At 40.3% G+C, this 288,358-nt stretch overlaps 11 protein-coding genes across 21 annotated transcripts; 2 read left to right on the top strand and 9 right to left on the bottom strand.

The window, feature by feature from the left end:
- Window positions 1–26,776: 26,776 nt before the first annotated feature.
- tns2a (tensin 2a) lies at window positions 26,777–91,881 on the top strand. 7 transcript variants are annotated; one of them, XM_072366969.1, is made up of 29 exons: window positions 26,777–26,914; window positions 27,043–27,350; window positions 47,670–47,775; window positions 48,028–48,065; window positions 66,019–66,057; window positions 66,491–66,532; window positions 68,286–68,335; window positions 71,304–71,487; window positions 71,788–71,838; window positions 71,921–72,043; window positions 73,634–73,698; window positions 74,109–74,192; window positions 75,246–75,358; window positions 76,053–76,113; window positions 76,498–76,573; window positions 76,912–77,041; window positions 80,423–80,488; window positions 81,698–81,814; window positions 82,013–83,584; window positions 83,869–84,034; window positions 84,475–85,634; window positions 85,736–85,867; window positions 85,981–86,076; window positions 86,630–86,707; window positions 86,930–87,007; window positions 87,866–88,034; window positions 88,135–88,203; window positions 88,512–88,541; window positions 88,806–91,881. In XM_072366969.1, exons 2-29 carry the CDS (start codon window positions 27,222–27,224, stop codon window positions 88,942–88,944), a joined length of 5,163 nt encoding a protein of 1,720 aa, XP_072223070.1. In that variant the 5' UTR covers window positions 26,777–26,914; window positions 27,043–27,221; the 3' UTR covers window positions 88,945–91,881. The 7 variants fall into 7 exon arrangements, with proteins under 7 accessions (XP_072223070.1, XP_072223069.1, XP_072223071.1 ...); XM_072366968.1 differs by having other exon boundaries at window positions 27,046–27,350; XM_072366970.1 differs by having other exon boundaries at window positions 27,046–27,350; window positions 66,494–66,532.
- Window positions 91,882–93,374: 1,493 nt separating this feature from the next.
- Window positions 93,375–99,071, bottom strand: tmem106c (transmembrane protein 106C). The gene is made up of 7 exons (XM_072366978.1): window positions 98,389–99,071; window positions 97,907–97,970; window positions 97,658–97,817; window positions 96,349–96,489; window positions 95,822–95,871; window positions 95,670–95,723; window positions 93,375–94,566 (listed from the first exon to the last, which is right to left on the bottom strand). Exons 1-7 carry the CDS (start codon window positions 98,600–98,602, stop codon window positions 94,428–94,430), a joined length of 822 nt encoding a protein of 273 aa, XP_072223079.1. The 5' UTR covers window positions 98,603–99,071; the 3' UTR covers window positions 93,375–94,427.
- A 2,994-nt stretch (window positions 99,072–102,065) lies between these two features.
- LOC140272437 (PTB domain-containing engulfment adapter protein 1-like) lies at window positions 102,066–103,447 on the bottom strand. Its single transcript, XM_072367889.1, has 6 exons — window positions 103,403–103,447; window positions 103,240–103,311; window positions 102,726–102,824; window positions 102,487–102,624; window positions 102,298–102,402; window positions 102,066–102,145 (listed from the first exon to the last, which is right to left on the bottom strand). The coding sequence occupies exons 1-6, from the start codon at window positions 103,445–103,447 to the stop codon at window positions 102,083–102,085; spliced, it is 522 nt and encodes a 173-aa protein (XP_072223990.1). The 3' UTR covers window positions 102,066–102,082.
- An 835-nt stretch (window positions 103,448–104,282) lies between these two features.
- On the bottom strand, window positions 104,283–113,133 carry sars1 (seryl-tRNA synthetase 1). Its single transcript, XM_072366727.1, has 11 exons — window positions 112,958–113,133; window positions 112,146–112,216; window positions 111,951–112,031; window positions 111,691–111,849; window positions 108,892–109,035; window positions 108,618–108,773; window positions 107,214–107,435; window positions 106,993–107,122; window positions 106,486–106,643; window positions 105,947–106,076; window positions 104,283–104,813 (listed from the first exon to the last, which is right to left on the bottom strand). Exons 1-11 carry the CDS (start codon window positions 113,091–113,093, stop codon window positions 104,656–104,658), a joined length of 1,545 nt encoding a protein of 514 aa, XP_072222828.1. The 5' UTR covers window positions 113,094–113,133; the 3' UTR covers window positions 104,283–104,655.
- A 532-nt stretch (window positions 113,134–113,665) lies between these two features.
- Window positions 113,666–138,675, bottom strand: LOC140271689 (interleukin-17 receptor D). The gene is made up of 12 exons (XM_072366976.1): window positions 138,467–138,675; window positions 132,213–132,297; window positions 131,224–131,382; window positions 127,164–127,282; window positions 124,386–124,509; window positions 124,133–124,171; window positions 123,885–124,030; window positions 121,902–121,976; window positions 118,578–118,644; window positions 114,998–115,135; window positions 114,685–114,857; window positions 113,666–114,583 (listed from the first exon to the last, which is right to left on the bottom strand). Exons 1-12 carry the CDS (start codon window positions 138,572–138,574, stop codon window positions 114,041–114,043), a joined length of 1,776 nt encoding a protein of 591 aa, XP_072223077.1. The 5' UTR covers window positions 138,575–138,675; the 3' UTR covers window positions 113,666–114,040.
- A 269-nt stretch (window positions 138,676–138,944) lies between these two features.
- Window positions 138,945–155,520, bottom strand: fam50a (family with sequence similarity 50 member A). The gene is made up of 13 exons (XM_072366977.1): window positions 155,279–155,520; window positions 153,354–153,438; window positions 153,149–153,248; window positions 145,896–146,017; window positions 144,949–145,025; window positions 144,529–144,595; window positions 143,618–143,679; window positions 143,384–143,460; window positions 142,988–143,042; window positions 142,628–142,676; window positions 142,123–142,193; window positions 141,260–141,370; window positions 138,945–139,162 (listed from the first exon to the last, which is right to left on the bottom strand). The coding sequence occupies exons 1-13, from the start codon at window positions 155,387–155,389 to the stop codon at window positions 139,154–139,156; spliced, it is 996 nt and encodes a 331-aa protein (XP_072223078.1). The 5' UTR covers window positions 155,390–155,520; the 3' UTR covers window positions 138,945–139,153.
- Window positions 155,521–155,906: 386 nt separating this feature from the next.
- Window positions 155,907–160,338, bottom strand: cav4b (caveolin 4b). Its single transcript, XM_072367275.1, has 4 exons — window positions 160,128–160,338; window positions 159,465–159,679; window positions 157,012–157,199; window positions 155,907–156,292 (listed from the first exon to the last, which is right to left on the bottom strand). The coding sequence occupies exons 2-4, from the start codon at window positions 159,672–159,674 to the stop codon at window positions 156,109–156,111; spliced, it is 582 nt and encodes a 193-aa protein (XP_072223376.1). The 5' UTR covers window positions 159,675–159,679; window positions 160,128–160,338; the 3' UTR covers window positions 155,907–156,108.
- Window positions 160,339–170,672: 10,334 nt separating this feature from the next.
- LOC140271183 (SLIT-ROBO Rho GTPase-activating protein 3-like) lies at window positions 170,673–206,682 on the bottom strand. Of its 3 annotated transcripts, none has more exons than XM_072366296.1 (24): window positions 206,483–206,681; window positions 198,032–198,377; window positions 194,719–194,890; window positions 194,449–194,611; window positions 193,124–193,186; window positions 192,839–193,012; window positions 192,507–192,635; window positions 192,015–192,236; window positions 189,584–189,685; window positions 189,264–189,449; window positions 189,099–189,183; window positions 188,415–188,442; window positions 187,556–187,583; window positions 183,879–183,939; window positions 183,682–183,759; window positions 183,078–183,206; window positions 181,679–181,784; window positions 181,326–181,553; window positions 179,865–179,920; window positions 179,538–179,709; window positions 178,015–178,122; window positions 177,718–177,825; window positions 175,657–175,759; window positions 170,673–174,589 (listed from the first exon to the last, which is right to left on the bottom strand). In XM_072366296.1, exons 2-24 carry the CDS (start codon window positions 198,099–198,101, stop codon window positions 174,395–174,397), a joined length of 2,766 nt encoding a protein of 921 aa, XP_072222397.1. In that variant the 5' UTR covers window positions 198,102–198,377; window positions 206,483–206,681; the 3' UTR covers window positions 170,673–174,394. The 3 variants fall into 3 exon arrangements, with proteins under 3 accessions (XP_072222397.1, XP_072222396.1, XP_072222398.1); XM_072366295.1 differs by lacking the exon at window positions 187,556–187,583 and adding an exon at window positions 188,051–188,147; XM_072366297.1 differs by lacking the exons at window positions 177,718–177,825; window positions 187,556–187,583 and adding an exon at window positions 188,051–188,147 and having other exon boundaries at window positions 206,483–206,682.
- Window positions 206,683–208,100: 1,418 nt separating this feature from the next.
- LOC140271595 (U8 snoRNA-decapping enzyme) lies at window positions 208,101–211,199 on the bottom strand. 2 transcript variants are annotated; one of them, XM_072366865.1, is made up of 5 exons: window positions 211,096–211,199; window positions 210,856–210,972; window positions 210,618–210,658; window positions 208,650–208,902; window positions 208,101–208,577 (listed from the first exon to the last, which is right to left on the bottom strand). In XM_072366865.1, the coding sequence occupies exons 2-5, from the start codon at window positions 210,970–210,972 to the stop codon at window positions 208,332–208,334; spliced, it is 657 nt and encodes a 218-aa protein (XP_072222966.1). In that variant the 5' UTR covers window positions 211,096–211,199; the 3' UTR covers window positions 208,101–208,331. The 2 variants fall into 2 exon arrangements, with proteins under 2 accessions (XP_072222966.1, XP_072222965.1); XM_072366864.1 differs by having other exon boundaries at window positions 210,856–210,987.
- Window positions 211,200–212,433: 1,234 nt separating this feature from the next.
- Window positions 212,434–226,894, top strand: gss (glutathione synthetase). Of its 2 annotated transcripts, none has more exons than XM_072367332.1 (13): window positions 212,434–212,504; window positions 213,573–213,714; window positions 213,918–214,063; window positions 214,664–214,739; window positions 215,722–215,861; window positions 216,159–216,275; window positions 218,603–218,683; window positions 218,777–218,854; window positions 219,000–219,069; window positions 220,554–220,748; window positions 220,829–220,910; window positions 222,363–222,552; window positions 225,698–226,894. In XM_072367332.1, exons 2-13 carry the CDS (start codon window positions 213,583–213,585, stop codon window positions 225,819–225,821), a joined length of 1,431 nt encoding a protein of 476 aa, XP_072223433.1. In that variant the 5' UTR covers window positions 212,434–212,504; window positions 213,573–213,582; the 3' UTR covers window positions 225,822–226,894. The 2 variants fall into 2 exon arrangements, with proteins under 2 accessions (XP_072223433.1, XP_072223432.1); XM_072367331.1 differs by lacking the exon at window positions 212,434–212,504 and adding an exon at window positions 212,526–212,982.
- Window positions 226,895–260,570: 33,676 nt separating this feature from the next.
- Window positions 260,571–263,738, bottom strand: pim1 (Pim-1 proto-oncogene, serine/threonine kinase). Its single transcript, XM_072366820.1, has 6 exons — window positions 263,320–263,738; window positions 263,000–263,106; window positions 262,851–262,901; window positions 262,360–262,726; window positions 261,630–261,806; window positions 260,571–261,510 (listed from the first exon to the last, which is right to left on the bottom strand). Exons 1-6 carry the CDS (start codon window positions 263,405–263,407, stop codon window positions 261,296–261,298), a joined length of 1,005 nt encoding a protein of 334 aa, XP_072222921.1. The 5' UTR covers window positions 263,408–263,738; the 3' UTR covers window positions 260,571–261,295.
- Window positions 263,739–288,358: the final 24,620 nt, after the last annotated feature.

Raw genomic sequence — 288,358 nt, forward strand, 5'->3', positions numbered from 1 at the left:
TTGTTTTAGGACAGCAAAGTTATCTAAAAGTAAATAAAATTCATGGATTTTCCTTCATTTTTTGAAGGTGCTTCCTTCAATGCCAGGTTGTTCTGCTGGTTAATAAAACGGTTTTGAGTTATTCGTTTATTTTCTTGTTGCAAATAAAGGAACCACGTTTGCTCTCTTCTTTAAACAGCATCCAGAGACCCAAAAGATGCAATTTTAACCCCAAAAGTTAGGATCAACTGACTTGAAGTAAACTAAAATGGGGACTAAAAAGAGATCCAGGCAAAAGAGCGTTACGACGAATCAGAAACAATGACAGGATCAGTGCTGGTGAACTTGAATAACTCTGAACCAACCCTTTAACTAAGATAAAAAGTAAATATTCTACGAGTGCAGAACTGAGATAAAGTATTTCCCACTGCAGTGAAGATAAGGAAACACCAAATAAAAGTGACTTAAACTGATAATCTGTCCAGGCTGTGGGAGTTGTAAGTCAAAGATGAACTCCACATGTCTTGCACTCACATTGCATCATCCAGAGTCAAGTGTTGTTGAACTCTCAGTCGGGAATGAAGCGCCTTTAAGTGAATGTTAACAGAACGAGGCCCGTAAAGAGTTATCAGCACCTATCTGTAGTTAAAGTAAACTGTTTGGGGATTCATTCAGAACTTTCTCAAAGCTGCGCATGAGTCACTCGTAAGGGGTTGGAGGCCTTTTATCGTCCCCTAAAAAAACCGTTTAACGAAGATGAAACGTGACTCATCTCAACCTCGCACAGTAACACGCTCCAAATGGCTCCTTCTGTCCCACACATCTGCAGGGTGTGTCCAGTGTGAGTCAGTCGTCCGGTGCTCCCAGTTTACTGGGCCTCATCTCAGTGAGGGCAAAAACCAGAGAAGGAGGGAGGCTGTGTTTGTTTTGGGGAATTTTTTGCAGACAACGGGAGTAAGGGAGCAGCGAAAAGCATAACACGATGAACTGATAAAAGCTGTCACAGATTTGCTCTAATTGGCAGAATAAACACACCATGGTGGAAATATGCTGAAGAACAGACTGTACACAGGAAGTGGTTCTAATCAAAGCCTGCAATCAGAACCAAAGCAGCAGAGAAGGGTATGTTTGGCCAAATTAGACTTTTGGCATCACAACAGTGACAGATTAGTAAATCTAATGTTGTCTTTGTTGACTTCTTAGCACAGAAATGTATAACGTTTTACCCCGTGAAGCAGCCAGTGCTCGATAGTTCTTAGTATAGCAGAAGGGAGGGAACAATCAGGTACAAAGTTCATGGACGGGGAGGTAAGACTAAAACTGAAAATGAGTGACTGATGAAAAGAGGGGAAAAACAGGAGTGTGGGAGAGCAGAAAGAAGAGGCCATGGGGGAGGAGGAGGAAGAGGAGCAGAGGGCAGGTTAAGTAAGAGCAGAACTGGGCAGAGAGCCACCTTTCAGCCACTGTTTGCTCTCCCCACTTTCATTTTCCAGTACCGCTGTGTGGGGAGAGAGCTGGAAATCCAAGGCTCGCCTCACAAACTCAATGGCTGAATTGGCTGAACTCGTCGGTGTGACTCATTCGTCTGGTTTCCATGGAAACTAACCAAAAAGAACTTTGTGACCAGAAAGCTGCAGGCTGTACACCCAAAGGAGTATGATGATTGCAGCCTGCGCTCTGCTAAAAATACTGAGGTGACGCTCTCTGGTGTGCACGAATCCAGCCTGAAGCAAACTTCCAAAGCTGAGCTGATCAACTTAAAAAGCACCCAGAGTTCGTTGTTTCTCCTTTCACACACTTTAATCCAGTTATCTGAGGCGGTTTCATTAACCTTGACATTCTTTGGATGAGTAGCTCACTCACATTCCAGAGCTGTGGGTTAATCATTCAAACTGCCTGTGAGGCCGTGCTGTTAAAAGATGAAATTTAACAGATATAATATAACAAAACAATACATATCTACAGTGTTTTCTGCGTGTTTGTGTTCTGAGATTTCCCAAAACTGTGTCAAAAGAAAAGGGATAAAAGTTTTAACGTGTTTAAAAGAATAAAGACTAAACCAACTATGTGTAATTATTAGCTGTAAAGTAAACCGTGTTAAACTTTTAGCAGAACTTCGTGGAAAGTGGGAGCTATAAAGGCTTTTTTCTTAAATCCTCTTTTATTCATCAGGACTTGTGACAGAAAATACCGTCCTATATTTTCACAACACAGCGGAATAATCGGCTTACGAAGAATCCACACTGATCTTGTTGAGAGATGTTCTATAATTATAACTTGAAAGCAACTATCCACTTGTTGTGGCCGATACAAACATGTTCATGTGTGATGTTTGCGTTCTCTTTGTCAAGCCCGAGCACGATTATATGATGTCCCTGCTAAAGACGCATCATTTTAGCCATTTATTCTTTACATTTTGATCATATTTACAGCCACAAAGGCAATTTTGTAATAAAAGTTGAAGATTTGCACTCTCTTACTTTGTTTCTTTGAACCTGTCGGGTTCTACCTTAAGTTTTAAAGAATAAAACAAATCCTTACTAGAAGAACTCCAGGACTAATTAATGATTACCTAAAAAGACACTGAACTTTAGTCACATTACTCATCGAAAGCAACAAGCTGGCTGATGTCATGAGCTCTGTCTGCGCTCCCTGATGTGATGAGACTGTCTCTTCAGTGTTTAAAAGCCAATCAAACTGCTGGATATAGAAAAAACATCAAACAGCTTGAAAGCTATATCGGCTGCAAGTATATCATCCATCATTGTAGTTTAATATGTGACAACCCTCAGACATGAAATCATAAGTCTGCATGCCTTTACGCTCGGTTAGAGGAGAAGCTTCTCCCAAATAAAGATCAATGTCATGTTACGGAAACATTACTGTATATTCCATATAAGTGACATATGTTTGGCTTTTTGAGAGCGTGAAAATAGAATTAACTCAAACTGGATGTATCATACGATGCTCGCTTTCTCTCATGTCCAATCTCAAATCAAGAAAACTGGTTTTAAAACATCTTTTATAAGGAATTTCTGCAATCATTTCCAAACAACTTTGGGGCCAGCTGTGTCGAGATAACAAAGGGTTTCCATTAAAGGGATCAAATAAATCAAAATAATTAGAGTTTGATAAGAACTTTGAACAAAGAGCTCTTTGTTTTCTTATTAATTCCCTTTACCGAACCCAAGATAATCCACTTACTGGTGGATGCCGTTTGTGAGGAGGGGAGCTCTAATTATAGAGATTGTTTGGGGGAAGTTTGTGACAAGAGGAATTTCATCACAGGAAAAGGAGGGTCCATATTTTAAGAGCTCCAAAAGTTCCACTGACACATTCATAACAGCATGCACAGTAGGAGTGACATGCAAACAAACACAGACACACAGACAAACCTGCATAGTTCAAGCTCCTGTTTTTGTCCTTATATCAACAGACCTGCGTAACATGATCTTGACAAAGCTTTGGCTTGTTTAGTCCAAGTGGTTGAGGCAGAGAGTGAGAGTGAGTGGTAAAATCAGCTTGATTTAAGAGGACACCAGTGCTGGCTTAGATCTTGAGTAGATCATTGGTGAATATCGGTGGTGTCTCACTCCTTCATTGCCTCTCCTCGAAGGGTTTATGACTTTTTGTGTAAAAGGGTTTACAAAGGGATTAGGAAACTGATTCACCTCTCACACTGACCCCTTTGTGTCAGATAGCAACAAAATAGGTGGGTGTTTACAGCTAAAAGTTGTTATGAGCAGGGTGAAACTATTCATACATCACTGAAAGACCAGACACATTGAAATGAGACATAAAACAATCTCTGTAGCCAAAGTGAGGGCCTTTACATCAGCTACAGGAGCTTCAGAAACCCTTTAATGAGTTAGAAATGTCAGTTTAAGTTAACTGAATTGATATTTTTACATTTTACACTTGGAACGGAACTGAATGGAGAAACAGTTATCTGTCTTCACCAAAGCGTTCAAACCTTCAATTCTGGACTTTGTAGAAGCGCTTTGAGCTGTGATTACAGCTTTTGGTCGTCTTGTGCATGCCTTCACGAGCTCCGTATGTCTGAATTTGGTCTTTTAATCCTATTGTTCCCAGTAGTTTCTCACAAGTCTGATGGAAAACATGTGTTAATTACCATCTTCAGAACTCTACAGATGTGCCAGGAGGTTTTAAGTAAAGGCCAATCGAGGACACACTGGCTTACTGTCACCACACTCTGGAGCAGAGCTCTTCAAGAGCCTCTCTGTACAGGACTGAATCATTCTCGACCAAGTCCCAGTCAGTTTGGACAAGGCTGTCTTTTATGTGATGGCGAGACACATCCCCACAGCACGATACTGGTACTACCGTGCTTCACTGTGCAGATATTTGTCATGGCGAGCAGAGCTTCAAGTACCAGACCGCTTTGGTCTAATCAGACAAAATTTGAACTGATTCAAGGAGCCAGTGTATGATCCCTTTAGTCCAACATGGTTAAGAAGGCGACATGCGGGATCTTTGAACATAAATGGCTCATTCTAAAGTATTGATGCTTGGCTTTGCACCATCCTACATGTAAACAAACATTGTAATAAACAGAAACTACTTTGATGAATCAAGTTTGAAGAATACACAAGCTCTAATGGTCAAGAGAGCAACTGCATCTGAATTGTAAAAATGGCATCAATGACGGTGACAGTTGCAGCCGCGTTTTCAAAAGAAGTCCGAGCTACCCAAGTAGCTTTAATTTCTAACCCTAAACAAGGGATGCTATTGCCAAAAGCCAAGCAGGAAAATAAAAGGTTTTGTCGCTACGTGTTGTATTTTACATATAACCAAGGCAACTAGCAACATGGCATCCATGAAGGGGGTGGTCTCAATGTAAAAGAATGTATTCTAGCCCTAACCCTGATCGTTTCCTAACCCTAACCGTATAATGTCATTGCCTAAACCCAACCAGGAAGTGACCAAAAAGTTATCACGGGTAGGTCTCCCTTCTTGTAGGGGGTTTGTTTTTAGGAAGCTGTTATGGGTCATAGTCTCGTTTTGAACAAATTATCTTTGAGGTCCTATTGGAGGACCTGTTGAAACACGTATAAGTGTTGAGAAATAATGATACAAAACTGATATTTGACATTTCACAGCTGTCACAGCTTTCTCCGAGGAAAGAAAATATCAGATTTCACAAGTAATCTATAGAATACTCGAGTACCCAAACAATCATACTGCAGCCGTAGTTCAGTCAATAAAACAAAAACTTTACACAAATATTTGTCACTTTGTGGTGGGGTTTAGGCAGTTACATTACTTGATTAGGAATATAAATCAAAACTACTTTGTTAGTGCTAAAAAAATCATTATGTTAGGACTACAATACTGTGCTATCCCACCAAAACCAATTTGACACTTCACGTGCAAGTTCTCTCAAGACCACTAGATGCTGCATTTTCTTTGAGTATAAATGCAGATCATTATTACCTCCACGAACAATTGGGAGGACAGTCTCAACATTCAGCATCTATATGCAAATGTAATACTTTATACGACAGTAGAACTTTGGCCTCTAATGATCCTATTGTCCTGAGTGTCCAGCTCCTTTTTCTGTATGTATTCCTGTGCATCATTATGAGTCTTAGATAGACTCCAAGTGTGGCCTCTTCCTCTAATAAAACACTCAGATAAGTTCAGTGTTTGTTGTTTTTTTGAAAGCCCTTAGTTTTAACAGAAAACTGGATGCCTTCCCTTCCTAAACGGCTACTGTCTAACTCAAACCATTTCACTTGCTTATTTATTCACAGATAAGAAAAAAAGCCACAGGAGGCTTGAGAGACATCATTATTCATCCGGTATTTTCTGTGAGGTTTTGAATTGGGAACAAGCTCAAAAAGAAAACAAGAGGTACTCAATCTTAGTGGCTTATGGCTGTAACCATTGTGGGTCAATGGGGAGGTTCATTTAGACCCTAAAGAGGAAACTGATCGACTATACGTGAATAACAGTCCCAAATACATATTAGAATGTTTTATAGTGACAAGAACAAAAGCACATGAAGAAGTAAATATAATGACACTTTATAATGGAACAGGTCTTTGACATGTCATTTCCCATCTCTGTGAGTCTAGTATCCAATAGTTTGTAGTGGTTATCATCACATCAACACCTCTGTATAACCTCAACTGGAGCAGAGTTGGGACAAATCTGTCACAGTCCTCTACACACAAGTCATGCAGGACAGCTTAACTCTTCATTTCAGAAGCTCTTTAGTATCTGATATGAGTTTCTTCCCATTCTGTGTACAGGTAAATATCTGCATGTATTGTGTTTTAGATTGGGGGTGATTCATTATGGTCATTACGAAAGGTTATATCAGGTGATAACATTTATCAAAATCTTGTGTTAAATGTCCACCCTTTTCCTATTCTTTAGCACATCCTCTCATGTGGAAATATGTTTCCCAAGGGAGCCACTTTTAGCACTGACTAAATGTCAGGAAGTGTCACAGTCTGTTCCTTCTTTCTCTAAGTGCTCAACGGGATGTGCTTCTGAATTTCAACAAATGCTACCAGGCCCACTTTCAAAGAGCGATAGACAGAAATTTCACACAGCTGTCTATTTTTATTAAAATATTAACTATTTGCTTCACAGAGAACCACAAAACTCTGGTCATATGCATTCCACGGCTTTTGCCAAAGACATTACACAAGACAGCAAATAAAATTCCTGAGATGTCAAGCGTTTGGAGGATAAACTCCTCTGTTTTATAACTCTTAATCTAATGATCTGGGTAAACTCTTTCAGAGATCCAGATCTCCCAAACACTGCGTGCCGATGATTGTTGCCAGTGCTGGGTCAAGCAGTAATAATGCAGCTCAGTGCTGAGTCTACACTTGTTCCTCACAGCTGGCTTATTTGGCCTCTGATAACTGTGATATGACCAAAAAAGGCTTTTCACTGCTCAGTGCTGCTGGGAACCCAGCCTTTATCTCTCACCCACATAGAGTTGGACTGTTGCAGAATGCTGTTAAAGGTCCTCATGGGAGGTTCGCCGAGAAATGACAAATCAGAGAGATGGGACCGGAAGGACGGAAGTTAAGACCGACTGTGGTTAAGTAAAGGCGTAAAAAAAATATATATATATATTGTGAGACCTTTCAAATTTCCTTCAAAGGTCTTGTAATTATTAACTAATCCACCTGATAGAGAGAAGGGAACAAATGAGAACAAAGAACAGCCTGAAATCACCCCTGACAGTAGATATTGCAGTAAAACATTCAGCCGAGGCCTGAAAATCAGCTGCAAATCTTTCCCCTCGGTTAATGACCGCGGTAATCGCACTCTGCAAACAAGTCCTCAGTATAATCTCAACAACTTCAAAAGAATGTGAGACTGAGAAACAGAGCGAAAGGGAAATTAATTCAAATTACAGCAGACAGCCTGATCACAGCCCAGGAGCATCTAGCTTCAGCCCTTACGTCAGGGGAGGTGGAGGACTTCCTGGACTTGGGTTCCAGCTTTGCCTCTAGACTCCCGCAGTGATCTCATTTAAAAGGCATCTTGCTTCTTTTTTCCTCTTTGTTTGTTTTTCATCAAGTTAACACTCGAAAATGACCCCAAATGTCTGGCCCCGACTTCCCCTATAATGGTGCGCCTCTGGTGAGTTGGCTCACCTCTGCATACCTGTAGCTCCACATCCTCCTCTGTGTTCAATTTAGGCAGTCGAAGTTAAGAAGCCTTCCTCACAACAGCAGTGTGCGATCCTTATAAGTCCTGTACAACACATACTGTCTAACTCTGACATTTTAAATTCCTGGCGTGACGCACAGAGACAAACCAACCTACTTTAACTAAATACTGTTGGATCAGCTGACGCAACAATAAGTGAAGAGGTTACTTTGCTGCTGACTTTTCATTCAACAACGCTGTAAACATCTATTTTTTTAGCTAGCTATTGTAGTTCGACAGCTATTAATGATTATGTTTTGTGCTAAATAGCAAACATTAGCATGTAAGCTAAACATTATACTTGCTTTACAAGCTAATAGTTAGATTTTGTCACATTACCCCCAATTCTGAGTGACAGTTCTATGTAATGAGGTCATATTAAATGCTGTTTTACTTTAAATCCCTGGAATGAGATGCCCAAATCATCCCCACCTGGGGCCTATCTGTGTGGAGTTTGCATGTTCTCCCCCGTGTACGCGTGGGTTTTCTCCGACTACTACGGCTTCCTCCCACGTGTCAGGGCCTCAGGACTCAGGACACAAGTGCAGGATCTTTTCAAATTCAAAAAGGTTTATTTAGATAAACAGAGCACAGCAAGGCAGGATGAGGATCTCCTCACAGAGCAAAGTAATAGGCTGAGAAAATCCTTAACGCTCTCCTCAGTAACTATGGCAGAGGACGAGCGCAGCTATGAAAGTTACAAACATAAACCGCTCCAACTCAGGAGGAAAACAGAAACACTATGAACAATAAACAAACATAAACTCTCACGTTCTCCCAGTGAGGCGGACTTAAACGACAGACACACTCTTAAAAAACAGAGGCACTATGAAACTAAACGATGACTATAAGCACACCTTTAACGGCGGCACAAAGATCTTTACGAACAAACACTAACGGAGGTTTCTATGAAACACTAACCAAACCAAAAAATCTCTCCAAACGGGAGGAACAAAACAAGGCTATGAAACTTACCGTGATAAGGAATAAACTATGGCTATGAATAAGAATGAATTAGAAAAACAAGATGGCTCTGCAGGAGGATCGCTTCACTGCAGGCTCGTGGAAACTATGGCTCAAGCCAAAGGCTGGTAATGAAGCTCGTGACGGAGACAACACACTGGCACAAGACAAGGGAAACGCCGACTGTTTGAACACATGAGGGACCAAGGGGAACAGGTGGAAACACTTAGGAATCAGGGAAGACAATCAGACGCTTGATACGGGAGGAAGGGCAAGATACCTGAAACAAGAGGGGAAAGTCAGTGATTTTTCAAAATAAAACAGGAAGTGACGAGACAAGACATGAAACAGAACGTAAATCGTGACACCACCGTCCAAAAAAATGCATGCTAGGTTAATTGGTGACTCTAAAATTGTCCTTAGGAGTGAGTGTGAGCGTGTGTGTGGTTGTTTGTCTCGTTTGTCTCTGTGGGGCCCTGTGATGAACTGGCGACCTGTCCAGGGTGTACCCTGCCTCTCCCCCGATGACCGCTGGGATAGGCTCCGGCCCCCTTGCGACCCAACAGACGGATTAAGCGGGTATAGAAAATGGATGGATGGATGGATGGATGGAGATGCCCAAATCAAGATGAGCTGAAGAGAAGACATCGAGGATGCAGAGCGGGAACAAAAGGGAGAAAAAGGAGAGGTTTTAAGCCATTTCTTGGGAAATGTGAGATTGGACCACTTGATGAGGACGGATATCAGAAGTACATCTAGATATTATGCAATTCTGCTGGTAAAAGTCTAATTTGTTGAGAAACTACAAAGCGAAACCTGGATACTGATATGGCCACGTGTGACCATGTTCCATGTATCCAGACTATGATCAAAACCTGTATAAAACTCAAAAATGGGACACGAACGTCCACATAAACACATCTTTTGTCATACGAGTCAATTGACATTTTTAGAAATGAACTGCACATCTTTATTGCAACAAACAGACTCTTTTGCCAAAAAACTCCTGAGTTCTGTCATCCCACGAATTGTGGAGACAAAAGGCACTTTAAATCAAAGACGTGCAATTTTGTGAGGCCCTTCCCAAACTCAAACTGAAAATCCACCATATCAAATGAGGATAATCTTGAAGCCAACAGCCTGATGAGAGCTCTGTCTCCTGTCTCCAGAAAGCAGAAAGCCCGACGAGCTTGGGCATGTCATACGACACTGAGACTCATCAAATAAATACGGGACACTACACTAAATTAGCTTGTTGTGGCATTAAAGGTTTAGATTCAGGGCTCTTCTTTTGTTTGCTGGGTTAATAAAAGTGGATTCCATGACGTACTCCTGTCAAACATGAAATAATAACAAGAAGCTTTGGGAAATCTTCAGAGGATAATGATTCAGATTGTACAAGCCAGCGCCCTCCTAACCATGACATCACCATGCAATACTGTAATCCTCTGAGATTTTCTTAACCTGAGGGGTTGACACAGTGTGTGATGTAATCCATAAACACCAAAATGGTCTCAACTGAAATTATTATAATTTTTTTTTTTTAAACACACCTCTTTTAACTTGAATGTTGATGGAGATTAGAGTGCATTAGGAGCATTTACCACCAGGGTGTCTTTTATGGCAGCCAGGACTTGGTCTCAGACTCAAGGATGAATAAACACGTGGAGTATAAATGGGATGTCTAAATTCTATTCACTCTGAAGCATGTCTTTCTTCACTCCAAGCACAATATGAGCCGGACTAACATTTCCGTGATCTGCTCCACTGGGAAACCTCATGACATCTGTTTCCTTGCCAAGTTTCTGTAAGGAAAAAAAAAAAAGAAGTGGTGAAGGAGGAGGGGAGTATGTTGAAGAAAATGTTGGGATAAGGGAAGGTACAATTATGGTCGCTGCTAATTAAAACGAGTCAGCTCCATCTTTTCACTTGAGCTGCTTCATATGGTGCGTAATGAAAAGACAAACGGGGTGTATCTCTGCAGGGAATCACTGTAATGATACAGTCAGCATTGTCGGCCAAATATGTTGTCACAACATGTGGAAGTCCATCAACTTATTTATGAATTATTAAAGGAATACTTATGAAATTATATTAAATGGTAAAGCTGTATGTGAAGGTTACGCCGACCTGGATCCATTTCTATAAGCCTGAAGTACATAGAGCTGAAGGAAAAAATGAAGGAAAATAAACCTGAAATCTGGTGCTTTCGTTACCTTGCATTCTGTTTTATTTTTAAATGTATTCATTTGTTAGTTTTGTTTGTAATTTCCTGTTTTCTGTTACTGATTGCCACACCTTTCCTTGTTTGTTGCCACCTGCCTGAGGACATATACATATATATTTTTGGGAGTTTTTATGCAAAGCTAGACAACAGCTCAGTCATGTAATCAGTTTTATTTCCGTTAACATTAGAAGTCACATATTCACTCAATGTAACTGCATTAGATGCAGTTTTTTTTACTAATTCTTAAGTTATCAAATGCTTTTCAAATAATGAATCGCCTCTAAAACCCCTAAAAGATCCATACATTGTTATTCAAACATCCTGTGAGACAGCCAGTCTTCATTCTGTCCTCATAGCATCACATCCAAATATTTAGCATGATTATTTGGTTTCATCCGTTGGCTGCTATTCCAATATTTTTAGGGTTTTTAGAGGCGATTTATCATTTCAAAAGCATTTAATAACAGTAAAAATAGTAAAACAATGTGTCTAATGTCGTCAGTTGAGTAAATCTGTGATTTGTAATGTTGAGCAATGTAAATAAAACTGGCTGGAATAGAGTCATGCCAGCAGCTAGCCGTGGCGTGTTTGTTTGTGCTGCAGCCATATAAAAAAAGGAAACGAGTGCGGAAAACACAGCTCCAGGCTTAAGGGATGACATTGTTGATAAGAAGGGCCTCAAACGTTCGGTGGTATGGAGGTATTTTTGTTTTTGAAGTCCGACACGAAACAGAGTGATGTGCACTGCAAATCATGTCGAGCACATGTTCTGACAAAGATGGGGAATAACACTAATCTGTTTCATCACCTGACGCAGCGCCACCCGTTTGAGAACGGAGAATGCAACAGGTTTGCAACAGAAGACCATAGAGTCTGCTTTATCCAGCGCCATGCCGTATGACAAAAAATCTGATATTACAAATGCAGCAGCTTATTGTACTGCAAAAGACAAGCTTCCAATAAGCACAGTGGAATATAAGGAGTTCAAGTGGATGCTAAAAGTTATGGACCCGTTATACTGTATATCGATATTGAATGATATAAAAAGATATATATTGTGATTTGATTTTTTCCCAAAATGGCTGAGCCCTAGTGTGGAGTCAGAGTCGTTAAGTGTGGTCTGTTCCCCTTTACAGGGATGTTGATGCTCTGTGAGTCAGCACAGAGAGTCAATCACATGCTAGATACAAACCAAACACAACAGGGTCGTTTAAAGACCAAACAACAAGGTTGTCTTAAACTGATTCATTAAACAACTGATTCTGATGAAAAGGGTTTTATTTCAAGTTGTCCATTAAGCTAAAATAATGGATGATACTTCCACCTCCTTCCCTCTGTGGTATCATCATTTCTAGCTGGCTTATGTGCTGTTGAGGGGAAAAAGGAGTGGACAGCATCTCTGTTGTGCCCCGAATTCTGTCTCCATACCTTAAAAAACAAAATGGCGAGCTAACTCTCCAGCACTCGTTAAACTGTAAGATGAGCCAAAGTCGCAGGTCCTTTGGGACGGCTTTTCACCTCCCAGTTTATAATCCCTCGCTGTTTGATTAGATTTACTTGATTATGTTTAGATGACACACATTTCTGATTGCATCTCCAAGGCTTGTGGCTGTATGGAAGGCACAAAGATGCCTCAACCGGTTGGAGCTGTTTGGCACAACCAAAAGTTTTGGCTAAAGTTTTCACATCATACATATATCTTTAAAAAACTATTTCAAGCAGCATATTAATTCTGCTCAAATAACTATTGTTAGGTTTTTAAAATAATACAGCTGGTGTATTTCTAAATTTCATACCTATAGATACTTATTGGTCTCCGATTAGCAAACGTTTGGTTTAACATAGTAAGCATTAAGTTGGCACTAATGCTAAAACTTCTGTTCAATTTTTTGTCCTTATTGGTACAATACAATAAGCTACAACCACAATCAAGTTATATGCCTCCTAAAATCAGATTGGAGAAAGTAAATCCTTTAAATTGGAACTGATTTGGTATCTTGTTATGGTTTTATTTCTCTTCAAATTCGTTTCGTCTGTACAAAGCAGAGTGTTTAGATTGTGGCTGTGAGAAGATTTGAAACCATGAACATGAGGCTGTATTTACAGCATAAACACAGATACATAACAACGTCTATGTAACCAGACAGGTCAAATATGAGGTCATCTCCTCCCATTGTTGCGAGATACAAGTCATTATCTTAATTATTATGCTTGTAGTCCTGTCAGAGCTCGCAGTTATTCATCATCCCGCATCCACAGGCTTACCGTTCATGTCTATGAGGCCAATGAGCGTCTGTTATTTTCATGAGCTAATAAATCAGTGAGATTTATCTTTTTTTTTCCGTGCAAACAATAAAACGATAAATCCTCTCTTAGTCATACTCTGTATCTGCTCAACTTATGTAATGTTGATGGGGGGGGGGGGGGGGGGGGGGGGGCGCGCTTCTCACTATGAAGCTACGGTAGATAACCTGTGAGAATCTGTAGTTTTTAAAAGGTAATAATCTATGTACATACGCATAAATTCCACCAACAAACAGGAAGTCGTGTCAGAGGATTATAGGCAGGGCATTCAGAGCCTTCCAGGGACAAAAATTAATAGTGTTCGTTTCAGTTTCACCCCTGTAAATCAAGTAATACAAAGATCATATTGTACGCTTCCAACATAACTCCAATACCAAGATTGTCAGTAAAATAATTAGAACAATTTCAACCACTGTAAAAGGATGCACAATGCAGCCCTTTCTCTGCTCACTCGGAAAAAACGCCAGGCTTGTCTAAAGGGGATAACGTTGTCACGTGTATTTCTGAAAACCCCTCAGAGCTTAGTGTCTGCATGTTGAGGAATCCGAGAGGTGATTCAGCCGCGAACAACACAGAGATCTAACTTTTAATCGAGACACAATCCCACTGCCATCTGCAGTAAGAACTGGATGTGACGCCTCATATCTCCCATAGAAGATAAAAGTGGTTACAAAGAGATTTGTGAAACAAAACAGAAGGAGAATGCTTACAGAGTTCAGAGACCACAATCTTTACCAACAGTAAGTCCAGAAAATTCAGACACAGATCTGTGGACACACTTGTGTAGTAAAAAGCGCTGTGAGTATCTATGAATAGGTGAACAAACACAATACACATTTACCATTTACAATTGTGCTGCCTCTAGCTTCATCTGTGGGAGTTCACCGTACATGTAAATATAGCTAAATTCACAGCACAGATGTTGTCTTTAAGTTAACTGAGTGGTGATTTGGTCATATGAGGCTGTGGTTATAAAAATGCGATTTTATTAGAGCAGAGCGACAGTCTGGAAATGCTTTAAGTGACATCATAGGCTGATTTTCAATGCTAGTTTCGAACTCATTTAGCCATTTGACAAAAAAAACTAAACAAAAAAAACAGTAAATATGTGAACAAGAGCGTTATAGGGAATTTGGCTGTATTAATATACACTTAAATTTAAAATCTAAGGGGAAAATCAAGCTGCTGTACAACCACATTATCTCAGTGTGTTAGTCAAGTTCGGAAAAGTTTGATTTCACACAATTTTAGTCAGATAAACACAGTAATTCCTTTTTTAGGGCTTAATTAATGACTGCAAGGTGCCCAGGTCCTGAGGCAGCAGAACAAGCCCAAATCATCAGCCCTCCACCCCCGTGCTTGACAGCTGGTATGAGGTGTTTGTGCTGATATGCTGTGTTTGGATTTCTCCAAACATGCTGCTGTGCATTATGACCAAACATCTCCACTTTGGTCTGGTCTGTCCAGAGGACATTGGTTCAGAAGTCTTGTGGTTTGTTCAGATGTAACTTTGCAAACCTAAGCTGTGCTGCCATGTTCTTTTTAGATAGAAGAGACTTTCTCCTACAAACCTTCCAAACAAGCCATACTTGTTCAGTCTGTTTCTAAATGTACTGTCATGAACTTTAACATTTAACATGTTAACTGAGGCCTGTAGAGTCTGAGATGTAGATCTTGGGTTTTTGATGGCCAGCAACAAGTGTCTCTAAGATCATTGCTGATGTCTTTCCTCCTTGGCATTCTGTTAACACACACCTGAATGCTCCAGAGCAGCAAACTGACAAAACATCTGCTTTTATAGAGGTGCTCACACTTATTGATGATCAATTAATGAAGTGAATTTTGATTAGCAAAACCTGGCTGCTACTTACCCTCTCAATTCCTATGAAAGCAGTCAGGGCGGTCTCCATTTTCACACATTTTTTCTGCTTGTTGCTTAAGTTTTTGTTAAACAAACAATGACACAGTGTAAATGTCATGTGCTTTTGTTAATCTAAGGTTGTATTTGCCTAATTTCAACATCTGGGGAGGACCAGATAATGTATCATGTTCTGATATGTATAACTTTGTCAGATAATAGTTCAGATACACTGCACCATATTAAATCAACCTGTTTAACTTGGAGAAGAAGAACACCTGATCAATCATCTGATGCACTGAGATGAACCCTGCCTGAACTCACACTTTACCGACTTTTACCTGTGAAGACACAGCCATACGAGAGGGAGGCAAATTTACAAAGTCAACACTGCCACATTTGTGTTTCTTCTTCAACTTCTGGTTTGTCTAGTTTCTAAGGAACAACCTTTCAGTTCTGGATAACAACACTTAAATGTGCTTTTCCCTCTGAAAACAGCAGCCAAATGTGTGAGAGTAGACAAAACTGTGCAGTTCCAAGAGCTAAAACCAAAGTAAGGAACTGAAACAGTGAAAAAAACACAAGCTGAACACAATCTTAAGTCATCATTGGTAAAAGCTGCTGGAGTCGACAGCGTGGGGTGACAGCTGCTTATCCTCAAACCACTCGACAGGTCGACCTAACCTCACGGACACCTCGACACATCATTGTTGAGTTCATCCATAACACAGGCAACAACAGACTGTGTGGCTTTTATTTGTCTTAATAAAGGCAAGCTGATGACTGGTTTGATATGAGCTGCTGCTGAAAACTGTTTATTAGGAAGTGACGACTGAAACCTGGGCCAAAACAGTACGACTGTAAATGTTCTTAGAAAATCACCATCCTTATCTCAGTAAGGTCTCTGAACCTGTGTCACTCTGTGACAGGCCTCTGCTTACATTCAATTTTGGATAGAATAAAAACAAAAAGAGCAGTCGGGGAAAAAATGAAAGTCCAACAGCTCTGGGAAACTTTCCACAGAAAACATTGCTACACACACACATTCGGTCTATTCATAGCAGCTCCAAGAGTCATTCCTGTTATGAATTACAGCTCTAGAAACAAAGTGCCACATGTTAAATTAATCTCAGATTATGAATGAATCCTTGTAATTAACACAGCTTGATCGCCTGAGATCCTAACAGAAATTCAGAGCTTTTCGTGGAAATCAGGCTCAATAGTCAAACTAAATGATTAAGTTTGATCGATCAAAACGTACGTGCCTTATTTACACAATTAGCCAGAACTCAAGGTTAGAGACTTCTAGTCTGTATGGAACAAGTAATGAGTGAGTATTTTTGAGCGTTGCCATGACAATCAGAACGAAACAGGAAGTGCTGTACTTGCGAGTGACCTGAATCGTTTCATCAACATTTCTGCTCAACAGTTTTTCTTCTTTTCTTGCCTTCTGACAGCAGGTGCGGCGTAAGATTTGCCAAACAGAAGCTGTAATGTCCAGAAATAAGCAAAAATCCTCTGTGGCGCATTAATAATAAACTGCATAAGTGACAAGGCTACAGCAGTTTGAGTCAGGGCAGTTACGGCAGGAATGTGAGGGGGTGTCAGTGTGGTCAAAACAAAATATTTGGGAGTTACCAAGACATTTGGGTTTTGGTTTTGATGACTGGCGGTGGGAAAATGAAAAATAAAAATGCAGATGGTATCTGCTCTTCTCTTTCGGCCTCCTTTTTCAAATTAACCCTCATGTTGATGGATAATTGCCCCCCCTATCAACACAGGTTTGATGCTGCGATACTTTTGCATGCACACAAACTTTTTCTTTCAGAAGCTGTTGCCAAACACATAATCAGAAGGTTTTAGGGAAAACAGAGGACTCATTGATCTGGTTTCCAGAGGCAGTGACAGTTTCCCAACACTTCATTACATACAGGTGTGATGGATCCATAAATATACCCGTACGTGCACGCACATGTGGCAGTAATGAGGCAAATTGGACAACCTCGTGACACAGAAAGCTCATCTTACTGCCTCGCTTTAAACCTTACATTCATCACAAAGAGTTAATATGCACAAATATGAGGTTAACATCCATAGGTTTGTGAAATGTCTCCTGAAAGCAATAATCTTCACAGCATAGGAAATTCATTGAAATACTAAGATATAGGACGGTCAGATGTTTATACACCTACTGAACTACTTCTGAGGAGTCAGACGTGTAAAGAAACCCTTTGACTGTATCTTCTGCATTTGCCTGCGCTGCCATCTAGTGGTGTCTTTGTTAAAGTGCTTGACTTTCAGAACCTATAACCCCGCGGTTCTCGAGCTTTTCTCCAGCCCCAGAACAAGAATGTTCCTCCAAATATCATCAGTTTTTTTTTATTACAAACGCCTGCAGTATTTGCTCAGAAAAAAAATAAAAAATTTAAAAGACTTAAATTCAACATGTATGAACTCTTTCTGAAAAGTTGTGAAGGCACCTTCCTGAAAATCTGCAGGGGATCCATTAATAATAGTATTAGTTACCTTAAACAGTGTTCTAGGATTGTGCAAGCTGATCTCACATCTTAACAGCTTTCTGATTAATAAATATTTGAAGTATGTTTCTCAGATCTGCTGGCCATCCACTGATGTTCATATTTTCTTGGATAGACAATGATTGTTAGACAAATGTAACGCCACTGGTCAAAGCAGCCGTCCAATGGGATTCCAGCTTTATGGTTCGTTGCCATTTCATGACAAGTTTGAAAGATATAATCATATAAACATCAGTTCAAATTTCAAAGGGAGATTTCAGATGCGATGATTACAAAGATCTCGGGTCACAAAGTTGCACTGTGACCAAAACAAGATGGAGCCCAACAGCCAAAACACAAAAATTATTACCAACCCAGGGGTGCTACAAGGGCTGGGCGATATATCCCAATAGGTGTGGTGGAGGAGGGAAACATCTAAAACATGCAGGGCAATGGGTCCCGAGGACCATGGTTGAAGATCACTGCTCTACGGGGTGGCTTCTCAAATGATGGTATAAATTTGTGGAACTACCACGTTTTTTGGCGGCGCTTTTGCGGCATACTTTGTAGGGCTGGCCGATTTTTCGATCTCGATTCAGGATCGTTTTCGATTTCGATTATCTCCTTGTAACATGAATTCGATCTCACGTGGCAAAAGTAAGCGCAAAAACAGTGTCAGAGTCTGCCGGCTGCAGGTAGGACATGAATGAACGCGTACTATTGCACTGTTAGTTCATAGCTGCGATGTTGTTGTTATTGGCGGCTATCGGGGGGCTTATAGAGGGCTTTATACACACTCGTTTACTGGGATGACATCATCGACGCCCACCGCTGCATTAGTACGCGTTCATTCATTCATTCGTATTAAAGTATTGGTGAAATAAAGATAGATAATGCCTTATTCAGAGGCTGCATTGTCTAAGCCCCGTTCTCCGTTATATGGATCTCGAGGAATCTAAATATCTTCCAAAGGACGCCGACTTTCACCAAACTGTTCTCGGTGAGAAGATAAACATATTTCATGACAGAAATAAGGTCTAGGTTTAAAAATACCGGAGTTCCCCTTTAAAAAAAAATCACTTAAAATGCCCATCCCTACTAGCATAACTACCAACGTAAAGCACACATTGGGGCGTATGGGCAGTGACGCTTGACAACAATTGAAATGGGCGTACCTATTTACGCACGTAAAGTGAGCATAAATGAGCCTTAAGAGTGTGGCTCAGTTAGCTTAAAACTGCGGCCCATTTTAGCTCGCTAATTAAGCTTTTAAACAAAAGTTAAAATTTATTTTCCATGGGGAAACTTGCTTCATAAAAAGAACGAGACAATCTTCTTTTTAAAAACATATTGTTGATGGTAATATTACTTAAAACCTCTTCTGAGACCAATCAAAACTGTTGTTATACTGAAACAATGCAAGAGAAGTTCATGCGATATGAAGCTCCAGTTTTGTTTGAACCATTTCAGGTGATGTACTTGTTTTTCCACCACACCAGTTTGGGCTTTTTGTGAAGGTCCATAACATAAAATCCCAAAATGTATATTTAAAACTGAGAACATACCAAGGGGATGAATACTTTGCAAGGTACTGTATGACGGGTACAGACCTGAAAGTGGCAATAAACAAAAAATACCAAATGCTCCGTAATTTAAAATGGAAGAAGACTGGAAACAAACTACAGACTTTGACTTTTGGCTGGAAAGTGGTACCACGTAATCAAAGACTTGAGATGCACTCCTTTACTCTTTTAAGCTTGATTTGGTGGTACATTTTCATTACACACCTATATTTAGAGAGCAATGAAAAAAAAACAGAAAAAGTTCAATTAAAATACTAACAAATATACTAAACTGCACTAATAAGCAGATAAACCAGCACAACACTATCAATGAAGGCTGCCAAAACATGTCTCAGTTCAACCACCAGAGGGCGCAGCAGTTTCAGAAAAGGACACAAACTAGGTTAAAATTTCAAGTTAGAATCAACTATTTGATCTATGAACTCTTTAAATAACAATTAAATGTAGCACATAAAATTCGTCATAATCCTTTTTTTTTTATAATTTGTTCATTAAAAGATTAATGTTACCCAACAACATCCGGTTGGTCCCCAGCTGTTTAAACTGCTCACAGGAACCATGCTCCCGTACCATTCAACAGCTTGGGAAAAATCGGTAAAATTGATCAGCTCCGCATGACGTTGTTCAGAGCGGCCCAGTTTAACCAAAATGGTTGTGAGGAATTCAACACCAATTCATCCTCTGAAGCAAAGGGTTGACCACATATTTCAGCCAAGCCGACTTAACGCTACCCATCAAAACTCTGTAAAACCACCGTTTGGCGTGGCTTTTCCGTGAAACCAGAGTCGTTACAGCTCCACACAGAAATCAACATTCACACAGAATGACGGGAGATTTTTAAACCACGATATATAGTTTTTACACGTACCGCAGCCTCCATGTTTCCCAAAACCCAATGTTGTGACCAATCCCCTCGAGACTGTAAGCCAGCAACTCTATGTCTAATTCAAATCAGACCTCCATCTCCAAAGACTAAAATGTTATTGTTTCTGTTTTCCAAGAGGAGTAATCATCATTCATGTGTATTGACTTAGATCGCCGCATCATACATACTTATAATTTACATCTCTGAGGAACAGGGGCCGTTAACGAGGCCAGGGACTTTCTGGCGTTTGGTTCCAGATGTTCTTTGAAGTGAGGATTTGTGTTTGGATGAAAGCGATAAATCTCCCCAGTGTTTCATGCAGCGTATTGCAGTATGTGCTGTATTTGATCTAATGAGTAAAATGTGCCGTTTAAAGCTGAAAACTGAACGTTCATTTATTCAGATATATTGAGGATGACCATATAAATCGGGCATTTCGTTTTAAACGTCTACTCAAGTTAATTTGAAAGAAGCGAAGAACAAAAACATTTGAACAATACGTTCAAACATCTGAGAATCTGCACAAGCTTTGAAACGGGGGTTTACGAGTGAATACATAAAGACTTTATGTGGTATGTTTATTGGGCAGGGATTTGAGTAATCTGTGTGTGTAGTTGGCAAAGCCTCCACCTGTATTACATTTAAGTCTGAATGAAGTAAAAAGACGTCCACTATGATTAAAATTTGGTTCCAAAAAGCAGAGCCACGTTTGCTTTGCATCATGTACTGATTTGATCAATTATATTCTATATTTCTAATAGCAGACATACAGTCGTACATCCTCCTCTCATTTCTTTATATTTTCCTTCCAAGCAGCCAGACTTTGTTGTAATCTTTTAAAGTGGTCTTGAACAAAGGTTCTCCAGGTTTTCTGAAGGTCTTGCAAAGTTTTTCTTTGGACATTGGACAGCTTTTTCACTCATTTTAACCTATGAATGAACCAGTGTTGTGTCTGCACAAAACAGACAATGTAGCAAAGAACCATTTTTAAATAGTATATTTAGGCACTTTTTTACCAACAGCCTGTAACATCATTTGGTTCAATTTATTTATTTACATCTACAAAAACACCAAATTATAACACAGTCTGACAGACAAAAAATAGTATTTTTGCTCCAACAAAGTGATTCTCAAAGAGCTATTAGCTGAAAACGTGGCATATCTCAGCATGGTGTGCAGTGTGTCCTTAAAACATTTGAGGAAACTGGACAAGTGGAGGAATAAAGAAGAAGTGTCAGGCCTAAAAAACTATCTACAGCAGATGAACAGTATCTGAAAGTGATGTCCTTAAGAAAGAGGAATAAAATCCAGCAAAGACCTGACACAGGACCTGAGAGATGCATCTGGACCTTCAGCTGATCCATCTACTGTTGCTGTCAAGAAGCCATTCTTAAGGAAGGGAAACGGGGAGAAAAGGCTGAGCTATGCCAAATGACACAAGAAGTGGACTGAAAATCAGTGGCAACAGGTCTTATGGAGGGATGAATCCTCCCCAGAGCCCAGACCTCAACATTATTGAAGCAGTGTGGGATCATTCTGACAGAGAACAGAACAAAAGGCAGCCAACATCCAAAGAAGAGCTTTGGGATGTCCTTCAACAAGCCTGGAGAACTATTCCTGAAGACTCCTTAAAGAAATGACAGAAAGCTTGTCTAAGAGGGTTCAAGCTGTGCAGGAGAATAAAGGAGCTCAGACCAAATATCGACTTTCAAGCTTGTTAGAACTGTACAAACTCTGTTTTTTCCTTTAAATTCTGTATTTTTCACTTATGTTTGCTCATGTTTAAATAAACACCTGGACCTACTTCCTGATTTCCTGGAAAAATTCAAAGACATGTGGCGAAAGGCTTTTGCTCAGTGCTGTAGATCTGTAACACGCTAAAGTTTAGTTTAGGATACTTAAAAACAAGATTTTATGTAATAAAATGTTAAATGTATGTAATGAAGTAATAATTTAGATAAAGGTTTAATAAATGTAACTTTTTATAAATACATTCTCATATTTTCTAACATTTTTCTCCAGAGTATACAAAATAAATCTTCAGTTATAAGTGTCCTTAAAGCAGATGTTTAATAAAGAATAAAAACATGTTAGATACATTCATAATAAGAAAGCAGTTCTTTTTGACCTGGTCATGTTCAATTTCACAGTTTTCAACAAAAAAAAAAGCTGTTTTGTCAGTAACCCAGCGAGACCTGGTGATGTTTAAGCTGCTTCCAGTTACCGCTGTGCCGTAAATTTCTACATTGGGAGCCATTTGAGCCTTTACTGTGAGCCACTTTTTATTTGGCTTCCTGTATTCTTTCGGCTCGCTGAGGCAAGAGGATGCAAGGCTGGAAAAAAGCTTCTGTCTGCAGGATAGTCCAAAAGATTTGGATGTGACACGGTTCCAGTCTGGATTGACTTTTATGTCAGTTTCCTCTCATTTTTTCCATGATGACTAAGCGAGGCGCATTTCAGGCCGCCTGTTTCCGTCTTTTGTATTCATTGTGTTCTCCGCATCAAATTTGATGTCAATCTCCGGGATGAATCTGCTTCCACGGCACACCAGAGCTTTCTGTTTTGCAAAATGAACTTTGCTTTTACAGTTTACTCTAAAGGTTGCAATATGAAATGCTCAGCTTGTTTAGTCTCATAACTTTGTCTTGTATTGATTATTTAATTCTAGTCCTTAATTTATTCAAAACCTCATTGAGCAAGATGATGGTTTACCCAAACAATTTACTAAAAACTCATAAGTATAATTTAATGGATTGACAATTCACTAATACACCTGTTTATACCTTCTGACTCACTATTCAAGCTATGCTGCTGCGACAACACCAGTTCTAAGTTATATAGACCAAATAGTTCCATTTAAAGAAGACATTATGTCATTTAGTCAAGCTGACACAATAGAGAAGCAAAAATACATCATACCTGTAGTATGCCAGGATATTAGCGCCATTACCGCCGTTTCATTTGACTAAAAACAGTCAAATCTAGTGAAAAATAGTCGAGATGAGGAGGAAAAACAAGGAGAAAGACTTTGGAGCCTCTCAAGATCTACTCATTAGCAAGCTGATATTGAACCAAAATATGTTCCCTCGCAGAATCCGACACAATTTTTGGGCTAATTTCTTCAAGTAAACTAATTATAAATAGATTAATAAATAATTATCAAATAGATCGAGCTATGTTTTTATAATATGAAGCCATGCGTAGTGGAATTTATGGGTCACCATACTGGCAAAACAGATGTGTTACATTGTTTGGACTCATTAAAAGTTGATTTGGCTTACTTGCTGTGAACAGATATGTCTAACATTTGGTGATGATGATTATAAATGGACTCAAACATGAGTTTACAGGCTGATTGTACAATTTAAGTGTTGAGACACTCCAGGGTCTGTACATACAAACTAGCCTGTGGGTTTTAATACAAAATGGCGTCCAAATAAATCAATTCAGGATTTCAAGTTCACATATTCTATAATCTTTGGTACATAGCCTGGATCAGATCACAAGCCAAACTGAGAGAAAAATACTTAACTGGTAATTTTACTCTCAAATACTTACACTTACCTTTTCTATGGTTGTCCACCACACAACTGGGCTACTGACCCCTCTTTTGGCACAATTTCGTCGCGAGTCAGGTGTATCCTCTGAAGCAAAGTGTGTGTTTTAATCAATAGCAAAGTTTAGCCCTCTTACTGTAATTCCTCCGTTAAATATTGGCTCTATGAACTCATGACCTTACTGTTCAATTCTTCTGTGTTTTGTTTAAGCATTTAACGGTTAACCGAACGAACCGTTGACCTTTGTGTTTTGTAACGGCAGTTACCATTCTGATCTGAAGATAAATTCAAAGACAAAATTAGAAATCGGATTTTCCAACTTCACGTTGGCATTCTTTAGCGACGCCAATTAGTTGTCTGAGATCCTTCTAAGGCTTTAGAACATTCAACAAAATACTAGCAGAGCATTTATTAGTTGAGCAATCTATGTTACTGATGGGAACATTAGATGTTGATATTAAAGCAAAGAAGTAGAGTAAAACAGTTTTGATTTACCATTTCTGAGGTAAGGAAAATGCAGCAAGAGAGGAAGTTGGACATTGAGGGAGGACGCTGTATAAACTTGTAGAGTGATGTAAGTTTCCCCTGTTCAAAGGGGCCAAATTAAAATGTCAAAGTTGTGTTTTTGGGTTTTGAGTTGAAAATGACTCACATCGAAATATATGCTCTCAATCACAAAAAAAAACATATTTTCCAATACATGTCCCCTTTAAACAAAGAGCTACTATAAAAACATATGCAGCAAAGGCTGTTACAATTAAAGTAGTTTAGAAACATTATTGATCCTTACAATTTGCAGATATTGTGCAGTTTTTCTTGTTATGAACAATGAATAGTTAAAAAATACAAACATAATGTTGTTGGATACAACAATTCTGTTTGTATCCAAAAGTATTCTAAATTAGGAGAAACAAATTACAATTCCTTAAAGTTATTTGTGTTAGGTATAAGTAAATTAAGGACTAATGTGAAATACAGGTGTGTTTCAGTTTAGTAGCTCAGTGTTTAGATTTTAAAGAGCTTTACAATGTAATTAAAACTAATATTTATGATGTAAATGAACTCATATGTACTACATATGTACAAGATGGTCTTTCTTGGGCTTGCAGATTTTCTGTTGGATTTTGACTATTGTTGGTAAAGAACAGGCATTAAAACAGCTTTTGTTTTGGCTATTTACTGTCTCAGTATGTGAATATGTTACATTTTTGTACCGAAAAGCGATTTATTAATTTGTTTAACAATTCAAAATGTAAATTTTGCGTCTTAAAAAAAGCTCCTAATACATGTTTTGTCCTGTTATTTACTTTTTAAAAAGCCTACATTCCTAAAACAGATGGGCACTGTACTTTTTGAACTCGACTCGAAGCAGAACCCACCTTCATCATGACAGAACATGTTATCTAATGTGGTTCACAGCGGTCCTTGTAAAATAATGACAGAAGAAAATCACTGAAAAATCAAATTTTGGATACACACAGTAGCTGGCAAAAGGGTGATTTTACAATGGGTTCAGACGTTTTAATGAAATTTGTTAATAGTGCATTAAATGTTGGGTTATTTTTGCCCACCAGAGGGCAGAAAACAAATAGGTAAATATTGTAGCTCTCAGGTTCTGTTGGTACAACAAGTGTCTGTATGAGACTTTTAAACTGTTCTGCACTTTCTGTCCTGTGGTTTATGGCTATGCACTCACAGGAGTCGGGGAATTGTCCAAGACTCACACACAAGGACAGATGCTTGGAAACAGAGACGGAAGGAGGGCAACGGAGGGCTGTTTATCATAAATGAAGGGTAATGTGTACACAGTCCCGTTTTACAACTTAGAGTGCCACTGAATGCCATCAACATGAAGATTCTCAGTCAAGAAACGCTCTGAGGAGGAAGGCGCCTTCGGGTAGCATCATCCCTGACATCATCACAACTGTGTCTGTTTCTGTACTCCTTTTGTTTTCTTAGATTTCTACCACTTCTCTTCCTCTCCCCTTATTAGGACTCAGTTGATCGTCTCTTCTCTTGGGTTTTATCCCTTTACTCCCTGCTTTCCCTGCTTATCAAAACCACATCCAGAAATTGGTTATTAATCTTAATCACCGATCCAGACTGAAAGTGATTTTCCTCCAAGTCTCTCAACAAGCGCCAGGAACTCTGCAAAGGCACATTTTTGCCAAAAAGACTGGGTATTAGAGATGATGTGCTGTAATTGTGCTCTCAGGTTCTTTTAGTACCATATTTTCTAATCAGATGAATGATTTAGCTTTGAAATTGGTTTCAGATAATGGGTCTGCCTGCATATATCTTTGCCCATATTTGCTAGATGCAAACCTAGCAAAGGTTGGCAGGACCTGAACTAATTAGAGGGAGTTAATTTCACGATGTAAAACTCGGAGGGGGGCTTGTTGTAAACACAGTCTGCAGCCTGAGATCATGTCTGAAACCTTGCCTGAGAGACGTGCGTATAGAAAGGAGGGATTGGAGGAAGGCAAAAGGAGGGGTTGGGGTCAACTGGGATGGATTGATGGACTGACTTTTGGTAGGTGTGTCTGTTGCAAAAAGGCAACAAACAGAGAGCCTTGAGAGTAGTTTAGTCTGAGAAGAGAAAAGCAAAGCAAAGGGAGACACAGGGAGAAAGCAGAAAGGGGTAACGTAGAGTCAATACAAAGTACAAGGAGGAGGGGGGCTGTTGGAGGGGCATCAAGAATTTGCCTTTTAAGGGGTACAGTCTCACTCTTCCAAGCCTTGTGAGTTCTTGCGTAGCAGCCAAAACACTCGTGGGAGAAGAAATAAACAAAAGAAAAGAGTCTGCTGTTAGCAAAATTAATCTTTTTCACACTTAACACGTCCACTTACTGACGTCGAAAATGAGCTAAGGCTGCATCTGACATTCCCTCATCCACCATCTCACATCCTTTTGTCACATAGGTGTGGATTCGGTTGTGAAAGGGACTTTGTTTCACAAATGCAACAAAGAGGTCAGCACGTTGGAAACAAGGGAAGGCTCAGTGTTTTCTAATGCTCAGTCCACCCTGAATCACTGGCTTTTGCGCAGCATCCTACCAGCTGCCGTTGCTGTTGTGGCTTTCTTGGTTGTTTTCTGCACAATACCAACAATGTGTTGCCCGGGCTGAGGAGTAACTGCCTGTATCTGGGAGCAGGAAACAGAGGGGAGCTGAGGAGGAGAGGTGGGTGGGGGTGAGAACAGAGAGGTGATTGTATATGTAAGAGTGAGGCAACCGTGGCAGTCGGGGTTGAAGAGAGCAGGGAGAGACGCGTTCTTGGGATGGGAGGATTGAAGGAAAGCAACAGAAGGAGACAAAAGAGAAGGAGGAAACACAGGATGGAAAGATGATGGAGTCTTGTTAAGGTGTGTGCTTAAGAAAGTTTCTGTTTTCTAACTCTGGGGGAAACAAAGAGCAGGAGTCCACAGCAGGGCTGAGTTGGTGTTTTTAAAGTGTGTTTTAGGAGAGTGTATCCTTCCCTCTGTCCCCGAAGCAGGGCTGAACGAGAGCCAGGAAAAGGGGAAGGGCCTCCGTCTCCTCCTTTCCAGCTGACAAAAACAGCTGCCCAGGAGCCTGCCTACAGAGAGGACGAGGTGAAGACGACACAGAGGCAGACGGGAGGAGAAGGGAGGACGCACGGAGAGAAGAGAGTCCAGGAGCCCGTCCACCTATATGGGTTGCGTCCTGAGCTCGGACTGGTGTGGGGAGGGAGAGGTGCAACCGGTGCCGGTGGTCAGAAGCTCCTCTCTGAAGAGACGGAGTCTGGAGAGGAGCGAGAGTGGCAGGATGAGGCTGACAAAGGTCAGTGTGCATGTGATGTCCACGTGTGTGTGAGATGAAACTGTAGATAAATATCAGCAGGCATGTTTACTGTCAGCAGGTGAGCACCATCTGGTTCAGAACTGGGCACCACGAATCACAGTCTGTGGATTGTTTCCACATTTTTACCCAGATTCAAATATCTACACAAGTATCAGATGGATTAATTGAAATCAGGCACAAATACTTGTGTTTTAGGTTAGAATTTAATGTCTTTGGTGATCCCTTAACTTTTTATCAAGCTCTTTTGTTGTTTCTGGTGGCAGAATGATTTGTTATTTGGTCCATATATTTACAATGCTCAGGTTATTCTTTTGCTCTAAGAAATATCAACAACTTTCATGAGATAGTGGACTATTTTTGCTAGCTTTGGTCATTCTTTCACTTTATTTGTCTGATGCTGTGTCATTTTATTAAATAGCTGCAAAACTAAAAGCACAATGCTGAAATTTCTTAAGGTTTAAATGGCAATTTACCCCAGAAATTAACTGTAATCTAAAATGTAAAAGGGCAGAAATGTGCACAAAAGTCTCTCTGGAGGTCTTTTCTTTGGACATAGGCTGCTTTTTTAATTCATTTCCATTCTAGTCCATGTACCTTTTGTTGGTTAAGGCACTTAACACTGACCTATGAATTATTCCATCATTAAAAAAGCACCTAACTCAAAGGATGAGCCAGTTTTATGTCAACACATTACAGATAACTTACAAAAGCAAATAATTATATTTCCAAAGAGACGTTATTCAACACTTTTTCACAGTATTGTTTGTGATATATTTGCAGCAGTCTGAAGATATACAGTGAAGAGAATTAAAACATGAATTCAACACAGTTTCAGCCATTTAACCCTTTAACTTCCACACTGAGAAAATGTTATGGTACAAGTGTGACACTTTGAAAAAGTCCTAACACATACTTTCCTGTAGCATCACATACCTAAACCAAGTTTTAGAGCTGGCTTCGATAGGTTCTCTTCCAGTAATCTTTGTCAAGACAGAGTACAGTCAGTGAAAAATGTGGCAGAGCAGGATGTTAAAGGGTTAATGAGCGATATTTTCTTACTACTTTAGGTTTAACAGGTCGGTGCGACAGGAAAGCAGAATGTTTCTATTTAAAACAAGAAATAAGCGTGTTTTCTTTGCCGTTGTTCTAAAAGATGTGGATGATCATGGCATCTGGCATCTGCGCAGCTACAATAGCTCTGTTGTGATGGCCTGAGCGCTGCTGGGGAGTTACCACCATGTAAACACAGGCAGAACAGCCGAACATTGAGAGTCTCGACCTCTGACCACCAGTTTGCACACAGACTCGAGCGCTTGTGGTTGTTGTTTGTGTGGATTTTTCTAAATGTGGCCATGCAGATATCCATCAGGGCTTGTTTTTGCATGTGTCTGTGCATGCTCGGTCCCTGTGGCTCTGCATCACATGCTGAGCAGCGTGGGAACATGGATGTTTCTGGACTACGTCATGCTGCAGCGACTGACCCCGACTGCAAGGGTGTGGGAACCAGTTAGATCCAAATTATCCAAGAGGAGGAGATGATGTCTTATCTATTTATGCTCTCTTTCTAATTAGCTTGGTGTTCGTTTTTTGATGAGTTTCACAGACTTGTGGGAGGGTTTCTGAAACTCAGAACTGGAACCTGAGAAGAATATGATTAAATCTTTAATGCCTGTTTATCCTGGCATGATCCACGTCTATACATTCCTCATAAGACTCACGCCAAGTCCACAAAGAAAGAAAAGATCTTCAGGTAACATGCAGTTCTCTTTGGGATTACATAAGAGCTCATTTTATATCAGTCACATGGGAAAGGGATGTTTCTTTATGCCAAGCATAAATAGATTCTTCACATTCAGTGCATATTTGTGTGTGAAGGGATGTGGTTGAAACATTTGCCTCATAAAGAAATTATTGATTATTCTGCAATTTTTTTTATTGTATTTCACAGCCAATTACTGGATTCCTCGCTAAATATTCCTTTTTGTTGAATGCTTCTTGTGCAGTTAGTGTCAATAAACATCACTTTAAGAATGGATTCTGGGTAAAAACACCACATGGCAGTGAGAGTCAATAGTTCATGTGGTTCCCTTTAGAAAAGCCAGGTTCGAGTTGTGCTCTGGTGAATGTTGAAGTAATCAGATGGGACCCATCAAAGCAGACTATCCTAGGACAGAAGCTAAGAAACGGCCACCTTTGGTTCACCCATGCCATAAAATAACTTTTCAGAGCTGACTTTTAAACTAGACTGATTTGGCAATGAATCTTTCAGTATGTTGGCAGGCAACACAGTAAACCTGCGTTTAATTCAGCCTCATGTCGAGTGTGCAAGCTGCAAATCGTTCATGAGCTCATGTGGAATTTAAACTCAAACACAACAATGATGTTTATGTGTACTATCATTGGTAATTCAGCCAGAGCCATGATTTTAACATTTTATCTATACGTAGTCCAAATATTTCAGTGGCAGAGCCAGAAAATATTTATAAGCATGTTTCTTTTTGTCATATTTATTTACACGTACAAGGGTTTATTTATCCCTCGACTGACTGAATGAGATCAGGGGCAGTCTCTGGTCTTTAGCCTTCTGAACTGCTGATGACAACATAAGATAATTAAGGATAAGTATCGCCCAAAGTCCCCATGAAACATTTAGCTCTGTGCAGTTTGCTTCTGCTATCAAAATAGCATTTTATTGGATGCAAAAATGTCAGAAAACCCAAAATGTAAAACAAACTGTGAATACTTCAAATAGTTTTCCATGCACTGGTCATTAAGAATACTTTCACATATTAGTCATACTAGAGAATAACAGATGTGCTGTTATGTGAAAAAGAAAGTAAAGATATATAAATTCTAAGGTTTGACATATGGGTCACGGAGAAAACAATTAAAAAAGATAAAACATCTGGTCCTTACAAGATGCTAAGATTAGGCAAATAAAGACGAACAACAACAACAACAACATCCCATATTACACTGTCATTATTTATTTAACAAAACTACAAAAAGAGTGTGTAAAAAAGTAAAGTCCACCTTTACTGCTTCTATAGAAATTAGGAGGCTACATTTACATTTATAAAGCTTCCCAAAGCAAATCTGTTTGGCATAAAAGGTATTCAGATTACAATTCTGCTGCCGTAATGCTAGACAGGACAAGGGGAAAAAAAAGAAATTAGGAGGCTAAGCAGCTGATGAGGTGCTGCCGATCAATGCACTGATTAATTGATCATTAGTAAGTGTGAGCCGCTCTATAAAAGTAGAAGTTTTGCCAGTTTGCTGGTCTGGAGCATTCAGGTGTGTGTTAATACATGCCAAGGAGGATAGACATCAGCAAAGATCTTAGAGAAACAATTGTTGCTGCCCATCAATCTGGGAAGGGTTATAAGGCCATTTCCAAACTATTTGGAGTCCATCATTCAACAGAAAGAAAGCTTATTCACAGGTGGAAAACATTCAGGACAGCTGTCAATCTTCTCAGGAGAGGACGTCCCAGCAAGTTCATCCCAAGGTTAAAAACCCAAGAGCTACATCTCAGACTCTACAGGCCTCAGTTAGTATGCTAAATGTTAAAGTTCGTGATAGTACATTTAGAAAAAGACTGAACAATCATCCATCCATCCATCATCTGCCGCTTATCCGGGGGTCGGGTCGCGGGGGCAGCAGCTTGAGCAGAGAAACCCAGACGTCTCTGTCCCCGGCCACTTCTTCCAGCTCTTCCGGGGGGACCCCGAGGCGTTCCCAGGCCAGCCGAGAGACATAGTCTCTCCAGCGTGTCCTAGGTCTTCCCCGGGGTCTCCTCCCAGTGGGACGTGCCCGGAACACCTCCCCAGGGAGGCGCCCAGGGGGCATCCTAACCAGATGCCCGAGCCACCTCATCTGACTCCTCTCAATGCGGAGGAGCAGCGGTTCTACTCCGAGCCCCTCCCGGATGACTGAGCTTCTCACCCTATCTCTAAGGGAGAGCCCAGACACCCTGCGGAGGAAACCCATTTCGGCCGCTTGTATTCGCGATCTTGTTCTTTCGGTCACTACCCACAACTCGTGACCATAGGTGAGGATGGGAACGTAGATTGACCAGTAAGTAGAGAGCTTCGCCTTCTGGCTCAGCTCCCTCTTCACAACGACGGGTCGGTGCAGAGCCCGCAACACTGCAGACGCCGCACCGATCCGCCCGTCAATCTCCCGCTCCATTCGTCCCTCACTCGTGAACAAGACCCCGAGATACTTGAACTCCTCCACTTGGGGAAGGATCTCATTCCCGACCCGGAGAGACTGAACAAGTATGGCTTTTTTTGAAGGGTTGCAGGAGGAAGCCTCTTCTCTCTAAAAGAACATGGCAGCACAGCTTAGGTTTGCAAAGTTGCATCTGAACAAACCACAAGACTTCTGGAACAATGTCCTTTGGACAGACCAGAGCAAAGTGGAGATGTTTGGTCATAATGCACAGCAGCACGTTTGGAGAAATCCACACACAGCATATCAGCACAAACACCTCATACCAACTGTCAAGCACGGTGGTGGAGGGCTGATGATTTGGGCTTGTTCTGCAGTCTCAGGACCTGGGCACCTTGCAGTCATTGAGTCCACGATGAACTCCTCTGGATGCCAAAGTATTCCAGAGTCAAATGTGACGCCATCTGTCCGACAGCTAAAGCTTGGCTGAAACTTGGTCATCAACAAGACAATGATCCCAAACACAGAGGCAAATCTACAACAGAATGTGTGAAAAAGAAAAGAATCGAGATGTTACAATGGTCCAGTCAAAGTCCAGACCTCAACCTGACTGAAATGCTGTGGTGGGACCTGCAAACCTCAATGAATTGAAGCAACGTTATAAAGAGTGGGCCAAAATTCCTCCACAATGACGTGAGAGACTGATAACGTCACACAAAAAACCATTACTTTAAGTTATTGCTGCCTAAACTGGTTCTACAGGCTGGTGAATGGATTGGAGATAGTTTTTGACACATTGTTCATTAAATAATGACACAGTGTAATATATCATGTGTTGGTAAGGACCAGAAGATATTTAATTATGTCCTTGTAGATAAAACCATAGCTGGAAGACTTCACATAACTGTACAATGTAAAACAGAATGCATTTAAGCATTAGATTTGATTTCAGAGGGACATGACTCCTTATTGTTGTCAATTTGGGTGTCTGTGCAGTCAGGTACACTTTACAGGTGTGTAGCCGAAGATTCTATTAACTGACAGTGGTTTGATCCCATTGCAAGCTGTCACTGACAATCTGAGTGGAAGTTGACTTCAGTTGATTTTTCTTCCTGGAAATCACCCTAGTTCTGTGTTGTTAACTGCTGAAATATATAGAGACCTGGCGCTGTGACAGCGGTATTTTATATGTATTTGTCTGGCTTCCCTGTAATTTCTCATTTAGAGAAAAGTTTATATTGGCCGTGACCAATACTGAGGCTTTGAGCCACAGGCATTCACTACAAACACACACCCAGCACAGGAAGGAACAATGACCGGTTAGGGTTAAATATAGCCACCCCTCATCCCCTATATCCAGCAAACTATGGAAAAAAAATAGGAAAGAAATAGATGTAAACCTCACTTTTCTACATATTTGTAAAAAAAAAAAAAAAAAAAGGTTAATTCCCATACAAAATCCAGGCCTGGGGGTGGCTGTCATAAACTGGATTCCTGTGGCTTGAAAACAAAGATCTGTCCAAACTGTGAGCTGGGTTTGAGGAATGCTTGTTGTTGCGTGTAGTGGTCACACAGATGAAAGCTGATCGAGGGAAAAAGGAAAGACACAAACCATTTCCTCCCTCAGTAAGTCCCCAACAAATCCCAACACACCCTTAAAAGAAACACCTCCCTGCAAACTGGGCAAGAAATATTTTCTGGCCTTACACGCAAAAATGTTGAGCGTATTTTTTGGCCGAGTGCTGGAAATGTCTGCGGGAATGAGCAGCGCCGGCTGACAGAGGGGGTTTTATTGAACTCATTGGCGCAATAACTGTGAACATGTGCTCATTTGTGTCCTCCGTATCTCACCCACTCTTCCCACCGCTTTCAGGCTCCTTCAACAGCTGCACCTTATCAGCCTTTGGCTTTGTGCTGTCTTACACAATCCGTCACCAAGCTGCACAGCCCCCTTTTCCAGCCTCTTCCTCCCCTCATTTCCTCTTGGCCCGGGCTCCCACTCTGTCCACCCCTTTACCTCTAATCCAAGTCCCGTCACCTCCTTAAAACTGTGACTTCTGTCTTCCAGACCAACAGAGCAGAAACACACCTGCGGGATCTCGAACAACTTGAGGCAGCTTTCGTTCAGGTGCCAGCTGTGGTTGTTTGAGATTTAACGTTAATTTCTCATGTTTGTGAACCCCAAAAGTCGTTACCCTCTTCTTTTTCATCCTCATCGCCACCTTTCCTCCAACACGACCCTCCCCCACTTTACCCACCGACTCAACCCCTCATTCCAATCCCAATCACCAGCTTCCTGCCTCTTATAGTTCCTCAGTGTTTTGTTCGTCTACCTTTTTCCATGCTCCTTAAGCCGTCTCCCCTCAGCTCCCTCCTCTTTACACTACACTCCAAAATAGACAGAATTATAAAACTCGTGCAAACAATTAAACACCCAGATACACCCCCCTCACACACACACTCCATCAGCCCTCCCTTTTTTCTATCATGAGCCGGAAATTCTTGGAATATAAGCAAAAGGAATGGACTGGATTACTGCACGTGCTGCTGCTGCATATGTCATAACTCACAGTGCACAAATATACTGTACAGCCTTCATACCTGCAAGTCAGTCCAACACATATGGAAGTCACTAAGAGGCTGAGGCAGCAGACAGAAACAATACTGAGTGCTTCAGGAGTCTCAGACTAGGGAATATTATGAGCTAACACTTCAAGACAGGAAAGTCAAAAGGGATGCATGTATATGCGTTTATGGACATGCTGTAATAGCAACCACAAGCCTGCACAAAATGTTAGTTGTTTTCTTGTTTTAATTGCATCAAACCAGACATAAACTTTTGCCTCTATAATAAGAAATGCAAAAATCTGTGCATGCTTCAAACCCTGCATCTACATTTACATTGTTTGTGCAGCAGAATAAAAGAAAAGAGTGATAAGTGCCTAAAAACCTCATCTGCTGTAAGTATTCTATTGCACCACTAGGGGCTGCTACTTACACACTAGATATTACTGAGCAGCTGTTATTACAGGTGTGTTTATGTATGGGGGGGGTTCTGATCACAAGGCCCACAAAGTGACAGATATTTACAGCACTGAGCGAAACTCCTGATCCAGCCCTCATTTCTTTATATTTTCCTTCCAAGCAGACAGACTTTCTTGTAATCTTTTAAAGTGGTCTTGAGCAATAGTTCTCCAGGTCTTCTGAACGTCTTTCAAAGATTTTCTTTGGACATTGGCTGCTTTTTCCACTCATTTTCAGTCTAGTTTTAGTATCTGAACATTTTCAGAGGAATGTGTTTTCATTGTTTGTTAAGCCACTTAACTCTGACCTATGAATCATTCAAGCATAAAAAAGGCACCCAACTCAAGGGATGAACCAGTGTTGTGTCGATACACAACAGACAACTTTACAAAGAACCAATTTCGAATAGTATCTTTAAGCATTTTACTAGCAGTCTGTTTAAAAAATACATCAATTGTGAGAAAACACCCAAAGATAACACAGCTTGATAGACAGAAAATAGTATTTTTGCTCCAACAAGGTGATTCTCAAAGAGCTATTAGCTGAAAACTTGGCATATCTCAGCATGGTGTGCAGTGTATCCTTAAAACATTTGAGGAAACTGGACAAGTGGAGGACAAAAGAAGATGTATCAGGCCTAAAAAACTATCTTCCTTAAGAAAGAGGAAAAAATCCAGCAAAGACCTGACACAGGACCTGAGAGATGCATCGGGACCTTCAGCTGATCCATCTACTGTTGGCCCAAGCCTCATCAGAAATGGTCTCCATGGAAGGGTGGCTGTCAAGAAGCCATTCTTAAGGAAGGGAAACAGGGAGAAAAGGCTGAGCTAGGCCAAATGACTCAAGAAGTGGACTGAAAATCAGTGGCAACAGGTCTTATGGAGGGATGAATCCTCCCCAGAGCCCAGACCTCAACATTAATGAAGCAGTGTGGGATCATCTGACAGAGAACGGAACAAATGGCAGCCGGCATCCAAAAAAGAGCTTTGGGATGTCCTTCAACAAGCCTGGAGAACTATTCCTGAAGACTCCTTAAAGAAATGACAGAAAGCTTGTCTAAGAGGGTTCAGGCTGTGTTGGAGAATAAAGGAGCTCAGACCAAATATTGACTTTCAAGCTTGTTAGAACTGTACAAACCTTTTCCTTTAAATTCTGTATTTCCACTTATGTTTGCTCATGTTTCAATAAATTGCTGCACCTATTTCCTGTTTTCTTGACAAAATATGAAGAAATGAGGGATAGATCAGGATTTTTGCACCTTTCTGTATTTATTTTATTGAGGGAAATAAACAGAGGGGTAACAGAGGTAGAGAAACTGATGAGGGGCTTATCTGAGAAGGTTTTATTGTGACTCTGTTTTAACACCTTATCAGTGTTGAAACACAATTTGGGTGTTTTTCTATGTAGCCTACAGAAGGTTTATGCCCATCCTGAGCTACATGTGACCCACGTAATAGCAGGAGTGTTTAGGTGAAGGAGGACATCCAGTGATACATCATACTCATGACATGAAGCCCATAATCAAAGTACCTCAGTTAAAGTGTGTGTGAGCTACAGAGCTGAACGTTTGTTTACTTGTTCAGGTTTCAAATGCCTGATTTGTTTAAGTAATTCATCACACCCAGATGTGCTGACCATCCCTCAAACTGCACCTTTGTTTGGTTTTCAGTGCATTAAAGGTGATTTCATATCTAAAATGCAACATCAGTGAACTCTCAAACTAATTATTCCCACAGTTAATCATCCATCCATCCATTTTCTATTCCCGCTTAATCCGTCGTGTGAGGGTTGGAGCCTATCCCAGCGGTCCCCACAGTTAATAAGCATGGCTTTGTACCCACTTTTAATTTGACTGATTTATAGAAAATACACCAAAAAAATCTATTAATCAAACTCTGGAGCACCCAGAAATATCAGACATAGAAAACATGATAATAATCTCATGTATTGACAACCTCAGTGACAGCCTACCTTCATATGGGGACATTATAATGACCATTTCAGCCAATCTGGAGGGAGTATCCTCACGCTCCCCTCCAGAAATCCACCAATCGGGAGGGGGGGTTGAAGTTCCAGTAATAGTACTCCATACATGCTTTTAGCTGCTGTGTAGCTCCACCTCGCAGCTCCGGAGCCGAGGGTGGACCGGAGTAAAGAAAACAAGTTACCTCACACAGACAGCGGCGAGGCATGTTACTGTCGGCCTTCCTGGGAATGAGGGGCTGCGCGTAAATAAGGAGACATGAGTAGCGGGAAAATGAACAAGGTAAGACCAGAAAGTCTCTCAGCCGGTGGGGGGAAGTTGGGAGGATTTGTTTTGAGTTGCTTTGACTCGTTTGTGGACCTCTCAGTCATTATTTTCTGAGCCTGTCAGGGGTTTCGGATAGATGTATGATGCTGCATGCGCTTGTTTTGCCTGTGCGACTGAGCACTTTTCAGAGTTCAGACATTTGGTTGTGCGTAAACTGAAGGCTGCGATCTCCCAAAGTAGAAATAAGTGTGCATTTGGTGTTATTTTTTGCATTGTTATGTGATAGTTTTGTCTCTTGGAGTTTTGTGGGAAAACGGAGGGATTTCGTGCCGCTCTGTGAGAAGTTTCTCGATGTGTCGCACTTCATTAAACTGACATGAAATGCTCTGAATGGGGTCATATGATGCTTTTATCCCCCCTAATAACCCCGCCGGTCAGTTATTGTTAATGTCGCATTGTAGTTTCCCACGAGCCCATGTGCGCGTGCAACGATCTTGGATTTATTAGATGGCCAGCCAGGTGAGTGTTTTATATAAAAGTAGCAAAACAGTTATAAAGCAGATGGTTTTGATTAATTTTTAGGTTTATTATAATGTTTTTTTATAGAGATGAATCAGCAAAATAAGTTGGAGATAACCATCGTTTTTTTTCCACGAGTGTTCCCTGTGTATTCCCAGCTGGGTCAACAAAATCTGTCCAAGGACAACAGCTGGAAAGGCTACTTGGATCAGCTGACTGGCTTTCTTTTCCCTTTGTTTCTCTTCACTTATGACTCATAAAAGGGTCGTTTCACAATGCAATAGAGGATTAAAATCTGTGATAGGTATTTAATAAAAAAAAAAATACAACGTGTGCACATAGCTGAGATAAAGTTTTTATTGTATTTACAGGGGTGATTACAGTTTGATTGTGTTGACAAGCTGTGTGTGCATGTGTGTAAAGTTTTCCCAGGAACAGGATGACTGAAAGCAGGCTGTGAGAGAAACTCATGTGTGTTCAGTGTCAGTGTGTGCTGTGGTAGTCTGCACATCTGTAGCTGTGTATATATACGTTATGTGCATAAATACAACCTCAGACGAAGAACAATTAAGAAGAACAATGTCATATTACACTGCGTCCTTATTTATTTAACAACAAGTATGCTAAACTGCAGAAATAGTATGTAAAAGCTCACCCTGACTGCTTCCAACAGGAATTAAGAGAGTAAGTAGCAGCCAGGTGCTGCTAATCTATTCCAATTGATTAGTTGATCATAAACAAGTGTGGGCACCTCTATAAAAGAAGAAGTTTTGTCAGTTAGCTGATCTGGAGCATGTGCAAACCATTCAAGACAGCTGTCAATCTTCCCAGGAATGGACGTCCCAGCAAGTTTACCCCGAGGTTAAAAAAACCCCAAGAGCTACATCTCATACTCTACAGACCTCAGTTAGCATATTAGATGTTGAAGTTCATGACAGTACATTGATGCTTTGGGCTTGTTCTGCAGCTTCAGGACCTGGGCACCTTGCAGTCATTGAGTCCACCATGAACTCCTCTGGTACCAAAGTATTCCAGAGTCAAATGTGAGGCCATCTGTCTGACAGCTAAAGCTTGGCTGAAACTGGCTCACTAACAGGACAATGATCCCAAACACAGCATCTACAAATCTACAACAGAATGTCTGAAGAAGAAAAGAATCAAGATGTTACAATGGTCCAGTCAAAGTCCAGACCTCAACCTGACTGAAATGCTGTGGTGGGACCTTAAGAGAGCTGTGCATAAACCAATGCTGCTAAGTTTTTGTTAAAAAAATATTAACACTTGTTGTTTATCTGAGGTTGTATTTACCTATTTTTAAGTCCTAGTGAGGACCAGGTCATTTTTATTCTGTTGTGAAAGAGGCTTCACTTTCTTTTTCACATGACTCTTTGCATGAAGACAGAGATTAATGATAGATTGCCTTCGTCATACATTGACCAATTAGTGTTGGCTCCTGTTCTGTTTTGAGGAAAACCACCTCAGATTAACAGCAAGATAACATTGTCCCACCTCTCCGAGCTTTCCTTTTCTGATAGCCGTGCGGTCATTTTTCTTCTATGTGAACCATGTTCGGGTGCAGATGAGCGGATGTCAGCCTGGTTCAGATTGGAAACGGGGGCTTGAGATGAAAAACTCCAACTTTCTGGGAAAACCTGAACAGGAAATTTAAAAAAAAAAGTGTGCTACATTCTAGTCAGGCTCATAAGTAGCCACTCCATTGGATATGCTCAGTGAACAGCAATACAATACTATGGTTGTGCTCAGTGTACAGTTGATATTCTATATTTGTAATTACTGGGTGTAACTGAGAGGTTTGATGGCACATGATGGTTGTGTTTACTTGGGACACCCCCTGTGCTCTGCCAAGTCAAGAGGCTGAAACTGAGGCTTGTTCACATTCCCTTGTTCCAGATGCAGCTACACTGGGTGTATACACACAGTGGCAGCTATTCACCCTCACCTGCCGCTTTAAAGCTGAATGGATGAAAATGATTTCCTTTAATTCCAACAGAGGTTGAAAAAGGGCAGTTTATTTATACAAAATCCGGACTTGGTGTACTTGGTAGTATATACTTGGCAAGTTTGGGTTGGAGCTAAGTACTCCCGAGGACATGAGGACGCAGTACAATTCTAGATTTTGATGTTGTCATTTGAATAGTCAGTAATGCTCTGTCTTGTGGTTTTAATATTGATAATATCTATATTCCATGTGGTAATATGAGTGCTTATAAAGCTTATATTGGCGGTAAAATAATGCGGAACATAGCGGTGGTCGTGTTCGCACTTTGTTTTTTAGTGAGTGGATGACAAAAGCAAGAAATAAACTTGTAAACTGGACTGGACGGCAGTAGCTATTGTTGTTAGTATGCTTTACCATGAAGCTGAAGAGGAAGCAGCACAACTGAGGATCAGATCCAAGGCGGAACTGAAATTGTCAAAGACTTTTGCAGGTAGATAGGTACTTGGATGTCATTGCACAAAAAATACAAAGAAACTTTATTTAGCATTCCCATTACCAGCAGTATAGCAACTGAAGATGAATAGATATAAATAATAATATGTACACTAAAGTGCAGCATTAGTGTTCACAGTATTGAGCGTACAAAAAGTAGAAGCGTGGGCTGAGGACATAGCCTTGGGGGACACCGGTGTTTAAGATGATGTTGGATGGATGGGGTGTGGTTACCCAGCCTGACATGCTGAGGTCTGTTGGTTGAGGAAATCTTTGATCCACAGACAAAGGGGGGTTCCAAGCTGTAGTGTGTTTGCAGTTTGTCAACCAGCTTATCCGGATTGATGGAGTTCAAGGCTGAGCTGAAATCAACACACAGCATCCTGACGAAGGTGTTGGGATTCTTAGAATGACTGACAGCTGAGAGCACCATGAAGATGGCATGGCCACTTTTTCTCAGCAGGTATCCCTGCTTTGGTATTATGGTGTTTGTTGGTTCCTCTTTCCTGTCCTCTCAACCTTCAGCTGGTTGAGGCAAATGGCCGCCCTTCCTGTTTCTGGTTCTGATGGAGGTTTCATCCTGTTAAAAGGTATGTTTTTCTTTCCACTGTCACCTCGTGCATGCTAAGGACTGGAGACTGAATGTAGAGAAGTTTCGGTGCAATCTGTTGGTTTCCTTAGTCAACTTCTTTTTTTTTTTTTTTTTTTTTTTTTTAAATCGGTCCTGTATGAATTGGAAAAATAAGTTGGAATTGATTTAATTGGATTTGTTTGGATTGAATTGCCTTGAGATGCCATTCATGGTGATTTGGAGATATACAAATAAAACTGAACTGAAATTACTTGAGTGGATCTGTATGTGAACTGGTGTTGATCAAAACCTCAAAAATGTAATATTTAAAAAAATCAGTCGATCAGGGATAGTAGAAATCAGGGATACTAAGCTGCTCCAAGTCCTCACAAGTCAGCCCCAGAAGCATCCTCGATAAAATGGACGAAGCAAGAACACGTCTGGGCACTTCGACCGTACTTAGCTTGATGCTTACTTTGAATTGGAACAGTACTTGGGCTGCGACTGATCACGTTTCACAAGAACACAAATACAGTCAAGGGTGTATATTGAGAAACAATCCAGGTCTGTTCGAACTATGGTGTCGTACTTAACCATTACTTAGTTATCACCCCTGGATGATGTCATGAAACGCTTCCCAAGGCTACATCACAGCACTTTTGTGACACTATTGAGCCTAACAGATGCTGATTTTACCTGTAAATATGAATAAGACCCTTTTGAGTGTGTGTGTGTGTTTGCAGCAGGAGTCTTACTGGGGACCGGAAGTGTATCATGGCAGCATGCTGACCTCACCTCGGGAACAGGCAGTCTCTGTTCCCCTGCACTGCCTGTCCCACCCTTTGGATGCATGACAGCGCACACACATCAACTCACACGTTTTATTAACACTCATGCTGGCCTTGATGCCAACAAATGATGCAGGAACCCAGATACTGGTGAGATGTACTCAATGGAGGGTGGGATTTAAGTACACAACAAGTCATAAACACACCACTGAATGACTGGGTGTGTTGAAGAACATAACACAAGCTTATTGTACAACGCAACCGGTACAAAATTAACAACTATGGATTGTTGTCGTCCAGCTCTGATGGACATTTAAAGTGAGGGGTTTCTGTTGGTATGGAGGTTCAAGTCTTTGAATTCCTTCTTTAAAGGCCAAAGATATTTTCCCCTTGTCTCGTGGACTGACACACTTTATTAAAGAGAAAACTTATTTTGAACTTACACCATTTTCACATCATGTATTGATTAATCTACTAACAGAATATTGTCAGTTGTTTTTATAATCTGCCCTTCACATTATGCCAATTTAATTCTAGCCTCATATGTGAGAGTTTGTTGCTTTTCATTGATGCATGTGAATTAAAACTACCACCCTAATATTGTAAGCCTTCCTCATTTGGCCAAAATAGATCTGACTCATCAGGGTAGGGCTCTTCTCATAGTGTCTTGTGATGTCTACTTAAACTTTACTGTTTCTGCATAAAGATGCAAAGTTATTTATATTTGTAGGAGTGATTCGAACCTTAACCGCATTTATCAGATGTGTTAGTCGATTTCAGTCGAACAAATGTGTTCTCGTGCATTTCAATGGTCTGACTTTAGTCAGACCAACACAATAATTAGTTTTTTTCCTTGTGTTATATGAATACTCTGAGTTAGAGGAATCAATAAAGTATAAGATTAAAATGGTTCAATACAATTTAGGTAAGCAGTCATGATTTTTGCAAAAGCTTATCAAATTCAGACACCAGTTATATTCAGAGTTGTGAAACACCTGCCTTTGCTTGGCCTGAAAGAAATGATCCAAATGTCTAAAGACAGAATCCCACTATAATGTTGCAATCGGAATCCCTCAAAAGATCGTAAAAGGGCTTTCCCCTCAGGCGTACTTTCAATCCGTGGCCTCACCGGCCATCTGCAGCTGAAGCTGAGCTCAGTCCTGTATTCAGCTCCCACACAATGCCCATCACTGTCCAAATATCAAGACTATTTTTAGAAGAAGGGGCAAAAGCATTTCCAGCGATGAGTGGGCGTGTGTCCTCGAACAGCTTGCTGTTTCTGTGTATTTGTTTTTACATTTGTATGCCTGTGTGTGAATCTCTTGTGTACGTGTCCAACCCCTCCCTCGTTGAATCCAGTTACTGTTCTGTGACGGCTGGCAGAGGGGTGGCGAGGAAAGAGAGGGAGGGGGAGGCCTGGTAAGAAAGCATCTCTTTGACTCCTGATTCCTTCTTCTGCCAGGAGGCTAAAAATATTAGAAAAAAGACCTTGTTGTGCACAGCAGATGTTGTAGGAGGGGTGCACTGGGGCTCAGCCCTGGAGCACACGGGGACGGGAAGAGGAAAGGGGAAGGCTGTCTGTTTTCGCCGGCTGTCTGCAGGGATACACGTCTGCACGTGAGTGTGTTTGTGAGTTTCAGAGGAAAGTTTTTCTACTTGAGATCTCAGGTGGTTATTTACAACTTGTGTCACTTCTGTGGAAATCTGGGCAGGCCCCAGCTGGTGGATGCTTTGCAGCTCGAGTGGTCACATGTACTGAACGCTTGGGAAGTTCTGTTCATCACGTCCTTGATTACAGAGGGATCCGGTTTGATGCATCAAAAAATGTGCATGCATGATTCAATTTTAAAAATCAGTTTACGCTCATTATAAATGGCACATTCTTTGCTGTTTTGCAGCTCTTTTCAGGCTGCTGCAACAGTCAAATCAGTAAGGGGGTCTTTAATAACTCAGAGTTCTTAATACTGAATCCACATGTTCTACCAGAGGAAGATGTTTTTTATCCATTACAGCGGTGACAGTAATTACTATCCAGGGGACCAAGCTCAGCATTGCAGGTTGTGTTTAGTGCTCAGTCTCTACCAGCTGTTTTCTGTTGTAACCCTCCAAAAAGCTGTAAACCTCCTTCACTTTGGTTTCCTCTTTTGGACTCCCAAGTTGAGCTGAGTGGAGTGTTTCACCAGAACAGATTTCAAATTCACAATATATGCTCCTTGATTAATTATGAAAGTGTTTCTGTTGATGCAATACCAATGCTATAACACTAAATATAGTGCAAAATTGTCTAGAATTGTACTTTCTTATTGTAATTACAAAACTTAATCTTAGATATTAATGTTTTGTCAATGAAAACACTGAAGTTGACATTTTTCAACCACAGCAAGTTAGGGCTGCTCAGTCACATCATTGTTGCCCATCACTCTGGACTACCAGAACTGTGGCAGCTGCAGTTTTACAAACCGATAACAGATTCTTAAATCAGTGCAGACTTTTAGGGATTTTTTGTTCACAACAAAAATGTCTGAATATTAAGCATTCTTTACCTTTCTGCTAGCTAATGTAGCCAAGTTGCTAATGCAACTTTACCGTCCCACAGATTGAGCTAATTAGTGACCCTGGTACATGTAAATACTTTTGTTTTGGGATTTCCACTTTTAACTGTTTGTAACTAAAGTCAAATTATGCACTGAAACACTTTCACACACACAAGCTAGCTAAATATGTTGTCCGTTTTATGCTAGCATTCCTTTTTTTTTTATCTTGCTAATGCTACTTTACTAACAATCAGTATTTTCTACTTTTATATATATTTCACACATTATAAGTAGCAGCTGGTGAAAGGTTCTAGCAAAAAAAATCTGAGGCTGTTTTTGCCTTATTAGACAGAAAGAGATGTTAGAGCTTGACAGAATAGCTGTAAAACACTGGTCTGAACAGTCAGTCCATGCTGATTATTAACAATAATCACAGCTGACAAAACTACTTCATCTCAAGGTCCATTTAGAAGGTGGTCTGGAGCGTTTGATGATTTTGCAGATGTTCGTGGGTTTTTTTTTTTCTAAAAAAGTCCAGTCCATTTGATTGAAAAATAAGTTTGTTCTACTAAATGGACCTTGGGAAAAGATTGTTTTCACAGCTGCCATTCCCAGCTTTCAAGAAAAAAACGTTGAACATCTTTGTGTTACTAAACATTTTAAACTGAAATAAGTTTTTGCTTTAAACATGTTCTGCATTTGTTCTTTTCTGAGTGCTGAATGGTTTTTCTTTAAGCTTGTGATAGTCAGCCAAGTAGTGAGCTGCAAATAGAGGTACGGTGAGGGGAATCTCAATCTCATGACTACCTAATGCCAAAGGACATCAGTTACATGAAATATAAAGTGGTTTAACCTCTGTCAGGTTCACCTTCCAGTCTCCTTAAATGAACCGGCACGAATCAACTTTACAACACCTTATAGAGCTTCGAGTGGCAGAGTCGTTTATCATAGTCTGACCATGATTGCGTGCGGGTGGATTATATAGTGGTCTTGATTGTGTCTGAAGGAGTCCTGCCAGTTTCTCCTCCATGTGTTTATCTCTCAGCCCAACACACCACTTTGGCTTTTCTGACAGTAACTGGTTGCTTTTTTAAACTCGTCGCGGTCCCCATGTGTATGTTAATGCACGTGTGTGGACACTTCACCAAATGCTCGTAAAGCTTCCTGCTGAAAATGATCGTCTAGTGTTGACTAAAACATACACAAGAATAAATCAATAAGGAATGTTTTATTATCTTTAGTGTGGGGGGGATTCATAACTAACAATTTTTACTCTTTAATTATTTTTATATTTCAGTTCAAGATTTATAAAGTTGAGATTTAGATTCTACCTTTAAAAATATGGCAGATGTTTTAAATCTAAAGCCTTATAGTTAAGAAAAAACTGGTTATGGATTTTGATTTTTCCTCTGCATATTCAGAATTTGCTGGGAGTTTGGTAAAGTGTTGCAGCTTGTGTTGGTCACCAGCTGGACTTCTTTCAGCTTTGGATGATGGTGGATGTTGGGAGTCAGGATATTTCCAGTGTGCTTGGCTTTCACTTTGCAACTTTTAATATCAAATAACTCATGTACAGCTCCTTCTTTCCAAGAACGCTGGAGAATTCAAGGAGAGCCCAAATGCTCCCTTTACTGAAAATGAGTCTGGCTGTGTTTCATGCTGTGGTTTCCACTATGTGTGAGGTTTCCACTGCGCAGAGTTGGTCAGAATTAGATTTGCACATTTAGAAAATAAAAAGGCAATTTGTCCATCTATCCATCTTCTATACCCGTTCAATCCAGTACAGGATAACGGGAAGACCCCGAAGTTGGTCCCAGCAACCATTGGGCAGGAGACAGGGTAAATTTGTCTTATCAAAACTCTTCGTAAGGAGGAAATCCATCAAACAGTGCTATGACACAAAGTATTGAGTGAATAAATGGTCATGCAACTGTACATAAAGGAATTCTTGGATCATAAACTGTATTCGTGTGAACAGCAGATATATTTAATCTCTATAAAAGCAAATGCGGGTCCTGAATTAAACATCATGTAGTGCAAAGAAGCTCATAGTGTGCAAGCTGGAGTAAAGAGTTGGAAACATACCAAACTTATCTTGTGTCATGAGACACCAGTCGGACTAAATTACCGATTCTCAACATATTAATACGCTGAAAATTGCTAATTAAGTCTGGTTTTGAAGACATTCTTATTAAAGGAAGAGCATGGGATACTACAGCTATGATGATGTGTAAATACTTGTCAAAGAACTATATACTGGAAAAACCCTTATGGACTGGAAAACAGTAAGTTTTAAGTTGAAGCTGTATTCTCTCATTCAGCATGACGTACACAAACACAGATCCATAACAGGCTGAAACATCACACGACACATCCCTGTTTTTTTATTAAAGGAAACAAGTTACTGATTGTTCTGGAAAAGGGTAAAAGATCAAGTTCTGGGAACTATTTTGTGTATGCAGTTGGGGAAAATGATTGAAAATTAGACAAGCTAAAATTAATGTATAATCTAGTATGAAACCATATGAAAAGGCGTGTGGGAAGTTTACCGAGAAGACATTATAGACGTTATAAAAATAGGTTTTTCAGAGCTGTTAATCAATTCTGAATCTTATTTTCTTCCAGCCTCCCTTGTGGATTACGTAAGATTAGTTAGACTGGTCATGGAGAAAGGCAAAGGCATTTAGAGTTCAGGCCAAATCAGATATTTATTAAAACAGGATTGATGAAGTTTGTGTGGATTTTGGTTTGCTACTGTGACTGATAATCAGCCAATGGGCTGAATCTAATAACAATCCAGCGGTCACCCAGCCCCACTGTGGTGCATTACTGTTATGAGCCCCCCAGCCACCCACCCTGTGCACCTCTCCCATCCAGGGTTTTGTGGTCATAGTGCACTTGTGCAGTTGCAGGCCAGCAGCAGCTGGCAGAGGGTGATGCCAGGCAGGCAGCTGTCCAAACAGTCCAGTCCTAGAACACAGCCAGAAAGGCAGAATAATGGAAAAAGTGTGCAACCAAACAGCCCTCTTCTGTTGTTACTATGGAAGAAAAGCACACAAAGAGCAAATAAAACACTTCTGTGTGTGTTTAGCACCTTGGATTATATAAAGAGTAGCAGAATGATAGCCTTCCTACATGCATTGATATTGTTGATGGTGTGTGTGCTTGCTGGTAAGTGGATAGTCTTAAATCCTGGACTTTTAACTGGATACGTGCCAGTCTACAGCATGACAGTGCACATTGTTTGTTAACATGTCCCCCTCATACTCTTCTTCCTTCTCCTCCTCGTCCCATTGTGAATCTTTGCGCCCGTGGTCATTAGCGTTCTCGTGTTCAAAGTGTCCGCAGAGTCACATCAAGCCCCCGTCATCTACAGATCTGATCCCGTGTTGGGAAATAAAGAGAAACTAGGCGGGAATGACTACCACACACATACAGTGACATGTGAACACAAGAAGAAGAAAAAAAGCGGTGGGTTTCTTGTGCTTTCATCATGTCAAGCTGTCTTCAAGGAATTAGTTCAATACCTTTTTTTTTTAATCTTTCACAAATCTACGCACACATACTCACACACAAACATTGGATTAGAGAAGGGTATGGGCGGGAACCACAAGGATTATTACTGGAAGACAGTTACACAACCAGAAAGGTTCAAGAGGCAAAGGGAGTAGAGAATGGATGTTGTTGTGCATATACAGTACTTTCATAGACACACTCAACTATGCACCCGGGTCAAGCATACAAACGGGTTAAATCTGATCATTCTGAGCTCCTTTCAGAATTACAGTCCACAAAGTCACTCAAGCATCACCTTTATTGCTTTGTTTCTGTATTTATATATCTCGGAAAACCGAGAGCATTGACTCAGAAAGTATTTGACATTTTCTAACTCAAACTCAGGTCAAACGATGATTATTTCAGTGTTCTGAAAGGAGAAATCTAACCAGGCTATCGAACTTTTCTGTGTGTTGTGTGTGTGTAAACAGGCGGTAAAAGGAGAGCCCCACTCCTTCAAGGAAAAGACGTTCAAGAAGAAGCGGCAGTGCAGCGTGTGTCGGCAGAGCGTCGATAACGTGGGCTCCTTCTGCAGAGGTGAGAGTGTTAAAGTGTTGACAGCTCATCTCCCTGAATGGCCCAGAGGAATATGTCAGACAGAGCACACAGGGGATGCATAAACAGGATGAACAGTTCAGATGCAGTAAAACCAGATTGAGATCATATTTGTCATCATTTCTAGATAACTAGTTTGTATGTTGATATAGAAAAGAGAACATTGGAGCTTTGACAGCACTAATTGTTTCCTTTTTCTTCTTCCCTCTCTCCGGCTGGACTCATTTCCCTTAGTATGCAAAACAGCCACCCACAGGAAGTGCGAAGCCAAGGTAAGGATCATCTTCAAAGAATTGCGAAACAGCTGCGAGATTAAAAATGGGTACAGCGGTGAAAACATGAGATACAATTTATTTGTATCTCAACATTCCACTTACATGTGGGCTGCAGGGAACCTCAAATGAGCACAATAACAAACATAAATGCCTTTTCTTTTTTTTTTTTTTACTTGATTCTATTTTTTTCATGGCTTGATGCCACCCTACCAGAAAGTTAGCACCACTATGTTGTTATGAAGAACCTAACTCCAATTAAATGCTCAGCGGATCAACAGAAATATATTTTGCATCTACTTTGATACATCATTTCAGTCACTTTTCAAGAGAAAAATGGTGAAATTTGGTTTTATATTTGACTTTCCATAGAGATATTTGGGCTCTTGTTCAAACAAAACAGGAAACAGGAGCAACAATTTACAGATTGATGAAAATAAACACCACAGTCTTACTTAAAAGGAGTGTATTTCAGACCACTAAATGGAACCCATATGCCTGATCTCATTACATCAGCAACCTAAGGGCTGTCTCACATAAAATAAGGTCAAAGGACTTAAATAACTTGTGGATTTAAGGAGACACTGCCGGGTTATCTAAACATAATGTTTAATACATAAGGTAGACTGCAACATTTTTTAAATCAACATATAACAGCTTAACCTTGACAGAAGATGCTATTGGATTATTTTCATCAGCTAAATAAACAGGTAAATATATATATTATAGGTATTATCAACATTTTTGTCATTGAAACACTTGCCACTATAATGTTTTGGAAGTATTGAAAGTAAGTCTTACAAGTATTCAGAGAAACATATTGAATACATCTCAATACAATGGCCGTAATAGTTGCATTTTGTCATCAGCAATGTGAAGACAACTAGCTCTTGTGCAGATTAAAGCTGAGGTCATTTCTGACCAACACCATGAATCCACTAATTCAGCCTTAAAGCTAAATGCTGACACACTTACCGTGTTTGATAAGATGGGCCCCTGAGAAAGGCCATGCTACGTAGAAAATGCAAATGCTCTGGCTTGTTGAGTAAATTGTTGTGATTGGGTGGAGGTGTGAAACAACACATGATAGAGGGTCTGTGAGGGTAGAAGTCTTGAGATCTCCGCCAATGAAAAGGCAGCTGAGCTGCATTCCTTAGAACGAGCTGCAAGCATTGCTCGAACCCCACACTGCTGCCTTTGTGAAAGAGTCATTGACGGAGGGATGGTATAATGAATAGACAGAGGGATGAAGAGGGGGAGAATGCCAGCCATCGCTGGTCCAGAGTGACGAAGGAGGCAGACGCAGGGAGCCATGGCAGACAGGAAAAAGCCAAGGGCGAAGGCATGTGGCAAAGACAAGTCTCATTCCTCTAGCATCCCTCCATATTCTTGTCTTTTATCTGAAGAGACAGGCGCCTTGAAGATGACTTCAGAGATCAAAGGATGGCTTTGAAATAGCACAAACAAAAAGCAAAATTAGCCTTTTAGAGCAGCTTGTGACTCCTATCCGAGTATGGAATTCAGTTAAATTGCTTCATCATCAAGGCAACATTATTATTTTCTGTGAATGATAGCTATTATTTATTTGATTGGTCACTGAATAAGAGTACACTTTTAATTCTGTACGTTTTATTATGACAGTAACGAGTTTGGATATTGTCAACAGCTGCTAACAAAAGATTGCTTGTTTATACAGGAGGCAGGATATGATGCAAAAAGTATAGTGCACACCTCACACGAACCACCTATAGTACCAGAAAAGAGTGGAAAGTGATATGCAGGCTAGTTAAAAACGACACAAACAGCTTGCACATGCACTCGCATACTGTTATTTCTGACATTGTCTGCAGTTTGAACTGGTAATGTGAAAGGATAAAGATCACACATGTCAAGCCTGGCGAGTGCAGACATTTGCATTCTTACATACACACTATCTGGTGACCTTTAAACAGAGCACCATTCTCACATACAGCTTTTATGGTGAAAAAACAGCCCTTTAAGAGCCAGATGTAGGATAAACCTGAAGCTACGGTTGTTTAGCTTTAGCATCGGTCCTGGAAACAGAAATGCAACACAATACTGTGCAGAGGAAAAATCAAGAGCATGGCGTTTCTTTTCTTTTTTTTTTCCTTTTTAGTCTAATTAGGCAAGAAGAGTCTTTTTATTTGAATCTCACAAAAAATATATATGGTGTTATTTGTCTAGCTAAAATATGCTAAAATAAGCTAAACTAGCTGTAGCTTCATATTGGTCTTAGCTTAAAATCTGAGTTTATACCAAGGGGCTTGAAGGTTTGAGTCCATCTGCTGATGCAGACATTTTCATTCTCACATACAGCTTCTATGGTGAAAGAAACAGCCCTGAGGTGGCTGAAATAAAACTAAAACTTTAAAACTACAGACTAGCAACAAACACCATCCATAAATGTCCATGTCGTTACTTTAGTTACTGCCAATCAGCGATCTTCTTTCTTTGTCGTTCCTAAGCCGAGCCATAGATACATCAGTGAACAACAGTGCCATCTACTGGATGGTGCTTTGTGACTCACAAGCTATTTGTTTGTGGATCTGTGTGAATTTGCGGAAAGAATGTTTAAAAAATACGAATGTGTGATTGGTGATCCACAAATGCTGATTCATGATTCACAAACAGAATTTTCAGTTTTACAAGTTATATTTACAAGTACACATATATTTGTAAAAACCAACACACAAGTAACAAATAGGAAATTTGTATTTGTGTATAGCAAAACACGTGTGCAACTCAAGGCATATTTGTAGGTCACCCTCTGTGCATTTGCATTTATTTTTTAGACTAATTTAAGCCCATATAAGAGAGCTAGACGTAGGATAAAGACGTAGCCAAGGTTGGTTAGCTAACTTTAGCATTGATGCTGGAAAAGGAAAGACAACACAATACTGTCCAAAGGAAAAAAAATTTTTGTTTTTACTTTTTTTTTGTAATCCCGTGTACAATATGTAAAGTGTTATTTTGGCATAAGAGTATTAAAATTTTGTCACCTCAAAATAGAGCCAGGCTAGTTGTGTAGCTGTTTTGATGTCAAAGCTAACCAGCTTTGGCTACGTATTGATCCTAGCTTAAAAACTGGAAAGCAGGGAAACTGCTTTTAAGCTAAGCTTTGGCAAGCTAATTAGATACTTGATATAAATAAGTTTCTTTCTTGCTCCTGTAACTTTAGCAACTAGCCATAGCATTATTGTTTGCACACAGGCATGATATTGTTGCAAATCCTCTCATCTAATTTGTAAAGTAGCTCTTTTTAAGAGACTAAAACAAGTGAAACAAGAAAATATTCTTCTGTGTAAATGTTAAAGTTGAAATTTCCTAAATTAAATGTTGCAACTCATTGGGGGTCATATGACAAATTCGTCATATGACAGAAATGCTAGATGGACTTCATTTTTGGTTCATAGTAGTTCCACAAAGGAAGAGCAGGATGTTGTCAGGGAATCGTCTGATGTCTGGTTGTTGACTGGGAGTTAAACGGCGATATGCATCGCTGCTACTCAGGAAGGGAGAGGTCAGATAAGACAGGGTGTGGAGGTCTGGCTGCTGTGTCCATCTTAGCTGTTATCTAACCTTATACATTGGGGGAGTTCAGGAGACGATGGAGAAGGATGGCACCAATCTCTAAAAGGAGGCATTATTAAATAGGGTTGGTGTTACTGGTTTTACCAGTGTTATAACTTCAAGTTGTTTCCTCTGTTGCATACCAATCACATTTTTAAGTAATTGGGTAAAACTTTGTGCTTGAATAAACCCCCTATACCTGCCACTATGACCATATTTATTAAATCTGTCATCTTTGAGCCATCCTGTTCTCACCAGATGTCTATTTAGATCTCCACCCACCTGATGTTACCGTAAGCTTGATGACAAGTCATCTCATTACAGCACAATTCAGTATCCTGTTGGTACATATGCTCCAACAACTCCCCTCTTCCCACACACATAGTTTTGTAAGCTTCCTTTCCAGCGAGAATGAAAATAGGTAGTAAGTTGTCTTTTCTTTGTCCTCTGTCATTCTGTTCCCTAATCTTTTCCCACAAGGCCAAGTGCCTCCAGCTGGCCCATCTCTGTTCTATTAAAAAGCACACTTTCTGAAAGACTCTCACAGAGACCAACAGAAGGCCATAAACAGTTTTATTTCACCATGTTTTCTCTCAGAGAACAGTTTGCCCTGTATCTTTGATCCCAAGTGGAAAATTCAGTCCACAGGGAACTGTTGGGGGGTGGGGGTGGGGGGGGGGGGGGGGGGGGGGGGGGACTTGGAGATGTGGAAAGTGAGGAACAGTGGAAGGAGGAAGGATTAAAATTAGTGAAATGCAGCCCGTGACGAGTTGACTGGCCTGTTTAATTAGGCAAGAAGAGGCATTTCCGCTGGTCAGGGAGAAAAAAAAACAACTCTACAACTGAATTTTTTAATGTTTATGTTTGTTTCATGTTTATGTATTTAACAGATGCTTTTATCCAAAGTGACTTACACTGGTAGGCGGGTAGAGTAAGGGGGTCTTGCCTAAGGACCCCTACTGGAGGTATTACCTTTCATGCAGGGGATTTAAACCCAGGTCACCCAAGGTAAAAGGTGGCAATCATACCACAACACTATGAGATTAATGAACATCTGCTCATTTTATAGTCTGAATCACGCCACTACGAATATAACCTGGCTCAGATTGGATGTCATATTGACCCTGAGACCAGAAGATTTAAAGTCCCTCTGGCTGAATCACAGACATTTAGACATTTAGATTGGCTGATATCTATATAGTTAAAATGTGATATATTATTTATTATATTCAAAGCAGTTATGATTGTACGTTAGTATTTCTACACATTTACATAGTGTAGAATGAGTGAAGATAGCCACAAATTCCAGCCTTTTTTCTTCACATTGTCGGGAAGTTGGTAGTTTTTTATGTTTACCGAACTTGTAATTGGCAGCACTGTATGACAGTTCATTATATTATACAGTAACTGAATAATGTTCCTGACATTTTTGTTTGAGTGTACCTCAAATTTATAGTGGTATTGTTATAAAATGAAACCTTTTATGACAAAAAAAGTGGCTTGTTTCTCTGACTCAGTAAGAAAGCATGTCTATCCAGGCCTCTTCTTATCAAATAATATTCATTTTAAATGTATAAACATGATACTCTTCATGTTTATACATTTAAAATGAATATTATTTGATAATTATTAAAGTGGAACTCCATATAGAGATAACATTGCACTGTGTTTAACAGGGAGATCCTGAGAGCTTAGTTAATCCTTTGTTTGTCATTCACAGTATCAAACTGCCTGTCAGTGAGTTGGCTGAAATCACAAGCAGATAGATTGTCTTGACTTGCCTCTCTGCTGGTCTTTTTAGAGCAAAGAAGGACCAAAAGACTAAACTTAAAGCCTATTTTTATTCAGATATAACTATGCTGTGCTTTTAGTAATCTGTAAAACCATTTTTCCCCCAGTGTTTTAGCAGTTAATGAACAAATAGATTATAAATTCATAAGGATGGTTGTAAATTAATCAAAGCTGAGACCATTGAACAGAAGACTGTGACTATATACTGGGTTTATATGTTATAATTAAAATACTGATTTTTTTCAGGGCATTCAGCTCTAGAAATTCATATCAGTGCAGTTACAGCATGTGTTTACAACTCCAGGTAAAAAAAAACACTGAGTAAAATGAAAGTAAAAGCAAGATATTATCTATTTCCTTTACAACAGAGCACAAAAACACATGAGATGTTGAAAATGTACTATTTTATTAAAGATGTTAGCTCATCTTGAAACTGATGGCAGCAACAAGTCTGAGAAAAGCTGGTCCATGTTTCCCACTGTGCAGCATCCCTTCTTCTTTTAACAACAGTCTGTAAACATCTGGGAACTGAGGAGACCAGCTGTTGTCCCATTCTTGTCTGATAGAGAATTCCAGCTGCTAAGCTTTGTTGTATTTTAAATATTTTTAGATGGTCAAAGGTCTGAACTGCAGGCAGGTCAGCCCAGCATCTGGACTCTTCTACTACGAAGCCATGCTGTTGGAGTAGATGCAGTCTGTGGTTTAATATTGTCTTGCTGAAATATGCAAGGCCTTCCCTGAAAAAGACGTCATCTGGATGGGAGCAGATGTTGCTCTAAAATCTGTTTGTACCGTTCAGCATTGATGGAGCCTTTCCAGATGTTTAAGCTAATGAGAGATGCAGGTTTTGGAACAAACTGGATGGTCTGTCTTCTCTTTAGTCTGAAGAACATTTTGTCCATATTTTCCACAATTTTCATCTGAACTCTTTACCTCAGTCCATTTTAAATGAGCTTTGGTCCAAAGAAGACAGCCGTGTTCCTGAGCCCAATCTGAACATTTCAGAACACTTTATTTCAGTGCTGCCTGAGGGCCCGATTATTACAGGCATCTAATACTGATTTTCGTCTATGTCCCTTGCGTACCGAGATGTCTCCAGATTTTCTGAATCTGTTGATGGTGGAATATTAATTGGAAATGTTTTGTTATAGAAGTTATAGAAGCTGTTCTTTTACAGATCTCCGAACCTCTGCCCGTCTTAATTCTAATATTCTCTTTACAGTGCTCTTCTCATACCCAATCATGTCACTGACCTGGTGCCAAACAATCTAAGTAGTTGAAGCATGTTCCTCCAGCTGTTTCCTTGTAGTTCTGCTTACTTCTCCAGCCCTTTGTTGCTCCTGTCCCAACTCTTTCAAGACGTGCTGCTGCGTTCAAATTCAAGATGAGCTGATATTTATCGTGAAATAGTAAAACTCACTTTCATCTCACTTGGATATGTTTTCTCTGAACTTTCATGTTTAAATGGTTTATTTATGAGATTATTTCAGATCACTGCATTCTGTTTTTGTTTACATTTCACACAGAGTCCCAGCTTTTTTGGAATTGGGGTTGTACATGTGTTTGAAAGAGAAAACGGGCAGATGTAAACTCTCCCGTCTGTGGGAAAAAGGTCGAGTGATAAGCCATCCCACAGATGGTATATTTTGTTATGTATCACAGTAATTGCAATCCCTGCTTCCCCTTCATGTTTCAGGATTCTTTCTCATCTGTCGTTGTCGGTCCTCTTATCCGCTCAGCATGACAAAGTACATACGACTGAGCTGTGACTGCTTGCATTGCTTTCTCTTCTTCTGACAAGAGGAGGATGTACAATCAAGTACAGATAGAGTGGAAGTGGGGGAGGATGCAGTGGTGGCCAGAGCAACATAACCCATTTGATGTTTCTCTGACATAAAACCCTTTCATCAGGACAGTTGTAGTTACAATCAAGCTCCCAAGGCTCTTTGTTTCTTCTGTAAAGAAAACCCCAGACAGAGGAAAGTCCTCTGTTCCCTTCACTCTCTCCTCTGAAACATTTAAACTCTTTATATCTTTGCTCTAACCTGAGTGACCCTTACATGCCTTAAGAGTAGAGCCAAGGAAGCGATGGGGAGATAGAATGGTGGAGTAATGGCTAAGAAAGCGCACAATAGTCCCATGTTTTCCCAACATGCAGTTTAACTTCGCAATTGACCCCAACATCCTTGTTACTCTACAGACATCCTGTCAAACTGAGACCTCTTGGTCAAGTCTCCAAAGAAATATGTCAGTCATTACTGTAAAAACATCTCAACCACAGTAGGTTTATTCGCTGTTCCTGGTGCCAGAGCTCTAAATCTTACAACAAAGCATCTATGTGTCAATATAATCCATTCCAACAGTTTCCTGTAAGCAGCCTTCTTAATTGTTTCAGTAGGTTTTTTGGGAGAGGGGGTCTCAGTGACATCAACAGTGAGTCATTTTTGTGGCCTTGAGCTCAGACCTCTGCTTCGTACTTCAAATTCTGATGTAGTCCGTGTGAGTCATTGGGGAAAACAGGACGCAAACGTATCGTTTAACATTACAAGGACCATGACTGTCTCTCCTGACTAAAGGAGACGCCACTTTATCACAGACAGCCCTGGTAATTGCCCAGATAGACCGGCGCATATTGAATGTAAGCTGTGTGTGTGTGTGTGTGTGTGTGTTTGTGTGTGTGGCCAGCGCTGGCTATGCAAGTGAAGGAATAAGTGGGTGTACAATGTTGATGAGAGTTAAAACCATAAGCATGACAGCTGACTTCGCCAAGTTGGTACCAAGCCAATCCACTGTGTGCATGTGTGTGTGCCAGCAGGGGTATAAGCTGCACTAATTGGCCATTGGGTTTGGTTTGTCCAGAGACTAACAAGGACTGGACACACTGCAACATACAGCAAAGACCTGACACAATAATTTGGTATTTGTGGTTTATTCCCATGGCGTTTGTTTTGGGTTCTGTTCCTTGACTTCACCTCTTTTGGCCTCAATGAGATGATGAACCCCAAAAGAAGAAAAAAATCATAGGGAGAGAATAAAGGCTTGGACCACAGTTACGTGTTGTTTGTGAGCTGTGGTAATCTGCAAAACGAAACAGGCCCCAAAACAGCTGTCGACTGAGCCCGTCTGAAGAATCTGACTGCATTTTTGTGTACAATGTAAACACTGCTGCAAATATAGAAAGAGGCGGGAACACTGACAGAGATGCAGCTCAACCACAAAGTGCAGACATGGAGGAAAGGAGCGAAGCTCTGTAATAATGCCTGGTATCGGTTGGCTCACTGGAGAATTTTCCATTGTTGATGTCTCTCAGGCTCATCACAAACCGAGTCTTCCTATTTTGTTTATTTACTCACGTTTATTTTTATCTGACTTCGAACTTTTAGTGCTTGTTTGGATTCAGGAGGAAGATGAAGATGGTTGGATGAGAATGTCGTGGTATGTCTCTGCTTTGGCTTTGAGCATTTACCCCGAAACCGTCTGTGCACAAGCAGCATGTGCACATTCATGTTTATGTTTTCTTTATGGACATACTGTGCATGTATAGAAGTGCACCAAAGTCATCCCTCATTTCTTTACATTTTGCTTTCAAACAGCCAGACTTTCTTGTGATCTTTTAAAGTGGTCTTGAGCAATAGTTCTCCAGATTTTCTGAAGGTCTTTCAAAGTTTTTGTTTGTTTGTTAAGCCACTTAACACTGACAATTCAACCATAAAATGCTCCTAACTCAAGGGATGAACCAGTGTTGTATCTACACATAACAGACAACTTAAAGAACCAATTTTTAATTGTATATTTTGACGCATCTATGAAAACACCCAAAGATAACAGACAGAAAGTTTGACAGACAGAAAATAGTATTTTTGCTCCAACAAGGTGATTTTCAAAGAGCTATTAGCAGAAAACTTGGCATATCTCAGCATGGTGTGCAGTGTGTCTGAAAAACTTGACAAGGAAAAGGAAACTGGACAAGTGGAGGACAAAAGACACTTCAGGCCTAAAAAACTATCTACAGCAGATGAACAGTATCTGAAAGTGATGTCCTTAAGAAAGAGGAAAAAATCCAGCAAAGACCTGACACAGGACCTGAGAGATGCATCTGGACCTTCAGCTGATGCATCTACTGTTGGTCCAAGCCTCATCAGAAATGGTCTCCATGGAAGGGTGGCTGTCAAGAAGCCATTCTTAAGGAAGGGAAACAGGGAGAAAAGGCTGAGCTATGCCAAATGACACAAGAAGTGGACTGAAAATCAGTGGCAACAGGTCTTATGGAGGGATGAATCCTCCCCTGAGCCCGGACCTCAACATTATTGAAGCAGTGTGGGATCATCTGACAGAGAACGGAACAAATGGCAGTCGACATCCAAAGAAGAGCTTTGGGATGTCCTTCAAGAAGCCTGGAGAACTATTCCTGAAGACTACTTAAAGAAATTACAGAAAGCTTGTCTAAGAGGGTTCAGGCTGTGTTGGAGAATAAAGGAGCTCAGACCAAATGTTGACTTTCAAACTGGTTAGAACTGTTCAAACTATTTTTTCCTCATATTGCGTATTTACATCCATGTTTGCTAATGTTTTAATAAATCTCTGCACGTTTTTACGGTTTTCCTGGAAAAATATAAAGAAATGAGGGATGGTTCAAGACTTTTGCTCAGTGCTATAGTTGGTGTGGTCAAAACCTTCAGCTCCATAACAGGGAATTTCATCCCACGTGGTCATAAAAGCTTCACCACAGGGAGCAATGTCAACCTCAATATCGTCTGCCTCCCTCACAGCTGCTTGGAGCAAAAATGAAACATGACTGAAACTCCTGCGTTTCCTTTAGGGGTTAAAAGAAAGTGTGGGAACAACAGACAAAGAGTAAGAAAGGGAAATATGCTGAACATTAAGAACACTGGGGAAAAAAAGAAAGATTATATGGTCTCACGTACAGAAGAGGACAATATTATACTCTAAAATCTTCTGGATGTAAAGGTTTCACTTTAACCAGTAGGTGTTGTTTCTGCTTAGCTGCAGCCTTGGGGATCCTCTGAGTTAGTCTGGGTGCTTTCTGGTTTTCTCATGAAGCCCATCTTTACATGATTAAGAGACATTAGACATGTGGGGTGCATTTGAAGGATTGCTATACAGCTAAGCCATGCAGGTTGCTCTCAGAACCGTCATAAAATGAGTTGTGCAGGTTTCTGGAAAAGAGAGCGTCTGACCTCCAAAGTACACTGGAAAAAGTTGAACTTAAAGTTTTAACTGTTGGCACATTTGTGAAACACACTAAATTTGGATACATTTATAGATTTATGATGGTACTTTAAATCGAGAAACGTGCAAAACAATTGTATTAGAACAATCCTCCAGCCTTCTTACTGCTTACTCCTTCAAAAATGACACTTTAGGCAACATTTAAGCACTACTACAGTCAGTTAAGTAGGATTTCTACCATCTGGACCCTAATTGCTCCCCTAACCCCCCCTAAAAAGAACATTACACACAGCGGGTAAAAGAACAACCCGTCATTTCCACCCACATCTTAATCAACAGGTGGTTGTTAAATTATTCCACAAACAGAATCTGTGATTGGTAGCCTTGTATTTTCAGGGTGGAATAAACGCATTTTCTGTGATGTCTTTTGCTCTTTTTTTTAATAATTTTAATGGGCTCAGACAGCTTTTTAGCACATATTCCTTTTCACGGTTTATCACTGTGGAATTTGAACTGTGACAGAAAACAGGTGTAAGACATAAAGGCATACCGTATAGCTCAAACTGTTGACAGACACAAGCAATATTTCCTTGAGGGCAATAATAAAGTCTGTCTTAATGTTTGGAATATAGTTAGTGCCTATGGTGCAATAAGCAGAATACCTGGTTTTAGAGGAGCTGAAGTAACTGTTGTTTAAAACATGTCCAGCTGGATGTTTTACCACCGAAAGTGCTGATGACCTTCATCTGTGCTTCTGACGATCAGTGATGCTAACACACCAGTAGCATCACAGCTAAAAATCTGTTAAATGTTTCTCTTCGCGTTTCATTGTTCTTGAATTCTCTCCCTGGTGATGGCGAAAGCACAAAAGGTCAAGGCCAGCATCGGTTTTCACCGCTGGTTCTTTGGAAGCTTTCATCAATGCTCTCTGATTGGCTGTCCCAAAGGGGGCTGAAGGAATGAGGAGACTGTAAGGCCTAAGGCTGACCATCAAAGGAAATGCTACATTAAGGCACACATGGTTTGATGAGGATCTGGATTGGTTCTAACTAGTTGCTGTCACGTCTCAGTACTTAGGCCCAATCCCAATCCCTCTCCTTGGGCCTCTCATTTTACAGAGGTGAGCTGAGAAGTAGTTGATTTTTAGCCCTTCAACCGGTACATGGAAAACCATTTTGGAAGGCTAGATGACCATGACTTAATGATCTCAAACAGAAAAAGGACATCTACCTTACCCACAATCGCTATCGAAGTCGCTATCGAAGTGTCCTCGATAGCGGACGAGGAGACAATTATTTTCGACAAATGCTGAGCCCACCGAGTTGTTGTTCCTCCTCCAGACGGATGATTAAAATTGAAAAAAAAAAATTAAGAAAACCATGTGGAAATGTGTTAAAAGTCTAAAGTTCACTAAAAGTGTTGGAATCCAGTGATTTCATCACACGCAAAACAGGCGATTAAATTTACAACCTTTGGTTCACTTTGGTTTTTCTCCATTGACAGCATCCCTTTCTCGCTAAACATTTTTAAGATGTAGTTCCTTGAAATCTTGTCAAAAGATTTTAACCTCAGTGCTTAAAGGGTTAAATGTCTCTCGTAAGCAACAATCAGATGTTGCAGAAAGGCAGTTGGGTTCCCAGAGTCAGCAACCTTTGTCCACAGTTTGCTCCCCTGTGGTGTATAACCCATAATATTCCCTTATATTACAGCACTGGTTTGGCACTGTGTGTTTTCTTGCCCAACATTACTTTCCTTCCTCCTTGATGCTGTGGTTGGGAGAAGAACAACAATGTCAATGTAATGTGACTTGCAGTGGATGCCTCAGTGTTTGCAGCATGATTAAATCACACAAAATACAATCTTTATGATTTCTACAACACATGGTTTAGGAGGAAAGTGAACAGAAAAGACTCTGATTGGCTGAGAGAGAAAGGAAGCAGGAAGGCTGCTGGACGAAAGCGGTGACATCATGATGAATGTGGAACGTTTTAACAGCGTGGGAAAAGAGGAAACATTTTATAACTCACAGCAGGAATATATAAGACCGTGACATCTGATTGGAAAAAGTATTTATTTCTTTATATATCTTAAAGGTCCAGTGTGTAGGATCTAGTGGCATCTACGTCCTTGGACATAACTTGCTCTTTCAATGCCAATTAAAACACAACTAATTTAATCTTCTGGCTACAAATGACAACATAATAATCAATAGTATATTACATTTCTAACAACAGATAGCCATAAATGTTACACTTCTGTCGATATGTTAACCAGCTCTATGATGCCATCATCTGGGACAGCCAGCAGGTGAAACTTTTCTAAAGTTGACAGCTGGAATTTCTTTCCATCTTTGGTGTACACCCATGCCTATGTGCAGAACAATTGCTTCTGCGTAGGGCCTCATATTACTACTCATCAAACTACTAGAGGTAGAAGCTATAAAAGACTCTCGTGGGAAGGTCTGTATACAACAATACTCCCCAGTTCTTACAGTGCACACATAAAAAATACATTATAGTTAGTTTTAGGAGCACTTAAGAAGTTCCTGGAGTCAGAAAGCAGCTTCAGAGTTCCTGCTGTTGCGGCAGGGAAGTTCATTAGAGTCAGTAACATAAGAAATGAACATGCAGCACCACAGTGCCGCAGTGCACGCTGTGAACATATCTAAACACAAACTGTTCAGAGGAGATTGAAACCTAACCAAAATGGTTTGGGACAAGTTTGACCACAGAGTGAAGGAAAATCAGCCAACATCCACTCAGCATGTATGAGAACTCCTCCAGGACTTTTGGAAATGCTCCAGGTGACGACTTCATGAAGCTGGCTGAGAGGATGAAGAGTGTGTTCAGCTATGATCACATCCGAGGAGGAAATTTGAACAAATCTAAGATTTAAAATGTCCAGTATTTTGCTTTTAAAAAGAAAAGAAATGGCTTCAATGAGTGTATGTGAACTTGATTCTGTATCACTAAAGTTTGTGTTGCCCTGAAGTTTCAATGCAGTCCTACAATATATCAGTTTGATTTATAAATGTGCATAAAAGTATCAACAAAATTGTAGCCTATCTTTAAGCTACCTGAATCACTCTGAAACGCAGTGTTTCAGGGTCTCACAAACCCATTTCTCACAGTAAAAACATACCAAGGCTGCTACCTCACCCCTCAATTATTCCTCTCATAGCCAACAGCTCTAAAGCTGTGCGTTGAGAGGAGAAAGCTGTGCATTATCCATTTGCTATGCTTCTTCTGGCTTTGATGGATCAAAGAGCATGTTGGGAGCTGGAGGAGCCAGGGACAGTGGAGCAAAACAAAACCCTGAGAGGAAGATGACAGAGGGCTGGCAGATGGAGATGGAGGGAAGAAAGCAATGAAGGGGAGGAGGGTTGTTGTGGAAAGATAGAAAATGGGGTTATGAGGGTCAGAGTTTTACCAGCTGGAAGCACCTGAGAAGAGGCAGTGGAGGTGAAAGTATCATTTCTTCAGTCATGCAACTTCACTTAAAGTACAATTGTGCTTAGATAAGCTGCCAGAACTTGAATCTAGAACAAATTAGAGCACACTAGCTAGTCGTGAGTTCTTATGTTCAAGAATTTTTTGTTACTGATTGACACATTGGGATCAAACCATCCAGTAAAATACACTAATAGAAAAGGAGTTTTAAACAACAGTGGACGTTCAAAAGCAGAGTAAAGGGAATGAAAAGATCCCAAGAGAAGTTGTAGAAGGTAGGTGCGAAGATGGAGAAGTGCCAGAGAGGAAAGATTAGAAATAGATTAGAAAAGGAAGTGAAGAAAGAGGAAGGAAATATTGGAATCACGAGACGATATACAAAGGAAGAAAGTTTAGATTTGGAGAAATTTCCGTACGTGGAGCAAGAAAAACAAAATGAAAAGCATGAGAGAGGAAGAGCAAAAAAGGGAGGTGAGGAAGAAAAATAAAAGGTAGTTAGACAAAAAAAAAAAGAAGTAGCAAAACAAAATAGTCAATAGCAAAACACATGAAAGAAAGCTCATGTTAAATAAAGGAAGTGACAACAAGGATGTAAAATGTGCTAAGCAGGATAAGGAGGAAAAGGAGAGGTATTAACAGATAAGAGAGCAGGCGAGGTAAGAGAATAAATAGGGATTAAAAGAGAAATGGGTGGAGGTTTGTTAGCAGGAAGTTTGTGTGTAATTTTGGCCTTTGGAGATGGAAACACCCTTAAGGGGCCCCTTAACTGGGCACTGGGATAGAGGGATGAAGAGGACTAAATGGAGGAGAAAAGGGAAAAATGGCTATCAATAAAGGGATAGATATTCGTTGCAAAGTGTCACCTGAAGTGAAGCCTGATTCACGCTACATTTTATAAATGGAAGCACAGAACATGGTCAGAACTGAGTAACCGTAGTCAAAACAACTGGAAATATGACACAGTGTGGAGTGTCTGAAGTACTTCCAGGACTGGGAACTGGAACCAGCAGAGGATCTCATAAGACTATGATTTTGTTGTCAGAAATATGTTGAACTGCTGCATTTTCCAGCATCAGACTTCATATTGACTTATGTGGCGTGTCTTTTGTTGAGCATAGCTCGCAACAAGCCTATCAAGGCAAGAATGAGGCATTTTTTGATGAGGTTAACGTCCATTCATATACTCAGTACACGCATGCGCACGTGAGCACGCACATACTCACATTTTCCCATTATTCTGAATTCATCAAGTGGGCTTTATGTGTTATAACAGGTTTGTGCCAGCCACTACGTTTTGTCTGCTCTCAATACAATATGACTATGTCATGACAGCCTCTGTCTCTCAGAGGGCAGTAGCTCCAACTAACCACACAGCTGCTACTCCTTAGTTCACAGCCAAGATGGCTGACCTGTTGTAACAGGTTTATGCCAGCCACTGTGTTAAGTCTGCTCCCAACATGGGTCTAAGTGACAGGGAGACCTTGGTCACAATACAATATGACTATAACATGACAGCCTCTGTCTCTCAGCGGGCAGTAGCTCCATTGGCACCCATCATAATTTCTTCAGAAATTTTCTAGTTTGTGGTTTTTGCTTCCCATATGTGTTTGGGGTTAACTTTCAATTGAAAGGCTTCAACAGTTCGAACTGAACTATCCATCCATTATCTTCCACTTATCCGAGGTCAGGTCATGGAGGCAACTGGTTCAGGGGGGAAGCCTAGACATCCTGGTTCCTAAGGACACCCTCCCGAAAAACTTCCAAGGGGAGGCAACTGGGATCCTAACCAGATGAACCATCTCAACTGATTCCTTTTGATGCGGGGGAGCAGCGGCTATTCGCCGAGCTCCCATCGGAGCTCACCTCCCACCCTCTGAAGGAAACTCATTTGAGCCACTTGTATCCGTGAACTCATTATTTTGGTCACCACCCAGATCTAAAAATTATGCCAAGCTTAAGTGCAAGAAAACTAATAGTTTCCAAAAGGTATTTGTTTTGGAAAGGAAGGAAAGACTTGCCTTGCAGTAGTAACTTGTGTGAAAATTTAGAGTTTGTTAACAGAAAGACACGTGAGTTTCTTAATGGGTTGCTTCACATTCTCTGAACTTAGAAATAATAATGAACATATAATGAAACTGACCTGTTTCACCCAGTGGGAATTAAAGAAATAATAGCCTGACCCAGCACAAGACTGTCCGGGGATGAAAATAAAACCAACCAAAACAAAAACATGCAGGATGAGATTTTTTATACAGTCCCCTGTAGCAACGGAAAAGAAACATTTATTCTCGGAGTGACTCATACAGGAACATTGTCCAGTTAGTCATTTGATAACCAGTGTTCAACCTGAACCTTTTCCCTACGACTCAAACACGGCACGTCTCAATTTAGCTCTTTATCAGTTCCTCGGCCTTCCTGTTGATGTCTGTACTTACGTAGAAGCAGCAGCAAGCGACGGTGGCTTATGCTAAAGAAAGAAGGAAAGAAGGAGATCTTAACGTGGCTGTGCAGCACACAGACAGTGTGGTGACACACCCCCAGGTTCAGGGCCTGAGTAACTTCCCCTTTGTGCACAATGAAATATAGACAAGCCCTTGCCCTTTTCCTGTATCCAAATAAACAGTTCAAAAAGGGTTATTTGGCAGGAACACGACCCTGTGTATGTGTGCGTGTTAATGCACGTGTGTGTGTTACGTAAGCATGATTGTGGCCCTCAGCCCCCTCCATTAGAGCTGCTGTTCAGCTCTGGCTTCCTTTGGTTACAGTTCATTGACCTGCAGGCCCGTAACAGACATGGGAATTGGAGGTGTCATTCTGTATGTGTGTGTTTGTGTATCTGGGCTCTGCCAGCTGTGTTCTGCGTTTTTGGCTTCACATTTTCACATACTTAACATTTCATAAACACGATCTTGATCAAGAGTTGGACTTAGTGTTTACTCAACACTTAAGTGCATGGAAGTAGTTTTACATTGTGTTCTGTTCTTTATCAAATGATGTCCAAGACCCTTTCAATGTTTTGGCCTTGATAGTGTTTGACTAATTGAGGTATGACGTTAAAATGACATGATATTTGCAGTTGTGTGTTTCTATTGTTTGACGATCCAAATTTCTGACTGACATCTTGTTCTCTTTAATAAGATTTGGTTCATTGACCCAAATTAGACTAGATCTTTTGATATTTTAACATGTTGATTATGCATTATGCGAGCTTGGAAGAGCATGCTAACTATGAATAGGTCTGTTAGCAAGGAGAATAATGTAGCCTAGATCCATGAAGCTACAGTGGGTAGATATTAGCCTAGCTCCATGAAGCTAGCAAATATCACTTCTATATTATCAGGGGACTGAATAGTGTAGTGGTATGATTGTCACCTTCCATGTAGGAGACCTGGGTTCAAATCCCCTGCATGAAAGGTAGCCCTCCAGTAGGGGTCCTTAGGCAAGACCCCCTTACCCTAGCTGCCTACCTGTAAGTCGCTTTGGATAAAAGCGTCTGCTAAATGCATAAACATAAACATATGTACCATATAAATTGGGCTAGCTCCATGAAGCTAACAAATGTCCCGGATCTATTATCATATCTAATGGACAGATATCAACCCATAGCTCCATGAAGCTAACAAATGTCCCGGATCTATTATCAATGGAGATCAAGGAAAATATTAGTCTTGTTCCATAATGCCAATCAATATCTTGAAAAATCTGGAAAAAACTATTTAATAACTTAATAACTTTTTGTTTGTTGGTTGATTTTGTAAACTTTATCTTAGTCACAGTGTAAGAAATGGCTTATAAATATTTCTAAGCTTCGATCCTGTCAGTGTTGGAGCAAAAATTATGTTTTTATTTTCATTCACTCATTTTTGTTTTGTTTTTAAGCTTGTGTTTGATTTAGGCTTATCTTTACATGTGGCTGTCTTTGTGTGTTCCAGGTGACCTCTGCATGTATCCCACCTCCCTCCAATGATCTGGTCAGTCCCCTTCATTTACTCATTTCTTTTACTCGAGAGCTTGCAGTCTACAAGAGAAGTTTTCCCACTCTGTCTATCCATAGTTTGACTCCTCAAAACCACTGTATGGTTTCCTCAAAGCTGAATTCCTTCTGGGAAGCCGAGCCCTCAGCTCGGTTGGAGCTCGGGTCATTCCTGGAGTACTGGAGAATTTCAGCTTAGAGGAAAAAAACAGTTGATGTTGGTGTAGGAAGTAGTCATGTTTACCCATTAAGGAGTTTATTTGTTTTATTAACTCTCCTTTCCTTCCTCTATTTTGCCTCCTCCTCTGTCCCCTTTCTTCCATCTCCCACCTCCTCTCTACCGCCTCCCATTGCCCTGCTTCCTCTTATCGTCTAATTTCACTGTCTCTTCTTCCCATTTGTCCTACCACCGCCTCTTCCATCACATCCAGCAGCGTAGAGGGACCGCTCCTTCTCGACACATCCAACACATGGTGAGCACACTTTAACCTCCATGCTCTCTCCTCCTCACTTTCATGCTTTTTTTCAGTATCTTCCCCTTTCCCTCCAAGTCTCCAGTGTCACACAATCTGAAGTGTTTGCAAAGCTGCCAAAATGAGTTTGTGGCGTAAATCGATTTAGTACATACTAGACTAATTAAAAGTTCAAGTGAAGTCAACAAATCTTGAAGCGTGTGAGTCTTAGAGGCAGTGGTACTCATTACACACCACAAAGTGATCATTTAAAATGACGTACCATCTAAAAAATGTAGATATACTCAGAGATATCTTGATACTGCTACTGGAGCGTGAACACAAAAGATTAAAAGTACATGAATGAGTCATCCAGCGGTTAAGAATTATACAAAAACAATCTGTGAATTATGTTTTTTACAAAATTGACCATTGATATTAAAGATAAGGGAATGGATCACCAAAAACAACACAATCCATCAATTGGAGACTGTAAATACTTTGCTCCACTTTATTCTATTACTGTATATCAGTTTATTATGTTTTTGTGCTTGAAGTTCGCGCTGAAGTTTTGGTTGAAGAAGTGGGGTTGGAGGCACGAGACAAGACAATAATGAATAGATCCAAAGTTGGTTGAATCTAATTAATCTGCATTTACTATCCACCAGTAAGTTGCCATGAATGCATCTTACTGTTTACATCATTTAAAAAATAAAACAGTGGAACAAAGACAGTGGGTTTTCTGCCATGAAAGAAAATTAATTCTCAAAATTAATTCTTACTGCTAATTGTTTAGTATACTAGATCATCTACATTACACAGATACTCAGGATTGTTTGAACTTGGGCTAATGAAAATACCAATATGCCCACGTCCAGCAGGTATGCAAGGGTTAAACACATCATTGTAACGGGTATTTTTAAGAGTATAATGCAACTTTTAAACTTTTACTTAAAGATAGTGCTTGAGGAAATCACATGGAATTACTGAATTATCAGTTTTATTACCAAAAATAGACTGAATAGACTGAATGAGTGATGGACGAAGCTTTCAGCTATCAAACTTGAAGCCAATGTGGAAGTGCCCTCAAGGTGCAAACCACCAATGGCATCCCTGAATCCTTCTGAGAATATTTGGCTCCATCTTTGGGGGTCCTTCTGAAAATAATTTCTAAATGTTAAACCAACAAGTTTTCCAAATACACACACTTCTGTCCAATCACTTTTTATTGATCAATTTTCAAATCTAGCCTTTTGTCCCAATGTGGACACTGATGGCTCCAAAAACCAACGCAATGACGGCTGTATGACAAATTCAAAAGGATTCAAAAGGGCAGTCATCATCTCAGAGGATCCGTCCATTCAATGATACGAAGTCTGTGATTACAATTCAACCTCCAAGGATCATAAATGCACCAAATTTAATAACAATCCACCCAAATGTTGGTGAGACATTCACCAAGTTTGTTTTCAATTTAATGTCAGTTCATTAAACGGTTGTTGAGATATTTTAGTCAGTTTGATCTTTTCTCTTTGTGGTGTTTGAATAGCTTTTTATTAGCACGAAAGAAACTAACAGAAAACAGAAAGCTGACTTTATTTTGACTCTTTCAAAGGAGACATTAAAGAACTTGTAAAGGGTAACTTTTGACCTGACAAATACAGATAAAATTGACTGAATTGTCACAACTATGTCAAATGGATAAAACATTTAATCATTATAGTGGTATATATAAGCCACCAGTTTTTATTGTATTTTCTGTTTCTTCCCACAGGGATCTACCAAGTCTCTAACTTACACCAAACAGAGAAACACCCTGCCAAGGTAAAGTCATTCCCGACAGTTTCTACAGAATTAAGTTTCCACTCTGCTCTAATCTGTGCCCTTTACACTTTTCCCTCAGACTAATGACCTTCTTCCCTTTGTTCTCAGTGGAAGGTTTAGTGTCACGCATGTGATGGAGCAAGTTGATCTGACCCTCATGTTACAAGCAGTATCCAGTTTCTCACTTTCCCATTCCTCCTCTTTTGTCGTTTTTTCCGTTCATCCAGCCGGGAGTTTCATCAGACTCTGTGTGAGGTTTCATGTTGAGCTTTAGGGCTGCATAGAAGCCAAATAATGTTCATCAGAATCATAAGATTTTCACTGAAGTTATTGAAGTCATTTAGGAAAACTCAATCGAACAGGGGACAACCCCCCCCCTCCCCAATTTGGGGCAGTTATTTTGAAGTTGAAATTAGAGTCGGGTGGTTTCAGTTAGTTAAATGATAATCAGATGAAGCCTTGTTTTATTTGAAGAACATGGAACAGTTTGTTAAAGCATATCATGGTACAAACAAAGATTTATACGGACTTCAGAAAAAGAGTTTTGATGCTCATCAGACTGGAAAAAGTTACATAACGATATCTGATAAGTTTGGACTCCACCAATCCACACTTACTGTGTAAAAATAGAGGAAATTCAAGACCTCTGTCACCCTCCACAGGAGTGGTTGACCACCAAACAGTTAGGTAACTCCAAGAGTAAGGTCTTTTATTCACCAAACTGATGTCAAGAACCTCAAAAGCCAAAACAAAGAAAAACTAAGGCCAGATTTGTTTGATTTATACACGGATTCAGACACTCGTGAAGCAGGGAAAAAGGAGATCGAGTTTACTTGGAGATTTCAGTTCCGTAATGTCAAACAGAACAAAAACTGCTGGATTAAAAAGGTACAAAGCAATCTGCTCTTTAAATTCAGAGTGGCTGATGTTAAGAAGTTAAAGTTAAAAGGATGTTAGAAGTTAAAGAGAAATTATGTAATTATAAATCAGCAATCAAAGCAAACACCAGTTTGATCACAGTCATAGTGTGTTAGCCTACTAGATAGTCTTATGCAAGATCATTAGAATGAACCCTAAACATTTGTTTTCTTTTAAGGGTCTCATTAGCAGGGTTCATGCTTCCCATGAACTAGTTCAAAATTCAGTTCATTTTGATTTTTTTTAGGTTAGAAGTGAGAATTAAAGACTGAACTTAAGAAAGAGAAGAAATTATAGTTTGTCTTGTAATGAAATCTATCATATTTTATTATAATTTTATTTGTCTGAATAACTTCTTCTCAAACAATGTAGTCCATTATCAATCAACTTGTTGCTGGGAAATCACCCCCCTGAAAACTGCAGGCAGTGTGATCTGGGTCATTTGGGGCTGTTGGCAGGGGGTTTTGCCCTTTCCTAATGACTTTTTTTGATTGTCAAAGACTTCCAGATATTTTCTCACACTGGACGGATGCTTCAACTCCAAGTCTTTTCAAATGGAAGTTGACGAGGTTGACGTTCTGACTTGTTTCTTAAGCGCAGGTGGACATAATTGGCCGAAATGTTAGATTTTTACAGTCCGAATCTTTTGCTAACAGTACGTAAAAACCCCATAGATGATCTTAAGCAGACGAAGCATCTGACGCCTGCAGCTTCTCTCCTTTCACCTTCACTTGCAGGACTGCAGCGGTGTAGCCACGGAGCGCTGCTGGTTTGTTATGTTAGAGTGCACAATGCAGTGTGAAGTAGTTGTAGCGCAGCGCAGGACCTCACATAATCTGAACAAGTTCACATTCAACTTCTTTATTTTCAAATACGTTGTGTTCAGTTCAACGTTCTCAGAAAAACAAACATGTTTAATGAACGCGTTCTTTTGAACTCGTTCGTTCGTGCACAACACTGCTCATTTGAGAGGTCACATGACCGTCGTTACTTATAGGACCCACAATTACTGTAAATTAGAGAATATGGAGAAAACTGATAAAATTAGAAAGAAGGCAAAATTAAACAAGGTCTGGGAAATGGTTTTATGGTCAATTATTTGTCCAAATTTTTCCATTTCCACCTCATATGAGTGTTGTTTTGCTATAAAATTGCGTGCACATATGGTCTGAAAAATGCATTCTCGCTACACATTTGCCTTTTACAAATACCAGTTTGTATGGAAGAAAAGGCGTATACATGGTTTTTGTGTGTATGCATTATTAATGTGACTAGACCCAGGTCCGATCGTTAGGACGTACGATCACGGACAGTCAAAGAGTTTATCGGCTTCAAAGAGTCCGAAGACGTATAGTCAGTGAGGTTACAGACCACCGTCACAGAGGAACTTAAACAACTATTCTCATATTGGCTAATGTTAATGAGTTTTCCATCAGAAAAACACTGGACAATAATGGTGTACAGAGCAAGGCTGCGAGGATAAGTCCCAGTGTGTCCCAAAACATGGCAGGCAGCAGTGTATCCCCTCTGTGAAATACCGTGGTGGCAGTATCATGGTTTGGGTCTGCTTGCTTTATCTTGATGAAGACAACTTGATGCCATTGATAGAACAATTCATTCTGAATTAAAGCATAAGGTTTTAAAGGATAATGTCAGAATATCTGTCTATGAATTAAATCTCAAGAGACTGTCGGCCATGACGCAGAATGATGCAGAAATGTTTATTTCTATAAGCAAAGATTTGATAAAAAGGACTAAAGTTAATGTTTTGGACTGGCCAAGTCAAAGTACGGACATATTTCCAATAAAAATGTTGTACAAGGACCTGAAGTGAACAGTTAAGTGAACAGAAAATCATTCAACATGCCAAGCTGAATTATGGTATTTTTGTCTAATTTGTTTACTTAGGTTTTCTACTTTTCTGACTCGAGTGAAATCTTGATTTATTAGATAATATTTATGCAGAAATATAGAAAATCTAAAGAGTTAAAAGATATTGAAGCACAACTGCATACACTTAAATTTCTCTCTTTGTCCTGCTTTTCACTAGGAGCTTCAGTGTGGACCGTGTGATGGAGCGCGTAATGGAGCGCCACTACGACTTCGACCTGACGTACATCACAGAGAGAATCATCTCTGTCTTTTTCCCACCAAAGCTAGAAGAGCAGAGGTACCGGCTCAACCTGAAAGAAGTGGCTGCCATGCTCAAGTCCAAACATCAGGACAAATTTCTGGTGAGGGAACAGCAACACCCTCACGTCAGCTGAAACACAATAATTACAGTAGCTTTTTACAAGATGTATAGTTTGTTTGTCGTATTCGCCACGGAAGTGATTTGACTTCCTTTGAAGCGGGTTGTTATACTCTGCAGATAAAGCTTGTTGCACAATGGAGGTTGGCATGTACACTTTACTCACAGCAACCCACAAATAAGCAGTCCTTTTGTTTTTCTGTCACACCCATGAGATAATTTAAATGATAATTTACTACTGTGACAGAGTGTAGGAGAGATAAAAAGATCTTTTCTTTTTCAGCTCCTGAATCTCTCTGAAAGACGTCACGATATCACTCGACTAAATCCAAAGGTACAGCTTTTCTTTTTGTGCTTTTCATCATCGTCATGTCAAAAAAATCCCCCAATCTAGTTATCTCGTCTTCCACCACCAGGTTCATGACTTTGGCTGGCCCGACCTCCACGCCCCGCCACTGGATAAGATCTGTGCCATATGCAAGGCCATGGAGAACTGGCTGAACTCCGACCCCCAGCACGTGGTGGTCTTACACTGCAAGGTCAGAGTTCAGGGGGCCACTGGGCCTTTTCAGACAGACATCCCACTTTTTTCCCAGGCTCTTAAACACACAGATGTGGCAGAAGTGCAGTAACAAGGCTGCATCAAAGCCGGAATTGCTGTTAATTTGGTCATTTTTATAACTGCAAATTTCATATTTATAAGAAGCAGTTAATTTTTGTAACTGGTTCATCTCTCAGTGTCCACACTGAGGAACCTTTTCATTTCCTTAGGGCATTATAATAAGAATCAGTATTGTCTAACAAATGGTTAATGGTAAAAGTATAACAATGTAGAATGTTCAGTTTTAACATCACATACCAAAAACTAGCTGTAGAGATTGCTCACGCTGGTTTATTCAAGTACGATAAAGAATAACCACTGAAAAATATGTCATACCAAACAGTAGAACAGGACATTAAAGGGTTGGAATGAAGCCAGTTTTAGCCATCAAAACAATGTTGGTTATTTATTCTTGAACACTGCATATTGTTCATACTTGATTTGTACTTTAAATACTAAAAAACTGCCATATGAATGGACTGGAGTAAACATGGCTCAATTTCCCTCCAAAGTTTATATGAATAAAATGGAAATGCACTACAAAATATGTAATAATTATACTTGCTATAATCTATCTTGGCTGTCTGATTAGATTGGATCCTAATAACATGTCTAAGCAAAGGTTTAGGTCACTGTCTGATTGGATACCAATAATGTTTTTGTTATCGTTGGCTATTATTGGTTTTATTGTCTTTAGTTTATATGAATTACTAGTATGAATTATTTTGCTAATACTACACGTTGTTGTGGGAAAATTAATAGAGTACACTTGACTTACATGTCAAGTCTTGCGCGAATGGTAAATATTGTGCTAAATATGGCTTTTTTACATCGCTTTCACTGGCATTTCTGAATGAAGCAACATTAACGTGAATGTCTGAATGACAGGATGGCCCCTCATTAACGAATTGATGACGCTAAAAAGGCTTTAGTTATTTATTAATATAGTATACTTTTTTCATTGCTAAGTAGGAGTATAACTGAGCTCCCACAAACCTGTTTTATTTATTGGTTTTGGTCCGGAGGATTGAAAATAGTAAAACCAGACTACTTCTGTGGTCTGCCGACTTTCCAGAACATTCCTGCTACAGGAAATTATTTTCTAGCAGATCACGCCAAAAAGGAGAATAAGCAACTTGTTGTCAATGAGAATTCCTCCACTGAGAGACGCACTCTGCTAAACAGGCTTTAATTTGTGCTAAATGTGTGGAAGGAGACTTCCTACTGGTATCTAGAGGGGTCACATTAGGAATTCAGAGCTGGAATGTCTTTGGAATGTGTCAGGAAGTATGGAGCACCCGTCGTGAAGAAAAACCACCACAGGGAGCTTTTTAATTTGAACTCCACGGCTTTTCCACATCTCTCATGTACCTGCCTTGTCTGCTCTGTTTTGGTCTTGTCGTTTCTCCTGTTGTGGCACCACAGAGGAAACAAATCAAGTCTCACAAGCTGTGCAAAACATACAGTGCCTGTGGATGAAATCAGTTCATCATTATTTTCCCCTTGTCGTTCCCTCTCCTTCCTACAGGGCAACAAAGGTAAAACAGGAGTGATCGTTGCAGCCTACATGCACTACAGCAAGATCTCTGCAGGGTGAGTGACTGTGTGTGTTGGAGACGTCCAAAGCCACAGCTGACATTTCTTGTTCATCATAATACCCACACATGGAATACATTAAAGGTTTCTAAATTCATGTGCAGCATTTTGGATTTAAACTCCGCTATTCAATTACACATGTCCAGTTATGCTAAAAGCTTATTTCGACAGTATATCTATTGATGTGCAGGAAAATTATTTATATGCAGACTTTGTTGATAATTCGTTTGATAAATTAAGCCCTCTGGATTCTGCACAGGAACAGTGGAAACTGGTTTATCCTGTGGCCCATGCCAGCTGTATCCTCTCCATGTACTTTCTGGCATCTAGAGAGTCTGGTGCAGAAATCCCATGATGGAAATTGTTGGCTAAAGCACTTTTGTGTGCGTGTGTGCATCTATGTGCAGGGCGGACCAGGCTCTCAGTACTCTTGCCATGAGGAAGTTTTGTGAAGATAAGGTGTCCTCTTCCCTACAGCCGTCCCAAAACAGGTAGAGGCCATGGGATGATCCAGTGGGGAATAAGAAGGGAGTGATTTTGGGTATTCAACATTGTAGCTAAGGTCATTGCATTAATACTATTTAAGAGAAAACAAGAATCTTCTAGTATTATGATCATCATGTCGACTTTATCCTTAGATATTTACTCATAGACATTGTATTTGATAATAGAATGAATGGAAGCTGATTCACATCAGGCTATGCTAGTGTCACCAGAGCTGTTAAATATTAGCAACTGGAAATATTCTTGAAAAAAAAGAGTCTTTTGTAATAAAAATGTAGTTTGTGAAAAAGTTAAAAGAAAAGTTAAAATACTTCTCCATCATCTTTTTATCTACTGCAAAAATGTCCACGTGATATGGACTAGCAACGAAATTGCTAGCCAAAAAGCTAACATAGCTAGCAAGCCTATTGTCAGTCATGTCAAGTAGGTATTAACATATCAAAGAAAAAAGTTCAAGGAAAAGTTTTCTGTATTTATGATATCCTTGTCTGCTTTTAACTGAGTAGACAAACAGCCTTTCGTGTCTGAATATTTGAAATAAAACAAGAGCTAGCCAATGGTTAGCTTAGCGTAGCATGAAAACAAAAGGGATTGGCTTAGCAAAGAGAAACTGTTAGCTTGGCTCTGTCCATTTTTACATGTGAATCTCATTCGTTTACTCCATAAACAAAAATGATCCTCAGCTTAGTAACTCGTTAACGCTCGTCTTATTATCTTTATTAATGCATCACTTAGCAGTTTCCCTCTGATAAAGCTAAGCTAAACTAACATTTCCCGCAAGCATATAGTCATGGTAAAAGCACATTACATTCCCTCTTCTAACATTACCCATTTACTTTTGTACAAATATAAAAAATACAAAATACATATCACCCTAGTATCACTCAATCTTAACTCCTTTCTATGTGGCAGTATTTTCCGCATTTTTCTTCTTTCTTCAGAAAATGTAAATGTTGGCTGATGATCTTAGTCAACATCTGGTACTGTTACTACTTATCCTATATGATAGGAATCTTTCTTACTCCCTCTTTATCTTTCAGGTACATCTATTACTTTGGAGGCCTTCTCTCTGGGGCAATAAAGATGAACAGCAGCCCCCTCTTCCTCCATCAAGTCCTCATCCCCTCTCTCCCCAACTTCCAGGGTGAAGGAGGTACATTTGTTAACTTTTCTGCCTGCTTTTCTCAATACTTACCTCCCATAATGACATCATTTTATCATTCCTCTATTTTTCTCATATAACAAATGATGCTTCATTGCTCTTAATTCATCTTGAATGATGATAAACAACAGAAATCATGAAAGTCAACAAAAATGCTCAACAAAAATGTGTTACAAAGCTAAGAAAAAGCGTATATTGGGGTAGTGAACGTGATTTTTCTTCTCATATTTTATTTTCAAACTTTAAAATCGTGTTAAATCAAAGTCAGTAGGGCTTCTGTGCCTCATAACACTTTTTCTTACCTAAAACATTTGGGGTCTTAAACTTATGAACAAAATTTAGATGCAAGTGAGGAAAGTGTTAAGAGAACTGAGATATACCCTCTGTCCCTAATCTCCTGTCTGGTCTGAATTGAGTCTCCATATGTAGATAAAACCTATATGGCATGTGATGTTTGTCTTGGCGGGGCCCTCTGACAGGCTTCTCGCTGGAATCACAGTAGTGTTTTTGAATGCAGATGCCATAGACGGTTGTATTCACTCTCTACCCACACACATACTCGCCTGTTTATCTTTAATCTGATGATCAAGTCCACAAGGAGGGTATGGCAGTCAGCACATTCCTCCTTCTTCATGCTCATAGTGATAATGCTTGCTATGTCTAAAATTCCCTCTCCTCTCTCCAGGTTATTACCCCTTCTTGAAGATCTACCAGTCCATGCAGCTGGTCTACACTTCGGGCATATAGTGAGTCTGCTTTGCTGTCTTAAGGCCAGCTGAACGTATAGATAAACTGGGGTGTATTTGTTGGCTCTGGAGTGTTTTCTTTCATAAGATGAGGCTTCAACATTGTCACAGTCTAATTAAGTAGGAGTGAAGATTATTTTTCTGTGTTTTTGTTTCCCATATGCTGCTTTGTGATTTATTCAGCAGCAGTTTATTAACATGAATAGCCACAATCAGTTTTTGTTCATGGTTAAAATGATGCTAAAATAATTTATTTAATCAAATGAAATGGACAAAAATTGTATTTACATCACGGTGGGCATATCTGACATTTTTCAAACAATCAATCTTTCACTTTCCGCCGCTCTGTAAAAAGCTTGTTTGTGTAAACTTTATCGTGCACAGTGACCTTCAAGGCACAGGAGGCAGGCGACTGTGTGTGACCATCGAACCGGCACTGTTACTAAAGGGTGACATCATGGTGAGTCATATGGGAAGGAAATGACAAACACAAGACCTCCGTTGTGGGTGGGTGGGGGTGTATAATTATGACTTCAGTTATAATTAGAAAAAAATTGAATGTTTACATGGTGAAAAGGTTTGTGGAGTTGGCTCAGCTCATCTCTGAACTACAAATTTTGCGCTGGAAAAGAGCTTTGTCACCTTGTTAACATGATAATTTATGCTTTGTACAGTCAGTCATTTAAAAAGTGTAGGTGTCACTTGTCATTTGGGAACATAAAGCATAACATTTACTGCAATTATCCAACATAAATGTCCTTGTTAATTACTTTTGCTACTCTCTGCTGCCCTCTGCAGGTCAAATGCTACCACAGGCGAGCCCAGAGTGCCGACAGAGACACCGTCTTCAGGCTGCAGTTCCACACCTGCACCATCCACGGATCACAGCTCTGGTTTGGCAAAGGGGAGCTGGATCAAGCTTGCACCGGTGTGTTTATTTGCGTGGTGTATAACACTGAGCGAAGAGGGAAGAAATGACAGGAAATAGCTGTGAACAGACTGGTTGTTAAAGGTTTTGAATATAGTACCAAGTTTGTTGCAGAGGGATCAAGTCCAGCTGAAATCAAATTGCTTTTTATGTCCATTACATCTATTACTCACTTATTCTATGTTCCAAATCGAAAAGGAGAAGTTTGTGTCCTACAATTTTTGGCTTCCCCTCGTGTCTTTTTTAATTTAATTCAATAAGAAAGTTGCCACAGACCGCTCACAAGTATACACATGCTTCTTGAAGCAGCAAACACCACTCATGTCAGGCGGTTATCCCGCTGTGATCCATATTCTATTACCACAAAGTATCAGTTACAACACAAGCTTATTCCCCTTTTCTCTGGCTCACTTAAATGTACTAATGTGCCAGCTTGCCATCCTCTATTAATGAAACACAGACACCTAACATTTCTTCCTATTGGCTGACATGAAGATAAGACGTTTTCCTTGATTAATCAGTATAAATAAGAAATAACTGATAAAAACTTACTACTGCATCAGTAGGAGTTAAACTGAAATAAAGTACCGTATTTTCCGCACCATAAGGCGCACCTAAAAGCCTTAAATTTTCACTAAAAACAGCCGTGCGCCATATAATCCGGTGCGCTTTATGTGTGCATCAAATTCCAAAATCTGTCACGGATACCGCCATTTTGAATTTACCGCGGGGAGCACCGAGCATTCATTGGGGCATTAAACCCCCTCCGCATCAGTCACCGCTCTCCCTTCGCGCCGCTCACCGCCACGTTCACTTTTGCCGCGCCTCTTTGCTCTCGTACATTGGAAAAGAATGGCAACTGGCCACTTCCGTCGCTCGCTTTGTGTCAGTGGGAATCCAAGGTCAGGCGGATCCCAGCCATTCACTCTGAATGGGGCGAAGATTGTATGGAGCTCGTACTTAGCGATTGAATCGTGTCATCATTAATGCTTTTGCCCATGTCCCAGTGAGTGCCTGTTCTTCAGTCTGAGATGGGTGATGCAGACCGATGTGCAGTTTATAAGTTTATAAGTGTAAAAACAACCGACGGTGTTGTCCTTGACAGTCGGACCATTTCCCGCGGACACAGGGACATAATACATACACTACGTGTGCTGGCAGCGATAAACCAATCAGAGAACATTAGGTAATACGTAGGCCTTATAGTCAGGTGCACCTTATGTATGGGTTAAGTACAGAAATGGACCCCATAATTGAGGGTGCGCTTTATAATCAGGTGAGCCTTATAGTGAGCAAAATACGGTAAGTTGCAGACAGTTGTAGTTTACAAGTAAATTTGACAAAAATTTGTACATTTGAACACAAACCAGACCACAAGTACAGACGTAATGCTCCATGAATGCATCAAAATGACCCTCTGACACCATTTTTCCCCCATTATGTCAATACATAGAATGTTATAGTTTCTAAAAAAAAACATACAAAAAATATCAATATGATGATTTTACATCAGCTCATGGAAGAAAATATTCCAGTATCAAAAATTCAAGAATCACTTTTGTCATCTAATCTATACTGGTATCACCTATAGTGCATAAACATTGGTACTAATACTACTTCTACAACTATTGGAACCTACATTACAAAAAATTATTTGAAGACTTTGAAGCTGACTTACTGTCCTGGACAAATTCACATGTCTTTGCAAATCATAAATAGCGGCTATGGGAGCATCTAGCTGACTCAGGGGTAGCTTGTTTCTACATTCAACACAGGCCTTAAGCATGACAATGATTTTGTTCCAATAAAATATTAAAGATGAACTCTGTAGTTCAGATTAAAGAGTCAAAGGCTCGCCTCTTGCTAGTGTTGTACAACATCTGTGCGTCCTCCTCGCATTAACTCCAGCCACCTTAAGCACAAAAGTTAAGACTGTTGGATAATGGTGCAATTTGCAGCGACTTGTGATCTCAAAGCTTTAAGTAAATTACTTGAAGAAATCTATTTACATACTCTCTGCCTCTGATGGGGAAACCCCTGTTATGTGCACTTTGAACAGGGCCAGGTGCAAAAATCCGTTTGTCCATCTCCTTCAGGTGATAAATTATCATGAAAACTGGACAGTAAACACCCAACAGTAATAAAATGATACCAAGTCATGGTATACCTGGTCCTTAACGTACTACTGTATACCTCCTAAATATAAGTGAATATAATCTGGCGTTGTTTTATTATTGGCTTTACAATCATTTACCTGTTAACAAAAAACAGAGACTATGTGGACATAATACTATAGATAGGAATATCAATGTGTTCTTAAAGTAAATAAGTCATTTGATCATGTGGTCACATATTAGGGTTATGTTTGTAAAAAGCAGCTCCATAACCTCAGAAATTAGCTAAAACTTTACTGTGTGCCTGTATTATCGACCGGCACTTAACAGAAATACATTCCTGACTACAAATGGATGTCACTGTTGCTCCACATCTGGCAGCTGTTTGCTAACAAGCTTAAATATGATGCAAGATTGACACAAATATTGACGAGTCATGTGCTCAGCAGATTGACTCAGTAGTATCTGCTACAGAGTCACAAACATGTATGAGAAGCCAGTTACTAATAACTAGTATAAAACTTTAGAGTTTTTTTATTTAAGTGATTTTATACTCAACTTTTTATGTGCGGGAGTAAGATTATTCTTACGTAAATATTGAGTTAATCTAATTTTAACTGCACAAAAACTATTTTTATAGTTCTATAAATTTCTGCTTTTGCTTCTTTAGGAACTTTTACTCTAAATTATCATTCAGGCACAGCTTGTTAGTCTTATGGTAAGATAATGACCACTTACAACAAACTAACACAATAGCAGCCCTTTAAACTGGCATTGTGGGAATATATTCTCTGTGGTTTGGCCTCATAATATCGTGGTTGAATAAATCCTTAAATGGTAGTGGTTTTATTCCCATCCTGGACGTAATAACAGCTCCCTGGAGGAGAGTGTAGTCAGAACACCTCGAGGTATTGCTGAGAGAGAGTAAATGTTACATGATAAGTGGTTATGCAATACATAAGTCCATAATGAATATGGCCATTACTTCATCTCCTCCTCAGTTCACTTTCTCTGACACGACAGATCATGTGTTTGTACAAGTAACGTAGCTTTTAATCTATTACGAGACACGAAGAGTTCAAAATGTACAGATTTATCAGTCGATATACCCTACTGGAGCTTTCTGTGGCTTAGTTTACTTTTTTAAAATCTGTATCACTCAAAGATTCTAACAAAAAAAATCCGTCTATGATGGGGTTTGTTTTTCCGTCTATGATTTCTACATCCTCTGTCTTCTTGAACGTTTGTCCCTATTTCTTATCCCAAGATGAGCGTTTTCCATCCGATGCCACGGTTGAGTTTGTCTTCTCCTCTGGACCTGAGCGGATCAAAGGTTGGTTTGCTCAACTTCAGACTCTAATGTTTTGTGAGTTTGACTGAGGTTTTTTTTTAAAAAATACAATCATGAACGTCAAAATCTCCAAGAAAATAAGAAGATCATTTATTTACTTTCATGGTATAATCATACTAACTTGAGAAACACTGATGCCTCCCAGCCGTCTTCAGGGAGAACAGATTTAATGGAGTCTAAGGTCTTTCTCTTGTGGAAAACCCCTAGTTGGAATCCACTTGTAATTTAATTTTCCATCAGTAATAATACTCCCACAGAAACCTTAAAAATAGATGCAAATTCAGCAGGAGATAGCAGTAAAATCTTACTCCTCATTCAGGCCTGGATATTTTGTGTCCGGTAATTTAAGTATCAGAAAAGCATCCATTTGGATGAGTTTAGGAAAATTTTGGAGTAATTGCTGTTGATTTACCAGGCGATACGTTCCAATCCTCACCTAAGATCACAAGCTCTTGGTAGTGCCTGAAATTAGCTTCCTCCGAAGGGTCACTGGGTTTACCCATGGGGTTAGGATAGGGGTTCCGTCATCTGGTAAGGGCTCAGAGTAGAGTTGCTGCTTCTCACCTTGAGTCGCTGCACTTTGGAGGATGCGTCCAAGGTGAGGTGTTTCAGACACGTCCCACCAGGAAGAGGCCTCGGGGCAGACCCGGGAATGGGGAGACCATATCTCTCAGTTGGCTTGGGAATGACTTGATGTCACCTCGGAAGAGCTTTAAAAGATCACTAGGCAGACGGAGATCAAGGGATCTCTGCTTAGACTGTTGCCCCTATAACCTGGACCTGAATAAGCTCCAGAAAATGGATGGACAAATGGAGTAACTGTTATTTCTCCATTGCTTTGGGCCAAAAATGATGCCATCTCTTGCTGTATTTGTGCTCTTGCATCTGTTTTTTGAGTTTTCTATTGGAGGAGTACTACTAATGGAAAATTACAATACAGGTAGAGGATTCCTATTCCTATCCCACCAACTGGGAACTAAGTCACTGTGACTATGCCATGAAAATAAAGGCTCCTTAAATTATTTTCACGAGAGTCCCTTGTGCCTATCCCAGCTAAAAAACATCTTAAATAAGTTTTGTGCTAAATCCAGGAAGCACTCTAACACAATATTTCTAAGAAAAGCAAACGTATACACTACATGTGCTCAACTGGTCTGAAAGGAAAGAGATGAAAATTAAATCTTTTCTCAGGCCGTGAATACCAGAAGAACGACCCAGCTGTCACAGTTGACTACAACACTGCTGATCCGGTGGTTCGCTGGGATTCCTATGAGAACTTTAACCAACGATACCAGGACAGCCTGGAGGGTAAGTGTTGTATTTGCACCATCTTAGTAGAGAATAAACAAAGCCACCATTTCTAATACTAATACCCACACATCTGGAGTTGAGTAGGTAGGAAAAGGCACTGAAGTGCTAAACCTGCTGAATTCGGTCTATAATTGGCTACCCACAGTCAGTGAGCATTGTCTGTTTGAAGCTGAGCTTTCTGTCTGTTTGTTTCAGATATTGCCCACACCAGAGGTCCTCTCGATGGCAGTCTCTACGCTCAGATAAAGAAGCGCAGAGGTCCTGGCTCCGGCTCTCTTAGCTCAACCAATGGCAGCAGCCCTAGTGGAGCCCTTGCAGAAGATAGGCCCGATCATCTTATCACTCAAAGCTCTGACTCCGCTCTATCGGCCCATTCCCTCCATTTAAACCAATCATCCATCCATCCTGACCACCAGGAGGAGCCTATTCGTCCACCTCCCCCAACCAGGCAAGAAAGGGAGGAGCTTGAGCTTCTTCTCGGAGGCATTGAAGGAAACCGAGATGGAGAGCGGGAGACTGCTATTTTGGATGATGGAGATTCTCTGCCCTCTGAGAGAACCGGGACGCTGAGGCTCAGCCGGTCGTGTTCCTGCCGGGATGGTTATCGGTCCCAACGCTGTGCCGAACCAGGCTGTGACCGCACCCTCCTCATGCCGAACGGCTACTGCCTCGATCGGGCGCCCGGCACCAATGGACACCACGGAGCGACCCCTTCCGTGAGTCCAAACTCAGGTGCTCCTCCGTCACACATGGATCTGTGCCAACATTACAGCCCCCACTCCCACCAGTCCCTCCCACCTCCAGATCTGGTTTGGGACCGTCAGGGTGGCCCACCTCATTTCCTTCACCGCTCCTGCTCGGACGCGCCCTCATCTCGACATATTTGTCCATATCCATCCCCAGACCTGACCCCTCACTCACATAATCACCCGCATCACCACCCCATTTCTCCCTCTAGTCGCCTCTGCTGCCGTGAAGACGACTACGCACCCTACCACCATGCTCCTCCACCTCACAGCCACCACCATACCCATCCACACCACCCTAAACCCTCCACCAGCCCAACCTATCATGATATAATGCTGATGGATGGCCTGCCGCCCCCTGGCTGCCCTTGTCGAGACTGCAGCATCAGGAGAGAAGACTCTGCGGCGTATCACACTCTGAGGCTGGACCGCGGTGACAGCTTCCACTGGGACAGAGAGGCGGAGCTTCAGCAGAGGGAGGCAGGCCTTCGGAGAGCCAGGGATGTTGAGTTACCTAGAGGATCAGAGCTCCACTGGGAGAGGGATCCTGGGCTGAGACGAGGCAGGGAGTTGTCCCTTCACTGGGAACGAGACAGGGAGGCTGAGCTGCAATGGGAAAGGGACAGGGAGGCTGAATATTGGCACAGGAGAGCCACCGTAGCCTCCTACGGCCCCCAAGGGCACGATCTTCCAGCCTTCAACTTTGACCCGTTACCTGCAGGTCATCCAGCTTATCCAGAAGCATCGAGGTCCCACGCTCATTCCCACCTGGATCTGAAGTACAGCAGCAGCAGCAGCGGGTACCAAACGCCACGTCAGGTGTGCCCCTGCTCACCTTACCAGCCCTCGCCATCTGAAAGCAGGGGCTATGCCTCGGGCTACCAGTCCGAGTCCACATCCCCTCTGCCTCCTGCTTCCTCCATGACGGGGCCCTGCAGCCATAGCAATGGGCCAGCAGACCATAATCACCATCACCACCATCCAGACTCACAGCAGTCATACAGCTCTGACTCACATACTGGTGAGTCACATTAAACAGAGACACTCAGTAATGTGTTTTCATTTAACGGGAACGTTGAGGGAATAAATTATCTATAATCAGCAACAGCACGCTCTGAAAATTGCTGTTCAGCAAGACGTGATCCTTACACATTACTCACAAACTTTTTCTTGTTGCCTTTTGCCTTCGCTGGATTTGCACAGAGCGCTTACATAAGTATCATCTCGGGACATGTGACCCCAGCTGCTGCTGTTTACCGAGTATACTCTTTCTAAATGTTTTCCATTGTTCTTTTCCGCTCTCAGATGGCCTTCGAAGCTCTGGTGAAAGCGTTGGCTGGAGGGATCACATAACCCACGGTTCCTTTAAGAGGGTCCACAGAGATGGTCACGTCGCCTGCTCCACGCCATCCGACATGTCTGGACCACCCACTCCTGTGCGCACCAGCAGCCCTTTACGCACACGGGAGAGGTACTCCACATTTTGTCTTTTACAAAAGGGTTAAGAGTTGGTGATTCTATGCCAGATAACAACCAGACCCGCAACCTTTGTTGTGTTTTGGGATCCTGATTTTAACATTTGATTCTCATCTGGATACAGTGTTATTGTTGCTTCCGTTGAGCCGACACATAATTGGATATCAACATGTCATTATCTAGTAGGAGTACATCTGAAGTCGAGTAAAGGAATGCCATGAATAAGTGTCTCTCGTTTTTCTTTTGGGGAGGACAGTCTTTTGAGGGGGAAAAAAAGGGTTATCTTAAGGGGTTGATCATGCAAGCATGAAATTTGATTATTACAAAATCCCGACCACCTGATCTAATTTGATTCTGTGTGTAGTTACACATAATGTACAATCAGCTGGTGAAGTAATAATATAGTAATAATATAACTATGTCTGTTCATTAAAGCCCCAGTCCAGGAGGAAGAGAGTATGAAATTCGGACCACGGACATTATCAGCAGTGACTATGAGGCTTCCACGCCACAGGACGTACATTATCGGGGTAATAATATTGTCCAGGAACCTCCAGGAAGCCCGAAAGGCAGCACAGAGCAGTCATCCATTCCACTGACCAAAGATACCACATCTTTACAAACAGAATCGCCCGACCACTGCACTGCACCAACAGACCCGTCCTCTACCAACCGCCAACAGCAGCACTGCAGCCCAGAGCAGGCCTTAGCGACTTCTTATGACTCTACAACACCAACAGCATCAGACCAGCAACGCCGCCAGGCTCCCTCTTCCCCCCTCCATGCCTCACATGCTCCAGATACGCACCCCCAGCCTGGCCCTCTCAATCTCCCTACTCTCTGTCCTTCAGAAGCTGCCGCTCTGCCATCCACCACGGTGCAGGCGGTGTCCCAGCCTCAGAGCCAGACCCAAGCCAATGGCTCTGCAGGACCAACTTCAGCACAGGTCAACGGCTCTTCTCCAATATCAAAAACCCACCCAGAAGTCCCCAAACCCACCGCCTCCAATGCCACACCTGCTGCTGCACCATCATCCTCACAGCCTGCGCCCAGCAGCATGGAGGGCTCCCCAGTCTCTGACGCCCCTGTTCCTGGGTTTGCCACCCTGGGGAGGAGGCTGATGCTGAGCGGAGCAGACCCCCACCACCCAAATCACATGCAGCACCATGGACCCCCACATCCCCACTACCCAACCATGGACAACAGTGCCGCTTTGGAGACTAACAAGAGGCACTGCTATTCTGGTCATGCCGCACAGCACCACCCGGCCTCCTTCTCCAACTACTCCACCATCTCAATCCCCCTCCCTCACCCACAGCCACCTTTACCAGAGAAACGGCACCATCCCGCCCAGTCAGGATCCTCCAACGACGGGATAAGGCAAACCGCGGGCTATGTGCCCCCCTCAGCCACCAGCACCACCCAGCATCAGCACCATGTCACATTTTCTCCCACTGTGGGGGAAATTGCACCTCCTGCAGGCCAAAACGATGAAGTGGCAGCTGTGGAGGCTGAGACCGCAAACAGGGTCAGTGTAAAGTTTGTCCAGGACAGCTCCAGGTTCTGGTACAAGCCTGGCATCTCAAGAGAGCAAGGTAAGCTCTGCATTTCCTTTTTTCTGTAGTTTTTTACAGTCTTGTCAAAACTAAGGCATACAGACATGAAGTTCCTAACATTTAGTTGTGCTCTGGTGTAGCAATCGCAGCTCTGAAGGAAAGAGAGCCGGGAACCTTCCTGATCAGGGACAGTAATTCTTTCCAGGGGGCTTATGGCCTGGCCCTGAAGGTGGCTACACCTCCTCCCAATGTCAACAACCACAACAGCAAGGGTAAAAATGACAGCTCGTGTAACTTTTAATATTCCTTTTCTCTCGTTGAGTGAATTGTTTGGGTTCTATGTTCAAGCAAAACAATGATATTTGCAAATCTCTGCTGATTACAGTGAGTGATCCTCTGGAACAGCTGGTGAGACATTTCCTAATAGAAACAGGACCTCGAGGAGTCAAAATCAAAGGATGTCAGAATGAGCCCTACTTTGGTAAGTTTTCCTGTCCGTGTCTGTGCTTTAAAGAAAATGTTTTTCATCCATGTGCCCTCATTGATGCAAATGTTCTGAGATTTGACCTAAATTTAGTCTTAAAATCATTATGAACTGTGTTCTTATGACAAGAATCAAATCTAAAAATCTGACTTGTGATTTTCCCTCAGAAAATGTCAGATTTAGTTAGGTATAACTATGTGCCAAAAGAGAGAAGCGAACTTTTCAGGCAACACCAATTACTCCATATAAACAGTAGGCTGACAAACCAAGCCAAAACTGCTGCTTGGCAGTGATTCGCCAGTTGCAAAGAAACTAAAAAAAAACCCACACATCTGGCAGTTAGTTCCTCACATATGATTTACTTTGCTTAGAGATAAGATTATTTCTACATCAAAGTAAACTTCATGGTTTTCTGCTTTAGTCACACTTTAGATCAAAACTGATACCTGAAGTCTGTTTTATGAATGAGGCCTCGGGTATGAGGAGCTTTAATGTTGATTGTTGTTATCTTGGGAACATGAGGCATTGATCCTGTTATCTGTGTCCACAGGGAGTCTTTCAGCACTCGTCTACCAGCACTCAATCACACCAATTTCTTTGCCCTGCGCTCTTAAAATCCCTGAAAAAGGTCAGTACTCTGTATTACGAGGCTGCAACTGTAATATGTTCATTGAATTTCCTTCGGGATCACTAAAGTATCTATCTATCTATTCATCTATCTATTACATCATCCAACATCATATTTTTCTCATCAGTTTATCCATAACAAAGTGGTTCTTTAAACCTTATATGAAAAGCATGCACAGTATATTATCAGATAAAACTGATTCTTTATCTCCATGTTGATCAGATCTTATAGGGGAAGTGCCGGAAGTCCAGCCGGTCAGTAACATCAGCACAGCTGCTGACCTGCTGAAACAAGGAGCAGGTGAGTTCTTCATCTGGTAGGCTAAATCACACATGCCCCTTTCCAACCAGTTCAGAGCTGGTTCAACTTCACAAGCTTCTACGAACTGCTTTGTTTTTTCACAACACAACAGAACCAAGCCTTTACTCAACTTTAACCTCTTAAGTGCCACCAACAAGCCACCACACTAAATGAAACGAGTTGAGAGTGCCACATAACACATTAAATCTGCTGTAGGCTACACTGCTTATGGTTTTAATTCGGTAGAAGAAGTAGTTGTCCTGACTGGAAAGAAGCTTCAAGACGGAAATGAACAACAACTGCAGTGGACATCCACAAAAGGAAAATGGAGATATCTGTTCTTAAAAAATATTCTCTCTTTGAGTGGCAAAGAAATTTGGCGTCAAGTCTTCTTTGAAACAGGCAGTTTTTTCAGTTTTTACCATTTCCATTCACCTTTTCTTATTCTTATCTCCTAAAGGCAAAGGAAACCTGTTAATAAATCTATAATCTACAATCAAGTCCACACTGACCAAGTATTAATATTTTCTTAATAGGAACACACTGGGTATACAACATGGATATACAGTATTTATCAATATTACTACAAATATCAGTGAATGGATGGAAGTATTTCAGCAATAAATTACTTTAATATGCAAAACTTGAACTTTAGAACCTCACGGCCGGGTGGTGCTGTGGGGCATGACCAGAATAGCAGTGCCTCTTGTTAGTCTGGTTGGGTAGTGGGGATGTGGGGGTCCATGGTGCTGCATGTGATTTGGGTGGTGGGGGTCTGCTCTGCTCAGCATCAGCCTCCTCCCCAGGGTGACAATAGTCTTTAGAAAACAGCTCTTTCTGTTTGTTTTTTTTACTCAGCCTGTAACGTCCTCTACCTGAGCTCTGTGGAAACCGAGTCCCTGACCGGCCCCCAGGCCATCGCCAAGGCAACAGATGCCACATTGGGTCGTACCCCGCGTCCTGCAGCCACTGTAGTCCAGTTTAAGGTGACATCACAGGGCATCACGCTGACCGACAGCCAGCGCAGGTAAGGCGTGACTTTCATCATCATCATCATCATCATCTGCTCTGTGTTGGCTCATTGTGAAAGAAAAACGTAATTGTACCTCCTCACGTTCTTTTTCAAGGGTTTTCTTCAGGAGACATTACCCAGTAAACAGCGTGACCTTCAGCAGCATCGACCCGAAGGACAGAAGGTGGGAAATTACAGATAAATTTTAGGTGTCGAACCTGAACCTGTAGCTGTAGTTGAATCCATGACTAACGAACAGTAAAATCAGCAGCTTCAATCGATCGTACACCGCACCCATGATCATTCATGGCGCTCGTGGCCGCGAGTGCTTGCATGGAGGTCTGTTTTTGTCTGTGAATGTGGTCATTTTATCCGTGAGCATGCTGGCTGAGGCTGAGGCTGCAGCTGCAGCGGCTTGTTTGGCAGTTTTGCCTGTGTGTGTGCGTGCGTACGTCTGAGTCCAGTTTCTGTCTCTTTCTCTCTTGGCTGTAGGTGGACTAACTCCGACAACACAACTGTTAAGTAAGTGCTCTGTTAGCCTGTAATAATGAATGACATTAGAGCCTCTGCATGGCATCAGATTGCGTGAGAGAATGCAAAAAACCATTCCAACAAACAAGATTTAACAATGAAACCGAGTCCCACATGACTCCAGTGTTACATAACACTAATTCTGTCATCGGTATTATCCCCCAAAAGAGTTCTGCCTTTCTTATTAGACACACTAGTACTCTTCTGCTTTTTCCTCACTTCCTCCTTCTCTTGTCACGACCCTTCTCCTCGCAGGGTGTTTGGTTTTGTAGCCAAGAAGCCAGGCAGCTTGGCAGAAAACGTCTGCCACCTGTTCGCTGAGTTGGACCCCGAGCAGCCGGCCTCCGCCATCGTCAACTTTATCAACAAGGTCATGCTGTCACAGCGCCGATAAAGGGAGACAAAGACGGGAAACCAACTCAGAGTGGCAGAATAGTTGTACTAATTACTGGCTGGGGCTGTGACTGAAGTGTTATTGATGTCGTTGTTTCTCGTGTCAGCTTTCCAAGCCATGATATTTATGTCACAACTCCTCCCACGATGAGGAGGCTTCAGAGGAAACTGCCCTCCAAGAAAAAGAACAAACTATAAACATGAGGCAAGATTCTCAGCTTTAATCAGCTCTCTGTGGGTTTGAGGTATCAAAGTGACATCACCATGGTGAATGGTGCTGAAAACTACCTGCTACAGGTTTAGATCACATGACTGGAGCAAAGCCCATCCGGAACAGAGTCACGCTTGAACAAAAATAGTTTCGAATGAAGCGATGAGGAAAATTAGAACAAGAGAGACCTTTTCTTTTTTTTTAAAACTCAGCTGAATGGCTTTCCTATAAGGTGGAAGTCCCTTTGAATCAACATTTAAATGAAAAAAAAATCTGCCAATGAAATGAATGAATATGACTAATTAATCAATAAGAAAATAAATATATATATAAATACATATTATATAAAGGTGTTATGAGGTTTAGAGAGCCCAATACATCATCACAAGGAATTATTTTATATACACCCAGTAACTTTATTCACATATAAAACTTGTTTTTCTGACTAAATAAATTAATAAATCAACCGTTTGAATGAATGCATCCCTAGAAAAGTTTAAAAAAAAACTTTGAAAAATGCCATTTTTTCAGTAAAAAGATCAACTGAACTACATCACTCTTCTAAATATGAAGTGTTTCAGGGTTTATTTCAAAGCCATATTGATTTATTTCACGTGCAGATTTATTTATTCAAGTTTTTATTCATTATGTTCAAAAATGAATCGTGGAAAAGATTCTTTTTTCCAAAATATTTTTCTATAATTACTACCCGCAGAAACATCTGCTTACGTTTATCTTTTCACATCTGTGTGTTCATTAGGATAGAAAAAATAAAAGCATGGCAGTTTATTAGAAGATGAAGTCAGGGTTCAGATGCCTGGTTCACAGTCTGATGGGAGGGCGTTTTCTACACCATCCAGAGGCTCATAAACTGAATTTGAGTTCATCTGTTCGACTCCTGGATGTTAAAAAAACACTCATGAAGTGCAGCTTTATTCGATTATATTGAATAACTGTTGGTCAATAGGGAGCTAAACCTCTTCCATGCGTACCTTGTCATCTTGTCACGTGACATTAAACCTCACAGAAATGTATAAATACAGTCAGTTATCACTTGTTTTTATGCCCAGCAGTTTTTTTAGAAGTTTTAAGTAACAAACTAAAGATTTTGCAAAGATTGGAGCTCTTGTAGGGTCGCCATTTGCAAGATTTTTCCTCACTTTATTTCCCAGCATGCACCAGCTGGAAATTTTTTAACAAAATTAAGTCGACCGATAAGCAGCTTTTCGCCACAAGTGCTGAGTTGTGCGCCAAAAACAGCAACAATGAAAAAAACTACACGATGCGGTCCGTACGAATCGTACGCCGTTTGTCTTTTTGCCTCATCCCCACGATCACTTTCAGCCACAGCCTCTCCTGCTTTCTGCTTGGAAGTGACAACAGCGCACGTGAACGACAAACATGTTTGCCTTTAACCCCAAGATGTGAGAAAGACCGCCTTAAAACAGCCTGGATGACACGTCACCTCACACCAAACGACTGAGAACACGGAAGCACACCACAAGTTTTGTGAAATTCCGATTTCAGACACTGGAAAACTGTCTACGACTTTGAAAGCGCTTGAAAAATCTTGTAGTGTCGGCCAGGTTTAGTTAGAGCGTTACTGAAAAAGAATTAATGCCTTTAAAGGGCATTTGATAAAAATGATTTCAAACCTACATGGGGATGTGACTCGGTAGCTTTCAGAAGAAAGGAATTAAAAAGAAATTGTCTCCAGAAGTGTTGATATACAGGATAGGAAACTCCAGAATTAACCGAGACGGATACTGATCAGCTGTGTGATCCTGCTTCACGATAAGGGCTGCTGGGTAAACGATGGCGTAGCGGTTACAAAGAGGAGGCCGAACAAAGCCCTGCGACGTTCAACATATAGACCCAACAACTAGCTCTCACAATAGTTGTTTATATTTTGTACTGTTCCAAAAAAGTGACCAAAGCGTTGAAGATGTAATTAACTTCCTGTATGTAGAGATGTTCCGGTATTCTGATGTATGTAAAGCTTATCTACAGCACCTTAACCAGTTTTAATCCTTTTGATCATAATCGACAATCATGTCCCACTTCCACTCGGAGCGAGTCGGAACTCTAACGAAAGCAAACACGAACGTGAGGTTTTTAAACTTTTGACAAGTGCGTGCGAGCGTGGGAGTGGGTAAACGAGGGTGGATGTGCTGTGAGGTAGGCAAATACGGCGGAGAAAGGGTATCGTCACGTCCACTTTTAAAGCGACACGTATGTGAAACGGGGGCGAATGGAGAAGGACGTCGAGCTTCAAACCACAAACTGCAGCAGGGGTGGGAAAGGTTTGCTGTTGATTCACATCATGTGACCAAAAGCAACAAGAAAAAAAAGATATAACACACAAAAACAAGCCAGCTGCCTGAAGAAAAACACACTTAACCAAAGACGAAGCACTCTTGTATTAATAAGCTTTTTATCCAGCTATATTTTTGTACTTATGGCTTCTTGTATTTTTTTATTACGCATTCAGTTAGTGTTGTCCTGTTTGGTAGAAAACACTACTTGTATTACAACGATAATATATTGTGGTATGTTTTCTTGTTGAACTCTTGTATCATGTAGTAATATATTTTCACATGCAGCTATGGGGCGATATACGAGACAAAAAAAAAAAAAAGAAGAAAAAAAAAAGGAAACATTTGTTTGGAAAGGACATTATTTTGTATGCAAAAAATAAAGAAATAAAGAGAAGTTGTGTGACCTGAAGTCAGTGATCATTTTTATTTATTACCTGCAAATAACATTTATTTCATTACGGATTTATTATTTCTAAAGACAAGACAGGTTTAGAAATAATACGCATCACCATGAAACTTATATATATTTTTTATGGATATTTTAATGGCAGACCGCTGGGATAGGCTTTTGCCCCCCCACGACCCGACCTACAGATTAAGCGGGTATAGAAAATGGATGGATGGATTTTAATGGCATACTTATTTCTATGTGTTTTGTACTTGCAATCCTTTTCTTTGCGTCTATACTGTAACTATTGCCGGTCTGAGCTGCCATCTTGACCAGGACATTCTTGAAGAAGAGCCTTTCAATCTGCAAGTCTTTTTATCCTGGTTAAATAAAGGTTTGATAATATTAGTAACAGTCAGTGCGGTTACATGAGTGCCATCGGATTAATGGCTATTCAGTTCATTTAGACACCTTAGTCTGACAAAAATTTTTTTTTTAAAAATCGGATCGGGTTACTCGCGACCCACGAGATAACTCAATCCAAACGCCCACTGAACGTACATATAGACGACAGTGGATCGGATCGAGCGTTCTGCGCATGTTTGAGATTTTTTCCCGATCGTCACCCGGAAGTCCAAGGAGACGATATTACTGTTGTCGCCACCGTCAGAAAGACACAAACAACGCCATGGAGAATGCGCCGTTGGGCATCATAACCCTGTTCATCACAAATGTAGAGGGACATAGCTTCATCTTGCTCTTCGTTCACCGTCTTTCTCAAATGCCTGAGTTTTATTGTTGTTGGTGGTGAAGACGTCAACCGGAAGTGGCTCTATTAGCGATAGTTGGGTACAGCGCCACCTATCGTACTGTGGTATTGCATGCTTTGTGCCAGTGATTCGAGTCATTCACCGCCATATATTCAAGGATAATTACCTTTGCTCAGATCAGGAGCATAACCCAACTGTAGCTATAATCGAGTTAATCTCATCATGTAGACCCACTGACTAAGTCTGAACATATAAAGTTTTTGGGGTAAAATGTCCTATAATTAAGGCTATGAATGAGATATGAACAAACCCCTCTGTTAAAAGGCAAACTAAGCAGACAAGAGTTCTTATGTCAGGTTTTATTAAGTATGTAGAAAAAGAAAATGAGGAATTGAAAAGCATTTTTATCCAGACTTTAAACCCCATCTGTGTTTTTCAAAACAATGAAATTCTAAATACTGATGAAACGGAGTGGTTTTCCACATAGCTAATATGTTAAAAGATGGAATTAGCCACCATTTACAGGAGATTTGACAATTTTTGGGCCTTGAGTTTAACTTTTAGTCAGTTCATGAGGGCTCATTGTGCTGCATTTACAAACAGCAACTAGATATTCTACGTACAAAAACTTTAAATGATTAAATAAAGCAAGATTCCTTTAAAGTCTCATTTCACCCATCCAGCAAAACCAACTCTTCTTCTATGTATTAATTAAAATCAGTAAAACACAGTTATTGGTGTCAATTAATCATTTATTTATTCACAATTCCCTTGAATCTTTTTGTAATAAAATCAGAGCCAAGCATGAAAATATTTGCAAACTTTAAAAACCTTTGTACAAATCTTTGGAAATCAGCAAAAAAAAAAAATCACCCCCTTAAAATACTTCCAAATCACAGTGATCTCAGTCTCAGTGCTCTGAGTGCTTTCGGTGCTCTGAAAATGATAGACTTGCTGGTCTGAAATACTCTCATGCACATACAGACCAACAGCTCAAACTAAAAGCTTCATAAATCCCCCTAACTTCTGTAGCTTAACTGGGAGTGTAAATGTTTAAGAAGTTTCATGTGGAAACACCAATCGTTCCTCTCTGGATCTAAAATCTGTGAGTGTGAGTGTGCGCGTGTGCGTGTAGACTTGCTGACATGAAAGAAACAACTTACCAGTTTGTTAAAATTACTAAATGCTTAAGTTTTTAACTCGCAAACACAGCAGGAAATATCTGGATTTCAAGGTGCGAAAACCGACTCACCGATTGGCTCAAAGCAGAAAAAAGTAGTCCCTCGCCTTCCCTCTTTTTTAAAAATAAGTACGATTAGTCAGCAGCTTTCAGTTGCAGTGTTACAGTCATTCAAGCTTGGCTGGACACAAAAAAATAGTCTCTAATAGTTTAATAACAGCAGCAAACACAAACGGAGCTTCAGTGGCTCTGAAATGTCCCAATTTCCTTAAATTAAAGAGTTTTCTGTGGCATCTTTCCTCAGTCTAAAGAGGGCGCTCACAGACAGACTGAAATATCTGAAAAATATCTGAACCTATGACTGTCAAGAGCTCCCCTCAGGAAAATGAAAACCAAAGTATCTGCAGAGGCTCCTGGAATTTTAGAAAAATAACCTAGAGTTGACCCGCTATGATGCAACACTTTCACTTGGCGATGCCGAACAGGAACCACTTATCTGCTGGCTCTGAATGAACTGGCATCATTCCCGCTTTACTGTGCAAGCTTAAGAGAAAAAGAAAAACACTTTTTGGCCATAAATCCACCCCTCTTCTTTGATGTTGATACGGGGCTCCGCTTCACAGCAGAGGAGGGTCGATGGCGAGGCGCTCCCTCCCTGCCGGGTGGTGCGTGGTGTTGGAGCCGCAGTCTATGTAGCGATAGGCCTCCAGACTGTTCTGAGACGTTCGCACCATGTAAGATGTTTTCACTGAGGTTCTGAAAACAGGCGGGAGCACAGAGAGGCCTTAAAGCTGCAGGCCGCACTCAGTAAGTGGCGGCAGAAATTACTTCAACACGAGCTCTTCCCTGTAACGGGGGAAACTCAATGAATCATTCCAGTCATTTCTGGCTCTTTAAATCTAAACTACGGCACCATTTTAAAATGAGTCATTCTTTAAGTTGATATAAAGCTTAGTTTAGTTCTTGTGTTCTCTTTAAAACAACGAAAACATTCGTGTGCTCTTTTGAGAAGTAACCTTGAGGAAGTGGTTTGTCTGAAAGCACCGTGGCTCAGAGTTACCCAACACAACACACGCCTGCCTTCCACCTCCACCACGCTGCGTTCACACGTCCGTTTGTCAGCATATTTGGAAAGTGATTCTCAGTCTCATGTTCTTTTTGTCTTGAACAGAGTCTTGTGTTCGTTCTAAAAGATTTTCGTTGATAATCAGTGAATGCCCCGCTAACAAAGTTCCCAAAACATTCCATGAATGTTGTGTTTTGGTTGCAGGAACATTCCCCAGACGTTTGTCCTGGTCGTCATTTGGTTCACTGGGAAAGTTTTTTCCAACTCAGATTGTTTTTAGTTACATGTTTGGGTTTCCTTTCGGTCTATAATTTGGGAACCTTTGCAGAAACCCCCCCCCCACCCATTTGGTTGATGAGTATGGAGGACCGAAACTGCCAAAATAAGATAAATAATAAATAGGTTTTTATGATAAGTGCTAATAAAATTTAATAAGAGACAAAGTTATGAAAAAAATTATCAAATAAAATGTGAAATTAATATATTTCAGCTCTAATCTTAAACTGCATTAATTTACTTTGCCACTCAGATTTCAGTTTCATGTTATTTTGATAGAAATATCCAATTTTTTATTTCCGTATTACTTTCCTTTAAATTGTATTGATCCATTTATCGCCTCAAAATTATTTATTTCTTCGCCTTATTTGGATTTCACCATAATTAAATAACGGAAGAGATAAATGGGCTTTCAGGGAGAAAATACAAGGGGAAATAACAGAGATACACCTAAAAAATAAATAAAAAATTAGATATGATCTCAATAGGACCTCAGAAACCATCTTCAGACACTTACTGCATAAATACAACAATGTTGTGGACCTTGATGCTGGGCATGGTGCAGAAGGCACTGGAAAAGAAAGCAGAAAAGGGTGTTTAAAGGTTTTATGGAGCTAAGGAGCTCCTTTGTTTGATCTCTATTGCTGCAGTTGCTATTGCAACACTTACTAAACGTAGGGAGCGCTGCTGCCGATCTCCACACTGACGGTGTAGTTCACCTGCAGAGGGGTTTAAAAGCGACTTTGTGATCAACTTAAAACCTTTAAACTCTGTCAAACAGAGGGAGGAGACACGGTATGAACGGTTCTGTTGGAGGCATTAAAGCTTCATAAATCTTGGGTTGATTCATTGAAAATGGATGACGAGTGGAAACACTATCCATGTGCAACAGCTACTCTGTGCATCAAATTAACCAACAAGAGTCTCTGAATGTTCTATGTCTACGGCCTCCGTTTTCCCAGCACACATCCTCAGAATCCTTCGTTTACGAAATTCACTCTCCACGAAAAAAGGGTCAACGAGTCACTGCATTTCAATACACACATACATAAAACCCATATAATTTCCTTTTAACACAACTGTAAAGTGTTTTTATAACTCAATATTTGTACACTAATGAGGTAACTGTATTATTTTTCACCCATTTCTTATCGTCTGAGCCGAGTGAGTGCATTCGGAGCGTCTGTGCGTCACACCTGACTCTCGCTGAGCGGCAGGATGGTGGTGGCGTTGTCCAGCTGCTGGGTACCGATCACAGTCTTCATGTAAAGGACTTGGGAGTTCACGCTCTGCACCAGCACCGAGAAGAAGTTTGGGTTGCTGAAGTTCAGCGTGCTCTGAGAAAAAGAAATTGAGAAGGTGTGAAAGGTGTCATAAAAATCGTCAAATCTATTAGAAAATGGGGAGTGTTTGTTTGTGTCTGCTTCTGACATCATGATTAAATACAAACACGATTCGGACAGGAAGTGGCAGAAGCTTGAGCATGAAACAGCTGTTAGCGAAACACATTTAGAGACTCAATAAGCAGGAACTTTGTTAGACTAATGTTGTGAGGCAAATATCATATAAAAAGCTGCTCAAACAAAACAGTGAATAGTTCACACACTGACACATTTATGAATCAGCTGGAAACTTTACTCTTACATTATCAACACATAGATTCGAGTTATAACAAAACTGACATGTTTAAGTTGCTTATTTTTATTCTCCAACACAGCCTGAACCCTCTTAGACAAGCTTTCTGTCATTTCTTTAAGCAGTCTTCAGGAATAGTTCTCCAGGCTTCTTGAAGGACATCCCAAAGCTCTTCTTTGGATGTTGGCTGCCTTTTGTTCCGTTCTCTGTCTGATGATCCCACACTGCTTCAATAATGTTGAGGTCTGGGCTCTGGGGAGGATTCATCCCTCCATAAGACCTGTTGCCACTGATTTTCAGTCCTCTTCTTGTGTCATTTGGCATAGCTCAGCCTTTTATCCCTGTTTCCCTTCTTTAAGAATGGCTTCTTGACAGCCACCCTTCCATGGAGACCATTTCTGATGAGGCTGGGGCCAACAGTAGATGGATCAGCTGAAGGTCCAGATGCATCTCTCAGGTCCTGTGTCAGGTCTTTGCTGGATTTGTTCCTTTCTTAAAGACATCACTTTCAGAAACTGTTCATCTGCTGTAGATAGTTTTTTAGACCTGACACTTCTTCTTTTGTCCTCCACTTATCCAGTTTCCTCAAATGTTTTCAGGACCCACTGCACACCAAGCTGAGATATGCCACGTTTTCAGCTAATAGCTCATTGATATAGTGGGAAAAGCAGCCAATGTCCAAAGAAAAACTCTGAAAGACCTTCAGAAAGCCTGAGGAACTATTTCCCTACACCACTTTAAAAGATTACAACAAAGTGTCTGCTTGGAAGAAAGTATAAAGAAATGAGGAGCGAGTAAAGACTTTTGCACAGTGCTTTATGCACAGTAAAAGTGACTTATTTTGAGCTGCACGTGTGAGATGAAACCTACCGTCATGTTCATCAGGACCCGCTTATCGGAGTGGTCAAAGCGAACAGTCACTGAGCGTATCCCAGCATCCACCACGACCACGGTGCGGGGAAAGAGGAAGAAGGCAACAAGCGAAGAGGCCAGAAGGCAGAGCACAACTGACAGAACCACGTACAGCTTCCTACGACAGAAATACATTTACATTGGATATATATACATGTGCAGTTGGAACAGACATCCGGGTTTTCAGCACCAGTTGTGGTTACTCACGTCCGCTGGGGCCGCAGCCTTTGGTCACTGTATGGGATCAGTGCAACCAGTTCATTCACTTGCTCTATGTTTCAGGAAAATAATAATTAATAATTTATTTGATTGACATATTCTTATAGGAAAACAGCAAAGCTCCAAAATAATGAGCTGAAGTGTGCTACTTTTTCTATTTCTGACTAACTGTTAGAAATGCAAGTGAAAAATAAAGTACACCCACTTTCTTTTGTAAGGTTTTATGTATAAAGATATAACAAAAAATCTTAAAAGTAAGTAAATGCAACCTGAGATGACCAACACAGGATATAAAACAGTGTTTTTCATGACTGTAAATCTAGAAACTACTTTAAATAGGCTTCTGTGTTGTTTAGCTGTTTTAGTATTGTTTCTAGGTTAAAGCTAAATTAAATTTGGAACCACCGATAAATAAATTTGATATCAAAGTAAAAAGTGTGGTCTAAATAAATCACTCATCTGCTGCCCACCTGAGGGTATTCGTCCGGTGCCTTGACACGTCGGACATGTTATGCTGTCCCTGCCGGTGAACTCCACGTACGGGAACTGAGCGATGTCCTCGCGTCTGTCGAGCCCGTCCAGAGAGTCATCATCGGAGTTTCCGTCCTGCGTTTGCAGCCCAGCATTCTGCCTCTCCGGAAGGAGCGACATGCTGCTGCCGCTCCGCGACATCCGCGACCCCATGCCGCCGGCGGCAGAGTTTGTCCTGTTTCCCCGACTACAGCCCGTTTACAAGTGAATGGAAGTGAGCCATGGTGCCCCCGAAAGTTAAAAAAGTGACTCGGGAGCAGCAAAGTAGTCCCAATTCACAGAGAAACACCGCGTAACCGTCAAAATGTTACTAAATTAAATAAATAACCGAAAAATGCAAAGGAATTCGGTGCAGTTCTGCGTGGCGTCACTCAGCTAGCTAGTTGGCTAACAAAGGTGCGCAACAAGAAACCGGTGACTGGAGTCGTCCACAACTTAAAGAAACTAAATTCACCAAACCTGTAATTACTTCTCAGGCTAAATTAGCATCACAAACATATTTCCTCTCAGTCACCGGTAGTGCACTCTTCTTTCTCCGTCATCACTCACCCAAAGTTCACGTTGACACTGTGTCCCTCTCAGGTACTCGGCTTATACCAGCCATCGCAGTAAAAACAACATAATTGCAGGCGCATTCAGGTGGCTTATAAATTCTCATGTTCACATTTAGCTGATCAGTCAACAAGAACAGAAGACAATAAAATATGCATTTACTTCTTTTATATTAAGCACAATCTCCAAACCAGCTTCAAATAATTCTAACGATCAGGTTGTGTGTGATATTTAAGGTTTTCCTTTACACCTCGTGTGGGTTCGAGGTTAGGAGTGGAACATATCCGATAGAAAGTATGAGTACTTTAACGCATCCTCCAACTTTATGATTATCAAAGAGGCGCTCACTGCTGCCCTCTACTGTTAGTTTGGATCCTGCGGTTACGATTTAATCAACGTCAAACGCTACAAAAAAATGACAAATATACATCAGGATATGTATTTAAATTGTTGTGTAACTCCGGCACCGATTTATGTTCCTCCTTCCTCCATTTTTCTCTCATCTTTCCTAGGGGAAAACCTTAAAACACAGAACTTGAGGGAGTTTTGTTTAAATCATTGTGTTCAACTAAAATTTTTAAAAGTTGGGATGTTGTGTAATATATAGATAAAAACAGAATTCAATTATTTGAAAATCTTAAGTAAATTTATTAAATGTCGGGACAGGGGCAAAAAAAAGTCTGGAAAAGCAAGTGGAACTAAAAAGAAACAGCTACAGGAATGTTGCAACTGATTAGGTTAATTGGCAACAGGTCAGTGACATGTTTGTGTATAAAAAGAGCAGCTTAGAGAGGTACAGTCCCTCTGGGGTAAAGATGGGCAGAGGTTCAGCAATCTGCCAAAAACTGCTTCAATAAACAGGGGAGCAATTTCAGAACAATGTTACAAATAGCACAGAATATCATCAACAGATTTAGATCATGTTGAAATATCTCTGAGTGGAAGGGACACATGAAAATCAAGGTCCTCGGGCAGCTCTGGATTAAAAACAGACCTGATTCTGTCCTGAAAGTCACTGCATGGGCTCAGGGACACTTCCAGAAATCATAGTCTGTGAACACAAGTCACCATAACGTCCACAAATGCAGGTTAAAGCTCTATCATGGAAAGAAGAAGCCACATGTGAAGGGATTGCATTTGTACTTATGAAACTGGAAACCTGCACATCTGGAAAGACTCCCATCAAAGCTGAAAGGTATAAACGGGTTTTTAGAGCAACATATGCTCCCATTCAGATTGCATCTTTTTCAGGATGGCCTTGCATATTTCAGCAAGACGATGTTAAGCCACATCCTGCATCTATTCCAACAGCATGGCTTTGTAGAAGAAGAATCCAGGCGCTGGATTGATCTGCCTACAGTCCAGACTTTTATCCAACTGAAAACATTTGGAGCATGAAACCCAAAATGTGGGAAAAATGTTCCAAAGTGGTAAACATGAACCTTTCCCAACTTTTTTGAGACGCGTTGCTGCCGTCAAATGTAAGATGAGCTGATATTTTTCATGGAACAATAAAATGTTACGGCAGAACAACAGCAGTGGACCGTAAACGCCTGCAGAGAGTGGGGAAGTCAGCCGAAAAGATACCACTCTCCTCTCTGCAGAGCGTCTGCCACTGAGTCCACAAGAGAGCTGCCTCCATCCTCATGGACCCCACCCAACCCCAACACAGGCTGTTTGCACTCCTACTCTCAGGCCGGAGGTACAGTAGAGTAAAATGTAGACTATATGGCTCAAAAACTCTTTCTTTCCAACTGTCATCAGGCAATATTTCAATGTGTCACTACTTCTCCCACAGGAACTGCACACATTGGACTTGTATCATTATTGCACCGTCTACATTTAAGCTGTTATTGCACTGTTGAACTTTTACACACATGCACAGCAACAGAAGTGTTACATGTATATCTGCATTGTATTTCTTTGTATAGTCCAGTTGTAATTTTGCACATGCTGCCCTTTTACCACATAGTGCCTCTTTTAATTTATTGTGCCCTTTCAATCTATCTGCATTCTTGCGGACATCAAAGACAATAAACGCTTGAATCTTGGAAAAAAAAGGTCACAGTTTCAACATTTGATATGTTTTCTATGTTCTATTGTGAATAAAATAATGGTTTAGGCAAATGTAAGCCTTTACTATTTCCTGTTTATTCACACACACGTCGCCACCAGTCATGAAATGAAATGCAGAATGTATACAGCACACATTTTCAAAGTGACTGTAAGTTTGAAAGGGTCTCCTCAGGGCCCAGTTTTCTGGAATAAAGTGGTTATGGGCCAGATATTCTTTGAATATATCAACATACGCACAAACATATAACAGACAGATAATCCCTGCATTCTGGTTACATTAGATTAGAAGATACAGTCAAGATTTAATAGCAAACATTGTGCAACACTAATAGAGATAAATCAATAGAATAAATAGAGATAACAATGAAGCATACATCAACTTATCCATTAGCAACATTCTTGATTTGTCAGTACATTATTGTTCAGTGACAGGAGTTGTATTTTTAGCTTTTTCTCAAAGATGGAGATGGACATTTTTAACTTGTCTTCAAGCTCGTTCCACGTCTGCGCTCCTCTGCACACAAAACTAAAGCTTTTGTTTTTCTTCTCGGTTGTAGAGGCGTGAGTAGAAAATAGAATAGAAACGGAAAAATACTTTATTCGGGAAGTAGGAAGGAGGATTGGACTGAGGTGGCACAGTTTACGGCCGAGTTTGTGAACAACCTGGTACATTACACAAGCATTGTGGATGTAATTATACTCAGTAAGCCTTAGAAGATTGTGACGATGGAAGAGTGGTCTAGTAGAACAATTAAACTCGGTCCATGACTACGTATGACTTCCTTTTTGAAGAATTTCCAGCTTTTTTAGGTAAGTTGGAAATATGTTGGACTATATTATATAAAATGAACATGAATGAGAATCTCCAATTACTTAGTAGAGCTGACTCTTGTTATATTCTGTCCATTTATTTTTGGGACAAATTTTCTTGGTGTCTGTTTTCTTATTGAAACAGAATACAGCGTAGTTTGTTTTTCTGATATTGAGAGAAAGTTTGCAGCCTTGCTATTTAGATTGTGCAGCGAGCCTCCTCTTCAGCTCATCATTCTCCCTCTGCAGAATTTTATTCTAAGGAAGGAACCGAGAAACAAGGAAATGTTTAAAAGTGAAGAACTGAGCATATTTAACATGAATATCTTTGTCCAACAAATTCAATTTTTCAATATTCAAAAGCAGTTTCAAAACAAAGTGGATCAATAAAATAAGAGTCAGAGTCCGACCTTGTGTCTGAGAGCCTCCACTATCATATCGCGTCCCCCTCTGACACTTTCCTGCTTGTTTGATGCTCGGAAGGCATCTCCAATAACCGAAACCATCACGTGAGCCTGAAAAGTGTTTCAGAAAGTCACATCTGGAACACTGAAAGGGGATCTCACTGGGGTCTGTTAATGCTGCAGGGGCATACTCACAAACTTCTTGCTCTGGAACAGATAACAGTGGTGAATGTCCAATGCAGGATGTTTGGCCACAAATCCAAATACTTTGGGTGAAGACGGCAGGACGGCACAGAAGGAGATAGTGTAGAGAGGGCACGAGTACAGCAGAAACTGAGGACAGCAAAGATAAGGAGGACATTTCAACTGATAGTCCCAGACATAAGAGCACTGAATAGACCCATGAAACATCTGATATTGTCATTGCAACATACTTTGGTTTTGTATTCCAAAATGTCAATCCCACTCAGTGAAAGGAAGAAGTGGGCTTTGCTATTCTTCGCTGCCTTTTCAGATGAGTATTCATCTGACGTCTTGGAATGAAAGGGAACGAATAAAGTACATTAACACAACTCTTAACTCTCAGCACATTTGTCTTGAAACAGTAAAATTAGACAATTGTGTCTCCTTCAAGAGATGAAAAATTAATAGAAAACAAACGGAAAGAGCTGCAAAACTTGCATGGATTTGTGCCTTTCCATTGAGAAATTTTACTAATGAAAGGATTGCTAAACAAACTACCGATACAGGTTGCCACAAATAGGCAAGTTGGAGTTTGTTTGATTGTCTAGAAAGTAACCAGAAAGCCTCAAAACCACAAGAGATAGTAAAAACAGCAACAAAACTATGCTAAACATGTTCTCCCGTCAGTCACAAGCAGGATTAACGGTGAAAATTTGATTTAAACATCATATGAAAAACATCAACAGCGACACGGTTATTACGAACCTTCAAGCTCTGAGCAGCTTCAACCAGGATCTGAAGTCCGTCAGGGCGGACCACCTCTACTCGGCCAAGAAACTAGTTCACAGAGACAGGAGTTTGTGTTTCTTTACCACAAGATGACAGTTGAATTCATCAATTTGTTTCTTAAACAAACCAAAAAATATACCTTAACAGAAAAAGCGATGTCAGTGCTGTCTTCTGTGTCACTCATCTTAACGCCTGTTTCCAAACTAATAAAAGCAGCAACAAATGATATAAATGTCTCCCACAAGTTAATAAAGAATTACCGTAGATTTCATCTCACCTTTAGTGTAGATACCAGAGTGAACTGCAGGAGAAATGAAGCGGTGTAAAGTCTAATGAAGTTAAACAGTAACAGATGTGGCTTCCTTATTGCTCTTCATCAGATATGAAGGGAGTTTCGCTCATACCTTTTTATGGTGGTTTTGAGCTATATTGAACATAAACATGGAAAAAAAAATTGCCAAACAAACTGCAAAATGTGCTGAATTGTTTAATGAAATACAGGTTCTCCACCTTTTTGAATAAAGGAGACATTTTGACCACAAAGTGAAGGTCAAGCTGCTTTCTTTCCTTTTAAAACTTACATTTGAGGTTTAGGGTTGCATATATTTGAATAAAAGCATGGTTACAGGAGAGTTTTAATTCAAACGTTACCTTGGAGACAGTCTTGTGTCCATATGGCCTCAAATACACAGATTAATCAAAAACACAACAAAGTGTCAACTGTATTTATTTCTTTTTTTACAGGAAGTTCCACTTCATCGATGCGCAATCACGTACATAATTTTATATCAGCGAGTCCATACAGATGGTTACAAGTGGCGCCAAGCAACAATGATGAATGAATGAGACAATGCGAGAAGCCTTAAACAGACGGCTAAAAGATGTTTTCCCCCTCGTTTCAAAAGCCATTTCAGGCAGGAAGTAATCACAGAAGAGATGCAGGTTTTGGTCTAATCACTGAAAGATGATTTCAGACAGTGAATGAGTTGATTAACATTCAAACATCTGGGAAAAACAACCCACTACATAACCACTGATTGGTTCAGTTTTTTTTTTTTACACCAATCACAGAAAGTGAAGCCTGATGTTCGCAGACGATGCTCATCTGCGTAAGAAGTCTTTACCTGCTGGCTTTAGGCTCATTGTTGTTTAAATAGAGAGAAAGTGACATGAGGATGGAGGTGAGAGCACAGAGGAGTCCCTTTTTCAGAGTGTTTTATGTGAATGAGATGAGCAAAACCATCCACTCAGATGGACAAAGATGGAACAGAGCCAACCCTTCATTATGAAGTTAATATTACCCATTTATCATAACCGTAACAATTTAGGCTCTGCGGCATCAGTTTGTATCTGTGAGGTTGGCGAGGCGACGCCGCTTCTGTGCGCCGGAGTCTACGAGTCGTTGACAGACATGCTCTCCATGGCGTTTGGGAGGTTCTGGTCTCCTCCCCCCTGCTTCTTCTTCTTCCCTCCGTCTTGTTTCTTGGCTTTCTTAGACATCTCCTGTTCGATGGGCGCGGCCTTAACAAACTTAATGATCTCCGTCAAACCTGAAAAACACAAATTCAAAAGCATTCAAGGAATGTCTCAAATTCCCCTGAAAAAGGTTGATTTGATAGTTTTTATCCCCCAAAACGCAGCTTTGTTGCTGCTGCTCAGGTTTTAGTTGATTTATTTGATGTTATTGGCTAACCAGAATTAAATCATCACAATCATTTTGTAGTTTTAACCTCTCCATCGATGTTTTAGTAGATTGTATGTTGTTGTGTGGATGTGAAATCTACCTACAGGTACAACTAAAGCAACTCGACCCCGACCAGAAGATCAGAGTTTGCGTCGGCTTTGGTTTGGTTCAGTCACTTCCAAGATGTTACGACCTAAAACATGTTGTGAGTCGTTGAGGAATAAAGTGTGGCCAAATCTAACCAGAGTAATGTAGAAATAAACCAGGAAAAGGTGCCCGTCTGTGCGGTTCAAAAGGTTTCTTAACATGAATTACTGTTAAGCTGTGATTTTACCGCTTTGTAAATGAATGAATCCGGGTCCGTTTTTACAACTTTTTGTGAAGCTAAGAGTGTTTTTGTCACCTTCTCAGCAGCATGATTCTTTATTCCAGACTGAATTTGTTAAAGATTTCGGTTTGAGTTGCACATTTTTATCATGAATGTGGAAAAATTGGAAACAAAATGGAAAATGTACTAAACAGTTTCTAGAAATAGACAGTTTCTTTACCTCTTTGATTAATTAAGTGATACTGAAGGTGCTTATTGTTTTTTTTTTTTTTATTGGATAACTGGAATAAAAAGGAAATGAGGGACAAGACCACAGAGGAATAAAGTGTGGTTGAGTCTAACAGTCAATAAAAAGCATTTTTTAAGTTAAATCTTCTGTTTTTATTGTGAATCGTTGTTAAACTGATCCAAGTGTTTTGAAAATGTCTTTGTGACACAAGTTTAAAACAAAATCATCGCAGCTGTCAAATATCCGACCCAAACCCGGACACACATTATCCCTGTATTATGTGTTATGTTTCTACATTGAACAAATGTTTTAGGACCGTTTTTAAGCCTTTAAAGGCACTTCAAGTCTTCTTGGAACAGAACAGATATCTAAAATGTGATATTAGAGCATCGTTTAGTTTAGGGCTCTTCTCTGAGGTCGGTTTGTGGCCAACACCTCTTACCAGGAGGCATGAACGCCCTGAGCTTCTCCGGAACAACGATGCCCTCTTCTGTTTGGTAGTTTTCCAGGATGGCGCACATCACGCGCGTTGTCGCGCACATGGTTGCGTTCAACATGTGGACAAACTCCGCCTAAAAATAAAAAAAAATAGAGGGAAGGAAGGAACGTGTTCAGAGCTCACTGCATGTTAAAATGAACACCAACGAAGTGAGGGATATGGAGGACAAGCTCAAAAATATTAAAAGGTAGCAACAATAAATGCTACTAAAATGAAGGAAAATATTAATGAATGCAATAATAACTGGAGAGATTGTGAAAGAAATTCATTTTCATGCTTTTATTGCATTTTTATAACTGCATTCATTTAAGATGGTGTTAATGTTGCTGTTTGATCGATTTATTCCCCCAAAATGACTTAAAATCTGTCTCATACTTCACGTTTAACCCAAGAGTACCTAAACAAACATTTATTAAAGCTATTCCCAGGGTCAGTCAGGTGTTAAGTGAGCACCACGAGCCGATTAAAAACCAAACACTCACCTTGTCCATCATCTTTTTGGTCTGTCCGTAGCGGATGCGGAGACGTCTGGCCTGGTAGTCGGTGCAGTTTGAGCAGGAGACCAGCTCCCTGAAGGCGCCCGAGCCAGGAAACCAGGCTTCCAGATCCAGCTTCTTACTGGCTGCATGATTCAAGGCGCCTGTGACGATGATGATAAACAAACACAAGGTTATCCAACTAAACCTCTTACATATACTTAAAGCCTCTTGACTATGTAAATATTCTCTAAATTAAAGCCTGAGAAGTAGAGTGAAGGATCCTGTTTCAGTTCAATTTAAACTGAAACAGGAGATAAATTTAAACCATTTTGCCAGTTCTCTGTAATGGTTTAATGCACATTCTAAGACATATCCCACATAAAGCGAATCTCGTACTGCCCCTAACAGCTGATCTAAACCCTGTTTGGGATGCAAAGTGTCAGCAAATACATAAATAAATAAAACTAAACCTCCACCGCAAGGTAAGAGGAGGGCGTGTGTCGGACCTACCGGAGACAATGTTGACGATACGATAAGGAATTCCCAGAGACTGGTAGAACTCTTCTGCTGTCCCGATCATCTCATCAAACATCTCCCAGGATTTGCCGTCATGTGGGGAGGCATAAACAAACTGCTCGATCTACAAGTAGAGACATTTGGGCTCAGTTCTAACGGCAGTTTGTTTGTCAGTAATAAATGTACTGAGATTACTGTAGCGCTCCACCACTGACCTTCTCAAACTGGTGCACCCTGAAGATCCCGCGCGTGTCTCGTCCATGGGAACCCACTTCCTGCCTGAAGCAGGTGGAGAAGCCGGCGTAGCGGATCGGCAGCTCCTCGGGTTTGAGCCACTCGTCTCTCAGGAAGGCTGCGATGGGCTGCTCAGAGGTGGCGATGAGGTACTTCTCGTCTAAGCTGCTGTCGTCCGACTTCTCGCTGCTCTTGCCGATGACCTGACGGAAACGTGGACGGAGAGACACAAACTTACAGTGCAGCCGAGATCACAAAATCTTTAAAAACAGAAATTATAGTCACAAACCCCTGAGAGAAGCTTTAATCTGGATCGTCGGACTAATTCGGCGTCAGTTCATGTCACGGATGTTCATGTTTTTAAGCTTTTCTTCTTATAATATTCTAAATGTGGTCAAACCAGCAGAAGCAAGAACAGGAACCTTTTCCTGTTGTCAACTTTACAATATTTTATAGTCTTTTAAGGACAGAAATGTTATGAACACCTGAATAAAAACAGATGTGAAAGTGTTCCTCATAAAGATTCATTAATATATTTAACAAATCTATTTAAAATGTGCAGTTTTAATGAGTGACGTGTTTCTAATAGCTGTACATATCTTTTTAAAACTACATTTTAAGAATATTCCTCCTTTCGGCACATGCAGTACTCTGTTCCAGCCACCAGAGGGCAGCACAACGGCTCTGATATTAAATTACATTAATCTCAATCTAAAACGGCCATAATATGGCCGAAATGAGCACAAAAATACATAAATGGCCAAATAAATGAGTTTATATGATGATAAATGCTACTAAAATTAAATTAAAGATTAAGTTATCTAAAAATGATCACATACAATTTTTCTGCTTCAATTTCAACCTGCAAGCTGGTTGTTGTTGTTGTTTGTTGACTTTGCTCCTCAGTTTTCAGTTCAATTCATTATTTCAGTTGGAATATTTTGAATTTCCTTCATTATTCAAGTGTTATTCCTGTTTCTGTTTGTTTGTTTTACATCATAATGATCTTGTTTTCCCCTCCAAATTAATTATTTATTTATCCTATTTTGATTTCTTTTTTTTCTTGATTTTTTTTTTTTTAACCCAATTATAACAGAGACAGGAAATTAAAAAAGTAATATCAAACAAATACATTCAAAGTAAACTCAGTGGCAAAGTAAATAAACGGTAACATTAACTCCAGCTTTCAGTTCGATTATTTTCACATAACTTCATCTTATATTGAATTCTAGTAGCATTTATCATCACATAAACATATTTAATTAGCCATTTATGCATTTTTGTACTTATTTTGAATTATAGCAGTTTTAGTCCTCCATAATTCTGCTCCACAAACATCGTCACAACGAAAGCAAAGCAGGGAGGTTCGGTAAATGTTTTCGCACCTTGTAAAGCTCGTCGTCGAACTGGCTGAGCTGGGCCACCTCCTGCATGACCTCTTTCCTCATGAAGAAAGGCGTGTACAGCATGGTGTACTTCTTGCTGTGGAGGATCCTCAGGGCGTAGTTGATCAGCGCTTGCTCCAGGAACACCAGAGGTCCCTGAACACAACACGGGAGAGGAATTGGCTTCACAGTGGGTTTGTGGAGTCGTTCTGAGGTGCGTCTGTGCAGGTTGAATGAGTCAGTTTGGTGATGAAGATCGTAGGCCCATTTGTACCTTCAGAAAGTAACCTCTGCTCCCGGCCACGATGGCGCCCTTTTCCCCTTCAAAACCATCAATCATAACCACCAGGTCCACGTGGGAGTACTTCTTCTGGACGGTGCAGTCTCCCCAGGTGCGCTCCACCTTGTTGTCTGCATCCTGACCGGAGGAAACAGATCATGATTAAGCTCAAAGGTTTCCTGACTAAAATCCCCCACATAAACTTTATATTTGATGTGTGTATTTCAGGCTGGAGAAGTTTAAAACGATTGAGTGGTTTAAAGTGGAGAAAAACATTAATTTTTTATATTTTTACAGCAGTTCACGGGAAGCTGACATTTCTTCTCGTTAGGGACAAATAAGTTCGGCTTTCCTGTCTCCCACTTAGATTTTCTTAAGAAAGTCTCCTGCCTTCCTTTAAATATAAGGAACTGAAATAAACACCTGTTTTCTTTTTTTACATATTTATTCATTTAATTTAATTTAATTTTGAATGAAACGGTTCTCCATAGCGATTGTCTAAACTCTTAAAATGCAAAGCACAACTAAAGTAAATCAAGCGCTCCCTGATGACCACCTGCCTGTATAAGCCAATCACAGCCGTTCCCTGCATGGCGCAGGTAGAAGTTTCCTGGATGAAGTTTGGACGAGTAAAAACATGAGGACAGGTGTATTCGAACAGGTTTACTTGTGGTTCCCAGAGTTTCTAAAAGTAGAACGGGAGGCAGAGCCTTCAGTTATCAGGCCCCTCTCTGTGGAACCAGCTGCCATTTTGGGTTCAGGAAGCAGACACCCTCTCTACCTTTAAGATTAGGCTTTTCAATAAAGCTTATAGTTAGGCATGGCTCAGGTGATCCTGAAACATCCCATAGTTATGCTGCTATAGGCCTAGACTGCTGGGGGACCTCCCATGATGCACCTCTCCTCACTTTGCTCTCTTTACTCTCCATGTACATATGACATGATTGTTGCCTGGCCTGGTGTTATGGTGCTTGTTGTCTCTTTTTCATTTCTTCTCAAACCCCGGCCGGCCGGTCAAAGCAGATGGCCGCCGTTCCTGGTTCGGATGGACGTTTCTTCCTGTTAAAAGTTGTTTCTCTCCACAGTTGCCTCATGCACGCTCAGGAGGGGGGATTGGATCAGAGAGAAGTTTCAATGCAATCTGTTGGCTTCCTTAGCGAGGCTACCTTCTTTGAATTGACTTTGTATGTATGAATTGGAGTTGAATGTATCTGGGATTGGCTTGAATACGACTGCATCTTTGAAGTGTCTTGAGGCGAATAATGTTGTGATTTGGCGCTTTATAAATAAAACTGAATTGAATTGAACAGAGCGTGGAAACAAAACCAAACTGCTCTCAGTCTGACAACCTATATTTAAGGCACAATCTTATTTATTTCAAATGTAAAGAGTTTTATTCATCATTCAGGTACAACACAAGCAGCAAAAGAACTTAAATATATATATATATATATATATATATATATTTATTTATTTAGTTTCATGCTTTTAGACCAAGTTTTCAAGTTGTTTTAATGATTTAAACAAAGTGAAAGCAGAACCCTGTTGATTTATTTTGTTAGATGTTTGGCTTCTATTCTTTAATCTGAATTTATTTATTTATTTTTGTTTTGATCAGGAATGCAGCCGAGAAGGGTGGGAAAGCAGAGTTACCTTTACGTAAAAGTGTGATACAAACCTTGTTTTTCCACTGAAATCAGTGAATAATCTGGATCTCAATAATGATCAAAATGACCACGAATATCATTTTGGAACCAGTCAAGAATCAATAAAGAAGTATAATCTGTATTAGAATCAATAGTGTCATAGTTGTCAGTAAAATCCCCATTTGGAGGCAATAATACTGACCCTATTTCTATGTAAAATTAGCCTCCTCATCATTCAAGTTAAATTAAACGCGTAGAGAGAGACGATCCAAAGCCCATCTGGAGGGGGCGGGTACCTGAGTCAGGTACCCAGAGACCACAGCAGGCCTGTGGAAACAACCAGAGACCCAGGTGGCAGCACACACCTATGAAACTAAAGCCCTGAGGTGAGTGACGAAGGAAGGCTGGAGACAGAAGCCAAACTATCATCAACTTGTTTAAGATTCAGTACAAAGTAGGGCTGCAGCAAACGATTATTTAGGAGATACTTCAGCAATCATATCCTAAAGGGATCTTAACATGAACCATTCGCTGGTTTATTTTTCAGAAAATGCAACACATTTAAGTACTGAACTGCACATTTTTTTCAGTTCTGGACACATTACAATGGAAATTGGCCTCAAAAAATAAACTCAGGTTAACGACAGACTCAGGTTAGCTAGAACTCTCAGCCCAAACCTCAGCTCCCTCTCAGCTATCAGGCCAACCGATTTTACATTAAAATGCGAACGTGACATGTTACCTTCAGTGGACTCGATGTGTGAACTGGCTGCTTTCTGCTGAGATGCTGTAGTATTGAGGTTGTACCATCATGGTAAGCTAATTCTGTTTTACAACGGACACACTGTACAGGATTTTCTCTTTCCTTTAGATTTAGTTTCCTCTGGTTCCCTCTGTTATCCGTGGGAAACAGGTCAACCACTAATTCAACGCTAAACAATTTGCCTCGAGGATTTTTGTGTTAACGAGTTACTCTGGAATCATTTCAGTCAACGCACACAGACACCGAATCGTGTAAACAGACATGTTTAAACAGTTTCTTGGCATTTGCTCACCACTGCTGTGGCTTTACAAGTGTGCTGTAAATACAACAAGCCTTCCACCAAACTGCTAGATTAACAAGATCAGCCAGTACCAAACCACCTACCTCGTCGTTGCTAACAGGCACAGATGGGTGCAGGAGGTTGCCGATCTCCCTCAGGTACTCGAAGCGCACCGCCTCCAGCTTTATCCGCTCCTTGTCAGTTTTCTCCACTGCTTCGTCCACAAGCAAACGGACCTTTTTGATCTGCGTTACTGTCAGTGCCTGATGCAGAAAAAAAAAAAAAAAGAAACGAGTAAGAAGCAGCAAAGGCAGAAACTGTCGTTGTTTGACAACACGCAACCACACAGAACTGTTACCCATACCGATAGCGCTTCAGCTGACAGGGACTCCAGGTTCTGTGCTTCCTCCGGTACAGACTCATCATCCCCAACTGGTTCCTTCTTCTGCAAACAAAAACACAAGACCCGTGTTAAAGATGGACACTGAAAAGTTCAGTTTCCTCTCTTGTAAATCTGACTACAGAGTGATTAGTCGCCTTTTTACTCCTGCATCTGTACCTTCATTTTCTCCCCGATGCTCTTGCTGCAAAGGTTCTTGGCTTTGTTGAGGTTGTCTGCAGTGAAACGGCCTGTGGAGGGGGGTAAATGTGTCTGTCAGTTTGTGCACTGTGGAATTGTGTGTTTTGTGAGAACTGCAGCAGCAGGACTGTTAACATCGGGACAGGTGTCAACCAGTTAATCTTCATATAAAAAGGGATAAATACGAGGATGGAGATAAGTTATGATTGCCACTTGTATGACAGAAACAATGCACTGATGAAGTTGTTAAAACTAGCACGTTGTGCCAGAATAAAAAGATCTGTAGCAGCTACGCTGCAGGGCGAGGTTGACTTGACATGCTGACTGCTGGGATTGCATCAGATTTCACGTTAACAACCGGCACCGCTAAGCTAGCCCTGCTGTCCCCCACAGTTTCACTTTTCCTGTCCATGAAATAACCCCAAGTCCAAGCATATGTAATCTATCAGCATCTAGATTTAAAATAACATTTATTAGCTGTGTAAAGACGAGCCATATGGCTCATTCGGTTTCGCTAAATTGTACTAGCTGCGCTAACTTTAGCCTCAATACGAGTCCCCCCCCTCCCAAAAAAAAAAACAAAACACCATACTCCATTCAAACCCTACTCTAAGTTAATGTTCAACTACAACATATATATCCACGTTGCGTAAAAGATTATATATATTTACATCCTGGAGTTGGACATGAGGTACTTTCCTCTGTGACGGCTACGTTAACTTTAGCATTATTAGCCACAGTGCTAACGTTAGCTGCGCTAACTCAAACAACAGGGATGTAGAAACGCTTACATTTTCTCCATTCTGTGTCTGCGTCGACTAGTTTATCAACCAGCGTCACATCTTTAAACCTCTTTCTTTGAGTCTCACGGATAATTTCTGGATCGCCGCCTTTGTCGGTCCGAAACAGGTCTAAGTCGAGCACCATCTTTCCACGCTGCCTGTCAAAAGAAACTGAATGAGACTGCACCGGCGATTACGCTAGCCGGGTTGCCAGATTCTGTCGTTCTAGTAACTAACCTGTAATCAGACATTGAATCGCTGTGTTGCCTTGATAATTGTCATATTCATTATTAAACCAAACCCCCGCAAAGGAAATATGAAAACACGTTTACTTTATTGATAATAGGTGAATATAAATCTTAACTGATGAGGATATAAAAAAATCGTATTTCTTTCCAGCTTGGCAACTTTTTAGACTCACAAACGTCATGACACAGAAAAATTGGATGTTTATTTATTTAGTTACTTTATTGGATGTTTTGCACACAAATAAAAATGTAAAATAAAATACAAGATAGCTCACTTTAACATAAAATAACAAAGGATTGTCCTTATATCGATTATACGAGATATACACTCAAATAAATAAACAAAGCATTACTAAACATGCATAGATGTGTATGTTGGTCTGTACTTTGAGACAAACAATGAATGAATGTTTATAGTGATAGCAGCTTTTACATGACATTACAATTTATATGACATTACATAAGTTGAAACGTTTCTTTTTTACATATTTGGCCTTAAGATACATTACTGAACACATATAGTGTATTGCAAACAAGTCATAGTGCATAATTAGTGCCACTGCAGCATAACTGAGGAATAGTTGGTTAAGTTGTTGACTTATTAAGAGCTATAGGATTTTAGGATTATAGATGTACTAGTCACCTTTCAGCTGTGAATTCGATCAGAATTCAGCACAATCAGTCATTTATTTGGAGCCGAGAACTAATAGCACCTTTCATCCATACATAGGTTCTAGTTTTACAATTATATGCAGCTGTTTCTTCTCTTCAATCATACACCAATGAGTATATCAAGGTCAGTTTTCAGGGGTTGAATATTGCAGGCCTGACCACGACCACCACCTCAGTCCGCTCCCTCCACAGCGTGCTGGCTTTTCGCCTTCATGGTCATCCCAGCCTCATAGATAGCCAACTGCAGAGCAGCTCCGGCTGGCACTGAAGCAAAGCCCTCCTCTGTGATGTGTTTTATCTTCAGATAACACCCTGGCCTGTGCAGTTCCACTCCATGAAGGTGGGAGAAGAGCAGTGGTAAGTCCCTCGTCAGCGTGTAGTGAGACACCAGCCTCAGCTCAGCAGGGACATCCGTTTCCTCAGAGTACTCAAAAACGGCTGACATGTATTTGGACAGATTCTGACCCCTGGCTTTGGCCCGGCCCACCTCTTCTCCAATAAGTTGGATGACTGCTTCAGTGCAGTAAGCATTTGACCCTAAGCCTAATACTTCTTCATCTTCATCACACTCATCTGGTTGTGGAGTCACAGGCCTTTGTTTTAGCCCGGGAGAACACACCACCATAACAAAGTCGCTCTCCTGGATCTGCCGACAGTGCCAGGCCATACCGCCCTCCTCAGCCACACTCAGGGAATCCCAAAGGTCCAGGAACACCTGGAGAGACACAAGACAAATGAATACATATAAAAAAATCATCCATCTTATATAAAGACGAAACAGGACATGTACCAAGTACATAAAACTTCTCCAGGTACCTGAGTGGCCATGTGCTGCTGAATGAAGGCTCCTAACTGCATGACGGCTTTAACATGAGTGGGGCCATCATTGCTACTGTAGCACATCAGAAGGCGAGGAGGAGTAAGCCTGGTTTCAGGTAATGATACCATTTCCTTCGGAGTCCCACTCTCCTCATATTGCCTAAAGATATCTACAAGGATAACAACAAATATACAGCTGGTAAAGGCAAAGTCAGAGCCTAAATACAAGGGTCAAATAATAGAAGAGTATCATGTGTGGTTGAATTATCCTTCATACAATGCAAACAGTGGGTTTGGTTTGTAATTGCACCTGGTTTTAAGTCAAATTTATTCCTGCGCAGCTTGGGCCTCCAACGGGTGAGAGCTGCCAGCAACAGTCCGAATATGGCGACCAAGGCCAGACAAAGTGGAAGCGCCACAGCCAAGGAGGGGGTGTCAGGGGCAGCCTCTGAGGATGGAGGAGTTGCAATAAAAGAGGAAATCAGTTTCGGTAAAGCACTTACTCGCTCACAATTAGCTAGCTCATGTTTTCAGCCTGCCTGAGCGCAAACTGATTAGGATTTAGCTGTTCCATTCATACTGTAATTACGGGAAAAGTAAAGACGATTACAGTGCAGTACAGTGATAAATAATTTGTCTCCAGACCTTTTAAATTTACTTTGCTTTCTATTTGTAGAAATAAATCTAGCAAAACTGGCCTTTTCCGACAGCTAACAAGCTAAGCTGTGATTATCTCACTTTAGGAACATCCATGCTTGGTTCTGATTCTTTGAAAATGCTTGTCAAGTCAAGTCGAGACACCTTGTATTTATACAGCACATTTAAAAACAACCGAGGTTGACCAAAGACGGGTCTTTTAACAAAGATCTGAAATGCTTAACAGTGGGAGCAGATCTAATATAAAGAGGGATGCTATTCCTCAATTTAGGAGCAAAAACTAAAAGCTTGATCAACTTTGGTTTTTAAGAAGAGCTGGTTGGCTGACCAAAGGTCTCTAGCTGGTGTCTGAGCATGTAAGAGGCCAACCAAGTAGGGTGGAACTTGTCCATTAAGGTATTTAAAAAATTTAAATCAATCCTTCAGCAAACAGGAAGCGAGGGACGGAGCTAAAGACAGATCTATTAAGGTCTGTTTTTTCCTTCCCTGTCAGTAGATGAGTGGCAGCATTTTGAATTCCTGCAGTTGTTGAATGGATGACAGATCTAAACCTACAAAGAGAAAGATACAGTATCCATCTTAGAGGTTAGTATACCATGAATCACACACTCTAAATCTTTAGGGCTGAGGGTAGAGCTGTTGTTAGAACTGGACCTAACAACAGAGGATAGCTGCTTGTAAATATAAAAGCAGCTGTCAAACTACATAAATACCAGGATTCTTCATAGAAGAGTGAACATAAGATTCGAGAAGGTAAAGATTTTCCAAACACTATCACCTCAGTCTCATTTTCATCTGTCTTAAAGCAGTTTGAACTCAGTCATAACTTTACCTCTTCAACCTCAGAGTCCCCAGTACTCGGGGCGGGAGAGGAAAATGTGGTTTGATCTGGCTCTGATTAAGTCTCACAACTGTTATCTTTATTTTGACACCAAGATGGGTTACACAGAGTTTATAACTGCAGAGAAATACTCAATTAATTTTCCATTAGATTACAAGAAAATGCTATTTAATAGCATAGTTTTTACATTACTCCCAACATATCTTTTTTCCTCCAAACAGCTGCCATATGTTCAGCGTAAATGATTCCTAACCACTGTTGTTTTTACCTCATATTGCATGTTTGAAATCCCTACAGTTTGCGCGGTCAGAAATTTAAGACTGAGAACATTCATGTCTACCACACTCAAGAGGAACCTTTCAGAAATGGAAACCATTATGTGGCAGTTTCATGTCAAGTCCTGTCATGCAGTGAAAATATATCGTACCACAAAAATGTTCCAGTTGTGAGGGAAAATAATCTAAACAAATTCCCAAAACTTGAAGACGAAAGCAAATCTGTCAGTTTTGACATATAGTATTAATTTATTTGCCATGTCCGTGTTTTAGAAAAGGAATATGGGACCGTAATATCAGATGTAGTCACTGCCATAAGACACCAATCTAAACTTCTGAGAATTAGACTCTTTGTGGGATCTTTATGATGTTTTGTTCGTTTATTTGTTTGTTTGTAGTCTTATGTAATTTATTCTCCATAATCTAGTGTTTTTACTCTCAGTCTCTACTCTGTAATAAAGGTTGTATTAAATCTTTCATATGAAATAGAAATTTCAGGAACATCATTTTAGCTAATCATGGCTAACGGTTGAAAGAGATCAAACCACAACTTGACTTTTTCTTGTTTTCCTGTAGTCAGACTTCAAAAATAATTTTTTAACCCAAATCATAATAACAGGACAAACACTAACTCTTAAATTAAACGTGTGCAAAAAGCGTAGCAAAACTAACCTTTCTGACCGCTAACAAGCTAAACTGTTAGCTTAGTTTAACAACATGTTTTTGTGAAGTGTGTATTCTGTATTTTAAGACAGAAAATGTAATTTCATGAAATATTATTTGTATTGCTCCTATCTTTATCCACTTTTCTCTAATTAAGCTTGAATAAAATCATTCAAATTAAATACTGATTTTTCCATTGTTCATTCTGTATTTAACTGCAAAAATGTCATCTAATCCAGTATTTTTGTACTGCTTCAAAATCAGACATTGAAAATATTGTATCATATACCTAGAAACGACACTGATGCAACCACGAGCAAAAAATATGAAAAAGAAAACACAAAACTTTCAATACAAATAGGATGTATTCAGTATAATAATTATTTACCATTTGTTACAATTGGCAAACTCATCTCACAAAAACAGCACTAGCATAAATGGCAGGTGTACTGTGTATTATGCGACATGGGGGATGTCGTTTCTTTTGTACTCGCTTTAGTAGGTTTTCAAACAAAAACCAATGTAAGGCCTTAAGCAGGCATACAAGTCATCAGAGAAAACCTATCCCAAACCTCTAAGCAACCAGAAAACATGTTTGATTCCTTATATAATTTCCAAGCTAGAAAACATGTTTTAGGTTCCCATCATGTGGTACAAAGTTAAAAGAAAATAGGATCCAAACTCATGATCTGAGGACAGTTTCACTTAAAAAACAACTCCAGTGGAATTACTTGTGGAGAGCTCTAATTAAAGTTCAATAAGAAGCTTCTGTACAACCTTAATTTTCATGTTTTTGCTTGTGTTTGGATTAAGAATGGACACTACCAGAGAGAGTGAGCTCAATTCAATCCCTAAATTTTGAAGTCTACATGTCCTTGTGTCTCTTGAACCCCACAATTGTTTTCATTATATAATTGATGTATCACAGCATAAATGATAAAGTGCTCCAAATATCAATAAAAATAGCTGTATGAATGGGACTTTCACTATATAGCAGTGAAATTACCGGTTGTTTTTTGGGCTATTTTGAAGGTATGAGTTTGGATTTCTGGTTGCCAAACATAAGGTAAGATTCTCCAAAAAATATATATACTGCTTTATCTACTCTAAATGGAACCCCAATTTAGAAAATGTGGTATTTCTATATTGAAACTGAGGTTTGATGTCACTGAGGTCTTAAACTCATTAAACGCATGAAGATCATGTTTACTGCAATAACAAAAAAAGCAAGAGGTAGGGTTACTTTTTGGGAGTCTTTTCATGCCACTCTTTGAAAAGAATGCCTGTTTAATGCCCTTTCATTTTGGCACTTCTTCAGTTTGCTATTTAAGTGAAAGATCGTTGGAACTAGTCACACAAGAGATGTGTCACATCTACACAACAAAATGCACAGAGAGCCTGGTAACTCCAGAGATTTAATGAGAAATTGGATGCAACACAACAACCTCCCCTACCTTTCTGGATGGCTGTGACCTGAACATTGAATGTTTTCCTCACTGCATCCACTTCATTAGCTGCTATCTGTGACAGCAGAAAAAGGTTGAGCATCAAAGTTAATTCATGGCCTTGGAAACTGTAGATTGACCAAATAAATGAGTGAATCAGGCAGAATTTTACTCTTCTTTTAGCTCTGACTTTCTTTGATACAGCTGCAGGACCTCCACCTCTGCAGCAACTCCCACCACAAACCCTCCTCTGTCCAGCTGTACCCCCATCGCTATGATTTATACCAACATCACTCCTGTCACCATCCCTCTGCTACAACCTGGCCGGCTCCCTCTGTCTCTAACTATAGAGGAGGTTGGAGCTGGGCTCAGGAGACTTCAGTCAGGGAGGGCTGCAGGCCCAGATGAAGTGTGTGTCAACTTGCAGTCCCTCTTCAGAGGCTCTTTAATATGAGACTACAGATGGAAAAAAGTCCCAGTGCTGAGGAAAACTTCTTGCCCAAATTAGGGCAACCGGTGGAGCTGAATGACTACAGACCAGTGGCTTTGACATCACATATCATGAAGACTTTGGAGAGACTCCTTGTTCTTCGCATGAGATTGCAGGTTGCTGAGGATGTTGACCCCCTCCAGTTTGCCTACCAGAAACACATAGGAGTGGAAGACGCGATTCTGTACATGCTGCATCGGACATATGCTTATCTGGATGTGCCTGGTTCATATGTGAGAATCATTTTGACTTCTCTAGTGCCTTCAACACCATACAGCCTCCCATACTGAAAGACAAGCTTCTAGGTATGGGTGTGGCCCCCTTCCTGACATGATGGATTATAGACTATCTGACTGCCAATCCACAGTATGTCAGGATGGGGAGATGTGTTTCTAGAACACTAGAATGCAGTACTGGGGCTCCACAGGGTACTGTTTTGGCTCCTTTTCTTTTCACCCTGTACACATCTGACTTCAGGTACAACTCGGAGTCCTGCCACATACAGAAGTATTCTGATGATATCATGCGACTGTTGTGGCATGTGTGTGTGCTCGACAGCAGAAGGAATACAAGGACCTTGTGGAGTCCTTCAATGGCTGGACCAAAAAGAACTGTCTGCTCCGGAACACTACCAAGACCAAAGAGCTGGTGGTGGACTTCAGAAGATCTAAAAATCCACACCAGTCAGTCTGCGTTGAAGGAGGGGAGATAGAGACTGTTCAGACCTACAAATACCTGGGGGTGGTGCTGGATAATAAACTGGAGTGGTCTGCCAACATAGATACAGTGTACAGGAGGGGCCAGAGCCGTCTCTTTCTGCTGAGACGGCGCAGGTCCTTCAATGTCTGCAGTGATATGATGTGCATGTTTTATCACACTGTCATTGAGAGTGCACTGTTCTGTACTGTTGTCTGCTGGGAGAGAGAGAGACTACAGACAAAAACTGTAGGTGCCTGTACAAACTGGTGAAAAAGGCTGGTTCTGTAGTAGGCAGAAGGCTTGACCCTGTCAGTGCTGTGGTGGCGCAACGGATGAGGAGGAAATTATTTTCTGTTTTGGAGAACAATAAACATCCCCTCCACAGCATCCTGGCAGGACAGAGGAGCAGCTGCAGTGAGAGGCTCAGGAGGTCCTTTGTCCCCACAGCCATAAGGCTGTTTAACAGTGACTGCTGACATGTTCTTCAGAAATTTATTTATTTATGTATTCATTTGTTGTTATCATCATTATTATTGCTCTAATATACAATCATTGTAAATATTTAATACATTTCTTTTGAGCTACTTGACTAATTTTAAATTTAACCCACTGGAGGATGAATAAAGTATTTTTTCCCCATTTCTATTCTATTCTATTCTATTCTATTCTATTCTATTCTATTCTATTCTATTCTCCTCCCCAAAACGTGCCCATGCGGAATTTGTTCATGTATGATACAGGGAATAATTATTCATTCAGTTGGTTTTACACATAAATTTAGCACCTGCACTCACGAGACATAAAAAAAACAGTAAACCATTATCTACATATTAACAACTGTTCTTAACATTAGTGAGTTTTTTCTCTGGTTTAAGTATTTCTTAGTGCCTTGGTTTACTCTCTGTTCTGTGTTGGTATTTTGTTTGAGCTTTATCCCTTATGGTCTCTTTCTCAGGTATCCCTGGTCTTGTGTTACAGTGTTTGTTATCACCTCTTTTGTCCTCTCAAGAGTTTTTTTCTTTCCACCATCACCTCGTGCACGGACAGGACGAGAGATTGGATCCAAGATAAGTTTTGATGCAATCTGTTGGTCCCTGTATGAATTTAACTAATTTGGAACTTGATCAACTGATTTTGATTGGATTACAATTAATTGGATTCTAATTATCCTGAATTGGACTTTATCTTCGATGTGCCCTGAAATGACGTTTACAATTAATTTGGTGCTTTAGAGATTAAACTGAAATTAACTGAACTCTAACTCAAACTGTTACCAAAGTAGAACAGATGAAATGATGAGTGAGACTAAAGAAGAAAAGTTTAAACCACTGTCAGATGGGTTTCAATCCAGAGGAGAAGCATCGTCCAAACACCATCCTCCACCACTTCAACGGCTTGTAAAGGAGTAAACGAACTAGCAGTGTATTGTTATTCAATTCAATTCAATTCAGTTTATTTCGAAAGCGCCAAATCACACCAAATGTCATCATGGCACTTCAATGATACCGTCCAATTCAAGCCAATTAGAGTAATCAATCAAATCCAATTAATTAAATTCAAAATTAGGCCGATTCATACATACAGAAACAATTAAAAAAAACAATTTCCTAGCTCAGAAATCCAACAGATTGCACCGAAACTTCTCATCGACCCAGTCTCCTGTCCTGAGCATGCATGTGGCTACTGTGGAGAGAAACAACTCCCTTTTAACAGGAAGAAACCTCTGGCAGAACCAGACTCAGGAAGAGTAATCACCAGCCTCGACCAGCTGGGGGTTGAGAGGACAGAAATAGGGGACAACAAACACCATAACACCATTCAAAGGATACCTGTTGAGACAGGGAAACACAAGTTAATGACCACAATAATGTCAAATGTACATAATGTCATATGAGTAAATAAAAGGGGGAAAAAGGAGAGCAAATTGAGGAAATGTGACATTGCCCCCCAGCAGGCTAGGCCTATAGCAGCAGAACTGCTATATAGCAGTTGAAGCTGAACATATACGCAGGGAAATCACAGTAGTCGTTGTACAATTTTTTAGCCTCTTTTGTGAAACTGCAACGTTTAGACTGATTTAGACAAACAGTTAAAGCTCTGTGAACTTTGCAATCAGCAAAAAGTTGGAAATCTACTTATTTTACCTCACAAGTGTAGTTTGTTCCTTCTTGAAGGCCATTCAGCTGATAGCTGTGGTGAGTTTTGTTATTGGAGGAATTCTAAGGAAACAACAATGGTTGTTAATACAATTATCAAGCAACAGTATGCAACAGGTGTACTGTAGAAGAGCTTTAAAATTATTCTCATGCTGACTATGTGCTGACTTGTCGTAAGGAGAAGGGAAACTCTCTCATAAAAGTCAATGGCTGTCTGGTTTAGGTATCACATTCTTCTTTTTTCATTGCTGTTTGAAGCAGAACAACTGTTTGCAGTTTGATTTTAAGCCCTCAGGTTCCTGATGGTGTTGGGGGGAGTTCATATCTGACAGTAGGTATTTTCTCTAGGACCTCCCAAGTAGAGGTTTAGAGAAAGCTTGAACTGAACTTAAATTTGATAGGAAACACTACAGATCACTAATACATTGCCCTGCACAATGTTTGGGACAAAGTCACATTTTTATTTGAGTTCCCCCTCTGGTCCTCAAGAGTAAAAATCTCAACTCAGATGTGATTAAAGTGCATATTCCACACTTTATTTTACAGTCATTTTCATACATTTAAAATGGCTTCCCGATGGCAGCTTGGATGAGAGCACAGAAGGGTTTTAATATCACTGCAGCACTTCAAGCCAACATGTTGCTGTGAGCATGGACACCAGAGATAACGTTAGGACACCACAATTTTTGTGATCACTCAGGTGTCTTTCATTGCTCCATCAGTGCAGGGATAAGATACCTCAGTTTGCTTCTACCATTTTGAGTCTGTGTCTGCCGTTTATCAACATGAAGAGGGAAGCTGTAGAAATGAAAGTCAAGGAAGCTATTGTGAGGCTGAAAAACAAGAATAGAACCATTAAAAACATGGGCCAATCCTTAGGATTACTAAAATTAGCTCGCTGGAACATCATTAAGAAGGAAGAATGCTCTGGTAGGCCAAGGAAGACAGAAAAATACTCAAAGTCCTGTTCAAGAGATCAGAAACAGCAATCAAGAGGCCGGTGTGTCTTTGTCAGAGACTATTATCCACAGAAGACTTCATGAACAGAAATACAAGACGCTAACTATGAGTTAGCTAAAAAAACGGGATGGCCAGATTACAGTTTGCCAAAAAGTCCTTAAAGGATCTGCAGAGTTCTGGAAAAAGGTGTTCCGGACAGACGAGACCAAGATGAATCTGTATCAGGTACGTATGGCTGCCACAAGTACTGGTACACTTATCCTCACTGATGATGGAGCTGCTGATGGCAGCTGCACAATGAATCCTGAGGTGGATAGAAACATCTGATCTGCTCAAGTCATAGTAAATGTCTCCAAACTCGTTAGACGGAGCTTCATCCTGCAACAGGATAAGGATCCAAAAAATCCTGCTGAGGCAACACCAGAGTTTCTCACCTGAGTCACCTGATTTACATCCAGCTGAGCATGTCTTCTATATGCAGAAGAAGAAACTTAAAGGGACAAGTCCCCGGAACAAGCAGGAGTTGAAGGTGGCTGCAGCAGAGGCTTGGTAGACCAGAGAAGATACTCAGCACCTGGTGATGCCATCAATTGCTGACTTCAAGCAGTCGTTGTGTGTAAAGGATATGCAACAAAATACTAAACATGGCTGCTTGGTCCCAAACAGTATGGAGCCCTGAAACGAGGGGGACTGTGTATAAAAAGTTTTGTAATTTCTACACAGTGGAGCTGAAATGTATGAGAGGGGGACTCAAAAGAAAAAAGTGACTTTGTTCCAAACATTATGGAGGGAGCTGAATATAGCAGCATTGGACACACACTGCACACACTGGAACCAGTTCTCAGAGAACTCCTTAAGTTATTTCACCAGCTCCCAGTTTTTACCACATTTGGCCACAGAGAGCTCAGTAAAAGTAGCTCTCAACAGCATCAGAACTCCTAAGCAAGAAACAAATGAACAGAATATGAAAACACAGCTAAATACTGTTCAACAGAGGAGGAGACCACTCACGGGCGTGATGTCTGTGTATCTCTTCATGCCGTTTGCGTAACAGAGAGAGAAGTAATTTCGGATGCCTAGTTTTGGAGGGGCCAGGTTAAAGGTCACAGTGATGACGGTGCCTTTCTGATGGACCTCAATATGTTTTGGGTACCAGTCTACAACCAAAACATAAGAGACTCACAGATGTAAAGTCGATCTTAAGAAGCAGCATTTAAGTGATATGGATTCAATTCAGGAACATTAGAAGTTTCTCTCACCGTGTTTACACTGCTCGAGGCCGTTCTTCTCTGCGCACGCTGCGAGAAAGTAATAAATATGAAGCTATAAAGTCAACATTGTTCTGGATTGAAAAAATAAATTAGGAAAAGTTCAACGTTCAGACAGCAGCCAGGAGATGACATGTCAGAACAAATACAGAGTAACAGTCCAACAGACAGAAGGAGCAAACTTCTTACATCATCCTGACACAAGAAAAAATTCTCCCTTTCAGATAATAACAGAGAGTCTTACAGCGAGTAGAGAAGATCTTGCTCTGGTAGAACTTTTCCCACTGCTCCGGCACTGGCAAAGCCATGACTGTAACAGCATACTGGGATCCCAGGGAGAGGCTGGGGAATGGGTCTGACTTGTACACCTGCAGAATGCAGCAATCATGTCCTCAGTTTTTATACGTGCACAGGCTTAACACATATGGAAATATTGTACTTGTAGATCAAAAGTATGACAAACAAACATTAGAAAATTTCTTTCTAATACACACACATGCAGAAGTGTGCAAGTATAGAGCCACGCCTCATTTCTTTATATTTTCGCTCCATGCAGACACTTTCTTATAACCTTTTAAAGTGATCTTGAGCAATAGTTTACCAGGTTTTCTGATTTGATTCAAAGATTTTCTTTGGACATTGGCTGCTTTTTTCACTCATTATAAGTCCAGTTTTTGTACCTGAACATTTTAAGAGGAATGTGTTTGTTTGTTAAGCTACTTAACACTGACTTATGATACCTCAAGGCATGTGTGGTGTATGAGGGATGGTCACCTTCAAACAGCCTATGTGTAGATGGTACAGGAAGAACTCTGCTGACACAGACTTGGTCGAACACCAAAACTTTTTATTGCCAACCAGGTCTGTATCAGCATTACAGAATGATGCATCAAATCTGGAGAGATCTTCAAAGCCCAAAAATCTATGCAATCTCTGTCTCACTGTGGATGTTTCTTCCCTTAAATAAGGTAAATCTTCCCCTATTTGGTGACTCTGAAGCTGCTGCGTGACCCCCTGGAGGGGCCCAAGAGTCAAAATGTAAGATATATGTATGTTCCATCTGGTGTGCTTTATTCCAAACACGCTCAACAGGGGAGTGTTTTTCTCCAAATCTTTTACCATTATTCATCTCCATTCTGGACAAACTGAACCTGATGCCCTTCTGGACCTCTGTTAAGCATCAGACATGCCACATGAACCAGTGTTGTGTCGACACGGAACAGACCATTTAGCAGAGAACCAATTTTAAATTGTATCTTTAAACAATCTGTTACTAGCAGCCTGTCACAAAGACACATCATTTGTTCCCATTTCTTTAGTTTCATCAATGGAAAACACCAAAGATAACACAGTTTGAAAGACAGAAAATAGTATTTTTGCTCCAACAAATTGATTCCCAAAGAGCTATTAGCTGAAAACTTGGCACAAATCTCAGCTTGGTGTGCAGTGTGTCCTTAAAACATTTGAGGAAACTGGACAAGTGGAGGACAAAAGAAGAAGCGTCAGGTCTAAAAAACTATCTACAGCAGATGAACAGTATCTGAAAGTGATGTCCTTAAGCTGACCTTCAGCTGATCAATCTACTGTTGGCCCAAGCCTCATCAGAAATGGTCTCCATGGAAGGGTGGCTGTCAAGAAGCCATTCTTAAAGGGGAAGTTAGTTTTTTTTATGTCAGAAATAAGGTCTAGGTTTACAAAAAAAACTTTTAAAGCTTAAATTTTTAAGCTTGTTAGAATTGACTGAAAATCAGTGGCAACAGGTTTCATAGAGGGACGAATTCTTCTGGACCATTTGAGTCTAGTTGAAAAGCAGTGATTTGATCACCAAAACAACAAAAATGTATCTCCTGTTTTCTTGCTCTGACATGGCTCTAATCTAAGATAATGTTTGCTCTTTATTTCCCAGGTTGATAAATCATACACGTATTTGCGTAGAGCAGACAAGTCTTGCTTTATTATTACCTTAATCTGGATCAGTAGAAAAAACAAAGAAAGGTAAATAAAAAAAGGGCTGTACTTATATAACATTCACACACTGATGGATACATCAGAGGCAACGTGGGGTTCAGTGTCTTGAACCCCAAGGACACGTCGACATGTGGTCACTCTTCCTCCTGAGCTACAACCAACGGGATTTCCCAAAAACATGAAGACATCAACGACACATTTCTTTAATCACACAGAATTGCTTTATAGTTTCCATAGCGTGACGGTGCCCGAAACAGACGTTTCTGCACCAGTCAGTGCTTTGTAACAAGCCTCAGACAGGTCACACAGCTTGTATATATTTTTGTAGCAGCTATGATTGTTTCCGTTCTTGGCTTCTTGTTCTGATATTTGACTCGTGTGCATACACTGCAAAGAAGTGTATCCTCCTGAGGTCATTCATTCTCTTCTGCTTTCAGCTCCTCTTTTTCCAGAGATAAAGTGATTCCATAAGTTGATGATGTTTGACCAAAATTAAGTTCTCTCTCTTGTGTGGAAATGTTTCCAGTATGATTTTCTACAACTCAGACTAAATGATGATTGATCAACGTCCAGAGTAGCAAACTTTTTTGCTGTGCGGCAGCAGGTTTTGTGGTTTTTCTTTTTACGAAGGTGCCACAGCAGAACAACGTTTTCTGCATTAAACAGGTTCATAATTACCTCTCCAGCAAACCTAAAAGCAGCTCTTAGGGGATCTCTTTATCTTTTATTACCTCCCTATTTTTAATTACACTCTTATGTAACAGCTGCCGGTTCCAAGTCTTTTAGTTGTGCAATCAATGTTCTCACTGATAAGTCACTACAAATTGTGTCGCAATGAGCATGTCCAAATTTGTGATCACACTAAGGGAATATCAATGGAAACTTAGTCAAGATCAACTCAAGGCTTAAAAGACGATTTATCTTTAAACCTTTAAATAGTTCTGTGACCGCACTGCGAGTATTTCTGATGTGTAAATCCAAGCATGCAAGCCTATTGAGTAGCCTGAGTTGACAGCGTACCACACTGATAATAAAGTAAAGATCAGATTCCTACCATTTCAGTATGTGAGGTCAGGAGGGAGACGTTACGATGAAAGAGAAAGAGCTGACAAGCTGTACTGGAACCACCCAGAGCCTGGAGGGACACCTGAAATCCCCGCAGAAAGGCGATACCTGCAAACGCAAGAAAGAAACAGACAGACTTTCATATCATCTGTAATCCAAACTGCATTCTGTCAAATATACGCATGCTGCATGTGGTGATCTGGATCAAAGAGCGATCAGTGAAGCTTTCAACATCACAACTGGTTTCAATTTCTTCTGCTGTGCCTCAGTCACATAACCATTCACTGAGAAGTCTATCATACATACTACTTTTATAATGAACTGGAGGACTTCATATTCCCTTCATATTAATGTACACTCTCAAAAACAAGGAGATTTATGAGCTCAGTCTAGTTCATTTGAGTTTATTGAACTTTTTCGTGCTTAATGCAGAAACAGTTCATCAGGGTGGAGTCGACGTTTTAGGGCTTCAAGCTGTGGCCTGTAGATATGTGCAAGATAAATATACATGCCGAGAGGACCTGTTAGATGTACAGGTCATTATGCCTAAATCATTGGTTAAAGTTTTGAAATGTCATTGCTATCCGCGTGACTATTTACCTGCTAATAAGTCTATTAAAATCTAAGTGGTTAATTCTACTGTGAATAAAAACAGACAATCAGAAAACAATCAGCATGTCCAAAGACACAGACTTTCAAACCGTACATGACCATCTTCCAACTAAAGTGAATTTCTCAAACTAAGTTGAACAAACTCCAATAACGCAACTGGGAGATTTCGCATGTATACGTCCACCTCCCCTTCATACATGCTCCACCAGTCCCAGCAAACCTAAAAATGTAAAGTTTAATTTCACCCTCAGCCTGTTACCGGATGACAGGCAGCTGAATTGTTAGTTGTTTTATTCTGTGAGGTAGTAAGTCAATTGGAAAATGGCCAGAAATGATAAGCTAAATGGGTACGTCTCCATGCCCTGCGGTAGAGTCAGACATCCTTCAGGCATGCTAACAAGCAGCTCAGCTTAAAGTTGCATGTCAACTAAATGATTTGAACGCATGATTAAAATCAGAAAGACCCAAAGCTTTCCAAGAACCTGAGCAATGTTTTCTGAAGATTTGAGAGGATAGTCACTTCGCATTGAAATGCTTTCTCCTCAGATTCTGAGGAAACTCTTGAAACTTTTGAGAAGCAAAAAGACAACCTGTCGAAAGTGGGGTGTTTTCTTAATGTTACTGGATACTTCAGCCACGTCAGGGCCTTCATTGTCTTATTTTTAGTTGTAAAACATGGCAAATATTTTCAGAAGGAGATATTTCTGGACTGTTTTGTTTATTTCTTATTCATGGTTTATGTATACGACATGTTTCGTGTGTTTAGCTGAGGACGCTGGGGTGAGGCAGCCATTAATCCAGGTACATTATATTTGTTTTAAAGCAAGCCATGTTTTCCTAACCTTAATCAAGCACAATGTAAAACCTAATGATAATAACCATGTCATTTTTATTCTTAACCCTGACCAACGCAGCTTTAATACTTCATCTTAACCAGGCAAGTGAATAAACAACCAAGACAACATTTAACTTAAAAGTTACTCAAAGGCAACAGCAACAAATGCAAACCGGACATTTCAAAGTTACTTGAAGACAGCAATAAGGACGGGACAGTTGTGTAACACCGCCCCCTCCAACCTCCAAATATTTACTTTATGGCTTTTTTAATGTGATGCAATGGTCAAAATCTGACTTTTTAACAAAGTGCTGTGACACTGTTACTCTGTGGAGTTGTTATTGTGTTCAGTAGCCCAAAATAACAGCGAAAATCCTGTCTGTGGACACAAATGAACAGAAGTTCACACGACTACAACACATTTTTGTCTGAGACTATGTTGGTAAAGTAGCTTTGTACTGTCTGAAATAAGCTGAATTAAATAATGGAGATCTATTCTACACTAACAACAACACAGAGCACATTCTGCTCCTCAGTTCTTCACCCTTTATACTGAATATGGGATGGAATCTATTCGTATCAATACTTGTTTTAGTTGTTTTTACTGTGTTTTTGGCATTTAAATACTGAATATGGGATGGAATCTATTCGTATCAATACTTGTTTTAGTTGTTTTTACTGTGTTTTTGGCATTTAATATTCTGTGAAGCACTTTGTGCCACACCCAGGCGGATTGATTGGTTTACACAGCATGAATCCTGTGGAACAAAGTGAGGACAACAATTTTTTCCAGATGTAAATTAAACAAGGTCAACACCAGTCTTATGACAAAACAACTTAACTGTGTTATTCATCTTCATTTCTCCAGCTAATCTGCATTCCTGGGCATGACTGACAACTACAAAAAAACCTCAAATGACCACATTTCTCTGCTTCTCCAGCAAAAGCCCCTTTCTCTAGGAGGACCAGCTCTACTGGCATTAATTGATCACATGCACTGAAGAAAATCACAGGTTGACTGTAGTGTTTTCAAAGATTTGCAGCAAATACCAAAATCTGCTCTTTGTTGCTTGGTTTAAATCTATATTTAATGACCAAAGGCACAAAGGAAAGGACTTTCAGTATCCTCACTGATGAGCTTAATTTATATAGAAAACAAAGACAAAGGAAGGCAGGAAGGTTTATAAAACTTACAAGAAACAGCTTTCTTGTAAGTTTATATATATATATATGTATATATATACATATGCTCCAATATATATATTTTCTACTTTAGTAGCAAAATAACCTTCTCTTGTCTTCTTTTATTTATCCTAAGTCTCCTCTCTTCTAGTTATTTTCTAAGTCTTCTTCCTCTCTTTCTTTTATCTAACTGCACTGTTTTGGACTGCTGTGAATATTTTGTTGTGCTTTTTTTACAATGACAATAAAGAAGTCTGATCTGAGGATGAGTATTCACCAAAATCTTTCCAAGCGAGGATGGACCTCTGCTCACGACTTTGTGCTAAATTGCATCAGAGAATCATTAACAAGTTCTAAGAAAATGCTAAACCCAATTTCAGAGGACTTTTGGTTTTTCAACATGTGCGGAGCAGAGTGTTATGAGGAAGGAAGGAATTGCTGATGGATCTCTCAGGCAGCTCTGTATGATAAACGATACGAATAGTAAAGCCACATGGGCTCAGGAGGACCTCTGAAAACCATTTTCACTCAACACAGCCCACCACGGCTTCCAGAAATGTAACCTGAAACCGTGTTACACAGCTCAGTTCACTGGAAAAAAGCTCATCTCAGATGGACAGAAAAACAGAGGACACGTGTTGTGTTGTCAGATGAGTCCATCTTTTTCTGCAAAGATGAAAAAAACCATCCAGGCTGTTATCGGAGAAAGGTGCAAAAGCCAGTGTCTGTGTTGGTAAGGGGTTGCATCAGCGCCTATGGCATGGATGGCTTCATATGTGTGAAGGTACCATTGATTTGAATTTTGAGGAGACATATGCTTCCATCAAGGTGACGACCTCATTCTGCAGGACTTCCAACAGCGTGGCTTCATCGATGCAGAGTGTGTGCAGGTCTGTACACGACGAGGAGAATCATACAGCAATAACCACGGACTGTTGAGCAGCTGGAATCTTGGATTCAGCAAGAATGAACACAGATTACTAACTAGTATTAATTCTAATTAGTATATCCTCAGTTCCCCAAAAGTTATAAGGCGTCGTAAAAAAGAAGGTTGATGTTTCTTCCAGCTTCTGAATGTGTTGGTGGCATCGAGATATGTTTGTATTCTGGAGTGTGACAGTGAATTTGTGTCAGATAAATACATCTCCAAAGAAATGAACAAGCTTTTGTTGCATTGGAGCTAATTTCACAACTTTTCTGGAAACAGGGCATTGAACAACCTCAGTGTCAGCTGATGTACAATTTTTAGATATGGGGAGCACGATTAATATCGAGTGAAACTCAGAAAAGAAATCTCAGGACCATCCAGGATCAGGGCGAATGACTCTGAACAAAATGTAAACAAATTCCCACATCCCTACATGGTCTTTTAAGAACAGTCCTTCGACAGGCGTGTGCTAAGCTAGCGTCAACAACATACCGTAATAACTTGGCTTCCACGACACAACAATGGTTTCAGATTCAGGGTTTGTTTCAGGAACAAACTCAATCTTCACATCATTTGGAGCTTGGACGTAGTGCTGACAGATGTTTGGATCATCATCTCCTAGAAGCTCAAAACATGGCCACGGAATACAGCCTGAGGATGAATGAAATGAACGTCAAAGTACAAAGGTATGCAAAATGGTTCAATAAATATGTTTATATGCTGATAAATGCTACTAAAAGTAAATAAACATTTAAGTTTCTGAAAATCTGAACTTTGCTCTTACTTTGTCCTTAAGTTCTAAACTTGATTTGTTGTTTTACTTGGAACATATTTAATTTCTTTCTTTGTTTATTTGTCACTCCTGTATTTATTCAATTTGCATAAGGAAGCGGACGGAGAAAGAAAAAGCAAAAAAATAAATAAACAACAAGAATTAGATTGAAAACTGTACGGCGGACTCAAACTAAAATGAAGAAATAAATCATTTGCATGGAATAAATGGGTCAATACGATTTAAGGGAACTAAATACAGCAATAAATACAGGAGTAACTCATGAACAAAGAAAGAAAAGAATTATATACTCCAAATAAAACAAATGAAATAAAAAACTAAGTGGCAAAGTAAATAAACATGAATGAAAATAGTTTAAAATTAAACCAGAAAACTGGATTTCTTTCACATTTTATTTGATTATTTTTGCAAAACCCTTTATGTAATTCACCAGCATTTATCATCATGTAAACGTGTTTCTTTATAGCCAGTTATATGTTTTAATTAATTTCCTCCACAGTTTGCACAGGACCAGTCAACATGCTGGTCCTGTAATATGTCAAAGGCATTTCTTTGACATATTACTTCATTTACACCGTGTACACTGCTGTCAAGAGCTAATTCTGTGTTTATGTGATGTGTGTTTATGTGTCACACAGTGTGAAGGACCTGTGGGTGTTCCGGTGCAGCCTGTTTGAATCCAACTTACTTCCAAACACAGGGAAGGTGTTAAAGCCCAGGGCTTTCTTGACATCATCTCTGGTTACTCTGCAGTATTCGCACGCTCGCCCTCCCTGAAGAGGAAAAAGTAACAATGAATGAGAACATTCGTGTAAACCTTTAACTCAAATCTGTTCAGGTCATGAGAACATAAAGTAACACATTGTTAAACACACCTAACAGAGCCTAATTAAGCTACTATTGTTGTATTTATAGATTTGCTCCCGGCTCAAACAGTTGTGTATTTTGGGTGAGTGTTGGGGAACGCGTGATGTGTTGTGGGTAAAATTCTGATCCCTCGTTAGCTATCAGCCATGAGGCCGTAAAGAAAACACAGACACAGTGAAAGTTACAACACAAAACACAAACTGAGAAAATAGCATAAAACAAAGCAATGTGTCACAAATCAAACTATACTTTGCCAAGTCAGCTTGGTAAATACAGACTGAAGTATTATTATTATTATTAATATTATCATTAGTTTTTTAAACCAAAAGAGTGAAGGCTGAAGCAGACGCTTATATAACACCAACTAATATTACATATAAAAGGAAAATCAACACATAAGAAAACTTAAATCAAACTCGTAATTGACAAAGAAAACACCACAACTTTACATTAATATCAATCATTGTACAGGATCATCTTAGAATCTCTGTACAGTTTATGTATATGAGCACTTATTATCATCAGGACAATAACTATAAGTTCTTTCATTCGAAAACAGCTTCTGGATGTTAGGTGGTAGGATGTTGTTCTTTGCTTAGTACATGATTTGAATTAATCTATAATTAACCAGTTTGCTAAATCGGAGTGTGTATTATTGATGGATTTGTTGATTTGGGGGTTTGTTAGTTAATAATCTTATGAGTTTCTTTATAGTCAAAGGATCGGATGTGTGTTTGTTTTGTAAGCGTTTCCTCAAACTTCCAACACAGTAAGTCATATACGGCTCTATTAGTGAATTATACAGTATACATAATGATTTCTGACATAGTATTTAGCTTTATACAGTAATGCGATAGATTTAGGCATTTTATTCTTTACATGCAAGAATTTGGTTTCCAACGCTATGTCTATTTCAACATCATTCATTTGACTTTTTCTAATATAATTTTTGTACGATTTCCAAATAAAATGCCTTTAGTTTTCCCAAAGTGAAGGGATAAATTGTTGGCAAACCATTCAGAACCATCCAGAAGCTTGCTTTACATAATGATTGTTGAAATTCGCATGTGTTAATTCAATCAGGTAAACAAATTATGATGTAATTACATCATTACATTCTAGATTCTCTTTAAAGCATGACCAGCAGGGGATGCATTTCTCTGCAGACATTCACTTCTCGGCATAACACCGGAGCCATGGTTCCAGCACGTCGAGGCTCAGATTCACCTGCTCAGCAAAACCACGGACGACAAGTATTTTCACGTCGCCGCAGCCTTGGATTCGGGCCGCCACAAGCAGGTTAATGGGACTGCTCTGGGACTCGCCTCAAGCCGACAAGTATGCAGCACTGAAGGAGGAGTACTGCAACTGTATCAACTCTGGGATATGGAGAGGGCCAATCGTCTGTTGTCTCTGACTGGTTTGGGGGAGAGCAGACCTGGTGATGCTTCATTCCTTTTCACCCACCTGCGCCAGCTTCCACCTCCTGTACGCACGATCCTGGCCAACTATCCCCTGATCCACACTAGTTGTCAGTGCACAGGCCGCATACTTTTTAAAATTAATCTCTTAAGGTTTCAGTATTCTAAATTACATCTTCGCATAATTCTTAGTGCATTTTCTTTGCACTTGTTTTTCAATCCATAAAGTGATAACAAAATATACAAGTATGTTACTATTAACTACTAATTGTAATTAATAGAAATGTGCAGAAAATACAACTGAGCATACTATTCATGAAATTATATGAATGGTATATTAGCTTAATATTAGTAGCCCTTTTGCAATGAATGTTTAGAATAAAACAACATGCATAACCTTTATTTTTAAGCAGCATGTAAATTAGTACATACACAGCCACCGGTGGTTTTAGTTGTTCCACTGTAGCACAAATAAATACACCTCAAATTCTGATTTTGTATTTTAATTGCAACTAAAATTTACTTAGCACAAAACAAGTTGTTTCAAAACAGTAAACTTTAAGTTAACTAATCATTACCACACTTTTAAGTATTCTAAGAGCGAATCTGACAGCAAGTATTCTCGAGTATTCTAAACTTAAATATACTTGGCATGTTTATTTTTCACCAGGGTCCTCAGATTAGGTTTTAAATACTCGGTTTATTACTCTTCATGTTTTCAGGCTGAAGGGACTATCAGTGTACATAAATACTGTTTCGTACTCACATGAAAGTTTGATGCAAGCCACATGTAATTATGCTTAAACTGTCAAATCTGATCTGGGTCAATCAGAATTTAATCCATACTGAACAGCGTGGCCCTGAACCTTTTTCTTTTTGTTGAACTTTTACACAGCTGTGCCTGTCGCTTTTTATTACCAAAATGATCATTATCTGTGAGGGGAAATTTGTGTCACTTCCCTCCATTTTCACAACAGAAGATTTCATTACCATGTCAGACAAAGCTGTCACAAAATATAAAGTCAAAGTTGTTTTGAAGAGCCACATTTGAGTGAAGTTTCAAACGCTGAAAGAAACAACTGATGCTTTTTATGTTATTGTAAAAATAAAGTTATTAAAATATACAAAAAATAACCAAAATAATACATGCTAACAATTATTATCCATTAATACTCAGTCACAAACTGTAACTGGTTTTGTTTGTGATTCTGAAAACACTTTTTTTAATTTATTCTTTTTAAGGTTCTGGTTCAAAACAAAGAATGAATTTACAGTTTTTGTTACCCGACCCAGAACATAAAATGTATAAAGTGAGTTTCACAGGACATCGATGCCTTCACCATACATCTGTTCATCTGAAGCCTTTTTTAATGATCTTTTATGTTTAATGTGGAGCTGAGCATTTCATATAACTTTTTATTTCATATACTTCACTCTTGCTTTTTATTGTAAAAGTCTGCCTTCTCCATTTCTCTGCTTGGTTGCAGACTTCTAAGTGGCAGTCCCTCTGAAACTGTATATATTTCCAAACTAAAACACACCCATGGGGAAAAAAGATCCATTTCTATATAAAAGAATAAAGCTCTGATCAACAGATGAACAGTCTTTGATTCATAAACTGATTTTAAACCCTGTACATAAGTCTGACGGCGCTACCCACAACTGAGACAAGACGAGTCCATTTCTAAGCCTTCAACAAGGAAAGGAAACAAAAGCTGTTCCAAGTCGCATCAGGAAATAATGGAATACAAACAAGATGAACTGATTGGGTGTATTGCATTTTGAATGTGTGAAGTCAAACGTTTATTTTGTACTTGCGACATCTTTGACAGAATAATGAACCCTTTTGGAGTTGTAAATCTATTTGAAAATACATGATGAACTTAGAAAATATGCCACAAGGCCAGAGACAAAATGTATCCTTCTATACCACACATATATGATGCAATTTTTCTTCAGATACCGCAGGACCTTTCTGAATGTCAACATTCAGTAGAAGCTTTGAAAAGCTTTTTTTCCCCCCTTTTTTTTGCCATGATGGGATACCAATCCTTGCTTATTGGTTTCAATGCTTTACCGAACCAAACAGTGACTGAATATATAAGTGAGGTAAATAATAAACTGGTGGAAGTACTGGATGGGATGCCAGATCAACTCAGGTCTTATTAAACTTCAATAAAGTCTCACAAACGGTTGTGAAGTTAAAATATAAAACATATTTGTAAATAAAATAATAAATTTAAGTAGATCTTTCTGACAACGCAATTGTGACAACAAATAAAGTTCACCCTCTTTCAATTCTAAGGTTTTACATATCAGTACATGACAAAAAAATAATCTGATCTTAAAATCATGTGTAATTAACTTGATATTAACAAGAACACATGTCATTTTACACCGTATCATTGTTTACCGAATATATACCAAGTCGAAATGCAGATGCAGTTTGTGAAAAATAAGTACACCTCATTCAGCATCTTGTAGAACCAGTTTAGGCAGCAATAACTTAAGTAATGGTTTTCTGTGTGATGTTATCAGTCTCTCACATCATTGTGGAGGAAGTTTGTCCCTCTCTTCTTTATAACGTTTCATCAGTTCATTGAGGTTTGCAGCAGTGGTTTATGAACAGCTCTCTTAAGGTCCCACCACAGCATTTCAGACAGGTTGAGGTCTGGACTTTGACTGGACCATTGCAACACCTCGATTATTTTCTTTTTCACACATTCTGTTGTAGATTTGTCTTATCAGCTGTTAAGAGTTTTTAGTTGTTATCGCATGATATAACCTGTTTTACATTTATATTCCTGTGCTTTAATTGCACTCATATGCTATACCATAAAAATCATTTGTGTGATTATGGATCTTATACTGCATTAGTTCTAATCATGCGATGATGAAATGTGTGTGTGAGTATGAACAAAGGGAGATGCTTCAGGACAGAGCCTTCCGGAGGTCAACTGAGTTTAACTGAGTTCAAAATACAAGCAGAATGCCTGATTCAAACTAGTTTGTAGATGTATCTCTTTGAATGATTATCGTCAAGGTCTCACACTCTGAAGTTGCAGATGTGTCTCCATATCTAAATGTTAGACAGAGTCACACGCTCTGAAATTTCTATGCAACCTTTTGTTTTGTAAAGCTCTTCCCCTTTTCTTATCTCTGAATAAAACCAGGCTGCTGCAGGGAGGGAGTCGGAGATTGCTGGAGGTTGCTTAGACACATACACCTGTGGCTGAAGCAGCGACGGCTCTCCCCTTTTGCAAAAGCTGAACTTGATATTGATCTCTTTGTGTGGTTCTTTCTGTTTAAGGTGGGACTTCGTTAATAAGAACGAAAACCCTATCATCAGCCCTCCACCACCGTGCTTGACAGTTGGTATGAGGTGTTTGTGCTGATATGCTGTGTTTGGATTTCTCCACACGTGCTGCTGTGCATTATCACCAAACATCTCCACTTTGCTCTGGTCTGTCCAAAGGACATTGTTCCAGAAGTCTTGTGGTTTGTTCAGATGTAACTTTGCAAACCTAAGCTGTGCTGCCATGTTCTTTTTAGAAAGAAGAGGCTTTCTCCTGCAGCCCTTCAAAACAAGCCATACTTGTTCAGTCTGTTTTTAATTATATTGTTATGAACTTTAACATTTAACATGCTAACTGAACTTGCTGGGAAGTCTACTCCTGAGAAGATTGGCAGCTGTCTTGAATGTTTTTCCATTTGTGAATAATTTTGCTCTCTGTGGAATGATGGACAAAAGGCCTTTTAACACTTAACAGATTTACGGGCAGTAATAATTGCTTCTCTGAGATCATTGCTGATGTCTTTCCTTCTTGGCATTGTGTTAACACACACCTGCTTTTATAGAGGTGCTCACACTTACTGATGATCAGTTAATCAAATGAATTTGATCAGCAGCACCAGGCTGCTTCTTACCTTCTTAATTAATGTGGGATCAGTAAGAGTGGACTTAGCTTTTCACACTGCTTCTGCATCGTGGAATTTACTTTTAAAATGTACTTTTAAAGGATCTAAGTGCTTCTTCCACAACTGCTAACTTACCCTGCAAGACTTGACAGGTGGAGAAAACGATCAAACAACAAATAGTGTCAGCCTCAGGCTTAACTACTGACATAGAAACTCTCACGCAAGCCTGCAAGAGAACATAGCGATCATAACTGAGATGATACGAGTTGTATTCAGGGTAAAATAAAAAGTGACTTAGTGTGCCTTAAATAGACTATTTCTGATTTGTATGTGCCTTGTTATGCTGATTTCATAGTATTTACAATTATAAATAAAAAGGAGAGTGAAAGGGAACAAATAAGAGGTACAACTGTCAGATTTATATGTACTGCATAATATTCAGCATACAGTTTATATGCAACCTCCCAAATTTGCATGGGCTGTAGAACTGATATTAAGCATCATTGTTTTTCAGAATTACTTGCAGCCCTCTTGTCTGTGCAACAGCCAGAAGATAAAGCAAACATGTGGTTAGAGGAGTTAAATAACAGAACAGACCTCTGGTGGAGTTTACGCCCAGGTACAGGTAACATCCTGCAAGTTGGAGCCTGACAACGTCAAGATTCTCCCAAAGAGAGATGAGTCTCAAATGTTAAAGGATAAATCACAGAGAGGTGCCGCAGAAAGCAAAACTTACCTCTTTGATACATTCCAGACTGCAGTCCTGAGGAGTCACAACTGCAGCTGAGGAATCAGCCCGAGCAAGTGCCGAGAACTGGAACAGAACTAGAGCTGTCGTCCACATGCTGTCACAGCCTGCATGGCATCCACAAAGCTAACCTGAAGAGTTACAATTGAGTGTGAAGCCTGATGTTGAAATGTTTTCAATGACAAGAACCCGGGAGGAGGGACAAAGACAAGGAGGGGAGTGGTGTCCTAAGGCTACAGGTGGAAACATAATGAACAAGTTCGCTTGTCTCGTTTTTTTTTTTTTTTTAACAATGAAGCTGCCACATAAGCTGCCACATAAGCTGCCACATAAGAGCAGGAGAATAGCTGGCAGTTTGTAAGCAGAAGCCAAAATAACAGAAGACTGGTGAACACATCCTAACAGCCCTTCAGTAATAAACATCTGTTCAACAGGGGTTTCAGGCAGATTTGAGTCCAGCCACGAGTCCAGTGAGTCACAGGCATATTTTATTACACAAAGATGAATCATATTTACATGTAATGTGACGTCTGTAATGAGAGGGGAAAGTGTGAGGGGAGGAACAAAACTATAAAAGCCATGAAAAAAAAAAAATGATGAAAACTGACAGCGTCAAACGAAATGGGAAAAATATCAAATATTTCCATGAAGGATTCCAGGCTCTAGCGGAGATGATCATCGGATCTGGAAAACAAACAAAATATGAAGTTACTCCACAAAGACCAAAGCTCCAACAATAAGTCTGCTTGACGTGCTTTTTGTGATTTACATTGTGTCAGGATATCTGGAGACAGAATGAAAACACTGAGAACAGTCTGCGCTGAAGTCCTTCATTAAAATGGAATAACTTCTAAACCTGCGAGCTAAAAGCCATCTGTTTTAGCCTCTGTGGGTCTCGGTAGGAGATCTACCCTGTGCAGCACCACAAACAATCTATAACTGCTGATGGAATGGTGTGCTGAAAACAACCTGACCGTAAACACCAGGAAAGCAGAGGAAGTGACCATGATCATCACCTGCCTCTGGATGAAGTAGGAATATTAGGATGTGAGGTATTCATTTTTTCCTTGATTAGAATTCCCTTTCAGGCATGATCAAAGACCACAGGTGTTTACACTCATGTATGTTATTTAAGGAGGTTAAACAATCAGACTTTGGTCTCACGTAACAGGCTTCAGTTTCTTTTTTTGATTCACATTCAGAACATATGATGAGGAAAAATAAAAATGGCTCGGGGCACATTGGGGGAAAACAACTTTCCAAATCTCATCTCAGGATTTCATTAGAGCAGAGCCACAGCCTGCAAACATTATGAGTTTTAAGTTGATTTGAATAATGGGCCATTTCTAGTCACCTTTCCTGACTCATTCAGCCAACTGACAAAAGAAACATGGGATGACAGTTTTATTTATATACACTAGTCTCGTCGAGCACATACATGGAGGGATTCAAATGTTTAAATGTGCTCAAAAAGGCTGTTTCTTCTCAAATTAACACAATAATTTGCTTTGTTCTAGTCCATTTGTGTAAATTTGCTGGCTGGGACTTTGCTGAAGGGGAAATTAAGCTGTAAATAGTTAAGACGGCACGTATTTTTCGTGCCAGTTCAGCTCCATGCTGCTTCTCTAGCTTGGAAACCATAGCTGCACCGTTTGGTTCAAATAAAACCAATACTCACCAACATCTTTGTGCCTTCGCACGGACTTTTACTTTTTATATTATACTGGCAAATTCAGCCAACAAATGTCGTGTATTACTGAAGAATGCCACCCAGAGTCTTTATGCACATCTGTGCCCTGTTTCATCCTGAGCTGGATCTCACAAAATATATCACTTTTTTTTGGTTTTGTATCCTTTTTTTCCCCATCCCGTCCTCATGTTGTGGTGCTTCTTTAGTTTTCTGGTACAGGACAAAGCCACTCTGATTAAATGTAAATTATATAGAAATTCAAATCTGAGCTGAAGTGGCTTCATTTGATTTTCCCTGAACTTAAAACTCTGCATCATGATATTCACATTTTATTTCATACAAACTGAGCAGAAGACAGTCATAAAAATGTCAAACTTAAGCTTTGATCATTGAACTCTGCCTGCATCAGTGATGATAATATAGGCTTTTATTTTGTCTGTTTAATTAGGCAGAAATGATGCTTTTCCCAAAAGGATTTTCACTTTTACCTTTTAAGTTGTTCCTTTAATTAATTGGTTTTCAAAACCCTCATTTATCTCCATCATGTCTTTGTTGTTCTTTAGCACCCAGGGGAAAACATCTGTCTTTTCAACTGAAAATTGTTTCCATCTGTTAATCAGCAAATTACTTTCTTTTAATTTCAAAGCTTTCGGGCAGCTGGGTCAAGTATGGGTAAACACTTGCGGTAAAGCAAGTAAACTGAACCAAAATACAAATTAGAATACGCTTCAAAAGCTCATTAACATATTTTCTAATCATTATCTAGATTTATCCGCTTTTAATTTTCATTGTCTTTCATATAAACTTTAAAAGTAAAATACCTAGCCAAAAAGAAAGTCACTGAGCAAATGATCTCCGGTTTGCTTTGATTGGTCAGATCCAGCTTTGTTATGTGTCCAAAAATGAGGTCAGCTGATCACCAGCATACACAGTATAAGTTTTCCCATCAGTGTACATGGACATATTAAAAGATGACAAAGGCAGAATTCATCATGTTCGAACTTGTCAAGGTATAACACATGTTTAACTCCATGACTTGATGAGTCATAGCCTGTGATGAGTCATTGTTAAATAAAGCTGGTTGTTATTACCGTATATTTGTCCCATTTCTTCTCGGGATCGTAGGGCTCCCAGCGACTTGCAGGAAAGATGTGCTTGTTCTTCTCGTACCAGCTCCTCAGCACCACTTTCCCTGCGTGAGACTTCAGCCAAAAGAGTACAACAGCGTGAACACCAATTTGGTTTTAAAAGCAGGAAGAGATTAAAGGGGATTTGCTTTTATGGGCAGCTGGTTGTAAATGTTAATCTTCTGTATCCTGTATGTTCCACATCTAAAAAACTATATGCTCGGCTGAAGTGTTTGACAAAGAAATTTGCGCAATCTGCTTCAAGATTTCTGGTTGTGTTACTAAGTTCACAGGTAAGCTGTTTTGTTCTGCATCAGCTCATCCAACAACGTTAAATCTGTACGTGAACGCAGCACCAAGATGAATATATTGCCTAAATGCTAATGGAGAGAACTGCCGTGCAGTTGATTATGTTTTAAGAAATAAATCATGGATAACAGAAATATAAGAACAGCTCATAGTTTACACATCCTGTATCTTCAAGTCTTCCATGTTTCCACTTAAATCAGAGGGAATTTAATTTGCGAGTCTCTGAACTAAAGAACAAATATGCAGAATATGAAAAGAGGCAGAGTGAAGACATCCATCATCATCAACATCAATGCGACTCACTTTTTAAAAGAACAAAACCCAAATCTCATCTTACAAAAACGTTCCAAACATCAACGTCTGACAACCTCGTGATTTTTTTTTACCACGAGGTGTCCACTCTGAATCGATTTGAACACAGACTACTGAGCACTTATTTGTCCTGTTAGTTTCTTTTAGCATGCAGGCTAGGGTTCCGTAAAAAGTCCGATTTCTCTTATAAACTCTAGATCATTCACCTCGTCTTTCTCCACAGTGGCGTCATTCACCAGGCGAATATCATCGTGGACGTCAAAGCTGAACAGAGGGCCTGTTGGGAGGAAATAAAGTGAGCAGGAAACAGAAAACAACAGAGTTACACTGCAAAAAAAGGACCCAATTTAATCTTGTATAGATAAAAATCCATTTGAGAAAAGTGGGATCATTGATAGCAGGTAAATGAGGTAAAGGTTTGGACACTTCAGATGAGATTAGAAAAGAAATGTCTTCCGTTCAAAATCAATAAACCTGCTATGTGATGTAGGGAAAAGTCACCCTGAAATGTATACAGTTATCAACAAAAACTCAAGTGCAGTTTTTTTTAAGTTAATGGTATAACTTTGAGCTTTTTGATCAATGATTTTATGTCAAATCTGTTATAATGCATCAGAGATACATTTCTGATAAAAGTCTTCCTGAATATTTAATCCCAATTCAGGTTGATGTATGTAGGTCTGTATGGCCAAAAGGCTGCTGCTCACTTACCAGATTTCCCCCTGGCTTTGGTCACGATGAAGTCGTAAAAACTGTGGTGCTGTATGACACAAAGAGATTATGATTGATTCAATTCAGCGTTACAAGAAAGACCTGAGATCATTCCTCACATACACCCCAAAACAATGAAATGATCTCACAGAAAATCTGAAATAAAGATTGATAATTCATCTCATCTGACTGCATAACAAACCGAAACATCACAATATAAGAAGAAGCTAAAATGTCTGACGATGCAACCGGATCATTCCTCTAAAGAGCCTTTTGGAGCATGAACACAGAAACATGTGAACAAATCAAAAAGAGTAAAGAAACGTCTTGGCTGCTTGTTTTCCTGGATGTGTCACTCACATGTGGGATTATCAGATCCTCTTTGATGTACATCAGCTGCTCGACTCCTGCAGACCTGCACGGTAAAGAAAATGTGTTTCATAAAGTCGTGGCCTAATGTGCCATTGCATTAGCATTTGTTCATTCAGCCGGTTTCTGAGTTCTGGGTTTCATGGTGTATGAAAGTAGTGTCTTAATAAATACAACCTGGTAGTTGTTAAATTCAAGAGGAAACAGAAACCAATGGAAAATAAAGTAAATAAAAGAGCTGCAAAATCATGGCTTAAAAGGGCATGAATTTAGTCAAAATAAAAATCTGTTGGTACCATAATCTTCCTGTACTCTGAAGAAGGAATTATGAAAGGCGGATGGCCAATCAATATGAGAACATTTAATGTATCTTTTAATACAACTCACCTCAGCTCACTGAAGTCCTTCCTGAGGACTTCCAGGGCTCTCTGCAGAAAGTTCTGGATGGTATTACCCTTCTTCATCTGCAGCAGAAACCCAAATAACACATAAAACTTAATGAAAACACGAACAAAGAATCCATTGTGTTGAATGTTGCTTTATAACATGAAGAGAAGTTATACTGCACCACTTCTCTATAAATGTCCTGTTATCGTTCATATAAGTCTTTGCACACATTACCTTGACAGTTTTTCGATGTCCAGAGCCATCCCAATAACTGAATGTAATCTCAATCTCCTCATCTAGATAGGTAGATAGGTAGGAAGTAAGTAGATAGGAAGGTACATAAGTAAGTAGATAGCAGGAGAAGTAAGTAAGTAGGTAAATGGGTAGGTAAGCAAATAAGTAAGTAAATTGGTTGATAGGTAGATAATTAAGTAAGTAGGTAAAATAGATAAGTAAGTTAATTGATGGGTCGGCAGGAGAGGGAAAAAAAGGGAAAAGGTGATTAATACACACTGTTGTGCTCCCTGAAATATGTTATTATCAGTTATAGTGCAATGATGAAAACAATAGGATCTTCAAGCACTTATCTGGGCACAAAAGGCATTTGACAAAACTTATATGGTTCATATACACAACTCTGTGAAATGGTAGTTTCACACTACTTTCCAGGCTCCATCCTCAGCTCCCAACTTAAAACCCTGATACCCTTGGAACTAAAACAAAACAAAATTACATAAATGCTGATTACGACAATTCTCGGACTAATAAAGACAGCGAGGGATTGGTGTGTGACCCAACGTGGAATTCAGAGATCAACAGTGGGTCCACCATAAAAATGCTAAACTGGGCATAATTAACTCTGCAGTTGGTGATGTCTACAACAGATGCAAACAATCTCCTGCTGATTGTATCCACATGATTTTGAGTGTTTTTGATGCAATGGGCAAAGACTATAGCTACATCATCCTGCTCTTCTTACACCAACTTCTCTGCTGCAACAAAGAGGAGTTAAAAGAATAAATCGATTTCAAAAGAAAAAGAACCAAGAGAAACAAGTAAAAAAACTAAATGCAAAGAACAAAAATAAAGAATTCAGAGTGGCAGTGTCATGTCTGCAGGTTATGCAGTGTAATCCTGTCACTCACTCTTAATCTTCTCCTGTTTCAGCTCCCACTCCTGCCTGAGCTCTTCTCTGAGGCGATTCTCCTCCTCCTAAATACAAGAAGTTGGCAAAATCAGTAAGGCTCAATGCTTCCAATCATATCAGATTAACGTTTTAATGAAATGTGAGACTTGGCTAGACCTGATAGCAGACGGCATGACTGCTTTGCCACTCTATAAAAGGGTTTGTTTCATAATAAGTGTGTTAAGCTTGTTAAGATTCATACTGAAAGAAGTTTCAGTATCAAGTGAATTTGTGACTGAATAACCTGGTGTTTACTAGCCTCTTTGTGTTGTTCAGCAGCTTGCCATTTAAAGCTGTCTTTACAATTAAAATGGCAAAATGAGGACAAAGCTGAACACACACAAAAGACTCCAGCAAGTTTAATTCCCATTGACCTCACCTCTCTGTCTCGATCAGGAAGGAAACTGGTGTCCACATCTGGATTTTTCCCCAACTTTTTCTTCTTAACTGGAGCATCTTTGATAAAAGTCAGTAAGAGGTCTTCATTTAGAAGGTTAAACATATGTCAAATACAATCTACTATCATCAGTTCAGGCCAATGAAAAGAATTCTTACGGAAGAACATTATCAGGTTTTTCATAACTCCTCGTAGAAAATATGTGCAGAATAAGAGACCAGAGGCTGGGCGCTGCTGGACACTGGACAGTGCAACTATCCAATGGCTGAACACTTTCACATATTTTGGAGTTGCCCTGTAATTTAAACTTTTGGCAAGAGAGAGCCACTAAAATACCTTCAACGGTCAGTGGAAAGCTTGATTACTGCTAAGATAGATAAGTAATTCAGTAAGTGGGTAGGTAGGTAGGTAAGTAAGTGAGTAAGTAGCTAGATAGGTAAGTAAGTTAATAAGTAAGTAAATAGGTAGGCAGGGAGGTAAGAAAGTAGATAGGTCTGTAGGTAGGATGGTGTTTTATTTTCTACTAAAAGTGAGTTCTCTCCAGGAAATTCGGGATAAAGTTAAAAAAAATAAAATAAAATGTTAAGAAAACAGGCCCAATAGGTAAGACATCACATAATAATAAAGACTTTAATAAAATCAAAATGAACAAAGAAAATTAAAAAAACAGCTGGAGCTACATAAAAGTGAGTGGGACTGGCTCAGGATGGTGGATATAAATCAGGTGCAGCTGTTGTTAGTGAGACCAAAAGTAGCATGATCAAACAGATTTATGTCTCCGTCTGACTTTTACAACATTTTGGCCGAAATTTGCTGTTCAACTGTAATTTAGACAAATATTTGAGGATTTGCACGGTTGGACTGAACAAAAACACACATTCACACCATAACCTGTGGAGCGAGTCCAGAACACAACATCAAACACTCACAATCCAGCTCTTCTTCAGTTTCCTCATCTTCCTCCTCCTCATCCTCAGGATTGAAAGATAAACTGGCTATTTTCCTCTTCTGCTCCTCTTTTCTCTTCTTCTCTTTCTGCTTCTCAAGCTTTCTGCAGGGAATAAAAAGTAAATAATGTTATTATTTATGAGGTTTTTGGGTTTCTCAGTCTTTCTATGTTCTTGTTTTCTTGCTTATGCCTTGTTATTTCCTTTTCCCACTTCTGTTAGCCTGATCACTTCCTTTTCCCACTTCTGTTAGCCTGATCACTTCCTTTTCTCACTTCTGTTAGCCTGATCACTTCCTTTTCCCACTTCTGTTAGCCTGATCACTTCCTTTTCCCACTTCTGTTAGCCTGATCACTTCCTTTTCCCACTTCTGTTAGCCTGATCACTTCCTTTTCTCACTTCTGTTAGCTTGATCACTTCCTTTTCTCACTTCTGTTAGCCTGATCACTTCCTTTTCCCACTTCTGTTAGCCTGATCACTTCCTTTTCCCACTTCTGTTAGCCTGATCACTTCCTTTTCCCACTTCTGTTAGCCTGATCACTTCCTTTTCCCACTTCTGTTAGCCTGATCACTTCCTTTTCTCACTTCTGTTAGCCTGATCACTTCCTTTTCCCACTTCTGTTAGCCTGATCACTTCCTTTTCCCACTTCTGTTAGCCTGATCACTTCCTTTTCCCACTTCTGTTAGCCTGATCACTTCCTTTTCTCACTTCTGTTAGCCTGATCACTTCCTTTTCCCACCTGGTTCACGTTGCTCTTTGCCTCATCTGCCGTTCATTTTGTATTTTTGTTCTGGTTTTCCTTTGCTCTCTGTCAGATCCTGTGGTCCTACTTAATTGTTTCCTGTGTTGGTCAGTATCTCAGTCCATCCATCTTTGGCACTTCTTTAGTTCTGTTCATGTAGTTTTGTTTGTACTTGGCTGTTGCTGCCTCGGCAGCACCTTTCTTTATTCCACCGTTTTGGAATAAAGCTTAAGTTGTTTTCCGCGGCCCATCTTCACTTCCTCCTTCAATAGACCTGCATCTGGGTCCTTTTTCCTCAAGCTAAGACTATAAATCATGGCAGTTAATGACCCATCACAATTGAAGAGCTGCAGCACAGCTAAACTAGTGCAACAAAAAAAAAAAAGAAAAAAATACCAAAGATCTGATCCTGAGATGCATTTTTGTGGTTTGTTGGATGACTAAAAGGCAACATGACTCATGCTGTCAATAGATCTTCGTAAGTACAGTTACATAAGAAGAAACTTGCTTTAGTCATAAAAATGAATCAAAACTTTAAGATATGATTATCAACATTTTAAACAACTCTAATATATATTTAAAGCTATTTGTAATTACAGTACAAATTAAAGGTTGCAACAGTTTAAACATATCTCTCAGCACAGTACCATTTAGTTTGTTTTCATGTTTTCATGTTACTGGTGTTATATTCTTAAAGGACAACTGCTTTTTACACTAAACTTTAAGTTTAAGTTAAAGGAAGCTGGTTCAGCTCAAGAAAGCAACAAACTTACTGAAGGTTTGAGACGTTTGGTCTGAAACTCTTTCTCAGTCTCATTTGCAGTATTGAGCAAAACTCTTGAACCCCTCCTTATTTCTTTAATTAATTTATCAAAACATGTGCCAGCGTGAATGTAAAAACAGAATTTAAAGGAACAAACAGAGTTTGTACAGTTCTAACAAGCTTGAAAGTCGATATTTGGTCTGAGCTCCTTTATTCTCCAACCCTCCAACACAGCCTGAACCCTCTTAGACAAGCTTTCTGTCATTTCTTTAAGGAGTCTTCAGGAATAGTTCTCCAGGCTTCTTGAAGGACATCCCAAAGCTCTTCTTTGGATGTTGGCTGCCATTTGTTCCGTTCTCTGTCTGATGATCCCACACTGCTTCAATAATGTTGAGGTCCGGGCTCTGGGGAGGATTCATCCCTCTATAAGACCTGTTGCCACTGATTTTCAGTCCACTTCTTGTGTCATTTGGCATAGCTCAGCCTTTTCTCCCTGTTTCCCTTCCTTAAGAATGGCTTCTTGACAGCCACCCTTCCATGGAGACCATTTCTGATGAGGCTTGGGCCAACAGTAGATGGATCAGCTGAAGGTCCAGATGCATCTCTCAGGTCCTGTTTCAGGTCTTTGCTGGATTTTTTCCTCTTTCTTAAGGACATCACTTTCAGATACTGTTCATCTGCTGTACATAGTTTTTTAGGTCTGACGCTTCTTCTTTTGTCCTCCACTTGTCCAGTTTCTTCAAATGTTTTAAGGACACACAGCACACTATGCTGAGATAAGCCAAGTTTCCAGCTAATAGCTCTTTGAGAATCACCTTGTTGGAGCAAAAACACTATTTTCTGTCTGTCAAACTGTGCTATCTTTGGTGTTTTTCATCGATACAACTAAAGAAATGGGAACAAATGATGATGTCTTTGTGACAGACAGCTAGTAACAAAAGACTTTTAGATACTATTTTGAATATATTTCTCTGTTAAGTTGTCTGTTACATGTCGACATATTCACTTGAGTTGGATGACATTTTTATGTTTGAATGATTCATAAGTCAGTGATAAGTGGCTTAACAAAAACACATTCCTCTGAAAATGTTCAGGTACAAGAACTGGACTGAAAATGAGTAAAAAAGCAGCCAATGTCCAAAAAAACCTTTTAAAGCCCTTCAAAAAGCCTGAAGAACTATTGTTCCAGACCACTTTAAAAGATTACAACAAAGTCTTAGTGCAAAACATAACGAAATGAGAGGTGGTTCCAGACTTCAGAAGTACAACCATTTATATACGTATACATGACAGAGCCCCAGTTTTACATTATAAGAAGAGTATATACAGTAAACTGCTCTCAAACAGTCGATAAATATAACTATTCTGACATGTTTAAGTAGACTATATGGTTTTGTAATTCTTTCTTTAACCAAAGATACACAGACCTATAACATAAACTGTGAACATGATGGCTTAGCACCATAGGAACCTTAGCAAAAATGAAGTAAGGGTCTTTGGTTTGCAACAGGTGTTTAACAGATGAAGTTGAGCTTGTTGTTTTGTGCCGGCCAAGCTGAAAGAAAACAACCACAAACTGCTCACAGAGTTACTAATTTCATTGGTTTATGAAACCTAGCAGAGGGTACTGAATCCTAACGTTATAAACTTCAAGTTCCTGTTTACCTGACACCGGTTCTCTGTTGTTTTATTAGTTGAAGGGGTTGACTAAACTAAAACACAACAAGCTTCAGTTAAAGAATGTGGGGAAGTTTGGGGAAAAGCCCAAAAATCCCCAAACTTTTCAAATTAAAGTAATTAATCTGTCAATCAAACTATGTTTTTTCCTGGTTCCATTTCATTTGAATTATTACAACCAACAACACCCGTGCAGTCGTTTTTAGTGAGCCGGATCATTTGGCTCAGCTCACCGAGAACAGCCGGCTCTTTCGGCTCCCAAACGGCTCTCCACTTTCCCACTTATACCTTGTAGAATTCAGCCAAATTTAGCGCCATTTTGACTTATGATTTCTATTTGAACACATATATCACTTACATTTCAATAGAATTGCTGTAGCCCATTGCATTTACAGTTGTATAATCCCTTGTAACTCTCTAACTTGCTTGAAGAACCACTCTGCTACACAAAGCAGATAGAAAATGCCTCTAAAAACCTAAACGATGGGAGTCGGCTCATGTCCGTCCTCGTCCTCTCTGAACCGGCTCGTTCGCGACTGACCCATCACTACTTCGTAACAATTTGATGGTTTTACTGATTAATTAGTCAAACAAACATTTGATCCTCTTTGAAACAGAAGAACAATATTTTTTTTGTCATCAATCAGTTCAAACCTGACAATTTTATTCTAATTTCTTTAAAATGTTAATAAACATGAGGGTAAAATCAGTCATTTACAGTAAAAACTGAAGGCTCCTGAATGTTTCTTAAACTTTATATGTTAGTAGTTACTACAGAGGCTAAGAAATAAAAAAAGAAAGAGGTTTTAGGGTACAGTTTTACGTTTTGGGGTTTCAGAAAGCTCTTCAAAAACAAATCTTCGGTCTAATCAGGTTACTCACATCTTCAGATATTTAAAAGCTGAATCAAGGGTGAAAGAGGGTGGAAAAAAAGTAAGTTTTGAAATGCACGTGAACTTAACCACTGCATTTGCAGAAATATTTTCTCAAAATATTGTTTGGAAATTCGTAAAATAAAAATAAAATTTTAATTCTTTCTAGATGTCAGTTCAACAGAAAACATGAAATACCACAATGTGCTGTCAAGATGTTTTTGCTTTTTTATGATTAATCGGGTCAGACTATTGGTCAGACTATGAAAACAGTCTGCTTTGATGACGCACTTCAGCGCCTTTTTTTCTGCTTTCTGGTTGCCGGATCTACAGCAGCGTGCTGTCCCTGCTTCAACCATATCTCTGAAAAACTGCAGGCCGGGAAGGAGGCAACATCTAGTGCAATTACAGAGATGAAAAGCAGATTCTCCAGTGTGGACACATTAAGACAGTGGTGAGAACCGTGACACTTAAACTTATGGGACTCCTTTGGGATTATGGGAGTGGGAGTGGCTGCGGCCCCAACAACAGAGGACCGTAGAGGACGCATTAATCTTCATCAGATGGCCAGTTTGATGGATTTAGAGCGGCGGCGGCAGCAGAGATAATCCCATTGTCATCCAGCCTGCTCTCAATGTTGTCAGACAGAGAAACAAAAAAAAAAAAAAAAACCGCTCGCGAAAAACCTCTGCCTTGTGACAGCCCCTCATCACCTGGCTGAGACACACTGACCCCCTTGAATGTGGAAGATTTTTCAAATTCCTCCCTCGTGCATTTTGTGTTCACACCGTCAGCTTTCCTCATTGATCTCGGGGCGCTCAGTGTTAGCACGGAGAGCTGCTGCGTCTCTCCTCTGAAGGAACAGTGACAGGGCCTGTAGAATCTCCAGCGCATCTTTAGTCAGTGCCATCTCCACCAAAAAAAAAAGCCACTCAGTCATTTTAGTGTGCATACCCTGACATCTGGCCTTCTCCTTGGTGGATCTGGTTGGGTCTTTGGCCACCTCTCCAAAAAGTTTCACCAAGGCTGGATAGCTCTCCCAGAGAGCTGTCACTCCCGTGCAGGATGAGGACGGCCAGCGCACATCAAACACTCTCCCTATCCTACGAGCCTGGATGCCCAAACGGAAAGCAGCAGACTCGAGCTCTTTCGTGTGTTTTGGGCTGTGACAGAAAAAAGTTTATGGAGTCGATGAACATTTGAAAATGATTGGCATCTGTGGTGTTTTAAAGCATCGTGGACTGCAAGTTCAAGCTTGCGATTCATGCAGTGGATGACTGTGTGCAGCGGCACCTCTGTATCTGCCCATCATAGAAGCTGCCACGTCAGCTGCTATGGCAATCAGCCAGGCTTTGTAGCAGGGTGTCTCTATGTCCTAATATAGACGACCGAGCACGTTCTGTTGAGGTCCGCGAGCTGTGCTGTCATTTTATCTCCAATGAACCTCGTCTGAATGGAGCATACGTCCGAGATTTACCCCGTTAAGTTGCTGAAGTTCCACCAGCTGTGGCTGTATTTTCGTGTAGGCAGTGCGTCTGCAGTTTTCAGTGGCCTGTGAACTTTTTTCATTATGTTTTCTCCACAACTCTGCGCTGTTATCAACTGCCTTCTCAATTGCGGCCTGTTGTCTTGTCTGTAAAATATCAAGACATTTCAGGTGGGAATGGCACTTTCCATGTCGGTTTATTTTGCCATGTAGTTTTTTTTTTGCCGTCTTTGCTTTTACACCATGAATGAATATAGGGTCGATGTGGAGCCTCTCTTCAGTATAGGGACCCAGATCTTTCATTTTAGAGCAGGCTGTGCACTGGACTGACCTGTCTGTGGTGACAGTGAGCCACTCTCGACCCTCGCGCCATTTAGCGAAGCGACATGGCTCAATGCAGCCCCCAACCATAGTGTCGGGGGATGATGGATTAGCAAGTGACCTCTCGGCCTGGGAGCTCATTGATCAAGGAGATGCTGCTGTCCACCATCTGATCAGCAATGTCAGATGTTGTTTCATCTTGTCATATTTTTTCTCTGAATTTTTTGCTGTGGTCCTGTAAAATATGATGACATGCTGCTCTGGATTCTTTCATTTTTTCTCCATTTGATTTAAGCTTTTGGGGGGGGGGGGGGGATTTTGTCCCCACCAAGGATAAAAATAATTCAGCAGAGGGTAGGACATGTAAACCCGAGGGATGGGAAATCCCCACCGGCAAATTGCACCCTGCTTACATGTTTGAAATAGACAAACATCTTGTAACTGAAGGGATATGACGGGACACGTTTTTCTTACAAGGTTAAGTTGTTTCATCTAAAGGCGGAAATACCAGCCTCTGAGGCCAAGAGTCGACACGTACATACATAAACAAGTACATCAATGTCAAGTACATCAATGCCCATCCAGAGTGTACCTCACCTTTCGCCACCCTGAATTGGATTAAGCAGGTCTCGAAAATGGGTGGATGGAAGTAGATCAGCTTTATCTGCTGGCACCATTTGGAAAAGGATTAAATGTTCGCTGGTCCAAAACTCTTTCACAAGGCTTTAGTTGTAAAAACATGCAGCCAACAGACTGTTTTCACCAGCGATTCATCTGCAGATCTGACCATTTTGATTTGTTTAAAAAAAAGAAGAAAAAACTAAACAAAAATAAATACACAAGGGGGGTAGACAAGTTGCTGATTAATTTAACTGTTTTTCTGTTAAAGTGTTTCAGCTCAAAAAGTGAACATTAAAAGTCTGAATGACACTTATACATCTGCAGACTGTGGCTGGACTTTGGAAGAGAAAAAGCCAATATTAATAAAAAGAATCAGCATATAGCATATATCAGCATCGGCCTTTTTTGTTGGTGCATTACATCCACCTTGTGGTGGTTGTATAACATTACTAACAAGTGCTGGTTGAAAGAAGATAGCTGCTTAAGAAGAGAATCGTTGTATCAGCCATTTAATTTTGACTCAAAATGTGAAAAATAAATAAATAAATCTTCCGAAGGACGCCGACTTTCGCCAAACTGTTCTCGGTGAGTAGATAAACGTATTTCATGCCAGAAATAAAGTCTAGGTTTAAAAATACCGGAGTTCCCCTTTAAATGGGGCAAACGCCAACCATGAAACATTACACCCAGTTTGGCCTGATGCTAATCAGCGCACACCGCAGGACGGATCATATTAAACTGTAAAAACTCACAGCTGGAGTTCTTTGGACTGCTCCTTCTTGGCCAGCTGTTTCTCTCTTTCCTTTACCAGCGCCTCCTGCTTGGCCTTCATGTCATTCAGTGTCACCAAACCTGATTAAGACATTGAAAAAAAAACAATAAATAAAGATCCTGGTTAATGTCTCCTCTCCACTGTGTTCTGTTCACGATACCCGTCACGATTGCGTTGACACTTACCAACAGTGCTGGACTTCAGCTCTGCCTCTACAGCATCGTAGTGAGCTGAGAATTTCTTGTCAATGTTGGACTTGACCATGTTGTCCTTCAGAAACACAAACACACAGCAGCGGGTCAGAAACAGAGTTCGTTGTTTACCCTGTAACAGGGCACTAATAAATATGTTACTCACAGCAACCACAGAAATACATGTACTCACAGTTTCATGTATCTGAAACCAGACACATTTAAGTGTTAAGTAAATATTCTTTAGTTTGTGAGTGTGAACCTCTTAAAATAAATGATAATAACCTTCGGTACAAAGTAGTTCTGGGCGACAGTATTTCAATTCTGAGGTTTTAAGCATCAGATTATCTGGTCCTAATCAGGTCTTAAGATCAATCAGGTAAATACAATGAATTACAAGGAATTACAAGGGTAACCAGCCGCCAGGTGAAGCTAATTAAATATACTTGATTGATTATCAACCAGATATATAAAAGCAGAAGTTTTGGCCGTTTTACTTCAACACTGGACTTGAAAAAATTTAAGAACGTACAAGCAGCTAGTGAGTGATGTAAAAACTCCTAAAATAACATGAATCATGTTTATATGATACTAGCAAAAGACAATTTTTTTGTAAAATATACGTAAACATGCTATTTTGACTGAAATCATACAAAATCAAGGTTTATAAAACTGGACTAACGCACCCAGTTGTTCTCACTCCAACATACATACACTGAACTAGGCTGAAACAGGCCAAAGAGCTGTGCACATGCTCCAAAGTTGAATGTTTTTGTGTCCTTTTTAAAAGCATTAAAGTGTAAATGTATATCAATACAGCTGAATTACACATAGAGCTGCTCTCGTTCACTTCTTTTTCCGATTCTTTTGTCGGACGGTGAAACACATCAGAGATTGTGACTGAAAATCAGCCCATATTGTCACTTAAAGCGTTTCCAGATGGTCGCTCTGCTCTAATAAGATCCTGATTTTTTGACCGCAGTCTCATCTGACTTAAAGAAAACATCTTTGCAGTCATTTCAGCTGTACTTACATGTACAGAGATCACACACAGGGAAAGTTAGAAACGACAGTCATTTTCTCACACTCAGACTCACTTCAGTCCATATCTTCATTTCCCTTCCACGTGTGAACTGTTACAAGGACAGCGGTCCAATTAAACGGCCAAGTCGAGCTGTAACCCTTAACCTCAATTCAACTTGGCAGATTACTTAGAAACCAGGGAGTTTGATGACCAATATCTAATCTTAGTGTTTGTTTTCCATCTGTAGAATACAGCGAGGATCATCACTGATGTGCTTACATAGGTGTACAGCTGACTCTTTTTACCTCGTTTTAGCAGTGTTTATGAAAACTTTAAGGATCACTTCAGTTTATTTATTGAACACAAATTCACAACAAAAGTCACCTGAACACATCTCTAAGCCTGAAGCAGATAGCCTGCTAATAAATATAGATCATCAGTAAAATATGTATAAGACTCACAGCTTCTGATTTACAAATTAAAAGGTTGTGGATAGAGACAAAAATAATACAGGACCGAGACTAATGTGATTTATTTGGAAATAGAGGGAAAAAAAGAACAGCCCTTTTCTGCATTTTCACAAACAGAATAAAGGTTTGGCAAATCACAAACAAGGTATTCATGAATATATATCTTCTGTAGAATAATTCAGTCCAGATTTGACCGGTCTAACTGTTTTGGTTTTAACACAGGACCTGGTCTGGAGTCATCTGCATGCCAAAAAAAACCCCAGTGCAAAACCCCTAACGCATTTCGCTTCAATTTATGAAACGGAAAAAAAATTCGTCGTTTCAGAAATGTGTCGTGATTTTCAAAATACGAAAACTTACATGGACTCATAGCCACAGCAGATTATCAATAAGCACGTTAAGATTGGTAGTAAAATGTTGCAAACCTCTGCTATCTTCTGCTTCAGTTGTTCCAACTGTTCTCTTTCCTTTTCTCGTTTCTTCATCAGCTGCATCGCTCTGCCGGCCTCACTGGCGGCTCCTTTGTACTGCGCCATATTGGCTCCTTGTTTTTGATGTTGTTGTTAAAAATCAAGAGAAAAAGAGAAGTTAAAGTCTAAAAATCAACTAAAGGTCTTTCCAAATCTGAGAAGACACCTCCGAGTCCACCATAACAAGAAAAATGGCGACGGCGAGGTGCATCCTGGGTAACAGATGTGATGCATTCAAGTCTTCGAGAAACATCTGAATTATGAAAAACCAAACAAATATATCGAAGATACAGATCGATGCCAGCTCATTCTAACGGAAAAATTCAGATGAATTGGGAATAACATTTATCCTATTCATATAAAAGTAAGCCCATTAATCTTTTCGTGTCTAATCAGTAACTGCATTACGCTTCATAAAGCAGTCAAAATTAAATTATTTTAAAAAAGCTTGAGATTCAAATGGTGGAACGGTGGAATGGTGGAATCAGATGAAGATAAATAACTGCCAGAACTTAGCTGGAAAACAAAACATGACATGACATAAAAACTAATAAAACCAAAACACAAAAACAGAGAACATGACTTTTTGTTAAGTACTTTATTTACAGCTTAATGTGGTTTTCTTACAAATACATTTGTTGTCAATCTAAATCACTACAACCACTAATGATGATAATAACAGTAAAAGTAAACAATCTGAAATAAAAAAAAAAAGACGAGATAAAGCACATACACTCAGCCTCACTCAGAGACTCATTCATTCGAGACAAGTCATTATTCGTCACTCACACGGTGTCCTTGTTTCTTAAGTAATTCGGGTCCTTGTTTGACAGTGAAACGGCGATTTCACTGCAGCAGAGAGCAACAGACACACAGAAAGGAGAGATGAAAACGTTCACAGCACACATACACAAGGACCGCAAGCAGGGAAGAAAGGTGTTGCTGAGCTGGACGCAAGGAACCAGAAACCTGGAGAGAAAAAGCGGAGAGAAGACATCAACGTATCAACGGTGGAAGCTATATGACGTTTGCTGGAGATGTGACTCTTAACAGTTTATTTTCCTGTTTTGAATACTAAAAGAGTGAATATTTGAATATTTGTTGTTGAGGCAAAAATGGCTTTATTTTGAACCTTTACATTTCATCCCATCTACCATGACAGTCAAATTCCCATTATGTTTCAATCATGAGCATTATGAGTAACATGACACATTACTTTTGGTTCAAAGCAACATGAGGGAGACTTTATCCTAAATGTTTCTAAAAGAGGAAAAACAGGGTAACGGGAAACTCAAAGTACTGTTTAAATAGACCAAGGAGATTTTGAGTATCCAGGCATTCTAACAGAGAACCAAATTATGATTTGTTTTACTTTGTTATTTTAGGGAAATAAGCATCTGATTTTTCGTTTCAAATGAACTGATAGACACCATTTTTTACAGGTAACCTCTGACCATTTTTATTTCCAGATTCTTTTGTGTCTTGACATTTTATTATCAGCATAACATAAAGCAGATTAGTAGATTTATTTTTGAGTACGGCACTGGAGAAGAAAATGCTTTATTTCAAGTCACAGGGCAAAAACATTTGAGAAGCCTGATGTTCAGTTTTATTGTGTTGGTGTATTTTCTGGGGTTATTTGTTGAAAGATGTGGATATGACTTTACCGGTGTATGGCTACAACGTACCAGACTCTTAGGCAGGCGAGAATGGCCAGAAAAATGCCGCACAGGAGAGCGAAGGGCACAGCAAACAGCAAGGAGAGGCAGCGGTACGTCCAGATACGAGTCCTCTCAAAGCCAGCAAGGCTGTAAATCCACACTCCGTCTATGGTGTGAGGTGTGGCAGGTTCTGCCAGTACATCGCTGACCTCCACCTACAGTGAGTAAACAAGATAGACGGCAGAAGAAATCAAAACAATCTATAGAAAAAAATATGGCTGTACCATTCTCTGAACTTTTCTACCCTTTTTGAGCTTCAGATCCCCTCTGGAATGTAGTTGCTTAAACAGCTCCTGAGGACCTCTGCCTTATTCTCATTTAGTTTGGAGGAAGTAGTTGGTCATTTTGAAGGCTGCATAAGCAGTTTTCACACACGAACTGCAGCCCTAAATTTTCCAAAGATCCTCCAGAGGGTCGGCATATGACAACGTAAATACCTAAAACATTTGCTCTGGACTTTATGCTGACATTTTACAGCCCAGTACCTATTAATATCTCCAGAAAATAGCAGAGTAAGGTAATGTGTGATCTGTGTCTGATAATTTTGGGAATTATAAATGTAGCAACCATGAAGATAACTGTTGTGTTGTAAAAAGCATGTATTTTACCCCTCACCATGATGTTTCTCTAACCCTAACAAAGAGGAAGAACCCAAATGGCAAGCTTTTGTCATAACATCTTGTGTTTACGTGTATCCAAGGCAACCAGCATAATAGCATCCATACAGGTGACGGCCGGGTCGTTAAAATAATGTAATTTAGCCCTAACCGTGATCGCTAACCACCCCCAATGAAGTAGTTTTGATTTAAGTCAAATTAGGATGTGCTGCAGCCAGAGTTATGATGAGAACTAACAGCAGAGATCATATTTCTCCATATTTAACTTCTCTTCATTGGCTTGCTGTTTAGTTCAGAGCAGAAATTAATATCCTTCTCCTCACATATAAAGCTCTTAATGACCAAGCTTCATCATATCTTAAAGATCTTATAGTTGGATATTTTCCCAAAAGAGCATTTTGCTCTCAAACTGCAGGTTTACTTGTTCCCGGAGTTTCTAAAAGTAGAATGGGAGGCAGAGCCTTCAGTTTGTCACAACCCTCTCTGTGGAACCAGTTTTGGTTCAGGAAGCAGACCCAAACCTTCTACCTTTAAGATTAGGCTTAAAATGTTTCTTTTTGACAAAGCTTAGAGTTAGGGCTGGCTCAGGTGACCCTGAAACATCCCTAACTATAGTTATGCTGCTATAGGCCTACACTGCTGTGGGACCTCCCATGATGCACCTGTCCTTCCTCTGCTCTCTTTACTCTCCATGCACATATGATATCATTGTTGTCATTAACTTGTGTTTCTCTTTCTCAGCAGGTATCCCTGGTCTGGTGTTATGGTGCTTGTTATTCCCTCTTTCCTGTCCTCTCAAACCCGAGCTGGTCAAGTCAGATGGCCGCTCCTCTTGGTTCTGGTTCTGATGGAGGTTTCTTCCTGTTAAAAGGGAGTTTTTTTCTTTCCACTCAAAAGTCAACATACTCTCAAACAACTCAGAAGCACATCGTTTTAAAGTGAACAAACTTTTCTCATGTTTCCTTAAAAGATACCACAGTGAAAGCATATCTGACGCAAATAATTTAGACCAAGTTTAGAGCCTTGAGGTATTCCATGTGTCTCAGAAAAAGATGAAAATACAGTCTGCTAAAACTGATGTATGTTGCAGATACAACCGAATCAACTGTTCCATAACCAGAAAGCTAAGTGAAATAAATAAGTTAAACTATCATGACCACGATAATGTGAAACCTTTTAATGCCTGATTTCCATTCATCCATGTTCCTCCGCTCATCTGAGGTCGGGTTGCAACAGGTTCAGGGCAACAGGTTCAGGAGGGAAACCCAGACATCCCTCTCTCCAGTTCCTCCTGGGGGATTCCGAGGCATTCCCAGGCCAGAAGGAATATATAATCCCTCCAGTGTTTTTCTGGGTCTGCCCAGGGGCCTCCTCCCAGTATGACGTGCCTGGAAAACCTCCAAAGTGAGGTGACCAGGAGGCATCCTAACCAAATGAACCACGTCAACTGACTCCTTTCTATGTGGAGGAGCAGCAGATCTACTCTGAGTTCCCTCTCCATGGCTGAGCTCCTTCCCCCTATCTCTAAGGCTGAGCCCAGCCACCCTCTGAAGGAAACTCATTTCAGCCGCTTGTATCCGTGACCTTATTCTTTGGGTCACTACCCAGATCTGTGACCACAGGTGAGGGTTGGAACAAAGATGGAGCAGTAAACTGAAATCCCACAACGGACCAGAGCAGCAGTCTGTTGCTCTGACTTGAATTTGTTGAAAATCAAATACAGTCTTGAATTTCAGACGTTCCAACAATCCCACTGTAACAACAAAGTTGAGTCACACTGAGAACAAAAAAGGGAATAAGGACCTTTAAGTACTGGTTGATGCCATTAGGGTCTCTGCTGACAGGATGGGTGGGTGCAGGTGTGATGGGGACTGAGGGAGGGGTCGGAGGTTTGGGTGCTGGAGTGGAAGCTTTGGATGCAAACTCTGGAGGAGGAGGGGGAATGTTTATCTGTTCTTCATCGCTGTCATCGATCTTACACTCGACCAGACTGTCATCATTCACCATCATCATCTTTGCTGAGGAGAAAAGGTTTATGTTTATTATTCCAATAACTGCATTCAGTTAGTCGACCCCTACACATACACACACACACACACACACATGCAGAGATATACTCCTCGGGCAGACGGCAGGGGTGTTGAGTGTAACAGCGAGCCAAGCCCTGCACCACCACCTGTTCTTTAGCCCCCAAAAAAGATGCCCCACCAAAATCTGTAAATAGCAGCTGGTGTTTTTAGGAATAATTAGTTTTAACGGCCTGCATTCACTGCAGTAATTTCATATTACAAGAAAAAATTAAAAGAAGCAGTTTTGCTAATTGGTCTTCAAAGCTGATTTTTGTTTTAATTGCACAAATCATGTGGCATATATTTGCAATACACACAACAGGTGTGACTTGCTGAGGAATCATCATGGCACGTCTCCAACAGCTCCATAATTGAGCATAAATCACGTCTCACTTACCTTACTAGAATTGGTATCCTTATCCCGTATCACTCACAGAGACTCCTGCAGAGGGACAGGGCAGGTGGCAGTATTAATCTAAAATGTCAATGAGAATAGTTCTGCACCTTCATCTCAATGTCCCTCAGAGGTAATACAGCATGTTCACACAGAGAAGAACACAGAGACAGCTACAGTGTTTGACACTGACTTAGAGTGGCAGAAGTGCTAATGTGGTACAGAGCCTCTTATTCCTTATGTGTGTGTGTGTCTGTGTGTGTGTCTTGGCTGGCTATGGGAATGGGTTATTTTAGGAGGAGGAGCGGATGGGTCCAAAAGATCACATTACAGCATTGGGGATCTATCTTAACACAGAAACTGAAACAATGTCACACCCACCAATGCATCTCATACCTAATTGAGCAAATGAATGGAAACCGTTAATGGATCGGTGTTTATTTATCAGTAAAGTTTCACATAAGCAACCCCCTGCCTTACTTTTTTAGTCAAATCTGTGGTTGCCATGATCAAAAATACAATAAACACCAAAGCTACTCTCTGCAGGCGGTGTTTGATTTTTTAGTTCTGGGTTAACGTTGAAAAATTGGTGGCAGGCTCCAAGGAAAATACCCAGTTCCATCTGGGGATATAGTCAAATGAAAAAGGAAGTTCACTTTCTTTCAGTTCTAAGTTCTTACAGGTCAGAAAAATTAAGGAAAACATTTTTTTTAGTCCTTAATTTAAATCTGGGTAAAAATAAGCTCAGATGAACAACAAAACATGACAAATTGCATCATGTCAATCTCTATTTAACAAAAGTTGAGCTAAAATGCAGAGGCAGTGAGTGAAAAGCTAAGTCCGCCCCTTACTTATTCCATAGGAATTACGAAGGTAAGAAGCAACCAGGTGCTGCTGATCAAATTCACTTGATTAATTGATCATCAATAAGTGTGAGCACCTCTATAAAAGCAGAAGTTTTGTCAGTTTGCTGCTCTGGAGCATTCAGGTGTGTGTTATCACAATGCCACGGAGGAAAGACATCAGCAAAGATCTTAGAGAAGCATTTAAGAAGCATTTGCCCATCAATCTGGAAAGGGTTATAAAGCCATTTCCAAACCATTTGGAGTCCATCATTCTACAGAGTGAAAGTGGGAACACAAGCGGGAAACATTCAAGACAGCTGTCAATCTTCCCAGGAGTGGAGGTCCCAGCAAGTTCAGTTAGCATGTTAAATGTTAAAGTTCATGACAGTACAATAAGAAACAGACTGAACAAGTATGGCTTGTTTGGAAGGTTTGCAGGAGAAAGCCTCTTCTCTCTAAAAAGAACATGGCAGCACAGCTTAGGTTTGCAAAGTTACATCTGAACAAACCACAAGACTTCTGGAACAATGTCCTTTGGACAGACCAGACTGTTAGAGTTTTTAGTTGTTATCTCATGATATACCCTGTTTTACAATTATATTCCTGTGCTTTAATTGCACTCATATGCTATACCATAAAAATCATATGTGTGATGTATGGATCTTATACTGCATTAGTTCTAATCATGTGATGATGAAATGTGTGTGTGAGTATGAACAAAGGGGGATGCTTCAGGACAGAGCCTTCCGGAGGTCAACTGAGTTTAACTGAGTTCAAAATACAAGCAGAATGCCTGATTCAAACTAGTTTGTAGATGTATCTCTTTGAATGATGATCGTCAAGGTCTCACACTCTGAAGTTGCAGACGTGTCTCCATACTTAAATGTCAGACAGAGTCACACGCTCTGAAATTTCTATGCAACCTTTTGTTTTGTAAAGCTCTTCCCCTTTTCTTATCTCTGAATAAAACCAGGCTGCTGCAGGGAGGGAGTCGGAGATTGCTGGAGGTTGCTTAGACACATACACCTGTGGCTGAAGCAGCGACGGCTCTCCCCTTTTGCAAAAGCTGAACTTGATATTGATCTCTTGTGTGGTTCTTTCTGTTCAAGGTGGGACTTCGTTAATAAGAACGAAAACCCTATCAACTTGGTGCCGTGACCCGGATCCCAACATACCTGACCGCTGGCGGACGGAGGACGACGCGCTGAATCCGTGCACAGCCAGTGTCAACAGGACCTGGAAAGAAAGTCCTGGGGGGTAAATTCTTGGCTGGGCCAGCGTCATAGGTCCGACTTCGTCTGCCAACGGTGGATTGACAGGATCCGGACGGAGTGAAACGAACCAACAGAGAAGTAAGTGAAAAGCGCTGTGTTACGGGTCAGAGGCTCTGTAAGAAGAGAGACCTTGAGTCCCAAAGAGAATAAAGGGTCAGAGGCTCTGTATGAAGAGATCTTGAGTCCCAGAAAGTAAAGGGTCAGAGGCTCTGTACGCAGAGGCCTTGACTCCCAAGAGAGAGAGAGAGAGACTGCTGCAGAGTCTGCTCATTGACAGGAGTAGTTCCTTGGTGAAGGTTTGCTTCTGAGTGACAGGGAAAGAATTTGTGCTTTGTGCTGTACAATATACCTGTTTCTGTGTGAATACGAGTGCATGAGAGTGTGAAAGACAGAATACACTGACTGAATCAGCATTACTGGTGGAAACCTGACGGTGTTAACACAAACCAGTAGTTTGTTGAAGTAGGTCAGTTTAATCTGTATTAAGGATATATATTAATAAAAATATACGCTGAGTACTAAATAAAAAAAATGGGTAACATAACCAGTAAATCCTCCCCCAGAGGTGCCGAAGGCGATGAAAAATATATGATAGGCAGATTTCCTGGTTGTCTAGATTATATGTCAAAATGGCAGAAGAAGTTTGGTGTTGACAAAAAGTTGAAAGTTGATCAGTGGAAAGAAGTGGTTGTGAAACTGGAAGGAAGCGTAGCTGGCAAGTGTGGAGCAAAGAGGGAGAGAAAGAAAAAAGAGTTGCAGTGCGCTAAATTGTGGCTGAAGGCATCTGAAGAAAGAAGAGAGCAGATTCAGAAGGCAAAACAAAGAAAATCGGGAGATAGTAAAGCAGCAAGCTTGTTTGTAAGACCGGCAGATAATGAAACACAGGCTGGCAGGTGCCCGCCTCAAGCTGCGGCGCCTCCACCAGGGGAATTTGTCCTCCCTGCAGAAGCAAATGCTGATTCTCCCAGTGCACCTCCTTCTCAGTTAACTAACACCCCTAATTTATATCCTAATCTGAGCAAACCTATGCCAGACCCCCCACTTTCCCCCAGCCCCACAAACCCCTTTAAGTCCTCACTTATGGGCCCTGGCCCTCAGCCTCTCCTGAACACCTTCTCCCCTATGTGGCTTAGAAGCCATTCTAAAAAAGAAACAATGCCTTATCAGAACACAGCCAAATATTTTCTAATGATTCAAGTAGCCAATCCTAACCCTGCTGTGGGACAGGCTGCTCATGTGTATGTATACAGGCCATGGACTTTCGAAGAAGCCAGAAAAGCCATGGAAGGATGCACACCTGCAAAAGAGGATCCTGCCCAGTGGGCTGAGGACATGCGAGGAGTCATCCTTTCATACCGGCTAAATGGACATGAAGCAGGCCAAGCAGCCATGACTTCAATAGGAAAGGATTGGTACAGAGTAAGAGGAGATTATACTGGCGCAGATGGTAATCATGTGGCTTTTCCTGCTCCAAATGATGAACCAGCTACAATCTGCGCTGAGTTTGAGGCTCAGTGGACTGCTCTTGCAGGAAGAGTAGCAACAGTGTACCGTAGACGGGCAGATTATGGCCGTCTGGCAGGAGTAAAACAGAAAAATGGAGAGGATGTTGAAGATTTCCGTTTGAGATTTGAAAAAGAATTCAGGGTACATAGTGGAATTGATTTTAATGCTGAAGAACGCTCTGCCTATCAGCAACAGTTGAAAAATGGTCTCCTTACAGGATTCCGCCCTGAAATTGGAAATTGGATAAGAAAACATCATGTTGAATCCGCTGACAGTACAGTCGGCCAGACCATGCAATGGGCCAGACATGCTGAGAGAGTGACAAATGAGAAAGGAGGAAAGAAAGGCGTTGCAGGACGTTCAAATGTGTGGAGAAAAAGAGGCCAAAGACCCTTCCAGTCTGGACCTGATAGAAATTCTGAAGAATGTTGGAATTGTGGAGAACACGGACATTGGTCCAGAGATTGTCCAAAGAAAAAACAAGATAATTATAGAGGAGGAAGAGGAGGCAGAGGAAGGCCTAATGTCTGACTAGATTTGGAACAGAGCTCTGGTCCCTCTAATCCTACAGATGAGATGGTTGTTGATGTCCATGCAGCATCGGAATGCAATTTGAGTGAAGCCATGTGTAATGTTAAATATAAATGGCAAACCCACAGAGTCTTTATGTGACATCATGCAAAACAGTTCTTAAACTTAAACTCTTAGCATTTGGGTAAAGTCAGCAGACAGACAAACACATAAAGAATATTTCTCTAAAGATTTGACTGTTGAAGATAAAGAAACTAAACTCACTATTTCAGCCTCTATAGTGATTTCGCCAAAATGCCCTGTTAACCTGTTGGGAAGAGACCTGATGACCCGGCTGGGCATCGCCATCATCCCAATTAAAGACGGAATGAGAGCTTGCAGAGTAAGAGATGCAGATGTTTATGCATCCTGCACAGATGATAACAGTGTGTACTGTTCGTATGATTTGAACCCAAAGTTTGATCTACACCTTCCTAGCAGAATGCTACGAGAAGCACGTGAGCAACTACAAAAGCCAGAGACAGAAGTGATGTATAATCAACTACATGTAACATTGAATGTTTTGACTGACCCCCATGACACTTACATTGAAGATTTTGGTAAAATGTCTCCTGTTGTAGTGGGATTGCTCCACATGTACACTGACCAGTGTAATCAGACCATGCCCAGACTCTCCATGTAATACACCAATCTTTCCAGTACAAAAAGCAAATGGTAAAGACTGGCGTATGATCCAAGATCTACGTGCTTTAAATGAAGCAGTTGAAACAAGAGCACCAAATGTCCCTGATCCACACACATTGTTAAACTCTCTAAAGCCTGATTAAAAAGTTGTTTACTGTAGTTGACCTCAGTAACGCCTTTTTCTCAGTCCCAATTCACCCAGACTCTCAGTTCTGGTTTGTATTCACATATAAGGGTAAAGGGTACACATACACCAGACTGCCACAAGGGTTCGCTGACAGTCCCACCATCTTTACACAAGCAATAATAGCCTGTTTGGCAGATTTTCACATGTCCAAGCGAAGCCAGCTGCTTCTGTATGTGGATGACATTTTGGTGGCGTCAGAAACAGAGGAAGCATGCAGAGAAGATTCTCTTGCTCTGTTGCAGCACCTCTGCAAAACTGGAAACAAAGTATCAAAAACTAAACTCCAGTGGGTGAGAAGAGAGGTGAACTATTTAGGCCACACTCTGTCAGCTGCAGGCAGACAGATACAGACAGCTAGAAAACAAACTATAGCTGACGTGCCTAAACCAGAGACAAAGAAGCAAATGATGTCCTTCTTAGGACTGTGTAATTACTGCAGAGCTTGGATACCACATTATGCAGAAAAAACTCACACTTTGCAGGACCTCATTTACGGGGTCTGATAAAATCAAGTGGACCCCTGAAACTGAGGCAGCATTTGTAGTTTTAAAACAAGCCTTGATGGAAACCACAACTCTCGTGTTACCAGACTACAGTAAAACCTTTGTTCAGACAGTGGACTGCAAAAATGGCTACATGACTTCAGTGTTGTTACAGAATCATGGTGGCAGATTAAAACCTGCAGCTTTCTACTCAAAGAAATTGGACCCAGTGGTCCAAGCTTTACCTGAGTGTGTCCAAGCTGTTTGTGCAACTTCTCTGGCAGTCATCCAATCAGCAGATGTCGTGTTGTTTCATAAAATAGAACTTTTGGTCCCACATGCTGTGGATGTGCTGTTATTGCAAAGCAAAATTAATTTCCTTTCACAAGCCAGACATTTATCATACACGGCTACACTGTCTCAGCCCCATCTTGTGGTGAAAAGATGTACTTAAATCTTAAATCCTGCAACATTGATTCCATTACCCGAAGACGGCACACCACACAACAGTCTGGAAACAACAGAACATATGCAATGAAATGCATCAGTACAAGAAAAACAGATCTGGGCCACTAAAGGTGCCACACAAAACTCTGATGGAATTTTTCAAGTGAATGAAAAACCAGTTCTGCCTAAATCTCTTTTCAAAGCAGCAGCAATTGTGACACATCGGCCTTGCCATGTGTCAACAGGAGGGATGAGTGCTGTCATACAACAACACTTTACAACTTATGGATTAAATTCCTACTTAAAAAACTTTTGTAAAGCATGTCTTGTGTGTGTGAAACACAACCCCCAAGGAAATATGAGACCAAAAAGAGGCTCTTTTCCAAAACCCTCTTACCCGTTTCAAACAATGCACATTTACTTAATTGAACTCACACAAAGTGGACCTTATAAGTACTGTTTAGTGATGATCGATGATTTTTCCAAATGGGTTGAGCTAGTTCCATCAAAACTAGCTGATGCACTAGCAGTAGCTAAGGCTATTTGCAAAACTATCATCCCAGCCCATGGCATCCCACAAACCATTTACAGTGACAATGAGCCACATTTTGTGAATAAAGTAGTTCAGAAAATGGCAGAGCATTTGTGAATGGATTTGAAAAATCATTGTGCCTGTCACCCTCAGAGTGCAGGCCTTGTGGAAAGAACAAATGGCACTATCAAAAGCAGATTGAAAAAGTGCATGGAATCTACTGGCCGCCCGTGGCCAGAATGTTTGGACCTGGTGAAACTCTATATGAGAATCACTCCCACATCAGAAGGATTAACTCCGTCTGAGATAGTCCATGGGAGACCATATAGGTTACCAGTGTTTTCATCCGACTTACAGAAAGCAGACGAAGAACAGACAATGGCAGATTATATGATCAGGACACTAAAACAGAAAGATGTGTCCAATGCAAATTTACTGCCTTCTGATTCCTCTCTTCCACAGGTTGACAGTCCCATCAAACCAGGTGACTGGGTGTACATTAAGGTCATCAAAAGGAAGAACTGGGCCAGCCCACGGTGGGAAGGACCATACCAAGTGCTCCTGACCACACCTACTGCAGTGAAGATTGCTGAAAGGCCCAGCTGGATCCACCTCAGCCACTGTAAGTTACAGAGAGTGTTGGACCCCTAATTTCAGAGTGGTGGGGAAGCCTGACTACAAAGGGACCTCATTGTTTAGAGTGAGGTGTCTCAACGTCAGTGAAGAAACCAACTCTGCTAAGCCGAGGGTGCACCTGCATCTCTGATAACTGAGCAGCAATGGGGACACAAAAGGTGTTTCTCAGCTGCGCTGCGGCTGTAGCGTGTGTATTGTCTGTATTCATCCTAGGTACTCAAAGTGATCCCAAACCAAACCGGGAACCCGTGATGTGGACTATAAGGACTGGACATGGGGCCCGAAACACTCATTCGACACAAATACCTGGTACAGGTATGTGAAATCCACCGTGGGACGGTCTGACAAAACTGAAGGATGTTATGTGTGTTCCAAACTCCCCCCTTCTTCTATCCAGACCCATCTTGCAGCCAAATGGATGAATAAAACTGAAGCGAAATGTATGGCCTCAATGGCAGGTATTGGGTTTCAACATAGCAACATTGTGATCAATAACTCTGATCCCCGTTGGGGAGTGGAGAACAGGACATGCAGTACATTGTTCTGGGCTAACATGAACATCACAATCAGAGGAAAACCCACACCACAGGTAGCATATCTCCACATTCCCAAAGGGCAGAACTTCACTTGCTTCACCCACTTGCTGCACAAGCAAGGGCTGCCCACAGGGAGGAGCCTGGATGGGAGCTCTAAGCATCACTTCTGAGTGCCAAGACGGAAGTGCCACGGCAACTGGAGAAGGCTCCCCAACCAACATATCCGTGCCATCGAATGGGACGTACCTCATCCAGAATGGGTGGTGGTTATGCGGACATAATGTATATCCAATGCTGCCCATCAACTGGACGGGAATCTGCGCGCCGGTGTGGGTCACCGACCATACCTATAAGATCTATCGTGGTCAATTGCCCTCCTTTCATAAGCGACAACGGAGAGAGATGTCGCAGTCTTCAAACCACACAATCCTATCTGGGGCTCAGATGTCCCAGCCGAACATAAGGTTTGGCACACAAGTGCTAAAGTGGTACATTCTCTCTTCCCTTGGGATGGTATTGGAAAACATGCACTGTATATTGAAACTCTGAATTATCGCTTCCAGTCTTTTGTTAACTTTTCTTTGCAGATAGAAAGTGGCCAGAGTCGTGAACTCCAAGCCACACGGCTGATGGTTCTCCAGAACAGAATGGTTCTGGACTTACTCACCGCAGCACAAGGTGGAGTATGTCACATTATAGGTACCTCTTGCTGTACTTATATCCCCGGAGAAAATGACACCCACATAAATGAGGCAATGGCCTCCCTGCGTAACCTGCAACAAAGTATATCACGAGACAGAGCACAACAACAATGGGACTTTCTCTCATGGCTGACGACTGGCGCCTGGTGGCAACTACTCTTAAAGATCGTAACCCCCTTCTTTGGTGTGCTGATCTTATTCTGTGGATTTACGACTTGTGTGATCCCTTGTTTCAAGTCTGTGATAACTAAGATGGTCACTTCCACCATGGTCAGCCTACAACTGCTCCGCCAAACCACGGAGCATGATGATTACTTTTCAACCAACCAAAGACAAGTCTGTGATGACTATGATGACTGTTCTTCACCTGTGTAAAGCATAAAGAATCTAAGAATGACTGATGAATGAAAAACAAGTGATGTAGAATGATGTACTGTTTCTGCCTATCACAGTGAACCAAAAGAAACTCTGTAATGTTTGCATATGTTGGTTTTGTATCTCATTCGATAAACAGGAGGGAAATGTTAGTTTTTAGTTGTTATCTCATGATATAACCTGTTTTACAATTATATTCCTGTGCTTTAATTGCACTCATATGCTATACCATAAAAATTATTTGTGTGATTATGGATCTTATACTGCATTAGTTCTAATCATGTGATGATGAAATGTGTGTGTGAGTATGAACAAAGGGAGATGCTTCAGGACAGAGCCTTCCAGAGGTCAACTGAGTTTAACTGAGTTCAAACTACAACGCACAATGCCTGATTCAAACTAGTTTGTAGATGTATCTCTTTGAATGATGATCGTCAAGGTCTCACACTCTGAAGTTGCAGACGTGTCTCCATATCTAAATGTTAAACAGAGTCACACGCTCTGAAATTTCTATGCAACCTTTTGTTTTGTAAAGCTCTTCCCCTTTTCTTATCTTTGAATAAAACCAGGCTGCTGCAGGGAGGGAGTCGGAGATTGCTGGAGGTTGCTTAGACACATACACCTGTGGCTGAAGCAGCGACGGCTCTCCCCTTTTGCAAAAGCTGAACTTGATATTGATCTCTTGTGTGGTTCTTTCTGTTTAAGGTGGGACTTCGTTAATAAGAACGAAAACCCTATCACAGACCAAAGTGGAGATGTTTGGTCATAATGCACAGCAGCACGTTTGGAGAAATCCAAACACAGCATATCAGCACAAACACCTCATACCAACTGTCAGGCACGGGGGTGGAGGGCTGATGATTTGGGCTAGTTCTGCAGCCACAGGACCTGGACACCTTGCAGTGATTGAGTCCACCATGAACTCCTCTGGATACCAAAGTATTCTAGAGTCAAATTTGACGCCATCTGTCCGACAGCTAAAGCTTGGCTGAAACTGGGTCATCAACAAGACAATGATCCCAACCACAGCAGCAAATCTACAACAGAATGTGTGAAAAAGAAAATAATTGAGGTGTTAAAATGGTTCAGTCAAAGTCCAGACCTCAACCTGACTAAAATACTGTGGTGGGACCTTAAGAGAGCTGTGCATAAACCAATGCTGCGAACCTCAATGAGCTGAAGAAATGTTATAAAGAAGTGACCCAAAATTCCTCCACAGTGATGTGAGAGACTGATAACGTCACACAGAAAACTATTACTTTAAGTTACTGCTGCTCAACGTGGTTCTAAAAGCTGTTGGATCAGGGGGTTGACTTAGTTTTTCCTCACCCTGGCTCTGTATTGATCAAATGCATAATGATAGTATAATATGTTGTGTTGTTGTTCATCTGAGGTTGTATTTACCCAGATTTAGGATATAATATTATGTAATGATACTTAAAACCTTAAAATTGAAAGAAGGTATAATTTTTCAACTGAGTAATGAACACACACTAATTCTACTTTTCCATATTTCTTTACAAATTAAGTCAAAGTAATAATCATTATATTATAATTCTGTCAATTGATCACTCAATCTTAGCTTTAACTGGGTGCATTTAACACACTGATGATACAGATACAGATACAGACGTTTTTAAATGGGCTGCAGGATGGGATTATTTTAGTCTTCTTTACAACTGTAGGACAGAGTCGTGAATTATCATTTCTAATTATATAACAGTTTTATATTCATGACATTTCACATTTCAGCTGCTCCACATGACCCCTTTAAAACAGTTGTTTATGCTGTCTAAAAATGCCAAAAACACCTTTATCTTTCATCACTTTGTCATCTTTATTGTATTCATATTTTTTACCGACATATACAGTTGGACAGTAAAATCAGTGACATCATTAAACAGTGAACCAAAATACCAAGGTGTTTTGATCATAGAAGCAGAACTGATTGAAAAGAAAAACTCCACTTCTATGTTTTCAATACTAAAACAGGACAGAGATGCTTTTGGAGTCTACGTAATTATAGACCTCGCTGCAAAATCCAGAATCACTTTTGGACGGGACCAGTGCTAAATAGCATGGGGGGGGGGGGGGGGGGCAAATGTATGGATGAAAGAGACAAGAGTTTAAATCATGGCTCCAAAATGCTGCCGTTGCTTTCACAGTTTAAACCAGAGGATGTCACTGGCACCTCTCTGATATGGGGACCATTTTGGCTGTTTAGGTTAGGGCACAATTTCCAGTTGAAGAGTAATGGTGCTTTCCATTTGACCTGAAAGTTGGAAGATGGTGCCAGGAACGGCATCACAGCTGTACTGAACATACATTGGAACAACAAGTCATATACCCAGCTAGATGTTTTTTCTCTTGACAGGTAAGATATTTATAATTTGTAGGAATACAATGGAAAAAGAGATCACGGTCTTACATTTTGTATTTTAAGATTTTCTAAGGTTTGTCTGATTTCCTGTGAAAAATCCACCTGGGTCTATTTCAGTCAATATTCTTTTTTTCTGGCAATCCAGAAATTCCAACTTTGGATTTCAAATGGAAAGCAACATAAGTCAACCAAAGACCTGAGTGAGAAACTCTTACTTATTCTTTCAAAGCCAAACCTGAGTTAGCCCATCTTTAACTCTGCAAAAGCCCTGAGATTTGTCCTGTATTTCAGGCCATTTATCACATATAAAGGGGAATGTGTCTTCAGTCTATGTGTATTTTCTAACACTGCATGCTGCTTTATTTAAATGAATGTTGATTTAGTTTTCCTGGCTAAATACAGATCCAAAGTGTTCAATATTCAGTAAATAAAAATGAACTAATCAATTGATTAATTTCTTTAAAATATACTAATTAAATAATATGTTAGATTTAATAAATTAATAGAACTTCTTATACCTTTTCACAAAAAACTTCATCTATTGAATAAAATAATGTTTCTTCCCATAATGCCCTTCTTCAGAAGTCTGTTTTAAAAGATATTTTTCCAGTGACACTTTCATTTCATATACTGCCATCAAATGGAAGATATAAGCTTGTAATTACAACAAGTGTGTACAACTCATGAACATAGAGCTTTTTATCTCATGAACAATTTGTTATTAGCCAGTTAGCTGCTACTAGCTACAGTTATGTCAAAGTAATCCCTAAAATCTGTGATTTTCTAGCTTAGCAACAAGGATGAAAAAATGCTCCTGCTTCACAGGATTCCTGGGTAGATATGACTGTGAGTTGTGTTTTATTGCTCAGCAGGAATGTGGAGAGACTGTATTAACAACAAGTCAGTGTTGGCTTGTGAAATGCATAGCATATTGACTGTGCTTTAGAATATGCTCTTCATAAGTGCACAAAATAAAAATAAAAAATAAAAAAGAGATGTTGTTCTCTGTGACAATCTGGCCCAAAACACCTGACTAATAATGCTAATACTAGTCCTCACTTTGATGTTGAAGATGATTTTAATGCTAAGCTCAAACATCAACCTAGCTGCTATGCGCACTAGCTAGGTAGCGATGGGAAATTGTTAAGAAAAAGGCTTAAAAGCAACAGAAGTATTGGACCTGTGCTTATGTACTGTTTATTCACAACCTTATTTTGGCTGATTTACAATGACTTTGTATTTTGATATATTGTACTAATACTAAGTATGTGCCTGATTTTGGTTGCAGCTGTTGAATTTGTTAGCTTAGGAGATGTGGAGATTAAGTTAAAAGGTTGAAAAGGTATGCACGTCCTGCTGCCTTCTAATAGAACTCATGAGCTTGTAAGTGCAGCATGGCAAGTTGGACTTATGGCTCATGAGTTTTCAATGCCTTAACCTAACCACTTAGGTTTTAATGCCAGAACCTCACAACTTATTTTTTTAAATTCCTGAATCTAAGAACTTAGTTTTAATGCCTAAACCTAACCACTTAGTTTTAATTCCTGAACCTAACCACTTAGTTTTTAATGCCTAAACCTAACAAAATAACAATTTAAAGCAGAATAAAGTGGCAACTAATAACAACTAAAGTAATTGTAGAAAGTATGTGGTTTAAAGGAGCCGTCATACAGAAACACCAAAGAGTTTCAGGAGTTGCCGTTTACACAATCAAATCTTAGCAGGAGGCTTTAGGGTGAAAATATGCAGGAGAAATTGCTATCTTTGCTTTACAGCACATTGAGAATAGCAAATGAGGCTCCTTATTGTGTGTTATGAAAACTACATGATTTTGTGGAAAGAAGCATACAGGTCAGTTGACAGGGCAAACTCAGCAGCACACATAAACGCTCACTTGCACAGCTGCAGCAAACATTACGAAATCTTTGCTAACACGTTTGTATATTGTCTCACCTGCAGATTTTAGAGGTTTTACTCAGAAGCTGGGTGGAAAATGCTGCAACTCTGCAACATCTCTAGAACATTTCAGGACTCCGATAAAATGTGTGAAAGCAGATTCAGATATCAACTCTTGGCTTTTATGTAAGTACCACAAAATCCCTTTTTTCACCTGTTGAAGCTGATAATCACTCCTTTTGTGACAAATTCACAAAATGGTGTGACACTATTCCAATGTGCAGTTATCTTTGTGTAGGTATATGGAAAAAAAATTTTTTTGGTCATAGAACATGAATTATTAGAATAAATTTAGTGACCGTTCAATTAATTTTGTGAGACTGTATTAGTTGACATGGACTTGTAAGTAGGCTGCAATAAACTTACTCCATTGGAAGGCACAATTGAAATGTAACATGATATGAAAATCAGCACGAGTTCAATGAGTGTACCTGTTCAATGAAATAACAGGCATTTGAAACTATTTTTTAATCAAACAAACTTTTTGTCTTTCATTAAAAGACTGATGAAACTGTGCCATAATGAATTGAGTTTTAACAATGTCCTAAATTATTTCACAAATGATCAATTCAGTCTTATTTTTCACACAATTTTTAACACAATTCTGTACTAATGTTTTGTTTTGTAATATTGAACACTTGTGGGTCCACAGACATCTTCCTGGTTCACTCTTTAAAACAAATTATGCAGAGTTTTAACCTTACCTGGTCTTTTCAAGTGAAATAAATGTTAAGAGTCAAAGATGTGAAGGCACTCCTAGACACAGGCCCCAGATCAGTTTTCTATTTAGAATGAAGTAAACATCAGGGTGAGCTGATCTCAGACTTGCCACTAGGGGGCAGCTTAAGTATTTTGTTGCTGTTGATGGACAGTCAGTACCATTTCAACCACTTTTAACTATCTGGTGATCTCACTGGTCAGGCCATATTCCTAACGCTCCAAAAGTTGTAAAAGCCTGGAGAACAAAACAAACCAGAACATTAAAAAAAACAAACTCCAAAAAACCAGCTGGAAAACGGAGACACTTGACATACACTTACACGGCACCAAGACTAGTGGCACTATGAGATGGCAGACGCAATTATTATACACATGTCAAAAAAATAAATCAAGATCTTTGCCAAATGCCTGATTGGCATCGGCTCAATAATTATCATCATCATCGTCGTCGTCAAATAATGAATCAAAAATTCTCCTTTTAGTCCACCGGTCTGAAAATGGCTCTTCCTCTGAGACCAAATCCTCCTTTTTTGGCAGAGGGGGCAGCTGGAGGAAGAGGGGAAGAGGGGGCGGGAGCAGGGGAGACAGGGGTGGCGAGGGCAGGTGATTGCACCGCAGGCTGGCGAGACAGGAGCTCCTTGAACACCGAGTTCATCTGACGACTGATCATCTCCTGAGAGATAAAGAGACGCAAAGACAAACAGCCAAACAGGGAGCAGAGATGTGAAAATGTAGCGTCTTTCTCTGTTTCTATAAAGTCAGACTTTGATATGTGTACAATGAGCTACAGGGATGCTGCATTCAAGTTCATCCTGGACATTGTTGTCACACTTTGCGTCCTCAGGAAATGATAGTAAATCACTTTCTCACTGCATTCATTCATTGTTTAAGGCTAGGAGGTTTTGAGTTAAGGTCCTCCAGAGATATTTCACCTGACCAGAATTGCTGCCTACACTATCTCCAACAGGAGGTAGTGACAAAACCATATATTTTTTTTGTATTTCTTAAACAAAAAGATCTGATTTCAACTCTTTGTCAAATTCACTGTCACTGTCTTTAATTTTCTAGAATAATGATCTCGACATATCAAAATAAATCTGAATTTTGAATATCAAAATATAAAATGTGCACAATCATGGTTTGAGATTGTAATTTATCTAAGAGCAAAGTAGTTAGCAACACATTTAAAAAGGAGGAAGAAGAGAGATTTCTGTAGAGACTATGCTGTCTTTAGCTTTAGCTGCTGTCTTCTGAGGCACAACTGTATGCTTAGGAATAAAATTAATCCTATAAAGAGACTGATAATTATTCATTCAACATCTCATCTTTAGCTGAGACAGAAGCACTGCAGAATGCAGCATCAGTGTCAGCAAATTCACAAGAACAAACTGTTGTCTGATAAACCAGCATTAACATGAGCTGCTGATTGTGCACAAGTCAGACGTGCTGCCAATGTTGACTTCAAAGTTTCCTAATCAGACGCAACGGTTACTTCACAAGCTGATTTTATCTGAACACCATGTATGGCACTTGTTCAAGAAAGAAACACACTGTGATTACTTATTCAAATGAGTTATTCAGAAAAAGAGGCTTTTTAGAGCGCAGCTCTGACGTATTACTGTCGCAGTTTGCTTCTTTATATTAGAACATGCAATTGGTTTTAACAGAGAACAGGTATAAGAATAAATAACCTCTCTCAATTTTAATTAAATATATTCTTGAATAGGATTAACTACTAACCTTATCAATTGGTGGTCTTTCTGCCTGACCAAATGGAGGTCTGTCTGGGAGTCTGCAGCCGCCCTGTCTCACAGTGTCCAAAGTGTGTCTTCGTTCTTGAGACCTGTAAGACAGATAAAAGGTGACCAGGGGATAACAAAACATAAACATTGATATTTTGAGAGAGCCACTTAATTTCTAACACTGCCATCCTCACAATGTTTGACTATGATGACGATATGTGATAATTTCACACATCAGACACAAACCACAAATTCACATTTTTTAGGTGCACTTATGACTTTTAAGTCAAATATTTACTCTCTTTGTAGTTGTATTCACATATAGTCATGTGACCCATTTGTTATATAAAACTATTAACTGTAGCAGCTTTATCCTCTTCCGCTCTTCCATACCTGGGGTTCCTCGTTTACTAGTTTCTACATAAGACAAAGTGAGCCATAAAATAAAGCTAATAGTAGCTATTAAAGTTCAGGGAAATTTAAGAGATTCCCCATAAGTCTAAATTTCTATAGGGCTACAAAATGGACCCATGTTGAGTTTACACCTAATGTAAAATCTGATCTTTACCTCAGATGATCTGATTAATCTGAGAAACAGATATGACAACTTTGACATTTTATCAGAAGCAGTTAAGTAATTAAACCACTAACTGAATATCTGAGGTATTTAACTTGAAAAACTTCAAGGTCAGTCATGACTTTTCAAGTAACTACTATTATTAGCTTGTAAGCTAATAGCTAACTAGCTGCTACTAGCATAACATCTCTAATGCTCTTTGATCTGGTAAATGAATTTACTGCTGTTGGTCAGCGTTTAAAACAAAAGAGGTTTTGTGCCCCTGGCTTCAGCCTAATAAATGTTCTATGAATCATGATTTTATAGATATTGAGTTCAAAAGGTTATGATAAAAGTTTTTAAAAACTAACAAAATACATAAACACACTTCTGTATCATACTGTGTTGGTTTTGTGCAGCATAATAGTAGATCAGGACAACACTGTCACCATGTCATCAAACTGGAAATTGCAACAGTGACATAATTAAATTAAAAAATCATACTTTTTTGTCTTAATATCTGTTACGTCTGCTGATCTCTGTCTTATGCAGTGATCTGTGTGGTATTCAGGCTGCAAATTCGACTACAGTTTCCTAACAATGAATGAATGTCTGTTGATGATTAGTTTAATTGCAATTGACTTGATCTGGTTTTGGTGCTGATATCAAGCAGTCAAGCTGGAGAAAGCAACCATCTCTATTCTTGCTGTCTACTATTCAGCAATAAATTGCATCTATACTGGAAGGCTAAATTACCCAAGACAAAACAAGAAACTTCATAATTCCTCATCAGCTGTTTTCATCTGGAAGAGGCCACACTAATGTATATTATTGTTTTCCACGTTTTGCCTATCCTAACTTCTCTTTGCCTCCTCATGGTTTTGCTTCTTTGGCAATGTTTATTCAAACCTATCATCTGTTCTTACATTCCTTATATAAACTATAATCCTTCGTTTCTCAAAGGTGTACACTGAAGATTCTCATAAAGCAACAAAATTCCACTAATTCTGCAACTTTTTTCTTCTTCACCACTGTCTGAACAGCATGCCAATTCTTGCAGGCAGACGACCAAATTGTGCTGATATAAATGTTTTTTGAAGGTAATAAAAGCACAACAAACTTAGCAAGGCAATTAGATACAAACTGAAACACATGTTTTAAGCTAACACTGCAATTTTATGTAAGATTTAGTTTGTACATAGTTACTTTTGCATAGTTTGACTGTGTGTAAGGCAAATTTGTAAACCGGTTTCTTTATTGGATGGAAACTTTAGCTGGAACAGGATCCAGTTTTAAACTTTCAGCTAGTAAAACACCCACTGTACTGATTTTTTTCCATTAGAGACTTTAGGATTATAGATAATAACTCTGAGAGATAAATGAGCTCTTTGGTACTCTTTGAGGTTCTTTTGTTTTTAGTCTATGTGAAATTAAATGAATCTAAAGTATCTCAAGACTGTAATCCTCTATAGATTCAGTATGCTCAGTGTGTGTTAGGCTTACACTGGAAGGTGTCTTGTGGCAGAGGAAGTTTGTGGCTTTCGACTTGGGCTCCCCTCACTTCCTCTCTGTCTCCCTGGCAACGAAGCACTATCACTGTTCACCCGCATCCTGTCAAGACATGCCAAAACTTTATGGCTTTGTTCTTTGTCTACTACTGCTTGTGAGGTTGTATGCATTTTGTGCTTGGGCACCATAATGCGGTTTGAGTGTGTGTCCAAACGTATTATATGTGTTATTTGGTGTGTGAGCATATTCCTGGGTGAATTTGAGTGAGTTGGGATAAATCTCTGTGTATACCGAGTTGTATTCTCCATATTTGAATCTTCAGTTGTCAGGTTTCCAGTGCTGCCTCCTCCTCCTCCTCCTCCTCCTCCTCCTCCTTCATCTCTTTTTCCTCGTTCTGACCTGAGGATGGAGAAGGAAGATATTTAAAGTGTATACTATATTTCACGAAAAAAAAGTCAAATCAAGACAGTTAAACTATGGAATAAAGGCCGAGCATCAAAAGTAGTGTGGAAAGACCAGAAGAAGAGTTAAAAAGTACTCATGGACTGAACAAAATTACTCAAAACGTCTTGCAATTCGATGGCTCCACAAAAATACCAGTTTTGTCAAACTTATGGTGTCCTAACAACACTGAGCCTGAATCAATGATGATTCAAATTGATGATTTATGTCAGGGATGTCCAAAGTTGTCCTCGAGGGCATATAGCTAAAACAAGTTAACTATCTTAGCTAGCTTAGCTTAGCTTAGCAAAACACAAACCACATTAGCTGGTTATTTTATAATAAATAAATATTTGATCAGCACATTAGCAAATAAATTAGCATAAAGCTAAACTAACTAGTTACTATATAGTCCAGCACATTTACACTTCACCTGCTCTGTTTTTATCAAAATCTATGCTAAACTAAGTGTATTCTAGTTTACGGTGAACATTTAATGGGCGAGTTTTTATTCAACATCACTAGAAAAAGCAAATAAATGCATTTTTTAAAATGTTTAATCATTCACTTAATGTAGTTATTCATCATTATCCTGGGACCTACCTGAAAAAATTCCACTCTTCCCTTTCCTTGATAAGTATTTCAGATTTTCTCACTGCCTTTAATTTGTACTTAACAAATTCTTTAAAATCAGTTAATCGTTGCACAAAAGAGCAACTGACATATGGAGAAAATCATTAGGTATCTTCAACTGTCTCTTAACCACAGTGTGGCAGAGTTTATGACAATACAAGAAATAAACACATCAGAATGAAAATATGCTCTTTTTACTGGGTTAACCTATTATACACATAAACAACAACCAACTAATTTTGCAATATAGATTTGTCCAACCTTTTACACTTGGATCCACTTTTTGTTGCATTGCTCTTTCAGCCACTTCACAGTTAATGAGCGTTCTGCAGGTTTATTCTGCTCATTCTTTCCACTCAGTTATTTGCTTGCAATTTTATATTTACGAGTCAACAGTGTGCCACATAAGAGTCTTAGTTGCCTTGTCTGCTGAACCCAGATTTTAAGCACTTGTACCACATAAAGACGAAGCCATTACCAGAAAGTCACAAATCCATCACTTCAACCTGATGACGATGTTAAAGCAATAATTGTTGTGTTCAGTGTCAGTTCTTTGCAAATACATTAAGTGACATTGTTAAGAAGAGAATAAACCGTAAGTGTTAAGGATAGAATTTAAGGTGTGTCATGCAACAAATGTAAGAGGGCCATGATCCACTTGAAGAACCTCTCCAATCATCAAGGATTATCTTAACAATGCTTGCCAGAGTGGTTCTGACATACATCGAAATGTCACTCACCCTTCCAGCACACTGATGTACTTGTGAGGAATGAGACCCTTAACCCCTCCCACTTCTCCTCGCCACCAATCACAGGAGGCCTTGCTGTGAAGAACGAGTGACTCTCCCTGCTTGAAGGAAAGCTCTGCGGGAGATCTGGCCACGTAGTCGAACATTGCCACCGCCTCCCACTCTGCACATACATTTTTAAACAAATTTCACCCAGAATTCTCATGATTCCTGCATAAATCATAACAAAAGTGGTTATCTAAAAGGGTTTGCGTTACATTCGTGTGAAAGAGGGTGTGAGATGCATAGCCTATGTCTGATGTTTGTGTGTGCACTGACCATCCTCGCTGGGCAGAGGCTCAGTCTCTCCATCTCCCTCCTCTGTTATTGGTTCACTGCACAAAGCAGAAAAATGAAAGTAGAGGGTCAAGCACGGTTCCTCTTCTGTTAGACACGCAAACTAGAACTGCAACACCACAGCCTCTCCTTATATAATCCACTGATACAGTATCACATTCAAGACCTAATCCTGCGGTGAGAGTTACAGTAAAGAAAACAGGGAGTAGCTGGTTTGTGGCACATTATGCTGTTTATAGGCTGGAGGCTTGAGTTCAATGTTATTAAAGAATGAATTTAGTAGCATTAAGCAGGTTTTACACACAGTTTTGCAGGCTGTACTGGAATGCCTTTGGCTGAGCACGAAATGCTGTTTTAGGATGATGAACCATGGAATAGAGCTTTGAGGAGGAAGCTGCTTTATATACAGTATTTAGAGCCATCTCAGACTGACTTGTGAAGTCTAACATGAAGAGAAAAACTCTAAAACAAGAAGGCTGTTGCCAATTATTCTTTAACTAAAAGTCATCTGAGGAGATCAACAGAAGCCGGTCATGGATTATGGGTTTTGTTGTGTTCTTTGGGTTTTTTCTTTTTTGCAGTTTTTGGACATCCATGTTCAGTGTTTTTAACTGTGCTCCCTTCTTATTTTCTTACATGTCGGTCATGACTCAGCATGTAGACTACCCTATTTAATTTGTTTCCTGTTAGATCCTCAGATCACATTTTTGTCATTGTTATACGCCTTGACTCATGCCTTGTGTCCGGCCATGCCTTTTCGATTGTTTTTGGACTAGGTTTTGGAGTGCAGCCCTCTTGGTTTGTTGTCTTGATTTCTCCATTAAAGCAGTTTTTTGCACTCCATCTGCCTCCCTTCCGCCATTTGGGTGCTCACCTTACAGCCACATACAAACGTGACACGGTCTATGGTAAACAAACTGTAACCACGTAAGGGGTGGTGTTATACATAGACAGATTTGATTGAACATTGAAGTTGGAATCATTCAATCAACCAAAAACATAGAAACCAGTTTTAGACTTGGCCCTGAAGCTGAAAAAATGGTGTATTCGGCATCAGAGTTGTGAAAAATATCATTTTTGTTTAAATAATTAGAGCAGATAGTGAAAGGTAAGCTGTGATTACACTGCATTCCTGTGAGAATACAAAGATCAACAAAAACAGTCCTTATCCTGACTTAATATTTACAGAATATTCAAAGATGGTCAGCATTAATGTGTAGTAGTTCTGTGGATGGCTGTGGTCTCTCATGGCTGGTTAGTAACGGTACAATTCTGGACTTTGGCTACAAAGTCCAGAATTGGAAACTAATGCCAAAGAAAGAAAAGGCTGTAAAATTTGGTGAGGATCTTTACTTAATTTTCTTTTACACGTCCTCTCTCAAGATGGTGGCCATAATTTCACAGGAAATCCAAAATTTCCGTTATCGACGACTAATCTCTTACCAGTACTCCTGCTCCAGAGTCATGTGCTTCTCGTAAACAGGGCCCGGCTGCTCTGATTGGCTGGGGAAGATGATGTCATGCTGGAGGATCATGGTTTTTACGAGGTCATTAACCTGTGGCTGCCTAGCAACAGCATCATCAGAGTCCATCCCCCTCAGGAGGCTCGGACCGAAGCAAACGGCCAGGTTGTAGGGCTGCATCATGTTCTCATCGCTGTACTGAGACACACTGGAAAAGAAAGGCATCACACGCACATGGTGAGTAGCTATTTTTGGTGTGAGTGTGTGGTTTTATAACCATGGCAGATATTAGAAATGAGAGAACATCCCACACTGGGTTTTGCTGGAGCTTACTGGTTGAGAAAAGCAAAGAGGTAACGCATCACGATGAGGAGAGGCCGTGGGAAAGTGGAAACAATCGCTTTAATCTGGGCAGCTTTCTCTGCGTCCTCCTCGATTTCTGAATACAACAGGAAATGCACAGGTCACCAAAAAATGCAGACTCCAGGACATGTTACAACAAAGTACTTTAACCACTGATGGCTGAGATGAGGAAAAAAAAATTCCCAACTCATATGTGCAAAATATGATTCAGTGTCTGTACTGACAAACAAAGTCGGGCCCATACAGCAAAAACAAGAAGACAGTACAAGAGATAGAAAATACACAGGAACTAAGGAAGTGAGATGAATCAGTACAGAGTGCAGCAGTTGCATCATGCTGCATCAAAGGTTCATTTTTTTCAAAAGAGATTTTCTCCAAAAAGCAACTCACTTTATGAGGCTACAAACCGTACCTGCACAGACCTACAGTTAAGCGCAAAAGTCTTGAGCTACCTGTCATTTCTTTTTATTGACAGGAAAACAGGCAATAGTTGCAGTGATTTGCCAAAACATGCACAAACATGAATACGCAGCTGAACCCTCTTAGACAAGCTTTCTGTCATTTCTTTAAGCAGTCTTCAGGAATAGTTCTCCAGGCTTCTTGAAGGACATCCCAAAGCTCTTCTTTGGGTGTCGGCTGCCTTTTGTTCCGTTCTCTGTCAGATGATCCCACACTGCTTCAATAATGTTGAGGTCTGGGCTCTGGGGAGGATTCATCCCTCCATAAGACCTGTTGCCACTGATTTTCAGTCCACTTCTTGTGTCATTTGGCATAGCTCAGCCTTTTCTCCCTGTTTCCCTTCCTTAAGAATGGCTTCTTGACAGCCACCCTTCCATGGAGACCATTTCTGATGAGGCTTGGGCCAACAGTAGATCGATCAGCTGAAGGTCCAGATGCATCTCTCAGGTCTTGTGTCAGGTCTTTGCTGGATTTTTTCCTCTTTCTTAAGGACATCACTTTCAGATACTGTTCATCTGCTGTAGATAGTTTTTTAGGCCTGACACTTCTTCTTCTGTCCTCCACTTGTCCAGTTTCCTCAAATGTTTTAAGGACACACTGCACACCATGCTGAGATATGCCAAGTTTTCAGCTAATAGCTCTTTGAAAATCACCTTGTTGTAACAAAAATAAACTTTTCTGTCTGTCAGACTGTGTTATCTTTGGCATTTTTCATAGATACGTAGATATTCTGCTTTATGTGAAGTCATGACTCAGCTTAAATGGGCTTGAAAGAGCATCTAAAAAACCAAAATGTTACACAAATAACCACACAAGTGAAAACGTACAACAACAAAAATACAAGTGAAACCAACTGATCTGAAAAGAGGAACACACACAAACACACAAACAGAAATGAAAGGCATCTTACGGACACACTCCAGCAGCTGAGAGTAGCTGTCGTAGGGGAAAAGGGGAGGCTCGAGGCCCCTGAAGTACAGCTTCAACACACCAGCCACAGAGTCCAGGTCACACTCGCTGTCAGACAGAGGATCGTCTCCTGCAGGGAATTTAGACAGACGTCTGGTATGAATGGATCAATGCAGGAAAACACCTGTAATTCCACTTATTGGTACAGTCGAAGATTTAGCTGCCCTGGAACTAAAGAGCTGCTCAAACAAGAACTCAGAGACTCAGAGTTTCTTTGTCGTTACAGCATTACTAGTTTTGTCAGAACACATAAAATTACTTTCTCATAAAATATCATTCGCTTGAGATTTTTCAGGTCATTCTAGTTTCCCCTTACAGTTAAAAGCTTCAGTTGGAAAGGGTACAATGAGCAATGAGAGGACTAGAATGTAACCTCCTCACTGACCTCATAATTCAACTCACAGGACTGTTCTTCACTAATAGTAATAAAACCAGGTGAAATGAAATATGAATTTGAGAGATTTAATTTGAAAATTCTGTCAGGCCTGGATGGCCATCTTTTGACTGAAACTCCACTTTGTTTGTACGATAATATGAACATTTACCTCTCTCAAATGCATCTCTAATGAGGTTAACCTCCCTCTGTGAACCAGGAACTCTGAAAATGCCCTCATGGTGGAGGCCTGAAACATAAAACATTATATTCACCACACATTCACAAACAGGTACTTCCACCGACTCACTCCCTTCATCTCGAGCTCTCCCTGTACGTCTTCCTGTTATATCATAAAAACTGACTCACCGTGGAGGTTTATGAAGCGGATGCAGCTTTCAACCACCACAGGAATCTGCTGCCCAGAGCTCTGGAGAAGAAAAAAATGGACAGAGTAAGTGTACAGAGTCAAATAAAGAGGACAAAGATGACGCCTTTAACAGTGATATATTTATTTATTTATATTGTGAAGAGACAGAAGGGGTTATAAGCCAATATTAATGCAAGTTTTATTTTTCAGTTATATATTGTAGTCAGTTGGTCATTACACCAACCAAAAAATAGAATAATGTGAAAATCTGATGAAGTGATACCTCATCTGTTAAAAGATAGGAATCAGCTGAAAAACATTGATACAATATCTGCTAAAAAAAAACCCAGGCTTTTGTTTGTTTTCTTGGCAAAAGTTAGATAAGAAGAAAACATTCAGCTCTTATACAAGTCTGTTATGATATGAAACTCCAGCCAGCAGCTGTTAGCTTAGCATAGCTTTGCACTCAGACAGGAAACATGGGGCAGCATGCCTTGTACTGCCTTCTGCTTGCTCAAATCAGACATTTAAAGAAACTTCTCTTTACTTTAGTACAGAACTAGAGCTGCTTTCTGTCTCTGCTTTTAGACTTTGTAAGATGTAAAGCAAAGACAGAAGTAACCAATTAAATGTAGTCCTGTTTTTTTTGTTTTTGTGCACTTGTGTTTTTTAGAAACAATACATAAAATTTTACTTCAGTATTTGCAATTCTTAGGGTATTTTACCTATGCTTCGATTTAAATAGCCTCTTTTACATTAAAACACTGGGGGAAAAAAGTCAGAAGCAGTAATTATGGTCATGGGGTGGAGATCTCGGTGAAGATAAGGTGGCAGTCAAGATGAAAAAAAGTGATTCAGGTATGTTTAACTGATGCTGAAGACGCTTGTTATATTTTATAAACTTTGTATAAAAAAAAAAGTGGAGATTAGTGTCATTTAAGAAATCTGAATTCAGCTTGATCGAATTCGGTAATTTAATTAACTTTAAACACCATTTTCCACATCGTCTGCAGAAATAGACTTTTTAAAAATCTTATTTTCAAGGTATTATTTCACCCGTATGACATCATCACAGAGGTGTGCAAGCAGGGACAGAAATCAGTGCTCCTCCCAGCTCATTTGGAAGAAATAAGCTCCTTAACAAAGACGACGGTTAACTCCAACAAACCACCAAGAGCAGAAGACGATTATGGATTCATGCCAGAAAACAAAGCGGGCTGATGTTCCGCGTGTCCTAAATGTAGCAAAGTCTCTATAGCACCCACACTGTGTCTAAAATGTCCCAAGATTTATTCTCCTGTAACAACACAGACAACATAATCGCATTCTAAGGATTCTTGCATCTAAGAATTCTTACGCATTTTGTATGAACATTCGGCTTCTTATTTACATGTATGTGAAGATATGCAACTCCTCATTTAGAAATATGCAGCCATTTGTACCTAAAAACAGAATCAGCATATAGTCACTTCTCAACTTATTTAATTACAAATTAACTGATATAATCTTGTAGTCTAAGCTAACACGAACGGCAGTTCCAGCCACTGCAGTCTAAGTTAGCTGCTTGTATGTTGTACAGCTCTGAACTAGGCAATTGTATTTTATGATTTGGTTATTTCTTTATAAAGTCTTTGTAAGAAAAGAAACCCGTCGATACTCAGTTAAGGACACATTTGCACAATTTGCTGGCACCAGAGATGTTTTTACAAATTTCTTTGTATGCTAATGTCAGCACAGACCCTCACGCACACCTTCTGATGATGACATTTACGTCATGTACCCACCAGACTCCCCCATGCTTGCAGATGTGCAGAGTGTAACACCCCTGCACATGTACTTTGAGTAAAACAGTTTAACATTATTGCTTACTTAATCACTACTCCTCAGATGCTAAACTAGCTGCTAGTAGTAGTAGTAGGACCTGATGCTAACATGCATCCTGGGTGATCCTATCATAAGTGAACACCTTTAACATAGGTGTGATTTCACAAAGTGCACATTAATCGGCCAGATTCAGAGATGTTCTGCTGCCATTAAATCCAGATTCTAGGGAAAAAAAAAGGATTTTCTGTTTCTGAAATTTACAGGATGTTTCATTTACAGAAAACCTTGTCCTTGCTTTTTGTGTTTATTTGCAGCGACAGTGAACAAAGCAGCTGTAAGCACAGTTCAACAGCTCCAGATCCACAATGATATCGAAAATTCCAATTCCAAAAAAAGTTGGGACACAGTTTGAAATGGACAAAAAACAGAATGCGCTGATTTACAAATCTCATGAACCAATATTTCCCTCACAACAGGACATTAAAAGATATCAAATGTTGAAAGAGAGCGGATAGACCATAAACAAATGGGAACTACTGAGACCAGTTGGAGGAACGTTGTCCCATTCTTGTCTGATATGGGATTCTAGCTGCTCAACAGTCCCGGTTCAGCTTCATCCATATCAGTCCAGGACCCGCACTTTTATACTATGAAGCCATGCTGCTGTCATAGATGCAATATGTGATTTAACATTGTCTTGCTGAAATATTCAAGACCTTCCCTGAAAAAGCCGCCATCTGCATTGGAGCATGCGTTGCTCTAAAATCTGTGTATACAATTTAGTATTGATGGTGACTCTCCAGATGTGCTAGCTGCAAATTCAGTAGGCACTAATGCACCCAGAATTGAACATTTTGATTCATCTGACCACAGAGCAGTTTTCCACTCTGCCTCAGTGCATTTTAAATGAGCTTGGTCCCAGAGAAGATAGCAGTGTTTCTGGATCATGTTCACATATGGCTTCTTCTTTGCATGATAGAGCCCTATACTGCATTTGTTGATGGCACTGTGAACTGTGTTCACAGACAAAGTTTTCCTGAGCCCAGGCAGTGATTTCCAGGACAGAATCAGGTCTGTTTTTAATACAGTGCTGCCTGAGGGCCTGAAGATCACAGGCATCCAGAACCAAGATGTTTCCAGATTCTCTGCATCTTTTGGTGATAGTATGTTCTGTATCTGATGGAATATTCAAAGTCTTGTTGACAACATCTGTTCATCTTTACTTCTGAGAGACTCTGCCTCTCTAAGGTGCTCTATTCATACCCAATCATGTTACAGACCTGTTGCCAGTTAACCTAACTAGTTACAACATGTCCCTCCAGCTGTTTCTTTTTAGTACTACTTACACATGTTGTTACACATGTTGTTACCATCAAATTCAAGATGGACTAATAAATATTTTCTATGTTCTATTGAGAGTAAAATTTAGCTTTATGAGATTAGCAAACGATTGCATTCTGTTTGATTTACATTTTACACAGTGTCATGATATTTTGGGGTTGTACTTAAAGCTGTTCACTTCTGATTGAAACCCTCAAAACTGATGATACCAATTCTGAACAGGCTGGGTAGTCATGCAGAGTGTAGCATCCACCTTTTCTTTTCATTTGACCAAGAAATAAAGCAAACATATAAAAAAAAAATCATAACCTTACTGATAAAAAGGGTTTAATGTCTCTGTAATGTTGCACAGGATTGTTTAAATCATCAGAATTAGTCATTTTCTGCAAAACTGCTCAGATTCCTCAAACTTTCTAAAACTGTCCAGCAAAAATATGCTGGACATGACTTCAGTGTGTTCTATACTGCCTTCACGCAGCTTATGAGCAGTCACAGATGGTACTGTAGGTACCTGTGTCCGCGACATTCTCCTTCTTCTTCTGCACAAAGCCAAGCACAGCAGAGCAGGGACAAAGAAAAAGCAGAGATTAGAAGAGAAGGGAGAGTGAAAATAAGGGGAATAAAGATTTAGAAGCAGTGGGAAGAGGTGCACACGAGCATACACGCACTCAGTAGAGAAGTTGAGAGGAGGCAGCAAAGAGGCCAGTGCATTTTAATCCCTTTCACAAGCGACAGTGGAAGAGATAAAAGGGGGTGGATTGAAAGGAGAGAAAGCCAGCAATAAGCTACAAGCATGACCATACACATGAAGGCAGCGGTCTGAACACTGGGGGTGAGGGGGGTTGGACTGTCAGTGTGCATGTGCTGCAAGAATCCCCAACCCCCATTTCTTCTGTATCAGGATTCTTTAAATGATTTCCTCTGAAGGGTTGAGCAGCATTGCAGCGAAGTGCAGCAAACAAAGAGGGGAAATAAAAATAAGGGTTTGTTTGTTTGTTTGTGTTACCTGTATGTAGGAGACTATGTCTGTGGTGAAGAGTGTGTGGCAGAATTGGGAAACAGGTCTGGACTTCCGAACACGGACTGACCGAGCACATTGCGTTCTGGGAAATATAACAAATGAAATGCATAATCCCAGTTTACATGTGTTTAATGATAGCCAAGATCTAACAATGTTGATAACTACAACCATCAGTTAAGTGTTCCCGCTTTATAAATGAACTTCTACACAGAGCAGAAAATTGATTCAAAATGTTAAATTTGGTTGACTGCCCTTCTCCCCCCGCCCTGTCCTCTCTGCTCTCTCCATGTCTTTAAGCCTCTCTCAGACACACTCGCTTTATTCTCAGCTGTGTAAACACACTGTTTACCTGGAAGGGTCACTGTCGACGGCTTCAGCTGGGAAAAAGAAACAGAAAACATCTGATTTAATGCGTGGCTCTAAGACATACAGAGCATGACAAAACAGCTGATTCTGCACATGACTGAGTCACCAGAGGGGTGTAAGTTCCTCAGGCGGTGTTACTTGAGGATGCATCAGTTGGGACAGTGAAAATGTCAATAAAATAAGAGTTCATGGTGTTAGAAAGATGTGAGCTTACCTGGCATATAAAGTGTGTTTCAAAAAGGATCACAGAGAAATGTCTCAGAAATAAAAAATGGATTATTTTGAGAAAATCTTTCACTAAATATAGATGGACGGTTTCATGCTCAAACTGTCGATCTTCTGCTAAATTAGTAGGGTTTAGTCATGTAAACCAAATTAAAAGTGACTTTTAAAACACCATGAACACCATGAAAAGGAAGTTTAGTTGAGGTTTTAGCTTAATTTCTAACATATCCCCCTCAAAAATCCACAATTTATCTTCTTGTAGGTTGTGCCATCCTCAAAAAAAAGAACAGCATGGCCTTAAAGTCAGTGGTTCATACACGAAGACGTACAACCACACCGCTAGACTAACTAAACTTTCTTATTGGCACCTTTCACAGAGCTGAGAAGTAGCATCATCACAACAACATGCATATAATCAGTAGATATAGGATAATAATAGTACCTTTCTGTATGGCATCGTGTAGAAGATCATGTTTGGCTTGAAGTTTGGAGGCCAGAGAACTGCTGGTGAGGAACTCCTTCACTTTCTATATCAGAAATATGAGTAATTAATCATATTCAGGACAATTTAATCATTAGTCTGGGGGAAAGTCTTCAACCAGCTCACTGTAAAGTAGTATGTCTCTGTCTCTTGTTGATTGGCTCGACGCTTAGCAAGGGTGAGTTTTTGGATGTTGCTTCCTCCAGGGGGCTCGTGTGATAGGCTGCTTGACACGTCAGGGGATGGGTTATAGTCGCTGTCGCATATCGTGTCCAGAAGGGCTGCAAGTGTGGCTTTAAGCGTTTTACTGACCTGATAAAACGGCAAAATGGTAATTTTACTGTTATTTCTGTTCTTTTTCTTTCTTTTTTTTTTTAAAGCAATTTTGACTGACCTAAAGACAGAGAGATCACAATGGAAACAAGCACTGAGAACAATTAACTGACCTCCTCTGTTTCCAGTGTAACGGCAGCAAGGCGAGATTGAAGCTGCTGGAACCTGGTCTCCAGCTCGTACCTCACCTGGCTCTCCGCACTCACCTCACACACCTGAAATACACAGTATGATGTAACAAAATGAAAGATCATCAAGTTCAAACCATTGAAAAGCTGGTTCCACATACGGTTGTGGGATTTAACACCACTGCCATTAAAACAAACCTCTATGTGAGCCCTGTATGTATTAAAGGTCCCCCAAAAATATGTCAAATAACCATAAAGCAAAATGGTGTGGTGTGAGGCTGGAAACCGAAGTCGTGAACAGCGCTATTTCAGCCTAAGGTAAATGTAAAAAAATAAGCAAAAGGGCATCACATTCATTCTTAAAAACAGACACAATTTTAAACCCCACAACTTAGCTGCTGTTGCATTGCATGCTTTCCTGTCTAGCATAGAAAATGCTATAATAAATGGCAGATTTACCAGACAAAATTCCTAATTACTACATAAGTGAATTCACCGCAAGGTCAAAAACGCATGTCAATATATTTAATGAGAGATGGAAATTAAATTGGCTGCAGCTAATGAATTTAACTAGCTTAGCACATTAGCAAAAGCTAACTTTGGCAGTTCCTGATAACTTTTAAAGTGAGAAACCTATAATGGGATCTTAAATATAGTGAGCACTTTAAGGCTATAAAAATATGGTATAATACTAACAGTCCAAACCTAAAGCGAATCTGGATATTTATGACTGAAAGACATGTTTTTCAAGCAACACTGGTTACAATTAGCCAAATTCTGTTAATGAGGTCACGTAAAATGACAGAGCGGGGTCAGTGGATACAGAGGTCGCCAACTTCCAAATGTCAATCGCTACAGACCTCCAAACTTCAGATTAGCTGTTAGAATAGCTTCATGGAATGGGTTTCCATGCATCCAAGCCATACATCACCAAGTGCAATGCAAAGCATCTGATGCAGTGGTGTAAAGCTGGACTCTGACGAATCACGCTTCTGATGGACGAGTCTGGGTTTGGCGGTTGCCAGGAGAACGGTACTTGTTTGATTGCATTGTGCCAAGTGCAAAGGTTGGTGGAGGGGGGATTATGGTGTGGGGTTGTTTCTCAGGAGCTTGGCCCCTTAGTTTTAGTGAAAGGAACTCTGAATGCTTCAGCATACCAAGAGAGTTTGGACAATTTCATGCTCCCAACTTTGTGGGAACAGTTTGGGGATGACCCCTTCCTGTTCCAACATGACTGCGCACCAGTGCACAAAGCAAGGTCCATAAAGACATGGATGAGCCAGTTTGGTGTGGAAGAACTTGACTGGCCTGCACCCGATAGAACACCTTTGGGTTGAATTAGAGCAGAGACTGTGAGCCAGGCCTTCTCATCCAACATCAGTGTCTGACCTCACAGATGTGCTTCTGGAAGAATGGTCAAAAATTCCCATAAACACACTCCTAAACCTTGTGGAAAGTTTGCCCAGAAGAGTTAAAACTGTTATAGCTGCAAAGGGCAGGCTGACGTCATATTAAACCCTATGGATTAAGAACAGGAAGTCACTTAAGTTCATATGCGTGTAAAGGCAGATGAGCAAATACTGTAGGCAATATAGTGTATTTAGAAGTATATAGTTTGTTTACTTAAATAAATGGGCCAAAAAAAAGGAGGGCTCAGATTTTGACACTATATCTGCTTGTTAATCAGCAGATCTTGTGTGATTCAATGTCTTACAATAATCTTCTTTCTCCCTTTTGTCAACTCTCCATTACTCGACCACTTTCAGAGAAACAAAACAACAGCTAACCAGGCAACAACGGTAGTAGGCACAGGTAAGTGGAGAGCATTCCTTGCAGAACAAAGCACCCATCCCAGCGTGAAACAAAGCGTGATGTAACTTAAGAAGCTACTCTTCATTGGGCTTTTTAAAAACTATCCCACAATTATTTTTAAAAGAGGATAAACAATACCGTTTTTGTATACCCCTGTCTCTCTGTCTGGTTTGTAGCTTTATTTCTGTGCATGTAAGAGATCTCTAGATTTAAAGATTAACTCTATCACAGTGCATGGTGCTTCTGGATGATAGACAGATAGTATGAGAAAATTCTTCAGGAGTAAAGAGGGATGAACACCCTACGGTGAGAACGCGACCACACAGACACTTAAGTTGAGTGTTTCAGACATGAGGGGAAAGTTGATGCAGCTGTATGTTTCTTAAATATTAAACCATGTAAACCTATGCTAGGTGATGCATAATAAAAATATGTGAACTTGTAAATTAGCATACCAGCAATTTAAAGATAAATACTTTGAAGTGCACATATAAAGTGGCTATCCAAGAGTCTTTTACTCAATATGGAAGATGCTTTACGTGTTATGGAAAAAGTGACATTTCAGCATCATCACACAAGTTTACACAATGCAACGTGATCTCACCTGGTCTCCCTCATGTGGGTGGTAATTGAATCGAAATGGGAGGCAGAAAGCAGCGTCGTGTTGCTGTAGCAACGCGTCCCTGTCTCCACTCTGATCCAGGGATGTTACGGCAGCCTCCAGCTGTTTAAGGCCCGTCTCCTCTGTCTTTTGAATGCGCCACCTACTTGCCATATAGCACTTCATCACCCTCTCCATAGACAAATGGAAACCAAGGTCACAGCACTGCCGTGAGGGAGGGAGCAAAAATGATGGGTGGAAGGATGGAGGGAAGAAAGAAACAAGAGTAGAAGAAGAGGGAATAAAAGATAATGGAAGAGTGACAAGATGGGAAAGGCAAAATGGAGCAGAGGAAGACAAAAAATATGGGGAAGAGGAAGATTATTATTTTTTGACAGGGAATTCTTTATCATTTCTTCCTTTAATATCTCAGCTTCTTTAAAGAAAAAGAAGAAGTGTCAGTAAAAACCACTGAACGGTTTGCACGTTTCTTACATCAATGAGAGTGCTGACATCCTGCAGGTAGTACTTGTTCATGGCTGCATTTGACGCTGCCAAATTTAGCAGGTAGTCATTGCGAGCCTTGGTACACTTCAGCTGAGTTTCCTGCACTCTGCCGTGCCTCTGTGCATGCACATATACACAAAAAAAACATGTCAGAGAAGATAACCTACCAATGCCTACCAACAAAGACAGTCCATTTACAAAGTAAATACACAGAAAAAAACAGGAAGAGGAAGTGGTTGATCATGTAGACACCACAGTTCAAGATACACTTCACACTTCCTGTGGCTTGTTCTTTCTTTCTTACAATTTCAAACACGCACCTTTTCCATTAATCGCTCCATCTTCTTGACTGAGCTTCGCCTCTGCCCTACCAACTGGCCGGGGCCGAGCTCAGCTGATTTACCGGTTTGTCTCTCCTCCAATCTCTCGGCTTCCTTCAGTTTTCCCTCAGCTATCAGGCAGTCTGTGTGGTATTGGTTATATGTCTTCAAAGCCTAAAACAACGCAACAACACAAACTCCACATGAGTATTATGAGTGTCCATATGCTATGACTGCTATTAGGTATTGATTTGTTACATTGGGGTGCAAACATGTGGTGCTCACCATCTGCAGTTCAGTGGTGACCTTCAGCAACTCATCCTGCATCTGGGTTCCAATCTCTTTGCTCTGCAGTAAACATTACAGAATGTCAGCCAAAAACACAACAGTTTTGTTTTAATAACAGTGATTTGAAAGAAATATCATTCATACATAACACGCACATGTAATCTGCTCAGCTCTGTTATGTAGGTTACCATAATCCCATAGTTTATAGCTGCTTTTCAGTGTCAGTTTTTTGTACATGATCATTGATTATCAATAAACTGTAGGGCCGGTTGCTTTCTTTTCAATGCAAGGATAGGCTAAGATGTGTTGAATTTACTTATTAAGCAAATTAACCATCTGAGGCTAACCGTTAGTTAACCATGTACATTCAACCAGAGATGGTAACCACAATGTTAACCAGCAAATCTAGCTGATGTCACATAAACAGTCGTGGATAATATTCTCAGATCCTTTACTTAAGCAAAAATACTAGCATAGCATTAAAAAGATACTCCTTTACAAGTAAAAGTTCTGGACAAAAAAAACCTACCGTCACAGGGTTCAATCCTGTGACTTAACTCTTGACAATAAAAGTGTAAATGAAACAACTTTTTGAGAACTATACTTATTGGAAGAAAAATAATGTCACTTTTCATGCTGTTTCTAAAGCATTTCTTTCATAACTAGCAATATGTTGAAATGTTGAGCTGAAAGTGACTGTGAGGATGCTAAAAGAGTCTTGCTCTGCTTGGCGATGGGCCTAACAACACCTCCTAGCTGCTTTAAAACCACTCGTGGCCTCGTTAACATTCTGCTCACTTTTTAACCATGACAAGAGATAACGAGCTTGTCAGACAACCCGTAATTTGAGAAAGATCATACTGTGCACTTTATAAAATGCACAAGACTGCTATTGCTCCTGTGTTACCATTACAAATAAGCAAAGTATAAAAGTGAAAGGACTGTGGACTAATACCTCCACACAGGATACAGAGTGATTTCAGTGGTTCATTGTTCTACGCTATTTGCTATATTATTATAATAATCTTCTTGATGTGCTTTACAGTATACAGGATAGAACTGTAAAGATAAAGATAAATGACAGATTTATCATTTATCTTAGATAACACTTTATTTAAAAAAAGATCAATTTATATAAGACTGTAAAGAGAAACCCGACTCAAAGCTTTATTTCCATGGTTTACGGTATAAATATTAATATAATTATAAGCTTACTTCCTTCAGTATTTTGTGTTCGAATTATTTTAGTACTGGGGGAATGAGGAATTGTGTGGACCAGATTCTCCATTATGTCTTCCTCCGTATACAAAGCATCCTCTCACCCGTTTGTGCAGACGGTGCGTGTCCTCCGTACTGTGTGCCAGCCTCAGTGTGAGTGTGTTGCAGCAGGTGTCACCCAGTGCGGCGTGTTCCCGGCTCTCCAGACGGGTCTGAGTCAGCAAGACCGACCAGACCTGACACACGGACTGACCCCACTGCTCCTTCCTGCAGAATTAAACAGTAATCCTTGAGCTTATGACGTGATGACTCACAAAGAGCCACCAGAGACTGTCAAAAGACATATTTGTACGCAGACTAAAGTATGTGCTTACTTTTTAGTCTTGTGAGTGAACCTCTCAGTCAGTTTGTCGAGGGCTCGAGCATATTCAGCCTCGATGTCGCCCCGCCGTCGGAGAAACTCAGACAGGTCTGAGAGCTGCTGTTGTTTCACGTCCACCTGAGAGTCTAAGATCTTCATCTGGTCTGTCAGCTGGGCCCGCAGGTCTGAGATGTAACAGAGAAAGAGATATATGTCAGAAATATATATTCATGAGCGCTGAACATACACGGATGTGCACAGGTTCTTCAGGTTCTTAAGCCGGAGTGTTTCTACATGAAATATGTAACTATTCGCTTCTCGTTACCAAAAAAAGGTTCATACATTTTTACTGAACCCAACAAACATTTCTCAGCTGGGATAAGTTAGTACCTCAAAGAACTGAGGTTGAGTTCAGAAAAACAACCTTTGAGCAACACACAATTATCAACTGGAGTCTATAAATATACAGGCATGTGAAAAAGTAAACGAACCCTTGTTCAATTCAAATTCTAAAGTTTTTAAGCAGTCTTAATCTCAGATGAACAAAATTACATGAACAAAATGATAAATCAAAAACATAAGCCAGACTGTAGAGTATACCCACAACCAAATCCTTTGTGATGTGTTTCACATTCAGTATTGTGACGCAAGTCAGTTTTTTGGCCGACAAAGGCAAAGATATGCCCCGTTGTTCTCACTGGGTAGTTGTAGTTGCCTTCACTGGATGTGCTGATTAGTTTTACGCATCATTTCAATACTGAACTTTACTCCCTGATTCTAAGCTGCAGAGCATGTGTGATTATGTGCAAATACAGTACTACTGGCCCATTTCAAGGTCATATAAAGATAGCACAAACACTGACACTGATTATAGCACAGTGTGCTTGTCAGTTGCTGGACAGGCCACTTGAAGAAAGTAAAGTTTCTAGAAATAAGAAGTATACCACTAACTCCACCCTATGATTCAACAACTTGTAGAACCTTTAGCAACAATAACTTAAGGTGATGATTTGGAAGTGTGCAGCATTGGTTTATGCACAGCTCTCTTAAGGTCCCACCACAGCATTTCAGTCAGGTTGAGGTCTGGACTTTGACTGAACCATTGTAACACCTTGATTCTTTTCTTCTCCAGACAGATTTGCTGCTGTGTTTGGGATCATTGTCCTGTTGGTGACCCAGTTTCAGCCAAGCTTTAGCTGTCGGATAGATGGCCTCACATTTGACTCTAGAATACTTTGGTATCCGGAGGAGTTCATGGTGGACTCAATGACTGCAAGGTGTCCAGGTCCTGAAGCTGCAGAACAAGCCCAAATCATCAGCCCTCCATCCCCATGCTTGACAGTTGGAATGAGGTGTTTGTGTTGCTTCTGCCTCTTACTTTTTGCTGTCCTGCTCCTAAATGATGAGTTTCTCACTCAGTACATTAAAAACTGCAGTCACTAAGAACAGTTACTTCAGTTTGAAGCAAGTTTCAGTTCTCCCGCTACACTGGTAAAGCAAATGTCATGCTTTTAATGACTTTTTTAACAATTAAATATATTATTATTTCCAATACAATGTATCTAAACCACTACATAATATTTGTGACTGCGTGACTTCATCAACAGCGTACAGTTGACAACTGAGTAAATTCATGTGTGTATTTAATAATAATAAAGAAATGATAAATAACATTTATTGCAATATAGTACTGTGTCATTAATTCACATGTTTAAGACCACCTCATGGTTATATGTCTCAACCAACCGGTCAAGTTAGGGTTTACATTTATGTCTGCCTAGACTCATAACTTGTGAATATGATATAAAAAGTTCTAAATGTATTAGTAGAATTTACATATGTGTGTGTGTGTGAAGCGTGAATGCTTCCCAAAGATCACTAGCAACCAATATTGATTTTTATCTCAAAGGGATCTCTCCAGATTCTCTGATTCTTTGAATGATTTTATGTACTGTAGATGATGGAATATTCAATTCTGAGGAACATTGTTCTGAAATTTTTCCACGACTGCTGAACAGAGTCTTTCTAAGGTGCTCTTTTTAGACCCAATCATGTTACTGACTTGTTGCCAATTAACCTTATTGGTTGCAACATGTTCCTCCAGCTGCTTCTTCTTAGTATTACTTACTTTTCCAGCCTTTTGTTGCTGCCGTCAAATTCAAGCTGATATTTTTTAAACTAATAGTAAAATAGTTACTATGCTCTTCTGTGAGAAGATATTGACTTTTCTGAGATTTGCAAATCATTACATTCTGTGTTTATTTACATTTTACACAGCATCCCAACTAGTTTACAATTGGTATTTACAATTTACAAGGATCACAAATAAAACACACACTGGATTATATCATTATAATACCCTCTGCAATCTCAGATTTCACCTGAAAAACATCCCAACCCACACATCTAGTAGATTATATTGTGAATCAATAATAATTATAGCCTTTCTGTCAGCTGACAAGATTTGATAAAATGCTGTCACTGAGTTGTTTGATTGCTCTGCAGAGTACTTTGACATCAACATATGGTTCATTACACACACTTCACTTCTTATAATCCTGCAGAACATGATATTATAAACACAAAGCTTGTAAGTAAACACAGCAAAGCCAAAAGCAAAGTGTCACGATGCTGCACTTTGTTATGAAAAGGCTAATAGGAACATCGCGCCTAAAAATAAGACTGCCTTCATTTTCTTCTCTCACCTCTTTCAAATTTTTCCTTTGCCATTTTCTGCTCTCTCTGTTTTTCTTTCTTCTCCACTCCCCACTCTGCCAGCTCCATCTTTCCCCTTTTTACTCTTTTTCCCTGTCTTTGTGCGAGTACACAGCCCAAGGCTGACTGGATGTGAGGAGACAGCATCACTAATACTAGCTATAAATACACCCTTGTAGTACAGTACGTAGAGCCAGCCAGCCACGACATGCCCACTCCAAAACACGGCACACGACATACACACGCATGCCGTTGTCATGTGAAAGCCTGATAATATTGGTCATGGTCATGTTTCCACTTTTATCACAACCTCTCTTTGCAACTTTACAGGTCCATAAATATTTCTGACCTACAGCCACAAGAAAAATCTTTGCAGGGAAGTTCACATGAAGTGTAATTTCAGCTTCTTAAAACGTGGGCTTTTTCATGAGGACATGCACCCATATGGATGCCTATAAATTTATGGCTGGATGAGTGTGCAGAGCAACTGCACGCATTCACGCATCAGTGTGTATGTGCTGCTTTACATGCAGCCATGCGTGCAGGTAGGCACACATGAGCAAACAGAAGTGCGATAAAGGCCACATATATGTGCATACAGAGCGGCTTACCTTTCATCTGCGAATCATACTCGGCCAAACTCCCCTTCTCCCTCCTCAGCTTTCCATGTGATGTCATCATCTTTGATCCTTTGCCCTTCCTCTGTCAATGAGACCTTCCTTCCCGATTCCTGACTCTTCTCGTAGCCTCGCAGTCACCCCCTTCTCAAACCTCTCAACCTCAGCTCGCTAGTCCGTGACCCTTCACCCCTGACCCCTTGGCCTTGTTGCTCTACAGCTGCGTGCCGCGCATCAGCATTAGGGTCGATTGACTCTCAGTGGGGATGTCAGTTGGGTCGATTTGTCCATGGAATCCGATGGGCTCCTGATTTGAGCACAGATCCATAGGTGAACTGGCCTGAGTAGCAAACAGAGGGGAAAAAAGAGGGTGGTTAGAGAGGAAGCTGATACGATGACAAGAGGGCAACAACGGGCAAGATATTTTTCAGACCAGAACGAGGGAATGAAAGAGTCAGTCAAATGAGGGCAGGGTGATACGAAAGGAAGGGACAGTGACACTAGAGAACAGAGATTTAATAAGAAGGCAGAACACAGAGTGGACAGTAAGAGGGCAGAGTGATGTGGATGTGAGACAGTATGTATAATAAATGGGGGATGGGAAGATGAGAAGTGCTGAATAATAGCAGTAATGAAGGACATTTGCTGCCTTGAGGACGGTGGTTGGGGATGTCCATAAAAGTGATAATTAAAAATAAAAAAATGCCTGCAATGATTTTTACTGTGTTGCAAGATGAGAAATCTGGTCTCACAGCAGGATGTAGTGGAGACTGAAGGCCAACCAGAAAATAGTCTGTTATCTTCTTTCTGTGCCAACTTGTGGTTTGTTGATGTTTTAATGACTTTTAAATGCTGTTTTTCAAGTTACCTTTGCAGTAATTCTACTAAAAACATTACAGTCTGCCTAGCCAGAGTGAAATTTAGTACACATATGTCGGACTGGAGGAGCTGCTGATACCATTTTCTTTTTCTCACTCTTAGAAAGGACACATTATTTTTTCTAAAATCACTTATTTTGTGCTTAAGATCACATTTTGGATGTCTACAGTCACTTCCAACTTAAAAACTCAGAAGAAAAGTCAACAACAACTTTGTTTGTGCCCCTGAGGGTATAAAATATCTCATTCTGTTGTGTTCCACGGGGAAGGAGATAGAGGTCGATCAAAGTCCAGACAGGCTGGAGGCAAATAACCAATGAACCAAAGAGGTATTTCATTAAGCAAACCAAAGGGTGCTGTAGAACAGGAAAGTCCAAAAACTCAAAATTAATGAAAAGTGCAATGAAGCAGCAGGACAGGGGAAACCATGGAATGAGACAACGACGAACTGGCACATGGCTGAGGGAAACAGAGAGCTATAAACACTGGGAGGGTTGATGAGTAAAGTGACAAAAGATGAGTATGAAGACCTAAGGACAAGACCTAGACGAATAGTCTATTTTGCCTGAGAACTTTCCTAACAGAGAAAAGACCTGGAAGAATCTGAATAGCAGCCACGACAAGAGCTGTTTGAATTATCAAAATAATAAAGAAAGCAGCTCCAATGCTTCCTTCATTATCTCCTTTAGCACAGGTTACACCAGGCCACACAATTCCTTGTGGCCACAAGTGTTATAACACTCGATTATTTTCAGTCGTTCTAACTGTGATTCATGCGGATAAATAAGATGACAGGAGGATGAGTATGAGCAGCCTGTGGCAACAATATATTTCCCTTTTTTCTGTCCTTTTTCAGTTACAAACTTTGATGATAAAAAATTATTCTATATAGTCTCCAATATTATTTTCATGTAACAATGCAGTAAGGTTGTAACAGATTAACTTTTTTGTAGAATGTTTATTGAACATTTGCAGTTGCAGTGCTGCAGACCCACATCACAGATCAGTGTGACAATGCTCACATTATTGCAGCTCGGCTGTCTCTTCCTTAGTCCTGAAGAATTTTCTTCTGACATCTTTACAAACCCCATGATGTTTTCAAAGAGGTCAAGGAAAAGAGGATATGAAAAGATGGCTGGGGGTCTTTTTTTTTGGCTATTTGACTGAGGACATTCATCCTTTTTCTATACCCGCTTAATCCAATTCAGGGTCACGGGGGTCCTGCAGCTTATCTCAGCTGTCACAGATCATACACGCTCACACTTACTCCTCGGGTCAATTTAGAATCACCAATTAACCTAACATGCATATTTTCGGATGGTGGGAGGAAGCCGAAGTACCCGGAGAAAACCCACAAATGCACAGGGAGAACATGAAAGGAGCTTGGAGGTGAAAGTGCTACATCCAAAGACATTCAGAGACAATGGCAGGTACAGAGTCATTTAACCTAAACCAAGGACTGAAAGCAACAAGAAAATAAACTGAACAAATGCTGAAGACAAACTCAAGAACATGAATACAGAGTGTCAACGTTTTGGCAAAAGTGGGCCCAAATGCAGCACTGAGAAAGAGGAGGTGAAGACAGATGATGGTCTCGGAGGTTTTTAATTAATCAAACTGAGGCGTGAAAAAGAACAACAGAGAATACAATTGGAACAGAACAACAAGCCACATGAAACACGAAATGAAGAATCAACTGAAAACCAGGAGTAAATATACTGAGGGAAATAATTGCAAAAATAACTGTTAGGTGAGGCAATCAGGAAGTATATGAAAAAAAAAACATCAAGAGGCCCAAAGGCAAAGAATAAACTAACAACCCAAAAACCAAACAAATTCTGACACATTCAGTGAGAATGAGTGGTGAAAGTTAAAAACAAAGAGGAAGTTTCAAGCCAACACAGTCACAGCCAAATGGATGGTACACCTTCAGTGTGCATAACCTCCTCTGCTTTTCACTGAAGGGCAGCACTGGCTAAAAAGATATGATTTGTTTATGTTTGTTTGTGCTCCTAGAATTGAGCAGTTTGGGATCTAACATTTCTACAATGAGGATTTCTGACTATTTCTGAAGACTTTATTGAGGAATGAAAATACATTTCTGCGCTGCTCATATCTTCCTTTTAATCTCAGCAAGCTGGCAAGGCACAGACAACTTCACTTCCCACATCCTGTGTCAGTTTCTCAACAGGTTTCAGCACTCTGCAATGAGTGCCAAAATGTGCCTCAATCAGCCTCAAACAGTCATTTCATTTTAGAAGAAATACCAACTCCATCAGCGGTCTGGTTTAATGTGGTCTGCTATAATCCACAGAAAACTTTCCAATAATGGAGGCATGTTGCAGCTTCACATGAAAAAAAGGTGACACGACCTGACAGTGCAGTGGGTGTGATGCAGACACATTTCAGTAACGGTTTCAGACGGAAGTAAGGAGCAAATGTGGAAGGGCTGTGAAAGAACGCAAAGAGATTTCCACAAATGAGACTGCGAGGCCTTGAGACCTCCAAAGGCTCTGGGGGTTCATCAGCGTACGACCTTAATCTGCACACAACAAAGCGGATGTAAATGATCTGAGAAAGAGGAGGGGCTGTAAGAGACTCAGAAAAAGCTGTTCTGAGAAGCTAAAAGGACAACCAGGACAGAGAGATGGAGGTTATTATTCCTATTTGAAGTCAAGGTTAATAAAAGGCGCAGGTCATGTGGTACACATGGTGAATATGAATTACACTGAAAAAGAACAGCGATATATCCTTATAGCTATGGGAATTTTTTTTCCTTATCAAAGAATACAGAACAGTATGCACAAGTAATGTCAATGAGACATTGTGTTCGATTTTATGTGCTGATACACTAAGGGGATTTCCTGACACTGCTGAGAGCCAGCAACACTGCTTTGTCAACCAATCTAAAGTAACTGTACAGAACTTTGTTAGCCATGTTAGATTTTTAAGTTCTTAAAGCTCTGCTGTCGCTCAACAGCTGCGTCTTATGAGCAGAAAATCCACCCTGAACTCTGCAAACCTTGTGCAAAGCCAAACTAAGTCTGTGCAATATAAAGGAGGGAAACACATGGATGTCGTTGGGACAGTAAGCCAGATGATCTCACCTCCTGAAAAGCTCACTTTTGGGAAATGTAACGTTTCTGTTGAGCAGCAATGACTCGCAGAGATGTTCATGTATTAGCTCTGAAAAAAGAGTAGATTACAGATAAGAACTGAAATGTTAAAGAGGTGCGTGAGGATGTCAAACATGATCTTCTGCTAATCTGAGCTGTCAGCCATGCTTCAGCTGTACGTGAACACAAGTTGGCCTGACAGACGGGTTGAAGAGGCTCATTGATAGAGAAGAGCCTCGTTACAATTAGGAGGAATCACTCATTTTCACCGTACCTGCTCAATTCTGCGGTTATGTTGCAGTACATTATAGAAAATAACCTGGTCTTTACCAGGTCTTAAAATTAGGCAAATATAACCTCAGATGATCAACAACACATGACATAGTATACAAAGAAAAGACAAAGACTCTTACTACTTATAGTAAGCATGGACTAGGAAAACCAGGGATTAGGAGGGGAAGTAGCAGCCAGGAGCTGCTAATCAGATGCACTTGATTAATTGATCATCAATAAGTGTGAGCCGCTCTATAAAAGCAGGAGTTTTGTCAGTTTGCTGGTCTGGAGCATTCAGGTGTGTGTTAATACATGCCAAGGAGGAAAGACATCAGCAAAGATCTTAGAAACCCAATTGTTGCTGCCCATCAATCTGAGAAGGGTTATAAGGCCATTATCCATCATTTTACAGAAAGAAAGATTATTCACAGGTGAAAGACATTCAAGAGCTACATCTCAAACTCTACAGGCCTCAGTTAGTATGTTAAATGTTAAAGTTCATGATTGTACATTTAGAAAAAGACTGAACAAGTATGGCTTGTTTTGAAGGGCTGCAGGAGAAAGCCTCTTCTCTCTAAAAAGAACATGGCAGCACAGCTTAGGTTTGCAAAGTTACATCTGAACAAACCACAAGACTTCTGGAACAATGTCCTCTGGACAGACCAGAGCAAAGTGGAGATGTTTGGTCATAATGCACAGCAGCACGTTTGGAGAAATCCACACACAGCATATCAGCACAAACACCTCATACCAACTGTCAAGCACGGGGGTGGAGGGCTGATGATTTGGGCTTGTTCTACAGCCACAGGACCTGGACACCTTGCTGGCATTGAGTCCACAATGAACTCCTCTAGATACCAAAATATTCCAGAGTCAAATGTGACGTCATCTGTCTGACAGCTGAAGCTTGGCTCAAACTGGGTCATCAACAAGACAATGATCCCAAACACAGCAGCAAATCTACAACAGAATGTGTGAAAAAGAAAAGAATTGAGGTGTTACAATGGTCCAGTCCAGACCTCAACCTGACTAAAATGCTGTGGTGGGACCTTAAGAGAGCTGTGCATAAACCACTGCTGCAAACCTCAATGAACTGAAACAACGTTATAAAGAAGAGTGGGACAAAATTCCTCCACAATGATGTGAGAGACTGATAACGTCACACAGAAAACCATTACTTTAAGTTATTGCTGCTAAAACTGGTTCTACAAGCTGTTGGATCATGGTATTTACTTAGTCTTTTCACAAACAGCTTCTACATTTTGAGTGATATTTGGTGAATAAATAATGACTCAGTGTATTGTGTCATGCACTGCTCATCTGTCGATGAAGGTACTTGACAAGGTTCACCTTCACTTAGGCTCAACTAAAAACCTACATTACAAACTGAGGGTAGAAGTGGATATTTAGCAGGTAGAAAGGGACTGAATGAAAACTGCTGTCAGGCTGCTTTATGTTTAAACATAATCCAGTTTTTGCCCACTAATGGCAACTGAATATTATGACATATTCACTTCCTCTGCATCTGTTTTAGCAATCAGATAAACAAAAATATGCCTCTTTTGAGTCTCTAAATGAAGATGCAACACTAAATTACTGTAATGGCCCTTTAAGTTGAGGAACGTATGCTCTACTGCAGCCTCTGTAACAATAACTAATGTTTACATGCTCAAAGCTCAGATCAAGAGAAGGATCTCACTGTCACTATGGAAAATGTTTTGTAAAATGTTTACTAACATTAATGGGTGTAATTTATTGATCCTGACCAAGAAAAGCTGCTAAAGCAAAGCGTGATTTAGTTGGAGGATGTGTTTTCTCTTTCCAACTAAAGTTACATGATCTCCCTTTAAGATTAAATCTACACACCAATCAGACTAAGACCACAGTTTCTCACGACCATATTACTCTGCAAAACGTAGACCCACTGGAAGCTGTCAGCCTGTTTACTGCCTGATGGATTTAAATCTGAAAGCATCTCAAAATGCTCACCTGACTGCGCTACAACTGGTAAAGTGCTCTCATACTGGCTCCAGCCTCAAGTGTCGCTGAGAACGTGTTTAAATTTCTCAACTGCAGCAGGAGCTGCCACGGCAAACAGGAAGCTGTATCATAATGTGCCACCACAGGTCTTTAGTCTCACACCATCTGTAGAGAATTACTCTGTACCTGCAAATTTTCACTGAAAGTTTCCAGCAGCAGCTTAATCCTCTCATCGCTGCCAAAACACACAACACAGGGACGGCTGGTTTCAAGGTGGCACATAATGAAACAAAAATAAATAAAGTGTGGACTCCGGGGACTCGAGCATCAGACACAACGTAAAACAGTGCATATTAATAATGTTTGGCAGGAGCAGAAAAAAGAAGGGGAATTTTACATTCTGGCATGGCCCCAAACTACAAAAGCACTGACGGCAGTTCTGGGCTCAAAAAGATTTCCACTGGTGTCGTGCCATGATTGACTTCTTTGCAAAAGATCATTTACAGGTAATGCTTGGGGAATGCATACCTGTTGGTCCTGGTAGAGAGCAAAAATGGAAAAAAAAAAAAGTTAACTGAAACAGTGGAGTAGTGTAAAGGGGTGGGAGGCTGGCCACATCCGCCCCTTGGACACAGCTGAAAGCCCCACTTATGCACAAGCACTGGAAAATTCTCTGAGAGAGCTAATTAAAAGGTCAGTTTAGGTCTGGTTCTGCTGTCAGATTTGCCGAATCAATCTCACTAAGAACCTTGATACAACTAGTGTCCTTTGGAGACATTTCATAGGAAGACTCAGAGGTGAGTAAAGTACTTTTAAGTACACTGCAAAAACAAGAGAAAAAGTCACAAAATGGGGTTTGAATGATGGCTTGAATCTAAACCAAAAAAACAAGTAGCCTACATTTAGCTTGTTAGCTTATATTTAGCATCTAACTTGATGAAAAGGATCAAACTAAATTCTGTTTTTTGAGAAAGTTCAGCAAAAAGCTTTATAATCTTAACATTTCTTGCCTCAAGTATCATTTTAATTAGAAAAAAAAATCTCCGTAAGATGTTAAATTATCTTTGAAAGATAATTAGGAACCAAAGTGCTTGATTCAAGAGAAATCATTTGGCATAAAAACCCTTTGTTAGAATGTAAGTTTTGCAGTGATGAAAATGGCTTTGGGGAAATGCTGACACATGGCTGTGTCTAAAATCAGAATGAAATACAATGGGTCATGAGGACTTTTGCTTATGGTAAAATGTATGTTGCAGATTCAAATACGGAGGAAAATTAAACGTTTGAGTTCCTGTAATGGAACTTACGTCTCAACCAGAGCTCACAGGCAAACCGCTACATGAGGGGAAGTGGAGCAGTTCAGAATAAGTAGCACATGATGCAATTTGTGCAAGTACAGCAAAAATGAATGCAATACAAAAAAAAAATCGCAAATCTCAAACTGATAAGAAAGTATTCTGGTTTTTTTTAGATGCTTTAAAGCAAAAACAGCAAGATGGTAGCCTTCAACCTTTGTGGCATGTTGCCATTCGAGATTAAGGATTTACATCTTGAACAATGTTGCTTTGCAACCTGTGAGCAGCTCTGCAATTTTCCAAATTGATGTGCATCCAGGATCACGTTCTGATACTAAACCTGGACCTCCACCAAGGTTCAACTAAGCCCAAACTGATCCAAAAATGCTTAAAAGGTTGCGTTTCTTAGCTCCAGCTGCTCGTTGCACTGTCAACCAAGAGCAGAAAGGGAATGCTACTTTGCAGATACATTTGAGAGGCTTCTTAATGCTTATCCGAGTCCTTTAATTGCATAATGGGAGTCATCTGTGATGGGCACAGAAGTGGAATTAAGGTCCCACAGCTCTTACAGCATTGAAGTGTTGAGTTATATTTGCAATGGTTGGAAAATCAGCCCATATGGTCAAGGCAGTGTATCCAGGCTCCACACAATGGCCAGATAAACACCTCAGGATAATTATACAAGCATGTAAACAGACACGGCATCAACCCTGAAAATGGTGCACACGTATTACATAATTGATTAACAGACAGGAGCTCCATTTGTCCCCAAAGTGAATACAGTGTCCATCTAAAGCACTTAACTACATACAAACACACAATCACTGGAGTCACGCGCGCACACTCTCTTACGCACACACAGGTTGTTTGTAGATTCAAGAGCAGCATGACAGCCGTACATACCTCACTTTGTGGTCCTCCTCTGTCTCTTTCTATCTGTTCCTCAGCTCTCCGCCTCTCTCCTCATCCCTTGTTTTCTCTATCACACACACACACACACACATGCGTGCGCTCACACAGAGCAGTGTGTTTGAATCTGACAGATTTCTCTCAGCTCAGTACTCTCCTCCCTCCTCTTCCTCTCATTTCTCAGGGACACACACACACACACACTTGAAAACAGCCCTCCCCCCCTCCTGCAAAATATGCCTCTTCACTCGCGCCAGAGCTGCCTCTCTCCTCCCACTCCCTCCTCCCTCCTTCTCTGCCATACGAGGCAGCGAGAAAGCCACAACCCAAGCCACGCCCCCCGTGCTCTCCTCTCCTCTGGGCGGCTATAAATACCGCTGCTGCTATGAATATACCATCTTTCTCCCTCAGCATCCCTTGCTCCAGCTCTCTCCCCCTCCATCCATCCTTCCATCCATCCCCAGCCTGCACTGCCCCCTCTCCCTCCCTCCTTGCTTTTTCGCTCCAAATGTGTTTCTGATGACCTTGTATTATTCGCCCTTACACCATCACATGACAGCATCCTTTCTCCTCTCACACTTGAGCGCAGGATGCAGCTGTTTACTCGCTCCATGGAGGCATATCCTCAAGCAGCGTTACAGAAAAACCCACATTATCACATAAACACAACCACAGACGGGGTGTTTCATTCTGCCGTCTCCTCGGCTTCCTGTCTGTTTCGCTGCATGTGGTGCTTTTTTGGATCCTGATCGGGAGCTTATCGGCAGCAGATCACACGACTTAACTCACCCTCCAAAATTTTAATTAATTCTGCCTGCACTGCTAATTTTATAAACTCCTGCTTAAAGATGAGTCAGTCGGTGTGAGCTTATTATCAAGGCATGCACCTGTCCTTTCACAATGAAATAAGTCTGCATTAAACCTATTACATTATAAAGCTCAATACAAGGTGAGGGATCCCTTCAGTTGCTGTGTGTTTGATCAGATTGATGTGCTGTAGACAACCTGCTGAGCAACTAATCAATGTTTTGTTGCATTCTTTTTGCCCGTTCTGCTGCTGAATTGTACAGTGATCCATACAACAAGATGCATTCAAAAGACAACAGTTTGGCATACTGTCTCTGCTCCAGCTCACTGCCAGCAATATTGTCTGGGAATGAGGTTACCAACATCTGGTGCAGGCGCGTTACGTGCACCGAGGGTACACTTAAACAGAATCAAATCTTTGCCCACAGGCTATACGGTATGTCATGGACACAATTAATCCTGGATTGCACCCGCAGTGCTGTGCTATAACTTCATAAGCGAAAAATGAGAGCAGCACACAGACAAAGACTTCTGCTTGACATACATTTCTCCTCATCATGCCCCTTTGATCCTGGCGGTTAAAGAAAACCACAAGGGAGCCTGAGCAGTGCCATATTAGGCAACATAACCCTGCATCTTATGTTCTTTTACGGTCACGTTAAGCTTTTTCTTCTTACAAGCTGCCAGTAGCTTGTAGGTGTCAATGTTTGTGTTAGAATAATAATATGTCTTCCACCTGGCTTTTATGAAGGAGTTTTGATGCTTGAAATCAACAATGTAGTGATGATTCAAAGAAGCGAAATGAAAGCGTAAAGTGTAACTTTATTTCCAATAATGGTAAAGAAGGAACTGATAATGTGTTTAATGCACAGTATGTAGTTATGAATCACCAGTTCAGAATCAGCATGCCACTGTGTGTGTGTGTGTGTGTGTGCGTGTGTGTGCGTGTGTGTGTGTGTGGGGGAAGGATTTTGTAACACTCAGGGTCAAAAGTGTCAAAAATTGGCAGGATGTGCTACACGTGTGCTGGTGTCTTTCAAAAATGTCTCTTCTGCACCTCTGTGAACGCGAGGGCCTCCTGCAGGTCTTCAGCGGAGCGTGCATGCATCTGCAAAGTCTGTGCGAGAGCTTTATGCAGCTCGTTTGGGGACACCAGGTGGAGGCGAAGCAGAGATCTGACCAGCTGGGAGCGAGCGTTGCCGATGAAGGAGTGCGAAAGGAAAAACGAGAGACCTGCACCGCTTTTCAAGGTGTAGAGTGGGACTCTGACCATTCCCAGGACCTGGAGGGAGAGAAAACAGGTGACAAATAACGGAGACGAAATCTGGTAAATCGCTCCAACAGGACGCATTACCTCCAGTCCATGATCTGCTGCTGTGGACGCAGCTGCTTTTTCCACCTCCCTAATCAGCTCCTCTTCAATCTTCTTCACGTAGAAGTGAATGATAAGACGAGAGGAGGAGGAGGAGGAGGAGGAGGGTGATGAAGTCGGGGCAAAGCGAGATTCCACATGATCTTCTACAGAGATAGGCAACGCTATGCCAATCTCCTCCAACAACTCCCTGCTAAGCCCCGCCTCCAGGGTCTCCTCTGATGGTTTAACGAGCCTGACGTTATGAGGAGGGTCAAAGGTTAGCATTAGATAAATAGTAGATAAACACACTGAACCATAATGCTCTCCAGAGACAGAGATAAATCAAACTAATCGAAAAGACCAACACCAGTTTGCTGATGACGAGCAGCACTGCTCCTTCCCTCAGTTATTTGATTTGAACACTAAAGAGGGTCACTTCACATCAAGTCATCTGGACTTTAGAGTTTGTGTGTCATGGATATTCTTTTTAAAAAAATCTAAAGCTCCAGGGATTTATCAAAATGCTGCTCCACTCTGTTTTATGTTTTGGTGCATCTGTTCCCAGGTTCTACTTTTCAACATATGGTTTCTTTAGAGGTCTTTTAGACTCTCTGGCACCTGGCTGACATATGACATGTGGCTATCTCAGTGTTTGACCATGTCAGTATGGTACAAAGCATTAATCAGGTCTGACCTCTCTAAACATACAACCAGCCGTGGTACACCTGCTACATATCTGCTGATTTTATCACTGTTGTGACTGAGAGGATCATTTCCTCCCGGTGCTGTGTGGGAAGGGTTGTAGAAATTAAAGCTGATTACTATAGATCAGAATGTATGAAAAGCTGGGTCATCTTGATTTTCCTTTATTTTTCAGAGTTGTCCAATGTTTGGTATATTTACTGACACATAGATGTAGCTGGAGCTGAGGTTACACCTGTGCACACAGAACCTGAATCTGAGTTATGAGTCTTGTTTGTGTGGAAAAATCTAGAAAGTAAATGGTTTATTTACACAAAAAGAGTAGAAAAAGAGTAAACCTGTGGTTTCCTCTCAGTGTCAGCGTGAGAAGTGAGGTTTTTATTTTAATAATCAAATGTGCTCTTACACATGGCTAAACTGTCTTTTATGCTGTTCTCTCTTGAGTGCGTTAACCCTTCATAAAAACAAGTTTTGCATAATCTACAGTTAGATTATTATGGCACATAATTATGGCAAATTATTTCCCACATTGGATTCCTTCAATAAATGTACTAAATAAATAAACTCATATAGCCACAAATTCCTCTTTCATAAAATATAGTTGCTGAAATGAAGATGTTCCGCTCACAAAAAGCAGTTGGTGTGAAGCGAGCTGTTATGGAAAATTGGATGAGAACGATCATAACAAAGACAAAACAACCATTGAATCTTCAATACTTTGATGAATATTTGTGATGTTTGATTGGCAGTGACAACCAAAAGTTTCAGTTTGATTTGGGCTTCATTTCCTGCTATTAGTTAGTGTAAATTATAGTTATGGGGATTAGTCTGTAGTATATAACAGGGAAACACAGCCAGTTCTGACAACTCTTCCCATTTGCAGAAGCAGCTTTCTTTAGTTTTGCTTGTGTCAGTATATTTTCTCAGGCTTCCTGTCTTATTACATAATTTCAATGTGACACACCAGAAATTCTGGCAGTGATTTCTGTAAATTACAGTTATAAAGGCACAAGTGATTCATATTTAGCAGAATACTAATCAAACAGAACGAGTCTAGCAAACACAGTTGATTAAAATGGCAAGAATAAAGACGCTCCTCTGCAGAGGAGTGCATTGTGTATGTTCACTTTGTGACATTGTTTGAATGTTTGTTTCTGTTCTTTTGATGGGGCTCGGCTGTTATGAAAATGAGATGTTCACTGTCAAAGCTGAGCATACCTGCACAAACAGGATAAAAAACAAAAGCAGAAACCAGGAATAACTCACCCGCCAGGGAAGCCCAGGAGTCCGTCGAAGCGCATCTGCATCTGTGCAAGGGGACAGAGGCCGTTAAACACTCACACACTGATGAGTCGGCACAAAAAGAGAGACGGAACGAAAAAAAAAACAATGTGTGTTTTTACCTAAATAAGCACAAATAGATGCGAGTGTCTTGTGCATTTAGGGACTCAGTCAGTTCAGATACTGCACTACTTTCACACACACACACACAGATGGTGCTCACCAGTACTATGTGTTTTATTGGAGTTTTCCCAAACAGCTTAGATTCAGTGTCAGAGTAGAGCATCACATGGCATGCCTGTCTGCAGCCTGAGCATTCCAACGCCTCCGCCCTCAACATCTGTTCACTCGCCATCTACAAGTATACACACAAACGCAGCACAAAATTAGACACAGGCACTTTTCAGAGACTCCCGATCACCCTGAATAGCTGCACTTTGCCAATGCGGTCATGAAAATACACCTGCTCTCTTTTTATTTGTGTCTCCTCCTTCGTATGCTGAGTCAAGAGAGCTGACTGAAACCTACTGATCTGCTTGAAAGACTGTGGACTTGTATTCAGACAAACTTATGACAACAGGAAGCATGAAAGAAGATTATTAAGACTTGTTGGAAAAAGCTTTACCCCCCTCTGCTGGTGTGGAGCAGGCTGTGGGAATCAGATATTTTCAGTCAATAAGTAAGTAATTAAGATAAGATAAGATAAGATAAGATAAGAAAAGATAAGATGACCTTTATTTGCCTCACAAAAGCAATTTTCCTTTTTTTAATTTAATCTTCATAGGGCTGTGATATGATATCAAAACATCTATTGATATTTATGTTTATGTATTTAGCAGACACTTTTATCCAAAGCGACTTACAAATGAAGATATAACAAGCTATATAAAAAGCTAACAATACACTACATAGAAGGAACCCACTAGTCCGACTCTGTCAGAGGTGACAGAGTAGAGATAGAGTGCAGGCATAGAAGGAAGTGCAGAAAGATAAAGTGCAAGAGTTAAGAAGAGTTGGTGGCAGATCACTCACAATATTTAATTTGCGAGGGAATGGTCAGTTCGTATACAAATAAATGTTTTAACCTTTTTAGAAAGAGCTTTCCTTTAATATCTAGCATTATCTTTCTATGCAATATGCCTAATCACACTCACAAAAGTTACATTTAGCTTTGCTCATAATCTAAATATAACATAACTGCTGACATTATTACGTTTTTATGAACGTTTCTACTGAACCATTTATGTTTGTGTTGCGCTGTACTGTGGGATTTATTTTATTTTGTCTGTTTTATGCAGACTAAATAAATATCACTTCACCACAAACTAAGCAAAAACTCTCTGACATGAGTCACACATATTACCTGCAAGCCAGCATGACTTAATAATTGACTGAATAAAGTGCTGTTTCATTCTTCTGTCAGCATATTTTAAGAAGCGTCTCTCTCAGGGCTAAAGAGGGAGAATAACTACATTCTAAGCTTTGATTGGTTGAGGAATTCCTATTGACCAATCAGAGGTGGTTAGTGGGACGTTTGATAAGGGACGCGGCCTTTCACCAAAATCAATGCTACATTAGGGACAACAAGGAATTCAAAGCATCCTTTTCGAAAGCTTCTAAATTTTCCTTTGCGGTTATTGCGCTGATAAAGAAGTAAACAACGTACCTTTGGTATATTTTTTATCCTTTCTGTCTTCAGTTACCTGAATAACATACCTGTAAATTAGCTTTTGTTTTTCGAAGAAAAGCAACTCAGTAAAGCTGTACGACGATGTCAAGCCCAGAGGTATTAGAGTTGACTACTTCCGAGGTACATTGAATGCAACACAAGGATATCAAGAACGTGTGGTACAAATTTGACGACTCATATAGGTCTGCTATATGCTCCTTTTTTAAAATCTCTACACTTTCATTAAGATCCTATGAGTCTATCAAATGCAAGTCTAACGTTTTGTATTTGAATCAATAACGCGTCTTTATGTTTTCATTAAACATTTGTACATTTAATCAAACTCACTATTCAAAATCGCGATGAATGTATTTTGAGTCTGGTCTGGTAGTCTTTTGGCACCGCATATCCGTGAGTAAACGGCGTGCAGGCTTTGCAGGACAATCGGACTTTTAAATACGGGAAGTTGACTGTGTCCAACCTAACAGCAGCGCTGTCAGTCTGCTCACGTTGAAAATCCCACTCAGTCGCTGTCAGCTGAAGTCGACGACGGATGCTCCTGATATCTTAGAGACGGAGCTCGGACATAGAACTTGCAGTCAGTTACAGTTTACCACTAAAGAAGTGCGAACCCTTCTGAGTCGGACACCTTAAACTAATTGTGGAAGCCGGCTAGCTAAGGTAGGTAGCTAACAAGCTACTGTCACGAGCCGCTGTTAGCCCAACGTCTGTGTAAACCTGGTTTACTGGCCCAACAGTAAATGTTGGATACGTTGGGTCAGTTTGAACACAGTTTGACTTATAACACATTTACTACATTACATCTTGTCATTGTTTTGTATGTATATAGCTGTATTATTGTGATCTACAACTGCTGAATCGGTACTTAGTACCAACCAAAAAAGCACTGTTAGTAATTGTGAAAAACGGTGATTTAGTTCACTTTTCATTGTTATTTCGTTCGGAGCTGTGTCTCTTTATTTTAAAAAGTACACTTTGGACACGTGAAGGTGAATAAACTTACTCTTTCTGTTGTCAAAAGCAGATAGTCAACCTGACAAGCTAAATTTAGCAGTTGGAATCAGTTATTATTCCCAGTTTCCTGACATCAGATGAATCAGTGAAATTAACATAGTTTTAAACAACTAGAGCTAAGCAACAGTTTCTTTCTCTCCTGTTTTTGGTCGTTTGGTCTTGATCTTATTTTATTCCCATTGTGTGACCTGGTGACACAGTGTGTTTCCCTCTATTGACTATTTTTCGTATCTCAGGTGAACCAGAATGGCCCAGGGGTCACTCGACGAGCTGATGATGAATGCTGCTCTGATTGAAGAATTGGCCGAGATGGCAAAAGATGAAGCGCTTCTTCAGGGAGTCCTAATGAGGATCCAAGAGACCCCCAACTCATCTGAGGTATGATTTGTAAACACAGGCATTTATAGCTATCCTGCAAAGGGAATGAAATTGTTCGAGACGTTCTCTGCTTCTGGCATTAGAAACTAGCTTGGATGTGAAGGAATTTTCTTGAAAATCTTTAGATTTAATCAAAAGTGAGTCTGGTCTGGTAGTCTTTTAGCACTGCTATATATATAATTCATATAATTCTTGTTTTGCAGTTGGTGACCTATGCTCCATTCACACTCTTCCCATCACCTGTGCCTAAAGGTGTGTTCCTTCAGGCTCTGGCAGTGCAGACCCACTACAACACACTAGTGGACAAGATCAGCCAAGACACAGATTTCCTGCAGGAGGCTTTAGCCAGGTAACACACAATGTGATCATCTGCTACACTGACTGATCTCAAGCTGCACCGTTATATGGCATTGCCAAAGAGATATTCTGCCAACGTTAACTGCAACATATTAGTAGAACATAGAAAATTATAATTATTTGCTCATGTTGAATTTGACGGCAACAATATACCTAAAATCTAAGTGGTAAGTGGTGCTAAAAAGAAACGTCTGGAGAAACTGTGTATATAAAAAGAGCACCAAAGAGAGGCAGAGTTTCAGAAGTATGTATGAGCGGATGTTAAGCAATCCCCAAAAAAACAGAATCTTCAAATTGTGGAGCAATTTCAGAATAATGGTCCTCAGTGTAAAATTGTAGTCTTTGAATATTCCATCATCGAAAGATTCAGAGAATCTAGAAACATCGGTATTGGATGATCTTGATCTTCAGGCTCTCAGGCAGCACTGCACTACAAACAGACCTGATTCTGTCCTGGAAATCAGTCCAGACGTTAAAAGAAGAGGGGGAATGGTCCACAGTGGGATACAACGCCCTGCTTTCTACAGACAATTTCAAGATGAGCAAATGATGTAATGAAATAGTAAAATCTATGTAAAATCTTTGTTTTTAGCACCATTGAAGTGGATGACTTCACTGCGAGGCTGTTCAGGATCCATCAGCAGATCCTAAAAGAAGGAAGATCTCAGGTATGTTATCTTATTTAAAAACGTGCATCCTCAATATGCAGTTTCATATATTGCTTGTACCATGATGATAATAGTTACATTTTTAAGATTATCAGTTGCTCTTCGGTGGAGGGGCGTCAGAAGCTGTCAAGCTATATTTTCAACTTGATAGTGATTCAAAAATAAAATGAAATGATCATTAAATTACCTTCAGATTAGGCTCCGGGTTTTAATGTTCTATTCTTTGTCATTGTATATATATATATATATATTTTTTTTATTTTTTTTTTTTATTTCTTCTGTTATTTACATACTACGGTTGAAGTGTAGGGTTACTGTAGGTTACTTACTTACTTGCTTGAACTGACACTTTTGGCATTTTACTAAGATTATACCATCTAACAAGCTAATTATGAGCTATGTCTTAGTTTTAAAAAAGCGCTCTAAAGCCTGATGGTTTTCTGGAAAAATATTAATTATCCGCTAAAACATTTAATTCGTCATCTTCAAGTTTAAACAAAAACAATTTGAGAGGCCAAATATTCAGCTTTTATCATGTATTACTCTAAAAGGTCGATCATGCTCTTCTGTGTAAGGCTCGCATGACATATGGCTTGAAAGATAAAAACAAGTGTAGATTGCAGCAGCTCGTGAGCTAATTTATATGAAGGCGGCCATATCTGCTGCATGTCAGCAAGAGCTGTTCAATGTCACTCTGATATTCTGTAAGTATTCAAACCACCCTAAAACCCACAGTGATGTTTTCAGTCCAAAACCACAAAAGTATTAATCTGACAATGACGTTAGATAAATAAAATCAAATAAATAAAAGCAAATCTTATGGAAAATGTGTTTGGTTTTGGTTGAAAATTAATAAGGAATGATTTTAAAAATTGGACCCTAAATGGCTCAACTTTAGTAACTCAATGTTAGCAATGTACCCTGATCATTACCTCGTAGTAGTTTCAGTGGTCTAAGTGGAGATCCGTGGCCTTGTTTTCAGTCTGTTGTGTTGGGACTCAATCGCTCCGACTACATGCTGGACCAGAGAGACGACAAGACGTCGTCTCTCAAGCAGATCGAGATCAACACGATCGCTGCAAGCTTTGGAGGTCTCTCATCACGCACGCCAGATCTACACAGGTAAGTAAGTCATTATTGTGTCGCACATGGATTAGAAAGGGAGAAAGCACGTTTATATTTTTAGCTATTATAAAAAAAGGTGTGTTTGTTTTTATGTCACATGGCTGGCCTTGCAGAACTCAACAGTTACGGGGATCTTATTCTGACAGCTTCTATCACAGCGTCTAAAGATGAGAAGAAATAAAATCTCTCCCCCGTGTTGCCAAGCTGTTTGCAGATGACTGAATCTTCTTGTTTAATTAAGACAAAGACTTAATTAACAGAGAGCAACAATGTGTAACTCGTCTTCTTTAACAGACACATCTTGAAGGTGGCCGGCAGGCTGGAGGAGAGCCAACGCATCCTCGACAATAAACCTGCAGCTGGTTTGGCTCGTGCAGTTGCCAAAGCCTGGGAGCTCTATGGATCAGAGAGGTAGGAATATAGCTGAAACAAATTCAAGTCTTGGCGCTTTAAACCACTGCGTTAGTCTCAACAATGTTGGCTGGGACTGCCGTCCTTTAGCACAAGGCGGTCTGAGTCCAGACCTCTTTCATTTGTGGTTTTAAAAAGGTGGAATGAGCCACGAGTTGCTCGAAGGGGTCTCAAACACCAAGCCGACAACCGTCCACCGGCCACATCTCTGTGGTGTGAGCGCCGTCTTTGTCGGACTCAGTCAACGTCTGTTTTTCAGCCTATTAAACTTACTCCGATTAGATGTTCAGCGTGAGCTAATGAGTGCATGAGAAGGAGCACGGACAGAAGGCTAACAGCTAACACGATCTCTTCTCATTTGCTGTCTTCACTTCCCAAAAACAGCAGCGTCTCCACAACAACGTCACCAGCTGATAATCTTGACTCAGGAGAGTCCAGCTCTGTTTGACAGGCACAGGCTGCTATGTTGATGTTATTTATCTACTCGGCCTTCTGGTTTCTCTTATTGTGTAACGGATCTACTTCCACTCCCTCTGCACTGGAAAGCTGGCTTCTTGCGCTGGTGTAGATTGAACATCCAGGCCAGCATCTTTGTGATGCGTTCATGTTCATTTTTTGTTTATTCAGACACTTGTGGCGCGAGGAGACCCCGCAGTGAGAGAGTGAGAGTGAGTCCTCCTGTTTACCGGTTCTTCACGGTTTGTGTTTGACAGCCCAAACACTCTGACTATTATGTCTTTAAAGCAACAGTAGAGAAGTTTTTTAACCTTGTGAATATGTGTTTCTGACTCATATAGAGGTAAACCAATCTTTGTCATGCACTTCCCTGGCCCTAAACTGCCCTGCAGCACCAAGTACAAAGCAAATTATATTTAACCTGTTGATTTCACTCAAACCCCAAACTCAGATCCTTTGGCAATATAAATCGGAAAAAAAACAAACCATGTTACTGATGAACTAACTCTTTTTTTTTTGTGTGGGAGTTTATTGTGAGTGTTTTTTTAATCACATTTATGAGGTCAAATATGCTATCTTATTCTTGTTAGGACCTACGACATTAGACCATAGTGTTACTTGAAATTTTCACAATTTTCTCAGATATTCCCAGAGCAGAAAGTATTCCTTAAAAAGAGCTCTCCCATTGTCATCCTGTAGATGTCTGCTGCAGTTTGTTTCCAGTTAGGGAAACTTCTTCTGCTGAATTTCAGCCATGAGCAGCGTCGCCTTTATCATCTCCGCTGGCGACTCTCTACGGCATAATTTATTCACGTCTAAGATAGAATCTTACGCTGGTATATTTCTTGCCTGCTTGAGAGTTGCCTTCCTGAATAGCAAATGTAATACCTGATAGAAGGCAAACCCTTTTATGAAAGCGTTAAGAGACAAACCTAAAGCCAAAACTAAAATCTTAGTGTCTAAACTTGTGTGTAAAATGAGATTTGTCATGTGATTCAAATCGTTTAAAGAGGAAAAAAAATACCTTCTGTATTATAAGTATCTGCACTGGAGCATCAGTGCCACGTGTCCAAGTAACCAGAGCAGAGGGAGCAGTGGTAACCTGAGGGGGTTCTGTTTGCTTATAAGCTTACAGAAGTGTGGGTGAAGCTGGCTCTGCTCCTGCTGACATCACTAAGCACACAAGGTTATGAGACGTTCAGTAAAACAAGGCTTTGACAGAAGCTGAAATAAGGTAGATGGGAGGCCTTCTCCAGCACACAGTGTCCCTTGACATGGTAAAACATTCCCACACATGCCACTTTATTTTCCTCATAGTATAACTTCATGATATTTTTCTAACAGATGTCTTTGTCCATCTGGATCTGGAAACAGATGCTGGGGTTATGAGCTAAATCCCTGGCAATCATACTTGCTGTCTTAACTGTCCTCTGGTTCTAGAGCTGCTTGTGGCTTAAGCCCTGCTCCTCATCTTGCCATTCAGACATTAATTAGCTCAGGTAAGAGTATTATTTTAGTAGTGCTAAAAAATGACTGCGAGAAAGTCTTTTTTTTTTCTTTTTTTTTGTCTATCCAAATTTGGCTGACAGTATCCATTCATGCATTTTCTTTATCCGCTTAATCCAGTTGAAGGTCGTTGGGCTTGAACCTATCCCAGCTGGCACAGGGCGAGAGCCGGCGTACATCCTGGATGGTTTTTCAGTCCATCACTGAACCAAAACAAAGACAAACATTGGGTCAATGTGGAATAACCAGATTTCTACACCAGTAACATGCATCTTTAGTAGACTTTAGGAGGAGGTCGGTGTACCCGGAGAACATGCTAACGCTGACAGAATGTTATAGATAAGGAATGATTGTTGTCATTACAGAGCGGTTGTCATGTTTCTGGTGGAGGAAGTCCAGAGGAACATCTTTGATCAGCGGTACATTGAGAGCGAGCTGTGGAAAAGGTAAGAGTTACAAAGAAATCCGCATTCCCTTACTGTGAATGATGTGAAGAACTGTGTTTTTTTTTTTTTTACATCAATCAAATTATGTTTCAGAAACATTCCCACAACGAGAAAGAGGTTTGACGACGTCTGCAAAACAGGACGCCTCGATCAGAACAAGAGACTATTTGTGTGAGTCTTCTTCTGCCACTTATACACAAATAAGTTATTTGAATGTGGGTTTTTTTTCGCCAAGAAAAGCTTTTGTTGCCAACAGCAGGAAGGAATGATTGTGGTCGGGTTTATTTCACATACAATGACTTTGCTCTCGTTTCAGTGACGGCAAAGAGGTTGCAGTGGTGTACTTCAGGAACGGTTACATGCCGCAGAACTATGTTTCTGAACAGGTATCAAGTCATTTATTTCGACAGGGAAAAATACGACCGAGGCAGAGTTTGGTCAACAACAGACACGAAGTAGTAAAGTAGCGTGCGATTGAAGCGGTGGAGACATTTACTGCTTTCTGGTTCTCTTCTTTAGACTTGAGCAGGTTTAATATTGTAGCTTTTTAACGGGACACGCGTCCGAACTGCTGCAGTCAGAAGGCCCCACGTGTGTCCATGTTGATGACTACACTTTCATGATCATAACACTGACTGTTTTGTAAGTTTAAACATGTCAGAAAAGGATATTTTAAGCTGCTTTCATCTATATCAGGCTCATATAAATCAAAATAAAACCTCAATTTTCACACATGGCCCCTTTCCCTTTGTTTTACAGACTTAAAGTAGTTATTTAACATCTAAATGGACCTGAGAGGCCCAGTTAAAGAGTTAATTGACCACTGCTCCTTGATACCTAAAAGAAAATGGGCATCTTACTTCTGCAGAACAGAGGTGTGGGGCCGGAATGAGGAAGTGAGACTGGGACAACTTAACTGATAGGACAATTTGACGTGATGTTGTTAGATTACTCGATTCATTGTCCAATCTCACACAAACAATGTCAGAATGACCAAATTCCATCTCTTAAACGATTATTAACGTTATTCCATGTCTATAAAGGACTTCAGACCCCATTTCAGACTGAATCAAGACTACTCAATGTCTGTTTATCTTCCTGTTGCTCCTTCTCTCTGTCAACTCATTAAATATAGTTTTATACATTAGTGTTAAATTTAATTCTGTTGCCACCGATGCTCAGTAAGAGGGACACAACATATTCTCTGTGACGTTGGACGTGAGTTGGCAGAATAATCACTTCTCTTCATGTTAGATCAGTGCAGAGCTCTTCAGTTGTCTGGTGTCAAACCTAAATTTTACACTCCTCAAATCATTGACGTCTGCACTGTGCAGTGAGTTGCATAAATGTGATTAAAACTGCACACCTACAACTCAAAATGATGTTTTTGATGACCTAAATAACAATGTTTGCAAATTGCCGACGAAACGGGCATCAGATTAATTATAGTTATTACTTGTATTTTGTTTAGATTCTCACGCTCCAGTTAACGTTTGCTTTGTGACCACCGTGTAAAAGCCAAGTTATGCGTTGTTCTCCCCGTGTTCTCAGCAGGACAATCTACCGTCCTAACATGCTACACTCTTTTGCATTCTTTTGTCCACGTTGTTGTCTGGGGCCGTTTGCTCCCTGTGCCCCAGTCACAGAAAAACAAACCGCTCTTACGCTCCGCTGGTCAATGTGCTCGCTGTTTTGTCAGGAATGTCGACCCAGAGAAAGCAGACAGCAAATGCCCAAAACATAGAGTCGACACAGGCACAAAACAAAGCTGTTACATCGTCATTTAAAGGCTATTTTGTGGGATTGAAACTGAGTTTGTTGTGTCAAACGACGAAATTGAGATGGAGGTTTGTTGGTTTTTGGAATTTAGTGTTGGGATGCTCGTCTCATGATGGAGCGCTCTCTGGCTGTGAAATGTCCAGACATCAGCACTCACTTGGCTGGAACCAAGAAGGTCCAGCAGGTACTCGCCAGACCTGGAGTCCTGGAGAAGTTCTTCCCCGACCAGCCTCAAGTAGTGGAGCAGATCAGGGCAACGTTCGCTGGCCTCTACACTCTAGACATGGTGAGAAAGTGTCCCACCGAGAATGTGTAAGTACCACAGCTGCGTTGCACGTTTAATTCTCATGCTGCTGACGCCTGCAGGGACCAGACGGTGACAAAACAGTCGCGATGGCTTTGGCATCACCGGACCAGTTTGTCCTGAAACCTCAGCGAGAAGGAGGAGGTACAAAGACAGACTTTGACGTTTTGAAGCTTTAGTTAGGCTTGTACGAACCTTTCATTAACAGACACAAGTGGAAAGTAAATGGTTTTCAGCATCTTCGCTAATCAACTTTGCTGTGTTTAGAAAATGTGAACACATTTAGGCCTTGATGCAGCAACACAATCAAAAAAAGGATTCCACAGTCAGCAGATTAGCTGGTGAAAAACAACCGCTAAAGGCTTGTTCTTTTCAAGCAGAAATGGGGTGTGGCTCGATCAGTGATCATTTAAAAAAAAGGTTTAGCAGTCTAAGATTGAAAAGAACTTTGGTATTTCATCAACAGAGGATTAGATTGTCAAAAGACTTTTTGAGAAATCTTAGAGCATAAAGGGCATGGACAGACCTTTGAGACCTCAGGCGGTGCTGCTTGAGAAACCGTCATCAGTCCAGCCACATGGACTCCAGGGTAACTTGGTTTTATTACATTATTACTCTGCAGTTTGCGACTGCATCTAGAAATGCAATCTGAAACTGCATCACACAAGAAGGAAGACGTATATCAACTCGTCGAGGGCTTTTAAAAAGGAGAAGCAGGAATGACAGATTTATGTGAAACTTCCCAGTTTATCCAGACATGGGGTTTGTTGCAAATCCTGCTTTACTGGTCTCTACTGGCTGAACTATTGAGAGAAAACTTTGAGAGTCACTTTTTTTTTTATATATCAGCACGTTTACTGTTGCAAAAATCAGGGGAAATGGGTGAGATTGTTTTGAATTGTTTGGGCATGCTGTACAAAATAAAGTCAGCCACAGAAATGTGTCACGGAAATTTCAAGACTCGACTCTTGAGTCAAGTCACAAGCTCTGTTGGGTCATTTCGAGCGGGATCTTCGTAAACTTACAGTGCTGGTCAGAAGCACTGCTAACATTGGCTTTCTTTTTAGTGTATTCCAATGTTTGAATTTGTGTAATGCTTTAAAAGTGCTTTTACACATTTTTTCCTGGAAAACTGCAAACATGGAGAACAGGTGTAGGCTCAAACTGGCTCAAACGGCTTCATTGTTCCTGACTGAGACAAAAGTATCATACTGTTTGATTTATCAGCTGGAAGGGGCAGGAAGCTTGTCTCTGTCTAAAGGAAGACATTTCCTGAGGCCTTGACATCCACAAGCAATATGAATTGAGCAATTGAACCACAAGCATCCTACTTTTTAATTAAGAAAATTTGATTTGTGATTTTGTTTCTTTTTGACTGCGCCGTGCAGCGGTTTCTGTCCAACTTTGATATTTAATATGTTGAAATTAGAGGCGTATTGAGCTATTGTGCCAAGAAAATGCTCCAAAATGTGGAAGTGTTGTGGAAGTACAAGCAAATCAAAGTCAAATCTCAAGTCCTGATTGATTTAGATCCGGTCTGAAGTCACTCAGTAAGCTAAAGGTTTCCCCACACATGTTATGATCTTTCTTTTCAAGGCAACAACATCTATGGATCAGAGATCTGCCACGTCCTGGAGGGAGCGAAGGACAATACAGAGCGGACGGCTTATATCCTAATGGATAAAATCAATCCCATCCCTGTGCAGAACTACTTACTGAGGCGAGACGCTCCCCTCAAAATAAACAACTGTCTCAGTGAACTGGGAGTGTTTGGAACGTATGTGAGGTATGTCAGCATTTCTGCTCGGGCTTTAGTCGTTCGTCTCTGTGAATGTTTTGTCAGAAGAGGTGTGCAGATTTGGGTGGAGATCTTCTTGGATGATGATTTGTTACAAAGCCAGAGCCTTTAGAGCTGCTTTAGCAGGGCTAATGTAAGTTCCATTTAACTGCACGACATTTTCTCACTTTAGTTTTTACTTTTCAGAAGTACAAAAACAGCAAGTGTAAAGAGCTAGCCTGCAAAGTGCTTAATGGAACGGCTCCCATCTACTTGAATGCTCCCACAAAGGCTTATGTTACGACTCGGTCATCAAAGGATCATTGTCTTGCAGTGCCTACACCGCGCTCAAGATAATCTCTTTTCATGCTTATGTTCATGCATTTGGCAGACGTTTTTAATCCAAAGCAACATATCCTTGGTAGGGTAAGGTACCCCTACTGGAAGTAGTACCTTTCATGCAGGCGTGTCATTTAGACCCAGGTCACTCACATGTAAGGTGACAATCTTACCACCACACTATCCAGTTCATGTGTTGTTCCACGATGATGGAATACCTACGGAGCGCCACCAGAACAGAGCTGTCTAACTTCAAGAAACTGTTGAAGACCCAGCTCTTCAGAGAGCTTCTGCTACCCCCGTACTTCCCTCTATGCCTGCACTCTATTTCTAAACTGTTACCTCTGACAGAGCCTGACTGGTTCTCCTTCCATGTAGCTTATCGTTAGCTTTGATGTTAGCTGCATTGTTATATGCGTCTGTTAAATGCACAAACATAAACATAAACATTCTTCGCAATCTGTCCATGTTTCTATTTTCTATTTCTATGGTCTCTGCCACTGTTCTGTTTTGAATAATATCTATTTTATCCATTTTTCTTCGTGTTGAGCTCCATGTAGTGGTAGGCGGTGTGTCATCCATTCCGTTATGTAGATTCCCTGTACAATCTGCTTGATCCTGAGTAGGGGGGGGCTCCTCTTTTCCCCATTTCTTTCCCAGGTATTTTCAGTCATGAATCATGTATCAATTTGAAAGTTGTGTTATTTTATCACATTTCCAAAAAACATGTGAGTGATATGCATCCAAAACTCTTGAAGTGAAGCAAAACCAGTGTTTGAACAGACAAGTGCATCATTGATGGGCATTCACTGCCTGAGGAAAACAAACAAGTCCTTGCAAGTTTTTTCCAGTTAAATTAACTTTGAACTGGTTCTAGTACCAGCTTCCAGGGCAACAATTAGTATTAAGCTAACACAAATCTGTAATATAATTACTGCCCTACTGATTAACACATTCTTGAGTCTTTTCACATTGATCTCGAATGTTACTCTCTTTTAGTGCTTTTAGTAAAAACAGAAGAAAAGATCACGTTCAGTTAAAAAGCTTAAAAGGGACGTCATTTACCCCCTTCCTTCTTTTTAGAAGTAAAGTAGAATTTGAGAGCTTTTGAGTGTTCTACAGCACAGAATGCCTATTAAAACCTTTATATCCGACTGGACTGCAGATGATCACGGCCCTTTCTGGTAAACTTTAGTGAAGCAGAAAAGCAGAGCAGCTAATGAGAGAAGCCCAACAAATGCAGTTTGACTACAGGATATAGCTAACATGGATGTAAATGATACTCCTGGCTGCTTCTAACTCTTCCTCTTAGTGATAATTTTACATGGAAACACAGCTGAAATCATTAAAATTCTAATATGGTTTATTTTCCCCGAGTATATAGCAGAGGGAAGGAAATGGCTCTGAAGTGTCGCGAGCAAACAAGAAGTCTAAGGATGTTTTTATGTAATATGTTATAATGAGGACCGTTTATTCAGGAATACGGCTTTGATCAAGTACATTTTTTATCTGTCTGAGAACAGATTTTTTTAAAGAGATGACAAACAACCCGGTTTAGTTCCAGATGCTCTGAAGTACAGAACATAAAGAATAACAGTACGGTAACAAACTCTCAGATCTTTGTTGTTTCTTAAAGTTTACACCATTTCCGATTGATCCTCAACCAGTGCTCTGCAAATTTAAGTTTCACAAGAGCTTGAGTTTGCTCTTGTTGAGACGGCTTAAAACGAGTTCGTGTTCACCCTTCACAGATGAGAATTTAGAGCATTTTTCAGGCCTGTGTGCACGGCAATAACAGAGCTCTCCGGGAGCACTTCCTTCCTCCTGCTAATGTGGCACTTTTATCCCCCTCGGACAACAATATCTTCTGTACATATCCGCCTTAACGGCCTTTTTTGATATATTGTTTGACATATTTTGCCCATCAGGAGCACCAATCTGAGGACGTTTAGCTGCTTATTGTCGGTGTAACTCTGTCTGGTTGCTATATTGCAGAGAGGTGACTGTTTCAGCTTAGTGTCCATCACATCATTGCTCATATTAGCCTCAGCATTCAGTGTCTGGCCCATCTGCTTCTAGACGTGGGCATTTCCTTCTGATCATTTCTATTTGACTTGGTAGAAATACACACAGTGAGAACAGCTTTATCTTGCGTCCAAATGACTGAGAAATTAATTTCTTGTGTTTATTAATTGAGCTGTTCTGTGTTGTTCTTTTCAGCAGAAGCTCCTCCCACCATCCCCACAGCCTCTATAGATTATTGTATGTTACTCTGTAACCACAGCAACGGATTACTCTTAAAAGACAATGTGTTGAACTTCCTAAACAATGTTTCATGAAAGAAGTGAACACCAAAGAGATCAAGAATTGTCAGATTAATTCATTAATCTCCTTGAGATATCATATGAAGGGGATTTGGTGATGATTCGGCTGTTTTAAGAATGAGTTGTGGCACATAAGAACAGATGGAAGGGCTTTACACAGATCAGCTGTGATTTACCAGCCTCTTTTACTCACTCGAATCCAGTTTAAAGACATGAATCAGATGCAAATTCTCTGTGAGGCGATATTTCAAAAGTTTGCTTCAAACTCACTTAATCAGATATGGATACAAGAAGGAAACTATAAGAGGATCTTTCCTCATATTTTCGTCTTTGTGCGCAGAATGTGGACACGGATAAAAAAAGTGTATTTCCGTTTGTGTCCTTCAGATTTACCAGCAAAACGGAACCAGTCAGTCATCAGAGTGAAACCTTGTGAAGTACCTCCAGATTTAATAGTCTGTTTTGTTACTTGTCTTTCTGTTTCCTCACAGGCAGGGTAGAGACATGGTGTTGAATGAATGTGTGGGTCATCTGCTGAGGACCAAGAGTTCAGAGCACTCGGATGGAGGCGTCGCAGCAGGCGTGGCCGTGCTGGACAATCCTCTACTCATCTGAAAGCTCACTACCTGCAGAAACAGGAAGGTTGTACTTATACAGCAAGTGTGACAACGTCTGAGAGAAATAATACTCACACTCTGGAAGATAAACAGATCGCAAGACACATTTAATTTCATATTGCAGTACAGTTCGTCACCTCAGCTTCCAGACTGCTCTGTGGCTGAACATGATTCACTAAAGATGTGCTGCAGGATGTACTGGAGAGCTGTTGTTTCACATTTTTCTGATCATGTGAATTGGATCCCATCAGGCTCTTGCTTTAAAGTACACGGCTCGTGGCTGCTTCACGTTAGAGTTTCACAGAACAGTTTGCTCTTTATTTGTGAAGTGCTGTATGCAAACTTCTTCATAAAAGTCATTGATTTTGATAGTAAAAGCCAGAAAAGTCCAATTTGAACAGCTGCAACTTAAAGAATTGTTTAGAATGAAGAAAAAGTGTCCTTAAACATCACCAACCGATAACTTCTCTATCACTGTTTGTACCGTGCTGAGCTCTGTGAGTTTTTATTACTTTTTTATCGACGGACACCGCTACAGTTTGCTTTTCTTCATGCGTTCCAGGTTTAAAACATCACAGCATCGACTATGAGGGATTTTGTGCAACTTTATTTGTCCAAAACGAATTCCTTCTTCACGTGTTTTAGGGAATGAAATGATTCAATTCTACTGGTAAAATATTCTTAGACTCAAAAGCCCAGTAATCCGAACATCACTCCATGCTGATTTTATAAAAACTCTGTCTCTTAGGAAATGAAGGGACACCTACCTCATCAAGCACTACAGTTATTTTCCTAATAATTATTAGAAGAAAATGAATAAGATGTATATCTATTTTCTCACATCGCTTTCTATTATCATTTACCATGACATCAGGACTTTTGTTTGAACCTCCAGGTCACTCTGAGCCTCATGTGAAAGATATTCATGACTTTGTAATCATGACATGCAGTCGTTCAGTGGTTAGCATAAATTTAGATTCTATTGATACAATGAAGGGGAGTTAAGAAGCAAAAGTGTTTCCTTGTGGACCAAGAAAATCAGAAAATAAATTAAGTTTCTGTAAAGCTGAACTGTCTCTGCTCATTTACTCTCATCACCATAAACACCCCCATGTTTCAGATTTCCAAAAATGCTCGTACTTGTCATTTAAAGGACCATGCTGACAATTCAGGAAATTGCACGTCTCATTGTGAGGATCTGGATTTATTCCAATACAGATAATAAAAATGCTAATTTAGCTGAAAGCTGATAAATAAAGATATCTTTTCAGTTTCGGGGCAAAGTCAATGCAACACAACCGGGACACAACAAATAAATACCGACCACTGAACATCTGTCAGTGTTATCCTGCAGGCAACAAGCTGAAAATCGGCTAATACCGACACGAAACTCATGTATCTGTGCTTCCCTATAGTGGAAGTCTCATGGTGTTCTACACGCTGCACTGCCACCTGTAAACGATTGACTTTGCATAAAAACTGGAAGCAGACTCTGTTTTCAAAGAAGTTTAGGAACAGAATGCAGTGATTTGCAAATTCAAAGCAAATGCTGGGAAATGGAACAAGAACAACATAGTAAACATTGCCTGAGAAGTTATTGTTAGTATTATGTTTTCTAATATTAACTGGTAACAGCTGAGTAAACTGATGAGTATTAAGAAAAGAAAACCCAGCAGACTGAGAGCAGGATGGAAGACAGCCATGTTGTTAGCAAAATGAAGCAGGAAATGATAAAGGAAAAGAAAAAAATACAAATAAAAAGTAGTGGAGACATAAATCCTGTGGTGAAAGAATGAATATGTAAATGAAAATCAAGTTTTAAATCAATGAATGACACTGGATTGAAATAAATAGGGTTATTAGCACAAAGTTACATGAATACAGTTGGAAACTGAAGCACAGATATTAATTTATTTCACATGATATATTGCATTTTTGGATAAATTATATGAAATGTTAGTAGCATTTATTGCCATATTACTTTATTCATTAAAAAATTTAGAAATTTCTGTATTTATTTCGGATTGTGGCCGTTTTTAAGCCCTCCATACCATGCCAACAATGTGAAGAATAATATAACTAGTAACTGCAAATTTGGGCTTTTTCTTGAAATTATTATATTAAAGATATCCTAACCAGGAAAAATTTAATTATGGATATTTGAAGGACATCTACAGTCTCCATACTGACCGTACTGACACACCGTTAACATATTTATATATATATTTATATTGTAAAGCTGTGAATTAAATGACCTAACGGCTATCCCTTACGTCACTAAGACCGAACTGTTGCTGAAAGCCGGAACTCATATTTTGGATTTCAACTAGCCCCAAACTTCGGTAAGTATTGCTTACGTTTTTGCCTTTTTTTTTTTTTTTTTAAAAAGCTCAAATGAACAAACATTTTTGTTTCTATTTGGGTAAGTACGACCAGGTTTTGACCGTTTTTACTGTATGTGTTTGGGTTAGCTAGCTTGTTGCTATCTCATGTCTTCCGCTCTAGAGGTGGCGGCTGATTTTGGTTAATTTATGCCACTTTACTGATTAATTTACGAAATGTGTTTGTTTCTGAATTATATTACGCAATGGTTTAATGAAGTAAAGCTAAAACAACCCACCGCCAAACATATTAGAGGTTGTTTATCGTCTGTGACCTCATTTTTACTAAACAACAATTTATGCGTTTATACCAACATGATAATTTATCTGTGTACTTTCACTTTTAATTTTTTCCTTTAAATTACACGCAAACTTTTAAGTAAATTAAATTATTAACGCGGACTTTAACTTGTATTTTGGAATTTTTTTTACAGTGTTTCATTCTTTAGACGCTGCCGTAGTTTCACTGTAACTTGTAGTTATACCCATATTTGCAATTTTGATGCAAAATAAATAAGATGAGAACTATGGTTTATGAGCAAAATTATGGATTTATATTGATAGAAAATGTGATAGAAACATATGTATTTGAGAACTGAAAAGAGATGATTAAGTTTCGGAAATTCCTCTTTTTAAAAATCTTATTTTACATAGGACACATTGGTTCATCCTTTATGAAAGAAAATTTGTAAATTTTGCCCCACACTTTATATAATATTTCTATTCATGTAAAAAAAAAGCATACTGTAATGGCAATCTTTTCTTCTTTTGAATGTTGAACCTTGGGAATGAAGTAATATGTTATATTGTATCATTCTATAGTGGGATACATGTAATAATTTTAGCCTCAGTGAAACATCTCATTGGGAAGGTTTTAGGAGAAGGACCTGATCACACAGACCTGCATCACACTTAATTCCAACTTCACAACTGATGCAATAGCTAAATTACATTATTCAATATATTTTTATGTTAATCTTTTTAGCAACTCAAAGGTTCGAGTTGATTACGGTTGTAATTTGGGCTGGAAAAGTAGAACCGTAATTAACTGTATAGTTGCCTCCTGACAAACTAAAAAGTCTGCTTTTTAAAGTCTAATTCTTAATGAAGACAATGTTTTTTCCATAGAGTTATTTGAAAAAAAAATCAATGAAAGCAAGACAGACATAAAAGATACTTCCAATTAAAGTATAGAAGCGTGTTAGTTGTCCTCACTGTTGGGGTGAAATTAGAATGTCCACGTGCATGCAAATGATAGATTTCATGATAATCTCCTAAATTGCCTTGATTCAGACCATACAACAAAGAGTTCACTGTGGAATTAAACTTTCCGTTTAAGCGAGAAATACAGACTTAAAGAGGCAAACTGGGGCTAACAAGCAAAAATCTGAAAAATCTGATTTTTACACACTAAAATTATTGGACAAAGAAACAGCAGATAATTGATGGATATGTATTCTTATTTAGTCTGCTTGTGTTGGTTGTTTTGAGCATGAATTCACTTTTTTTGCTTTGCAGTTTTGTGGTATATTTCAGCTTAAAATCAAAACTACAAATAAGCATGCCGCCTGAATCTTGACGCGCTTGCTCATATTTAATGTCACGACTAATAAGTTTACACCATTCACGTGTTTATATGTAAACATCCTGCACGACATGCTCTGAAAAACAGTGCAGCTGTTCCAGTTTCTGGTTGTGCTGAAAGACGTTCTTCGGTTTATTTCCTTAATGAAATAAAAGTGTTCACTCCTTGTGGCTCCAGAGTTTAGACGGAGTCCTCACAGTGGCGAGTCCAATTCATGAGCTTGTCCTGAAACCTCCAGAGAGAAGGAGAAGTGAAGACAAAAACAGCTTATTCTCTGAAATATCTGATGTGTAATACGTGCTTGTATTCCATGAGGTTTTTATTTAAGTGGTCTGTTCTCTTGCCATTTGATTCCTTTCACATGCGACTGGGTTACAGTTTCTCGCTGTATATTTAAAAGCTGCTGAATGTAGCAGCGTGACGCGTCATCATAATGAGTTCAGCTTGTACAAACCTAATAAGAACTATTTAGGAGAGCATGCGATGTAAGTTAGGAATGAACTGCCACTTACTCGGGGTGCAACGGTACAGCTAACCCACGGTACGGTCCGTACCGGTTTTTGGGTTTCGGTTCAGGTTCGGTACGTGATTTGTACATAAAGATAACTTTTTTTTCTCCCAAAATGATCTCTTTACTTTGCTTGTCAGCAAAAAATGTAAACAAATTCCAGTATCATTGGTGTACTGAATAATATAACACTTTTCTTTCAAGTTAACAGTTACTAAACACAACACTTTCAAATGGTAAAATTTGAATTCTGACTCGGAGCTCAGAAATTCAGACATTCTTGTACAACTTGAACGCATCATTAGTTGGAGCACACAAACTCCGGCCTCTCAATGCACACTGCAGTGTAAATTAGTCTAACTAACAGAATATTACTTCGCTGTTAGACTCTGTTAGCCCAGCCATCCAGACCAGAGACCAGCCCCCACGAGACGGACCACCGACCATCGGCAATTGCCGAGCGGGCCAGTTTGACGGCAAGGCCACGGGGAAATGTCCTGGTGCTCCTGATGGCTAGTCCACCACTGCTCTCAACTCCTCTGCTTGTGCTGGCCATGCCTCTTTGTTTTCTTTTTTCCGCTGCTATGTACGAGCTGCACTTTGAACCCGCCTCCAGTTACAGCAGTGTGACTGACAGGGTGGAGGCACAACAGTGGTTGGACTTTAACTCGTGGGGAGGGCTTTTCACCTGCCTGGACAGGCACACACTGAGTGGCCTGAAAATTTAATCTGAAAAATTATTGCATTAATGGAGCACCAGGAGTGGGACATGAATTATTATTGTCTTTGTTTTTGTAAAACTAACTTCCACTTATTTAAAAGCTGATATGCAGTGTGTTTGATCAAGTTGCAGCCGCTTGCAGTTAGACAATGGAACACCAGGTGGCAGCAGAACCAAAGCCTCACATCAGAAACTCTGCATAACCACACAGCAGGATCCATGTCGGCTCCCATGCATGCAGAATACGCACATTATGAGAGTTTAGCTCCCCATATTCCTCATCAAGTGTCTTTGATGCTCTGAAAAACAATGCACAACCAGTGGGAATCTCACTTGCATGTAACCCTTTGAATGATTGTTCATTAACGTGGGTAATGTGGACACTTGAATTTTATGAGGGAGTAGTAAAGGCATAAAAAGTAGAGGGGGAAAAAAAGCGGAAATCCTCATAACTAGGTTACATAACGGGGCCAGTAAAGGGCAACTGAGAGAAGCTGAGTCTTTCAGAAGTAAAGGGATTCGTCATTCTCTGTAAGACTGTGAAGATAAATAGGGACGCACAGATACCACATTCTTATTTTGTTCTTTTGTTCATTCTTGCTTGACTGGAAGATGTTGGCGCAAACACATTGCAGGAAAATTAAGCTGTCACACTGGTATCAGTTCTGTCGGATCGGAACACTTTAATGAATACTGAGTACGAGTACACGCACATGGTATCGGTGCATCCCTAAAGATAAATGTTTCTGATCATTTACATAAATATCTATTTTTGGTGCACACGTCGCATTAACGTTTTCAAGACACACTGCTTTATTTTTTTTTAAAGATCCAAAAAAGCTTAAGGTTTTACCTCTCAAATAGTTTTATCTCGTGTTTTTAGTTTCTTCAGAGGCTTAGAGGTAAGTTTTATTGGACAAGTTTTCCAGAAAATGCTCAGGTTTTAGAAGGCAGTTTCAAACAAAAACTTGTTTATGATGGGGTTAAAAACACATGAGTGGGCAGTGAAAGTGACAGAAGTGCATTCACAGGAAAAGTTCTGAAAACCATTGTCGGTGAACATAGATTTATGCTGCATTCACAAATAAAAGTTAAGAAAACATAAATCTCTAAAACCTGTCATCTTCTCTGCATCTGAGCTCATTTAAGATGGACTGAGGTGAAGTGGAGAACTATCTTATGCTCTGATGAATCAAAATGAGAATATGACACCATGTTGTCTGAGCTGAAGAGGGACAGACGGCTCAAAAGCCAACATATGTCATGGTTAAGATGACAAACGTAACCTGCATAATTGCTAATTAAGTTCCTGAAACATCTGTTGTATTACGAAAACAAGACTAATGATAAACAATTTGATGTTACAGACTTCAAGTTAAAGTGGACCACAGATTTTTCAAGAAAATTCTAAGATATTTCAGTTTTAATGTTTCTTATGTTGCCTTTGTTGTATTGTCAGTGAAAGGACCCGCGGTCCATAAGGCTGTATTGTCCCGTGCATAGCGGCCCAAACGGTTCAGTATTTTACAGAGTACCGTTGCATCTCTACTGTTTAATAAGTTCTGGTTTACTATTTTTGATACATACACACAGGTGTTTAATGATCCTATGATTGGTATTTTTAGTATTGCACCTCTTGGATCTGACCTCCCATCTGCACAGTTACAGGTTGTTTTCTTTTCATCCTTACTCACTAAATCTGCTTACCGACCATCATCCGGACGTTGGGTGGTAGACGTTATGGCCCATCTTAAATTACAGAAGATAGAATATATAGAAGACCATTTTAAACCTAGCATATGATTATCTATTTGCTGCATCCTCCTCCTCCGCTCTTCTGTGTGTGTTTTTCTTTTCACGAGCTGTTAGTTTGTGTTTGGTGGATTGTCTAAGTTACTGTATCTGCTCTGTTACTGTACTTTTCTCTCGTCACGATTCTCCCCACTGGTTTCTCACGGCTGGAGGCTTTCGAAGTATGTCTTCTCTGGATGCCAGTATTTGAAGAACTTTATGAAGAATTTTATTTCAGAGCGTTTATAAACTTTGACTAGAGACAGTTTGGATAAACGGATACAACGATTTATTTTCTCTTACTCTCCCGTTTGCTTGTTCATGCTTCTCGGTGGATGCATCCCTATCAGATAAACTTACTGTAAGAAAATAAGTTGCCCAGTGTCACCATAATTATAATTAACCCATGGCTGGAAGGATATCAAAGTATTTGATATCTGTATTGTTTATTTGCGACGTATTGTGACGCAATCACACAACCTGCAGTGACACGGTAAACATAAACAAAGATGAGTGTGTGATAATGCAGGTTTTGTTTGAAGGCCTACAGAGTAGATATTTCTGAACTCGGTTATATAGGCCTGATATAAATGTTAAGCTACTGGAATATTCAAATGTCAGAATGTTAAATAAACATTTTCTTTCTTTGAAAATGTATTTTATTTGTGCAATATTTAAAAACTTAACAACCACAATCGGCATTCGGCCAAACTTCTGATTTTTATTCGGCTTCGGCCACAAATTTTCAATTCGGTGCATCTAGAGTTCAAAGGGAGTCGTTGCTCTCCACAGTCGCCTCATGCATGCTGAGGACGGGAGATTGGACCGAAGAGAAGTTCAGTGCAATCTGTTGGTGTCCTTAGCTTGGAAATTGTTTTTGAATTGGCTCTGTATGTATGAATTGGACTAATCTTGAATTTAATTAATTGGATTTGATTGGATTATGATCACAATGAATTGGACTCTATTATTGAAGTGCTTTGAGATGAAATTTGTTGTAATTTGGCGCGATATAAATAAAACTGAATTGAATTGAATTGGATCTCTTTTCATACGGGGAGGCAGCCACAGATGATGAGAACCTCTGTCTGCAGTGGCTGGGAAGATTTTCGATTCACCATCCGATGACAAAGTCTGCACGTAGTATCAATCTGTTCTTCATCATTTTTACTGGATCCAAACCACTTCCATATCACTGACATAATGGGACATTTTAGAAAGATAGCATAAGTTCAGTTTTCTTCCTCAGTCCACTGGTAGGTCAATGTATTTTTTTGTGTTTTTTATTTGTTTTCGGGTTTCCTTGACAGTTAGGAACCAGCTGAGTGGCACATTATCACCAACTAGTGGACTGGAGTGTTACTGAGGGATTCGCAGCTGGTTCTGGAGATGGATCGACTGAAAATGTCTCGTGCTGATCACAGAGATCGATGTAAAATTAATCCTGATCAAATTGAGAGAGAGATGATCAAAGAGATGTTTTCTTTATTGGGGGGAAATGCAAAAGATTGAACATTGTTCATTTCGGTAAAATGGACAGTGTTCTATCATGTGACACTTTGTGTCACAGATATTCTATCTAATTAGCTAAATTAATCCACAGCTTTCAGCCAATCAGAGAGTCGGGGATTACTTGCATCCTGCAGAATATTATCTCTTACATAACATCTCATAAAGCACATGACCGTGCTTAAACATCCCTGTTACTTTGTCAGGGCCTGCTGTTTTTCTTTTCATCCCTTTTTCCAGTTTAGAAGTCAGCCGTGCTGACTTGCAAGCATGACACATTCCAGTTAAGTGTTCAGGGTCATCCAGCAGAAACTGGGGTCGCTGTCAGTGAGTGCGGTCAGCACCTCAGAATCTCCCACAGGAAACGCTGCTGTACCCGTTGTTAGAGCAGCCAAAAAGAAAAAGCTATGTTTTGTTTCTAGAAGCTGTTGTCTCAAAAAAAAGATTAATGCAAGGCTATGGGTATGAAGTCTCCATGCTAGGTTTATTTGTGCTTATAGGTCTCCTTCACATGTGAAGCATGACATAAATATTATTGGGAGTTTAAACCGATGCTGACTCACGTGTGAGACTATTTACCAGCCAACCCATCCTCTTATATGAAGTTAAAGAAAAGGTTTCGCGTTTATTTCTATGCTTAAATTGATCACAACGCAGACTAAACATTTGCTGTGTAATAAGCCTGTTACACAAGCGTTGGCCCAGTTAGCCAGTGACCTCTCTTAAATGTAAGTAGAGAGTGTGTGGATTAGTGTGAGTGTGTTGTTCAGACGGAGGACAGAGGAAGAGAGTCAGGATGTGGGTCACAGCAGGATGGAAGTGGGTCACAGTTGCCCTGCTCCAGCTCTGCTGAGAGGAAGACCGGGCAGCAACGGCGTCAGCAAGATTTGGATATCTCTGTGTGTGAAAGTGTGCTTTATCAATGACAACTTGTAAAGAAAATGTCTGTGTGTGTGCTTGTCCTGTTGCTCTATTTGAGGAGACTCAGCGACGACAAATTGCCCCCGCTGCTTCATTCCTGCCATTTTTTGCTGCATCCTATCACTAAGAATAACTGGAAGTGGAGGTACGACTGTCAGTGGCAGGAACATGTGCCTCTTGGCTCTCGTTGTACCTTTGACCACAATTCCCATTTTCCTATTTTGGTATCTGTGTTGGTTTTCCTCAGTAAATGCAGAAAACATTTGTTGACTTTGCCTTTATTACAGGAAACTGCTGTGTTACTGGCACCTTATTTTAGAACCGTGCTAAAATAAGACTTCAGCAGAACAAACACCTCTAACTATTTATTCAAGGTATTGTGTGCTAAATTTGTTCTGCAGAGGGAAATCCTGTCCAGAAATAAAACTGTTTTAGCTACCTATGAGGGGGTGGGGGCTTCATAGATAGCAGTGTTTACCTTTACGTTGTTGATCAGGTAATTGATTGGTTATTTTTCTTTAACTTGGTCCAGATTAAGATATCTCAGTGACTTTTCAGTCTAAAGTTTTATTCAGATGGTTACGAACACCTCTTAATTCAATCGAATCATTTCAGTTCAATTTATGAAGTGCCAAATCAAAAGAAATTTAATCTCAAGACACTTCAAAGATGCAGTCTAATACAAACCAATGCCCAGTTCATTGTAGTCCAGTTTTAAGCCAATCAACTCTAATTCATTACTGTTCAAAATAGTTCAATCCGTACATGCAAAGCTAAAGAAGCCAACAGATTTCACTGATGCTTCTCTTTGATCCAATCCACGTCCTGAGCGATCCACGACCCGACTGTGGAAAGGATGGACAAGGAGGAGAGGTGCATCATGGAAGGTCTCCCAGCAGTTTCAGGGTCACCTGAGCCATCCCTAACTATAAGCTTTATCAAAAACAAAAGTTTTAAGTCTAATCTCAAACAGTAGAGAGGGTGTCTGCTTACCAGGATCTGCCTCCAATTCTACTTTTAGAAACTCTGGGAACCACAAGTAAACTTGTAGTCTGAAAGCAAATTGATCTGTTGGGAAAATATCCAACTATAAGATCTTTGAGATGTGATGGAGATTGGTGATTAAGAGCTTTATATGTGAGGAGAAGAATTTAGATTCTATTCTGAATTTAACAGGGACTCAATGAAGAGAAGCTAAAACTGGAGAAATATATCTCCTATTTGATCTCATCAGAACTTGAAAAAGCCCAATAATAAAGAATTATAGTAGTCCGATGTTGAAGTAACAAATGCATGGAGCAGTTTTTGCATTGGAGCAGCTCTGAGACAGGATGTCCCTAATTTTGACAATATTACGAAGATAAAAGAAAAAGAAAGGCCGTCCTAGAAACCCAGGAACTTTTTTAGTGAAATAACTTAATTTGTGTTGACCAGTATTGGGTTCATTACTTTATAGTTTTGTACAGATCTTTTCTGATCTTTCATTTCAAGTAACACTAGAGCAGTTTGACAGTGAGCTGCTGACTCGTGCTGAAGTACACCGACCTTCGTTATGCACGGAGCTCCCGGAGGTGGAAATACCGCAGTTCTCAACTTTGGTCTCCAGCTAAGAACAGTGTCTCTTGCTTACCAGAGATCTTGGGATTCAAATAAAAATTACCTCTGGTTGGCTTGCTTATTAACACGCAAGTATGTCAAAATAATGCCTCAGTGTGCGTTTGGAGGCATTAAGATAAGGCGCTCTAGAAAAATATATAGTTTAGCTGTTATGGGAATTAGAAATAATGTAGTGTCCCTCATACAGCCCGAAACACTTAAAGTTAATAAAGGCCTCAACTTCTATTTGAGGAAAAACGGTACTTTGTTAATGTTCGAAAAATTAAACAAGCCAAGTCAAATTCCTGAAGTGGTGTCCTGACTAAGCATCAGTATGTAACGAATGGAGTGAGAACAACTCGCTCTGCATTAGAACTGCCTCTCAGGATGGTTGCTGACACTTTTCGCATTTTTGTTACGGTTTATCAGCGGATAAAAGATGTCCATGTTAGCCTTTCGATATTCCTTATTTGGTATTTCACTCATGTCAGACAGAGGAGGTTCAGCCCCGCATCGGTGTGTGATGGCACAAATGAGACGAATGGGACCTTTTTATCTTGTTTACATAGTTTGTACATTTGTGGGTGAATTTGACTTGTCATGTTATTGACATGAAACCAACAGTAAGTGATTTTAAAAAAATAAAAAACATGTCCCTACACCTCTAAGGCCACAGCTTCAGCGACTGAAAAGCAAAAATGACCTCTTAAGATTTGTCTCGGGAGGGAAAAAAATCCTCATATCAGTCAGAAAAATAGAGGCTGCTCCGAACAAGATCTCTATTATTTTACAACCCTGATATATGACCCCTGCATGTGCTTGTAAATGATTACGCAAGTGTATTCACTAGAAAACTTGTGTAATATGTGTTTGTGTTCTGCCTTTGTCACCGTTTAAATGATTCAGTGCAATCTTCAGTGGGGTAGAAGTCTCATTATTTGACTTTTGTATCTGTCTCATTATCACTGTTTTGTGCATTTGCATTTTTTCTCTTTAACATAGTTTCACAGTGCAGTGTGCATACACACATATTTCTGATGTTAATACCGTTGCTCAGCGTGTTTACTTGTCTGGAAGTGATTATGGTCCCTGTTCTATCAGCACTGTGCAGTGGTAATATCCTGCTTTGCTGCTGTTGAAGGATGCCAGTAACAGTCAAGACAGTGATAGGTCATTTCAACACCTACAAACTCCCGTGACTCTCATGTGCATTCCAGCTAAAACACACACATAAAGCCTTGTCCACCTGAGCTGGCTCAAAGGAAGCAAAAATGTCCATTTACACACACACAAGCACACGCAAACAGCCTGCAGGAACAGTCAAGGTCAGTTCCTGTTTTTGTACCTTGTCGAGTTCTTCATTACTGTAAACTGCAGAGCACATAATCCCCAGTTTCCTCTGCTAATAATACTGATTAACAAACAGCCCTTTGGAAAGTTCAGGGAGGACAGTCAGGGGAGCTTTATGTAACTGATGGTCAGCGGCTACTGACAGGCTCTCTCTACTCAGCAGTTACACTTATCAGCCTGGCTGGAGCCAGAAAGTATTAGCAGGAAGTCCATCACATTTTTCTTAATTTACGTTTGGAAAGTTTGTGGCAGGAAAAAGAAAAGCTCCGTAGTGAGAGTCAGAATATGTGTGTATTTATGATAAATGAAGCAGAAGAAACCACACAGGGTTATTTTTGGAAAGAGCACCAAGACTCAGACGGTGTTCTCTCTTGTTATGAGAGCAATTTTTCTTTTTTTACTTTTATCTTCCAGAAAATGCAAATACAACACAGCAGTCTAGACAACACGGAGCTAAATCTGACACATCTTTTCGAATAAATGATACTGATCAACAAGGATCTTCATAAAGAAGGGTTTAGCTCATTTTCTGGTCTGGTTGATGTCTTGGAGGTGATATAGCTATTATTGGATAATCAGCTTCTGTGCTGGATGATATAGACTATTACCTCCACTTACAAAAAAGACATTTTGTGAGTGGGTGTTTTGTGCAGTAATTCTATATCGTGGACAAAGGGGCTACTCGGCTTTGCTCAGCAGAAATTAAGAGGTTGCTGAGCTCATTGTGCTGCAATGAGGTGCACTGCAGTAGCCAACACCCCACAGTGTCTGAAAGCTGTCACTGTTTTCTTTTACGGAGCATTTGACACTCTTATTATATCAGCTTTACACCTTTTTATTAATCTCCCACCCAAGAAATGACCTCTCAAAACGGAAAAGAACAAAAATTATGAGTCAAACGGTTTGAACACATTTACCTTTTAACTTTTAAAGAGTAGGACTTTCCAGATGTTTGACTTCCAGATATATATACGTACTCGGTGGACATTTTCCCGGACATTGATCGGGTTCTCTGATCCTTAACATTAAGTGAGACTGAACTCTGTCAGTTGTCTTGTTTACTTGTTTTACTCTTGTTGTTTAACTATTGACAATCCCTAAACCTCAGATTTAATCTCACAGGAGCCAAATACCAGCAGTAATTGCTTCTGTTAACTGGATCAATGGAGCACATATGAAGAGATTTGTCTTGATTATTCAGGAATGAACATAGTCAGCTCCTTTCTTTATTCATCACTAAAAGAAATGATCCACCTTATCGAATGTTAAACCAGTTTGTTGTCAGAGGTTTTGACATATGCTTGTAAAACAAGATGGCCGACTCTGCCATTGGAAGCAGCTAAGAAAATAGGACTTGAGCACAATGTGTGTTTAACCACTTTTTTCTGAATTTTGGGAAGATGTCTTATAACATGCTTCACTTGACACTTTGCAACTTCAAACTAACTTAAAATGTCTTTGTGTGGAGGAGTAAAAACACACACTCTATGATCTCTCACTGTCTTTTCATGTGTGCAGTTGTACAGGCAAGGCGGGGTAACTGCAGCTAAATATTTCCGGCTTGTTGGCAAACACCTTGGGTGTAAAGGTTACAGTATGTGAATAAAGCCGGGTTTTTTCACCGTATAAATGGGCACCGTTTCTTTCGTGATATTCAACGCAACCGCATCTGTGGGCCCCTTTGTCATCATACGGGATTCAAGGTGGAAACGACTCCACCTGATGTGGGTCGTCTCTCAGCGGGAGTTTGTGGGCTGCCGCTGTCTTGACCATCTCGTAGAGAGCAGAATTTCTCCCGCTTGGCGACATGCCTCCGCTTGAGGTGTTGAACTGAATCGGTTGTGCTCCCACCTTTGGATGCAACAAAATTTCAGCAAAGTTTGCAACGTGTTGTTACTTGTTTTAAGTCTGAGGTTGCAAAACCGAACTGGTTCTAAAGAACTAATTACGTGGCAATGAGCTCTTCCTGCGAACTGCCATCTTGTTTTGCGGTGTCTCTGTAGGATACAGAGCAGGGGGCTGAGCCTGATCTGAACCGTGGAAGCATCGACGGTGCTTATTAGAAAGGACAAAAAATTCAAATGAATTTCAAATGAAATTCAAATGAATCGATTAAATTGATTTACCGCTCAGCCCCAGCAGATGGTGCATATTTTTTTTATTTGTCATGAATAGACTAAATAGACTGCATTTTATTGTGCTTTTTATTCTTGTTGACTGCTTTCACCCATTCATACAAGCATTCATACAGCACTTCTTAGTCTTTCAGGAATTCTTTACCCTGAATACACTGAATGCATCAGGTGCAACGTGTCATTCAGTTTCTTTTACAAGGACGCTGACATTTGGACTGCCAGGGATCATACGACTAACCTTCTGATTGGCAGATGAGATAATTACGGTTAGGTGGTGTGGATATATGGCGTGCACAGACAAAATTGGAACTGCAGACATATACGCTCTCCTTCTCATGCTACCAAAGTTGGTATTAGCATGTATTAGGTCTATATTATACTGGAAAGGTGTTTGACTTGGATTTTCCTGCAAAGTATTTCCTCAAAACAAGTGCTGTTGTGCTTAATATTTCATACTTTGTCATAGTTTGTACTTCATACTTTAATGTGGCCCATGTGTAGTTGACACGCTCAGTTCACACGGTTACAAATATTTGGGCTGCACACAGTCAGCCATAGAGGGACCCAGTGGACCCTCCTGGACTGGTTAGGGTGGCCATGTTTATGTAACACAGCCCTTCTGGTCATGTGGGCCTGGAAAACATGATGGAAACCAATTCGTACCTTATTTAGTGATTTAAATCTTTCAGGATGATCTTTTTTGGTCCCCCTAATATTTATGCGAAATAACAGCTTTTGTGTATCTCAGAGGTTCCATTTGCTTTGACAGAGCGTCAGTATTTGAATCCACTCTAGGAAGAAAAGATGGTTGTGTATGAATGACAATAGAAGTATTTTTTTCTGAGAAGCAAATTTTTGTCAAGTGAACATCACAAGGTTATACTCCTGCCTTCTTGTGTTTTAACCTCTAATTCCTGCCGACATGGCGCACTGGGTCCTAAAAGCCTTCTTTTAGTGCACCTGCATCTCTTTTGTGCAGAATTGTAGCTCATAAATCAAGAATGGGTCACCATGTTTGAGAGGCTTCAGTTTATGAAGGTCTTTTCCAAGCTGTTCATTTCCAAACGTTGGGGATCAAAGCCCCCGCTGACAGCACTTGCAGGCAGAAGCTTGAGCATTGCCACATCAGTGTACTATATTGAGTTTTCAGGAATGAGGAAGTGTGTTAGGCAGCATCTTTACGGGAAGTCAGCTAGTGTGGGAGGGAGGGGCTACTGGGAATGCACGTGGGTGGGGAGGTTATGACAAATATTTGTTAAGACACACAAGAAGAACAGGACAAGAAGAAAGCAAAGTGCAAAGCTGGAAAACTTTAATTACGTTTGAGGCTGGCTAATCGTGTTTCTCATGTTGCTCACTTTGTGGTTGGTTGCTTTGTACCCGCCCAGCCTTCACATCATAACTATGTTACTGTGTTAGCACTTGCAGCCTCTTGGCAAACGGATGCTTATTGTGAAAGGAGTCTTATTTGGATCGTACAGAAAGGGAATTATTGTAGCTTTAGGCAACGATACACAGTGTTCTCTTTCACAATGTGTTCTGAAGGAAATCTGTTCCAGTTTTGAGCATGCATGAGCAGTGACCTACTGCAGTGTAGAAAATACATTAAAAAAATACTGTGATTACAGACCACTGACACACACCGCGTAAATATAATCAAGTCTTCACACACTTCAACTTATATCCCAAAGCAGCTGCCTTAAAAAAAGCAAAAGTCCAAATCTAGTGTTGCTGCGTCTGTTTTCTCACATGCTGACAGATGGAAGGAGCAGGCTGACCTTTTAGCATACAGGACGTGGCAGCAGCCCGCTCGATGTGTCATGCGGTGAGTCAGGCTGAGAGGAATGGGGCGCTCCCACAGCATCTCCTAGAAACCTCACAGAGGTTCTCACACAGCGGTCGACAACTAAGAGGCATTCTTAGAGGAATGATTGCTGCTAGATCATGAATAACCACAGGAGTGTGTTTTTGATCTGTTCCTGTGGGAGAAAATCTTCATTTTGATAGATTAGTAATCACTTCAAACTAAGAAGCATCTTTAGCAAATACTCTTTGTGATGATCAGTCTTTTTCTTGTGTGCTAATCGGGGACCAGCATTGATTATATGTTTTAGTTAGTCATTTGTTCAGTCTGCTTGTTTTGATTGACAAAACCTAAGATTCAAATTATAGGAACCCCTCTTTGTAACAGGCTGTGACATTGCACTGGCTTTTGATGTCTGTGTGATCAGAATCGAATGTATAATGACTCTGCACAAGACTTTTGAATTTTGTTGCATCTGACCCGCTTCTAATGTTGTCACAATCAAGTATCCCATGTTTCTCCAGGTGTTTTTTTTCTATCACATGGTACTGCATGACTCAGGAGTAATAGACATTTCAACATAAAAACACCTGTTACTTCCGACATTGTCTTGTCTTGACATTAACAAAACATTAGAGGCAATGAAAGGAATGCCATACTCCTCTCGTTGCTGTGGGGAAGTTTATTTGCTTCAGGCACACATCCTGTGACAGTTCCTTTGACGATTATATATACAATCAGTATGCATCCTTGTTTATTATCCGTTTGGCTCGATTGGAACCTCGACTGAGGCAGTACCAAAGAAAGTATTAGTACCACTCTAATGGTACTGCCTCAGATTGAGAAAGAAGAAAAAAACAACATCACATAACACAATGGAAAAGACGCTATATGGTACCTTCGGAACTATAGAAATTGAGCAGTTTTAAACAGTTTTAGTAATTAGCAACTTCAGTGAGTCTTGAATAGAAGAATGTTACATCAGAAAAATGCAGCATTAAATATTCCTTTATAGGTACATTCACAGGACTTAAAGAGAGGCCACTTTTCCTAATGAAAACCAACTGATGGGTGAATATCTTGGTACCCAACAGATAACAAAACAGTTCTATGCCTCCATGAGTCATTACAAGAATTTGTGTCGGTGTCAATGTTTTATTCTTCTAGCATGTTTAAAAACTTGAGTTTTCAGACGGGATTTCAAAGAATGTACAGACTCTGCAGAGTGGGTATTTACTGGCAGGTTATTCCAGAGTCTAGGGTAGAGACCTTGGCTGCACTAAGAGCGTCTGACTCGATGACCTAAGTGCTCGTTTAGGGTTGTGTAAGTGGAGCAGCTTTAAAACTTTTAAACATTTAAAACATGTATAACTGTAAATGTGAGTAAAATAATCTTAAAATCAATACAAAAACAGCCAGTGTAAACTGCTAAAACTGGAGAGATCATGCCTTCTGTGACCTGTTAAAAGACATGCAGCAGCATTGTGTGTTCAAGATCAAGGTAGAAGGAATATCTATAGGTGATGAAGGCATGAACATGTTTTTTGGAGGTCTTTTAGAGGAAGATAAGATCTTGCTTTGGCAATGTGACGTAGCTGATTGAAACTGGTATTAACTGTGGTCACTTACTTCTCTAATCTAAACAAACCATCAAAACCGTGGAGGAACCGTGAGAAACAGGAGGGGCAAGAATACGAGTTAACTCATCCTAAGGAGTGCGGTTTGCCAAATACAATCATTGTCAGTCCTGTTGTCATTAAGGGTGAGAAAAATCTGTGTTAACCAGTCTTTGACAGTCTTTGATCGGTGATCTCCACAGAATTCAAGTCTTATAGTTCATTAAGAAAAATGCTTTTCTTCATAACTTTTCACAAAGCGTTCCTGGTAATATTTTTTCTGAAACTTTGTGAGAACTAGCACACTAAAAGTGTTCCTCCATCCCATCCATTTACCTCTCAACTTCCGGCCCTCAATCTTGCATCAAAAGCTTGCCATTGGAATCTTTATTTATCTAAATGATGTTTCATCCCAGAAATTTAAGGCAGTGAAGCCTGATATTTTTCATATTTTCCTCATGACAGAGCAAATGAGATGGAATTGACTCTGACAGACTAAATTATCTGTACAATAAACCCAAAAATGTGCTCATTTGGGCCTCAACAAACTGTAGTTTGTACAGTGAAAGCACTGATTCTAGTTGGTTTTGCAAATCTACTGTGATGCATTTGAAGTGAACACCCCCAAGGTTTTTAATAACATGTTAAAAAGGAGGCATTTTTAATCATTTTTGTTCTAATTTAATTGCCCAAACAAAATGAAGAACCCGACACAGATGATATTCTCCTCAGTGGTACACTTTTCCATCAAATTAGCAGCTAATCAAATAGTGTTCAGTCACTATAAATGGAATTCACTCAGGGCTTTTGGGACCCCTGGGAAGCTGCCCACTCTCCCTACTTGGTTGCCCAGCTTTGCAGGGGAATGGAGACAATGCAGTGTCTGTTCTGCAGCCAAACTCTGCTTCAGCCATAACATTAACTGCCCAACTCTGAGATAGTCGACCAAGATTAAGATGTACCAGCAATCCACATGATTATCTGAGAACCAGATAAATGTTCCTGGAGTTAGTCCAGCTGCTGTGACTTCCACGCAGTTAGTCCAGTACAACCAGCTCAGTGCTAAAGTCAAACTTCATTACAACATCGTCTGTTACAGTTTCAGAGTAAAACTGAAAGTAGGAGCTAATTAGTTTCACTTAGCATACAAAATATGAATGTCGACACCGCAAAGCTCATTGATTAATATACAATAAGTTTGTTTTATCACCGCTCAGTGCCGTGCTTTAAAGGGAGGTTGTTTGCACTCTGAAACATTTTTTAATGGTTTGGAGTTTCACTTCATGTTGGGTTAAGGTAATTGTCTCCTTTCTTTATCTTTATGGTCAGGCAGTTATGAGCTTCACCTCCTGGGCACAAGTCAGACCGTTTTCTAGCATGTTGATTTACTCTTTTAATACGGTAGCGTGGGACATTTGTAGAGACATGAAAATGAATCACAAAGTCGAAACAACCATCATGAATGCAGAGCAGAACCCTATTTTGGTTTCTTCTCCGGAACCATCCCTCTAAGCTTCCGAAACTTCTCCTTCCCATAACCTTTCAGTTTTAAGGATCTGCAGCCTCCCCCCTTCCACAGCCTATCAGCTGCTCCGGGAATAGTGGGAGAGAAAGTCAGGGTCACCACTGGCCCAGACAAGCAACTCCCACTACCCTGGAAACCCAGCAAGCATCCTGGAGACAAACACAGAGCCGCTGTGCTACCACAGTGAGTTTCTGAGCTCCCACAGTTCCCAGCCAGGCCTGGGAAAAATACTCACTGAAAATGTTTTAACTAGGACAACTAAAAGAAGAGGCTGTTCAGGAGTGTTTGGTGAGAAGCTCTAACTGGCCTGTATTAGATCTGAAAACCTCATTTCTCTCTGGGCTTTTCCTCTGGCAGACAGAGCTGGAAAGTTTAGCTCATCCTTATTACTGGAGCCCTTCTTTCTGTCAGGTCCAAATAATGGTTGTTGATGGAATACATCAAAGGATTTTATGAGGAGATGTGTACATTTAGAGTTTTAGCCTAACTTTGTAGGTCGTGGCTGCAGTTTTAATTCACTCTCACCACTGTGAAATGTTGCAATTACATTAATGTTTATGTGCATTTTGAGCTGATGTTCAAAAAGAGAGAAATCATGGCCAGTGTATGCTTACTTGAAAGAATAATGACAAAATACTTAGTTGTTTTTCTGCAAAAACACATTTTGCACATTTTAATTTCTGACCATGATACTTTTCTGGCCTTAACCAAGTGTATTTAAAGCATAACAAAGTACCGTATTTTTCAGTGCACCGGGTTATAAGCTGCAATATCAATGATTGACTGCTAACGGGTCTATTTTCACACCGGGTTATAAGGCGCATTAAATGAAACAAAACTCAGATAAGTCAAACTTTATTCAACTCACTTGTTTGTACTGACTGATAGCGTTGAGTTTGAAATCTGCTTCATAAGCATCTCTCTTAACAGGAGCCACTTTTAGGGCAGCGGGTACAGAAAATAAATGAATGAATGCACACACCTTAATGCTGAAGCACAGATCGTATTACTCCGCGAGGCTCGTGACTACGGTGGCCGTAATGCTCAATCCATCAAGCAGTGCAGCGTCATAGCTTACCAAGGCCGTGCTAAAACATTTTGACAGATTTTTGAGCGTCGTGTACCACATAAAATCGGTTCTAGGTCAGAAAGCACAACCAGAAATAATTCATACATTAGGCGCACCGCATTTTAAGGCGTACTGTCGATTTTTGAGAAAATTAAAGGATTTTAAGTGCGCCTTATGGTCTGAGAAAATACGGTAGTACAGTTGTAGACTAAAAGAAGACAAAATGAAGACAAACAAGAACTGAGAGACGTCAGTGTTAAGTTTGGATTTGAACACGATTCCCTTCAGCAGGATGTCTGTCCCCCTCCTCCCCCTCTGACCTCCTTAAATGATCTGTTACTTGTTGATAAGCCAACACTGTAGAGTGCATTTTCCTGTTTTTGTTTACTATCAGGGCAGCCGGTGCATCATTTACTGCTGCTGAAGGATAACTTGTAATTTGTGAACCGGTGCCCCGTTTGTTGACAACTGAAGCAGCGGGTTCTTACTAAGCATCAGTTTGGGGATGTGACCAGCTTATAGGGGCAACTTTGAAGCTAACTTTCTAAAGTTTCTGAATTCAGCTTCAGAAACACGGTTATTATTCTAACACATGTATTGGAGTGTTCACCAGCTGAAGAGCCAGATTTCCTGATTTCTCATTGATGAATGAGAGGAGACAAAAAAGCAATAAGTGAAATGAAATGAGAGTGAGTGTTCATTAAAAAAAAAAAAACCTTTTACTAACCTATTTGTCAGCACATTTTCATGGTGATGTGTCAGTATTAGTTTATAACTTGTGCTCCAGATGTTTATGTGTTAAAGGCTTTTCCCTTGTAGGGTTGGATTTTAGTAATTTCACGCTGCTCCCAGATCTGAGCACACAGTTTAGTGTGCATGAAATTAAACAAAACAAAAGGAATGTGTGGACTGAAGCCCCTCTCACATAATTTATGCACCGTTGCTGTCCACACTTTAGCAGTTTGCCTACTGAAAACATGTTAAACTGTATGCTCAATATTTTCAGTATCTTTTTTGTGACTGCGGTTAATCTGTGTGGGAGGAAACGTTGCAAGAGTATCACTTGCACAATATGGTGGTACTTGAGAATTTATGTCACCTATGCAGGCTTAATCTCCCTCCTCCATGTTCAGGCTTGTTAGCCGTGGAGGTGTAATACTACCACAGGCTGCCACAACCCGTGGGACCCAGCGTAGCTGTTGAGAGAGCGCCAAGGTGGAGCAGAAAGCCATCCGACCTCGCCCTCTCCTCTCTCATGACGAGGGCTGAGTCATTCACAAAAATGTGAAAACAAATTCAACAACAAAACCGCCTTCATGTGACTACAAGCTGCTGGTTCTCCTTAGACATGGATTAAACCCAACAGGAGGTGCTTACTCAGAACAGAGGACAACATTCTTACTTAATGAAGCAACGAATAACAGCACGATGGGAACATCGATTGATGAGCAAAATACTGTGCAGCCATGTTTATGTTCATTCATTTTACACTCTACTGGTTTCTGTTTCAGCATGTGCAGAAAACACAGTCACCATTATTGAGTAATTGAGTACTAATAGAGTATTATTGCTTTTTAGTTTCTGCAGGAAATTTTTAAATTAGCATTTCAAAATAATCTAAAAAAGGAATCTCAACCTTATGAAGTTAATTCAGTTTCCAATTGTTTACACTGTGTTGGCAGCAGCCACAGGAGTTATGTGTCCATCACACTCTCCGTATCTCCGGAATGACCTGATGGAATTTCCTCAAATTCCAGCTTGACTCCAGGTTGAACTGATTAGATTTTTGTGCTGAGGGGTCAAAGGTTAAAGTCACTGTGACCTCACTGTTCAGTCCCATGTTTGAACAGAGTAACCAAAAAGAACTCTTGGAGAGAATTTTCCGACGTCTGGAAAAAGATCCACGTGGACCGAAGGATGAAATTATAAGAATTTTGGGCAGAAATGTCACTGTGGCCTTTTTTTTAAAGCACAATGTCAAATTAGCACAAAGATAAACGACATTTTTTACACTGTAATCTCCTCTAAACGCTGCTCTGGAACCTGTTCAGTGTCATAACTCAGGAACTGGTGGTTTAATTACTTTTTAAGGTGGATTTTTAAGTAAGACGTTGAATAAAGTTGATTTGTAAAGACTCAGTTCAAACAAGTAATCTCAGATGATTTTACAGAGAAATTAAACAAGTTAAATTCAAACCCAGTTTATTCTAGATTGTTTTAAAATGACAACGCATTGCAGCCTGCTGCAGTGTCTCTGGATGTGTTGTGTGTATCTTCTTTAGATTTTTTTTTAAGCATTTTTCTGTGCCGGTTTGGTTGCTGTGCTGATGGAATGACTTTTTTACAACTGTTATGCTGCACGGCCACAACCAACAGGAAAGTTGTTAACCTGTTGGAGTAGCTAACTGAGTTTTTCAAAGCCCGAGTAATGCTTGGAATTAGATCCCAGATACAGAGGAGTTGAAGAAGAGACATCAAGGTAGCAGAGCAGGAATAAAATTAAGCAAAAAGAGGAGGAAGTTTGAATAATTTCTTCCTTTCTTGATCATCATGGGAAATGTGAGATCACTGGCAGGTAAAATGGACGAGTTTGAACACCCTGATGAAGACACAGCAGAATGATCAGGAAGTCATTATTACTTTTTCATCGAGATCTGGCTGCAGGAACAACTCTTAAGAGCTCTCTGCTCAGCCTTAAGATTTTACGGGCAGACAGAAGTAACAGTAAAGGAGGAAGATCTCGGTGCTCTTTAACAACAGATGGTGTAATCCGGCTATGTCAGTTCAATCCATAATTGATTTTGATGCGGTCTGATTACACATGGAGATAAACATTTTTAATAAAGTTGTATGGCTCATGAAACCAAGAGATCTCATCAAATCTTCAGTTTGTTTTAATCTCCGATGCTGAACATACACGGGGCTGCGGGCAATAGTTGGGAAGAGAAGCTTTCTTTTAACGGGAAGAGACCCCCAGCAGAACCAGACTCAGGAAGGGCGGCCATCTGCCTCGACCGGTGGGGACATGAGAAGACTGGACAGTCACAAACGAGCACAAAACACCAGGCCAGTTGGAAATTAGAAAGAGAGAAAACTTAATGACGGCAATAACTGCATATACATACATGAAGAATAAGGTTTAGTCCCATAATTAATTGAACAAACACATTATGTTTGTTATACAGAAAAGAAATGCTTAATTTGGGGTTTGTTTTTGTTTTTTTTCCTGTTTCCATCAGCAGCTGGTGGCCATGTTTTTCTTTGAATCTATCTTTTCCACTGTTACTCGCTGTGTTTGATTCAGGTCTGTGGAAAGTGTGGCTGAGCATGGCTGCCAGGTCAGCTCGACAGTCTGGTGCCTGAACCCCCGTCAGAACACACACATACAAGCTCAATCAGTTGTCAGACAAACAAAAAAGAGCAGGGCCAGAGCCAATCGTGATATCAGGACCTCTGTGTTACTCAGTTGGGAGGCAGTTCATGTCGACCTTTGTGGAGCACCATACACTCAGTTCTTCTAAAACAAAGGACAGAGGCGCTGGCTGGTCATTACACACTAAATGTATGCGTGCTTTCTTGTTTGAGGTTAAAGTGACCTTATCAAGATGGAACGGTGGATAAAATTGAAGCCCTTTGACTACTTTTCACTGTTATTGTCAATTTGTTCGTGGATTGAAATTTGGGTGAGAAGTTAAGAGGAGGATTTTGTCATTGTTTTCTTAAAAAAAGCGGTGTTTCTTTTTGGACATGCATGGAAATTAAACATGTAAATGCTGGAGTAAGCAAGTATGCTGTTTTTGGATTATTTTTTTTTAACGTTCCATCAGCAGCAGCAGTTCCGTTCCATATTTCACAACAAATCTGGGGTTTTCCTCAGCCTCCCTTCCTATGTACCTACACATGTCATAAACCTTTGCGAAGCTTCAGTTTTTGACACTCAAATGTAGTTTGCTACTTCAGGATACAGTCACAACTGTAGACACGGTGTAAACACTTACGTCAAACCAGTCGCAAATACAAACAATTATGCAACTCGCCTATGAAGCCTCATAGTATTCCAAGAACAGACACAACTCCAACAAAAATGTTCCTTTTACATTGGCAAAGGTCCAGTTAATGTACACCAGTTAAAATAGATGGCGCACAGCAGGTCTCACATCCATAACGACACAGTCTGCTGCTGCAAACTTTCAAAATTAGTCAAAAGTGGAAGTGAACACTGCAGACAAGTGAAGGAGAGCTTAAATCCTGCACATACATAAGCATCATCGACTGTTCACTAAAGAAAAAAGTTCTTTTAATCTGTGTGTGTGTGTGGTTCACAAATTTGAGAGCACCGTTTTTAAAATGAAAGGTTTGATTTAACTCTTAAGCTCTTTTTCTTCCAAATGGCCTCTTTTGCTGTGGAGACCAAGCGTGTAGTTTTCACAAAAAAACTCCACAAGTCCTTGGTCTGTTTTGATGTTTTCTCTCACAAAGAAAATCCTTCAAAAACAATGTAAATTTTCTCTTTCACATAGAACAAACTGTTGTAACAGTCAAAGACGAGTGCGCTCTGTTCGCTCCACAGCATCAACTGAAATAAAACTGAAGCCTCACTGGCGGTTTGTTGATTGTAACCGATCAAGAAATCGGAGCGCAGAGCAGTTCTAATTGTCTCCAATTAAGCCTATCAAAGTTAACTTTAATCAGCGAGCCCCTTGATGAAGAGCCCTTTAACTTGCAGCAAATTCTTAGTAACCATATCCTCGAAGTGGATGTGTGATCAGTGAAATGAGCAAACTCGCTGCTTGTTTATTTTACCTATGTTGTCCTTAAGTTTTCCTTTGTTTATTATCGTAGATGGACTGCCGGCCGGCCCCTTCTGTGGTGGAGAGCTGTGTCTTTCTGCACAAACATGAATAGTAGGTCCTAGTTGGTTGTGGTTTTTCTCAGATGACTGCAGCATGAGGAGATCCAGCAGGAACTCGCCTCTACTCGTTCTTGACGTCAGTGGGGTAAGTGCCCTAATTAATGTTCTGCCATCAGTGTGAGCTTGCTGTCATAGTCATCTGGCAGGTACCACTCTCATAAAACTACAAATAAAAATGACTTTTACAAGGATTAAATAAAGTAGATCAAAGGTGCAACATCACACTTGCGTCATCAGTGACAAAATTGTGTCAATTTATGTTGGTGGATAACATTGGTTACAGCCACCCCCTGCAAATAAGTGTGGGTAGTTCTTTTTTTTGATAGAGACCGAATAAAATGGTCCTCTGACCTCTTTGCTGAGTGGAAATGGTCCACCACAGCAGCCCAACTGCTATGTATAAACACCTAGAAAGAAAACATCAAAACAATGAGACAGAAGCTCAAGTATTTATTCCAGTGAATCTGATAATCTATATCATCAAATAAAATCATTATTAACTCAAAGAAGACTTTGTATAGGCTTGCAAATGGAAAGAATGGCAAAGCAATCTTTGTGCTATTCTCTCTTCTTTACAGGAGTGCTGGGTGATATGACCAATAACAAAAATCCTCATATCTTTGGCCATCTCATTTCTATGAAATCTCATCTAAATGACTGCATGAATGTTAATTTCAGCCCCATGAAGCGTAAACGACACCAGTATCAGCTGCACTCAGAAGATTTGAACTAATTAGAATGAATAACAACCTGATGTATCTTCCTATTTAGGTCTAGTTCTCTAAGAGGGGAGCGACATTTCAAAGCAAAGCCACTGGCACCTCAAATGATGACATATTTGAGGTCCTGCTATGTTTGTCCTGCAACATAATTTGCAGGTGAATTAGTTTAATTCGACTTCTTCCATCTGAACCTGAGGAGCGATCCGTTACATTTTGTCTTCCGAACCACGTCGTCCGTCTCACCTTCAGCTACCGTCTCTGTAAACGTAGAAACTCGCTCGGGCTCTTTCATCTTTATTTTTGCTTCCTCTTTGCTGTTAACCAATTAAAATGACACACTGGTGTCTTAAAATATACTGGTCGCGATACATTGAATACAGTATATTCTATACGTACAATACATCATATTTTACAACGATCGCCTTCAACAATAATGAAAACAAGATAATCAGTATAAAATCATCATTATGCTGCATTTCATCCCCCATCAGTGGTCCCATTTTGCCTTTTTCCCAGCATCAAACGTTTATCATTAAAAGCCAAGCCGACTCAACCGGAACTAAACATCCACTCATCTGTTCGGAGAGTTTGTGAATGAGCTGCTTTGAGGAAATAACACTCGTCACAACTTACACAAACTTTCACATAAGTGCACCTGTGGTCCCTGATTTGTGGGGGGGTTACTTCCTGTAGCTTCAGTGCAGGTTTCAATAGGTGCACAAGCAGCCCTGGCCCTCCTGTGTGACCACAAACACTGTCTGTACAACTTGTTACCAACGACTGTGCGCACTGACACACCTCGATGTGATCTAGTTTTGGGAGCGTGTCCCAGCTGTCATTTAGCGAGAGGTGGGGTTCACCCTGGACAGGTCGCCAGTCCATCACAGGGCCACACAGAGACCAACAGCCATGCTCACTTAAAGACGCTAATTGACCTAACATGCATGTTTTTGGACAGTGGGAGTACACAGGGAGAACATGCAAACTCCACACAGAAAATCCCCAGCCGGGATTCGAACCAGGTGACGGTGCTAACCGCCACACCACCACGCGGCTCGTTTAAATCATAGTGAACATAATATTAATCAAAATAATCATGTTTATGATTGCAGCTATAATTGAGCAGGCCCAGTATAGATTGAACGATTTATAGATGTTGTAGCTATTATGTCTTTGTTATTTAACCAACATTTAAATTCACTTAATGGAAAATAATCGCAGAATTCATTTAAAAAGTAATTGATATATTAAATCGACTGGGGGAAAAAAATAAATAAATTGCGGGCAGATATGATGTGATGCCAGATAGACAAATTTTCCAAAGATAAACATATCTGCACATCTTCTTCAGTCTATTGAATAAAGCCAGAATTTCACAGAAGTGGGAGCTACCATCAAACATTTAGCAGAGCTTTGCTTAAAACCCGTTGATTGGCTGATTCAGTCCCTCATATTAATGTATCAGTACTTTGTGCAAGAATAAACAGAACCTCCAAATCTAGCCTGAAGAAGCAAAGCTTTAGTTTTAATCAGTCACCTTTTTTTGAGGGGCTGGTGATTATAATTTAAGGGGGCTTGTTCTGTTATTAAAGCCTGCCTTTTTGCTAAGTTAGGCTAAGTGTTGGCTGTGGCTTATGTTATCAGCAAGAAGTCGCTCATCTGAGCCCAAAAGAAATTAAACTGTTGGATTTCCCAAAGCAAAAAGTTGAAGATTGATTTATAGCTGATGGGCACTTTTAGCTCTTCTTAGATAGTTCTGTGTCACCATGTCATACATTTCATAACCTTTGACATGTATTTCGCTGTGATAGTGTTAACATTCTGGATTTTATTCAATCCCGGCATTAGTTTGATCAATTACGGCTTCTTTGCTGGAAAGCTGAACGCATTACGAACGTGTTTCATGACTGATGCATCTGCAAAGGGCCTCAACAGCCTAATTAACAGGCTTAACCAGCCCTCACGTGACTTCCTATTCCTCTCTCAACAGAATGAGTAAGAATGTGTGCCGTTTGACTGTCGTGCATTTATCAAGCTGGCAGATAGGAAGAAGAGAAACACGTGCAGATGGAGCATGTCAGACTAAGAGATTGTGACTGGGGCTGAAGGAAGTTCCTGACAACATTACCCAACAGCTCAGCGTCTAACAGTTGGAACAGGGTGGAGGGTGATTATACAACAGCTGGACTTTTTCTTTCTTTCTCAGTAGACAGAAAGTGCAGCCTGTCTTACAGGAACTGTTGAGGATGTGAGAAGTCTCAGGCCAGAAACGGCTACAGATGAGAATATAACATACTGCGCGGCCCTCTGACCTGTGATTGCGAGAAATGATTCTCACAGACGCATTGTCACACATTGGGTTTCTTCATGGAGTCAGAAATTAGTTATCTGTGTGCCTCTTCTTCAGAAAGCTAAACATAGGACTGCTGTGATATGTCTGGTAACTTTTTTACTCTGTGGTCTATTTTGGAGTGTTAAACTAAGGCAGTCAAATGAACTCTGAGGGGGAACAGTGACTCATATGCAAATAGCCAGCTCTGTACAGTAATTGTGTCCAAAGATGCTTTGCATGAATCGTCCTTTGAATCAGCAACAGGACAAAAGAGTCAAATGTGATTGTGTGGATATGACAGAATGCAATGTTTTAAGAGATTTGTTTAAGAGCCGTTTGTATACATTTAAGAATAATGACTTTTCTGCTGCCTGTCCGAGTGAATTACAGCCAGCAGCTGCTCAGCTTAGCAATCATAAAGGCAGCAAAAACAAGTCATTGGCAGCTTATCATAAAAATAAGACGCAGTGGTGGAGAATCCCACAGCTTCTGTTAAGGGGAATTTATTACTTTTGGATAGGTTTCCTTCTGCTTCCAGTTCTTATGCAAATATTTGCCCATCAGCTGCACACTCAAGCCTTAAAATTAAGACGGATCAGATAATAATTTTGCAATATTCCATCTAAATCCATTTCCCTGTGGCTTGGAGCCATTTTTCCAACTTACTGGTAGTTTTGACAACGATTGTAGGCCATAAAAACATAATTTTCCTCAATTTTTGTTCAGTTCTTTTGCATTACCAACAAAATAAAAGCCCCACCTGCTCCCCACCACAAATTTCTTTGAAAATTTACAACGGCAGTATCCTTTTTTGGCATTTTGGACATTCACAACAACATAAGCTGACATGCAGACTTCAACGTGACGTTTTGGTTCTCAGAACAAGAGGGGAAACGCTCGCTGGTGTCATTCATGGAAATTTGTGGTCTAAAACACTACAGCCTCTTCAGAGAAGAGCTGTGCCTGGAGAGGAAGAAAGCTATCACTAGATCAAAAAATGCTGTTTTTAAATAATGCTGGAGATGACATTTTATTTTTAGCGTTTCCTTTGATGACCTTTGTTATTACATGTAAAAATACATGAAGAGTGTCGTGCTGATTTTTTTTTTTTTTTTTTAACAGAAAATGATCAAATGGAAGAGAACTTTGCACAATTTTATCTCGCCGGTAGGCTCAGGTTTCGATGGCACTCAAAGTTTCAGGCCATGAGTTTTAAACTGAGCCTGTGTGTGCATGAGAGGACGGGCATTAGTAAAAATAAAATTCAGATTATACACAAGGCTTCTGGCATCCCAACACAGGCATAGAATAATTTTCTCTTTTCTTATTACAAATGGAAAATGAGAGAAAATTGATTCATATTTATGAACAAATTATTTCAGGCCACTTTTAACAACTGTAATGTTCTCCTGCAGAACTAGATGCTCTGTGAAGCCATCCTCAAGCACATCACTGCTTATCCTGATAGCTCAGATGTTGATGTTTTGCAGTAAAATCCCACCCTTATAAAACTCACTGAGGCTAACATTTGCAAATGAGCACAAACTAAAGAAAATATACATGCAGATTTGAAGGTGTGTGGTCACAAACTAAGGACAGATTGAACTTTGTCGAGGCAACGTTACATATGACAGATTTTAATTGCAAATTATCTGCGGATATTGAAACATTATGCTTAATACCATAAATGTCAACAGTATCACGGTGCTGGAAAAAAAACTCACAAGTCACCAAATTCATGCTTGATTTGTCCTCTTCGGACAATAAATGTCTCAAACAAACTGTTGCTGCTATTCATCCAGAAACCTTTCATTCTAACTATAAAACTCGTGCCACTTTGGCTGTGTTTGGGTTGTGTGATCGTTCACTCCATTATTATTAATAATAATAATAATAATACATTTTATTTGTATTGCACTTTATATTTAAAAATCTCAAAGTGGTATATAAAAGATATTTTAGCAGTAAGCTTTCTTAAAAAGGTGAGTTTTTAGGTCACGTTTAAAAGTCTCTGGATGTTCTTGTTAGGGGTTCCGATGAGGAGAGCATTACAGTAATCCAGCCTGGAGGAGACAAAGGCGTGGACAAGCTTCTCTGCATCTGTCAGTGTGAGTGCTGGGCGGAGGTGGCGATGTTCCTGAGGTGATAGAAAGCTGTCTTACAGAGGTGTTTGATGTGGGTGCCAAAAGTGAGTTGGGGTTCCATTTTAACACCTTAATTGGTGACACATGTGGAAAGAGGGATGTTAAGAGGGATGCTAATGTGGTGTCCCAACTACGGTTGGCTTCTGTTTTTGAGCTGTTCAACTGAAGAAAATTGAGTTTCATCCACACCTCTATTTCCTCCAGGCAGGTGGTGAGTGTGGATGTTGGGAGAGACGCAGGAGAAGTGGGGTTGTCCTCATGTATAGCTGTTTGTCATCAGCATAGCAGTGATAGGATACCTATCAGAAGTGTTTTTATGGCTGCTGACTCCAGGTTGCAGTGCATGAGGGTCTATTTCAGCCCATGTAGCGTAAAGCTTCTGTGCAGTAGTTGTGTAGTACTTTTTAGTGTACCAATTGCCGAGTTTGTAATAAGTAGTTTCGAACAGCACTACAAAATGCCTGACTCACCACTTGCTGGACTATATAGAAATCGTAACCCAGCAAATTGGCCACTTGAGGCCAACAGAAACGAGCCATAAACACAACGTGGACATATTATCTATTTTTTCCAGTGGGCTTAAACTCTGACGGAGTGACTAGTTCTGTAATATTGAGCATGAAATTTGTGCAGTGTACAGTTAGACTGCATTTCTAACTCCAAAATCCCAAAGCTTGAAGCCCTGATTGTTTTTTATCCGTGCAGCCATTTACAGATTCTTGTTTACGCCAACAAATGTATAAAAAAAAAAGACCAATATTAATTTGTGTTTTTTGCTCTTCAACCATAAAATGTCTAACTTTACTTTCTAGCTGATAAATGTGTGCCATTTGGTTCTTAGCAGGTATCATTAAGTTAAAAGTATTAATCAAAACCTTCATGAAACTATATTAATGGTCTGAGAGATTTGAAAAGACATGAAAAGTTTATCGAGCTGGTGAGAACTGCGGCCACTTTCATACCCTTTATTTCAGATCCCAGTAGGTAAACGCACATTACAATCCCCTGACAGACACTAACTGGGACTGATGGGAGCAGCAGCATTTCCAATCTCATTTGTTGTTGTGTAAATCTTCCCTTTGCTGTAGGTGAGGTCCAAGCAGCGCTGTCTCAGAAGATTAGTGCTGAGGGCGGGAATCCCTTGGGAGCATCACAACTGATTAAAGCTACAACTCTTATCTATGTGAGACCACAGGTCCATGATAAGCTGCAGTGTGCTGGCCACTATCACTGGCCAAATGTCGAGATTAACCCACACGAGCATCTGCAGCCTTTTACAGGGATTAAAGAAGACAAGCAATCGGCCAATCAGCCCAGCTGTGATCTGACAGATGGTGATTATGCATTTTCACAGATGATGGATGACTTAGATTATTTACTTTACAGTACAAGCACGATGGAAATGGTCAGTAACGTGTTACAAGTCCTGCATTTAAAAGCTTGATTAAGTTATTTTACTGTGTCATTGTCTTCATTAAAATTACTCACCAGCATAACAAAGGAGAGGCGTATCCTGGACCAACACCCAGATTCACTGCATGCTGTTGAACTCGTTTCATGACATATTATCTCAGATAAGCCCTGAAATATTATCTAATCTTTGTAGAGCTGTTCCTGTGCTGCATTATGTTCAAAATTCATCCTCTAAAACTAACCTTCGGTTTTCACTTTGCTATTTTACGATCTTTTACGCAACGAAAAATACATTCAGATTATCTGGATTTAAATCACATTTGTTGTTTTCTTTACTTTTACATTTCAGTTTATATTAAAAAAAGTCCACAGGCACCTAATGGAGAGTTAAAGTCACCGACAGTTGCTCAAGAGAGGGTTGATAAACTTTAGTTGGACAATTTATGTGGACAGAAAAAAAAGATTATAGTTATTTGGAAAGTTGAGTCAAGAACCTATTTTTCCATGGTTAATACTTTGAGAGATGTCACTTTTTAAAGTAATACAACCGGTTTAATGTCCATCAGTTAGCGTCCTACCCCCCCTGCCCAATGGCAGCCTATCCCAGCTGCCATTGGGTGAGAGGTGGGGTGCACGTCATGTTGGTGTTTTTTTTTTTAACATTGTGAATATGTCTTCATCCTTTTAAGTTGTCTTTTGCTTTATGTCAGTACTAATTTATTTAATCACTACAAGTTAGTCCAGTTAGGATGTTTGGACATTTTAATCTATAATATTGCATATTTAATAGATCAGCTGCTGCAGATTAGTCGTGCTGTAGATTTGGAAAAGTAGACAATGCAATACTTCTCAGTGCATAGAAGAAGAAAGCACCTGTTAAAAGGACATTATCTCTAATCTATACCTCACTAACGTACTTTAATGAGTATAGATTCCACCCCTGATGTGCAACCGGTGCTAGGAAACGATGTAGGGCAGAGGTTTTTAAAGTCTGAGGGAGGCCCAAGAAGGCTTTAGGAGAAAGTCATTGAATGGAGGAGGGGAAATGTGAAATTAGTTTTCAAAAGAAGAGCTTAAATGTTGTGATGAGGTCAAAGAGCTCAGATAAATTATTTCTGGGAAATTTAAATACCACAAAATACTTTCAGTTAGAGCATTTTTGTATTTAGTCAGGATTATGAGATTATCACAGCTCATTTTCTAAGTGTCTATGGGACCAAACAACATAACTGGGATCTTTTGGCCATCTAGGAATTAGGAAAGAACAGAGGAAGAACACGGAGTCAGTGTGTTGTCTTTTATCCAAACTTCATTTGAGATGAGGCTTAATATCTCAGACTTTTTAAAGCTGCTGATATAGAACATGACTCTGCCTCGAGCTAAGGCCAGCACTGCCAACACCTCTGAAGGGTTAATATTACAAATGTTACCATTTAATGTGCGTTACTACACGAGTAAATTCCAGAAACGCACCGAGAATGCTCCATTTAGAGACACAGTAATGATTATTAAGAGGAGATATGTGTTATGTTTGTTCTTGGGAGTAATCATGTGCACCGTTTTGATCCCATAAGGCAGACTCACTGAATAAATCCAGCTGTTTCAGACAAGGAGAAGAGCTCCGAGTTAAGGTTTCTTCGTACTGTATAAAGAAAGATTTACTGTTGAAACATAGCCCGAGTGTGAGTATAAAGCCGGTGATGAAGCTTGTTTTCTTTTCCCTTTCACCACATAAACACCAGCTGCCTTCTACCAGCCTCTTATCTCTTCATCAGTTTTCCGCATTGCCTATTGTGTCAAACAGGAAGTTGTATAACCTCGCAACCTAGTAAATTCTCTGTAGGCGTTAAAATAGGAGCTTTGACAAGTTCTTTGTTTCAGCACCGAATCAAAGAGTTACTTGAAAAGAATACAAAGAAGTCAGGTGTCATAGTTAGAAAAATATTTATTGAAATTGTATAAAAATAGTTTCTAACATAATTTACAATTCTAATTTGAGTGATGGAAAACAAATCACAACAATCCAAGCTGCGATCATGCAGCTCGAGGTTCTCTCAGTCTCTCAAACATTCAGACGAACAGCGTAACAATACCAGTTACCATCAGTAGACATCGGATGTTTACATACATTAAGATGGAAGTGCTTCAGGGAGTATTTACACTTTATTTACATGACATACACAAACATACACACAAACGTCTGCTCTTTCAAAAAATTTCAAGCCATAAATATGGTGAAAAAGAAAAGAAAACCTCATCTCCGTTTCTCTTTTAAATAATGTGTGGGCCCTTCGGTGACTGTGGAATGAAATATATATACTCATCGACAGCCAAAATTCTCTCATAAATAAATAAATAAATTCTGCGACACAAAGCTCATTGAGTGATGGAGAAGTCACAGCAATAATAAATATATTTCTTATTTACAATTCTCATCCCCACAGAATTTTAAGACCTGCGTGAGGCACTGTTTAAAGACAAAGGAAAATATATATAAAAAAAAAAAAAAAGGAAATTCGAAGAGCAGAGGATGTTGTATCTTGGTATGAAAGTTTGCATTGTTGTGTGCATTCAGGTGGATGCGAATAAGCCTTGTGTTTGTATACAGTACAACACGAGAAGAGGAGGAAGCAGAGGTTGTAAAGTAGAGGAGGATGTTGAAGTAAAGAGAGTGAGGTAAGTCCAGTGTTTGTCTTGTTAATGACTTGTTTGCACAGGTTGCTGCCGGAGCTATGAGGTTGTCTGGTTGCTAATGACATTGGAGTAGAAGTAGTGGTGATAGTAGTGGTTGTAAATGGCATAGGCTTTACTGATCTAGGCCCATGAGAGGAAAAACAAATGGCAACAAACAATATAAAGCCTTGTACAGAGTAAAGAACAAAAAGATTGTTGCCTTTTTGTTCTCAAATTCAAGTATTTTCAGGTCCCCACAATCTCACAGAAGGCACTTAAAATAAAAAAAAATTAAAAGTCAAGCTTCTTTTAGCCAACACCTCCGCTCTCTCTTCTCTGCTTTGACATAGAAAGCTTGAGGAAAAGAGCAGAGCACAGTGCAGCGAGAGGTTACATAACTCACTCTGTCCACTTGCTGTTAAGCAGGACAGCCAGGGCGTGCTTTTCCCAACGCAGGTGTTCGTGCATACAGAGCACACCCGCCTACAGCCTGCTGAACACCCGTTGCCTTGATCAGAGTCCAGCCAGGATGATGTTGCGACACTGATGCGAGTCAACAGCTGGGGAAAAAAAAAAAAACTCAAGCAGCTGGGGCAGAGAGGGTACGGCCTGCCAGGCTGAAACCACAGGATGATGGTCTGTTTTGGGCTCAGCGCTCAGTCCTTTTACATCTTGCTCTGGCATGCGTGTGCTTTGTAATAGTTTCTTTGAGTCTGTGCAGTCCAGTTCGGACTAGAACAGTCTGGAGGGAACTGTTGGCCTCCATCACCGGGCCACAGCCACAGGGGTGGGCGTAAAGGTGGTGGACTCGTGGCCGATGCTGTGCAGCCTGATCTCTGTGGTTGTCTTCTCTGTCTGTGCTGTGGATGGCACCACGGAGGAGGATGTGCTCTGCATCCACGAGTGGTTGATTATGTCTTCAAAGGACGGGCGGTCAGCCGGCCTCAGAGACAGACACCACTTGATCAGCTGCTGGCATTCTGGAGGAGGAGGAAGGGAAAAGGCAACCAATTAGACCAGAGCAACACACAACACTGTGAGCCTGAATGACATATTATGCAACAGAGAGGCTAAGATACACACTGCAAAGTGTATTTACCTGTTGAGATTCTCCTCCGGAAGAGAACCTGCCCCCTTAAGATCTCCTCATCGTGTTCAAATGGGATGTCCCCACACACCATGTCATACAGCAACACGCCAAGAGACCACACAGTGGCAGAGCGCCCGTGATAACGATGGTATTTGATCCACTCTGGTGGGCTGTACACTCTCGTGCCTGTTAAGCAGAAGACAAGAAAAGCACAAAAAACATTTAACAAAATTGCACTAATAAACATTTACAGCATAAGTGTATAAGTGCTGGTGAAATCTCCTTTAAAAGAACTCCAAATATATTTTATTGCCTTGTGAAACTGAAAAAGAGGGTTACATGATAACCAGCTGAGCCTGTTTACAAGGCTTTATCTAAGCTCAGGTGCCAGGCAGCGTGACAGGCTGTGTGTGTGTGTGTGTGTGTGGTGAGAGCAGTGTGTGTGGGTGGGTGGGGGAGCAGACATGTGACTTTGTTTACAAACTTTGAGTTGTAAAAATACCACTTCCCTCCTGTAGGGGGCAACACATCTATGCTGTTTGGTCTGTATTAATGACCTGACAGGGATGACACAACCTTGGAATTTCTGTTACATGAGTCTCAAGGCCGCACATGTTGTAATAACTCATTTGGCCTACACCTAATCTGCAAAATGTTAAAAATACATTTAAATAAGCTACACAGAAGAGAAGGGCACGAAAAGACGCATGAAGGGGGGGTTTAATAAACACAAACTCACCGTCAAAGTCAGTGTAAATGGTGTCTTTCAGCAGGGCTCCGGAGCCGAAGTCGATGAGCTTCATCTCGCCGGTGCGGAGGTCGATGAGGATGTTCTCGTCCTTGATGTCTCGGTGAACCACGCCGCAACTGTGGCAGTGTCGCACGGCCTCCAGCACCTGGCGGAAGAAGCTCCGCGCCAATTCCTCCGGTAAGGCACCCTTTTCGGTGATGAAGTCAAACAGGTCTTTGACGTTTTCGGGTCTCTCCATCACGATGATGAAGCTGTCCGGCCGCTCGAACCAGTCCAGCATCTTGATGACGCCGCGGAAACCAGTGCCGACTTTCTTCAACAGCACAATCTCCATGGGGACCCGGGAGCCGTTAGGCTGAAAAAAATAAATATATATTTTAAAATACGCCCAGTAGTACGCCAAAATGTCTTTGTGGTGTATTTAATTTAACACTGGCACACATTTTAATAATAAATTAGTTGCATAAGACGTGTCTTACCAGCTCTCCCCACTCCGATACCCTGTCCTTGGCTACATGTTTGACTGCAACCTGCCATCGTAAAGAAAAGACATAGTTAGCCGACATGTCCAACAAGCAAACGTGTAAAGCAGCCTGTTTAAATGCAATAGTGCAACAAGCGTACTAACCGGAGCTCCGTCAGACATTCTCGTGCCGGAGTAGACGGTCCCGAAGCCGCCGCTGCCCAGCACGGCGCCGACCTGATAAAGCTTCTCAAAGGGCTCCCGCTCCTTGGCTGCAAAGAACAGAAACAAAACCGGTAAATACCAGATAGGAAACGCGGTTATCCCTTCTGGAAACGCCAGCCCAATCGCATTGATAACAAATGGTCTGCTTGTCCTTGAGAATTAGCAACGTGTGTGTGGGTCTGACGCCACAGTAAGTGGGCTGCCAGCCATTGCTGCAGCCCCGTCCTCCATCACAACACAGCGCTAAAAGGGCGTCTAACCTTGTTGAACTTGGTGCTGGATTTTCGCCGGCATATCCACGGCGGAGATGTGGGCCAGGGAGTTCAGCTTGGACAGCACTGGCAGCATTCCTTTATCCAAATCCACCACAGATCAGCGAAGTGTGTTCCTCGTGTTTTTTTGTTTTTTTTTTTATTCCGACCACACGACTCTCTGGTGAAGCTGTGAGTCCACGTTGCAGGAACAAAAATGCGGCAGGGATCCTTTCATCCAGAGAGAAGACGATCCGCGTATGTTCCGAGAGAATAAAGGCCCAAAGAAAACGGTTGGACGAGTCTTCGCTTTAAAAGAAATAACTCGAAACCACGGTCGTTCCCGGTAATATTTGTAAACAGAGTAGTATTATTAAGTATATACACTGTTTAGAAAGAGTACAGACCAATGCCTCAGACACCGGCTCCTGGAAACAAGGAGCTGGGGGTAGGACGCTTATAAGGCGGTAGTAAGAGGGCGTCACGATGTACATCTACATCCGCCGTGGACACGCCTATTTCCGACCTCTGCATCAATAGGAACGCAGCTGCCCATTCCAAACTCACGTCAATCACAGAACGAACATAAAGACAAGCTTATAACCGACCCGACCAGACAGACGTGGCGGGAACCAAAACGCGCCAAAAAGGGTTTGACTAAAGCTTAATTATGAATTCCTTTTATTTTGGCCGGGGTGGGGGGTTAAAACGTATCCAAAGCCAAAGACTCCTGTCTCTTCCTTTCGCGGGAATCTGACTCAAGGAATACATGAACACACTTATTATTATTATTTTTGTTATTATTATTAATTTAGCTTAAATATATGAAGACAGCCACTGAAACTGGGTATATTACCATATAACTTTCCTATTTAAGTACAAAAGTCAGCTTTAATGTTTTGCGCTTGTGTTTCTGTTTATTTATATTGAACAAAAAAAAAAAAAAACTTCTTGCTCTTCAGAAGTGGTTTACAAAATTTAATTTTGACGTACATTTAACCCGTTTTAAACGCTCACCATTTACCTGATTATTTTCACATTGAACATAGTAGTTTATTGGGCGCAGTGAAGTCTGGGATTGCGCTTTATTTGACAATGCCTCTCAAGTGTCTGCGCATCAAAGCGACGCTGGAGGAGAATAGGCGCATTCCTCTCATTCTTTCAAATTGGGTGGCCGCGTTTGCAGGATGTGGGAAACTAGAGATAAAAAGACTTCCATTTACCCCCTCCTCTTCCACCCTCCTCTCTCCGCCCTCCTTTTCCCGCGCATGTTATTGTCCAAATGGCATGCTCCCTCTATCATTCCCCACCCCCTTCTTAACTTAGTTTTGTTTTCCTTTGAAATTTCATGGAAAGCTGTAAACCGTCAAAACACTGATGCACCGCATTTTACAAATGTAGAGAAAATTAACCTCCAATTAAAAGATAAAGAGGAAATACATTAGTTTGTAGGCTGTTCTTTGTTGGAGGGACTGTTTTTTTCTTTCTTTTGCCTGGCTGTAAGATGCTGATTTATTCTTTGTTTTCCTTTAGTCACATGCATGAGTTGTAAGCTCTGTGAATCATCTGGTTAATGAAATGCATGTCAGAGTCAGTGGAGATACTTTTCACAGAGTTTGCTGGTCACTTGGCTGATTGGAATGAGAATAACAGAAGTAGATTGTTGCTACTTGTGTTTGGGACGCCCTGGGCAAATTCCTTTAGCACGTCTCAAGCTTTTGAGCAGAGATCAATATGCAAATCATGTGCTGCATAGCATAACTCCTGTGAGAAAGTTTTAGCATTTCCTCCTCACCTTATTTTGTCATTTGGTTTGTGATTTGTGCAGGCTTCTGCAGCCCTGCTCATAGAAATGTCCTTGTTGTGCTTTATAGCGTAGAAGCCGCTTTGCATGTCTGTGTGTCATCACAACAGCAGCAAGTCTTGATTACTTTTAAAGACTCCAAATTTTCAGCGTTGCTCTTTCTTTACCAACCCGTGCACAGCATGAGGTCCTGAGACAAAAGGCAACATGCTGTTCCAGATTTAAATTCGGGATGATCTGCTCCAAAGAGCTCAGGCTGATTTAATTCTATTCTGCAACAACCTCCTAATGTTTAAGGCTTAGCTTGTTTCTCTATACGCGTGATATTTATTTATTCTCACCACTCTCTTCCTGCCTCCTTTGTTTGCTGTGTGTAAATATAATTATTGCAACATTTTCATGTATTAACTCTTAAACAGCGCCTCATTGGTGGCACCTCAGGTCACATTTAGTTTGTTCTTTTCGGAAATGCTGGCTTTGGATGCTTTTTTCTTCTGAAGGCATTCCTGCTGGTACCTCTGGGACTTTTAGATATCTTGTTATGAGTAACCATGTGAGCAGCAAAGTTGTTTACATGTGGGAGCAGTTGATTTAGCTTTCCAAAGCCCAGGTGATTCCCAGAATAAGACCCCATATCCAGATGAGTTGAAGAGGAGAATTCATGGATGCAGGGAAGGAGCAAAACACTGAGAAATGAGGAGAAAATTTCAGTCTTTTCCTTTTTCGATTACCTGACTGTTTAAAAGCATTTATACACCCCGAATATTTAACGCCTGTCTTTCTTCTATACTTCCTACAGTTTGTCAGCTCATTTTTTATTTTATTTAACTCATTTCCTCAGTAATTCACACTTAGTGTTACTTGATTAGTTTGCAAAGTTCTAAACAAATAAATCTAACTTGTTGTAAGATATGTAATTATGATTGAATGTTACAGCTGAATTAATGGGTCATCTTGTAGTATAACCATCATTTTAAGCATTAAGAGCATCGCAGTGCTTTCCATCCAGCCAAGAGTGTGTGTGATGAGTTCATGTTTAATCAGAGGTGCTGAAGAGGTGTGTGAAAATGGAGAGGTCCAAAGCAATAGGAGTGACGTTAAAATGCCATCGGTGAGCGCATCTTTCTGTTGGAGGCTGCAGAAATGCCTGCCTGCACGATCAGCAGGGCTCAAATGACAGCCATCCAACTCCATCTGTCAGAAGAACATATTATTAGTCCGGGGCCAGCTGCTCACACCAATATCTGGAAGTCGCAGTTTTCCCCCGAAGGGAGAGCGGCAGGTTCTTACAGTAAAGCCGGACATCCCACTTTTTTACTATAATAAAACATCTGTGGAGGTCCATGCAGCCTCATGTCTCGTCAAGTCAAATTGAGCTACTTTTTCCATTTATAGCAGACACTGAAATTTAAGAAGCCATGAGGAGAAATAGCATTGTGTTTGAAGATTTGCTTTGCATATGCAATAACTATACTTCTGTAAATGACTTCCTCTTTCTAGCGAATTTGAAACCAGGCCCAGAGGAAAGTTTCATAACACCAAAGTCATTTCTTTGTTAAGATCATATAACCATAACTGGAATGCATAATCACCTTGAGTATTTTACATTTGTGGCATTCTTTTAGTCAGAATTGTATCTTTGACATTGTGATATAAAAACTGACATCTTGAATATTTGCGAGTCTGTTTCTGTTGATTTGATGTATTTTTAGGTTCTGTCATTTAGAGCTGCAACATCTTTACATTGTATTTTCTTACAAAAAGCACGAATTAAAGCTAAAGCCAGATTGTGTAAATGCTCAAAGTGAAACGTTACTTTCACTGGGCTGTTAACAAGCCTTTCGAGGACACTGTATAAACATTATCTTCTTAGAGCAGCACATGTTCCTCTTAATCTTTGTACTGTAAACTAGTTTCTATCTTGTGCAACTGAAGTTGCAAATTGAAGCATCCCATAAACCCCCTTATCTCTGACCTTTTCATAGGTCCTTGGCCTGTTACTCCACCCTCACCCTTCATCAGAATGTTATGATACTTTCTGTGTGACACATTAACTAAGCACTCATTGTCCTCTGAGGATATGATTCACTTTCTCTCGCATGTGTCGTTCCCTCTTTTCTGTCTTACTCGATGGGGGGAAAAGGTCCTGCCACTTGTCTGCACGTTATGCACTTTGTTTGTCCATCAGTCACGATGGTCGACCAATCAGCCCTTCAGCTGTTGCTGCAGATCTCACCTGCTGCCACTCTGCAGGGGACAGGAAAAAGAATTCTGAGACTAGGGGGTGGGTGTGCAGACAAGTGTCAGTTTGCACTGGACTGTTTGATGGGAAACTCCATCAATCTTTGTATTTAAAAGCAAACGCATCTATTTTTATCTACATATTCTGCACTGGCATCGGTATATAAGAGGCGTGATGACAGCGGCGTGTTCAGCGTGACTTTTTCTTTGCTGTGCCAGACATATACGTTGACTAGGCTCTTAGACTGTGTTCACTTCTGGCGCAGAGAGCAACAACTTTCCTCCTTACAGGCGGAACAGTGAGGCTCTGAAGGTTTTACAGCCCTGCCTTAAAGTGAGGGTCTGAAAGGGGGCTGGTGAGCGCCCGTTATTCTGGAAAATATGGAGAGATGGTGTAAAGCAAGGTGCCTCATAGTATTTGTGTGTGCCTTGTCGGTGACTGACAACGATTACCACATAATTAGAGGGGGGGTCATAAAACTGCCCCGATGCTCAGCAGGAGTAGCGGCCTCGTCCCCCTCAGACAAACAAAGCCTGCCCATGTCATTTATGTTGACTGGGTTGCCAGACAATGAAGTCTGCAGGGCCGTCGTTTCGCACTACTTTAGATCCGACAGTCGGGAACTCGTTGCAGCAGAGTTCAGCTCCAGAGTTACTCAAGCTCACCATTCAGCTTGTCGCTGATTGTTGCCATCCGCGGCCCACTCACCTCTGATCTTACTGCATGGAAAGGTGACAGGCAAGCACTGTGCTTTGCAAATGTCCGCTTCAGGCACCACCAACCCAAACACGGCACACTGTCGCACGCTTAAACGCGCACAAATTAAGAAACACGGAAACATCCTCCGTCACGTATTCGCTGCAAAGTGTTTTTAACTCTACCCCAAATAAGGAAAGCGTTAGTATACGTGTGAAAGTTTTTGTGTGTGGGGGGTGAGGCAGGGGGGTCCATTAGGGAGGGCAAATTATTTTTAGAGGTCACTTAAAGGAAGAAGGAAGCGCTGTGGGGTGCGTAGCCTCCAGTGTGGCCTGACCTCTCATCAGGTAGCCTCTTACTCCCTCCTCTCCTCACAATTTGAGAGGTCTTGACCAGCCGGGACCATGAGAAAAGCCTCCAATAGACATCAAAAGCAGGCCTTTGTGGGAAAGCACCACAAAGGGTCTGTAGAGTACCCTAAAGGTCACCACAGGCCAACTTTCATGTCAGCACAGGCTTGGTTCAGGTCAGAGGTTATTGGCATACCTGTGCAGCGCCACTCAGACTGTTCTTCCAGGAAATGATCCCCACTTGTTCCAATTAGGGATTTGGTTACCAAAGAGTCTATGTAAGGTTTGTTTATAGTCATTGTTTGTGCTTGTTAAAGTGGAGTGGGTCTAATCTGTGTTTTAAAATGAGACGGGATGCTTTTAGTGTTGCCTGTAGTTACAATAATGGGGCTGTTGTTAGCTTCAGTCTTGTTTGTATGGGAGTTTAGATCACAGGAAATAACACTTCCTAGTATATCCCAGGAATTCCTTGTAGTTAATAACACTGTTGACAGAAGGGATTATATGATATCTTATAAAAGCAAAGACACAAATAAGATATCCTCTGACGTAAAGGCTAAGTTAACCTCTGCAGTATTTGACTGAGATCATGAGCACGATTTGAACTGAGTATTAAAGTAAGCAGTAAATTTATTTATTGCACAGCTAACCTTTTTATTTCAGCAGCAATTATCGGATGATAGTGGAGCAAAAAAGGATGCATGGACAGATTAGGAAATAAGAGGCCCTTGGGCCAGCCTGTGAAAGCCCCACAACTTGTCCCACCCCAGGCTATGACTCTCTAAACTGAAGGAACACAAAAAAACAGATAAATCATTCCCATTCTGATCATTTTGCATTTCCTTGTGGTAGTTTTGTGTCTTTTTTTTGTTTTCCTTTTACGGTTTTTACTCTCACTGGGGTCCATTTGGCTGTATTGGTAACTATTCCACGTCTTTTTGTCTCTTCCAATGATCGTTTTGTGTCAGATGTGGGTATTTATTGCATTATCTACTCTCCATTTTGTGTCTTTTGAGTATACAATATGGTATTTCTTGTTTGTTTCTGTCTTAGTCCTGTGATGGACTGGTGACCCGTCCAGGGTGTACGCCCCCCTCTCATCCTATGAAATCCTATGTTCAGGATCAAGCAGGTAAAGAAAATGTATCATTGTATGGCTGCTTTGTGTCGTATAGGTTATTTTTCATCCCTTCATGGTTGTTTTATGCATATTTATGCATGGTTCGTTTTGCATATATTTTGGATTCTTACGTATTTCTTATTAGTCACTTTTGAAGCTTTTTGGAATCATTTAACTTCCGTCACCGATAAATCTGTTTCTTTTGGCTGCAAATATCATGGTAGATTTGTGTCTCATTTAGGTACGTTTTCACCTCCTTGTTTCCACTTTGTGTCTTGTTTTGCATCTAATTTTGTGTCTCTTTCTAGGATATTTCACACACATTGGCTAAGACAAGGAGACTCCTTTGACCCTGTCCTTCGTTTACCCCTTTGTTCATCACCTCATGAAAGGTAGGCATCTGAAGCTGTGAAACAAAACAGCAAGCACTGAAAAAGGTTATTATTCTATTATCATAAAACCGTATTTTAGAACGTGATTTAAAAACAAAAAAACATAAAGTCAGCAGAGGCTGTTAAATATGCTCACGATATGAAAAAATAGTTTTTATATTAGTTTGAATGAAATCATACTTTTAAAATGCATGTACACATGTGAAAAATATGGTTTAGTGCGATTTCGTAGTAAAGATTTTTCATATTTGGTCGGACACAACCAGACGATGTGGTTTGAAGACAGTTTACTCGTGCATTTATACATTAAATAGGACACAAACTGGTTTGTTTCCCAGGTTTTGACCCAGAAGTAACAGAATAAGCTGGTAACAACAAAGAGAAATCACAACATATAGTGTGCGTCTCATTTGTACAGAAGTGAAATGTACAGCACATATGAAATGTATTTAGAACTGTAAAGCTGCCTGATTCACCCCTCAGTGTGGTACCAGTTTGATGCTTGCTCAGTTGTTCGTCTGTCGTTTTGGTCTTTGAATAACTGTAATAGGTCAGCTGGAAAAATCCCAGCACTATCGAGCTGAAATCGGGCATTTCGCCACCTAAAGTATTCCCATACTGTGCTTGTTTACTGGGCTGGGACAAAGAAAGTGGTTCAATTAAATGGCTCTGTAGTTAGACTAAACTAAGTGTGTGAAAGTTTTCAACAGTTTTTTCATCCACCTCGTGGAGCTATTATTTATGAGCGAACTACAGCTAGTAAAACCTACTATTGGTATTTGTCCAATTTGTTGTTTGACAGTGAATTACTGTTTAAAATGAGTGGAATCAATGGATTTAACGTGCACGTGATGCTAAAACAGAAGGTTTAACATGTAGCGGCGGAGAGCTGGGATGTGGTTTAGCGTGCTCCACTGTTTCTGATGATCAAACCAAAAGAAAAAACTGAACTGATGTCCGCTGAATTTCAGCCCCATCGTGGCTTTCCTCTGCATCAAATCATCTGTCTCAGTGCTGCCCTTCCAATGTTGCTGTGGTGCTTGTTTGAGTTGGAGAGAAGGGTGGGTGTGCAGGGGGAGTATGAAGCCATGTGGTTCTGTGAAGAATGTGCTGAACCAGGAAGAAGTCGTGCTCGTGTCACCTTCCCACGGAGGGTAAGGAGGGAGAGGGGTGCTGAGGGGTGATGGAGCTGTTGTTTAGCATGGGCTGTACACATTTATCCACGTGGGAAACAGTCAGTGGTGACATATTAAACTGGCGTCACACAAACAGCGCTGTGTCGTGGTTAAAGAATGTCGGTGGTGGGATTATTTCTAACTTCCCACAGAGAGACAGAACAGGGACTTTCTCCTTTGCCCTTTCTTTTTTACGTTTGGCAATCAGCTGTTTTGTTTTCTTTTTTATCAATGTGACAGGCTCCGCTTTAAACATGAGAAACAACATGAGAGGCAGGTTACACTGATGCAGCCTATTATTAGATATCTCTTCCCACATGAATAGGACTCTTTGGTAGAGCTGTGGAACACTGAAAAATCCCCAAGAGTGCATCAAAATTACAGTATGTCTCGTCCTTTTCTACCATTTAAAGGTTTGCACTGCTTTTGTTTTCTTTTTTGCCTCAAGTTTTATCCCCCGCCCCAACTTTCTCCCTTTCTTTCTCATTCCACTTACCCCCCCCACTCCCCTATCTCTGTTTACAGTTGATTTGCATTGTGGTTGAGAGAGCGGGGAAAACAGTTTTAGGTGTTGTCGTGACGGTAGAGGGGTTTTCCCACTAACTTCTCTTTTCGTCCGGCTGAATCAAAACACCCCTGTGTTGCTGCCGGTGATGTCATGGCCCAGAAACTGCTCAAAGCTGTTTCCCTGGGAAACCCCGTATCAGGAAATCCAGACGAAACCCCCCCCCCCTCTTGATTGTTATAACAGTGCAGCTTGGAAGAGACTAAGGTTTCTGATTAGGTTCCCATCCACTGCCGGTTGAGATGGCCAACTTGAACCCACTGAACTCACCTCAGCTTCTCATCTCTCTCTCTTTTTTTTAAACTTTTTTTTTAATTTCCTTCTGTAACTCATACTCAAACTCAACACTTGAACTCTATTTTTTGTCCTGCTGCTTCCTGCATTTGCATATCCAGCTTAAAGGAAAAAGTATTGAGGAAATGCAGCAGTGGATGAGTCATCGTGTTGACTATCCCACAGCTGAGAAACGGCTAATGGGACATTTTTAACTTGACAACACAAAAGGAGAGATTCAGAACTGGTCTGTGAGACCCAAAACAACAATCAGCTGGTACGAACTGACTGGAAATGATGATATGATATTATATGATAAGGGTTTTCCCTGATTCACTGATGATAAAGACTGTAGGGGTTTGTCACTGGTGTGTCTTGGACTGATTTTGCAAAGCACCCTCTGGGTTGTTGTTTCCCTTCGTAGTGATTCAGGCTTTCAGCTGGTAAACACCTGACCTGAACCATGTTTTAGGTCACGGTTTTTTCTAGTGCTGCAGCTGGTGACGCATACAATTTGGAGGTGGTGAAAAGCCAAAAGTAATTTTTTTTCAGATCCCCTTCTTTTCCTTTTAAAATGACATAAGCTTCCCTTAAAGTCTGATTTGTGAACTTATGGAGGGTATCACTTGTATCATCAGCCATAAAGTATGGCCTAATAAACAGCCAGTCTTGCTTGGCTCACCTCTTACTCTGTCACGTTTTCATAGTTCAATTCAGCAGTTTAAAGCCTTTTTTGCATGTCGGTTGTGGCTTATTGGCGAAAAATAGATGTCCTTATTTGCTTGTCGCTGCTCCTCTTTGGTAAGGCACACTCACCAGACAGATGAGACTCAGCCCCACATCTGTGTGTGTTTACACACATCAAGCTGGCGTCACAAAATCAGCTGAGGGACAAAGAGCATGGCGGGTTAGCGTGGTGCTTCCCGCCTCTTTTACAACTTCCCCTGTCAGCTCAGAGGAGCATCAGCTGTGGACCAACTTTGACCCCCCCATGCTGCCTCTGTAGTTTCACACACGACATAGATATGCAACAAAGACGCATCGGTCCCGGCTTGAAAAGGCTCGTTTGACCTCTCACTGTGTTGACAAGCTCTGCCTCCTTGAGAGAATCCTCACCGATACTCACGGTGGACATTCAGCAGCTCTCTACAAGCCACCTTTGTAAATGTAAATCTTGTGGCACCATTACCATTAAAAAGGGTGAAGTTTCTGCTCTCTCAGTCTCCATTCTTGGACACAAATGAGTGGATGTACCTTTGAATGACTGCGTGTGTTGTCTGCATGTAAATGTTGGGTGTATTCGGGTGTGTGGTGTGACTCTGTGTACGGTTGCTTTAGCATATGGAGTCATCGGGACATGCAGACCCCAGAGGCGTCACTTCGTCTCTTCTTTTCCCTTCTATTCTTCTTCTCTTCCTCTTCCATCAGTCCTGATCTCAATCAAGTCTTCATATCATAGGATGAAACATAACTTACATTTTTTACATGTGATTCTTCCTCTGTGATAAGAATGAATGGGAAGAACAACACCCACTTAATGGAATCCTGTAAATAAACATCCCTGCCTAATTAGTGACGTCCTGTCTTATTTTTTCTTCTGTTGCAAACGTTCAAAGAGCGCAACATCCGGCGCTTTCATACAAACTGTTCCTAAAAGGGCTGTTCTTGTCTTACTTTCGTCTCTCATTCGCAGTGCATGGCCTGCACTCATTGCTCTCAACATCTTTGTGTCTTTGGTGGAATTGAAGGTCAGTGTGGATGTTAATGATAGAGGAGGCACGTGGTGGCGAGCAAATTACAGGTGCTGTAAAGGCTGGCTGAGTAATGGCAGCTGTTGTCACTTAAAAATATATATGATAAGATTTTAATCCATAATCTCAGTTCGAGAAACTAATCGACCCATTTTATCATTTTGGAAGCAAGAAGAAAGACAGAAAAATGTCACAGATATATAAAACAACACAAAAGGGGATACTTTATGAGCATTTCGCTCAACCAGTAGAATGTATTTGATTGTATCAGACCTGTACAAAACAGTACAATATAAAAACAGCAAATATAGTTATGATGTTGTTATGTTGCTGCATTCGTTATAGTTCTGGTTACTGATGCATTAATATGTATGCAGCATATAATTTATTAGTAGTTTACAAGTAATTTTGTTTTTTAGAAGTTGTCGTTTGTTTGGATTAAAACTTACAATCAGAGAAAGAATTGGCGATTGAAGCTTTCAAGAAAATCTTGGGAGCATAAAACGTGTAAATATGCATTCACATGAGCTGTTATAATGCCCAATCTGAAACTGTGATCATATAGGTGTATGTTACATGGATGGTGACCTTTATTTTACGTCAGAGCAGCTGTTTACTTAGTTTCTCAGATGACTGTCTGCCATTCTCACAGCTCAGAATGTGGACAGATCAAACAAAAGCAACGCAAAACCAAACTCTTAACAACACACACGGATGTATGACTTTCCTTTCGTACCCATCACGCCCCGCGGCCGCATGTGCGCAGGGAACCCTACTATAAACAGTGGGCACTGATGTGAGGGAAACGTGGGAGAGGCACGGCCTGGAGTCCCAGCCTTTGTTTACGTTCTGCAGCCCTGACGTCAGCTGTGAGCAAAGGGCTCGGTGGATCAACAGTGGCCATACGGGAGAGTCATGTTTACTTACCTGGGAAAATTACTGTGCCTGCAAAGATGTTTGCTACATCTTTAGCTAACAGACCAGAAGGAAGGAAACCCAGAGGCTGAGAGAGGGGAAGAATAAGCATACAGGGAAGAAAATGTAACGTGGAGAAACGCACGCAAGCAAATAAGAGGGTGGATTATGAGTGGCGGCAAAGAGAGACGCATCAAACAGAAAACTGGCAGTGCTAAACAAATTCGGGCCATTCCGGCAGAGATGTCAGTCCAGGTAAAGCTTGAAACCTGAGACGCCTGCAGACGTGAAGCATTGACATAAGAAACCTCGATTTTTAAACTCCAAGCGCAGTTGATCAGCCTTTACTCTCGCCTGTGTGGCCTACAGTATATTTCTATGCATGTGCCAGTCTGTCTGTGCGTATATTGCTGTTCTACTCACTCACTCGCCCTCCCCCTCTTTGTCATCCATCAACTCTGTTGGAAGATTTTTCTGAAATGAGCATGGGAGCAGCGGTAGACTGTTGCCACTGGTTCACTTTGGCCTCACTCTCCTTCTTTCCTGTGGCCCTGCAGCAGCTCCATCAGTATTCATGACAAATGGGGGCGCTTATGATTTGGAAGGGCGATATCGTCCTCAGGGTGTAGTAGAAAGACACCTCCTGCCCCGGTTCTCGTGACAGGGACTCTATGCAAAATATGCTAACAGCTGCAGGCCATCCAATAACATTCCAGTTTACCTTTAACTTTTACTGCCGGTGAGCTGGTAAAGAATGAGTAGAAACCAGCCACACCCAAGCGCTCCACTTCTTTCCTCTCAGAAGCGAAAGTCAGTCAGATTCCATACATTTCATCATGTCCTTAGTCATGCATTGTCATGTCAGTTTCAAACAGGAATCCTGTGCAGGCAGGGTGGGTACAGCTGTATTGGCTTGAACTATAGTAACAGTCTGCCAAGGATAATCTCCTCTTGCTTTTCAGACTTCATCTGTCTTGTTTTGCTGCTTTAATCAGGTGAAGCAGAAGATCTCTCTGTGACAGCTTCTGCAGCAGCAGCAACTTACAGATCTCAGACGTGTTTCTGCCACACAAATTGTACAATGAAATCGGAAAATAACATGCAAGCAAACATGCACAGCAGGCAAACTACATGCATTACTCTGTAAGGTTGTGGACTAGATGAACAATGATTACTTGAATCTTACTTGATCTTCATCAAGTTTCTATTCTTGACAAAAAAAACAACCACAATGTAGTGTTCACGCTCGCCAAAAAAATGCTTCTCATCAAAATATATTAAAACACAACAGTACTTGGCAAATTGAAACGGTGTTGCAATAAAGGGTGTCTCTGGGAATTATCCTTCTACACTAAGCCTTGCACTTTCATCAAGATATAAACATAATAACTTAACGTATACTTTAACGTTTGAATTATCCGACAACATCAAGCTTGGCTGTTCTCCTCTTTGTGACATCCTGATCAAGCAAGTCTATAGTTCTGCCACGAAAATCCTCATATCTGCCACATTTGTACAAAAATAAGTCTGTTATGTGGACAGCCAGATGAGTTCTGCTGTCCCTAACATGACAGTGTAACAGCCACCCAGTATCGGCCACTCCCTTACCCTCTGCCAAAACTAGATGTTCTCTAAAACAGCTAAATTTCCACACACCGCTCACATTGTGAGGAACAGCGTGTCCATTTTTTGCTTTTTGAGAGGAATAAAACAGACACATAGTTTTGTAAGCCAGATGGGAGGACAGGAGAACAAAGTGTACCACACTGGCATTTTAGGAGTGTTGCATCTAATGGATAAAGTGACTTAATGGGACAAAATGAGCTGAACGTTACTGATGGGGTGAACGTTTCTCCTTTTTAAACAGCTGCTGTGGTTACACGGCACTGTGTCTTGCTCATTTCTTCATATGTTGCCATAAAAACCTGGTTCTTCGCAGAGTTGCCTGTTAAGTGTAACCCCAACACCGGTTCATCCGCTGACTTGGGTTCAGTTTTAATGCTTGTATGACTCATAGGTCAGCATTGAGTGGCTTAACAAATCAAAGAATCATATTTCTCCTGAAATGGTCAGGTCCAAGGTCTGCACTGAGATGACCGAATAAACTTTGAAAGGCCTTTAGAAAGCCTGGAGAGCAGCTGCTTAAAGCAAAATAAAAAGAAATGAGCTTGAACTTTGCTCAGGTCTCTCTTTTGTGAAAGAGATTTTAAAATTTTTTTTCGACACTTCCTGATTTTAAAAAAAAAAAAAAAAAAAAAGAAATCAAACGGATATGAGCGCATGATGAAATGTGTTGCGTAAAAACATAAATTCTGATTTTATGTAACGATGATAGTTGACGAGCCGACCATTGTGGGGATTTCAAAAGTGCCTCCATGAGTTGAGAGCTGTTTCACGGAGACGTGAGGACAGGAATTATCTTGAATCATAAAAATTTATCAGCTTTCAGAGGTGAATGGATTGCTGCTCTTTAACACCAAATGATTCGCACATGAAGGTGAAAGAACGTCTCTGCAGTAAATTTGGGGCTACATTCACACCTCATTCAGGGAGTTTTTTGCCTTTGTCTTCGTCGTTGTCTCATCCCTCCAGACTACGCTGCATCTAAGTGGTTCCGTGTCGCTTGTATCTTTGTGTAGTTTCGTATCTTTTGAGTATAACAAAACCTTCGAAACTATTTCCCTTTCGGGATTATAATAGTGTTCCTAAAGCATATTTCAACTTACTGTCTTTCACTGTCTTGTATTTGACAGATCATTTATCTTAGTCACTGGTTAAGAGTCTCTTCCTATCAACATTTACCGATATCGGTGTGTACAGTACATTGTTTTGGTCATTTGGCTACTTTTGTAATGTGAAGTTCACACAAGCTGGAGATTGGCTTTTAGCCTTCATAACATGCTGTTGATATGAATTATGATTTATTTTTGTTATTATACATTAGAGCCACTTTAGATTTGAGTTCCCTTTTTTCCAAATGTGCAAAAGTAAGTTTAAAAAATGAGAATCGAAGGAAAAAATAGAGTTTAGTATTAACTTGTCGCCATACGATGATTAACATCACCAGGTGTAACACCCCCACTTGAGGTAAAGTTTACTACACATCTCTGACTTCATCTCCTTATTCATCAGAAGTAATATTTGAATCTTATAATTCAGACGCCCTGATTTTTCTGTTACTTATACAAGGTTTTGTTAATGGCTCATGGTTTGGGTTTATAATGTGTCTCTGCTTTTGAATTCATCATATGAGCCACAACTAACTTGTGGAGACAAAATACTCTTCTCCTGGACCAGAAGGTGCCATAAACTGCACAAACAACACAAAAACATACTCAAACAGGTGAAAAAAGGATGATATAGGAGGTGTAATACATTTCAACTTATATTATATCCTGTTTTTATGGACACTGAGGGCTCTAGAAAAAAAGGGTACACATCAGGGGGGCAGGGAGTCAAACAAGTGTTCACACTGGACATTCCGGACAGTCCACTGGACACACTGGACAGTCCAGTCTTTAGTTGTTAGTCTTAAAAAGTGTGTCAAAGTGCACGTGTCTTCAGCCAGAAGAAAATCTGGACAAATCTTGCCTATAGGGAAGAGCCTTTGGAGAATATGAGAAAACAATCCATTAAACCAAGGTTTAGACCATCAGGATTACTAGCTTAGTGAGGTAACTTGAGGTTCAAATCTGGGTTTTAGTGTCATAAAGCTGGCTCTTTTCTTACCTGGGTGTATCAGTATGGTAGCTTTGTTGTGGACCTAACCTGCCCCCTGAGCAGGGGCCTGTACTAGGAAGCAAGATAATTGGCTTAGCAAGGTAGTTACAAGTTCAACTGCAGATTTTTTCAGTATCACAAAGCTGGTTCCCTTCTTACTGGGGCATATGATCATGGTAGCTTATGCTGGCATCAGAGCGGGTTAGCTTCTGAGATAAGAGGTTGACACACGTAAAGTACCAACTCTGATCCAATTACTTCTCAAAGAAAATGAAAAAGTAAAATAGACATCGGTGGGTGGACATCGATCCTCTCTCTGACTGCCTGCAGCCAGACTGTCAGACATTATACGTCAAAAGACGGTTCATATTCATAGCCACATCTTAAATAAATGTTTTAAGAATTCTTTTTAGCAATTTAGAGCCTGGCTGACTTTAACAATTCCAAAAAACGACCACTGATTGATTTAAATTGCTTTTATGTGTTCCTTTTAGCGAATTTGGAGCAAAGAGCATTGAAAACCTCTAAGATAATAGAACTGAAGCTCTCTCATGTACTTTAAGACCACACTTTTCCTTTTTTTTCCCCCTTCTGTAGCAGCTTTTCTCTCTATTTTGGCTGCCCTCGAGGTGAAAAATAAAAAATAAATGAAACATTGCTGCATGGACAGTGAGTCTCTTCTCTGGGATAACCCTAACCCTCTCTTCTACCAGGGAGTCCTGGTTAAAGTAGCTGCATAAAACAAAGTTCACGTTAAAGAAAAACACATTTGTTAGTACAGTATAAATGACAGAGCAGATAAAGGGAACGGGGCCTTACCAACTCAATCCAGCAAATGTCTCTTCCAGTTATAAAGCAGCAGCAGGTTTCCTTCAGCACAATTCTTAAAACACCTTGAAAGGACTGCAAAGAGTGGACTGTTTGTAAGCTGATAACATTTCATGCTTCAAAAGCATAGAAGAAGAAAGCAGTTGATCTGAAAATTGTAGTAGACGTGTTTACTCGCCTACAGTGTTTCACTTTTGTCTAGAAAGCGTAAAATACCTCGGATATGTTTGACCTGCTCACTAAGTCTGTGAGAGGAACAACGACAGTTGTGAAGTGATGGATGTTTTATGCTTTGGATTTGGACGGTGCAGCTTACAGTCATTGATTAAACTGAATTCTGCATCATATCAAAGAATGCTTTAAGACCGTCTGTGGAAAATGTCTTCGACCTTCCAAACAAATCTGCTTCGGAAAGACTCTTAAAGAAACAGAGGTCTGACACCAAGCGTGGCTTCACTTTATATCTATTGATATATCTGTCAATAAATGGTTGGAAAATTAAAATTTCCTCGTGGTTTACAAGTATTCCACCTTTAACTGTAGATTTTTTTTTTAATGAAAAGGTAGAATTTATGTCCAAGCATGGCATGACTTCCTATTTTCATTGATTTTCTCTACGTCCAACGCTCTGAAAGAGGCTTTTATTTCGCACCCATCTTCAATTCTTAACACCTGATGTTAATGCCAAGAAGATCAAACTTCTTTTTGTTGCTTTTGGCAAAAAGAGGCTAAACCGAGTACAAGAAAACTTGGTTGAAGTCATTAACGTTGCTCCTCAAATAACTCTTTTTCTAATCTGTTCAGTACTAATCTGTACTGTACTGGCTGGACAGTGAGGACAGTCTTCAAGAACACTTAGAGGATCAGTCTTATGGGGGAGAATACGCTAACAAATACCGGTTATACCTTTGACCAGATGGAGAGAAGTCAAGGGCAAAATTCAAGGTGAATTGGTAACTAAGTTTTTTAGAAGAGTTTATTAGAGTTACCTTAAGCTTATTTCAGATGTTTGGTTAGCTACTTGTTTATGGCCACATCCTGCAGGGCTGTCCTGTTTAAGTTGAATGACATAAATAGTTTGACAAGTGAAATGCGTGGCATTCCTGGTAGGTGGAACACATGCTTAAAGGCTTTAAGAGCTGCCATTGTTGTCATATCTGTAATTTGTTTAGGAAAATATCAGTAGATGTACGGCTTTGACCGGTTTTGGCTGCATTGCGAAATACCACAATTTTGCATTGGAAGCAGACATCTAAACTTCTGAAACATAAATCCAGGAATCAATTGAAAAATAGCCGTCACTCATAGACACTGGAACTTCTGCTGTGTAGAAACAACTGAGAGAGGAGGAACTGGGCTCACATTAGCATTCTGTTGCAGTGAATCGGTTGGAAAACCTTTTCCAGAGCCATCACACATGCCTTTACAGACTCAAATAAGCTCTTTTTTAGCAGTGACAAACTTTTTTTTCTTAATATAGTGTTATTACGAAGGAGCTCGTCCTTCACCTGAGCGGTCTTGTGTCACAGCCTCTGAGACAGTGAGCACCTGATACTTAATCTGCTCTATCTCAAGCACTGCTCTGTAGCTTACCCTGACCTCTGACCTCCCTGTGAGGCAGGGTTAGTGAGCAGAGCTGCTTCCCTTTGGGGATCAATAAAATATCTGAAAAATGAATGAGAAACGGGGAGTTTCTTCATGGAAATGAAGCATTTCCCTGGGGAAATTCATTTTGAATTGCCTCGCGTGGGTCAAGACTCTAAATAGGTTGTGGGCCTATTACTGACGGGTCCCCTCATGGTAATATGTTTTAATGAGCATGGGTCCCAGGGCAAGATAATGCATTTTAGCTTGAAGAAAAGAGTTTAACAGGGCATTAGGCCCAGCCTAATCTTTATTGACTGATGTTGAATGCTGTTTTTTTTGGTTGTTTTTTCTTGGGAACATTCTGTCCAAGAACGTTGCAAGAACTTGACTTGTTGCCTTTAAGAGTATACACCCATGCTGCGTGTTTGTTACACCCTACACACAGTTACTGGTCTATTTAAGAGTACGTGCATACTTGTACTACTTGAACAAAGATTCCAGAGGACAAGTTCCACCAGAAATGTTTCAGCTGTGCACCATGTTGTTGTCCGGAAGCCACTGTGGTAACTCTTCAAAGCTGGAACCTGTGAATATTTTTTCATATCTTTTCTTGGAAGTGAATACTATATTCAAAACTAGATTCTCTGAGTGTATATTGATAAATGGTGAATTGCCCTACAGTAGCGCTTCGCAGAGGAGCCTAAACGCTGCAGATTAGGGAATGCAAATGAGTCAACTGAAAAATTTAAACACTTCCTTATTGAAGGATTGCAAGTGAATTTTTCTCATGCTATTGCAAAGTTGTTTTGATGGCATCTTAACATATCTTAAGTTTTTTTTAATGTTATTTTGCTCAACACGAGTAATGAAAGTTCGGTTTATGTTTTAAAGACCCTGTCTTAGGACATGGGGCAACTAGCATAGCACATCATAGATGACAACCTCCCACATCACTCTTCCCTTTCAAACATAAAGAAAAAGCTATTGTGGCCTTTAAAGAACTCTATGGAGCCAGTGTTAGGTTCGTGGCTGAATGATAAGGGTGGCCAGCTGTGTTTTTGGATATAAACTGCCCGTTTAAGATGGTAAAATTTAATCTTTTTGCTTGATTAACAATTTATGAAAGCAAAGTTACAGCATAGTCTCACCAGAAATAGTGTAATACGTGCATTTTTCCACTTGTCCAAAACATGACGTTCTCCTAATCCGAGGTGTTAAATGTTGAGATGGTAAAGTAACCAAGTTGAGTTTTTAATCGAGTTTTATATTTTGTAACATGTAGGCCTCACCACGTACGATATTTCTAAACTCAACCATTTGCAGGTGAGAGCGGGATAGAAAAGAAAGGAATCCCGATTGGGAGGGAAGTAAAAAAAGTCAAATTACTGTTAAGAATATTGCACAGGATGGGTCTGGAATCGGTGATCTGTAGCACAAAGGAATTGCTATTTCACAAAGATCAGTGGATCGCACCTCTTGCCTTCCCCTCTTTATGAATGTTTGTGGCCAAGTAAAAGTTAGCCACGTGTGGAAAGTGGATGTCATCACATAAGAAGATGTATAGAGACATAAGACATCAATATGCTGATAAATGAAGATTAAACTGTACCTGTGCAGGGAAGTGAGTAAAAAAAAAACATAGTAAATGTACTATTTTTGAGCCTTTACTGCAAATCTGTTTTGATTTGCGGCCCCAGGTAGCTATTTCACAATATGTGAATATTTCACAATATTTGATTTAATTTGTCATACTCTCCCTTCCCATCCCTAACAAAATCAACCTGCACATTTGTGACTATTGATCTCTTTGTCGGTTGCGTTTTGCTCTTGTTCTTGGAAATGGTTTCTTCTTTCTTTATCGTCCCCTCTCTGTTCTATCTGTGGATAGTTGATGAATATGAGGCAGCAGATGAAGGGGCCAACATGAAAACGAAGCCACAACGGTGTCATTGAGGGCCAGTTCACTCGAGTGACAAGCTCCTCTAGTGACAGGCAGGCCACACACAGATAAGCATGCACTCTGCGGGCAATCATAGAGGACAAAATGCATTGCAAAAACTCAGATCTAACACATGTACATATGTATACAGTCACACACCTCATGCAGATACAAACGCTTGCTGCGGCTGCCGAGCACAGCATGACTGGAATGCAATCCATTGTTCCATAGACCATTTAGCAACAATAGAGGATCACAGACAGTTAGCACAACAATGCCTCCATGCTGATCTGTGCAGAAGCCTCAGTGCTGCTGGCCTCTATGGCGCCCTGCTGAGCCCATTTAACTACTTGGGAATCAGGTCGCTTGTGCAACTTATCATTTAAAGATGCTTCTCCAGCAATTATTCCGATGGCAATCGTGTAATGATGGGATCGTTGTAATAGCCCTAGGGTCCTGAAGACCTGTGCAGTACAGCTATTTGAGATTCAACAGCTCTTCCTCAACCTTAGTTTGACCCAGGACAAAGGTCCAGTGGTGGGGGATGCATCCTGCCTTGTTCCAGTACCTAAAAATCTCATCCATCTGCCCTCAGTGACCACAGATCAGTAGCCCTAACATCACACATCATGAAAGTTCCTGTTTTTGGCTCACCTTAGTAAGCAAGTGGACACCTTTCAGGGCCCACAACAGTTTGCTTATCATCTTGGGGTTGGTGTTGAAGATGCCATCATCTACCTGTATCAGTGAGCCCACTCTCATTTGGACAAAGCTGACAACACTGTGAGGATCATGCTCTTTGATTTCTCCAGTGCTTTTAATAAAAGTCAGTTTGCACTGCTATGCTATAATTATTCAGTCAGTCTGTCGGTCAGTTGCATGTCCATCTTGGGAGAAGAGATGGTGGAGGACTACAGGTACCTGGGCATTCACCTGCACAGCAGATTGAACTGGAGATGCAACATTAAGGCTGTCTACAAGAAGAGACAGAGCAGACTGTGTCTGCACCAAGATGTTAGATATTTCATACAAGGCCATGGTGAAGAGAACAATTTGCTTTGCAGCCATCTGCTCAGGCAGCAACATTTGAGCCAGTCAGTGGGTCTACATGATGAGATTAACTCGATTATAGCTATAGTTGGATTATGCTCCTTATCTGAGCAAAGGTAATTATCCTTGAATATATGGCGGTGAATGAATCGAATCACTGACACAAAGCATGCAATACCACAGTACGATAGGTGGCGCTGTACCCAACTATCGCTAATAGAGCCACTTCCGGTTGACGGCTTCACCACCAACAACAATAAAACTCAGGCATTTGAGAAAGACAGTGAACGAAGAGCAAGATGAAGCTACGTCCCTCTATATTTGTGATGAGCATCACATCGCGTTTCTTTCTGACGGCGGCGACAACAACAGTAATATCGTCTCCTTGGACTTCCGGGTGACGATCGAGGGAAAAAAATCTTGAGCTTGCGCAGAACGCAGGATCTGATCCACTGTCATCTATATGTACGTTCAGTGGGCATAATTTCCAATTAGTTTTTTTTTATCAGATTAAGGTGTCTACATGAACTGAATAACTCAGTCTTATTGTAATTTAGCCATTAATCGATCCGATGGTACTCATGTACCCACTGAGTGACTCAAAAGAAACTGAACAAACTGATAAAGAAAGCTGGCTCCTGTGCTGGAGACTGCTGTGGAGCCCCTGGAGGTGATTGTTACATTTACAGTAGCAAATATTTTAGACTGAACAAAGCATACATTGGATGAAGTTTTTTGAAAGTATAAAACCTGTCAACCAAAAGAATTACTTAAATTTTTAATTCCTGCTCCTTTTGTACCTTTTAAGTGTCACCAGATTTGTATTTGTCAGCTCTTTAGCTGGCTTTTAAAAACACATAGCCCTCACTTTGTCACTTTCACTGCGTCTTACAGTGGTAAACAAATTTAGAAGAGAACGTTTAGAAATGACAGAGTTGGAATTTGACCTTGTTAGTGCCTCATACAATAACTTAATAACAACAACTTTAACAACCAGAAACTATTTTCTGCATCCATTCATTAGAAAATCAAAGAATTGGTAAATCCTGAGAACAAATAGAAGTTAAAACACATTTTGAATAGTTCCTTGTGCGTCACATTAGGGAAGAAGTTTGCAGTCATTCTGAGTTGTAGCTTGAGGGTTGTCTAGAAGACCCAGTATGAAGAAGTAACTAAATTTGAGGGAAGGGAACTGGAAAGTAGTTGTCAATGGGGATTTCTTTAAATCGGTTTCCATTTGTTTAACAATGAAGTGCGCTTTACTGTTAAAAGGAAGTTGGTATTGCAGTCAGGTGTCCCTGTGACGTGGGTGTTGAGATTAAATCTGTACAACAGCAGATAAACACAGGTGTATCAACACCTGCTGTTATTTAACCACTCCAGGATGGAAGAAGAAGACGAGGAACTAAGTCTTCTTAATTTTTTTCCACATTTTTGTTGTTATTCTCACATTTTAGTGGTAATTAAAAGCAATGAAGGCAAAAAAATACACCAGAGAACAAGGCCTGATTATCAGAACACATTTTTTTCTCAAAGGTGTGCAGAGATACTTTCATTTTTGGCTCTTTATGTGTTTGCAAGAGAGTATCCTCAGCATTGTTATCATCTTTAATTAAGAGTGAGACTTGTGAAGCATCTGCAGAATGTGAAAAATTTTCAGGGGAAAAAGAGACCGAGAGTTTCTGCTTTTATCCTGAAACTAAATACAACTGTGGGCGACAGACAGACGAGCAGGGAAATGAAAATAGACAAAAGTTTTACTCAGAGAAACAGGGAAGTGGACCCTCAAATGGGCTGTTAGGTTTTTATGTACACAGCTTTACTTCACAGCACTTTAGCACACACGGAAAAAATAGTAAAACAAAAAGGATATGACTCACAAACAGCCATGAATATGAAAACTTCAACAGCTACACACATAAAACACATTTCTCTCCATGAGTCACTGTGCAAATGTCACACGAGCGTAAAGGTTAACAATAGATCCATCTCATCCAACCACGTGATGGGGCCTCGAAACAAAGGATGCAAGTTACATGAGTGGAGAACTCACCTGGGGTGTGTTTGGTTAAGAGTGTGGGTGGGGTTTGGTATGAAAAGGAAAGGTTGTCCAACATAGAGAGAAGGTGTGGGCCTTTTTGATGGCAATTTATTTTGGCATTTCTTAGATCAATGTTGAGATGCAATCACTCAAACCATTATTATCACACACACACGCATTGTTGTGTGTAAACCTGCAGTATTTTCAGGACCAACTGAACCTCCCTGCATCAATAATGTAAATTTAGGGACTAATTCCTGTAATTGTACTCATTCTCGTGTAAAGGTTATCAGTTTGATGTAATCAGGAGTTTGTTCTCTTTCTTTACTCGATGTTTCATTAAGTCAACTTTAGATTGCAGCTTGTTATGTAAATTGTAATAAAACTATATTTGTACTAATACTTATGAGGGAACGAGAAGTAAGATTGAGAGATTTGCATCTTCACAACAACACAACACACCTGACCCCAGCTAACACAATCAATGTTTTTGCAACTAACATACAGTACTGTTAAAAAGAAATGTTTCAGCCACCCCTCAAATCATGGCTCTTTGAGTTAGGGGCAGTTTTGGCTTTGCTGTTTCAACACTTCATAGGTCTGTGTTAAGTGGCTTGCAAATAGATTAAAAGAAGGAAAAAGTTAGCAGCAAATGTCCAAAAAGAAAGGGTTTTGAGAAAGCTGCAGGAAGCCTGGAGAATCATTGCTCGAGACCACTTTAAAGTACAAAGAAATGAGGGATGGAGCAAGAGATTTCTAAAGGTTAGGTTAAAAAGAATTAGAAATGTAACAAAAACAAAACATGAAAAAAAAAAGAGATTAAAGGCAATCATAAGCACACTGTGTGCAAGAAGGCATCGTTCTAGTTGGGTATGTCACAGTGGGGGTTGCACTGGTGCCGCCCAAGCTAAACATGTGTGCGGTCGTGATAATGCGAGGGCATGGACGCAACTGTTTTTCAAAAAAGCAAGTGAAGCACCTCAGGTGATATACAGCTCAGGTCCAAATCAGGCACTTAATGAATACGGCAAATAAGTGTCAAAATGCTAATCCACAAGCCTGCAGTTTGATTTTGTAAGTTTCATTATAACGAGAGATCCCAGGGTAATACAATCTCATTAAGTGGCTGCCAGTTGATACAAGCCTATTTATGTTGTATAAATCCAATAATCTGAATGAAAGGTTATCGCTGTGATGACATTGTAACTGGCAGCAGGAATAGTATACTGGGTGTGACTCCAGAAGCAATAAACGGATAGAGTTGGCAGAACACCGTGTTACACAGATCTGGCGTGCTGACAGTACCAGAGGCTGCAAATGTGAAATGTGAACACTTTTATTTCTGCCGATGCAGCAGAGTCTATTTTAAAAAAATGTTTAAAGTTATCTGTGAATGTTGGTGAAATTGTTAAACTTGCATCTGACACATATATAGATTTTTAACAGGTTATGTGTCGGACTTTATGTCTGAGTTGATGTGTGAGTGATGTGATTATCGAGTTCAAGAGCAAAGAGTGTTTCTGCAACAGGACACCCCAATACTCTTCCATGACACACGACAGCTTGAAGATTAATTATAGTATTTTATAACCTCATTTTATAGCCCGGTTTTTGGTTTTATAGCTTTGGCCATCCTTCCAACACTGCTGCCCTCTTGGACTCCTTCAGTTATGTCACAGCAGCCTGGTATCTCAGAGCTGAAGTTAGTAAGATAAAGATTGTTCGAACTGATAGGAACTGTTTAGATAAATGACAATCCTACCCAGTTGTAAATAAACAGTTTGTTTTGAAAATGAATGGTACATCTGCTGCATTTGATCGCTTTTATGTTTTAAACACTCGGATGATTTAATAAAATCATATCACAGCTTGATGCACTTCTCCCCTTCAGTGGTTTGGACTTCCTCGTTGGGTTTGACTTCCACTGAGGGTGTTCCCAAAGGCAGCAATTGGCCCTTTTCCACTAATCTACGCAGCTCGACTCGGTTTCTAGGGTTTTCCATTACGATGTAGCACCTCCTCGTTCCAAGCGTGGCAAGTCGAGCCGAAAAATGTGACGTCTGCAGACTGCAGGCCACTGATTGGCCGAGGAGTGATGTCACTGGATGAGTCGTGAAAACGACTCCTTCGCAAGAACCCGGCAACAGCGACCATGTGATTTTATTATTTCTGCGATCTTCAACGAAGACCTAGAGTCTGCCAAAAAGCCACAGACTGAGCAGCAGGTGTACCATCGCCTCGATGTCCTCCATTGTTGTGTCACGTACAAATGACGTCACAGGCCGCCTTGTTATAGCGACCACACACCGAGCAGAGTCGAGTCGAGTAGAGCCGAGTCGCTACCTGTGGAAAGGGCCAATAGGTGTACCGGATGCCTTGTCGCAGTGGCCCATACATGCCATACTTGTGCAGTAACCCCACACACAAAGCTCTCCAATAAGCACCGCATATAAGCTTTATCCAAAGCCACAGAACTCTGCACGAGCAAACACCCAAGATCGCCCTAGCACTTTACTCTTCCATGATCCAAGGTGTAAAAGATGTTTTTTGTTTTTTTTTCTACCTCGTAGAACATTTTTAGCTGTACAGTGACTGACAGG

The sequence above is a fragment of the Leuresthes tenuis genome, unplaced genomic scaffold, assembly GCF_036924035.1.
Source record: "Leuresthes tenuis unplaced genomic scaffold, fLeuTen1.0.hap1 SCAF_16, whole genome shotgun sequence".
NCBI classification, from domain to species: Eukaryota; Metazoa; Chordata; class Actinopteri; order Atheriniformes; family Atherinopsidae; genus Leuresthes; species Leuresthes tenuis.

What these genes read in the sequence shown, in the direction of transcription:
- LOC140272437 (XM_072367889.1), bottom strand. Translation starts at nt 103,447, where the DNA reads ATGAGTGACACAGAAGACAGCACTGACATCGCTTTTTCTGTTAAG. An exon ending in ACATCGCTTTTTCTGTTAAG is followed by an intron (nt 103,312 to 103,402) that starts GTATATTTTTTG and finishes TCTGTGAACTAG; the next exon opens with TTTCTTGGCCGAGTAGAGGT. An exon ending in TTTTGGAATACAAAACCAAA is followed by an intron (nt 102,625 to 102,725) that starts GTATGTTGCAAT and finishes TGCTGTCCTCAG; the next exon opens with TTTCTGCTGTACTCGTGCCC.
- tmem106c (XM_072366978.1), bottom strand. Translation starts at nt 98,602, where the DNA reads ATGGGGTCGCGGATGTCGCGGAGCGGCAGCAGCATGTCGCTCCTTCCG. An exon ending in CACCGGACGAATACCCTCAG is followed by an intron (nt 97,971 to 98,388) that starts GTGGGCAGCAGA and finishes CCTGAAACATAG; the next exon opens with AGCAAGTGAATGAACTGGTT. An exon ending in GGGTCCTGATGAACATGACG is followed by an intron (nt 96,490 to 97,657) that starts GTAGGTTTCATC and finishes TCTTTTTCTCAG; the next exon opens with AGCACGCTGAACTTCAGCAA.
- LOC140271689 (XM_072366976.1), bottom strand. Translation starts at nt 138,574, where the DNA reads ATGTGGACGACAGCTCTAGTTCTGTTCCAGTTCTCGGCACTTGCTCGG. An exon ending in GTGGAAGCCAAGTTATTACG is followed by an intron (nt 127,283 to 131,223) that starts GTATGTTGTTGA and finishes TTGCGTTTGCAG; the next exon opens with GTATCGCCTTTCTGCGGGGA. An exon ending in GAACAAACTACACTTGTGAG is followed by an intron (nt 118,645 to 121,901) that starts GTAAAATAAGTA and finishes CTGCTGTCACAG; the next exon opens with ATAGCAGCTAATGAAGTGGA.
- LOC140271595 (XM_072366864.1), bottom strand. Translation starts at nt 210,987, where the DNA reads ATGGCGAGTGAACAGATGTTGAGGGCGGAGGCGTTGGAATGCTCAGGC. An exon ending in CAATAAAACACATAGTACTG is followed by an intron (nt 210,659 to 210,855) that starts GTGAGCACCATC and finishes CCCCTTGCACAG; the next exon opens with ATGCAGATGCGCTTCGACGG. An exon ending in CAGCAGATCATGGACTGGAG is followed by an intron (nt 208,578 to 208,649) that starts GTAATGCGTCCT and finishes CTCTCCCTCCAG; the next exon opens with GTCCTGGGAATGGTCAGAGT.
- LOC140271183 (XM_072366295.1), bottom strand. Translation starts at nt 198,101, where the DNA reads ATGATGACATCACATGGAAAGCTGAGGAGGGAGAAGGGGAGTTTGGCC. An exon ending in CCGCTTCATAAACCTCCACG is followed by an intron (nt 183,760 to 183,878) that starts GTGAGTCAGTTT and finishes TTTATGTTTCAG; the next exon opens with GCCTCCACCATGAGGGCATT. An exon ending in TCAGCTGCTGGAGTGTGTCC is followed by an intron (nt 181,785 to 183,077) that starts GTAAGATGCCTT and finishes TGTTGTATTCAG; the next exon opens with AAATCGAGGAGGACGCAGAG.
- pim1 (XM_072366820.1), bottom strand. Translation starts at nt 263,407, where the DNA reads ATGCTGCCAGTGCTGTCCAAGCTGAACTCCCTGGCCCACATCTCCGCC. An exon ending in GAATGTCTGACGGAGCTCCG is followed by an intron (nt 262,902 to 262,999) that starts GTTAGTACGCTT and finishes TTACGATGGCAG; the next exon opens with GTTGCAGTCAAACATGTAGC. An exon ending in CATTTACACTGACTTTGACG is followed by an intron (nt 261,807 to 262,359) that starts GTGAGTTTGTGT and finishes TCTGCTTAACAG; the next exon opens with GCACGAGAGTGTACAGCCCA.
- gss (XM_072367332.1), top strand. Translation starts at nt 213,583, where the DNA reads ATGGCCCAGGGGTCACTCGACGAGCTGATGATGAATGCTGCTCTGATT. An exon ending in GCCTCTACACTCTAGACATG is followed by an intron (nt 220,749 to 220,828) that starts GTGAGAAAGTGT and finishes TGACGCCTGCAG; the next exon opens with GGACCAGACGGTGACAAAAC. An exon ending in ACCTCAGCGAGAAGGAGGAG is followed by an intron (nt 220,911 to 222,362) that starts GTACAAAGACAG and finishes TTTCTTTTCAAG; the next exon opens with GCAACAACATCTATGGATCA.
- fam50a (XM_072366977.1), bottom strand. Translation starts at nt 155,389, where the DNA reads ATGGCGCAGTACAAAGGAGCCGCCAGTGAGGCCGGCAGAGCGATGCAG. An exon ending in GCTGAAGTCCAGCACTGTTG is followed by an intron (nt 153,249 to 153,353) that starts GTAAGTGTCAAC and finishes TGTCTTAATCAG; the next exon opens with GTTTGGTGACACTGAATGAC. An exon ending in CAAAGCCAGGGGGAAATCTG is followed by an intron (nt 142,194 to 142,627) that starts GTAAGTGAGCAG and finishes TCCTCCCAACAG; the next exon opens with GCCCTCTGTTCAGCTTTGAC.
- tns2a (XM_072366969.1), top strand. Translation starts at nt 27,222, where the DNA reads ATGGGTTGCGTCCTGAGCTCGGACTGGTGTGGGGAGGGAGAGGTGCAA. An exon ending in TCACTCGACTAAATCCAAAG is followed by an intron (nt 71,839 to 71,920) that starts GTACAGCTTTTC and finishes TTCCACCACCAG; the next exon opens with GTTCATGACTTTGGCTGGCC. An exon ending in CAACTTCCAGGGTGAAGGAG is followed by an intron (nt 75,359 to 76,052) that starts GTACATTTGTTA and finishes TCCTCTCTCCAG; the next exon opens with GTTATTACCCCTTCTTGAAG.
- cav4b (XM_072367275.1), bottom strand. Translation starts at nt 159,674, where the DNA reads ATGATGATGGTGAATGATGACAGTCTGGTCGAGTGTAAGATCGATGAC. An exon ending in GCATCAACCAGTACTTAAAG is followed by an intron (nt 157,200 to 159,464) that starts GTCCTTATTCCC and finishes TACTCACTGTAG; the next exon opens with GTGGAGGTCAGCGATGTACT. An exon ending in CTCGCCTGCCTAAGAGTCTG is followed by an intron (nt 156,293 to 157,011) that starts GTACGTTGTAGC and finishes TTTTCTCTCCAG; the next exon opens with GTTTCTGGTTCCTTGCGTCC.
- sars1 (XM_072366727.1), bottom strand. Translation starts at nt 113,093, where the DNA reads ATGGTGCTCGACTTAGACCTGTTTCGGACCGACAAAGGCGGCGATCCA. An exon ending in TGCCTGTTAGCAACGACGAG is followed by an intron (nt 109,036 to 111,690) that starts GTAGGTGGTTTG and finishes TCCTCCGGTCAG; the next exon opens with GATGCAGACAACAAGGTGGA. An exon ending in CCAAAAAGATGATGGACAAG is followed by an intron (nt 106,077 to 106,485) that starts GTGAGTGTTTGG and finishes TTTTATTTTTAG; the next exon opens with GCGGAGTTTGTCCACATGTT.